Source organism: Tinamus guttatus, unplaced genomic scaffold, assembly GCF_059628265.1.
Source record: "Tinamus guttatus ecotype Peru unplaced genomic scaffold, ASM5962826v1 Tinamus_guttatus_pri_ptg000089l, whole genome shotgun sequence".
NCBI lineage: Eukaryota > Metazoa > Chordata > Aves > Tinamiformes > Tinamidae > Tinamus > Tinamus guttatus.
Window position 1 is genome coordinate 3,456,267 of NW_028288623.1, and position 243,793 is coordinate 3,700,059.

Genomic DNA, 243,793 nt, shown 5'->3' on the forward strand with positions numbered 1-243,793 from the left:
CACTTCCAGGAGAGCGGTTCTTAGGAGAGGGTTTGGGAATGACTTCGATATAAGGAAACAAATCCTCCCTGCCCTTCCGTTGAAGCAGTCCAGGGTGGGGTGGCATAGAGATGGCATGAGACCATTTGCCCCTTGGGTTTGGTCAGCTGGTGAAAGTACACACCGAGCAGTGTGAAAGTGGGGTTAAGGGACTCCACAACTGAACAGCCGTGTGGGGGCACGTCCTTGGAGTGACAAGTCTTTATGAGCTGTTGTACACTGACATCCAACACTTTTTTTAAGCATCCCCATACTATCTAGTGGGCTAGATACACCTCCTTGATGTGTCTTCTGAATTCGTCAGAGATTACCAGCAAAAATTCCATGTGAACATAATTTCTTCTCAATCTCAAAAGTCTCTCTCGCTTCCCCAGAGGATTTATTTTCCTTGCAGCAATGCTGCTCCATCCCTAACTCTTGTTCTTAGAAAGGAAGAGATGCCACTCACATACCAGCACAGGAAGGATACGTAGCTCGAAAAGGGCCCACGGTAGCTTGCAGTTCTCAGCATGCATTGCTTTGGTGAGCAGATGTGTGGAAAAGGAAGGCCAGAAGCTTCCTTTCCCTGCATAGCAAGGTCTTGGTACATCTATTGTTTCGGCTATCACTCTCCTGAGGAGCACTTGGCAACTTGTTTGTGCAGCAGGAGGAAGCATTAACCATTAGCATCACCACTGGCACATCTTGCTGCAGTCCACAAGAAGGCTCTAGATTGCATCACTGGGGCTTTTCTGTCCTGAAAGCTCTCTAAATTCAAAACATGAGACATTGTTAGGTGTCCTTAAGTGCCCTAAGTGAGTTCTGCAGTGCTTCTTGATGTTTTCCCTCGTCACTGTCTATTATTTAGCTCCACTACCCTGGTGTCCCATTCTCTCTCCCATGGCAGTTGGAGGTGGCCAGCCATGCCTTACTGACATACACGCACACGTACAAACACACTGTTAGGCAGGAGAAGTAACGTCTTCTCCAGACCGGGGCCAAGCAGACACAGCTACGGAGCAGGTCTGTGGGTGACAGCCTGGGTGCTGCACACCAGAATGGTCTGCACGGCGCTATACTTTAGGCAGAAATTGTGATGATCCTTGTTTTCTTGCCAGGACAGTTTAATTGAGTTTCCTCAGGGAGAAGCATTTCCATCTAATTCCACTCTTAATTAACCCCGTGCGCCCCAAAGAGGTTCTGCAACCAGTTGTAAATTAAATATGAAAAGCATTATTTATCTAGGTATAGCAGCCTAATGGCTACAGCCCTGACGTTTATAGTTGCTAATGATGATGGATATAGGAGAGAAGTTGGGAAGGGAGTGAGGGATAAAGTGCCTTCTCTTTTAAAAGCATAGAGAGACAGTTATGCAGCAGACAGGTTGCTGGGGCACAAATGGGCTCTTTCTTTTAATTAAAAACAAATATGAAATGTCCTGGGTGACAGCTGGGCCGGCTTGGAAGTTGCCATCACTGCAATCCCCTGCCACGGCCCCCCTGCCCATGACTCATGGCCTTTCTATCGGATATTTAGGAGCCCTCCTGCAGCACACACCTTCACACTGAGCACTCAGAGATATGACTCTCCCTCCAGCTGGCTCTCACTTTGTACACTGTCCTTGTTCCTTGATTAAATGTATATATTAAAAGGAAGAAGGATAATGGAAGGTATTGGTTCTTAGGGCAAGCTTTGCAAATAAGCAAGAATATATTCGCTGAGTCCTATATTATGTTTAACAAGATGAACCATGGGACTGGAGCTGCTGGGTTTGTGGGAAAGAGGAAAGTAGAATCTGCTTGCTGTAATGGGAAATAACTTTGTATCTGATAGGAGCCAAAGAGAAATGACAGGAGCCTTTCAATCTTTTTTTTTTTTTTCCCAAGGAGATGATGAAGGGGGAAGGTGCTGAGTGTTAATGTGCCTGCCTTTCGCCCTGCAAGCCTATCTTCAAACCTGAATTTCATCACCAACAAAATGACTTCAGGGTTCTCTCATTTAACGGCACTCTCCATTTGTCGGCATCAAAAAATCCACTGTGCAGTAGGCCGCAAGCGGAGGCACTTCTGAAGAGAGGCAGAGGAAGAGAGAAAGCAGCAGGGTTGTAGGTTACGACCGAGATAAGTCGAGGGCTGACTCAGGAGAGCCTGTGAGTGGAACAGCCAAAGGGGATGTGGACTGGGACCTGCTCAGGTCTGCGTGTGAGCAAGCTGTGACTGGAATAGTCATGGGCACTTCTAGCTCTTTTGAGTGTTGTGCTTCCTATTTTGTCTGTTTTCTCAAAGCTGGCAGCCTTTTTAGCATGCACGAGGCCTGAAGCCAGCTGCCTTCCTTTTCACATGGCAAAGTTTCCTCCTGACACAGATGGGAGGATATTCTCTGGGAAAAGTTCCCCTAGGGTTCAACCTGCCTGGCACAGTGACAAGTGCACTTGTGATAGGTTCAGGGCTGTCTGTCAGACTGGGAAAGGGTGAGGGAGAGTGAAGACAGGGCAAAGCTGGCTAGTTTGGGGTAGTTCTCCAGCTATGAGGTGCTCTGGTATTAATGCAGAGAGGCCTTAGGACTGTCAAAAGTCTGCAGTCTTACAGAGCCAGGACAGTTTTCCTTTGATTTCATCAAAATCTGTGCCTAGAAATGGAGCTTTTTTTCAGCCTTTTTCATTCAGCTGGGTAGTAGAGTCCTGGCCTGGTGCCAACTGGGAGCTTTTCCTTATGTCTGCCTCTTGTTCTGCAATCCCTGCTCTGGACGGGCAAGATCTCCAAGGTTCATTTGTCCCCATAAAATATGCATCATACCATTTAGCAGAGCAAAATTAACTCTAGGTAGCAACTTCCAGAAAGGTAGGAGCAGTCTCACTGCCCCCAGCTAACGTTGGGTTGATGCAGTCCCCCTAGTCGGACAGTGACCACTGACAAGGGCAGAAAAAGGAGTGGGGGCTGTAGAGGAAACAGGCATGGGGGTGTCCAGGCTCTTGTTGGCCTGGCCTAGCAGGGAAAGCACAAGATAGGTGGTGTCCCTAGCACAGGGCTTCGTATCCTTGTCACAGAATGTCACCAGTAATAGCGATGCTGTGGATTTTGATGATATTCATGCATGTATCTAATCCAGTGTTGAAGCTCATTGAGTTTCTGGTCTCGACAGCTATTTCCTAGGGAAAAAAAAACACAGTAGTTTAATCGCACATTGTGTGAAGTGGCATTTTCCTTTCTCATCTCTGAATTTCATTGACCAGCCTCTTGCTCTCATGTTAAATGATAGAGAAAACCAGGTTTTCCCATCTTCTCTCTGTCACTTGTTATTTTGTAGGCCTCCCTTGTGCCTTCCCTCTGTGACAAGTTATGGTGCCCGTCCCTTGGGCTCCGCTCGGCTCAGTCCCATGCTGTGGCCCTGCTGTGCTCTCCCTGTGCCCACAGGGCAAGCAGAGCTGTGTGCTGGGTCAAGGGGCCACGCTGCTGTTGTCAGTGCCTCCCCAGCCTCTTCTGGAGTTCATTTGAAGACCCTCTCAAGTTTGCAGAGAGGATGTTTTAAAAGTCCATTTCTTTGCATTTATCAGCATTAATACAATTTGTCATCATGCTGCTCATCCGTACAGTTTGTTCAGGACTCCCCAAAGCTCCTTGCTGTCTCCCATAGTCATGAATCACCTGAATAAGTTTGCACTTGCTCCTATCTCCTACCTTCGCTCTGTGTGGACCATTAATAATACACTTGCACAGTAGGAGACCTAGCACGGATTCTGACAGTTCCCTGCTACGAATCCTTCACCATTACAAAACCTAACTATTTATGCTCTGTTTTTTTTTTTTTTTCACTCCTTGCCAGTTTCCCACGCAGGAAAAGATGGTGCCTTTTGCCCCACAGCTAATTAGCTTTTTTAGCAGCCGCCTGCATAATCTTTTGTCAAAGGAGCTCTAAATAAATAGCCACTTCGTTGTTCTTTATCCACTGCTGTGCTAATATGTTCAAAGAAATCTGGGAGATTAGTGAGACATGATTTTCCTCAGAGACATACACACTGGGTTCTATTATGAGATGTTCTGTTTTTAATTATCATTCCAATCAATTTGGGGCACACAGATGTGCAATTTACTGATCTGTAATTCCCCCAAATTACCCCTGGAGGCTTCATTTTTATTGTCAGTGTAACATTTGCTACCAGCTATCTGTTGTTTGTTTTTTGGGGGTAAGGTTTTCTTCTTGTTTTTTGTTTTTACACCTTTAGCCATCTGCTCTTCAGAAATCCATGTTGACTCTTTTTTATTTCTTGTTACCTCCTATAATTTCAGTTTCTAGACGAAGTTTTGATTTCAACAATTCAGAAAGCCTTCATGTGATGCAAATGAGCGGCAGGAACCAAGAATCTGTTCTCAACTCTGTCAGTGATTTACTTGGAGGTCAAATCCTTTCTGCTAATCTGCATCTTCGTTTCCCCCTCTGTACCAGGCAGCTCCCAACACAGCTTGTAACAAAGGTATATGGCTTAATTAATTAGTGTTTGTAAAATGCAGGCAGGGCATTTTATGGGAGGTGTCAGGGACGATGAACATATCATGATAAGTGCTCTCTTTACGGAGATACGTAATTACTCCTTCTGAAGAATAACAACTGCTTCAAGCATCTCTTTTTCCCAATGTTGGTTAGTGTTATCCCAGGACTGGGGAGCCTGTGAACTCAGCAAGGCAGAAACACTCCTGGCGCTGGCACCAGCCAGCGAATTTGCAGCTGGAAATGAGAAAGGGACCGGCGGCACGGAGCTGAACAGCTGTTTGCAAATGGAGCGCAGATTCTCCGACACTTGCTTCGGGGGACTGGCTGCTGGCTCGGGAGCTCAGCCATCGGGCTGCAGAGCTCTCATATCCGCCAGCAGCTCCCGGCTGGCCCAGCCGCTGGCTCCCATCTGCTCCCTGCACTGGCTGAGGAGAGAATTGGCAGGACTTAGCCCATGCTCTGGGTCACAGCAATAACCCGCTTTGGCAGCTGGGGGCAAGGTGCTGACGGAAGGGGCCCTGAAGCACGCAGCTGACCTGGAGGGCGGCAGCTCCCGCAGCAGGGCCGAGGCCTGTTGATGTGTGTGGAACCGGCCGGATCCAGCATGTGCCCGAGCTACTGCCTTCTCTTCAGCTGCACTGCCTCAGCAGTGGCTCGGGCCCTGCAGGAGCAGAGAGCACAGGCAGCGCTCAGCTCCTGGGCGTGCGCGGTGCCAGCCTGCCACCCCCCAGCTCCAGCACATCTGGGAAGAGACAGATTTTGGGGGCTTTGCTGTCGCAGAGCGGAGGGTTTGGCGGAAGGCGGCTGCACCGCGCTGGTGCGGGGGCCGCCGTGACCGCTTCTGTGACAGGCAGGGGGGAGCTGGTGGCTGCTGCTGGTGAAGGAGACACAATTTCCTCTCAGGAAATAGGAGAACAAAGCCAAGACAGCAGCGGAGACAGAGGAGCCAGCGTGCGGCTGAAGAGCCGGGGCTGACACCCGCAGCCTGCCTGTCGTGAGGCAGCACCAGCCTGGTCACCCCCGGCCCACTTGTCCCTGGTGTGCACCACTGTGCGCCTTGTGTCCCCAGCCCTGTGTCCCTGGCACTGGGACCTGATGGGCTGCAGGCTCCGCGCTCTAGCCCATGCCTCGTGCCCTCCTCGCCTTTGCTGAGACAAGTCCCCCAAGGTGACTGTCCTTCATGTTTCTGCCTCTGTGCCCCGGCTCTCCCCCCGCATCTTCCACATGGTATAAATTTAGCTCCCTTGTTCTCTCCTTATTTGCCTTTTACTTCCAGCTGATGGTTTTGTTTTTGCCATGTTTCCTCTGCTCCTTCTTACGCGGTAGCTCGTTTCCTGCTGGCCCCATGAGGGAGCCAGCGCAGGACATGCTGTCCTGAGGAAGAGCCTCTCCCCCCAGGGTCGGATCCTGCCTGTCCCCTCTGTGGCGGCTGCCACCCCAGAGCCCGCTGTGCTCCACAGCGCTTCCATGCTTGCCCCTGCTGGCACCTTCCTCACGCCCCCCGCTTGCCGTGGACCCCTGGCCCCCGCTTGCTGTGCTGGCCTCCTCAAAGACATTAATCAGCCTGTGCCCCTGAGATTTACCCCAGCCTGCAGGGTGCTGCAACCCGCTCCTGCTGATCCTCTGCAGACGTTTAATAATTAATAGTGATTCATTTCCATCTTGCTCTTACATAAGAAGCTGCGGCCGGGACGGGAGCCCCTTGGGCCCCCCATGCAGGGCTGAGGAGGAGCATGGAGCCCCAGCCCGGGTGATGTAAAGGGCAGAGCTGTCTGCACAGTGGGGTAATTCCTGCCCCTGGTTGCTATGGGAGAGTATTCCTTGTGCCAAATGCATGATTTTCCTGCTCTCCATGCAGATGCTGATGCTGTGGCCAAGCCTGGCGCCCTCTGTGCTCTGAAGCAAGAAATGGAGTCAGGAGCCATGAGCTGGACTCCGGTGTGCCTCGCTTGTGCCTTTGCTCAGGGCACAGGGGCACATGGGGGAACTTCCAGGCCGGTCCTTGGGCTGATATGGGCCCCAGGCTGGACCACGTTTCATCGCTCAGCTGTGTAGTGCCTCGTGGCCGCCAGCCCCAGCAGATGGGGCGCTGGGCTACCCGTGCCCTCTGGAGAGGGAGAGTTAACAAGCACAGCAGGCTGGCTCTGGCGGCACACAGAATCATGGACTCATTATGGTTGGAAAAGACTTCAAGATCATCAAGTCCAACTGTAAACCCGTCATGCTGGGCCGGAGATGATCCCCATTTATTTCTGTTCCAAATAATCCAGTCTCAGATGTGGCCTCATGCTCCCTGATCCCTTAATCCTATTTCCACAGAGTCTGTTTAATGGGGAGGCTGGAGACGGCTCCAGGACCCCTGTGAAGGGGCTCCAGGTGCCCCCTGCCCCTCGTGGCTCCCTCTCATGCTCTCACCTCCCCCTTGCTGCCCGTCTCTGAAACCTTCCCTTCTCTCTCTGCAGCCACTTCCCTGCTCTCTTTCCTTGCTGGTGCTTGCATATTTTGGCTCGGATGCCCCATGGGCACAGGGAGGGGAGCCAGGCTGCTTTCCAGGCAGGGTCTTTTGCACGCAGGTGCTGGGGGATCTTTTCCTTGTGTCTGCAGCCAGCTGAGCCCCATGGCTACATTGGAGGAGCTGGGCACACTCAGTAGTGGGTACACAGGAGCCTGTCTGCATGCCTTGGTGACTGCCACAGCCCTGTCCTCTCACTTATGGCTGCCCACAAGCAGGAAGCCCATGGTGGAGCTGGGTCCCAGATGCAATTGCTCCATGAGCAACTGTCAGATGATGAATCCAGAACAGAGACTATACACTGTTTTTGCAAGTACTGATGTGTTTTGGAAAATGGAGACTAAGGATGTGGGAGCCATGGTGCAGCTGGAGCTTTCTGAAAGGGATGATGTGGTCTCACCATCAGAAATGGGGATGATAAACGGGAAGGGGAGGCCAAATGGGCTTCCTTGCACTGCTGCTGAGTGCTCAGCTCACCCGTAATGTTGCTGGCTTTTAGAGGGGAAAGGGGGCAAGCTGAGCAGCAAAGGGCCGAGATGGCTGGTCAAAAACTGGTGTTAGAAACTTATGGCAAGCTGTTATGGAAGAGGAGGTGATTTTATTATACCGAATGTCTAGGCAAGTTGATTGTATGTGCTTGTGCTCTCATACTCACACCAAGACGTGCATCAGCAGGTAGTCTTCATGGTCAGTGAGTGTGGCAGGGAGGACAGGGGATGCAGTCACTGGGTGTCACTATGACTCCTGCACTCCTCTGGATGAGGGATAAAATTGTTTTCAGACAGATCTTTTCTGTCTGTAGGAGTGGTTTTTTGCCTTCATTCTTCTGCTGGGCTCGCAGTGTGTGACAGCACTGTGATATGGTGCAACCTTGCTGCCCTTCCCTGCTGCTAGAGAGGAGGGTCTTCTGCTGATATGGCAACTGCGCTGGGGGCTTGGTCTTGGGCCAAGGCTTGGGCTTACTGCTCCTCAGTCTGATTAACCAGAAGCCTGTTCCAGGTAGTGAACATAGGCCATTCTTTTAGCCTTTGTTCTAGTGTTTCTTCTGGTGCTACCACACATGTTTGCATTCATATTTCATTCACACAAACCATAATATTTCTGTTAAAAGTCTCTACAATCTGGAGAACCTCATTTACAGTCAGAAACTCTGAATCAGTCTAATTAATTCATCAAAGAGAAGGGTAGGAGATGGCTCTTTCATGGGACAGAACTACACAAATATATCTGTAATCTACTTGCTCCAGAGGAACGGAGCTGGAAATGTTCACCCTGAGAGTGAAGATACACATTTACACTGTTACATGGACAATTTCCCCAGTCATTCAGTGGGCTCTTTGCAGCTTGAAATCTCCAGAGAGGATGGGTTATTCCTTTGTGAAAGATCTATGTTAGCTTAGCCAAGAAGTGGCTGTATCTCCTTCTTGTGAATTCCTATGGCTCATCACATGGCTGCCAGCCTGCAGAGACCGCAGCCCTGCTCTACAGCTGTAAAAGTTACTCATTAATGAGCAAGGTGCTCCTGGGAGGCATGCAGTGAAGCGCTATGGTTTTTTGGTGGCATGGGATGAACCTGACAGTCTGCTCTCCCAAGGTGGTGCTTCCTTTTTGGCTTTCCATTGTGGTCACTCAAATGCTCAGTGGGGCTTGGATCCTATCCACCTTTCAGATCAGTGCCTGTAGCAGAAGTTCCTGTCTGTGTACAATACCCATCTCCTCTATCTGCCTTGTAGGCAAGTTACCAGTAGGAGCTTTTACCCCCCACAGAATTTGGGAGTGTGTGCGCAGATGTTCAGCTACTTGGAGCCAGGGAAACAACCTGTTCCTGTTGCTCTTCATGCTTCCCTAATCTGATATTAAGGGCAGATTCAGTCATGTGGGACCTTTGCACAGGAAAGAAAAAGGTCAAGCGTCTGGGAGGTGTGTAGAAAATTGCCTGGGAATGGTCACATCTTGCCCGCATTAACAGTGACAAGCCATGTCCCATCCTTGGCGGGTGCAAGGCTGCAGAGGCAACAGGGGCCACAGAGCAGTGGGTTTTCTGAACGCTCCGAGTGCCTCCCAGGTTGCTCTTTCCCGTATGCTTTTTCTTGCAATGACTTTCCTCAGCACTCCAGCAGTGCCTGCAGAACCAGCAGAGAGCTGGAGCCCTACGGAGGTGGTTGATGGCTCTGTTAAAAGTATCTTTTGAACCTGACGTTTTGCAGGGAGACATTTCATCTCTATCTCTTTCTTTTGGTCTTCCATGCATATTCAACCAGAAAAAGCACTGTTCCCCTAAGGTGAAATACTAGGATATTAATTTTCTGAAGTTCTCGATAAGCTATTGAAGATTAATTTTAGGGAAAGCCGGGGGATATGATGGATTGGAGCCCAAGCCTGCTTAAATATGCAATATTAAAAATTGATCGTTGTCTCTCCTTGTCATACACCCTGCCCCCGTGTCTGGGGCAATCCCACAGCCTGACAAGGAGCCAGGAAAATGCTCAATAAGCCCCACGCCCAGCTGAATGCAGATTTTAATAACTCTTGTTGCCTTTATTATTTTTTAAATCACTTTTATTAGTTTCTGCTTTGTTTAATGCCCAGCTCTGTTGTGTGGATTGACAGCCATGAGTTTGGAAATCTCTCTCTGTAGGATTGCAGCATTGACAGATCACACTACCTCCCTCCCCAACACAAGCACCGGTCTGTCCTCTCCCCCCACCATGCACCACCAGCTTCCCTTTCCTCCGTGCTCTCCCTATCACCCCTGCCATGCAAGTGATGCTCTGTGCAATGGAGGAGTTTGGCTCCAAGCGTAGGGATGCTTGGGGCTTCTCTGGAGGAGGCTTTGCCAGAGATGCCAGCAGATCAGTTTTGCTGGTGTGGCTTGGAGAGCGGATTAGTGCATTAGTGTCTTAGTTCCCCTTTCTTTGTAGCTGTTCTCTAGCTGCAGAGGCAGGTGCAGCCCCAGGAGAGCTACTGGGGTTTCCAGAGGCTGAGCTCAGAAGTCAAAGCAGACATCCTGCACTCAGCACTCCTGCACCAGCAGCCTTCCCTGTGAGGCTCAAGGCCTCCCTTTCCGTAAGTTCTCCCTCCCAGAGCTTGCTATGCATAGCACAGTGCCAGGCTGGCACACGCAACAGCCCGGTAAGGGCTACCCTTTCCAGTACCTGGAAAGTGAAATCACTCGCCATGTCCTCTGTCTCTTTCTCTTCGTTTCTTAGCCTGATTATTTGACAGCAAATGTGTGAGTGGGTTTCACACAACAGCATCTCTCTAACACAGTTCAGCCCTCGCAGGCAGCCTGGACGCGGCTTTGATTTAACCCAAGCCTCTCGTGTGCAGAAAGGCCAGCTCAAGGCTCCGCTCACGTCAGCCTGCACTGCAGCTGGGGGCTTGTCCCACAGTGCTGCCTCCGGTAGAGGTGAACAAGCTTTGCAAAGGCGCTGAGCAGGAGTCCCTTATCTCTAACTGTCGCTTCTCTCTCCAAGGTCACCTGGGAGCAGCGAGCTGCGGTAGGAGTGCAAGCATCTCTGACCAGGGCGCTCTTGTATGGCAGGATCCTGCATCCAAATCACCCGCTTCACTGGGAGCAGGCTTCAGCCCTTGGGAGACCTGTAATCCTGGTGATATTCATACCATGCACTACATAGCATCTGGTGTAGCAAGCAAGCTGCTGTCTTGGAGGCTGGATACACCAACAGGCTAGAGAATCACTATAATGTTCACTGCATAGAAGTCTCTCTCAGCCTGAAAGACAACCCGTCAAAATGTAGTATCGTTTGCACTTAAGAGGCTTTTTTCTAGACCTTGACTGCAGCAGGCAGCATTTCAAACTTGGAAGGGGAAGCGCACATTACAATTTTACCTTGCTCAGTAAGAGTTCTGGGGTAATTAATCCCTTTTTATCAATATGGCCTTGTAAGCAATGACTCTGACATTGCTCACTTTGCAGAAAAACAACAAAATCCTGTAAAAAAAAATAGTAGTTTGTCAAAGCAGTGGTGAACTCTCACAGGTATTTTTGAAGTTGGCTGCAAAGCTGGTGTCCCTCTGCAGTGATCCAAGATCACTGATAACCGAGCTTTAATCAGCAAGGAGAAAGCTCTGTGTGATTCCTCTGTGTCACTGACTGGCAGAGGGAAGTTCAGGGAGCTTGATGCACTGAGCAGATACCTGCTGCCATGTCTTTCCTCCCTGTAGCTAATGACTTGAGGAGCAATGACTTGCTGGTGTTTGCACATCATGGAGAGCGGCTGGGGGGAAAGGTGCTTCCTGCAGCGGGTGCAGGGGGGACGAAAGGCACGCTGTAATCTAGCACCTGGCCTTCCTAGCTGAGACCTGTTTGCTGCAAAGCAATTAGATAAGCACCTTAGCGACACTGAGATACTGCTGAGACTGATGAGACATAATCATCTCCGGGGATAACTTGACCATTGGCCACTCCTTAGTGGTGCGGCTGGGATGGCTGAATTGCATCTGGGCTGCAGAGGCAGTTATGCAGGACCCCCAGAAAGGGGGAAAGTGGCACCTTTCACAGTGCTTCCCCTCCGCTGGGGTTAGCACAAGGAGCCACAGTTGAATTCAGAAGAGCAGCACACTTAAGCGAAGAGCTATTATTTGCCAAAGGTCCGATCTTGCCTGATTTGCACTTGGGCTATAGTAGCACTTGTTCTAATGATTCATCTGTGCTCTTCATCGCAGCAGGTTGACAGTGAGGGATGAGTGTATTTCTGCAATTCCCCTGAGCGTGCAGGCTGTATCCTGAGTGTTGTGCCCCTGGTTAGCAGCCCCAGCAAAGGGATGTGTCTGGAAACCTGCCTGGCCAGCCTGAACTAAGGGCCACCTGGTCCCCATGGCTGCGCGCAGCAGTGGGCTCTGGTGCTGTGCCCAAAGAAGCAGTAAGGGGAAGGCCTGCTGGACAGCCAGGACACAGGAAAGGGAGCAGCAGCTGGTCCTAGTTTGAATGAGTGATTAAAAGATGGTGGCAGCTGTTGGGTTTGCTAGGTCTGAATTGAGTGTGGTCAGGGAAGCAGGAGGTTATTTAAGCCCTTCTCCAAGAGCTCCCTGTCCCCAGACAGCTGAATTTGGACTCAGACTGCACCAGCTGGTTTGAAGGAAGTGTTGAAGAACGGTGTTGAGTAGAGGGGTTATGTCTGCAATGCTTCTAAGTCACTTTGGATGGTAACAGGTCAGGATGCATCATTTTTGTGGTTATGTTTAGCAAGGTAAGCGAGCATGTGACTCTGCAGTGCAATATCCTGAGTATCAACTCAGCAAACGGGGATCATTTACTACCAATGTGCCCTGCTTAATAAGAGAGCCTCTGAGCTCCAGGCAGAGGCATCAACTCAGGCCTTGCATTAGCACCCATGGAGTTGGGTACTGTGCTATTGTCCACTGTTGTTGAGCTCAGGGAAATGAAGAAAGACAATAGGAAGTGTGTGGGGGGGTGTGATTCTTTTTTTTTTTTTTTCCTTCACCAAATGCAGTGGTTTATTTCTGGTTTAAAAATTTATGGAGCCCTTCATTTAATATTTATAAAGTGAGTGTCTTGGTGATAAATTACTAAGGAACACAACAGTGCAATCTTGCCTCTCATGTAGGAGTGCTCAGTGGGGGTGGAAACTCCCTTGGCATCCCCTCTTCCCGCTTCCTTGGTCCAGCAACCAGCAGGTCGTGGGTTTGTGGGGTGAATAGGACTCCAGTGTTTGGACAGAGGCTTCCAGTGTTTTGGATGAGGAGAAAAGTTGCAGGGGGTCAGGGCAAAGTGGAAGAATTATCGGAGCCCAAGAACAGCTCTGTAAATCACAGCTGGAACAAATTGTGGAGCGAGAGGATTTGGAGGATGCGTTTTGAAGGAATGAGTCAAAGAGGCAGAGCTTAGGCAAGGGCACAGGGATGTAAAGGAAGGGCCCTCCAAGGGCCTAGTGCATCACAGTTCAGAGAGGGACCTCTCAAAACAAGAGTGTCAACTGGAAGCCCACAGAGTGACACCCGAAAGGGCTGCATTTCATGTAATTTAAAAACCAAGAAGGAGACTTTATACCTGTAAGAAGGATCAGTTAAGCTACTTCCTGGGCTTTGGCATTGCTGTAGCTGGAAACTGAACTTGGGCTCCACACAAGGGGTCCCACTGCTGAGAACTGTTGCTGAGTGGTGTGACATGGTGACAGCACTGTTGAGCAGTATCCTGCATGGAAACACTGCCGGGGCTGTGATCTGTAGTCTCCAATATATTCCTCTGCTTTCTCTTCTCCACTGCCAGTCCCTGGGTGGTAACTGGCCTCTTGCTGACTCAGTAGGACATGATGAGCTGTGTAAGGCCTCAGACTGGGATTGCAAGGGGTTGCTGTGTGTCCTGCAGTACCCACAGAGACTGGGGAAGCTGGTGTCTAGGTGAAATTTGAGCGTTAACACGAAGAGCTGTGGCTAGAGGGAGAGCAAGGAAGCAGGGTTGCCACAGACTGAAAAAACAAGAGTTTCAAGGTGACCCGAGCATCCTTTGAGAACTCGGCCAGATCAATGCAATCGATCCTCCTAATCATTTCCTCTTTGTCAAAGCGCGGAGCAGGACCTCTGAGCTCACGAGTCAGTGCCTTGGCCTTGAGCCAGAGCATCACAGGGGAAAGCAGGGAGCCATGGGATCACCTCAGGGGAGCAGGAAGCTGTTCCTGGTGGATGGGGACATGTAGGACTTCCTCTATGTCCTTCCTGACATGTTAGGGCTTGTTCCCTGCTTTGGGCAAAGCGTGTCCCTTTTCCCGGCAGGGAGTCAACAGAGCTGAGCTGTCAGCCAGGCGCACCTGGAGGCGGCAGCACAGGGCCCCGTGCGCAGGTGTGACAGGAGAGGCTGGTGCTGCCCTCCTGTTGTCCCCGTAAGGGAAGGGAAGCAGGGCGCAAAGGCACCAGCCCCGGCTGCTTCTGCCCTGCCGGCTGTGGGAGCCAGAGGGCAAGGCTGCTGCGCCACGGCCGAGCGCTGTGCAGGGGACATTCCGTGGGGCCCTTGGGGACGGATGGGAGCCGGGCGTTAGCGAGGGGCACATCCCGTCCGCCCGCAGGCGGGAGCCCCCGCTCTGCCTGCCGAGTCCCTGTCTGTCTCCTGCCGAGTGCAGCCAGCGCTCGGCAGCAGCGCTGGACGTCTGCCTTCCCAGCACTTCACCCCGGCCCTTTCAAGCTCTTCTGGCTCCACTCTAGAAGAACCTCAAGAAAAGCAGCATAGGCCGTGTCAGTGACGGATGTCAGCCAGGCTGCTGCTTTTAATCCTCCCTGCCACTTTCCCACAAACCCTTTTCCTCTCTGGAAGCAGAGGTTTTGTGCTACAGAGATAAAGCAGGTGGGCTAAGCCCTCAGTGGGTTCTGGTTCCTACTTGCTGTGCTCCCTGCGAGTAGCAACCTGTCCTTTCAGCCTGTACCTTGCTGCTTCGCCTGTCCCCAAGGTCAGCATTCCCTGCCTGCAATGGGAAGCTGCTGGAGGAGCAAGGGGTGCCTGTGCCATGTGGCAGGAGTGCTGGCCCAGGCCTTGCACATAGCACCTGCCCAGCCCTAAATTTTCCCGCTGTCACTTGCTGGTGTTACTCGCCAGCAAATGCACTAGTAAAGCTACTAACCTAGGCAAGATGCCAGAAAGTACCTGCATTTTAGCTACATAGTCATCTCAGGCTGCTGTAGACAGGGTTAAACGACACATCCCTAGGGCATTTCAGGATCATTTGCTCCTTCACTCAAGCTCCCTAACTAGGCCCAAGGAGGCAGCAAGGGAACAGACAAGGTGGCCGAAAGCAATTTCAGCCCTTCGAAGGAAATAACTGGCATATAACAGTGACAGAAAATTGTGCAATTAGTACAACAGGGCAATGTCAACAAGCTCTTAATGCCAGTTGTTATGGCAACACCAAGGAAAGCGGTGTCGGTGCTGGAAAAATCGAGAGACTGAGAAATAACAACAGCGTCCAGGACAGCTCCGGGCTCCTTGTGAGGGTCTTGGGCACAGCGGCACCTCCTGGCAGGGCCGTGAGCAGAGACCTGGGGAGAGCCGTGCACCCAAGCGCCAGCCCCACACTGCGACAGGGGCAGTGACAGAGGTGGTCAGTGCTTCCCTGACCCAGTCCAGAGAGTGACAGATGGGACCCATCCGTGGGAAAGGGGGAAGGTTTCCCCTCTGTTGTGGGGCAGTCCTGCAAAGCTCTCTTCCCTGCGGCACTAGCCTGCCGAAGGAGAGGAGGGCAGCTTGGGACACCTCGTGTCTCTTCTGGGCAAGAGCTGAGAGCATCAGATCTCGGGGAGCTGGCAGCTCTAGCTTGCCTTATCACGCTAATAAAGTAGCATTGAGTAAATTGCGTGAGAGAGAATATTGAGTGTTTTTTTTTTCTGCTAGCAAAATTGTGATGCTTGGGGTCTGGCAGCGCTCGCAGCCTGGGCAGACATATGGGCTGGCACGCCGACAAGGTTTGTCTCGTGCGGCACAGACGGCTCCTCGGCATCCATGCCCGCTGTGGCCAGCCCTCCCAAGCTCCTGCGTGGCCCCGCATCTTCCTGTTGTATCGTGTGGTGGAAGGGAGGTCTGTAGCTGGGGCCGGCTAGTTTGGGGACCGAGAAGTACAGTAAATGGTACAAAGGATCCTGGATGTGGATGAGATTACCCCTGAGGAGATACCGCATGGTGTAGCTGGAGATGGCCATTCCTGACGGAGATCTGACCTGCAGCAAGGGCCAGCAGAAAGGAGGGAATCTTTTCTGCTCACATAAAGTGCACCTTTTGTTACCCTATCCCAAATAGGTCAAAACTGAAAGGATTTGATTTCAGCTCATGCAGCGGTTCCCCGCCTTGCTTTGTTTCTGCCAGACAGGGCAAATTTGTGCGAGAGGGTTCCTACAAGAGCCCCCTCTAACCTGTTCCGCCATGGCCTCTGGTTTAGTCCAGCATAAGCCCTTACATTCTCCTCGCAGTGTCAGTCTTGTCCCCTAGCGCTCTGCAGAATGTGTTACATGCAAACCCAAGCAAAGGCTTCAGGTTATCCCCAGCTCCTTTTTGTTTAAAGCTAGAACTTCTCTGAGCAAAAAAAGCTTTTTGTAGTAAGGGCACGAGTGATCCTGTGGCCTTTCCAGAGGGAGAGAGGGCTCCTAGAGTTACAGCGAGCATCATCACTTGCAGCTGGGCTCTGTTGTTACAGGACTCTGCACATCTGTTCTGCAGCTTCTGAAACACGAGCTGCAACCTAGACCTTTAGACAACAGAGGGATGCTGGTCTCGGGGAAAGCACTGCAGCGCTCCTGTGAAAGCCGAAAGCATGTGGCTTCAAAGAGGGAGACATCCTGAGCCGAGTCCTTTGGAAAGAGCAGAGTGATGGGAGGATCAAAGCACTATAAAGAATTGTGTTTTGTTTAAAACCAAGGTCTTATGGCAGCTTTTGAGTAAATCTTAAGAAAATGTAATGGGATCACTTAGAAAACAGCACTGCCTGCTTTGCAGCTGGTATAATGGGTAAGATTGTAGACCTCTGAGTATTATTTGTGAAGTGTTATTGCCCTTGTAGCAATAGTTACATTAGTCGTTGAAGTAATTTAGGATGTTGGTGACAGTTTTTGAATGCAAGGGGGTGCTTTCCTGCCAGCTTTGAGCTCTGCGTTGTGCTTCCATATGGCCAGAGAGTAACACCTTTCCTCGTTCCACAAAGCATCTTGCCATGGGGACGCTCTTATTGATTTTGCTGGAGCTGCTTGCAGAGCAAATGCCGGATGCCTCTGTAAGGAGGCACACCAGAGTCTGCAGTGTGGAGGCTTCCTTAGACCAATGAGCCTCTGATGAACGTGGCTGATCACCTGATGTTCTTGCCCGTAAATGCAATAACAGCACGTGCACGATGGCAGCTGACAATAATGCTGCTTTGGAAAACCTGTGGTGTTAATTCTCTCCAAAAATGACAGAAGCTTCAGGTCTCAGCACTTCTGAGCTTTGAAGGCTAAGGTTTGGGCCATCAGTCTGCCATATAAATTAGTTGGGTGATGGGGCATGACAAAGCAGCTCAGGCAGGTGGGAAAGGAGTTGTTCAGTCTGTGCTGTTCTCTGCAGCTGCCACATGTATTTCAGAAAGGAGAGCTTATTCCAGGGAGGTGATGGGGGGCTCTGATGAGCTGATTTCATGCCCCAGCCCGCCTGCTAGAAACATCTAGAGAGCTGTGGCAAAGACTCCCTCCCAACCCAGCTGGCTGGTTCCTTACTGGAGAGCATGGTCAAGATCCCATGTTGCTTGCAGTTTGGTCTACCTCTGGTGCTTCTCTGGTGGCCTTATTTAAGGTGAGGTGAATGGCCTTAAGATCATGTATGACCAAGATGTGGGCCATTGGAGAGCCTGTGAGCAGCACAGGAGACAGAATGATCTCCAGTGGTGGTCCCGTGTTCATCTACACCCCGGCAAACTTAAGCTCACTGCAAGGAGTAGAAAAATAAATGCACATATCAAGGAGTTTAGGAGTTTAAAAAAAAAATGCCTCTCAAAAAGAGCAACACTGCACTAGCGAGTACTTGGAGTGCTGCTGAGACGCATGCACGCTGCGAGACAAGTGTGACACAAGGCTATGCAAACATCTAATTCCTATTTGTGCTTGACTCTAAGCCCAAGGGAGGGCAGAAGTGCAAGCACCTGGTAGGTAGAAAAGTGTTTGCTTCTCTTGCAGACAGAGTGAAACTTTTTTCAGTTCTTGTACCTCTGAGGCCTGCACCTCTGCTTGCTCCTGATGCCAAGGCCTGGTTTTTGATGTTCAGCTTGCGCTCTTGCTTCCAGATTAGTTATCCAAGTCTTTTGATCTGACAAAGCTGACCTCATCTCCTGCTCCTTGCTCTCTTTTTACTTGGATGTTACTGAGAGGTGACAATCATCTCTCCACCCAGCCCCATTCCCCTCCTTGCTCAAACTGTGCAAGTTTAGCTCCCCCTCAACAATCCTTTTGCTCTTTGGCCACACTAAATAGATACCATTTCTATGCAGCCTTTTCTTTTTTTCTTTTTTTTTTTTAAAAAAAAAAAACAGGGAAAGTCTTTACCCTAGTAGATGTGTCTGACTTTCTCATTTGCAGCAGCAGCTTTGGAGCCATCAGGATCCCTGGAGACTCAGTGAGCCTTCAAACAGTCAGAAGAGATGAGACCCAGTCTCTGGAGACGTTTGAGCCCTGCACAGCATCAGCTTCTCGATACAACACTATCAGATGTTTCTCTGTATGCCTTTTTTTTGCAAATCAGTAGAATGGAGCTGGCTTCCCTCCTGCTGTTGTCAGTGGTTGTTGGAGAAGGAGGTGTTTTCATTTCTGCTCTTCAGTCAAAGAATAAAAGAGGAGGAAAAGGTTGGAGGAAAGAGATGGGAAAGAAATATCGGAGAGGATGATAAGGGAGAGCCTTAGCTCCCAGCTTTTCCATATGGCTGGTTGCTTCTGAGCTGTGGAAAGAGGTGACCAAAGGGCACTTACCTGACAAAGGACCTGGTGCTGGAATAGAAAAGCCAAATAATTGGAGATGAGGCAGGCAGGCAGGTAGTTGGGCTGCAGAGTGTTGAGATGTGGCAGAGCCCACCTGGTGCCTTTTCAGAGAAAGCTGCTGGAGCCCAAGGTGGGCTGAGACAATAGGCTGCTGCCAGCAGGATGCGACTTGAGCAGGACAGGGCTGGAGGAGTCCCCTGGCTTTGCAGAGCCTCTGACCAGATTTTGTGACCCTTCAGCCAAGTAAATCAGTTTAGCAAAACCCATTTCCTGCTTCTGCCTGTCGCAGATAAGGTATCAGCTTTTATCTCCTCGCAACCCTGTGGAGGCACTTTCCTGCCTTGTAAATGTTGCACTGACCCAACTGGAGGGTTTTTCACCAGGCTGCAGCCTCCTGACCCGGGGCCCATGCTCTGCTGTGCCTGCCAAAGCCTGTCCTCTCACTGCCTCCCTCCTCATGCAGGTGCTGTAGTCCTGACATATCTTGTGTCCCTGGGGCTACCTCTGTCAATACATCCTGGATCCGAGTCCCTGCTTCTGCCTCAGAGTGCTTTCCATTGGAAACTGCTGTGTGGATCAGGTTGTTCAAATAAAGGGATGTTTTAAATTATTTGAATGAACATCCGCATTGGCCTCAGATAGTACCTGCCAAGCACCTGGGCCTGGAGCAGAGTCTGGCCCCATGCCACCTTCGGCTGCAAGGCCAATGTATTATTCCTAAGCCCCATTGAGCTCCTTCTTTGGGCTTGGCTGGGGATCATTAGTATGAAAAATATCCTTGGCACAAGGTCCCCTTCACAGAGGTGAGCCTCTCTCCTGCTTGGCTTTGCTCAGAGCTGCAGTCCTGCTGGATATCTTTCTGCAGAAGACTCCTTTTCCCCAGTTCTGGTGTGAGCTGCTTTAGTCCTTGCCTTGGCATCCATTAAAAAACACCCTGAGATCAGACCATGGAAGCCCTCCAGGCCTACCTGTGTCTATACAGGGACTCCCCATGGGATACAGGGTCTTCAGCCAGGCTGTTGCTGTCCTGGTGGGATCAGGTAGAGTGATCCCAGCAGGGAGTTTGCCTTCCCTCAGAGCTGGCTGGAAGTGTGGGGCCAACCTGAATGGTCCCTCAAAAGTCTTGCTGCATGTGTAGAGAGCATGTCATGTGCTATTACCTGTATTTCCCACACTACCCATAGTTCTTCTTCCCTGCTTCTATATGCGTAATCTCCTCTGAATTTCCTTTGTTCAGCCTGTAGTAAATTCATTTTACATTTATTTGTGCCTTGGAGTTAGCCAGACCCTCCTGCTCCATCCCCATGTGAGAGGGAAGTGATGATGTGGCTCCTAGCAGAGCACAGTGGTTCCCCACCTGCCTCTTGGCATTTGATTCCCACGTCTTGGGAGTGGATCTCTCCCTCATCCCCTCCACAGAGGGTCTAAGAGGCTTTTAAGCCTCCTCTCTCTCTCTCTCTCTCATAAATACACTCACTCACACTCCAATCTCTGCTAATCTGTGGTGCCGTTTAATAGCAGATACAGTGAGGGCTGCGAGAAACTTGTGAGTCATTAATTCAGCTGGAACGATGAGCTAATGAGAGGAACCTTGTGCGCTTCCCTCCCTGCTCCTGGTTGCTTGGTGCATATTAATCTTCCCGACCACATGTGCCAGCAGCATCCCTGGCAGCTGAACACACTGCTGCATGTTTGCTTTATGGGCCATTGTTCCTTGTGTCCAAGACCTCTGCTTGACTTGCTATAGTTCTTCCCAGCGAATTTGTTCCAAACCAGATGATTTAGTGGCACGCAGAGCCTGGGAGATGGCATGGGGAGGCTGTGCACATTAATGAAGTCCCTGTTAGTACTTGTATGCTGCTGCATGGGCAGAGGCTGTGGAGCACGGGCTGCATTAGAAAAGGCACTGCTGAATTCCCCATTTTCTCCTTGCATCAAGGGCAGCCTGGCGGGTCTGGGAGCTCTCCTTCATCCTGCATGTGCTGAGAGGTGCTGGGGCACAGGTTTGCCCAACCTTAGTGGCTGCTGTGACAAGCCAGCTGCTACGGGAATACGTTGCCACTGCTGAAGTGTAATTGACTCTACGTGCTGTCCAAGTTGTAGAGGGGAGGCTGAATATGGAGGCTGTAAGACCTTCCTGTATGAATGCATCTGTCTTGTTTTGGACTTTTCCCAGTTGTGTACCTCCTAAAAAATCTTCCCGCGGACCTACACATTCTGGTACAGTGACCATAAGGCTGCTGACAAGAGTCTCACTTTTCTTAGTTACTTTTTGAAATAGTCCACAGTGCCCTTGGGATCCATTGACCTCAGGCTGTAAACCACTGATCTGTAGCTTGTAGCAGACGGGGAAAAAAAAGAAGGCAGCAATACAGTAACTTTCCTGATGAGCTATCCCTAGTGAAGATGCTAGGGCAGGCTATTAGCTTCAGAAATGCTGCCTCCTCTTAAACTTTGTAATGTCAGGCCAGGGGCTATGCTGTCCCTCAGTCCTCGTGGACTGCCAGGAGCATCTGAGGGAGAACAGGCAGCAGTCTCAGCTGAGTAGGGGCCCCCATAGTACGAAGTTTGGCATGTGCACGTTGTCTATACCATTGGTTTTCTTTTATTCTTATAAATGTTTGACAACTTGGACACCTTGGTCTCCAGGTGAGCTGCTGTCGCTGCTGGAACCGCTGGGTCTCCGTGCAGGTTGAGCATACAGCAGTGAGCATGGCTTGACGCCATCCAACAAGAACCCAGTTTTAGGAGTGAGCATGGGAGGATTTGTGCTTTTTAACTCAAGTTCAGATGGCTGCTTGGTGCCTGAGCCATACAAGCAGGAGAGATTTGAAAACTGATGCTAATTGAAAATATTTTAGGTCCCTATTTCTCTTAAAAACTAATTCTTTCGATGTGAATATCTAAGTCAAGGCATATGTTTACTACAGGCTATTGAAACAATTTAAAATGCAGGTACTCCAGAAATTCACCTTTGTTGCCCAAGCCTTAATGCAAAGCCAGCGAACTCTGGTGGCACCTGAAACCTGTGATGAAATATAAAAACGAATTTTGGCAACAGAAATGGGCTGTGTAAGTGCAGAGAAAATACTGTATTCAGTTCGGCGATGAGCTTAGCCAAATTTGAGAAGCTGAAAAGGCAGAAAAGCTCATTTTCTACTATGGTCCTAGAAGTGACATCTGAAAGGCTAAAATGTAGTGGTTTTAAAAATCCTTAAGGAGACCAGAGGCAGAAACTGAGATCAATTCATTAACTACATCTAATCCTCCATTCAATAAATTAAATGGTTTAAAAATACAAGCATATTTTGATAACCTCCCCCCTCCCTTTTTTTTGTCCTGAATCTAGAACAGGTAAGGCAGGTTAATAAAAATAATTGCAGACTTCTGTGCTTGTACATATTTCAGTCAATTACCATCCAAATTAAAGCTTATTCAGCTCCTGAATTAAAGAAAATTAATCAGCTAGTGAATAAGTGCAATATTAATCCTATCAACACAAAGTGGGGAAAAATCAGAATAAATGTTAATTATATAACACTCTAATAAGCAGGTTTAACTATAATGGAAACTGCTGTTGGCACAAAAAGCAACTACCAGACCATACTGACCAGTGACAGTCAGTCAGCTTTCTTTAGGAAAATAATGAAGTAGCTCAAATGTGAAATAAGATTAGAGTGGATTATTTAAAGGTTTCCTGTTTACAGATTTAGACCAGCTTTAATTGAAATCAATTCATCCTTCCTGTCTAGAAGGGGTCTGTTCAGGAAGATGATGGTGGACTAGAAATCCAGCCTGCCTGCAGTTGTGACAAGCATGATCTCAGTTATTCTGTTGCTTGTCTTTTCACAGGATGCCATTTCACATAATTCCTACTAGAAAAAAAAAAAAAAGACTATAAAGTGACTTGATTGTCTATTAGTATGTTTATGGGGAAGAGATTCATTTAGTAGGACACAAAGCTATAGTGGCTGGAACATGCAATGGCTGTAAGCAGAAGCCAGGCAGACCAGCAGTACAACATAAGGCTTAATTGTAAAGTCATTCCCTGCTGCAACAGCTAGCTGATGGGTAGGAAGGAGTCTCCAGCCTGGGGCCTTTGAGTCAAGCCTGGCTCTTTATTTTCTATCTACCTAACCAGATATAGGTCAGTCATGCATTATAGGCTTGGTGCGGGAATTGCCTGGTGAAATGCTCTGCTCTGTGACTTGTGGAAAGTTGAACAAGACTTTTGCAGTGGTCTGTCCTGGCCCTAGGATCCAGGCATGCATCCAAGGCGGTGGCTCATGTCCTCCCGCAGCAGCAGCGTGTGGGCTGTGTCCTTCATACAGCTCTCCCTTGCTGCCAGCCCAGCTGCTCGCTGTGGGAGCACTGCGGCAGCCAGGCGGACAGCCCGTCCATAGCACAGATGCTCTGTGCGGCTCGGAGTTGCTCTCTCCAATGGGCCAGGGAGGCCACAGCTGCCTGTGGTGAGGTCCAGCTTGCTGTACTCTGCTGTTCTCGTCCTGGCAATACAGGTTGCCCTCTCACTGCCTGCCAGTATCCTGCTGGCACCCATGGGTGCGTGCCTGAACCCTGGGGCTGGCTGGGGAGAGGTGGCAGAGAGCAGCAATGCAAAGGACTCCATTCCTCACCTTCCTCAGGGGCTGGAAGCAGGAGCTGCAGCCTTTTGTGGGGGTAAAACAGGAACTGCAGAGGCCCTGAGCCTAAGTAAAATGGCAAAGCCCGGGCCAGATATGACAAGGGACTTCTTCAGGTGATTTTTGTGTTTGCAGCCTCAACAACGCGAAGGCCAAGGGACTTGCTGCTGGTAATCTGCAGGCCTGGGCAAAGAGAGTAAGGAGGCCAGGGAGAGAATGACACACGAAACAGTGGGGCCCTGCCTCGCTGCAGGAGCCAGGCCGGGGCAGACAGCCTTGCTTCTGGGCGGCTGCTGAGGCAGCCCTGCAGAGCAGAGCAAAGGCTTCCCTCCCACAGCAGGGAAGGAGGCAGGACAGGGAGGCAGCGCTGCTCCCCCGGCACTCCTCACCCTTCCCACAGCAGGGAAGGAGGCAGGATAGGGAGGCCAGCACGGCTCCCACCGTGCTCTTCGCAGCCTTTGAGGAGTGGCCCTGCCTGGGCCCTGTCTGTGGCTGGCCAGGAAAGCTGTAAACACCTGCGGTCTGGGTACATGTCAGCCACAGAGGAACTTTCTAGTGTGTTCTTGTTACCATCCTTGTGGCTGGCTTCCTCCCAGGACAGGTCCTGTTTGTGCTGCCAGCCCTCCTGCTGCTGGAGGAGATGCCTCCAATATGAAAGGAGCTCCCCGGGCAGTGCTGACATCCACAGTGGGGAGACACGGGCAGTGCTCTGGGATAGCAGGGCACACATGAGATGGGGGGGATGGTGCCCCCAAGGAAAGATAGGGAGGTCCAAGGCTCCTCTGCCCTCCTTTCTCAGAGCAAGTACCTCTGGCCTTGCTTTTGCCTCATTCAGAGCACCCACAGGCAGCTTCTTCAGGGACAACTCGGCTCCCAGAATGAGTGGTTCCCTTGAGTGACTGCATCCCCAGTAGCAATTGCCCCAGTGTAGCTTCCCTTCCCCTCTGAGGCTCTTTACACAGCAGCCTGTGCAAGCTTGGCCACCTGGCCACCTTGCAAGGACAAGGTGGGAGGAGGACCCTTCCTCTCCCTTCCCTCGCAGAGGTGCTGCAGAGCTGGCTGGTGTGACAGACAAATCCCTGGCGCCTGGGCTGTGCCAGATGCCTGGCACATCAGTGTTGCTAAGCAAGGAGAAGTTTTAACGCGTTGATTAATGCCCTGACTCTGGGTGAGTAATTAGAATTAATGTGGGATATCAAATCAGGAAATCAGGCATTATTAGGAGGAATTAGTGATTTATTTTCATTTTACGCCTGGCTCACCCCAATCCCCCAACACAGACGGGGGATTTGGCAAGAGACAAAGCTCTTTACTTACTGCAAAAGAAAAAGGAGAAAAAAATGGTGATGGGAAGAGGAGGAGAAAAGTGGGGAGTGAAGTGCAGAGCACCACTCCTGTGTGATTAATTGCAAAGTATCATCATGTCCTGCAATTGTTCTGAGCAAAGTGCTGCTCAGCTGGTGCTGTGATGGCTCTGACAGCTTAACACCGCTCCTCCAGTAGTGAGGGGAACAGCACAGGGACAGGGACACGGGGTCCTGGCTTACTGCACCTAAAGGAATTACAGGAGCCATGCAACTGCTTTAACAGTGAGGTGTGCTGGTGGCACAAATCTGAGCAGTCCCCCTTGGCCTGGGTCACCTTAGTTCCCAGAGACCATGGGTGGAAAGGACATGTTCACAGCACCTGAGTAACTTGGTAGCCCTTGTTCTGAAAGGGCAAAAGCGAGTCAAAGCAAGGCTGGATGATGGACAGAGGAGCCACCCTGCCTCAGCCCACACCTAAGTGCTGATAGGAGAGCAGAGGCAGTGCCCCAGCATAAGGGCAGTTGCTGTCGGAGGAGTCCTGAGAAGCATGAACCTGGTGCAAGCCCTCCCAGCTGGGAGTGGTTCTTCAGCTACACAAATAAGATGCTGTTTTTCTGTAGCTCACTGATTGTGCCTGAGAATGAGTTTTAATTATACTGCCCAGGTTCAATAAATCACAGGGGCAATTAAAAGCCCCGTTTGCACTGACTAATTACTTCTGAGCTTGGATTGTGGTACGCAGTTAAGCTGCTTAGCTGCAGCACAAGGCAGAGGTGCAAAGGAGCAGGGTAGCTTTGGGAAGCAGAATAGAGCAGTGGTAAGAATGGGGATGTGGGGGCAAAACCCACCCCTTACACTGCTCTCCCCAGTCTCCATCCTGCCCTCTCTGCTGACTGTGCTATCTGGATGGAAAAAAATCCCAAGGAAATTTCTGCAGGTGGCAGGGTCTTCAATGCGCTTGGCTGCATGTGCAAACGCTGTGCCCTGGCCCATGTTCTGCCCCCTCCTCTCCTGACACCCCTTGCCGCTCTAACAAGCACATTGGCACTGGGCCTCCCTCTCTCTCTTTTCCGCTGGATCTGGCTCAAATCACTGCATTCGCTGGCCTGCTGCACCTAAGTTGTGACTCTGCTAATGCCTTCCTGTCCCAGGCACCAGCCTGCTGCGCTGTCACTGTTTGGGGCCTGGTAGAGCTGTGCCTCTTGGCAAGGGGGTGATTGCTAGAAGCTGGTGCTCTGGCTGGGTGGCAGAGATGGATGATCCAGGGACTCTGGGTGAAGGGAATAAAACCAGTTGGCCATGTGAGTAATGCCTGGCTGACCAATGAAGGGACATTACAGAAATGATGGAAAGACTAGTCTAAAATAATTAGGCAAATAAGGCTCATTAGCTCCACTTTTTTTTTGCAATGTGCCCAAAATGAAGGGGAAGGAGAACTGGGGCCAAATTCCCATCTGTGCTTTGTCCCACCTGCCTCACTGTTCTGCCTCTGCACCATTGTTAACATGGTCTGCGCTTGCCTGCTGGTTACTGGCACACCAGGTACCCATGGCTGTTGGTGTCTGAGCAGGGAGTCTGTCACAGCTGGGAGGTAAAATGGCCTTTACTTTTATGTGATGAGGAGGTGTGTAGGATACAGGGAGCGAGGAAGCACGCACATTCCCAAATTGCACACAGGGTTTGCTTCATGGTTAAGGAATATTGAAATGGCTTCCTGAAAGTGAGACATGGCCAAGAACTGCCCTCCTGTGAAGCAGCATGCTATCTCAAAAGTCTTCAGCGTCTCAAAGTGAGTCTCCTTTTGCAAGCTCAAATTGCCAGAGAAGTCTAACTGTGGAGCCAGATGCATTGCTCTTCTTGCAGAGGGTGAGGTGAAGTTGCCAGTTTGGCATGTGTTTTTTCTGTCCAGATGAGAGCCATGTCCCACAGGTGGGAGGCAAGGTGGGTGCACGGATGCCCTTCTTGCACTACCAGCACAAATTTCTGTGTAAGTCAGGTAGATCAACACCCCCATAGATGCAGCCAGGGAGCAGGAGGGTCGCAGTGTTTTCCAAGGATTGCTCTGCTTCTAGGTTCCTTCTGCCTCAGAACAACAGAAACAGGTTGAGCCCCAGATGGAGAAGCTGGCATACGGCTGATGATTTTAAATCTCCAGCATGCAAACAGCATGGTGCAGACAGATGGAAACTTCCCCAGGTTTCCAGCTGCTGGGCATATGGAGAAAAATACAGGGTGAAAGGCAGAAAGATCTGCCCCACTCAAGGTGGAGGGAACAATCCTGACACCTTGATACCACAATGCAGTTGGTTTGGTTGATCATTGCATGTTATGCTTCTGTGTCACGAGCCTGGGGCTTGGTGTTGGTTTGAGAGAGAGGGAAGGTTCTGAGAGGGTTGTTAACAGATGACTCAAATTCTCTTCTTATGGAGGTGGGCTAAATGCCAACTGCAGTAGGTGGCTAACGTGACTGAGGGGGAGCAGAGGAGCTGAGGGAGGTGGGTGGCTTGTTTCTGATGAGCACGAGACTCGTGGTCACCTGGAGGCTGTGCTGGGGTCATCGGGGAGGCTCCTGCTCGCTGCAGGAACAGTGGGTGGGAGCATGGGCTTGCACAGCAGAAAGGGCTGGGCTACCCTAAGAAGCGGTACTAATGAAATAGATAGCAAAAAAAAAGTCTGAGGAAGGAGTTAAAGGAGAGAGACCCAATCTCAGTCTTGAGGAGAGCAGGAAGCTAGCAAAAGACAGGCACAGAACATGGTAGGGGCACTGTGCAGAAACCTGGAGAGGGGGCAGCACTGCCCGGAGCTGCCTTCCTCCCGAGGAGGAGCAGAGCTCCTTCGCTTCCCTGCCTTGCTCCTCTCTTGTGCTCAGTGGTACCTGTCCCCTTCCTCCTTAACACGACTGCTAATGAAGGGAAACACCCGGCAGCAACAAATACAGTGCTGCTGTTGTGGCAGCTCTGAAGTGACGGAGGATGAAGGGGCACTGGGCATCCTCTGCCTCAGTTCTCCCAGGCTGTGGAGGGGACAGCGGGTGAACCACCTCACATCTTTTTAAACAGGTTTATGTCCTGTTTTAATGAGCCCCTTGAACACAAGTTCAGCACTGGCTCCATTCCCTGCCCATCATCAAAAGATGCCGGGTGGATTTCCAGGCCAGTGCTGGCTGCTCTGGGCCAAAGCCCATGGGATCGAGTGTAGGCGCAGCCCTGCTCAATGGCCCTGTAGCCATGAGGAGCTTTCCCACGGCTGTGCGCTTCCCTCCTGGGCATCTCCTGCTGCGCCTGGAGCACAGCCTACCTTGGCCATCCCTACAGAATAACCGCCCTGACCCCGCCAAGCTGGCACTCACAGGCTCCCCTGGGGAGATCCTGTGGCTGTCTGGCATAGGAAGGGTAAGGGGCTGAGCAAGCATGATAAATCCACAGCTGCTCTGGTCTTGACACAGTTCATCACGTTTGCTTGTCACACAGGAAAGTCACTTGGTTCATCGTTTTGGGCAGAAAGAACACGGGCATTGGATACAAAGCACTGACAGCCCTGGGCTGCCAGGTGGGAAGGCTGCCCTCACATGCCCAGCTCAGGGGGTGAGGTGGGTGGCAGGGTCAGCTTGATCTCCACAGGTCCCTTCCAAGCTCAATCATTCTGTGATTCCCAGTAGGAGCGGGTGCAGCCACCCCTTGGTGGCATTCGGCTCTTTAGAACATCATCAGGTGCTCTGCTGTCCTGCTAGACATTTGGGCTAGTATGACTGCTAGAATCATCCATAAATAAAATAAATAAATGCAATTTTCATAAACATGAAAGATTTCAGGATAGGGGCTTTTTCTTTCAGATCCTCCAAGCTCTTATGGAACATAACTCTGCAAGTCAAGTTTTGGTGGGCACCTTTGCAAATAAACAAATAGCCTTGAAAGCTCTCCTTGCCAGGCAGCTTTTTGCTTCTTCCTTGTCTCTGGATAAATATATGCTGGTGGCCTTGACCCTTCTGAGATGTATCTTGAAGTGATATCTGATTGATGCTTCTTCCAACTTACCTTATTTCCATTACAATGTATTAACATCTGTGTTTAGCTTTAACTCAGCTGCTTTTCTCCTTCAAAAATTCTTGTGTTCTTCCATGCTTCCCCCCGTCAAGATTAAAATATCATTTGTGTAGTTCATAATGCCTCCTGTAGCATCTCAACTATATTACATTTCCTTTGATATATCTCATGCGCTGAACACAACTCAGACAGCAGTGCAGGGAAGCTGTGTTTCAAGAGCAGTGTTCAGTATTCACAAGGGCTGTCTCACAAGAAGTTTATCATCCTTGCAAAAGGTAGAACAAAATTCTATTTCTAATTATTTGGAGTCTATAAGCAGACAAAAAAAAATATTCCTCCTCTTCCTGTCCATCTACCAGAGAAGAGAGGAAAACAAGGAAGCATAAATAGATGCAGAGACTAGATGGTGCAGTCAGGCTGTGTAGTGCAAAAAGGCTGCTGTTGTGTTAGAGTCCTTGGGCATTGCAGATGGAGCTTGAAAATTACCGTGTGGCTTCTGCATCATACTTTGCTTTTTGTTCCAGCTGTTTGACTGAAGAGGCCATTGGTGCCCTGCTCTGGACAAGGCAAAAGCAAGACTTGGCTAATGAGATGTCAAGAGAAACCAGCCCTTGCCCTGGCACGTAATTCTGTGTGCTGATCCATGCAGGGATGCAAGGAGGAAGAGCTATGCTTAGCTGGGGGTGAAGACAGTGAGAGAGGGGCCCTTCCAGGTGGGAAGGTTTGGGAGATTTCACCGCCATTAAGGGTCATTGAGCATGCAGCAAATATTCCCCAAGGATGTATAAGAGATGCAGAGCTGACTGTAAAACACATTCTACTGTGAAGCATCGCATAGACTCACGTGTAGATTTTCATTAGTCTTGAGATGTATTTGTTTAATTAGCACGACGGTACCACAGGCTTGCATGGAAAGGCTCACAGGGGAGGCAAGTGAACATGTGGTTGGACTCCAGGCATCGCAGGAGAAGAGGATGCAGCTGTAGAGATTGGTGTGCTGGGGTGGCTTGATCACTCCTGCACAAGCAACCATGAAAGTCTTTCCAGTTGGGTATCTATCAGGGCAATCAACTCTTGGCTTTCACAGGGGATGCTTTAGCCTGAGGAAGCAGACAAAGACAGGGGCTGGTGCAGCAGTCTTCAATCTTAGCCCAAGTGCAGCAGAAAAGCAGAGGTTTTTCACCAAAAACAGCATGTCACTCATTTGAGTTTAATGAGGCTTAAAAATAAACAAACCCAAAGAGAAAGTGAGAGAAAACAACGTGTCTTAAGAATAGTCTCCTCTTCCAGCTGGTGTCTGGGAAGTTTTATCTCTGCATTATGATACCCCAATCAAACCAAGAGCAGGAGCAGAGGGGTGACTTCACGAGCATGGATATGCCAGCCAGCACTTGTCAGCCAAAACACCAGGGACTATCAGAGCTAAACCAGGAGCTGCTGCAGCTCGCTCTGAAGGTCACAGCTCTCTTGCTTGGGCTGTAACACTCTCACAGCCTTTCTGCAGTGGGCACTGACAGCCCCGTTACACAGCCTCATTAGTCAGCCATATCAACAGTGAGCAGACGTTGAAATCTGTGCCTGTGCCACGAACAAACAAACAGACAGCAGCATGCAGCGATTTACTGTATACGGTGTTTTTACCCCTGCAGAAGAAAATAGGATCTTTGCTTTGAAATGTGGGTAGAATAGTCCCTGTACTCTAGGTTTGGGCACAGGTTGGCAAGAGATGTCAGTGGGAAGGAGCACAGCCAAGTGGTGTAAAGAGGGAGGGAGACAACCCTGTATGTAGCCCCTGTACCACAGGGTTTTTTTGCTGGCAGAGCTTCACCCCGCCTTCACACTGCCTCCCCAGGGCTGCCTCTGCCCCGGTGCACAACCTGAACACCCGCTGGGCATTTTCACAGGCGGAGGCACATGAAGCAGTGAAGGGGATAGTTTGGAGTGGCTTGCCAGGACTCCTGTGGATACAAGGGAGCTGGGAGGCCCTGCCCCCTGCGTGGTGTGCAGGACCAAGGGAAGCGTCACGCACAGAGCCTGTCCTGAGGAAATCAGGTGCTTTGTTTCGGTGCTGACTCCTGGAGATGGTAAGAGCAGGGCACGCCGGTCGTCTTGCCCTGAGGATTTTAAGCAATGAGGCAAGATATGGCCAGTGAGCTCAGTGCTGAATAGAAAATGGCATTAAATAAGACTCTGTGCCTGTCTTTATCTTATCTTTAACCATTACTTAGGGTTGAGCTAAGATGCTGAGCAACTGAGAGCTTGGGAACTGTTTGCTTTTGCTGTTTTTCAGGGGAGGGTGGGGGATTTGCACCAGCACAAGAAGAGCGAAGGGATTGGGGGCATTACAGTCTTGCAGCTTTCTGCCTTGTTGCCCGTGCCCTCGGTAGCAGGGCTTGATTTCTGTTTGGTCCCTAGCAGTCTAGCAGCTACTAATAGGCAGCCTGAGCTGTGCAGGGGGCTTTTCTGCTTGTCTCTGAATTCACTGTTTCTCATTTAAACAGCAAGGAATTATTTCTGCCAGAATGGCTGCTCATTAGGCTCATCAGAGCTACCGCGCAAGGTTTCTCCCAGCTCAGGCACTGCCATGGCCTGGCCCTGGGCTGAGGATACTAAATGTTTTGTGGGAGGAGTACGGGGAGAAGGTGATGCTTGGGAAGAGGGTGCTCCATATTCCCTGATGTGTCTGGACAGTGGACTGCTTTTAGCTGGTTACAGCGTTAACCGCAGAGGAGGCTTTTCCCTTCTCCAGCACTCTCCAGGGGAAACAACCATATCAGTTTCCAAGTGTCAGGAGCTCCCTCCAAACCCTGCACTGCCAGGAAGAGCCCAGCCTGTTGCATGCTGTCACACATGTGGCTGAGGGTGCTATTTTGAGTTGTGTATCGGACAGTCCAGAGGGATGCAGGAGGATCCGGCAGTAACAACCTCAAGTCCTGTTCTGCTCTTTAACTGACCTATGAACAGGGCAACTCTCTCCCAGAGTCCTTAGACATATTTTTCATGGTTAGTGCAGTCCTTCAGACTGATTTCTGTCCATCACAAATGAGAAGGTGAGCAGCAAGTACTCGGGGAAGGCTCTTTCCTCAGTGAAGGCTGGACATGCCATGATCTGACTGCCGGTGAGAGGCCTAAGCTTTCCCTTCTGGCTCCCTTGCCTCCTCTTTCTCGCAGTCAGCATCATGCAGGATGAGACAGCTTCCAACCTCCAGCGAGATACCTACTTTGCTGGACCTTTCACAGGCATGTTTAGCTCAAGCCCTGGCACAGTGCTAGGCTTTCTTGGGGTTGGCAGGTGTCTCTGCACCAGCCTTGGACAGGAGACAAGCCACTGCACCCATCCTACCAAGCTGGTCACAAGTGGGAAGCTTGCAGAAGCAGATAGGCCACACCAATTTAGCTGTGTTCTGTCACCATTCTCATGGTCTCCCATGGTCAGCCCCAGCCCCAGTGGGCCCACACCTGGGCCCGTGACAGCTCCACTCCTGGAAGGTCTCCTGGCCTTGAACTCCTGTGCAAAGCTGGGCAGCCGTGGCTCAGCTTTGGTTGGTGAGGGGAGGTGAAGGGCTTGCGTGACGCTGGGCAGTGCTGCAGGTAGGCTGCGGAGTAGGCTTTGACACCAACCTCAGCAGGCAGACAGTCAAAGCTGGGCTCCACCATGGCAGATTGATAGGTGTCTGGTGGAAAATGTCCTGCTGATAGCCCGAGAACAAAATGCAAACAGGGAGAAATGACAGCTGTTCCTGTAGCTTTTCCATCATCTCTGCCGATAGCAGCCATGGTGCCTGCAGCTCGACGATTGATGCCTCTCCAGGGGCTCTCAGAGCTCGGATGCCACAATCAGGAAGGATAAAAGAATTGCTATTGGAACCCAGAGGAGACTTCGGATCCTTATCAGGAACAAAAAGGACATCAATCTGGTGCCAGCACAAGCCTGTCAGATGCAGCCTGCACACTCAGCAGCCAACCCAGCAAGACTGGCAAGGTATATTTACCACTGCCTGGCTCTCGTTGCTTTCTGAGGTAGCTCTATTTTACCTATGTACCTCTGTGCATACCCTGGGGAATGCTATTGTGCCCGAGTTAGTGTTTGGACAGGAGATGGCCACAAAAATCCTTGGAAAGCAAGATGTGGTAAATGGAGCAGGAGATGTGTCCTCTGAATACCTGCCGACTCTGATGCACTTGGTACTGTGGCTTCATCTGACTTTACGCTTAGCTCAGTGCCCTGTATCTCTGTGACAAGTGAGTCCCAGCTGCGCTCTCCCGCCTGAACTGCAGTGCCTCTTGTTGGTCCCCTGCTTCTTGGCCTACTGCAATCCTGGTGCCACGGGTGTATGTGACTCATTTGTACAGCACTGGCCTAAGCAGAGAGCCCTTAGATGTGGATGAAGTTAGCATTTACCATCTAGGCGCAACCTCGGAGCATGCTGAGGATGGGGCTGTGAGGGACAAGGCAGGTAGTACTGGTGGTTGGAGAGCATCCAGGTTGTTATGTAAGGTGGGCTTTTGCCTTGCTGATGGAAGCCCAGATACCGTATCTCAGACCTGCACAAATGGGTCGTAGTCATAAGCCAGCTCAAAGCACTGCCTGTGGCTCTGTGGCAGGAGGATGCTCACCAAGGTTACTAGGAAGGAAGGTGAAGGAGAGAATGGGAAGCTCATGAGAACAGCCTTCTCCTTTCCTCCCCATTACTTATTCATCTCCTGCTACCAGCTGTGAGCCACAACAGCAGCCAAGCCCAGAACCCCCGGGCCCTGAGAAGCAATGACTACTGAGGACACTTTGGATCCCTCCCACACTGCTGGGCCGCCCTAGGGACTCCGCAGCCACTTGCAGCCTGGCAGAAGGTCAGAGTGCCCTGTCACAGCAAACACTAGCAGCATCCCTTTGGCTGCTGCCACTCAGCAGGCGGCTGGGAGCTCCCCACAGGGGGATACAGCAGGCTACAATCCAAAACGATCCAGATGCTGCCTCTCATGACGTGCCAGATACTGCTGCAACCTGCCTTGTAGGAGTCCCATGGCCTGCTGCTGTGCCGCAGCCTCGTCGGGGGCAGAACACCCCAGCTGCTTCGTAAGTCTGTTGCTTAAAACATGCGGAGGTTAAAGACAACATCACAGCACAACCTACCCAGGGGCACAGCCAGGTCCTGGAGCTGGTGCAAACCTCATTACAAGCATTGATGTTATGGGTAGCCAGACTACTGAGCTGGGACACATTAGTGCTGACAATGAGGATGGAAGCTGCTTGTGCTGCCTCTGAGGCTGCTTCTGCAGCACCCATAATATACCCTGCACAGGTCACTTGTCCCCAAACCCAGGCATGTAGCTTCTCTGCTTCAGACCAGGCCAGAACAGGGCTGGGGGCAGCACAGCTGCTGCAAGGCCTGCCTGAGGCCCAGCAGATCCAGCTGTGTCCCATTACCAACCATGTCCACCTGAAGGAAATGCACATCACCAGGCCTGCCCACTGATAATATCAAAGGAAGCCAGGGTCACAGTTCAAGAGATATTGCCCACTTGGTGCTGTGAGAGCTCTCTGTGAACACACAGCAGTTTCCTAAAGCCTGTGTTCTGCCTGGTGGGGTAAGTAAAGCACCGTATCCATCAGCCAAGTTTTCAGGCTGCTTCTGAGTTTGCAGGCTGGCTCTGAGGCTTGTGAAATGCTACTGTGAGGGGTGTCTTGGCATGGGCAGGTTCTGTAAACCTCTTATTTAAAGTTTCCTAGTTATGGTGATCAGTAGCAAAATTATAAAATTTAAATAGTGAACTCTGATTTTAACGGTAGGAGGCTTTTGTGTATGTGGGTGTGTTCATGTGTGTATGTATACATGTATGTGCACATGTAGTCTGGCTGTATGTAGATCCAAGGGGGAGAAATCTTTTCATTAAGTGTGCTGAGACCTTGCTGTTGTTTGGAGCAGATACTAATGCATGTGAAGAATTCTAATTTGTTTAGAACTGAAGCTTGGTGACAGTTTTTCACTACATCTTGAGGAAATTGCCTTGTGACTGTTTAAAATCCCACTGCTGCTGCCCTCTGGAGAACACTAGTGACACTTACATATCCTTCCTGGAATAATATTTGTCTCTGCGACTTCATTTGGTGTTAGTACTTCAGCTGACACAGTGCTGCTAGAGATTTAGCAGGTGAGGGGGTGTTTCGGAGCAAGCTTTCAGCCCCACATGGCACTTCCGCAGCAAGCGGCACGGGCTCTGGCCGTTGGGCCAGCATGACGCGCGCCCTGGCTCACCAGGCTGTCAGCACGGCACAAGTGACAGTGGGGAGGATGACAGAAAATGATCGGAGGAGATCCGTGACACGTAGGAGTCTGGGCAGGGCCCTCGAGCCTTGCAGCTAACTGGAGAGAGCCGCAAAGGGCCCGCCTGGCAGAGCGGGGCCTGGCGAGCAGCGCCACGAGGCGGGAGGCCGTAGGCACGGCCGGCCGCAAGGCAGCCGCGGGCTCTTGCACCTGCACCAACAGCACCCTGTCTTTTCCAGCACTTGCTCCTGCAAGCCCAGTTCCTGCTCGCAGGACAGGCTTGCCTTGCTTTTCTCTCTCTCCCTCTTACTACTTTTTAAATAAGCTTCTATCCTTCGCTACTTCAAGAGAAGCTGTGAAAATCTGACCCCTCTGTACTCCAGCTCAGAAAGCAGCAAATAAATAAATAAATGTGTGCTCTGCTCTGGCTTAAAAGTCTCATTTAACAGAGGGAGGGGGAAAAAAAAATCAGTCTCCTAACTCTCTTTGACCTGTTTCAGGAACCTTTCTTCTCCTCTGGCCCTGCCAACACTGGGCTGCCTCTGGAGGTTGAGGGGTTGCAGAGCCAGCACAGATTTCCACACACCCACCACCTTCTCTCCCTTCTCACAAGGCTTGTGCCTGGGAAGACACCTGAGGGCCTATGTGGGCTCTGTGCCATGTCCTGGCACTGCTCTGAGTTTGTTTCCAGTGGCTACAAGTCTCTCAGCTGCCAGTCAAGTGCTCGGGGCGATGGGAGACCCCAGCACTGCTGCTACCATCATCTTTTCTTTCTGGAGAGCTGTACTGAGAGCACAGACAGGCATGAAAGCTCTGCCTGCACCAACAGCTGCCAAGGGCTCGCTGCTGGACCGGACCCCTCTCTGGCCAGGAGCTTGGGCAGGATTTGGCTCCTCAGAGGGCAGATAGGGACCCTCACTTGCTTCAGGTGCTCCTACAGCCACCCAGTGCTTGTTCCAGTCCCAGGTGTCGGTCCTGGGAATGTGGGTATCCCCAGCCTCTGGCAGAGGGGGCAGACAGACTATTTTGGATCTGGGAAAGGCTGTATGAAGGTGTCCTCCATATCTGCTTCCCCTCTTCTGTTTGTCAGCTGTAAATCCTGGCAGGAGATGTCTATCTGAAAGTGGGCTGAGAGCCACAGGCAGGTAATTGCTAAAGCAAGCAGGGCTGCATTAATTGAGATGACTGCAGCCAGCAATGTGCTCTCAGTTAGTCTTGGCTCTGCAGCAGCCAGTGTGGAAGCAAAAAAAAAAAATCCAAAGGGAACAAAATCCACTTTTCCACAGTGCTGTCTCTCCTGCCCCGGGGAGGAGGGGGAAGTGACATGGGAGGGAAGGGAAACCTACTTTTCATCCTGGGTGATCCAAGCACACCATGGATGTGAGTTACTAGTGTTAGACACACTTGGCTCCTCACTGTGGCTTGCCACCATCCTGATGCTAGCAATGCTATGTCTAGCACTGGAACTGGCCTTACTGACATGTGCTCGAGGTCTCTGCCCCGTGATATATCCTGCCAAAGGAATGCCAGGCTCAGCTGCAGTGTGGGGGCATGCAGCCATCTGTGATGGGCTCGTGCAAGCACAGGAGAGAGCGCGAAAGGAGCTGCAGCCCCCACTCTTCACCCCCTCTCCTCCCACCCTAGCTTGAATCATGCGTGGAGGCACCACGAGCTGCAGATGGGCTTGCAGCACCCTGTCCCTGCAGCACGGCTCAGGCAGCACCTGCGGGTGGGAGAAGAGGGGGTGTGAGGCAGGCCAGGTGTGAGGGGCATTTGCAGAGCCCAGTGTGGAGCTCAGGATTTCACAGGCAGGAGCTCAACCTGTTGGGATTCAGGACTGCTGGCCGAGCAGTGGGGTGGCTGAAGGGCCAAGGGGTAGAGTGGAGGAGTGCTGACACAGCTCTGAGTCTGGGTCTGGGCTTTCTCTAGCAAAGCTGGTAGAGCAATGATACAGCCACTGGCTTCACTGCCCTATCAAGAGACTGCTGGTTAGTTCAAATTTGCCAGCGTGGAGAGCAGAGGCTGTTAGGGCAGGGTTTGAAGCATAGTCAAAGGCTGTTCAGCTGCTGGTGAGGAATTGGGAGATCTGGCCACATCAGCTTGTGGGCTGCAAGATAAATTAGAAAGAAACAGGTTAGTTGCTGTGGCTTGCCTGGAATGGAAATGAGTTAGCAGGGCTGTTGCAGGGTGGCCGGAGCACAGGCAGCAGCCAGCAATGCAACCTGCACGAGCCTTCCTGCTGGGTGATGTGGAGTGGTGCTCCTGGAGCAAGTGTGATCCTCCCACCGGCACCTCGGCCTTCCTCGTGAGCCTTTCCAGGCTGGGTCACAGCAGAAACAGGGGTCCAGAAAGCTAGAAAGCTAGAGCCACCTATTCCCAGGGCACAGAGGAGATTAAAGCCACAGTAATTGCAGATATTCCTTTGATGCATCCTTTGATTTCCTGCATGTTGCCCAGTGATGTGTAGAGGAATTATTTAATTGAGATCCTTAGGATAAATAGTGTATGGAAAAAAAAAAAGGTCTGGGGCTTGAGGGACAGGTGTAAGGGCAGAGCTTCCTTGGTATATGGGCAAGGGGACTTGTTTCACTCTGCCTTTATGGCAAAAGTAAAGCAAACTGAGTGGCTCTTGTCCTGGTGCCTAGGAAAGCGCTGCAGGCCGGGCTTGGCTGCCTGGCTATGGGGCTCTGCACCGCTGGCTGTGCTCAGCCCTGCAGAGGCCCAGGGGAAGCCCAGCAAGGGCTGGCAAGTCCTGGCAGAGCTGCTGGAGCTCTGCTCTGCCCTTCTCCCAGCACAGGGCCGAGCTCGAGCCCATTGGTGCATGTGTGCAACCCTGGCTGCTGCGTGCTTTAAATCCCGCTCCCTTCCTTGCCTGGAGGAGGGGAACAAAGATCAGCTTTTATGTCAGGGTGCCCGTCGCATTGCTATTTCCAGATTGGTATGGTCCACCCTGGGACTTCTTTGTGGCTAAGTAGCACCTAGTCCACTGCAGCTGAGCACGAGGGCTGCTTGCTGGCAGGCTCTTGTGGCAGTGCTGGTGGAGCTGGTATGTGGCAAACTAGTTGTGTGACCTGTGGGGGAAATGGCAGGTGGATCCCGTGGGGTGCATCTGTGGGGGTGATGGCTTCTGGCCAGCCTTTCTGCGCTTGTGTGAAGCAGACTCGCTCGCTGGTTATGGGCAGGGCTGGAGCTGGCTCTCTGCAATACCGGACATTTCAGGGCTCTTGGCTGATGTGCAAACGGCCTCTTTTGGTGCTTTGGTTTCACTGCAATGTGGAAAAAGGGATTTAATTGTTCTCACGGGATAAGAAAGCCTTTTCCTGCCTGGCTCCAGTCACTGCGCATACCTCCTGGCATCCCCCCGGGGCTGTGCCGCGCTGTGGGACTCCGCAGGCTGACAAAGCTGTGATATAGCCTGGAGATTTTATTTATTTATTTATTTATTGAGGCCTCCTTCCATGAGCAGCATGTCCAGGCGACAGAAGAGGCAATAGATGCCTGTGGGAATCCAGACCCCTTCCGGGGCCCTACCTGCAGGGGAGCTGGGGGAGTCCAGAGAGGGGCTCCTTGGATGATGGTGCCGGGCTCTTTGGAGCACAGAGAGGGCTGTGACTGGGGGTGGGCGCTGCCCCCCGCAGTATCCCAGAGTGGGGCAGGCAGCTGGGAGCCGGGAGGAGTCGGATGTGGCTGTTATGGCAACAGAAGATGAAGGGAAGGGAAAAGGCCTCTTTAAAGCATGTTTCCATAGCAACGGCTACCTTCAAAGGCTGTTTAAAAAAAGAAAAAGAAAAAGTACTAGCAGAATGGGCGGTTTGTGTAGGGGGTCGCTTGGTCCCTTTGGCAGCCTGAGCTGCTGCGGGTGCTCTGTGAGCTGAACTGGGCAGCCGGGCCCGGCCCCGCTGGGGCCAAGGGACCTGCTGCCAGAACGAGGGCAGGAGAGGTGCGGGGCAGGCTATGGGGCCCCCCAAGCTCTGCCCGCGGTCCCCGCGAGGCTCCATGGCTCCGCTGAGCCTGCGGCTGGCGAGCTGCTTCCTGCCCCCGCGCGGGGAGGCAGCCTCTGGCCTCCGTGGGCAGCGCTCCGGTGCTGCTGCCGGGCTGCCGACTGGACCAGAAAGGCACCAAGCCCAGGAAAGAGGACGGGGAACAAGTAATCCAGTGGAAAGAAACTTTCGGGTTCCTGTTTTGACTTCGTCAGCTGCGTCTTTCGTCCCGCAGGGCTGCTGACCCCACAGTCGTAGCCAGCTCCTTCACCTCTCGGCACCAAGAGTCTTTAGGCTGTGGGCCCTGGGTCAAGACCTCTACTCAGAGCCAGCAGCACGGCAGCAAAATGCTCCATGTGAAGTTTCAGCCTCCTCTGCCTTCTTCCCTCTCTCCAGCCAAAGGCAGGTTTGCCCTGGCTTTCTCTGCCCTGTGTCACAAGGTTTTCACTGGAGTAACTGGTAGAGCTCATGGGGAGGATAGGGTTGTAAGCAGAAAAATGTGTGCCTGGAGCTGCCTTCAGAAGCAGGAGGCCCACAGGTAGATGCTGAGCTGCAGCCCCTTTCTCTGCTCTTACGTTGTATATTTTCATAACAATTTCCCTCACAACCTCATTGCTTAGCACCACTCTGTCCCACCCTAGTAATGAATATTTTGCTTGTTCTGCAAACTTAGTTTTTAGGGTGTGGGGGGGGCAGAGCTCTCTCAATGCTGGAGGAGCTGATGAGACTATGGAAAACCCCAGGGGCTCCAAATCTGTGATGGCTGTCCAATAAAACAACTGAAGACACTTCTCCTGTATGCCCTGTCCATCCTGGATACGTTCACTGTGGGATGTGCTGAATTTCAGCTTACATAATTTCATTTATTTCAGACAAAATAACTTGATGGAAAGGAGGGCTGGTACCAGTGGCTGGATTGCTGCTCCTGTGACTGTAACCAGTCCTCTACTGTAGCCCTCTAATGAGGGTGGCTAGAGCCAGATACTGTAGGACAGTCATCTCTCCAGGGCTGTCCCACCTTATGGCCTGTCCCCAGCAGAGTCAGTGCTCTCCCCTCAGCTGAGCGTCAGCACAACCCCTGCTCTGTGGATAAGTGTACTCCCCTTCCTTATCCTAAGGCTGCAGCTCAACTCGAGGACTAACAAATTCTGTGCTCAAATGATTTTGCTGCAGGCTAATGCTCCTAATGTCTCCGTAGCCCCTCGGGATATTGGAGAACAAGCGCTTTTCCTGTGTGTCTGGGCTCTGCAATCATGTAACTGTTCCATGATGTCTGGTGCAGTCACCCTGCATATGCACCAGCATCCTGCTTTATCGATATACTTAATGGTATAACTTTATTTGGAGAATCTTTTGAGTGGATTCTTTGTCCAATTGTCTGCGGTATTTGGCAAGTGTTTCAGGAGAGTCGGCCTCACATAGCTTAGCAGGCTAGAGGTAAATTGGAAAGGACAAGTAATAAAGTAAAAGTGCATTAAAAGGCCTAGTGCAAGTGCATAAGTGAGGAAAATATTCTGCACAACCAAAAAAGTGTAGATTAAAGTATGGTGTGAGCTCTCCAGATGGATCAGAGCAACACGATAGAGCTTTTCTTCAGATGCTTATGGCTGACGCTGTGGGTTGCACAGATTGGAAGCTGCAGTTTTCTCTCAAGCGAAAGGGAAAACCTCGAGGAGCTGAACCTGCCTGTCTGCCTCAGCAGGAGCTGGTCAGAGCTCAGGGTTAGACGGCAGCAAGAGAGTGACCCAGGGACAACACTGGCTCCCAAGGGGTTGCCTGTGCAAAGCCGAGGGCAGGGGGAATTATAGATGCACTTTAGCTGCCATTCACTCCATCAACAGCTCTGTCTAATAACAGGGTAATCCATAGGATTCAATTACATTTATTGGACAATTAGACTCACATGTTAGTGCAAAATGAGCACTGGGGACCCATATGCTGAGTAAAGCAGAGCTCAGCCCTGGGGGAGAAACCCAGGGACCTGGCTGGTGGTGACAGGGTGAATTAGGGTGATGCCGCTTCCCTGTGGAGGCCCTGTCATGGGATGAACTAGGGACAATACTCTTGCCTTTTGGGAACGTGTAAGTAGAAGAGCAGCCGCTTTCTGGCCCTCAGGGAGCAGCATGACCTCCTGCCTCCAAACATATGGAGCGGCGTGGGCAGAGGCACCCAGCCACAAAGGGCTTGCTGCCCTCTGCCCCGTGCCTGCTTTGCTGTACCCAGACGCAGCGAGCCCCGAGACTTGTTCTCTTTGGCTCTCACCTGTGAAGCCAGTGCGGGGCTGTGCCCCATGGATGCACATCCATGGGCCTCTCCTGTGCCCTTCCTGGCACCCATCTCCCTGCAGCTGGAGCAGTTGCTGTGGGTCTGGCTGTGTCTGTGAGAGGACTCTCCACCGGCCTTTGGTACCTGCCTCCCTCCAGCGTTTCTGCCCGAGCAGGCAGCTGCCGAGGGCTCAGAGCAAACAGGGCACTAGTCCTGTGAGTGAGTGTGGGACGTGTATGGCATTGTACTCAGTTAGTTGGTGGGATCTTTATATTGTGTGAAGAATTAGTGGGAGCAAGGGAGGAATGCCTGCTCAGGAGGGGGAGAGTTTCTCCTACCAGAAAGGAGATGTCTTTCTTTTTGTTTAAAAAGAAAAAAAATCAAAAAACAAGCTGTTTTGTTCTGACCTTGTAGAGCTTTGTGCTAACCTGTGTGGACTGAGGAAGCGAGGGTGACACCCCTCCACGATACACCTCTGCCCTCAGAACAGAGGCTGCTCTGAGGAGCAGTGCAGCTCCTGAGTTTTGTTACAGCAGCCAACAGCTCCTCTGTGAGGCATAAGCTGTCTCTTCCCTGCATCAGCGCATAGGATGGTTTTCAGGGTACACCCTGCCCCATGCGCTGGAGCGTAGCCTCTCGCTGCTCACAGTCTGCATTGCTTATACTGTGAAAGGATCAGAGTGATAGCTGCAGGTAGGGCCATTTTAGACTTCCCAGATTGGAAGGGCAAGGGGAGAGGGAGGCTGGAGGGGTTTTGCAGTTTGCCTTTGCTCTGCCTTGCCTACCTCTGACAAGGTATTTTTCTTCTGTAATGGAGCTGATGCATTCTCAGCACCTCGATGTCAGGCCACAGAGAGGCTGAAGGCTCCAACTTGCTGGTTGTGGGACCAGTGCCTCGGGCACAGCTCGTACCCAGGGCCCCTTGCTAGCTCCTGTCCTGACTCCAGCACTTGCAGATCCTTCAGGTAGAACAGGGCTCGATGTTGACTTTAAAACATCTGACCTTGCATTAGCAATGGGGTCTTCCTGCTAATCATATTCATTTAATAATAGTCAAGGCAATAGTATTGCCTTGGAAGCTTGACCTAAATTTGGCAGCACTGTTTCCCTATTCTGCAGCTTGCACTGCAGCGGATGGGAGAGTCTGCAGCAGCTTTGGGAAAAAAAAAAAAACAAACCTTGAAACAGGGAAGCTTGGGCTGAATTAGATCTGAATCACATTGCAGCTCTCCCCTCTCTGCTTCTTTAATTAGAAGTTCAAATTCACTTTATTGTTCCCAGTTCTGTCATTTATGGTTTCCAGCATGCTGCAGGATTCTCTGTCACAAATGATTGCAATTGTTGTGCATAGAAATTTTGACTGCTGTGATTTCTAGACATTGGGAAAGGTCTGTGGTGCAGAGTGAAATATTAAGCTTTGGTTAATTCCCAGCTGAGATGAAGGAAAAGTTTCTACCTCTGTGAGGCATTTCTGGATTCCTCTTTCATCATCTGTGAAAGGTATTTTCTAGTCTGCTTTATACTGTGTCATTTCAGTGATGTTCAGGATAGAGCTTTGGCAAACTCCATTCTTGGTGAACAGGGTAATACCCAGTGCATGAGAATGACAAGCTAAACAGGCTGACAAGCTAAAGGCTGCGTGAATGTGCCTTTAACCACCTTAACTTCAGTACGGCTGGAACCACAGTATGTTTAGTCCTGGATGTTTGGCCAACTCTAACTTTCTTAGTTTCCTAGAGGAGGAACAAGGCTACTCATATATATATGGGCATTAGTGACTGCTGTACTCTAGAAAATGTTTCCTTCTGGAAAAGGATGCTCACCAAAGCTTTTGCTGGTACTGCTGTAGGCAACGACCTGCAGCACTGAGGGGGTTAATGCACAACAGATCTGGCCTGACACAAGCAGAGAAGGGGAAATGCCCCTTTTCCTTGCAGAGAGGCAAAGGGGGTGCTCTGGCTTCGGTGGTGGGTGGCTGCCCATGAGCCAAAGCTCACCAGCCTTGTATCCTTGGGCTCCTGAGCAAGCCCTGGCTCTGGCACATCTCCTGGAAAGGCCTTGGAAACATCTCCCGCAAAGGGGCAGTGCAGGGTGATATGTAATGGAGACAGGACAGGGCAGAGCAGCAGGTACTTCAGTGTCACATTGTGGCACCTGAAATACCCTGGAGAGGGGGATGGCTGTTCTCAGAGGATTGTCTGATCAGAGCTTTGTCCCAGCCCCTGAGCAGGTACATTGGCACCACTCATCAGCCCAATGCAATGCTCCTCAGCAGGCTCTTTGGGAAAAGCCTTTTCCCTGCTGGAGAGTCTGCCCATGCTTCACTACACCCTGCTTCTTCAGATCAGCACTTCCACTGGGAGCTGCAATTGCACATTGTTGGCTTAAGAAACACAAAGCCATCAATCCCCGTTAGGCAGCTCTGAGTTCTGTCACCCAGCGTGTTACTCCAGCCAAATGTTAAAGAGCTGAGCCCCACTGTGTGCTCTTTGGGCTGCTTGGATGCCCATCAAGTGCTTCCTGCACACAGTGCTTGGTGTGAGTGGGGAGGACCTGCATTTCCAGCTGCCCCCAGGATTGCTCTATGCATCCCTGACCCTCTTCCCGAGTATCACTTGGGGTGCTTTGGGAGGAGGGGAAAGCGTAGGCACCCAGGAAGGAGGAGGAAAACGTTTGGAGGCAGCCTAGGAGGGGACCAGAGCTGGAAAGCTGCCCAGGATGCTAGGGAGGTGGCTTGCAGGGGAGCAGTAAAACCTTTTCTGAGCTGGACCGTTGCTCTGGCTACTTGCCCTTGACACTCATGAGATTGGTTTGGTATGGGGTGCTTTCATGCTGCCAAGGAGGAAGAGGAGGCAAATGCAATCACTCTGCCCTTCTCGAGGGCTGGGCATGGTAGCTTCCCCTGCCTCTGCTTGGAGAAGTGAGCACCCTCTGTGCAAGATAGCAGTTTCAACCGGGAACAAAAGCAGGAGCTTCTCGGTAAGGAATGCACATCCATCACGGAAAGGCAGAAAGGGAGAGGCAGATCCGCAGTGCCACTGAGAGGGGTGGTGGGTGCCACTCGGAGGAGTCTCCCCTGCCTCATACTGCTGTGGCAGCTACTCCATCACTAAAAATTTCCTGGAGAAACTGCTCCTGCTGTCTTGTGGGGGAAGGAAGCCTATCCCCAAAGAAGGTCCTCTGCTTCCCACATCACTTTGGGCGCCACAGCAGCCCCTCCACCCCTCCTGGCCCAGGGGAGCTGGTGCTCTTGCAGGCAAAGAGGGGAAGGACTGGAGAGGCACATCCTGGAGAGACACCCCAGCTGGCACTGCCCAAAAGCAAATCAGAGCAAATGGAGCACCTGTGAGACCTGGAGAAAAAAAGGGATAATTTCAGAACCATTTTTGGGGTGGCTGCTCTGCCCACTTGGATGCCAAGGCAGGAGGATATCAGCACAGCTCTGGGATGCATTTCTAGTGTGAAAAGCTGACTTCAGCCTGACTATGGAGAATGAAGCCAAAGCCAAGAGAAAGCAGAGTCACCCTTTGGTTTTCCCATCTGACCTAGACTTAAAAACTCAATTTGAAGGCGGCATTAGGGAAGAAAGATATCGTTTATCAGGAACGACAGATCCAATCTATAAATTAACATGCTCAGCCAGGGAGGCAGGAGGCAGAGATATCTATCAATTTCTCCCTGGCAGGCTGACACAAGCGCACAAATTTGGCCAATTCCCCAGAGAAGCATCCGGTCTCCAGTAGGTCTGAGAACTCAGAAATACTTTGAGGGCAGAGCCAGTTGCACGAAAATTATACGGAAGAGCCCTCAAAACGAACGGAGCTCTGTAACTCTCCTCTTTCCTTCACCCCACTCTGCCCCTGCTGACTTTGAGAGGACTATACTGCTTGGGTGAGAAGTCCCTCAGCAAAATGGGTCTTTCTTCACTGTCCAAAAGCATAGTATGTTTTTTAATGTGCTATCAAGTACCTAATATATGATGCAGTCCATCAGGGAAATTCTATTTCAAGATAGGTCTGCACAGTTCCCCCCCATTCCAGGGAAAGGATAAATCATAAGGACAGTATTCACTGAGTAAGGATGGCCTGCAGAAGCATAGCAGTTTGCATACGTGTGAAGTTATCTCTGTGTTCAGGACTGCTCATCTTCCAGCGCTGGGAGGCGCCTGTTTGAGTTCTGGTGGTATCTGGCATGAAATTGCTGTAAAGAGCAGGCAGCAAGGATCTTTGCAATACTCCCACAAGGGAGTGCTTGTATCACTAAATCCATTTTCTACAAATAAATAAATAAAAAATCACAGAGGCTAGGCCAAACTGTCACAGACACCTACTTTCTGGTGCTCTTTCCCACCCTGTGCTGCTGCCACCTCTAATGCTGGTGTGGCGAGGCACTTCCCTGGCTTCAGCAAGAATTGTGATAGCTCAAAACTTCCCCCAAGCACCCAGAACTAAATCGTGAAGTGATGTTTGCATGTCCCACTGCCCAACCTCAACCACGGTTCTCCTTGTCGGGAGCACGGAGGGCTCTGTGGTGGTAGGTAGCTTTCCATGCTGCTGTGTCCTTCCCCACTGCAGAAAGCACCTAGGGAGATGAGGCAGCCAGGAGCCTCTTCAGTGCTCAGGGCCCCTGATATCGCTTTCCTTCCCTTCTGTACCTGGTCTGCAGTGACAGACAGCAGATGCTTTCTGCATCAACCACTGCCTGTAAGAAGACAGAAGACACTATAAGGAACGGTGGCCAAGGGGATTACTCCCTTCAAGGGAAACAGAAGTGAAATAATCAGGGGGCTCAGATGGTGCAGCCAGGAAGCCTGTTAAAACCCTCGTAAATAAGAGCCCATGTAGACAGCAGGTACTGCAGGGCTTTATAGGCCTATAAAACACCCTGAGCTGCCACCAAGGCTGGAGGGGATAGGTAGGGAATCTAATTTCACAGGATTTAAAGCAGGTGAGAGAGATATAAATGTGTGTTTTTAATAGTAATTAATGCTGCCATTCAGAAGCACTTAAGCACTGGGTTCGGAGAGTTTCCAAGGGCCCGTCTCATAAATCATCAGCCTGCGCCCTGCCCGCTGCGCTCGCGGGGAGCAGGGCTGCAGCTGGCGCGCGCAATCCCGGCGCTACCGCAGGGCAGGGGCCGTGCGGGGCGGCTGACAGGCTTCGCCCAGGTGGGGCAGCGGCACCTTGCTTCCCCTCTCTTCTCCCTGCGGGGAATCCTAGTGAGTTATTCACAGGCAGCTGCTGTTTCGCAGGAGTTTGGACGCTGAGGTAGCAGGGCTATTTCCCGGTCTGAGCAGAGAGCGCAGTGGTGCTGCAACTGGGCTGCCACAAGTGGAGACTTTGCCGGCAGCCTCCCCTCACCGCCCCGGCCTGGCAGACCCCACACGGCCTGGCCTGCCTTGCGCCGGCCTGGCTGAAGGGAGGCTGCGCAGCCTGCCGAGTGCGCTCACCAGTTTATTGTGCCGCGATGGGCAGAGTGGAAAACACACGCTTGAAATGCCCCGTGGCCCCAAGCAGATTTGTCAAGTACCAGAGGGGGAGGTGTAGGGCAGCAGGCAGCTGGACGCGGGCCATGGAGAGCACATCGGCAGCCCTCAGCACGCATCCATCCACACATCCGTCAGTGAGGGGCAGGGACTGGGCCCTGACAAAGTCCGAGCTCTTGGAGACATGGAAGACCAGGATCCTTGGGGCCTGATTTTACACCATTCTTGGAGAGATGAGGCTGAGATGATAGCAGAGACGCCTAGAGCTGGCCTCAGACGTGTGCTAGCATCCCCGCAGCAAGCAGGAGAGCAGCAGCAGCGTTCGTGGCCTTCCCTGTGCCCTGCTCTCACTCTTGCCTCGCTCAGCTGCAGGTGGGGAGGCAAAGCAAGACTTGGGCAGGTCTGGGGCTCCCCTACAGCCCAGCCCAATTCCTGCCCAGGCCAGCATGGTCCAGCTCCTCCAGCCTTGTCCCAGCCTGTCCAGCCTTGCCAGGAAAGGCTCCAAATGTGTGCCTGCCCTGCCCTCTAGTGTCACTTGTACCACAACTGCACTAGATAAACCAAGCCAGTATCAAAACCTCGAGTACAGGCTGTTGTGTGGTCTGAGATGCTCACGTTTCAGGCTGAGCTTAGCTTTGTGTAGTGGGGGAGCTCACTAGGTGAAGGATCTAGACTTGGTCATTTGCTGAATGGTGATGCATTTCTTGAGGGATGGAAGGAGCTTTCCTGTTGTCCCCATCTCTGGTCTCTGTGCTGGGTCAAAGCATATCATTGTTAGTTCATTGAGGAAAGAGTGCTGAGGGAGAACAACTTTTGGAGGAGAAAGGGAGAAACTTCCCTTAGGAATGAACTGGGGCTGTAGTGCTTTGTCACATGCAGCCAGCTCAGCAGGGGCTGCTGTGAAGAGACTGCTCAGCTAACAGCACAGAGATCAGGATCCCGCAAGGAACAAGGAAGCTGGGCAAACCTTCACAAGCTATTTCTCATGCACTCATCTTCCAGTTATTCAGGCTGGGGATTAAGCAAGTCTCAGATGCAGGGACACTCTGAGAGATGGTAGCATTTATTAGCTGAGGGGCACCTGTACTGCTCCAGAATCAGCTCAGGATGGGAAACCATTAGCTGCCCTAGCCTGGCACAGAGTCCCACGTAGCTGTCCTGTTGGGCCTTGCTGCCTCCATAAAGAGCTCGATCAGTGTTGCTGCTCCATGGTCCTGTCAGCAGGAATAGGGAGGCTGTAGTGCACAGACACTGTGGGAGCTCTTTTATGGAGTCAGGCTGGATCCAGTGGGTTGCTAGTCTGCATGAGGTCCCCTTCCTCCCTGGAGGCCCTGGGGTCCAGCAAGGTGTCTGGATCTGACTAGATCCAAGCGTTCTTTGGCTGCTGTGATGGAGCTTCTGGAGCTGGGCAGTGTGGTGCAGGCTCACGTCTTTGCAGCAGCTACTTGGGTCGACGAAGCCAGTACACAGCCCTTACTAAGGAATCCAACTGGACCAAATCTGTTTGCCCTTTGTGTCGACATGAGTACATCTCTACTTTGGGGTCCCCATATGATTGATGTTTTTCTGCTCTATGAATACATATATGTCTATTATCCTACCCAGTGGGGAGGTGACTGTAGCATTATCTGCCGTGACCCATTTCTCATATCAACCAAGAAGATTCTGGAAATATGTTATTCTAGAATAATAAAAATCTTCTTTGGGGAAGTTAAATATATTTAACGTATCAAAAACTAAGCTAAAACGTAGCTTTGTATGTTGGTAAGTGTTTGCATGTGTGATGAAAGTCAACAAAATTGTAACAAGATCCATACTGTTCAAGATGTTGAAACCTTGAGCTAGGCAACTTCAAACATGAAGAAGTTGCCTTCAAATATGAAGAACTATTTAGTGGGAAAGCAGTAAGATGCTGGAATGATTTTGCTTATGTCCCCCTGAATTCTGTGTTCCCTGGAATGTTTTTAATCAAAATTGTTTCTTTTCCCCTAGAAGATGAGCTTTAAATCATGCACGAATTAATTAAGATAAGTCCAAGGTCAGCATCCTTCAGGAGGCCAGGATACATGGTCACAAAGGCCGCTGCCAGCCTATTAATGATCACCTTCACCCTGGAATTTCTCAATTACCTAAAACTTTAAAACATCTTTACCCCTAAGCAGAGCATCCGTATGAGGCAGGAAAGCAGGCACAGCTGAGGCAGTTTTTCCACATAGGCAAGCTTTTATTCAAAGCACTTGTCAAAACCATTGCCATGCAGCAGACAAACTCTATCTAGGGAGGCTGACCAGCGCAACTATCACAGAACTATGTGATTATCTGAGAATAAATCACTTTTATTTTGGAATACAGTGTCAACACCAGGGAGTTATATTGGCAGAGCTGAGATAGCTGTTCTGGTCAATTTTCCTATGTAGACATGTCATACATATATTATAAGTCTGGAGAACAATCTCCCAAGAGAAGCAATGAATACTTTATTGATTGGGATATTTCAAACTTGTGAGGACACAGCAATCTTTTATTTGATGAATGAACAGACAAGGTGGAACTCAGAAACTCAGCTATTTTTTTCTTCTTTTTTTTTTCCCTCCATTTCTGATTTCTGTGCTTAGTTTAGAGAATATTTTAGAACAACACTAGCAAATGGCAGGGAAAAAAATATGATCTGTACCTGACTGTTAACATCACGGGGGCTGATAACCCACCACAAGCCACAGCAGTGAGACCTGGCGTTCAGCACAGCCATGGAAATGCATGAAGGGCTGCTCTGTGTCACTGTGCAAGGCACTCACGTACAGTTCGGTATGTACCCAGACACCAACTTTGATTCTCTAGTGGGAGTTTTATTCCCATCAGTGCTCAAGGGTTTTTGGCAATGGAAGGTATATGTGAGAGATGACATCTTATTTTAGACTGATACAACTAGGAAAAAAAAATGCTATTTTAGAGACTTGAGAAAAGTATCTCGTTCCTGAAACGTTTTCCAGCCTTATCCCCTGGTCTAATGAACCACATTATTTCTCTCTCATGAAACTTCGCCAGGCTTCTGCCCTTTACAACTGCAAGAGCATGGCTGCTACGAGGACTATTAACACCTACCTGTGCGGCTACCTGTGAAATGCCTCTAGTTGTGCTTTCTGCGCCTTGCTAGGCCCGGGCCAGCAGATAGGCTCTGCAGCAGCCTCAGCTGAGGTGGGGAGTGGGGACTGTGGTGATCTCACTGCTGCCTCCCCTGCATGTGGGACTCGGTATGAAATCTAGCACTGAAAAAGCTTCACTGGTATAAAACACTGCTAAGAAAAGGCAGGAGATTTTGACACATGGGTAGGGGCAGATGTTTTTAATACCTGGAACAGTGATTTGGGGTGTGGGATAATCACCTTAGCAGGAGAGATTGTGCAGTTTACACAGACATACAGGGTACCTAACTTTGCTGGTTCCTGTATTGCTTGTACCGTAGCAGAATGGTACAGATTTCAGTGCAAATCAGTAACAGAGAAGTTAATGGTGTTGACAGTGACATTTTTTACAGCTGGATTTTAAAGTAAATGCTCCAGGAATAGAAACAAGGGAGCCGATACTTTTCAGTATTTTCTTTATGGTACATTTGCAGATGTCACCATGCTTACTCCATTTAAGTCATGCTTACCTCCACAAAAATAAGAACTTTATTTCTGTAAATAACGCTTAGACAGCAAAGCACAGATTTGTATCTTGTGGCAGGCTCTGGACAAAACACACATTAGAAATCACTGAGTGTGCAGGACCCAAATCACATATGGTTCAATCAGCACATAAAGGACATTAATGCAAGTTACCAGAGCAGATATTACTGCCAATAGAGATGCTACTATCAGTTAGTTCCCTGATGCTAAGGCCTGTGTAGTGGAAAAGTAGGCTGTTCCATTAAAAGGTGAGGTCTAGCCTGCTCTCTCTCCATCTTTAGTTGTTAATTCAACCCCACACCCTTTCTGTAACTGATTAGAGTAGGCTGATATTAAACACCCAGCTCACCCGAAATATCTTTAGGCCACCTTATGCTCCGATTTTGCAGCATCAAATACTTCATTGACAAAGTGAGCTTCTGGCCTTCACCAGCACAAGAAGCTCGGTGCTGCGGAGATGTGTGATGTCTTCCTGAACTGGCAGCCAGCCTGAAACACTGGCTCTGCTCTTGTGTTCCCTGTGCAGTTATCCATGACTGCTGCTTACGGAAGGGTACCCAAACTTGCTGCATAAGTACTTCAAACTCAGTAGAGTACCATCTAACACTATCCAATTATCTGTATGTTGTGCAACCTTCAGAAGACAGCCCCCTTGTGATCTCTCAGCTAGCACAACTGTGCTAAAGCTAAATTGGATGGTTGTGGTTATGGAATGAGTTAGGAGCAGGGCTAGAAAAGAAACAAAACCTAGAGATCCAGTGCAAGTGGGACTGAGAAGGGGCTCCACAAGGAAGTATGGGCTGAAAAAGACATATCTTGTGACAATGTTATGCTGAATGTTTGCATGGGCAGCCTTGCCTAGAATCAACTCACACTAGGCCTAGGATTTTGATCATGATTAGAGATAGCGTTCAGAGAAAGACAAAGTGTGGAAATGCAAGTGGACTGCAGCTGAAAAGGCCATTACAAGCTAATCGAAGCTCTGTCAAAACATTAGTCCTGTGACAACCATTTAAAGTGCACAACATATTGGTGTCCTTGCCTACGCACAGCCTCAACTAGGATTACAGTTAAAGTTGGGGTTCAGAGACGAGCAGAAAAAAAAAACTGTAGTTGGATTGTCCTGAAAAGAGGCGACTAAGGGAACTAAAGTGGTCCAAAAATGACATTTTCCTGTTGGGGTTGGTTTGAGGTATATAGAATAAGATAGAGCATATGGGTGTGAATGCACTGCCATTGAAAAGGGTCTTCCAAGGGAAGGGAAGCACTGCCAAAACTACTGTCCTGGGACAACCTTTTGCAATCAAACACCTATGGGTGTCCTTGCCTTGGCTCTATGCCAGCTAGGGTCAGGACTGTGATTAGGGTTACAGTGTAGAGATGGAGGGAGTGTAGAGCTGCAGCTGCATTACCAACTAAAAGGGCCTTCAAGGGAATGAAAAAAAAAGCCAAAACAATTGTCCCAGCACAACCATTTTCTAATCAAACACCTATGACTGTCCTTGGCAGGCTCACTGCTAGGTAGGGTTCAAGTTAGGCTTATGAGCAAGACAGAGTTCAGGGCTGTGGTGGCACTAACACTGAAAAGGGGCCTCCAAAAGAAGGAAAACAATGCCAAACAATGCAAAACAATGCTATTGTCCCGGGACAACCTTTTCCAGTCAAATACTGATGGGTGTTCTTGCCTTGGCTCAGCACCAGCTAGGGTTCTCTTTTGGGTTATGGTGTGAAGAAAGAACGTAGAGAAGTGACTGTACCACCACTGTAAAAGGGCCTGCAAGAGAGGGAAAATGCTGTCAAGATTATTGTCCTGGAAAAAACTTTTCTGGTTGAAAGCATACAAGAGACCTTGCCTTGGCTCCGTGCCTAACCCTACCCTAGGTAGCAATGAGTCAGGTAAGGTCACTTACAAGTGTTTAAGCATAAAACATTTTTCCCAGGAGAATTGTTTCGGCAAGCATTTTCCTTCCCTTGGAAGGCCCTTTTCAGTGGCAGTGCAACCGCAGCTCTACACTCTGTCTTTGTCTAAACCCTAACCCTAACTGTAACCCGCACTCTAGGCAGAGTTAGCAATAAGCTACACAAGTTCTCCCATACATGCACAACTGGAAAACACTGTCCCAAGACAATTGCTTTGGTGGCATTTTCCTTCCCTTGGAGGCCCCTTTGCAATGGTAGTGCAGTCGGAACTCTACACTCTGCTCTTGCCTTGGCTCTGACACTGCTAGGGCTAGGGCTGAGGTTAGATTTAGGATTTGGAGACGGATGGAGCACAGGGTTGCAGCTGCACTGCTGCTATAAATGGACTTCCATGGGAAGGGAATCGCTGCCAGAACAATTTTCCTAGGACAAGTGTTTCCAGCTGAACACCTATGGGTGTCCTTGCCTTAGCTGAGCATCAGCTAGGGTTAGGGTTGGGGTTTACAGAAAGACAGTGTAGAGCAGCAGTGGCATTGCCCTCGAAAAGGGGAAGGAAAATGCTGAGAAAACAATTGTCCTGGGTCTGCATTTTCTAATCAACCCCCTATTCATGCTCTTGTCTTGGCTGCCATCTCCCTGGGGTTAGCGTTGGGTTTGAGTTAGGGTTGTGATGATGTCTTCCTCTTAGCTTTCATCGGCATCCTCGGGCTGAAGCTTAAGTTGTGATATAAGGGTTAGGTTTCCAATAGAGACAAAGCTGCTAGTGGGAAGTAACCTTAACGCTGGGGTGAGGAGTGGGCTTAAGACATATGCATATCTGTATGTATGTATATGTGCCGGTGTGGATATACTTCATCCATCATCAAGAAGCTTCTTGTTGTTTTTGTCCAAAAACCCTACAGACCCTACGAGCAAGAACCAGTAATTTATTTCTAAAGAGCCCTGGTACTAAGAGCATTATCCACCCTGCTGTGATTTAAAGACTCTCTGAGCACAACGGAGTTGGATATGAAAAGCTGAAGAAAGTGTCTTTGGAAGGAGACTGGCGGGGGCGCAGGGAAGGCCTGTACTGAAGTAAGCAGGGGATTTACCAGCCTCCCAGAAAGAAATGCAATTAATATAAAAGGCGATAAGAAAAAAAAAAAAAAAAAGACACTCGGAATGCTGTGAACACTCTGTACTTAGGAATAACAAAAATTTAGAATAATAAAAGCAAACGCCACGTACAACTGCTCAGAGCCCTCCCGTCACGGCCACCACAGCGACAGGGGCCGCAATGGCCGCAGCGCTGCCCGCGGCCCCGCCAGCCCCGTCCCAACATGGCGGCCGCGCGGCGGGGGCGGTGGCGGCGGCGGGGCGGAACTAAAGGGCGGCGGGCGGAGCCGCGGCGCCCTGCGGAGCGCGGCGCTGCCGGCGGCGGTGGGGGCAGCGGGGGGAAGAGGAAGGCGCAGGTGAGCGGGGGGCGGCGGGCGGCGCGTCCGCAGGGGCGGAGCGGGGGGCTGGGGCCGGCCGGGCGGGCGGGCGCTGACGGCCTCGCCCGCCATGAACAGGGCGCAGCTGAAGCGGACCGGGATCCTGCGGATGGCGCTGGGCGGCGGCGTCGCCGACCCGCTGCTGCCGGCCGAGGGCGGCGGGGGGCGGCCGGCGCCCTTCGTGCTGCGGGCGCTGCGCATCGCCCTCGTGGTCTGTCTCTACTGGTTCACCTCCATCACCATGGTCTTCCTCAACAAGTACCTGCTGGACAGCCCCTCGCTGCGCCTCGACGCGCCGCTCTTCGTCACCTTCTTCCAGTGCGCCGTCACGGCCGCCCTCTGCCTGGGGCTCAGCCTGGGCACTGCCTGTGGGCCCTCCAGCTGCCCCAGCCTGCCCACCCTGCGCCTTGACCCCAAGGTGTCCCGCAGTGTCCTGCCCCTCTCCATCGTCTTCATCGGCATGATCACCTCCAACAACCTCTGCCTCAAGTACGTAGGCGTGGCCTTCTACAACGTGGGGCGCTCGCTCACCACCGTCTTCAATGTGCTGCTCTCCTATGTGCTCCTCAAGCAGACTACGTCGCTCTACGCCCTGCTGGCCTGCGGCGTCATCATAGGTGAGCAGGGGCAAGGGGTTGCCCAGCCTGGGTGGCCTTGGGGCTCTGCAGACCCGTACAGTCCCTATAGACCCACTGTGCCATGCAGGCGGTCCTGCAACCTCAGAGAGCTGGAGGAGGGATTTCTCCTGAGCTTGGGCAGGTGACAGAAGAGAGGCCCAATTAATACTGGGCTTTGGGGTCCTGGTCTCTTACTCTGTGGCTGTGCTGCTTCATTCTAGGGAGTGAACATCTCTTGGCAGGCCTCTTTGCTCTCTGTGATGCTGTGCTCACTGCAAGCCTCCAACCACTCAGCAGTATGTCCCCCGGCAGGATAGGGGGATACTGAACTCCTGCCAAGAGCTTCATGTTCTTTATCTTCAGATGTTGCTCGGGACCCCTTGGTTGTAAACAAAAAGTAGGCTGTGGGAGTGTTAACCACCTGATATGACCGGTGAACCTTTAGGACACTGGGGCTTGATAGTGCTATTCCAGCCTTAAGCTCAGACGGGGGCACTGAGCTGACTCCCCTGAATGCTGAGCTATGCAAAACTGTCCTTCCTCTCTCATAGCCTCCCTCCTTGTACATAGCTGTTCCCTGAGAAACAGCACAACTTCAAGGTTTCTTTTTTACCCTACTTTGGACAATATGCTTTGCTTATCTAGAGTATGTTGGTAACAATCCTTAACAGATGAAATTACTTTTTTTTTTCCTCTCTCCTGACTGCTCTCCTGTTAGCCCCCTCCTCACCCCACTTTGCTGCTCCCTAAGTAACTATGAACTCTGCTGAGGTTTAATTTGCCTGAACTTGCTGCTACTTCTTTCACAAAGGTTTTAAAACAACTGTTGTCTTTCTCCCTATTTTGTTGCATTATTAGCTTTGATAGCGACAATGGTATTTGATAACTGTAAACGCCACTGGGAGCATGCAGTGGAGCCTGCCAGTTGAGATGAGATGAATGTTTCTTGATGAAGGATTAGCTAGTGGACCAAACTTACTGCACAACCTTTCACTTCATGGCTGTTCAGATGCCAAGAACAATGATTTCTTTTTTAGTCCAGTTCCGGGTGGATATGTGTACATTCCTGTACTTAAGACAAGCAGGTGGATTGAATGCAAATGACTTACAAGACTCTCCTCCCAACAGAAGGGGTGAATAGGAGGGCATGTCTAACAGCTACGACTTTTCCCAGGTGATGCAATCAGTTGGCTTCAGTGTTCCTTCAGAAACTGAAGTCCCCTGTTAGGGTTTTCTTATGAGCTGGAAGAGGGGAAGTCTCCCTTCCCTGGAGCCTCCCTGCTGTGTCGAGAGACAAGTTTGTAACTTCTGTTTCAGAGATGGTTAAAGAATGTACTGACTCTCAAGGAAGTTAAACATGGTGAAAACATTGCGCTCAGTTTCTCTCTTGATCTTTTTTTTCTCCCCTAAAGCTAACACCCATGCATTTTACTGTCTTTCCTTCTTTTATGTTGTTTTGTTTTATTTATTTTTTATTATTCCTATAAAAGTGCAGCTAAGACTAGGTGGGCTGTGGAACTGGTTTATTTCCCCCATAGAGTGGTAAGAGTGGTATATTTCTTGCTACTCTGTCCACTTGCTTCCTGGTCAAATTAAAAAAAAAAAAAAAAAAAAAAAGCAAACACATGATCTTCTGTAAATCATCTGTACATAAAGGATATCTTTAACTTCAGTTAATGGGTTTTTGGAATAATTGTTTCTAAAGTCATGCTACCTACTCTGTAGAAGAGTCAATCCTCTAAAATTGAATGATTGTGTAGTAAAAGAGCTGAACTCCTAAAATAAATCCTTGCAGAATGCTAGTCCTGACCCATTTTGGATTAACATACTAGAAAGGAAAAATCTTTAAGGCAAACTGTGCTTAGAATTGTGCTCTTTTGTTATTTTTCTTTGGGTGTTTTTTGCTTGAGTCACTAATCAGTGGCTGTGTGTTTTGAGTTCTTCACCAAGTTTTCATATTATTCCCGATTTGTTTGCTTGCAGGTGGCTTCTGGCTGGGTGTTGACCAGGAAGGAGCAGAGGGCACTCTCTCATGGACTGGTATATTCTTTGGGGTCTTGGCAAGCCTGTGTGTCTCGCTCAATGCCATCTACACAAAGAAGGTGCTGCCAGTGGTGGATGGAAGCATCTGGCGCCTGACCTTCTACAACAATGTGAATGCTTGTGTCCTGTTCCTCCCCCTCATGATGCTGCTGGGTGAATTCCACACCCTCTACCGCTTTGACAAGCTGGGGAGCCCCAGCTTTTGGGGCATGATGACCCTGGGTGGAGTGTTTGGCTTTGCCATTGGGTATGTGACTGGACTCCAGATTAAGTTCACTAGCCCACTCACCCACAATGTCTCTGGGACAGCCAAGGCCTGTGCCCAAACAGTGCTGGCTGTTGTCTATTTTGAGGAGACAAAGAGCTTCCTGTGGTGGACAAGTAACTTGATGGTTCTGGGGGGTTCCTTTGCCTATACGTGGGTGAAAGGGCTGGAGATGAGGAAGGAACAAGAAGAACCGAATCTCAAAAGCAATGAAAAAAATGAAACAGGTGTATAAGCAGCTCCAGCCTCACATTTGTTTCTGTGTCTGGGGAGCTAACTTTCACATGAAAGGAGCCAGGAGCAGGAAAAATTTGACCTGCAAAGGATATGAAGAGCTGTGTCAGGAACTAGTGCTAAAGGCCTGTCTGGATTGTGCTTTATCTGCTGGATTTCACCCTGTCTCTGGATTGAGAAAGCATGTGTTGGAGAGACTGATAAGTTACCATAATCTCTTTTTAAAATGGATGTTTCTGATCTAATCTGGACAACTTGCTTTGCTGGAGGTTGGCGATACAGTGGACAAAGAACAGGATGAGAGTTGTGTACATCTGGTGATATGGAATGTCAGCAAAATGATTAACATAGTTTGAGCTGAAAAAAATCTTGAACCTCCATGTAAGGAAGAAGCAGATAGCCAGACTATCAGGAATACTCTGCAGTGAAGTGTTCCCCTATAGTAGAATTGGCAATAGTAGTTCTTTCTATAACTCACTTCAAAGCAAGTGATTGGAAACATCCTCCCTTCTAGTTCTGTACAACTCTAAGCAGAGGCAGTGCCTCTAAATCTCGTGCCTGAAGAGCCCACATCTCTTCCTGTTGAGTTCCCTTGGGTCTGTGTTTCTGCTGGCTGTCTTCTTCAGCTTAAGAAACTATCCGAGAGGCACAGACAGACCTTCTCAGTTCCCTCTGTACAATTTTTCAGGGTGAGCACGCTGTCTGAAGTGGCATGCCTTTGCTATAGAGGAGCAAGTTATCTGTGTTTCTGGGATCAGATGGGAGGGGAAAGCTTCTAAAGCACTTGCTTCCGTAGGGTGGAGATCCCAGGGCAAAGCTCATGTCTGTCCTCTTTCCCCTTTGAGGGGGGGTGGGGAGGAGCGTGTCTGACAACTGTGTTGTCACTAATTGGGCCAGTTTCGGGGCACTCGTGCCATGCCTCCTGTTGATCCCCTCTGGGGTTGGTGGCTTCCTTGCCAAAAAAGAAAATAAACGCCCAGTCCTGTGCAGCTATGTCAACCTCTTCAACTTGAACATGCATCTAGGCTTCCTCTAAGCAGTTACCATCTTGCAGAGCCTTGCACCTCATCCACTCATGTGCCAGTGCCACCTGAGGCTGCTGTGAAGCCATGACTGTGAGCCTCGGAGGCAATGACATCGTGTAAGAAGTTGTCCTGCTGCCCTGTGTGCTGTGAAAGCTGCTACAGCTTTCTAAACTCTGGCCCCGTTAGTTAGTTGCCTGAGGGTTTGGGGGCAGGCAGCGCACCCAAGGTGTTGATGTTCCGCCCCTACGCTAGAAAGACTAGGGCACCTATTTCTGTCCTGAGCACGTTTCTTTCTGGTTTCTTGACCACCTTCACTACTTTGGTGGGTGCCATCTCTCGTACTTACTTCGGTGATGGGTGGGCTTTTTGGTCCTCGGATTTTCTATCAGAACAGCCTTTTTTTAAAAAAAAAAATGCATATACTGACTTGTAATTGTTAACCCTCTTGAATAAAAACGGGGATTGGTACCTCGGCGTGTCTTTGCTGCAGCGCAGTGCGCGCGCCCCGCAGCTCCCTGCAGCAGGAACACGGAAGCGGAACGAGGAGAGCGCGGACGTGGGCGGTGCCGCCCGTGGCGGCGAGGAGGGGGCGGCGGGGCTGCTGCGCCGCGCCGCGCCCGCGGGGGGGCAGCAGAGCGCGCGGCGCGGCCAATGAGCGCGGGGCGGGGCGGGCGGCGCGCCGTGCGGGGGCGGTGGCGGCGGCGGTGGCAGCAGCGATGGCGGCTCCGGCCCCGCTCCCGCTGCTGGCGGCGCCGGGCCCGTGCGCGACGGCGGCGCGCGGCCTGTGCCGCTCCGTGCACTGGTTCCGCCGCGGGCTGCGGCTCCACGACAACCCGGCGCTGCAGGCGGCGCTGCGCGACGCCGCGGCCGTGCGCTGCATCTACATCCTGGACCCCTGGTTCGCCGCCTCCTCTGCCGTGGGCATCAACCGCTGGCGGTGAGCGGGGCTCGGGGGCGCGCGGGGGCCCAGGGCAGCGCCAGGGACCGGGGGGACCCGCTTTCCCCGCCGCGGGCTCCCTGCCCGGGGAGCAGCAAAGGGACAGCGCTCTCGTTCGTGCTGCAGGCACGAAATGTATTCGGGGGGGGGGGGGGGGGGGTTGAGGGGAGTCTTTTTGCAAATAGCAGCAGAAGGCAGCACCCCTGGCTGTTGGGCAAAAGCGTGCCAAGTAAATACACGTTGTTTATATTTACCGGAGGCTGCACTGTTCCCCAGGAGAACCCAGGCTTTGTCTGGCTAAATTTTGTTTTCTGTAGCTATTGGTATTCAGAGGTCTGAGCTTCACAGGCAAGTGTTTAACATCCAGGAATTTATCATGTTGGAAAATTACTTATCACTGTATGTATCGCACATAAAAGTGCTGCATGAAGGTGAGCCGAGTAACAGCAACACTCGCCTAATTTCCAGAACGCCCCGGAGAGAAAGGTGGTGTTGCCATTTAGTGGGTGCATACGGAGCAGTGGGCAGGAAAGTGGTTTGTTCTGATGACCTAGACATAGTTCTGGGTCTTCCCTACTGTGCCCCTTGGCCCTTTTGTCCTTGAAATTTTAGTCCCTTTCTCCTTCAAGATGTGCAGATGGAGCCTTTTCTGTCACAACCCTCGCAATTCGCATCATGAGCGATGCAGTGGGACGGGGAGGAGGTGCCCAGGTTGCAAGGGTGTTGCTCCGGGGTGATGCTGCAGATGCTCCTGTCTTAGGGACCGGGCTGCAGAGCAGGTGTGTAGGGGAGAGGGGGACGCTGCAGCCTCCATTAGGAAGGGTTCTGGGTTTGCAAGCACTGCTACGTGCCCCTGAAGGGATTAAAGTTTAGTTAAGGTTGGCATCATTCTGGGAAAAACAAAGGAAGCCAGTGTGGATGGGGTTACGTTGCAGTATGGCTGTGGAAGCAAAGCGGATATGCCTGAAGTTGTACAGTGTGGTAGGAAATCAGTAAAACACTAATAAAGCACTTAAATGCTCTTTTTTTGATGGCTTTGGTGTGAGAGGGAGTAGATAAATAACTTAGCATGCTCTCAGTCTGCATGATGGAAGATAAATAGCAGTTTTGCTTCCAACCGTTCTAAGTATGGTTGTCATGTGGAGGGAGCAGCTGACAGGGAGTATCAGCTCTCAGCAAGAACATAGGAAGGGTAGGGATTGCAAGAAAATCCTGGAGAGTGCTCTCATTTAGCCAGCAGAGCATGTATGTGCATGGCTGGGGACTGGCTAGTGCAGCAAACTGCTAACAGCCAGTAGGCAGCCAGGAATGAATAAGAACCCTTATTTTCTGCATTTCTTGTCCTTTACCTGTTGTTTGGAGAGTTGATTAGTGGTGCATGTTAATTGGATTTCCATGTAAATCCTCCTTATTTGCCTTTTAGCTGGAACAAGTCTGACTGATATGAACTGCTCTTGTTTCTTCTCTGCAGATTTCTACTCCAGTCGCTGGAAGACCTGGACAACAGTTTAAGGAAACTCAGCTCCCGTTTGTTTGTGGTACGAGGGCAGCCCACAGATGTCTTCCCAAGACTCTTTAAAGTAAGAGAATAAACTAATTTTCTGGAACATAGTCAGGGAAAAAAAATTAAAGCCCTACTGTAAATGGTGTCCTTGTTTTCACTCCCTAATATCTGGTAATTGTTAGAGATCTGCCAGCTTCTCTTTAACTTCACTGCTATCTGTAGTGGCCAGCTTAGAAGCCAGATATGCTCTCGCGCTCAGATTTCCACAGAAATTTAGTAGTACAGAGTAACCTACTCTCTGAATGCTTGAGCTTGGCTTTTGGGACAGTGGCCCTTGTTTTTGCAAGCCAGGTTTAACTGGGCTGCAACGTAACCACTGATTCTCCTCTTCTGAGAGTTCCTTCTGTCCTGGAAGTTTTCAGTGTGCTGCTTCTACTCGAGAGGGCTGCCGTGTCTATACATCTTTACGGACATCCAAGGAAGCATATTGATCTACGTGTGAGCTGCAAAGAAGGCTCTGTGCTATAATTTGAAAATTCAGAAGTTTATGTGTTAACTGTTCTTCCTTTCCTGCTTTCATTCATTTTTTGTTTTGTTTTATTTTATTTTATTGTTTTGTGGTCATCTCAGTAGCAGAAAGAATTGGTTCAGGTGTCTTGAAGATGTGCTCTTTAGGACTGTGGAAGATGCAGTGACCTCAGGGCCAAAGATGGATTAGCGGGATACATTTCTGAAGTGATATAGAGCTGCAGTGCTGCAGGCTGGGAGAGGGAGGGAGGGCTGACCAGAGGACAGTTATCCTTGCATACCAAAATTTCTCAAGTAGTGAAAGTCTCTGACTCATTCTTCTCTATCCTTGTTCTCAAATTATGTTCATTTTTGCCTTCGAAGCCTTCTGACAGCCACTTCGCTAGAGTGACAAAACTGAAGGAAGAGAATATGGATCACCATACTCATATGAGCTGAATTTGTTGTGGAGATGGTACCATATCTTATGTTTGATAGAACAGGTTGTCCCCAAAGCTGCTGTAGATCAGCTTCTGAGAGGTGTACTGCATCTGAACTCTCCTGCTGTATATGGTCATAGTACAATTTTCTTTGGAGGGGAACAGTACTGGGAGGGAATCAGTTGCAGGTCAGAAAGTGCAACACTATTTTGGCTCTTGCATGTTAACACAGGACACAAATAGTTTATATGCTGCACTATGCCTTTCTACAATCTGGATTATTTTTATCTTTCGATCTGTAAATAAGTTCTGGCTATTTGTGGTCTGTGCCCTTTCCTTATTTTTTTTTCAAGGACTAGATATTGACAGGATAATTAAAACTCTGCAGGAGAAAAATACGCATTCCGTTCAAAGAACAGAAAGTAATTGTCAGAATTGGTTGTGGGGTGGCTTTTTTGTTATTGCTTTTTTGAGAGATAATTGTGGAGTCATGCAGAACCTCTTTTCTCAGAAGATTGTTTTGATTAGGCAGAGTTGATGGATGTTTTAGATGTGCTGTAACAGAGCTGAAGAGCATGTTCTTTATGCTACTACAAGGAGAATGTGAGAATGTATGGCTGTCATGGGAATTCAAGCCCCTACAGAGCTGCCGTGTTGAATAGTGGATGCCACACAAACGGGAAAGAGAGCGCTCTGATTATACTTAGGATTTATTGGGCCTGTTCTTGGAAAAGCCTCACACATAGCTGTAGAGACTCTGGCCAAGTAGAGCATGGACTTGGGAAGGAGAAGAGTTTGAACGCTGAGTCTTGTCTGGCCTGGCACGTCTCGTGGCCGTCCCGGGCTGCAGGGCAGCCCTTGGAGCAGCCCTGCTGCTGTCCTCCCTGGTGGGGAGGAGACCTGCACAGTATGTGGTCCTGAAAGTGTCCTGTGTCCCCTGCTTTCTGCCCGGGCTGCTGTTAGCAGAGGTATGTTGTTGAAACAGTTCCAGAAAGGCACTACAGGCACAGATCCAGGGAAGAGGATGGATGGAGTGTGTGTGCTCTGTTACTGCTGCAGAGTCGGGCAGCTGTGCTGTGCTCCCTGTGCACTGGTGTAGTATATACATAAGCACAGCATATACAGTGCTGTGCTTTACAAAACTATAGGCAATATGCAGCAAACTACCTGAATTTGATGTTCTTATCCTGAAAATGTCACCACTAGCCTTAAATGTATGTTTTCATTCCTTTCTCTATGGACAGTACTGTATGTTCTTCAAGATGAAACTCATCTCTTCCATGCACTCTAGCTGGTACTATCATTTTTTTAAAAGAAAAGATTAACATGAATCTGTTAAATCACATTTTAGTAGGAGAGCAAAGCAGGCCCCAGATCATGTTTGTGTAACTCCTGACTTACGGGTTCTGTCATTTTCTCCTTTTGGAAAAGGAGTAGAGGACATCTCAGAAATGTACGTTCAGTGGTACGTAACTGTTTTCATTCTCTCTCCTTCCGTATAGTAATTGTAATATTGAATCTGGAAGAGTTTAGAAAGGAAAGGAGGCTTGAAAGAGTTGTTTTCTACCTCTGAATTATCTTCCTTATCTTTGGCATTCTTTAAAAATGTGTTGCAATGAACTAATTGGATCTGTTCTTTGCATGCTTTTTGTGTTTCTGATGCCTCTCAGGTCTGGTTCTAAGCTGGAAGAGACTGTCCTATGCATACAGAGGTGACTGTATCTTAGTTGTATGATGGTGTTTGTTTTTGTTTCCTTAGGTGTATACAGAATTTTGGGCTGTGTTTGATGCTAAACATAACTGTAGGCTGCAGCTCTGTTGGACAGATGTGACAGGAGGGTCGCTGTGGAAACCATTTAGCCTCCTCTTACAGGATTCATTTTCTGAGGAAAACTAGGCCATAGACTTTGAGAGCAAACTGTGCTCTGGAAAAGCCTGCAAGAGGCTGAAAGCTATTTCATAAGGCTTATTTCATGTAATCTGTAAAGGATCTATTAAGGGTGTCAAGACACAGAATAGGTTCATAGCCTGACAAGGATGAAAGAAATTCCCACCTTTAGGAAGTTAATAATTTAAATCAGAACTGTAGTATCATCTTCTACTGTTCTGAGAAAAAAGGTCTACTCATTCTTTGAGCCATCCAAGCCATCCTTTATCCTGAATTTTGCATTGCCGTGTTCTTTGCTGATGGGGTTGGGTATTCATCCTCTATTATGTGACAGCTTTAGAGACATCAGGCAGAAAAATCAGAGCTTACTCTTTTTACTCAATGATAGTATCCACATAATAATTAGTTTCCTGAGCAGAACTTTTATTGAAAAGAATTCCCTGAAATGCTTTTTCTGCAAATGCTGCAACCGATGATAGGTTCACTTTCAGACAATGTGGGTAGCAAAACAAGATGCTTTTAAGGCTTAGTGACTGAGCTGTAGCCTAGGAAGAGGGTTTATGAAGAAGAACTCAAACCTCCCTCTGTGTTTTAAACCTGACTTAAGGAGTTTGCATAGCAGATGCAATGTTTGCAAGAGCTGCTAAAGTTGTTGATTCATCAATTATCTTGAGTCCAACCTGCTCTTCCTCACAGGAACTATATCTGTACTCCCATTACTTAATATTGACTGGAAGGACTTTCTGCCTTCTTCTTTAGCAAATGTACCCTTCTGAGACCATCTTCTGCTTGACAGCTGTGTATTGTGTTTCTTGCAGGAATGGGGAGTTACCCGCCTCACCTTTGAATATGACTCGGAGCCTTTTGGAAAGGAGAGAGACGCCGCTATTGTCAAACTGGCCAAGGAGGCCGGAGTGGAGGTGGTGATAGAAAACTCGCACACGCTGTACGACCTGGACAGGTACGGGGGGGAGCAAGGGCAGGGGTGCTGCCCAGGCCAGGCCGGGATTGTGGCGTCTGGGAAGCTTTCAGCCTCCTCAGCGCGTCGGTAGCCGTGCGTTGCTCGCTGTTATCCCCTGTGAGCCTGGATAGTGTCGACAAGATTACTCTGCACGCTCGCACTTTGGATTAGAGCACGTCAGAGTGCTGACAGTGACGTGAGCGTAAGGAAAGGTGTTGCCTCAAGCTAAGTAAACTCTGTACTTCAGTCATTTAAGTTGGCTGTCTGTGTCCTACTGATTGTTATCCCTGAACTTTTTCTCTCTACATAGACTGCTTTTTTCCACTTCAGTAAGATAAAAATAGTCAAGTTGTTGTCTCAAACAGGTTATGAAGGCACTTTTTTTTTTTTTTTTCAATTGATGGATGTGCCAGTACAGCTTTGAGAAATAGAATAAGCTTATCTGGAGGAAATTTACCGTACTTTAAAACTTGAATGTCTTGTTCTTGTTATGTGTTTGCTGTGCAGTAAGTAGTCTTGCATTGATTCTTAAACTTTTTTTCAGCTATGACTTTGCAGTATACTTCAGCCATATTTCGGTCCTACTCTTACAAGTTGCTTGTTTTTTTTCTTGTTTTGTTTATTTGTTTTCCTTCGGCTGATTTGTGCCAAGAATGTTAAAAGCAGCTTTCCTCCTGTAAGTCTGTTGCACCCATAAAGTCCTGTGGGAAGTAGCTTTTGCAGTTTAGCGCATGATGTGTGGGAATGTTTGAGGTTCTTTTTGAACCAGTCTCTTGAGTGGACATTGCTCTCCCATTTTTGCATTAGAAGAGACCATGAACCATTGCTTCTTCCTCAGTTTTTCTATATCCCTCATACTTCCTTGTGTCATCTTTGTCTCTTCCAGGCTGGAAAATCGTAGGTTACTTGCATTCTGCAGGTGAAATCTGTTATGTATCTCTTCCAATCTTTGTCACTTTTCTTAATAATTCCCGGTTTCTTGAGATGAAGAATAGAGGTGAAAACTGTAGTTGCTGTTCAAGATGTAGGAGCACAATGGATTTATATAGTGCTGTGGTGTTTTCTGTCTTTTTCTACCAGTTGCTACCATTCTGTTGCTTTTGAGCTCTGCTAAATATTCAGCTGATGTTTCAGGGCTTCCTTAATGGCCACAGCTAGTTGAGAGCCGTTTACTATGTAAGTAACGTTAAGATTGCAAAGCAATGCACATGGAGAAACAACATTACCAACACATGAATTTGTGTTGTTTTTCTCAGTTGATCACATGGTATGTAAGTAAGTTCTTCAGTTGCCTTTCATTTTGTTTTATTGCAGAGTAGCTTATATAAGTAAACTTCATCAACTTGCCCCTCGTTGACCCTTTCCTGGTAAAATAGAAGTAATTTCAAGATGTTCAGGTCCTAACTCAGCTCTGTGTGGGATTTCTCCTTCTGTTAGAAAAAAGGCATTCCTGCTCTTTCCTGTCGCTCACCAAGAATCTTCTGTCTGCAAGGATTTTTCCCTTCATCACAAGTCACTTTGGTTTCTTCAAGAATTTTCAGTGGGCCCCCTTGTCAGATGGCTTTTGAAAATCTAGTTAGAGTTCATCAACTGACTCTCCCTTGCCTCATGTCCAAAGATGGATTATATATATGTGTGTGTGTGTATATATATATATATATATATATTTAAGACACCAACTTGCCCTGACCCTAAAATGTATTGCATTTATCTGTACGTTCTCTGATTCTAGTGTTGTTATCTACCAGTTTGCCTAACACAAATATCAGGCATTCTATTCTGTGATCTCACTGATGCTCCTGAAAGGTTTTTTAAACCTAGAGTCATACTTGCTGTTTTTTGGTAGTATTTTGATGGCTTTGAAGAAAGTGTTAAACGCAACTGTAGTAGTTTGGTCATTTCTTGATGTTCTTTAAAAGGCCTGGGTGAATACTCCCTGGTCCTGGCAAGCTCTTACTGTTAAAGCAAAGCTTCATTCTGTAGCATCACCTATCAGCATCCCAGTCTGGCATTTTCAGAGATATCAGCATAGGGGCTACAGGTGTGTGTGTGTGTGTATATATGTGTGTGTACCTATACACACACACACATGTATGTGTATGTGTGTGTGTGTATGTAGTGTGTGTGTGTATATATACACATATATATAAAAGGGGTGCTGCTTTTCTGCGATGCCTGCTTCTTTTGTGCCTTTATCACCTCTTGGCCTTCTAAATATCCCGCAGTGTTTGAAAAGAGAATGTTCACCACCTTTGCTTTTTCGATGTTGTTTCTCAAACCTTCATCTAGGCGGAGGTGCACGCTAGGCGGAGAGGTGCACAAGGGAAGATTTTTGTGGTTTTCACATTCAACATACCAATTACTTCCTCTTCTCCCTCACCCTGTTTTTGTTTGGATTTCAGCTTTCTGAATGATTCTGCCTTCTATGTCCTAACTGATATTGTTCTTCATTTTTTGTGATTTTTTTTTTCTGAAGTCGTTTTGGATAGTTTACGTTCATTTATTGATTTCTACCACCCTCTGCTCCCCACACCCATATGACATATTCAGATAATCTCTGTGTTGCTTGTCAGTGTTTTACCCTTTTGACTCTTTTTTCCTCCTTAGTGAGCTTTGTTAGCTATCTGCAGATCCTTTCCTGAAATAAAAGCCATTATATTTTTGTTACCGCTGCAAGGATGTTAAATCGACGTAAGCCACAGGTGTGGTTAGAGCAGGCCAGTAATTAAATAACACTTTCAGCTAGATCCTGCCCAGTGCCTAGGATGAAATTATGAATTGCTTCTCCTTCTTGTGGTTCTTGATTAATTGCTCCATGTAAGTCATTCATGGCATCTAGAAAATTGTTGTTGCCAGGCCTTGAAGTGTGACATTTACCCACTCTATGTGGAAGTCTCCAGTTACTGTGGTAGTATATTTCTAATACTGCATTTCTCCTAAAAGCTTGTCAGATCAAGCATGTTGCCCTACAGGCTTACTATCCAACCTTCACATCAAAATATATGTTATCTCTATCCCTATGGAAAATACTCCTATGCTCAGATTGTGGAAGTGAGACAGCAAAGATAATCTTGTAGGTAGCAGCTTAGCCTGCTCAAAGCCTTTATTTGACAATTACTCTGCCTGACAACATCCAGCTGACAACTTGTTCTGCCCCTTTTCTGGATCTCCACAGTTTGCCTTCCTGAGGATTTCAATCTGCTGTAGTTTGATTGCTGGTGGTCAGCGTTGGGTCCTGGGCAGCTTGGGTCCTGCTGGGCAGAGCAGTTCAAGCCAGAAAGGAGCCCTGTGGGCTTGCTTTTGTAATATGCATCAGGAGCTGTTTTACACCCAGCATTTTAGCATATGGTTGAAAATATAAGTAGATGCTTTTTAATAGGAGTGTGTACTGATTTAAATGAACTAAGGTTGGGGGAAGTTTGCATACTCTGGTAGTTTTGTAATAGATAGATACCCCATACCAAAAACTGTTTCATTTCCCATCTAAAAAGTTTCTAACTTCAATCTGTTGAATCCCATTACCCTTGTCTGTCTAGCATGGTGATTTAGCATGAGATGTTTTCTCCCTGCATTGATGCTTAGCCTGTGATCAAGGCACTCAGTTTTTCACTCACCTGTGTGTGTGTGATTCGCTGGAAGTGGAATAGTCGACCTGTGCCCAGTATCTGTTTTGTGGCATATCTGCCAGTTATCCTCCACCTCCTCTGTGAATCTGAAGAAAAGCTGCTTGTTTCATGTGTGCACAGCCCTACACAAGCCCTCTGGAGAAAGGATTTAGCCTTTGTTAGCTTATGCAATTGTTCTGATCTAACTGAACAGTGTGTGTGAATCAGGAGTGTGGTGCAGTGTGGAGCAGCCTAATGCTGAGTGTTGGCAGCCAGCTCTTCTGCGCAGGAAGAAGCGGGTGGGAGCACATTCGGTCTCCTGACAGAATGGAGCCCTGGCATTTGCAAGCTGAGGTGTCATGTTTGTGAGGAAAGCAGCTTTCTCCAGACTGCTAATCATCCCACTGGGGCACTGCCACAGAGGCTTGAATCAGAAACTGGTGCCCGTGGGGGTGTGATTAGAAATCTGCAGATGCTGTGTCTGTCCTGGATGACTGCAGGATGCTGAATAGCCCTAGTGGTGCCAGAACTGTGTTTGGTCAGGTTTTGGTTGCCCTCTGTCTTGAGGGCTGTGGAATAATCAAAAACATATGGGTGCTGTCAGATAATGCTGGGCAGTAAATCACTAATCTGGTAGCACCACCATTTTACATGTGCTCACTGATAACAGAAAGGTTAGGTGTTGTGTGATGAATAAAACAGCTCTACTCTTCTGTGTTAGTCTTCCAGTTTGGAAGATTCGATCCAATTACTGTCTGTTTGCAAAAGCTTTAGCTGTGAATCTCAGACATGACATAATACTGTGTATCTTGGAGTGAGGTGCAGCATAACAGATCTGCGGAAGAGGGCTGAAAAAGGAGGTAGTGTTAAAGCAGCAGCTTCTCCTGTCCTTCTGTGTCTCAGGACAAACACTGCAGTTCTGTCACGTTTTCCTCTCGGGATACTGAGCTCCGCTGAAAACCCACAAGCCTATCTCAGGTGCTTGCTGTAACTGAAAAGGCCTCGTTTTCCGTCCTGCAGCAATGCTGATCTTTCAGCAATCCCTATGAACTGATGGTCTTGTATGAGGTCCCAGTCTTTCAAGCAAGCAGCAGGAAAGTTTTGGTGGATAGTATTCGTGAGAGCTCATGGTCTCTTAGTATAGGTCTCTTGGTATAGTACACAGAGATAACCAGCCAAAACACACGTCTCTGAAAGCGTAGGAGATGCCTTCTGGTGTGAAGGTTGCCTCAGAAGGGGCTCCCCTGGGTATCTTAACTTGAAAGAGTGGAAGAAGAGGGTGCTGAGAAACACCATAATCGTATTTAGTCTTACACTAAATTTACTGATCTCCGTGTTCTCTGCGCACCGGTATAACTGGCACTGTCCTTCCCCTGCTCATTAGTGTCTTTTTCTCCCAATGGGTGCAGCTTATTGTGTAGAAAAATTAGAAGAAACTGCAGGAGGCTTCATTTGAAATCACTTTAATCTTTGCAACCGTGCTGCCTCCTTTAAAGTCTCCCTTCTTCTCCACCCACAGCGTTGGGTGCCGGGGTCGTGTGGAGGCAGCGACGTGCGGAGCAGGGCAGAGCCGCCCTCCCCGCTGGCCGTGGTGCGCGGGGAAGCTGGGTCACTACGGAGCACACGTGAGCAGGGCTCGGCAAGGCCGCCATGGCGTGTCGCTCCTCCTCGCTACACGTGCCTCCCTGGGGGAAGGGGAAGGCACATGGCGCCTGCTGGAACGCTCGCCCGCCTTCAGGCCCTTGCGTAAGCTGTTGACTAGTGGGTGGGGAAGGCTGCTCTGGTGCAGCTCGTGTGTGAGCTGTGAGCTTGGCTGCCTCAGCTTTATGTAATGCTGGCGATCCCCGTGCTGTCTGCTCTGCTGTTAACTCCTTCCCCTCCTCGCAGAAGCGCAAGTTAAAAATATCATGGGGAAACCTGCCTCAGCCAGGAGATCCCCCTGGGGCCTTTCTGCTCAGTGTCCCAAGGAAAATAAGGCTGCATGGCCCAGCAAGTTGTGGATACTTAGTGATGTGGAGGAGAGGGGAATTGTGACCATCCTGCTGCCGTGACCTGACGGGTCTGCTCTGCTCATGACCTTACAGAGCTGGGGAGGAAGGGGGATTTCTCTAAGTACAAGGAGGGAGAGGAATGACGCAGACTAGGATTTGTCTCATCTGAGATGGGTGGAGGAGGGGACACTAACAGTGGGACTTGCTGTGTTGAGAGGGGAGGAAGTCAGGACAGAGACAGGCTGGGATATCTTCAGGGTGGAGAGGAGCAGGTGCAGGTCTGGGATTTGTCATTCTGGGGACACAGAGCAACCAGATTGAGGTTCCCTACGGGGGAAAGAAGTGGAGAACTCTGGGAGAGACCTGATGTGAAGCCTGATTCAGCTGCTTCTGTGTTGTATTTTTCATGGAGATGGATTAATGTGTTTGTTTGTTTATTAGTAAGTTTTGTTTTTTCTTTTTTCCTTTTTTTTTTTTTTTTTTTAAATTCCTTTCAAGGGACTTGTCAGGAGGAGCCCAGATCTGTACAGGATTTCTGTACTGGAAGTGAAAGGCTATTGGGAGCTGTATGCAGTTTAACTGTTATTCCCTTGTCTCTTCTGTGGGAGCAAGGCTGTGTGGTAAATGTCATCTCATTTATTTTGTCTCCAGAATAATTGAGCTGAATGGCCACAAACCACCCCTCACCTACAAGCGCTTCCAGGCTATCATTAGCCGTATGGAGCTCCCCAAGAAGCCGGTGAGCAGCATAGTAAGTCAGCAGATGGAAACGTGTAAAGTGGACATACAGGAGAACCATGACGACGTGTATGGAGTCCCATCCCTGGAGGAGCTGGGTATGTGTTAGAGTGAAGGCAAGGGTTAAATACGAGCAGAAACGGGCTCCACTGAAACGTGTTTCTGATGGCTGGCATGCACCCAGGACAGCTCCAGTGTTCTCCTCTGACCCGAGTTGCCCCTAGCTGTGGAAGCAGCATTTGATTGTTAGAGGCTGTTGGAGTCTGTGAAAACAGACTGCTCCCCCTAGCACTGCAGTCACTGAGGGCAACATCCCTGTTAGCATTGCTCTCAAACGCTCTGCGTCTGTCCTAGTGCCCTCCCTGCTGCTAAGAATGTGTAACCACTGTTATCAGTGTCTCGTGTCCACACCAGCTGCTTGCTCCTTGTTACAGTCCCTGGCAGGTTTCGTAATAGACCTGAAGAGATGAGCTAACCATGTGCCAGACTCGGATCACTTCACTCACTTGTTTCCAAGCAGCACCAATTTGGGAGCTTAATGAGACCAAAGATACTACTGAAATTACTTCGATCCATCCTGCTAGCCCTTTCAGTTCTTGGAAAGTCAGGGTTTGCTTCCTCCTTCCTAGATGCTTTTGGTTTATTTGTTTCCTGTGGAGAAGGAGGCTGAAGGGAGTGGTGCAGTGAGGCCTATATCAGGGATATGATTTTAAAGGCAAGGAAATTAAGGGTTAATGCAGAATACTGCCTGCATGCCCGTGATGCTGGAGGCTTGATACCAGTTTCTTGAGGGTATCACCTTGGTACCTTGAGGCACAATTTAAGCAGTCGCGGAGAAAGAGATCTTCACAACAGGAGGGTTGCAGTCCTTGGCAGATCATTTTTCCCTAATGTCTGACCTAATACGTGCAGACTTACAGTGCTCTGCTTGCCTCCAGCAGAGGCCCTGCTACTATGAGCCTAGAGCAGTGCATTGGTTCTGAAAACTAATGAAATGTAGCTCTTTGGCGCTATTCCAGCACCTCCTGTCAGAAGAACTGGAGCCCTTAGCAGACTCTTTAGTGAGCTGCTGGTATTTTGTAGCTGGATATTTTGTAAGTCAAAACTGTGGGGCAGATGTTCCCTCTGCCAAGCCTTCTGGCCCTTGGAGCAGAGCCCTGTGGGTAACACTAATTCACAAGGGTGCCAGTGTGGGAGCAACGGGGTAAGAAGTCCCCAAAAGGCAGAAGTCCCCTGAAGCCTTGCAGGGACAGGCTCTTGTTCTGCAGTGGTGTAAAAAGGTTTTCCCCATACTCCAAATGCCTGCTGTTGAAGGACTAGAGCAGCAAGTCTGCCAAGGCAGCTCAACTAAATGCTATAATATTCAGCATGTTTTAATGTTTGTCATGCTTGAATATCATTTGTTTCTTTTGTCTAGAATTGTCTTCAAATCATACCAAATTCTTTCCCTCAGGTTTCCCCACAGATGGCCTTGCCCCTGCAGTTTGGCAAGGAGGGGAGACAGAAGCCTTGGCACGGCTGGATAAACATTTGGAAAGAAAGGTATCCATGATATTTAAGTGGTCATTTCTTCAGGCAGTAGCCTAAATTAAAAATGTTTAGAATTGGCCGTCATCCTCTTTTCTTGCTTTTTTCTAGCAGCAAAGCATTCCCCTGCAGGAGGGGGCTCTGATACTGTTGCAGTACACTTGATCTTGGTTGTATGTAGAGCCAGGAGCTCCCCTTCTGGGCTACACGAAACCCAGAGAAGTAGAGCTGTGTATTAATTATGTTGCTGTGAGAAGCACCTGGGACTCTCTCTTTTCTATCACTCCTTTCATTTCCTTTAGAGGAATGCAGACTTGGAGAATCTCCTATAAATTTGCTTGGTCTGTGCCTCGCATTGCATACCATCTTCTCTTGTCTGTGGGAGGTATTAGCAGGGGTATGTGCTCATAAAAGAATTCCTTCCTATTGCACGTCTGTCTTGGCGTATTTCACTAATTGATATTCCGTTAGCCCCTAGCTGAAATAGCAGATCCCTTCTGTGGTCTTTGCCATCATACTGTATGCGTAAGGCAAAAAGTATTAGAGTAATGAAATGTGTTCTTTGTGGAGAGGTATGGCTTTAACCGCTTGTGTCTTTTTAATACCAGAGAGCTAGGTGATTGGTGTAGAACTCAAAGTATGAAATCTGGTATTGGAGAAGGAACAAACCTTCAACATCAAATGCACAACAAGGAGCTCTGAACTTCCTTAGATTATCTCATTCCACCCACAAGATAGGCAGGATTGGACATAAACAATTGCATTACCATGTGTCCCTAAAAGATCTCAGGGTTATTAGCCAGGCATGCAATGCAAATTTAGCCCTTTTCTGGGCCAAAATGACTAACCGGCTCAAATCCTGGTGGAGCAACTGTTTTGTGTTCCTTGAATTAGCATGTGGGGGCTGGAATTGCCCACTGCATATCTCTCAAAGCAGTGACTGGAAATGAATAGAAGAGGCCTGAGTGACCTCACCACCTTCAAAGAGGCCTGTTCATTGCAGTGTGTGACAGGTTTTCTTTGCCTTGTTTCTCCTGAATATGTCTAGGCATGGGTTGCAAACTACGAACGACCAAGGATGAATGCCAATTCTTTGCTGGCCAGCCCCACAGGCCTGAGTCCCTACCTGCGTTTCGGCTGCTTGTCCTGCCGCTTATTTTATTATCGTCTCTGGGAGCTGTATAAGAAGGTAAGACAAAAGGAAATCCGGAAGTGTTCGTCTGGAGAGCAGGCTGGGTTTGCGCACGGCAGGATTTTGTCTCCCAAAGAGTGTGCCAGAACAGCTGCAGGAGCTGCTGTTGCCTACTTTGTGTCCGACCCTTGAGCAAAGCTTATTTCTGCTACAGAAGAGGTTCTTGGGTGACAAAATTGCTGCTATGTGTAGTTGAGCAGACTGTCTTAGATCCTGTTCTTCAGCTGGGCCTCCTAGATCATCAGCTGTGTGGAGCTTTTCGCTGTTAGTTGCTGTTGGTGGTTCAGATCTCTTTTGTTGTACTGAATGAGCTAAAACTCATGAGTTAATGTTACAAGCTGGGGTTTCTGGTAAGGTATGAACTGAAAGTGAACTCCACTCTGGCAGCTGCCTGTAACTAACTTGGTGGGAATCGCGTGTATGAATGTGTGGATGGCTTACAGCTCTGCCTTGTGAAACCGCTGTCCCCTCTGTGTGACTCCTCTTGTTGTCCCCTCTGCAGGTGAAGCGCAACAGCACACCCCCCCTCTCCCTGTATGGACAGCTCCTCTGGCGGGAATTCTTTTACACCGCAGCCACCAACAACCCTAAGTTTGATCGCATGGAAGGGAACCCCATCTGCATCCAGATCCCCTGGGACAGGAATCCTGAAGCCTTGGCAAAGTGGGCAGAGGGCAAGACAGGCTTCCCTTGGATTGATGCAATCATGACGCAGCTGAGGCAGGAAGGATGGATCCACCATCTGGCCAGGCATGCCGTGGCCTGCTTCCTAACCAGGGGCGACCTCTGGATCAGCTGGGAGTCGGGTGTCAGGGTGAGTCTTTCATTTCTAGAGGTTTGCAGGCGACCGTAAGGAAAACAAAGTCTCCCTGGCACTCCCTGCAAGGATGGGAATACAGGTATGGCTTTCACTTGACAAGCAGAAGTCGCGTGGAGGAAGATTTGCTAGTGGGCTCTTGGCCAGCCAGCAGCTTGACTTCGTGCTGCCCTCTGCCATGAGGGTTCTGGAAGTAAAGAGTCTCCAGTAACCTCTAAGTAAAAATCAGTGGGATCCACTAGTAAATATGGCCTGAGGGTGGGGGATTTATGTGTGTGTGTGTTTGTGCGTGTGTGTGTGTGTGTTGCGTGCACACGTTTGTATAAAAGTGCTCTCAGCCCATCCATTTTCTTTGCAAGTTCCATGGCTCTTTATAACTGGATCTTTCTCCTCACTGTATAATCCATCACCATGCCGGTCAGGAAAGGCTCCATGACTGAAATCTGAGTCTAGAGTCTCTCGTGGAAAGAGGTAAAAGATCCACCTTTTGGGATGTTTCAAGGGTCAGACAGCTCAAAACTACTGAGTATACCTAAGACCTATACCAAAAGGAGAAAAAAAAAAAAAAAAAAAAGACATCGTCTTACAATCTGGAAGTATATTTTAGGATTGGATGTTGAAAGCACAATTTCCATGCATGGATGTGAGTATACTGCTGAACCCTGGTGCTTACCAAGACACGGGTGCTGAGCTCTGGGATCCTCAGAGATGCTTTTCCTTCTTTTTTCATCCTTGTTCTTCTATGCGGCATCTCTCAGCTTTCCAGGGTCAATGCTTTGCACTTCATAGGTCTCCCAGGTTAGGATCAATACTCGAGGATTGCTGTAACACTAAGCAGTAGTTTAGTCTTTAGCTGCATGAGACATTAACCAGCATTTTATCGGTGTGAGCAGACAGGGCCTCCCTATGCGAAAATGTCAGGAAGCGGGATCTATTGACCAGCTTCAGCCAGCAGGTCACCTCTTTGTTGCTCTTTGCTTCCTCACTGTCCTCAGACAGCTTGGCACCTGCCATCTGAAATAGCTTCTTGGTACCTCCTCCAGCACAGAGGAACTCGTGGCTGCTCTCACTGCCTTTTCTTCCAATTGCTGCAGGTATTTGATGAGTTGTTGCTGGACGCGGATTTCAGCGTGAATGCAGGCAGCTGGATGTGGCTTTCGTGCAGTGCGTTCTTCCAGCAGTTCTTCCACTGTTACTGCCCCGTGGGCTTTGGGCGACGCACAGACCCCAGTGGTGACTACGTTAAGTAAGTAATGTGACCCGAGCTTCCTTCTGGCTTGACCTCCAAGCTGAAGTTGTTACTAGCTGGTAGATGCATGGCACTTCGTGCGTTGTGAACCCTGCTCTTTAAGTGATGTTGTGCATCGTTTTACCTGTGCCGTAGGCGGTATCTGCCCAAGTTAAAGGGCTTCCCTTCACGGTATATCTACGAACCCTGGAATGCTCCAGAGTCTGTGCAGAAGGCAGCCAAGTGCATCATTGGGGTGGACTACCCCAAACCCATGGTGAACCATGCAGAGACCAGCCGGCTGAACATTGAACGCATGAAGCAGATCTACCAGCAGCTGTCACGCTACAGGGGACTGTGTAAGTGCTAAGATCTGTGTGAGACTGCCTTCACCAGCAAACAGGATGCTGGGAGGATCGTGATGTGAAATACATAGCACCCGTGTCCCTGGCCAATCCTTGCAAGAGGAAGGAGTCTGCCTTTCCAAGGAAAGACTCAACTGGGTCTTTAAACAGCTCAAAGCAGGATTTGATTAGTCTTTTGTGAGCTGGTGGTAAAGGTCCTGTTTAGTCCCTGTGCCACCACTGGTCCATTCTTCCCCTTGGGAAAACTAGGCAGGGCATCCTAAATGAATGTGCTGCTAAATCATGGTGCCTGTGGCCAGCACTGGCTGAGCAGAGCTCTGAACTCATCAATATCCCCAATGAGTCAGATATATGTATGGCTTGTGTACTGATAGTGCTGACCATCACTAGATATTTCAATGGAAGGGCTCTTGTTCTGTCTCCCTAATACCACCAAATTTCTTGTTTCTCAACCGTGATCCTCCTGATTTCCTTCCTTAGGCTTACTGGCATCAGTCCCTTGTGTGGAAGATCTCAGTGGCCAAGTTGCAGACCCAGCTTTAGGGCAGAGCAGCAGTACGAGTACAGGTGAGTTGGAGCTACTTGTCTGAGATATAGTTTCACGGGGACTTAGAGGCTGTGGGCAGGAGAGTAAAATTCTCTTCTAATGAGAAAAGGATGTGTAGCTATGAAAACAGATCACATTCACCTTACTTCAGGCTTTCTTCAGAACTTTTCAGTGAGCCTTCATTCCTAAGAGAGCTGCAGAGGAAGAATTCACTAAAATGAGTATTTAATTGCCAGTTTGGGATCCTATGCAACCACTTAATGGAAAAGTACTGGTCGCTGTAGGCCTACTTGGGTATAATTAAGCTGTTCCCCAGAAAAGGAGAATAGCTTTGGGTGTGTTCTGAAAGTCTTGGTTATCCTGTTTTGAATGAAATTTGTAAAAAGTGAACCTTCAAGGAGGCTGTGACAGTGTTTCCTTGTGTTAATAAAGTGCAATTCTCCTGCCTCAGCTCTGTGGCACATTAGAAACTCAGGGGAGTTGTGAGGAGATCAAGGGCAGAGGAAATGTTGCAATGACTTTTCTTCCTATACAGTGATGAGAGCACCACAGTCTGACCAGGCTTCTCCAAAGCGCAAGCATGAGGGAGCAGAAGAGCTGTGCACTGAAGAGCTGTACAAACGAGCCAAAGTGGGAAGTCTCCCTGCTCCAGAGATCCCTGGCAAGAGCTTGTGACTGTGAGTAGTCCCTGCCGTGGTCTGGCTCAAACCATCTTGTTTTGACGGTTATCAAGAACCAGTTAGCAATCTTAATTTGTTCCCTGAATTTTAAGGTATAATATTGATGTGCTTGAGGGCATGGATACTGACTGTAGTTTCATACTCTGTAATTTGTCAGTGACTGCCTTCTGGTTGTTCTGCATTTGCTTGATAAGTTATTTAACCCATAGTACAGCAGAATACTTTATTACTAGAGCAATTATGGAGCAGAGTTAGTTATTCTTGGATTTGTTCCTAAAAGGCTTCTTCCCATTCTACAGAATGGGGTTGGAGCCAGGTTTGCTCAGGTGGTGAGGGTAGAGGGTGGAGGAGGGGGCTGGCAGGTGAGTCCTATTTCTAGTCATCTGCCTGAAATGCTCCAGATAGCAGCAGGGAAGGAGCTGGCCATGTGTTTTGCCAGTTCCCTTTTCACTGTAATGGGGGAATCAAAGCAAACTCTTTTCTCCTTTTTCCTGCAGCCAGCGTCAGGCAGCTCACAGATGAGGAGCAAGTGCTGAAGAGATGACAAGAATTGAAGTTGGGACTGTTGCCTTGCAGGGAATGGAACTTGAGAGCCGCAACAGAAAACCTGGGGTGTCTCATGTAAATGTGTAATACCAGTAGCTGCCACAAAAGGGCACCAAATCGCTTGTGCTTAGGGATATTTGGCTTTCTGGCCTGCCAAATATATTTCTTCTCAGCCAAGCTCAGCCAGGCCCATGTAAAGGGGGCAAGAGCTTTCTACCAACTTGTTCACCTCCGGGTGTAACTTTCTGACAATGAATCAGTGCATGTGATTTTGTGCATTGATATGGAGCTGCATCTCAGAAGTAATGAATGCCCATTCTCACTGCTGGTACCAGGCAATGAGGTGGGCCAAGGTTATAGTAGAAGTTGAGGAGGAAGCTACTAGAATATCAAGAGTAGTGTCCATCTAAAAGGACAGGAAAATCTCAATGTTTGTTAAGTTAGACTGGCAGGGGTATAAATGCTTTCTGAATACATCAAGATCATACATGTGTGGGATGGAAAATAAATGAAGGGCAATTGCAGCAAATGAACAAATTGATATGAATGCTTTTTGCAATAGAAAGGCACTTAAAACTGCAGTAGTGAGATTCTTTTGCAGAGAGGTTGAGCCATAGTGCTCTTTCCTGGAATAGACAGCTGGAGAGCAGCTTGATACCCAGGGGGAGACGCTCAGAAGGAGGATTATTTGTAGAATAAGACCATGATTTGGTATGGTTAAAGCAGTGTCCAAGAAACTTGCTGCTCCAAATAGCAAAAGGAGCTCCTCTTGGTGGAGGAAACAGTCTGGGGATCTGGTGTCTAGTGCGTTTCCGTCTCTGAGCAATAGCCCTTTCGAAGGAAGCTCTCAGTGTCTGGTGTGTAGCCTGTAGAGTGCCTAGTGCTGGTGGAGTGTGGGTTGCACAGCAGCTTCTCGAAGTGAGTCTTCCTTGGGCTCTGTCCATTGTCTGTTCTGTGTGCATGTTTGCTCCCTCCTGTATTAGCATCTGTGTGTTGAGTTTGTATAGAGTATAACCCCAAAACCTCATATCCTGTGCAGTACACTTTCCTGTTCACACTCACATCCACGCTTTATAATCTAACAGAACCGCTGTGTAGCTTTCCAGGCTCTTAGTCATATATTCCTTGGCCTTGCCCTGCTACAGCATGTCATTTCAGCACAGTGCAGTGATTCCCCTCGCCCTCCCACCTGCGAGGGCAAGGGAGAGCAGTCCTGTAGAAGAACCTTTGTTTCAGCATTGTTACCAGTAGACAATCCCATGCAATAGGCTGTTGTTGGCACTGTTTTCATTTCTTGTCCAAAACTCTTCATCTCCACCTGGAGCAGGTAGTGTAGGGGTATGTGTAAACTTTATCAGCTAATGATTTTGGGAGCATGGGATTTGGCTCCCACTCTGGGATAGTTCCCAGTTTGAAGCCTGTTTTTGAACCCAGAACACTAGGGTTGCAAAGAGAAACTGACTCAAATATACAAGAAGCTTTTAAAGGAGTGGAGGAAATAGAGTAGTTAAATTTTGTCCAAGAGTTAATTTATTAAATAGACAAATAACCTTTTCTTCCCACTAGTCTCCCTAGAGCATTCACCACAGATAACTTTTCCTAAGGAAATCCTGTGGCCAGAGTGTCTGAGTAAACAGGAGTCACTTTTCCTGACTTCTTTTTTCTATTATTCATAGAGTCTCCCTGGTGAATAACTCAGTAATCAGCATTGCTTGGGTTTTGTCTATTCCTGTCTGAATCCAGACCTTACTCCCGCTGTCTGAGGGCAAGAAGGGTATAAGGGAAAGGAGAGACCCCCTGTCTTCTGCTGCAGAAAGAAGACATGGAACTTTAGATTACAGAAACTCAACTTCTGTCATTTGGAAAGTTTCATGTTTAGACAATGGTCTGTAAATATGACAGTAGTATTTTTTATAAATGTCTTAAACCCTTTCTGCTGTGGTTCAAATTATTTTATCTGGCAAGCGGTGTATTAGGACTGGTTCTGCGAAGGTAAAGGGTCAAGGAGAAAGGAGGCAAAATCTCCCTGAGTGATCTTCTGGGAGGCCTGGTGGATAAGGAGGAGTCCCATTTGTGCAAGTTTCCTCCCATCGTCTGTGGTGTGTATGATGGCAGCTGGAACAACAACAGTTCAGGTAATAAAACTAAAAAGGGCACAGAGAAACACGAAGAAAATCAAGATGTGGAATAATTTCCACACAGAAACTTACTTAAATATGTTGGAATTTATCCATTCTGTTATCTCTTCCCATTTGAAATGATAAGAATGTGGGACAGAGTGACAAAGAGGAGGAGTCAGGAATGATTATTCATTGTTTTCCATAGTGTGTAGGTTTGGGATGTTTAATCAAACTACCAGATGGCAGGCTCAGATGAGGATAGCATATCTGCAGCTTCTCCTACGTGGACATTTTTTTTTGTCAGCCTCTTAATATATTGCGGGTACGGACAGTTTTCCTGGATTCAAAAGGCTTGACAAATTCATGGGGAAAGAAAAAAACATTAATAACTATTAGCAAATGTACCATCTTTGTTTCAGGAAAGAGCAGAGGATTGCTGGAATCTGAGATACACCAAGGATGCATCATCAGATGCATGTACCTCAGAGGGTTGTGATGTTTTCTGAAATAACAGGTATTTGCTGTGTCTGAGGGATACAGGACTGGAAGGTTATCTGGTCCAGTCGGACCAGGCATCCCCAAAGAGCGCAGAGGATGAACTTCCTGCATGGGAAGTAGCTTTCTTTTGGTCCTGAGAGCAGTGGCTTTTAGGACTCCCTTGCAGAAGATGTTCCATGGACTGGTACGGAGACCCATTTTCACTGAGAGGGGTCAACACTGGAGCAGAGAAATGTGACAGAGCTGTGAACATTGAAATAAAAATGGCACTTCTGTTTTCTCTTGCAACTCTTCGCCTAAGCCGTGAACTGAAACTAAATACACCACGTCAAGCAGCCTAGAAGCTAGCTAGGACACAGTTGAAGCCATCTTTTGTTTTTGCATTTCCTCAGTGCTCCTTTGTGGACCTAGTTACCGAAACTTTTTGTTTTGGAGTGTGATATGAGGTACAGTATTTTCTGTGTAACCAGCAAGCCTTTAGCAAACAAACTGAAATGCAAGTGGCTGCACAATTTGTCTTTCAGGAAGTTCCAGATCCTAAGCCCTTAGTCATGTTCGGCTCGTATCTGTCCAAACACCAGCTATCCAAATATTAAACAATCCAGACAACAACAAGATGCAATTCTAAAACATTTTTGCATCTATAAGCATTTAAAACACAGAGACTCATTGGTTGAGAATGTTGGAGAGTGAGAAGACTTTTTAAAGATGCAGACTAGGTTGTTTCAAAGACACACTGGTGATAAAAGGACAAGACTTGTCTGCAAGGTGTTCGATGCATACAGAGCACTCAATAACTGAGTGAGACCGCAGTCAGGCTGGATGCTCCTGCTGAATTTTCTCCACCGTCTCCTGCAAGGGCCTTGTGTACTTGAGGAAATACTATTTCAGTGCCTGAAGGGACTGTAAATGACAAAACTCTGCAGCCTGTCCCTTGGAAGACCAAGAGCCAATACTACAAACTCGTTAGTTTTATAGTGACTCTGTGAAGAGTAGTGTAACTTGGACCCAGAGAGGTCAGATCAGAGGCTGCGGCTTGGACCTTTGGTAGAGGGTCAGTGCTTGTGTGCTCCAAGTGCCAGTGGGTACAGGAGCTCTCTTCCCTCCTCTGTCCTCCGCAAAGACAAGCCTGGGAGCCTCCGCACACACCACACGTTCCTCGCTGGGGCGCAGGAGGCATCCGGAGCACTGGCAAGGACGGCTAATGTGGTACAGTAACTGCTCTGAGGGAAGGAGGGAATGCCCTGTGTTAGGCCGGATGGTTTAACTGGGAGAGAGAAACAGACAAGCCTTTTTCAGCACGCAAATGTTTCTCGGGCTAAGAACAAGTGTTCTGAAGAGAGCCTGATGGTTAAACAGACAATTCAGAATAAAAGACGATAGCTTCTTTGTGGGCAAATAGAGTTTCTGCTTTGCAAGACGTGCGCACACGTGTTTCTGGGAGCCTGGAGTGGCTATGCAGCATCTATGAATAACATGGATAACTATAACACCTATTTCTACCAAGTCTCCAGTTTTCAGTAGACATCCTAGACAAAGCATGTGGCCTCAGGTGAGCTCACTGCACAGTGTAGGTGCATCAGATGGTTTTACTTGGTGTCCAAGTGTTAGGTTGATCTAACAAACTTCCCCGGGCGACAGTTCTTTTTGGGTTTGGTTTGGTTTTTATTTTACTCTGCTTACAGTGAACCTGCCCGGGAGGAACAGCTCATTCTCATACGCCCACACCTTGAACAGCCAGCACATTCCCACTGCAGACAGGACAGCTCAGTAGCTGGGTCCTTTAAGGGGGAGAGGTGTCAAAGCTCCCCCTGTCCCGAAATGGAAGACAAGGAGTCTCTTAAGTCCTGGCAAGGACAAGCCAGCTTGATCCTGCATCCAAGTTGTGAAGGGTATCAGCAGCAGCCCTCGGAGGCCGCCCCAAGGGTGCCTGTGGGCTGCGGAGCTGCTGGTTACGTGCTGCCCAACTCCGTGCTGGCCTGGGAATAACAGATCCAGAGCCTGGCAGAGGATCAAGACTCCCAGGCAAGAGCAGGGCTCTATGCCTTGGAGGGCTCTGCTTGCTCTTCTCTGCAAGAGCAGCTGAGATCCTGGGTCTTTGCCAAGAAATTAATACTGTTGTCTCAAAGACAGTTATCTCTGTAGCTTAAGAAACGGTGATGGGACCTGCCGTGTCTTTAAAATTTGAATTGCTGAGGCAGCACGGCCCACTCCTCCAGGACTGTCATGGGCACGTGTGTATGGTAACTAGGAGAGCGGTGGATATGAAGGGAATATTAAAAGTTCACTTATCTATAATAGCAGCCTTGGGGTCTAAAAGTACTGTTGTCCACTTCTGTATGCAGAACAGCTTGCACCATTTTATGATCTAGCCTGCAAAGCATGGGAAGGAGAGACATGAGAAAGAAACCTGCTGCTGAGATGGTGAGGAAACGCAGCAGGGGATAACAGCCTGCCAAGGTAGGACAGGTCTGGCTCCCTTAGGGAGAGCCAGAGCTGGGCAGAGAGTCCTGCTGGGTACAAGAGCAGGTCTTGGGGACCTGCCCTGGGGGAGAAAAGTGTGAGAGCTGCCTTTTTGCTCCCCTCACTGGGCTTGTGACCCACCCAGGCTTTGGGAGGACAGGGGAACAGGAGACAGGCTTTGCAATGGGGCGAACTGGGGCTGCCAGATCTGCCGTCAGCCACATAGGAGGTGCAAACCGCAGGTAAAGGTGGGAAACGCAGCCTGACTTTGGTGCTCTGCTGCCCACCTTGTCTGCAGGCGCGCGCCTGCCCTGAAGGAGAGGAGAGGGCCCTAGTCTGAGAGAAGGGGCGACCCTGGCACTGCTGCCCTGGCTTGCGCCTGCCTGAGGTGCCTCCCCAGGAAGGTCTTGGGGATGGATGTTGGTGACGGGAGCGCCCGAGCCCTTGGAAGGGGCCCCGTGTGCCAGGCCAGCCGTGGCTGAGGGTGACCGCGGGACCGTGGGCTGCGGGTGCCGCTCCAGCTGTGCACACATGTGTGCAGGGCCAGGCCTCTGGCTGCGGGCACACCTGTCCGGGGGGCAGGGCGTCCAGCTGCGCCACATCTGCCCCGCGGGCAGCGCCGGGGGAGGGGGCGGCGGGGCAGCCCCTGCACATCTGTCCTGCAGCTGCCGCCGGGGCCGGAGCCCCCCGACCCCCCCGCGGGCAGGTGCCTCCCTCCCCGCCAGCAGCCCCCTCCCCTCCGTCTCTCCCTCCCTCCTTCCCTCCCTCCTTCCCCGCTCCCTCCCTGCCTCCGCCTGCATGGAGACAGCCACGGAATGGCGGAGCGAGAGAAAGGAGCCGCATCCCCGCCCGCCTCCTCCCCCTTCCTGGGGCTGCACCTCGCCTCGCCCCCCAATTTCAGGTACTGGCCGCCTCCCCCGGGACCCCCCCCGGGGCATGGGCTGCCCCCGCTGCCCCGGGCGCCTCTCCCCAAGTCCATGCTGCACCCCCTGCATGAGCGGCTGCAGCCCCCACCGCAGGGTCCCTTCGTGCGCCCCTGCCCGTGCACCCCCTCGGGGCCCCCACAGCCTCCCGTTGGCCCCCCAAAGCCCCCATCCTCCTACCTGTCCGGCCTCCTCTTCAGATACCTCTTCCTCATTAAAATGCTTCATCCTCCTCCATCCTCAGGGAAGCCTCTTTCTAGCCCTTTCCAGGAAATCCTGGTTGCTCCCCCTTCCCTTCCTTTCCCTTCCCATCCCTGTGAAGCAGCAGCCCAAAGCGTGGAGGTGTACGAGTGCCGGAATTGATCCATTCGGAAATACTGAGCGCTCCCATTGATCCGGGATGCAGGGGCGGGTGGGGGATCTCTCCGCTGAAACCCAGCAGGGCGTCTTGTCAGGGCCCCCAGTGTGTGCAGAGAGGGATGGACATGGGGGGCCAGGGCCTTCGGACCTGCCGGTGGCTCCCGAGAGCAGCTCCAGGACAGGGCTGTTCTCGGCGGATAAGGGGAGTCTCGGCTGCCACCCGCGTGGGCAGCGCCTGGCGGTTCTCTGCTTGCTCTCGAAGGGAGGCTCCGGGCTTCTAGGGCCTTTAACATCTCCAGCCAAGGCTTTCTGCTTGTCTCTGGCACCCAGGGGTGCTGCTGGGGAGCTGCTTGGGAGCCGCCGGAGAGGGGTGGCTACTGGGTGGTTCGTGAGGTGAGATCTTTCCTGAGGCCACAGCGGAACTCATCTCAGCCACTGAGGATTAGGGACTCACAGGACCCAGGAAGGAAGCAGCTAGATACAGTCAAGCTTGGCATTTTAGGGTTAGGCATTTTATCTCTGAGGGTCTCAACTGACTTTTGCTGCTGGAAACCATTCGCTGGGTAGCTCTGGGCTTCAGTAGCCTCCTTCTCTTGCAGTGCTGCCTGTTGGAGCTGCTGAGTGCTCTCGCAACATGGCTGGATAAACCCTGCAAATCAAGCAATTGAACGCTGCCTCTGGAAATGTCCACCGTGGAGACGGGGGGCTAGGCCACAGAGCCGGGTGATGGGATTGAGCAACCGAGCTTCGTCTCATCCCTGCGAGAGTCCTGGGCTTGCCCCGCGCTGCTGTGCTGGGTGCCACATGTCTCCCGGGCACCTGCCCTTTCCCATGGAAACGGCAGCGCCGCAGGAAGGGAGAGCGAGGTGCTGCTCCTCGCTGCGATTCGCACCTTGAGAGAAGGAGCCCAGCACGTTGGCATCTGTCTCCTGGGAAGGATCGATGCTCTGTCAGGGGAAATGGGAGAGCCATGAGGAGAGCTGGGAAATCATGGCAGGATGGCAAGGTCTTTCCCAAGGCCCCAAGCACAGCGTCAGAGTTTTGAAAGTGGCTGTTGTGTCTCTGAACCTGCAGCAGGGTTTTGGACACCAGAGGTTATGTTGCAGTTGTGAGAGGTGTGCAAGGAGGATGTCTCTGCTTTGGAAATGTTGTTTGTGAGATTTGTTACCTTGTGCAACCCAGGTTTTGTGCAGCTGGCTACCTGGCTTCTGAGAAGGGATGGAACATGAAGCATGTTGTGGTGAACCCTGAACCTCTGGAGATGGCTGCTCTCGGCAACGAGGCAGCATTTCAGGAAAGAGAAATTAAGAAGTTCTCATCCATCTTTCACATTATCCTTAGGCCTCCAAAAGCTTCTTTGTTGGACCCCTTAGCATCTCTCTGTGGGAGACGGTTTCTCAGCTCCATTCCCGAAACTGGCAGCCATTTGGTCATTGCAGGGGAAAAGCTTTGGCTGATCTTTCGTCAAGTATGCCATGGATATTTGGCGCCAGTTGTACCTTCTCAGCAGGAGAGAAGGGTATAAGCATTAACCAGATAAAAGGTACAGATATAACTAGATATAAGATACAGATATAATAGATGTATTATAGATATAAAACCATACATAACATAGACATAATAAGACAGCCAGGCTCTCAGCACTGGCAGCTCTGCAGTGAGTGCAGCTCTGTTGTAGAAAAGCTGCCCCTTGCAGGGGTGCAGGACCTTAGGGGTCAAAGCTGCCCCTTGCAGGGGTGCAGGACCTTAGGGGTCAATAACTGATCCTCATCTACCTGAGAAAAGCAGAGAGCATCCACCTGGAATACTTCCAGAGAAGCAAATCCCAGGGGAGATATTTGCATGGGTCACAAAAGGGGAGGAAAGCTACCCTCCTCCGCTGGGAGCCTGGTTGTCTGGAAGAAATCACAGCCATTTCCACGGCCATGGCCAGGGCCTTCGAGCGAAGGAAGTCTCTGGGGAAGGGAGGCCTCTCTTCAGGAAGTTAAAGGAAGCTCTTCAGGCTGAGGCAAAATCAATCCCAGCGTTATAGGCTGTTTTATCTGTCTGCCATATGTATTTGGTCTGTCTGAATAGCCTGTTCAGAGGCGAGGAGCTGGGCATTGGAGCTGGGATATCCTGCTTTTTGTAACAGGATGAGAGTGCTGCCTTGCTCTGAGGGAGAGTGAGGTGATTTCTCTTTGGTTTAAACAAAAGTATCTGGCTCCTATGATGGAGGGGAAAACCCAGGGCAGAAAAGTGCTTCGTTTCGAGCTAACCCTTGGTGTGGGATGTGAGCAGAGCTCTGCCTCCCAGCAGTGTCAGCGTAGGACCCAGGTATCTGGGGCTGTTGGAGCCTCGGATCCCTCATGCTGTGTGGCCGTGGCCAAACCCCAGTTTGGGGAGGGCACAAGGCAGAAGCAGCTCTTGGGAAGGTGCAGTATGAACCTCGCCGTGCTCCCTGTGGGCTCAGCGGTGCTCACGACACAGGGGCTGAGGGGCAACGTGGCTGGCAGGATGCGGCCTGGGAGCAGAGTGAGACTGGCGCTTGTGGGGCCACCTGTGGGGCAGTGGTCTGTCCTAGGCCCTTGTGGCCCTGTGCCGGGCAGGGAGACATCCTAGGGTCCGTGCCAACTGCCAGCTGGCACAGGCAGATATGAGTGCAGCAGGGAGCTCCGCGCTGCTCCCTGCCCTGGGCTGCGTGCCCCTGCCTCCCTGGTGCAGGCACGGAGGGAGCACGGCGCGGCCCCGCACGGGGGCACATGCCAGGAGGCGGCGAGGCGACGGTGCGGGGCGCCTGGGGCGCTCGCTGCCTGCCCCCGGGTCCGAGCACCGCCCGCTCCGAGGGGGATGCAGTTGCCATGGCAGTTGAGCGGCGCAGCCGGAGCAGCTGCCGGATGTGGGTAGATGCGCTGCTGTGCACGGCCTCCGACCAGCTCCCGTGCGGCCTCTAAGCCCCTTCCTGAGCCGGGGGCTCCCCACACCCCAGGGGCTGCCCCAACCCTGGCTCTCTCGGCCCTGTGACACCCCAGCTCCATCTCACTTGCAGCCCGAGGCCTGGTCCCCACCAGCCCTTCCTGCTGCAAGGGCCTGCGCTCTGGCTGCGACTGCTCCGGCGCCCGCCGGCTGCCTCCCGCAACAGGCTGCTCCCCAGGCGTAGCTCCCGCTCCTCCTCCTCCTCCTCCTCCTTCTCCTTGCAGGGCTGCACGGCGCCAGCGAGCTGGAGGGAGTGGGGAGATGCACAGGGAGACCTGGGGCCTCCCGTTCCGAGCAGCACGCGGGGGAGCCTCTGGTGTCTATCCCCTTTCCCCTGGCAGGGCATCGAGCTGGCACAGACGCTGGCAGAGACACGTCAGCGCTTGTTTATTAGAAGGGTTTTGTTAATTAATCATTACGGAGATGAGAATGTCCACACGCTCGCTCCCTCTGTTTGCTTGTGGAGCAGGCGCTGGGAGCTGCAGCGAGGTGCCAGCCCCAGCTTGGCCTCACACTGCGCTCTCCCAAAGTTTGCACCCAGGGCTGGCTCTGGGAGCTTGGGCACCTCACTGCTCAGGCTTTCACGGGCACCGATAGAGCCGATGGGAATAGCAGCTGTGTCATTTTTACCCTCTTGTTTCCAGCATGGCGCTGGAGGCAGTGGGGTAATGGAGAGCCCTCCCTGTATCGCTGAGGTACTTCTGGAGCAGCCATGTGGGAGAAAGTAGCAGGAGTAACATGGAGAAAGGGGCTTCTTTGTTTTGATTTTCCATTAAGTGAGTAGACTTTGAATAGATCGGATGCCCCCAAGCCATCTGACGGGGAGGATGGAGCCCTGGATATTGTAATTAAGATCTGAAGGACAACAAGTAGAGTATTTCAAGAGGTATTTGCCAATGGCACAAAAATTGGTGGGCAATAACCAGAGGCAGACTACAAAGTGGTTCAGACCCCTGCTTTAACCCAGCCAGGGATGAGGAGATGGAGAGGCAAAAAATGACCCTTCATAGAGCTAGTGGTTAGGAGAAGACCAGAGATAGCCCTGGCTGAGATAGGAGGAATGTGGGTTAGGAGGGAGTACCCAGGGAAGGGGCAGTGCTCCCAGCTGGATTTGCCCCTTGATGAAGTGGGAGTTGTTGGTGCTCCTTGTGCTTCCCTCCACTTGGGATACAAACCTGGCTGAGATGCTTGGTCCCACACACACGATGGAAACAGTCTGTACCTTCTGAAGGTGAGATGACGCTTCTTTAACTGGAAGAATGCCACCATCCCCCGCGGGGAAGGGGCTTGCAAGGGCTTGGCCAGCAGCGCTGCAAGGGCAGGAGAAGGGTGATGTGGGCGGAAGTGTGGGGTAACCAGGTTCCCCAGGCCCTGCTGCAAGCGGTGGGGAAGCAGGCGCTGGAGCAGCACCAGGAGCCCGGCTGGCTGGCAGGCAGAGGGAGTCAGTGTCCCAGCAGAGTGCAGGGCTTGGCAGCGGCTCAGCTCTGGAGGTTATTTTTTTTATTTTTTTTCTCTCCTCGAGGACAGCTGATTCCATCTATTTTTAATGAGCTCCCCTAGGTTGCGCAGTGAGCAGGCAGAGAGCAGCACCAGCAGCCACAGACTGCGCTGGGGCAGCCAGAGGGGCAGCCAGCACCAGGGCTTGGCCTTCATCTCCCTGGCTCCTCCTCGCCCCAGGGGCTGGGGGGGACTTCCTTGGGGAGAGAGTGTGTCCCCCAGGGAAGGGGGTCCTCCTCCATGCAGCTGGTTTTGAAAATGGAGTCAAGCACCGAAGAGGAGAGCTGGCTGGAAGACCAGTGGGAGAAATGGTAGGGGACCGGCTGGGCCTCGGGCAGGGGGGCAGTTGTCCTTGTGGATGTGCGTGTGGGGAAGAGAGGATAGCCCTTCTCCCTGGGCTGCATCACGTCCTCCGCGAGCGATGCCCATAGGACAGGAGCAAACTTGGTACAGAACCAAGCTCAAAGTTTTTGGCCGGGCAAGACGAGAAAAACCCCAGAGGGTGGGTGCTAATGTGGAGCCTTAATGGGAGCGTTGACACAGTGAGGGGAGCAAGGGGGCAACTTGCAAGAAGTCTCCCAAGGCCCGGTGCCAGGGGCATCTTTCTACTGCCCCCATCCTTTGTGTGCAGGCAGGGCTCATGGTGCCAGTGCAGCATCTCCCGTGCGGAAAGCACAGGGCAAGGCAGGGCGGCCGTTCCCCGTTCCGAAGCGGGAGCGCTGCCTCCCGCCCAGCCTCCCCTCAGCCCCCGGGGGCTCCTGCCGGACCTCAGCAAAGCCAAGTCCCGCACCGGGCCCCGGCAGCGCCTTGCCTGTGCCCCGCGCCCCTGCACATGGAGGAAAGGCGCATTAGCGGCCGCTGGTGTCCCAGCCCAGCAGCCCCTGTAACCGGAGAAGAAATCGATTTGCACTCTGCAGGCTCCTTGTGAGCTTCTGGCCCACGGGAGGGGAGGAAATGGGCAGGCACCGCAGAGGCAGTGGGGTGCAGACACCTACCCTGGGGCATCGCGCGGCGGGCACGGCCATTCCCAACTGCCTGCTCCCATGGAGCCTCTGCTGTGGGCAGGGAGGGAGAGACCCCAGTGTCACCAGCTCTCCCTGCATGAGGACCTTATGAATGGGGAGGGAACATGCTGCTTTCCCCAACAACATGCCCTGCTCCTTTCCCAGTGCTGGGTCTAGCACTGCTCTTCCTCGCTGAGCCACTCCAGCCCAAGGGGAAACACAGCAAACGAAACCCACAAAGCAGCGCCCGCTGCACTCAGGCCGTTTGAGACAAAACTCTGGGGGCCATGTCGGTTGGCAGACACCTTTGGAGCTGGACTCTTTTGTTTACTACCGCGGTAATGAATAAGGACGAGGAGCATTGCGGTACGACTAAATAGAAATGTTTTAATGCACAGAAGCCAGGAGCGCCTCCCTGTCCCCCTGGGGAGCAGGAGCTGTGAGCGAATGCGAGGGCAGCCCGGTAGTCAGCATATATCGAGCTGCTAAAAGGAAAGCTCTGTAAACTTCTCCAAGAGGTGCAGGAAGTGTGTGCCCTAAGGGAGCCCTTGGGGCTAAGCACTGGGGCACATCTAGAAGGGTTTGACAGCACTGGGGGCTGCAGGGACATCTGCAGTGACCTCGGGTGGTAAATTTGGCAGAAAGGGAAATAGATACCCTGTAACTGCTGGCATGGGCTAGCACTTGGGTTAGGGGAACATCCCTTCTGAAGAGGCCTGCTCAGGGTGTCTGGCCCCCGTCAGGCCAGGGCATGCAGGCTTGTGGCAAGCGTGATATATGGTGGCTGCCGATGTGCTCATCCATCGCAGCACATTCCTTCTTTGGACAGTGACCGCTCCCTTCCCCTCCCTGTCACCCTCGTCTTTGCCCCACCAGGTGCATTTGGGCTTGGCAGCCCTGTGGACAGGGCAGTCTGCCCAGTCAGAACAACACCAGGGACTGCCCAGGACGGCGGGAGCTAAGCCCCTGGGATGGGGCCGGCTCTGCCATCTGTCCCTGTCCTCTCCCAGCTCCGCACACACACATCCCAGCTGGCTGCGGCCAGGCGGGGCCGGCCTGATGCCCTGCAGCCCTGATGGGGTGAGGATGGCCTTCTCTCCAGAAAGAGCCCCCTTCCCAACCTTTATTCCCGTGAGGATCAGAAGAGGCTCTCCCAGCACTGTCAGAGCTGCTCCCCGGCTGGTATGCTGCTCGCCGTTGCGTGCCCTCCTGCCCACCCGGTGCGCGTGCTGGGGCTCAGCGCAGCCTGCGCATGAACTGTGCTCCATGGGTGACCGTGCCATCTCCACTCCTGCCAGGCTCACCCACGACATCAGCCTCGAGGAGTTTGAGGATGAGGATCTCTCTGAAATCACCGATGAGTGTGGCATCAGTCTGCACTGCAAGGAGAGCCTGGCCTCCCGGGTAAGCACGGCAGACCCGCGGTGCAGAGCGGGTGGCACGGGTGGCACTACAGCGGTTGCGTTGTCACACACAGCACTGCATGTCTTCCACCCATGCACATGCCTGGGGGCCTTCAAATGCAGTTGGGCTGGCATGGTGAACAGGGATGGGCTGCCAAACTGTGTGTGCTTAGGGAAACAGCTCCAACCCTTGCAAGGGGCAGATCCAATAAAATAGTGCTGTAAAGCCTGAGTGGATGCTACAAGTGAGCCTCCCATCAGTGCTACATATGCTGGGGCATGCTGTGTAGAGCTAGAAGGCATCCGGACTGCCATTGGAACTGCCCAAGAAGATCATGGAGACAGAAAAATTGCGATAAGCTGAGAAATGCGCTGGACATGGCAAAATGCAGAATGCCTAGGCATTTCCAGGGTATTTCATGTTAATGGGAAGAAAATTGGAGAGGCTACTAAAAGGTTTGAGAATCATTTTATCCTTAGGGGAAAAAATGTATTTCCTGTGCAAAACTGCTATTTGTATAGAGACCCAGAGAGGAGGGAAAAGGCAGAGGAATCTGTCACTGATTTAAAATTAGAAAAGGAGTTTGTGGTGCTGGAAATTGCTCATTACAGGCAGAGAGGTGCAAAGAGACCTGCCGCCTGGGAAGCTGAGGCGTCCTGGCACACTCAGTGACCACCCTCTCCAGAAAATCACACCCAGTGTTTCATGGCCCAGGTGATCAGGTGCAGCAGGGTTAGGATAATGGGGCCCAGACTGATGGGCTGTATATTCGCTGAAGGCAGGAGGGATAACACTTGTGGAAAACCTAAAGGCAAAAGCGATGCTGGGTGTCAGCAAGAGACGAGCTGCAGCGAGCGGAGAGCATCAGAAAAATCCAGCCTGTAATAGGTGAGGCAGACGGTGACTGTGGGTGAGCTTGCCTGACACTTCCCATTAGCCGTCCTAGTTCTCAGCTGCAAGTATTGTAACTAGGCTCCAGGTCTTAGACAGATATTTTTTTCTTACAAAGTGTCAGCCCTTAGCTGAGATTTTGGCAGAGAGAATAGCAGAGTGGTGGTGGGGGGATCTGCAGCTCAAATAGCACAGCAGCTCCCTGGAAGGATGGTAAAGAAAAATACAGAATTTTGCCCACGTAAAACAGCTCCTGCATCTCTGCACTGTGATGCAGAGACCTGCGGTTACTCGGGCACCAGCAATGTGCCTCGTGCCTTCCCTGATGACTCTTGTAAGCTGCTTCGCAAAAATGTTTGGGTACATTCAGTGTCTGCTCGGGTTAAAGGCAGATGTGTGGTTGCCTCCAGGGAAGCGGTGAGCTATTCAAAAACACAGCAAAGAAAGAAGTCTCATGCTCAGAAAAAAATGGCTACTAAAAATATATACAAATGGCTTATATGGGACATTAAATATTGCCTGAGGAGCAGAAGTAAATGCAGTGGCAGCAATGGCACTGAGAGCAGCTTTTCAATCTGAAATGTCAAAGGCAAGAGCCAAAGCACTTTCAGACCCCGTTCCCATGCAGAGCGAGCTCAGCAGGGCAAGGCCGTGAGATGAGAGGTTGTGCAAGAGGGAAGCAGGCAGCCCCAGGAGGGGCTCTTTGGCCTGGGCTCGCCCCGGACACCGCACAGAGGCTCAGAAATGAGTGAGAACCTGGCTCCTGGGTGAAGGAGCTCATTATATCACGCGGTGACGTGGTCTCTGCGAAGCGGGCGCTTGCCTGCACGTGGGACAGGGCGAGCAGGCCAGCTCTGCTGTGCGGGCAGCAGAAACGCTCCGAGGAGGAGCTGCCGCACAGCACAGCGGCACAGTGCCACATGGCGCCATGGACAGAGCAGGGCACCAACAGATGGGGCGCGCGCCGGGGGGGGCCAGGGAGCACGGGGCCTGCTCGGATGGCACCGGGCCCTGCGCGTGCTGCATCGCCACGTGCCCTCCCTGCTGCCTGGCGGGCTTGCAGGACAGCCTCCACGGAGGGAGAGGTTTCCCAGAGAGGTTGTGGAGTCTCCCTCTCTGGAGATCTTCAAAACCCACTTGGACGCAGTCCTGTGCCATGTGCTCTAGGTGTCCCTGCGTATGCAGGGGGGTTGGACTAGATGATCTCTAGAGGTCCCTTCCAACCTTAAGCATTCTATGTTTCTATGTTTCTATGAGGGGAAATGCCCCTTATCCAGGTGTCAGCCTGGAGGACCCAGCTCTGTGCTGGCGAAATCCCACATGGCAGAAAGGCTTTGCAAGTAGCACTGACTCCAGCGCAAGGACTATGTGGGTGCCACACGGGGCCAGGGAGGGCAGGGGGCCCAGGACTAGCAGCACCGGGCTGGCATGCCAAGAACATACAGGCAGCAGGGAGACGGAATGGGGGCTGAGGATGCAGGCCCGTAGAGATGCTGCAGAGCATGCACGGAGCGGCTCTGGAGGCCGAGACAGACCTGCTAGTCAATAGGTTACACGAGGGCAGAGTGTGATGAGAAATCTGAGTAGAGGGGCTATCATTAGCCCCCTCAGGCTTGGAGCAAGCAAGCTAATGTGGGCTGTTCACTCACCACACAGCGGGGAGCCTCCTGTGACATGGGCACGTACAGTATTTCTTCCAGCAGCAGGAAGGCAAGTGTTGGGCAGGGTCACCTCAGAGCGATCGAGTGAACCCTAAGAGAGGGTTGGAGAAGGCAGCTGCTGTGTGGGAATGACCCGTAACCTTGAGGAGATGGTAGGTCTGGGCAGAACTGGACAGTAGGCAGAAATGCACAGCAGCAAAAGCCTGTGGCAGGAACCACTTGCTGCCTGAGGACAGCACCTGAATAGTGGGGAGTTTTGTGGTGGGGGCTTTTTTAAGCCACAAAAAAACAATGATGACTTCATCATGGACTGTTTTAGCAGCTTTCCAGAAATAGTGCCTAAGGCGCACACAGACTGCAAGGAGGCTTAAATTGATGTTAGTGCACCAGGGAACTCTATAAATGCCAAAGACTGCATCTAATGGACAGGAGACCGCACGTGAAGAACGAGGACTATTCCCAAATGCGGCTGAAAGAACCTTAATCTCAACAGAAGGCCCCAGATGAATTAAAATATGGACCGGAGCACAGGGTCAGCTCAGGAGAGCAATCAATGGGAGAGCAACGTGGTATTTAATGCTGTTCTTCCACAACGCCGCGTCCCTGCGACACGAGACCCCGCCGCGGAGCACGGGCTCAGCGCAGGGGGAGCAGCGGGTCGCTGCGAGCGTGTGACGTGGCCAGCAGATAGCAAATGGCAGCTTGCTTGGCAAGGAGCTCACGTGCATTAAGACGGATCATGATAACAGAAGTAAGAGACCTTTGGATTTGGCCTCCGTTTGTCTTGTAAGTACAGGGTGACTATCTGACTATCCCAGACTTCAGCGAGATGGTTCCTGGCAGAAACAGGCTGCAGTTAATAGAGGTTTGTTGCCTCATTCATATCCTAGGACATGCAAAAGGGATTTAATGAAGGAATGGAAAAGAAAATGCCTTTCTTGGAAATACTTGAGAGTGAGCTTAAGTTCCCAAAAGGAAAGAGCACATATATGGCTGTTTTAAAACATCATGATCTGATTCTGTTCGGGATTGTGTGACCAGGACTGAAACAATCTTGAAGATACAGATGTAAAAAAAAAAAAAAAAAAAAAAAAAGTTGTTTCACCATAACCTAAAGACGCTTGGGAATAGTGGAATGGTGTGGGGAAAACCTGATTCACTGTGCAGCTGGCAGAATGGACCCCAAGAAGGCAACCTGGACCAAATGCCGAAGGGGGAGGCCTTGCCCAAAGGAATAAATGACAGCAAAATGCAGCTGCAATGTGCCAACAAACCTGTTGATGCAGGGACAGACGGGGAACCAGTTGCACAGGCGGACAGGGAGCAAAGCCAGGATAGATTACAGCAGCAAGAAGGCTGTTTACTGTACGCAGCTTTTCAAACAAATCCTTCTGAACCTGCCTCTGTTACCCACAGAGAGCCTTTAGGCTGCGCCAGGCTGCACAGAGGAAGCATTTCTCCAAGCTCTATACAGCATTTTGAGATTGGGAGAGGAATGATCCCAGCTGTGGTGAGGCGAGGGGCTGCAGATGATGTGGGTCAGCTAAGGAACCCCCGGGGGATGGTGCCAGGTCGCTGGGTAAAGCCGGGTACGTGGCATCAGAGGGAATGGGCAAGATCGGGGCACCGGTGCTGCTCTCTCTCACTCTTGTCCCATGATCCTGCCCATTCCCTCCCACAGGCTGGGGGGACTTTGGGAAGTCCTCTCATTAGCCCATCTGTGCTGAGGCAGAACTGAGCATACTCAGGCTCTCCTTGGGTTAGATATTCACAGAGTTTGTTCTTAAAAGCCTCCCTAGGTGGCCTGTTCTGGTGGTATTCTCCTAGTTAGTAAGGTTTCCCAAGGTCTAATGCCTAGTCCTTCTTTGCAATTCACTGCAAGTCCCACTGAGCAACCATTCACCATAACCATCTGTTTGATTTCAATATCACTTTGTTGTCCTATCAGTAACTGTAAGTTCCTACAGTGGTTGCAGTTCCCTCCTATCTATAGATTTCTGAATGGTGCCTCACTCGCAGAGAGTACACTTTAAAAATAGGTACTGTTTTGCTCTTCTGCATCTTTCTTGACTTTCCCTTCTCTACGAGCCTTCAGAGATACTTGCTATGGCTATGAGATCACTCCAGCAGCATCATTAGCAGACTATTTTGAATGTTATCAAATCAGCTGACTTGAATACACCCACCTTGGCTAGATAGGATTTATTCAGCTGGCTTTTTTCCCCCAATTCTTTTTCTGTGCTTCAGTTTTCCTTGCTAAAAACAATGTGATTTGAGGCAAGTAACAGAAATGACCTGCCCTTTTAACAGTTTTTGTTGTTGTTATTTGTTTTTTTTTAATAACGGATGAGGTTAAAAACTAAAAAGATGTTAAACATTTGAAACATTTTAGAGGATATTTAAAAGCATTTAAGGAGGACAGACAGTGGTGATATCCTGGCTGTAAGAGAGCAGAGGAGACGAGTGGCCCATCAAAGGGGTGCAGGTGCATCCAAACTAAGACTTGTACTTCTGCATTTGGGCTGATTTTCAGGGTTGACCTGGACAGTGTTCCTTCAGGCACTTGCCTGGTACCTGCCAGGTGCTCGGGAGGGACACTAGGGCAAGGTGGTCCCTGGGAGGACATCCATGCTGCATTCCTGTTACACTGAGCCCTGCCTGTGCTGGCGTTGCAGGAGCTGGTAGCAGTGAGAGCCAAAGGTCCAGGCTATTTCTTCTCCCCCCTGGCTCAAGGGCCCTCCTCCGTGCAGCTGGAGGCACAGATAGCATCAGCTGCAGAAGCAGCTCTTCCCCACCTCCGCCTGCTCACAGGACTTTGCAGTCACCATGAGCAGCTGATAAGGCAGAGTTCAGCCAGCTATTGCCAAGTCACAGCCCTTATTGCTGGCCACAGCGACTTATGAAACACTGAGAATTGCAGCGGATGCTACTTGGGAAGGAAATCATTGACCTTTTGATGCCTGCAGCCACATGGGGACAGCAGTGCCTCTTCACCCAGTGGGGCAGGCCCTGCGGCACAGGGGGCAGCAGGCCCAAGGCTTGAAAGGGAATCTTCAACCCCGTATAGAGAGAGCAGTGTAGCACTGGCACAGGTGCCCAAAGAGCCAGTGGGTTCTGCTCCTGGAGGTTATTCAGATCTGATGTGCAAGGCCTGAGCAACCTGCTCTAACTTGGAAGTCGGTCCTGCTCTGAGCAAGGCTTGGACTAAACCTCCAACCAGAATTATTCAGTGGTTTTATGAGTCTACACAGCCAAGACAGGAATGAAGAAAGCATTCACTCTGTGCTGGAAGAAAGAAATGGTGCGTGCATTTGTTTATTGTAAACACAGCGCTTGCCTGTCTCTGGTGCAAGCCCTACCTTGGATGAGGCAGCTTTCTGTTTCGTTCCTGGCACAACACTGCAGGCTGCCGCTGCCCCAGCACCCTGTGGGCAGCCTCCGCTGTGCCGGAGGAGACATCAGGGAAAGCGAAGGGCAGCCGGCATTGGCCGAGACGGTTTTAGGTTGGGATGGGATGCTGGCGAACTGGGAGAGTCGCGGTCTTCCCTGCCTCTTGGAGACTGGGCTGTGTGGGTGCAGAGTGGCTCCCTGCTCCTGCACCCAGTGCGCTCACTCCCTTGGCAGCTCATCCCTGCCGAGCTCAGGCACGTGCCCTCCTGCCCTCTTGGCCTGTGCCCACCTTAAACAGCCCCATGGCTGCAATTGCAGCTGCAGCCACGGAACAAGGAGACAAAATACTGAGGGTGTCTCTGCATGTGATCCGGGGATGGCAGTGCCGGGGGAGGGAACATGGCTTGGAGATGCTTTCGGAGAGCTGAAAATTATATTCCTGCCCCTTTAAGAGGAAGAGGCAGCCGGGTGCAGATTTGCGCCTGTACCAGCTCCAGCTCCCTCCTCCCTGCCCGACGTGCGGCGCCGCGCCGTGGCTCCCGACCTTCCCACCCAGTCTCATGACTGTGTCTATTAATCCCGGCAGAGCCATGTGAGCCTGCAGGCCAATGCTGTCCGGGGAGTGGGCAGCGGGGAGGCCAGCCGGCTGCAGGCGGAGATGCTCCAGCTCGACCTGATCGATGCCACGGGGGACACCCCGGCTGAGGAGGAGACAGCACCTGAGCCACTCAAAAAGGACCCCCCGCCTGGGACCATGGACACCTACAGGCCCAAGCGACCCACAACGCTCAACCTCTTCCCGCAGGTGCCTAGGAGCCAGGTGAGGCCGGCTCGGCGGCGATGGAGCAGTGGGAAGCCCGCGCGGTGGCGGTGGGTGCGATGGGCCGGTGTTGGCACAGTAGCAGGAGGGGGTTGACCCGTCCGCGAGGGCTTTTGTCTGGGACGGATGACAGGTTCAGCCGGTGAGCGAGAGGGGCTACGTGCTGCGGGAGAAGCACCACATGGGCAGGGGGCACAAGGGAACGCGAGGGTGGGAGCCCCCGCACCGCTCTGCCCTCTCCAGGGGGGCCGTGCGGCTCCTGGCAATGCTGGGCCCCTCTCGAGTCCAGCCCGCCTCCCCTGGGTCAGGTCTGTGGGGCCTGGCGGAGAGCGTGGCCAGAGCACGCCAGGCGGGGAGGGCACACAGAGGTGGCCAGTGTCAGCAAATGCTGCTGGTGCTGCTGGTGAGCCGTGGGCCGGGCTGGGGCACTGCGGGCCTGGGCTGCAGCCGCTGGCTCCATGAGCCCCGGCAATGCTGTGACACAGGCACAGCCAGCTCTGCTCCCGAGCAGCGGTGCCTGGCACGGGCAGCGCGGACATCAGCCCCACCGTGCAAAATTCAAAAGACAGGGCGGCAACGCCCAAAATGGTGGTGGTGGGGAAGATGAGCGGCTTCTGCTGTTTCTCTCGCTCTCAGGTTTCACCCAGGGTTTCTCTGGGGCTGCCGGCCGTACGCTGTTGCAGTGTTGCCATTGTGCCCGGGGCCGGTGGCATTTTGGTGCCCCGCGTGCCGACCATCAAGCAGGAAGGCCTCTGCCCCATCCCTCCTGCAAACTTTGCACACCCGTGAAAGGTGTGCTACATCCAGGGCTATTTTCGTCGTCTTCCTGCATTCAGCAGTGGCTTCTCTTGCCAAGTAGGAGGATTTTCATCGCGGTGACACTCAGCCAGGGAGAATGAAGGAAGAGGCAGGTGTCCCTGTGGGTGACAGATGGGGAAGAGTCGGAGCTGGGTGTCGCTAGCCCAGAGCTGGCAGCTGGTGCCCGCTCTCCACCCGAGGCTGCGGGTGGGAGAAGGAGAAGGGTGAGGGGCCAAGGCCGGTGCCCCCCAGGGCAGTTGGCTCCGGGGACAAAGGCGGCGGTGCTGGGCAGGCGGCGGGAGCTGCCACGCAGGCACGGAGCATAATGGACAAGGGCAAAGCCGGCAGCCTTGTGCCACCCTGCGCGGTGGCCCCAGGGAGCGAGCGGCACGTGGGAGCTGCGTCCAGCTGGGGGGACAGGACACAGCCGGACAGCCCTCGGTCTGGACTGTCTGCCGGGGTGGCAGCAGGCCCGCGGGCAGGTCCCTTCCGGGGGCTTTGTGGCATGGCAGAGGGAGGGGAGCTCAGAGGGAAGGCGGGTGTAGAGGGAGGCCATGCAGGGCCCAGGCTCTCAGCACCGTGGCAGGGGATGGAGAGGCCAAGGGGATGCAGGAGGCTGGCTGCTGGCAGCAGTGGTGAAACGGGGCAGGAGGCATCCGGGAGGAAGGAAATCGCTGCTGGGACTGACTAGCTTCTTCCCTGGAGACCATGCGAACACCTCCCCTTCCCTGCTGGGCGTTATAGACCCTAAAATGCCCTGGTCCTGCAGGTCATGTGGGCTCTCCCTGCTGCGTTTGCTACCTGCCACCCTGCTCCGGGTGGCCTGGCTGGAGTCTGAGTGGCCAGGCCAGACTTCAGGCAACCTGGCGGGGGTCCGGGCAGCCTGGCTGGCTCGTGGCACTGCAGGAGTTGCTTTGCACACAGAGGCCGTCCTTGCAGCAGCTCGGCTGGCCTGCGTCCCGGCCAAGTGCATCCCTGGGAAAGGCAAGCGGGGACGTGCCATTATTTGCGCTGGTGCAGGAGGGCTCTGGATGTGTGCTGAGCGCTTGCCGAGGCCGCTTGCAGGGGTCTCTCCTCCTCGCTGGGTAGAGTCACGGACCTGACAGCCATGCTGTTCATCGTGAGACTTAGTGGACTCACAGGGCAAAGCCTTGCTTCATGCTCATGGGGAAGCCAGGCAAGAACAGGGCAGCTCCTGAATAGCTGCAGTCTGTGACGAGGCCGGGAGAAAATCCAGAGTCCCAGCAGGGCTTAGTATGCGAGGAAAAGATAACAGAATGGAAAATGCCACTACTGCAGCTCAGGAAAAGATACCCAGTGCTCCAGCAGGAAGAAGCTTGGGGTATGGGAAACTGGAGAGGAACTTGGCGTTGGGTTGTGCAGGAGAGCATGAGAAACGGGGCAGGGGTCAGCAGCAGGGGACTGGGGGCTCCAGAGCAAGCTGTGGAGAGGTCCTCACTGGAGGGAGTCCGATCCTGTGGTCTTGGGGATCAAGGAGGTGCCCTGACACAGCCCCATAGATGCAAGGCCGCTGAGGTTTCCCGTCCCCAGGTGTGGTAGCGAGAATGAGCATGCATCCCAGTGTAGCACACGGGCACGCAGATGGCCGGACACACAGCAGCCACACGGACAGGAGCACTGCACCTTTACCAGCACCCACACAAGCACATGCAGCACTCGTGTGAATGTGGAACACAGGCCTAACCCCATTCCTCCTCTTCTGCTGTGCAGGATTGAAGTCTGTTTTTGTTTATATACCTGTATATATAAAAGTATATATTCCCACAGTATGCATCACTCCAGTACCTGCAGTTAGACTCTCAGTCTATCCAGTAACTGGCTCCTGTAGTTTTAACATAGCCAAGGCCAGGAGAATGGGAACAAAGTGTGCCCCTGTAGCACACTGTCTATAGGGACTGTCATGGATGCAAAAGAGGAGCAGTGTGTGCACATGGATGGTCAAGGTGCTCCCAGCAGTCCCAGGCTGTGCCCAGTCACTTTGCCAGCTCCAGGGGCTGCATGTGCCATGTCAAGAACATCTCAGAAAGATCGTTGCTGCCAAACGTGTGACCCATCCTCCAGTGCCAAGCAGTCAAGGAGGTCCTGCAACGCCGCACAACTCCCTGTCCAAGTGCTGGTTGCCTTGTGGGATAATGAGAAGAGTAAGAGATTACAAGCAAGTGGGAAAGTGAGAGTATGCCAGGGATAGGCTTCAGGCAGCCTTGGGTCTTGAATTTGGTTGAGATCATCCAGCAGTGAGAAGGCATGTGTGGGCTCCCGTGGGGTTGGTAAGTGCAGAAATTGAGGCCAGACTGTCTGTTTTTTCTGGCTGGCCCATTGCCAATGCTGCTTCTGCCACCACTCAAAGCCTCCCAGCAGCAGTGGTAGCATGGCAAGGTGTGGGGCTGGCAGGTGGTCCCAATGCACCCCTGTGCCCCAGCGTGCATGGGCAGCAGCGAGATGCCATGGGGAGAGCTGGGCCAGGTGCTGTGGACTTGGGGAGGGATGGGCGCTGTTGTGCCACGTGCTGTTTACTGCTCTGGCTACAAGGCGTCTTTGTTCCTCTCCTCAGGACACGCTGAATAACAACTCTCTGGGGAAAAAGCACAGTTGGCAGGAGCGGGTGTCCCGGTCGTCATCCCCTCTGAAAACGGGTGAGTTTCTGGGCGCCTGCCCAGGGGCAGCTCCCTGCACCCTTTCATGGCTCTGGGGAGTAAATCTACTCCTGGAGCCTGTGGTAAGCGGTGACACAGCAGTGGGTGGGGGAGAAGAGCCCACATGGACATGGGATGTGTGACCAGCTTGAGCCTGAGGCCTGGCCAGTGCATCCCGCACCCTCTCCCGCAGCCGTAGTGTCCTCCTTCCTGGGTGCAGTATGAGTGCCAACACCGCTCTCCTCCCCCTCCAGGTGAGCAGACCCCTCCCCACGACCACGTTTGCCTGAGTGATGAGGTCAATCACCAAAATAGCACAACCTCCACCAAAGACCGGGGCACATCCACGGAGAGCCCATGCCGGCGCACGGCAGCCACGCAGATGGCACCAGCCTGTGTCGCCTCATCCCGGGCGCCCGAGAAGCACCAGGTGACCAGCCGGCCCCCGCCTCACGGCGCCAGCGTGGTGGTGGTGACAACACGGGACCCCGAGGCCCACCGGGACCGCATTCGCTACCAGACAGATGTGAGGCTCGAGGCCACAGAGGAGATCTACCTGACACCCGTGCAGAAGAACTCAGACCCCTTGGAGGCTGAAAAGCCATTTCTGTCCCAGTCCAGCGAGAACCGCATGTCCATCAGCTCTGACGTTGACACCTCCAGCTACTCAGCCCTCGCAGGGAAAACCAACCCCTCCATCAGCGAGGAGGACGAGGTGCTGGACTATATGTCCTCCCCTGACAAGACAAACCTGCCCAGGACCTCCTGCGCTGGGGCGAATGGTGCCTACCGGCCAGGGCACAACCTTCAGAGGGCATCAGTGAGTTCGGACACCAGTGCCCTCTCCTACGACTCAGTCAAGTACACACTGGTGGTGGATGAGAACGTGCAGCTGGAGTTGGTCAGCCTCAAACAGTGCTACTCTGGCTACAGCGATGAGAGTGACTCGGCCACTGTCTACGACAACTGCGTTTCCTCGCCCTACGAGTCGGCCATCGGTGAGGAGTACGAGGAGGACGCGCTGAAGCGCGACTCGGTCTGCCTCTCGGAGGACTCCACCCCAGAGGCAGACATCCACTTCTCCAAGAAGTTCCTCAACGTCTTCATGAGTGGCCGGACACGTTCCTCCAGTGAGTGCTGGGTGGAGGGAGGAGTGGGAGGGTGACTGTGTCCCTAGGCAGCTCTGCCTGTCCCTGGTACTAATGTGTCATGCAGTGTGGCTGGCAGGATTCCCCAGCAAGATGGACAGGTTCCCAGTGAGCACTGGCTCCAACTTTGCTTGCTCCAGACTGACTTCTCCCTTTGCAGCCATAGGGCCTGGAAAGGCCTCATGAGCTTCAGGCAGGGATAGCTGGAGGCATTTCAACCTGCTTTTTGCCTAGACTAAGCCAGCATGGTGCCAGCTGTAGAGGAGGAGGTTGGGTTGTATCACAGGGATGCGGCAGCCCATCTGGAGTGCCCCTTTTGCCCTGAGGAGCAAAGGACTAGCTGCTTGTGATTGTCCCAGTAGGGCTGAGGGTTGGGGGAAGCAGGGCCGTGCTCTGACCCTCAGGGCTGCCCTCAGAGTAAGCTGGAGGCCCGGTCCTGTTGTGCTGCTACTGCTGGCACAGCCGTGCAGGGCCAGGGGATGGCACAAAAAGGTCATATTTTCAACAAGGACCACTAGGCGCTTCTGTCGTGCATTGAGTGTGTTGGCGCCTCTTGTCATGCCTTCCTTCCTCACTTTTACCATTGCTTGACTTTATCTCAGCTGAGAACGCTCCTCTGGGTCTGGGACATGTTTGCCACCACACACTGGGGCTCCTCAGCCTCACAGCTCCTGGGACTCTCCTCCAGCAGAGCCTGCGTAGCTCACCCTGCTCTCCCCATCCACCTTCAGACCTTGCCTGAATTTCCCTGGGGCCTCTGTAGATGCCTTATAAATGTGTCCCCAGCTAGTGACTGGTATGTGACTGAAGGCTGGTTTGAAAGCTCCCTTTCCTGGAGGGATCACTGCCACCCAAGATGCTCTGGCTCCCCGCTGCCTCTGCCCAGGTGCCTGCTGTGGCAGTTTGTCTGCCATCAGCCCTGCTCTGCTGTCACCAGCTCCAGCCAGGTCAGGGACCAGCTGGAACTTTGGAGGAAACATCGCTGCTGGAGCAGGGATGGGGCAGCTTCCCGGGCGCCTTGCTCCTATCCACAGCCCCGTAGGGCTAAGCTCTGCTTGGGGAGCCCAAGCTCTAATGTCTGGGACGTGGTTTCCTTGTGTGGCCTGGGGATAATCTTCCTGTAGCCACACAGGTGGGCCCTCAGGTTTTTCTTTTCTTTGGACACCTCATACTAAAGCAATAGGAGACTCCTGGTCCTCCGGCATAAAGATATCGCCTCTATTGGCTGTGCTTTCCCAGTGCCTTAGCAGGGCCGGTGGAATGAGCCCTTGAGACAGAGTTTGTCCAGGAATCCAGGGCATAGCAGCTGTGCTGGCCACAGGGAAGCTGGCACTGTGTTCTCAGCCATGCCTGGCTCCCTGGAGTCCTTCCAGCTCCACTGCTGTCAGTGCAGTCTCTTATCAGTGTCACGGGAAAGAGTTTTCTGGCAGAGTGTGTGCCATGGGGCTCTCTGCCTCTTGGCTGAGATGACAGACTGAAAAGCACAGAGCAAGGCTAGTGTGACGTCTGAAAATGCAGTACAGCCTGCTGGGGAGGCTCCAGTGAGCACCTCAAGACACCTGGCCATAGAAATGAGATGACAGCAGTGTCATTCCCTCTGTGAGGGTACTGTAATGTTCCCCTTTGCATTCATTCCCAGGTGCTGAGTCCTTTGGGTTGTTCTCCTGCATGATCAATGGGGAGGAGCAGGAACAGACTCATCGTGCCGTCTTTAGGTGAGTGCAGACACAAGCGCTATTCCAAGCCAAGTGCTTAGAAAGGCCAGCACTTCCCTCCCCACCATGGTGGTGGCTAGCCACACTGCTCAAGTGAGACCGGTCCCAATCCAAGCCTCTGTTTCCACTGCAGTGCCTCCTAATGTGAGAAGACTGGGGGCCAAACCACTGTCCCTAGCTGGTGTCCTTCCCAGCTGGAGCCAGACACTAGCTAAGGAACATCCACCCAGGCTGCAGCAGGGGTGAGAGAGCTCTTGGCAAGTGCCAGGGTGCTCCCTTTTGACTCTAGATCTGCTCAGATTCTTTACTCAGAAGTCTGATATCTTTGACTTGTTGTATCTGCAAGGACACTCCCTGCCTCCTTTGGCTGTGAGTTTTTCATTGCTCTCCACCATAGCAGTGTCACAGTGATGAGGCTACCAGAGCTGCTGGCTGGCCAATCACTAGTCCCTCCCTGCCCAGGTTTGTGCCTCGCCATGCGGATGAGCTGGAGCTGGAGGTGGATGATCCTTTGCTGGTGGAGGTGCAGGCAGAAGATTACTGGTATGAGGCCTACAACATGCGGACGGGAGACCGGGGCATCTTTCCTGCTTACTATGCTATTGAAGTCACCAAGGACTCAGACCATGCAACAGGTACCAGTCCTCTCCACATACAGCCTGTAGACATCCCTTTGCTGAATGGAGGCTGGTGCTGTGCTGGGGTACTGCGGAAAGGCACCAAGGAGGAGAAGGGAAGGAGGAATGTGTTGAGCATCAGGAGGGAATGATGGTAGCCCAGGCAGCTCCTGCCTATGGTGCTGGGCACTTTCACCTGGACAGGGAAACGTGTGCAGGTGTGGGAAAAAATAGGGAAGGGATGTGTGTCTTGCTCCGCACATTTGACCATCAGCCATGGGCATGTGCCCAGGGCATGTGTCGTGTGTGTCTCTTCTTGCATGCTGCATGACACATGTTCTGTCTTCCAGCTCTGGCCAAGAGTAGTGACTGGATGGACCAGTTTCGGGTGAAGTTCCTCGGCTCCGTGCAAGTTCCCTATCACAAAGGCAACGATGTGCTATGCGCAGCCATGCAGAAGGTAGAGCCCCCTGGCAGGGAGTGGGAGCAGTCGCTCCTCCTGGTAGCATGAAGGGGAAAGTGGGGGAGAAAGGCAGAGCCTCCGCGGGGAAGGGCGAGCTATCACCACGTGCTGCCTGCAAGTGTCAGAGTGTTGTCTCTCTCTCTTCCCAAGATTGCCACCACGCGCCGCCTCACTGTGCACTTTAACCCACCCTCCAGCTGTGTCCTAGAGATTAGCGTGCGCGGGGTCAAGATTGCCGTGAAATCCGACGACTCCAAGGAGAACAGCAAGGTGGGGCCACACTCCCTGCACTCATCACACCCCTTCCCCAGTGGTTCTTCTGAGCTGGCTTTTGTATCTTGTGCCGCAGATCATGGTCACATATGAAAATCATGGGTTTTGAGCCCATATGGTGCTTGCTCTGATGAGAAATGCTGTCTGAGGGGTTGTAGGCCCAGCCTCAGGGTCCCCCATATCTCACGGCATCCCAAGTTTAGCTCCTACTGCAACTTGATGCCCACCCCAGACCCATGCAGCTGCCAAGTGCATTGCTGTACTGTGATGCTGTGAGTTGAGCTGCACTGATAATCTGTGAGCTGCTCCTAAACCTTCCTGCTGCTATTTTCAGCGGTGTCCTCCAGATCTGCCCTGTAATCTCTTTAGCTGGATACTGTAGGCTGCTGATTAGCGTTCTCCGTAAGTAGCCTACCAAGGCCCAGAAAGATGCTCTGCAGACGCAAATGAGACCTTTACAGCAACCTGTTTGGAACCCTCTTCTCCAGACAAGGATGTAGATGTGGTTTGTGGTGATAGGTACTGTGAGAGAGAGCTGGGCTGGGTATTTTTTTACAAATCTTGCCTGTATTTAAAGGAATGTCATCAACTTGATGTGAGACCCTTCAAACACCAAGGATTGGATGATTTACTTACCCAACTAAACTACTCATTCATCTTTTACCTACTGGTATTTATGAGTATCTTTAGCAAGAGACTAGGATTGTGTGTGTGCTGGGCAAACAGTAGCACTGCCTCTAAGATGAGCACAGCCCAACACAGGGCCCCCAGGGAAATGCCAGAGGAGCTGCTGGAGGTAGAGGCAGTGGGGGTAGGAGGCATCAGGGCTGACTAATAGAGTGTGTGCAGGTACTTGGGGCTGTCCCTGAAATGACTCTTCATCCTGGTGTTCTCACCTCCCTCTTCCTCCGTCCCTCTGCAGAGCCTGTGCTCTCATGCTAGCCCTGTTGGGTGACACAGAGATGGGAGCAGCTCAGCACAGCCTCGATTCCTTCTGCTGCCAGAGCTGAGCGTGTGCCTTTCAGGGGTCAGACTGGCCACCACGCGTGTCGTGGGGCTGCTGTGGGCAGGGCAGCATTGACACGCCTTTTTTTTTTTTTCTCCCCCCCAGGTAAACAAATGTAGCCATTTTTTCCAGCTGAAGAACATTTCCTTTTGTGGATACCATCCAAAGAACAACAAGTGAGTAGTAAAGAGGTGCAGGCTTCCCTCAGTACCAGTTTCTCAGCGCAGCAGCTTGGCACAGTCCTGCATGCGGAAGGGAAGGGAAGGGAAAGCAAGGCTTACCAGTGCCTTTCATGAGAGCTCCCCTTCCCCTGTACACCCTGCGCATCAGCTTCCTGCAAGGAGCCACCTTTGGAGGGGGCTCCTTTCCAGTGCTGGGATGTAGGAGAGGAGGCGGGTTCTAAATCCCCCAGCTGCTGATTCACACGAGTGCCCAGGGTGACTCTTGGAGTACGTATGCCAGTCCCACCTCACCCATTCTCTCTTCTTTCAGGTATTTTGGGTTCATCACCAAGCACCCTGCTGACCACAGATTTGCCTGCCATGTGTTTGTCTCGGAGGAGTCCACAAAACCCCTCGCTGAGTCCGTAGGGTGAGTCCTGGCCAGGCTGGGAGGAAGGTGTTTACTTCTGAAGGGCGGGAGGATTCTTCCCAAAGGCCACTGAATTAGGGCCCCAGGTTGGATTCTGCCATCTCCCTATATGTGTGGGGCTTTGACCCAGCTCCAAGATAGCATTGCTTCCCTAAAGCGAGGCTGACAGGGTGACAGGCAGCACATTCCTGACAGCACTGGAACGTGTCCCAGTGCAAAGATTTGCTGGCAGATGGCTGCAAATCACACGCTGTGCAGAGGATCAGAGCAGGGATAGAGATTCTTTTGCTACAGTGATGCCTCTGAGTGCTAACATGTGTGGGTTTGGGGACTTGGGCAGTGGGTGCCTGCTCCAACCTCACAGCTGGGTGGTGGGCAAGGGCAGGAAGGCAAATGTAGCAGTGGAAATAGGTTTTGCTGGTGCCCCGAGGGGAGGGAACTGCTCAGCTTTCCTCGTGCTGTGTTGCAGGAGGGCTTTCCAGCAATTCTACAAGGAGTATGTGGAGTACACGTGCCCCACAGAGGACATCTACCTGGAGTAGGGGCTGGCACAGGCACCTCCTGTACAGCCAGGGCTGCAAACTCGCCCCTTCCCCGTCGTGCATGGACAAGAGCTGCTTTGAGACTGGAAGAGGAGTGGGCTCTGAGCACAGCTCCCCAGGGGCACAGAGCACTGCCCCTTTTCATGACTCCCCTTCCTCGGGCTGGGGTGGACGGGAGGGAGGGAGGGCTGGACAAATTGTGTTTATTGTACAAAATACTCTTAGTTTATTCTATTGGCGAAGCATTCGCAGGGTGCCCTGCCTACGAGTGCTGGAGGGGTGAGCAGCAGCATGCTCAGCCCTTTCCTAGCGCAGGCGGGGGTGACAGCATCCCCCCCCTTGTGACCCTGGCCCAGCTTCCCGTCACATCCATCTGGGGTGACTTTTAATGCAGTGACAGAGTCGGACTCTCGCGGTATGAAGACACAGCAAATGAGAACCATGTGATGGCTCCTCCCTGGGAGATGGGCTCACCCCCCAGGGGACATCGCCTCCCTTCCAAGTCCTGGGGATAAGGCTGCTGGGCAGAGATGACAGAGGGAGTCCTGCAGTACTTCCTGTCACGGAAGGTGCATGAGAAGGGACGAGCTGGGCCAGTTCACGCCTGCCTCTGCTCCAATCCCCACATCTCCCATCTTTTAACTGCGGCCTGGGGAGAGAAAGATTCCCGCTTGTGTCTCGCCATTGTAGCCGCCAACACTGGAAGGGGACTCATTTCTCTGCCCTCTCTCCCTCTCCCTGCTCCAGCTGCAGAGGCAAGGGCTGGGCTGAGCCACCCCCCCACGCTGGGCCCATGGACACCATGGTGCGGAAGGGGGTGTCTCTCCACGGGTGGAGCAGGGAAGGGCTAAAGTCTGCAGGGAGCCATGCAAATCCCCAGAGAGACCGAAAGGCTCTCCTGGTCCCTGTAGCCAGCGGTCTCTGTGCTTCAGCTGGATCTGCTGTGATGGCAACAACTATTAAATATGATGGTTCATGGAGCAGTGCTGCTGTGCTGTTTACGCCCTACAGCACTGGGTTTGGCTCATTCCCTCCATTGGGAGCTCAGAAGGCTCTGGCACTTCTTGGGTTTACTCTGAAAGGCCTTTTTTCAGGCCCTGAAGCCAGGAGATTGTCATAAAATTGTGGTGTAACTTTAGCTGGAAGGGACCTCTGGAGGTCCTCAAAGTGAAGGGGGAGGCAACCACAAACTTATAGCAGGATGCTCAAGGCCTTATTCAGCCATATTTTAAATCTGCAAGGCCAACATCTTTTCTGGACGAATATTCCAGTGCCTAGCTGTGATCACAGCAAATACTTTTTCCTTATATCTAACCAGAACAGCCACTGTTGCAACATGTGTCATTTGCCTCTTGCCCTTTCCCTGTGCCTTGCCAAGAAGAGTCTCACTCTGTACTCTGGTGCAGTTAGATAGGTGAGGACAGCAATGTATCCCCTCTTAGCCTGCCCTTCTTAAGGCTGAGCAAACCCAACTCCTTCAGCCTCTTCTCATACCTCAGGCATTCTGTCCCCTGATCAGCCCCATGGACCCCTCCACTGCTCTCGTTCCAGTTTTTTCCTGTCCCAGGTGCCCCAAACTGGGCACTGAGCTCAGACTCCCAATGGGTGTACAAACAGGAGTGGACACGTCCCTTGATTCACGGGGTGGATTTTTATTGTCACAGCCTGGTACACTGAGAGCATTTTGTTGTCAAAAGCGCTCTGCTGGCTTCAGTGCAAGGCAATGGCTGCTTTTTCCCCTGTGTCGCTCCCTCTCCAGCCCCGGAGACGGGGCTCAGCGGCGCAGGCCCCCGGCAGCCCACTCTTGCCCGTGTGCCCTGCTGTCCCTGTGGAGCGCAGGGCGGCAGGAGCGGGGAGCGCAGGGCGGCGGGGGGCACACGTGCCTGCCGGCTCACAGGCGGTTGTCGTAGTAGTACTCCGACAGGTCGAGTTGGTCGCGCTTGCTTTTGCCAGCGCGGCGCAGCCATGCAGGTTGTGCCTGCGTTGCCTGGCTCCTGAAGTGGGGCTGCTTTGGTCTAATGCCATAATCTGGTGGGGAGAGAGCAGAGTGAGCGGTGCCGCTAAAGCCCCGGCGGCTGCCCATTTCCCTGCCTTCCCCTGGCTGCAGCTCACAGTCAAGGGAGCAGGCTGTGTCCCGCCCCCCCCGAGGGAACTGGCCAAGCTGCTTCTCCTCCCTCGCCTTCCCCTCAGCAGTGGCTGCTAGCAGGCCAGGCTGCTGCAGGGGACGTGCAGATCTCGGCCCCTGCTGTTGCTGAGAGTGGGCTCAGGTAGCGCTCCTGGCTGTGGCGGGGACCAGTGGCAGACCCCGTCCCCAACCACAGCAAGAGGCTGCCCTCACGACCCATGGCTCAGCCTGCGCATGCTAAGGAGCCGAGACCTGGTCAGTAGGTCTGTGGGGAGCCAGCTCTGCCCTCCCTCCACGAGGTGTCATGGGGACCAGGGCAAGGAGCAAGCCATACCATCCACCAGGCCAAAGTGCGGCCGTGGGAGCCGCAGCGGGGCTTGTAAATCGTCATGGACCGAGTAGTCAACCCTGCAGAGGAAATCCCAAGGTAGGCGTGAGCTGAGGCCCTCCAGGGCTCACCTGGGGTACCCCACACACAGGCACTAGGGCTGCCGCCTTGAGCTCCCACACCCCACTCACTGCCAGTCCCTCACCTCTCCTCAGGCCTGGCCTGCTTCCCGCGCTGCAGAGGTTGCTCTAAGGAGCTGGGAAGGAGAGGATGCACATGAGCTAGAGCTGGGAGAAGGGACAGCCCTGCGAGTGCCCCTGCAGGCACTGCCATGGCCAGGCAAGGAGGAGGAGGGAGGTGCAGAGATGAGGAAAGTGGGATCACCTCTTGTGCAGGGGCAGTGGGAGCACGGCTCCCACCAGCGCAGCGAGCAGCAGCAGCCAGTGCCTCATGGGGCTCAGCGGCATTCCCAGGGCAGTTGCCAGACGGGAATGCTCAGCCCTGGAAGCCGTTGCCTGTAGCATACCTGGCTGTCACAAAGGGAGCCACCACCTCGGTGGCCCCGGGGGGGGGACACATGGTGGCACAACCAAGCACTGGCAGCTGGAACCAGACAGGGCAGGGAGGAAGCGGGTTCCCGCCTGCCTCTGCTGCCTGACATCTCCTTGCCTTGCTTCATGGTGCCCCTTCTGCTCCCAGGCAACTTTTGGAAGAAACCTGGGGCTGGCAGGAGACACCCGCCCCCTCTCCCCGCCATGGGAAGGGTCTAGAGTGCCCGGTGCTGGCGATGCTGGCGTCACGGTATCGGGGACGTTCGCCAGCCGGCTCTGCTGTGTCAGGCATCAGGTGACCTGCAGCTGAGGCGGCTGTGGGCCCCGCTGGTACAAAGTTTCTGGTCCTTGGCTGCTTTCCACACGCCGCCTGCCTCGAGCAACGGCTCGGCCACATCCTTCTGTGACAGCTTTGATGTCTGCTCTCGCTGCGCCAGGCGTTGGGAGCCAGTGCAGCTCATGGCCTCTGCTGCCTCCTCACCGAACCCGTGTGCCAATAGCCTCCCCTGGGGCAGCGCCCGGCCCCAAGCAGCATGGACCGTGGTGGCAGTGCCCAGCCCTTCCCACCCGTGCCCATCCATTCAGCAGGTGTCACCTGCAGCACCACTGCCACCTCCCTACCCCCACAACACCCCCCACCTCCTCCCAGCAAACCCCCTCAGAGCTGCAGGTCCCTCGCCCCGGTTTCACCCACTTTCCCAGCTTTACAATCTCCATCATCTCCCTCTTTTAATAAAGCCCACGGCCTCCATGGAGCACAATCCCAAGCTTGCCCCTCAGGTGCCACATTACTGCTGCCGGCTGAGGTACTATCACAAGCTCCCTGCACTGCCTGCCCCCTGGGCTTCCTCCACATAGCCAAGGTCAGCTGGCCCAGGAGCTGTGGGGGGTTGCACGGTCCTTCCTCCAGACACTGAGGCAGAAAGGCTGCGCTCCCTGCAGCCTCAGAGGCTCTTATTGCCGCCTCAGGCTCAGGCATTTGTGTCACCCCTTGAGGGTACCTGCTGTTGGGACACAGGAGGCACTGCAGGCTGGCCCTCGCTGCTGTGAATAGCAGTGGCAGGGGGCAGACTGCTGCAGCACTGGCCCGTGCTACTGGAGCCTCCACAGCAGCTGACTGGACAAACAGCTGTCTCCACTGCCCCTGAAAGAGCAGGGTGGAGGAGAGAGATGACCCCTTAGGCAAAATATCCTACAAACCACAGCTATCTGTACCATAGGGGCGCCCCAGGAAACAGCAGACTGATCCAGGTATCAGCAGCTGCAGATACGGTGCTCACGAGCCAAGTGGTGCAGCCCTGCCCCTCAGAGCCAGAGGTTGAGGGAAAGGACTTTAAGGGACATTAGAATTATAGATAGCTGCTCCTAGAGTAGACTATAACAAATGCTGTTGTTGCTGATCAAGAGACTTGCTGGCATCCAGTAGCAGAAGACACAAGAGTATCCCTTTCAGGCAAGGACGAGGCCTTAGGAAGGTGAGGTCTTTCAGCTCAGTTCTTTCAGTTCAGTCAGTTTATTTTACAGAAAAGTCTTCTCCAAGCAGAATGGCGAGGCATGGTCAATGCAAAGAGGCTGCAGTTCTAGCCTAGGCACAATGAGGCAGGAGACAGAGACCTCCAAAAAACACTGTGCTGCCTAGCTTTATTATAGTGCAGCCTTACCAAAAAAAAAAAAAAAAGGTTGTCCCACCACCATCACTGCAGTCACAGCACTGTCCAGGAGAAAAAATGGCCAAGATCTCTTCATACAGTGTCCATCATTCACAGCTAGATCTGTTAAAAAATTACATACACCTCCCTCCCACCCTGCAGAATAGGAGCTTCTCATTGATGGTTTAACTGAAAATTAGATGAGATCAACACCCTTTCCCCAGCTTGATTGTGCTCCTTAGAGATGTCCAACCATGATCTTAGCAAAGAAGGGTATCTTCTCATCAGCCCCAATTATAGAAGTAAATTTTCTGCCAAGCAGGCAAGTAATCCATCAGTGGCCCTGAAACAAGAGAACAGAGGGAACAGGCAAATGAAAAGGCAAGAACCTGAGGGTCTATCTCTGGGATAGATTTCCTGTTGCCCTTATGATACATGTCAACCCATCTCTCCATTATATCAAGAAAAAACAAAAATCAAATGGCTTTTTTTCCTCCACCACAATGAGAGGCATCTTTGGAATGTGCCACCAGAGATTAGATCAGAGGAGAATTAAAAAAAAAGTAGGGCACAACACAATCATGGGACACCATCTCCTCAGTACTGACCTGCCTAAAGTCCAGTGTTGAGGGGTGGGGGGTCTAATGTGCAAGGAAAAAAACTGTGTGCAGTGAGTCAGGCCACAGCTGTGGCACAGGAAAGAGGAAGACAAGTCAGCAATAAGGAGCAGGTGCAGCCACAGAAGCAACACTGCAGCACAGCAGAAATGCTTATGATAGCACACAGCCTAATGCCAGCTGCAAAGGCTCCCTCAGTAGCTGGGGGAAGGGGTTCCTGAGCTAGCCAGCTTTCCTGTAAAACAGGCCAGTCCCTCAGTGCCATATCATTGCCATGAACCATTCCAGGAAAGGCTTCATATCAATAGGGAAGAGGGGGAGGTGAAATTCTAGCCCATGGCAAGGGGATCCATTCAGGTGAGTTACTCAGGAAGAAAAGACCTGGTTCAGCCCTTTGATTTACAAGCAGCTTCTTCCTGGGCTAATACCTCTTGGCCGCTGCCTCCCCCTCAGGTCTGCACTGCAGACTCGAGATCAAGGAAAGGAGTTCAAAAACGGGTGCTACAAACAGCAAGGCTCTAGTGCATTAGTCAAGCTGGAGAAAGGGAGCCCAGGCAGTCAGGCCTAGGTGGAAGATACAGCTCTGAGGGTATTTGGACATCTACTATTTTGCTTGAGTGTAGTTGCCTAATGGGTAGGAAGTAGGTAATCCCTTTCTGTTGCAGTTTAAGCCATCATAAGCATTAATACAAGGCGCACTGCTGCTAACCATACAGGGATCCCCTCATTCCTTTCCCAGGTTACAGACTGACAAACAGCTCTGCTCAAATCCCATGATATTTTCCTACCCATAAGAAATAGATAATACGGCAACTAGGTGCACTTACGTGTGACAAAGCCAAGTCCAGGCACATAATCAGCCAACAAGCGCAGAAGGAAGAGAATCCTGCCCCTGTAAAGGGAGAAAGAATGAACAAGTCCAGTGGGACATTCCTAGTCCCAACTATTTAATGCACCACAGCAGCTGCACTTTATTTTTGTGAAGCTGATTTGTCTTCCTTGCATCTTTAGTTATCCCTCCCACCTCAAAACTGCAAGATCATGAGTCTTTAATCTTCGGTTTAACCTGAGCATACTCTATCATCTTTGCTCATACTGCTCTGATCACAGGCAGTCAGACATCTTCAAATTTACCCACCCAGTGCACCGATGCTACCTCTCTTCAGCAAGGTTTTCAGCAAAAGCTCCTCAGGAGCCCCTTACTCTGAGTATCGGTCATAGAAGGGAGATCTCAGCAGGTAGTACAGCAGGAGGATGGTTCGCCGCCTCAGCTCCGCACGCTCTCGTCTGTTCAAATCTTTCAGATCACTCAGCAAGCTCAGACTGGAGGAAGGGCAGAAAGCTAACTATTGACAACAGCAGCCAACAGGGAAGGGAAAGTGAGTCTCTAAATGCCCTCCTCTCTAAGTTCCATGTACAGCAGACTGTTCCAGCTCTTTCAGATACAAAGAACCACAAGAAGCACTGCAGAGGACATCTAGAAGTTTCAATCACCCAGCTAAAAAACAGATCCAGCCCCTGTGCATAATTCTGTCAGAAGGGCCTGCCCTGGGATGGGAAGCAGAGGAAAACTGGATGGTCAGACATCCCCAACCCCAAAACATTCACAGAGGAACCTCAGAGTGACCTTGAGATGTCCAGGATTGCTGACAGGAGCCATGGCTTCCACGATTTCTGGCCCCACACTCCTAAACTCAGTACTGTGAAGAAACAGTCAAGGAATGGAAAGAACCAAGCACACCTAACAAAAGCAACATGGATGAACGATCCTCTGAGAACCAGCAAAGCTTCACAGAGCCAAGAATAGACTCCAAGGCAGTACCAGAGGGCCCCAGGGAAGGGGCGCAAAGCTTAAGTGGCTCATGCTGGCCACAAAGGTGAAGGACAAGGGAGGGGTCCCAAGGCCCCCGCATAAGCAGGGGAGCACCAGTGCTCCAAGAGCAGCGAAGAGCACAGTGCTGCACTCCTGTGGACTCGGTGTGGTGGCTGATCCTGCAGCACCCTCTGCCGGCACGTGGGCTGCAGTGTGTGCCCGCGCACAGCCAGGGCAGGATACAGTGGAGTAGGGGCCGGGCAATGTAGATAGATTCTGCGATGGTTTCTTGGAGGCCCAGCGGGGTGGGAGGTTGGTTCATCTCATCTGCTCTTCGGCTCTGGGACTCTTCTCTCTGCTGGGGGGACCCCCAGTGCCTGGACTGGAGGGATGGGGCTGAAAACAGGCAGATTAGGTCACTAGTGCAGACAGTACCTTTCTACAATGTTCCCTGTACTACCACCCTGCTGCTTCCTGCGCTGTGAAGGGCTGAAATGGGAGAGTTGGAATTGCTGCAGACACAGCCAGGTTGCAGCCTCCCCATGTTTCCCAAGCTATTGCAGCTGCCCAACACACACAGAATTTGTCCCCAGAAGGGACAGAGCAGGGAGAGATGCTAAGATCCATGCTCCTCAAAGCTTAGTCACACTGAAGACTTATCTTCATTGCACAGGTCAATTCTGAGTGCTGCAAAATGTGTCTGGATTCATTGCTCTGATGCTCCCCAAGCGGAGTTCAGTGACAGGCTGGATACGTCCCCATACAAGTCGATCAGGTTCTGCTCTTTACTGATTGCATGCCCAGACCATGGTATAAAGGACACAGAGAAGAAACAGCTCACACAGAAATCAAAAAACAGCCTCAACAGGCACAACCACTTACTGCTCTGTAGAGACCGCACAACACGGCTGGAACGCTTGCCCACATAGGTCTGATCCTTCCCTGAGGAACTGCCTTCCGTGTCTGCAGGAGAAAATGGCCACAGGGATCTGACTTCAGAGGATGGCATCTTACTGCAGAAGGCAACACCCTTCCCTGTATCACCAGATAGAAACTTCCTCCATTAGGACAACACTCTCATTCCAGGTTTCTCAGGAGCGGACACGCTGCCTGGACTGAATGCTTCAAGGAGAGCAGACTGGCATGTCCTGAAGGGGCTAACACCCTAAGCAGTGCAATCAGAGGTCAATCATCATGAGTAAATCCTCACAACATTGCTCAGGCCTAGGAGCGCCTTTTTCATCCTCAGGCTGCTAGACACAGCTTGACTTGGAGCCCAGCCTGTTGTTTTGGGCTTAGACCCATTATCCTCTGCCCGCTCTCTCCAGACTGTAAGGCAACACTGTCACTAGCTAACCCTGAGAAGCAGAAGGGCACACTCTGTGGAGCACGTAAAGCACAACTGAGCTCGGCATGCTGCGCTTCACAGCTCCCGGGTCTGCCCCAGTCACTGCTCCCACGAGGAAATCCTAGCAGGACAAAGAGGGTGCCAGGCCAGTGCCAGCAGTCGGGGCTCACCTTCTGGGTGGAGAGGCTGCTGCTGCTCTCTGTTCAGCGGCACGATGGGAGGAGATGTCTGGATGCCAGCTTTGTACCACAGCAACAGCAGGAGACGCAGGATGGCTCTGCGGGCAGACACATGGGGAAGGCTTCAGTAGCAGGCTGCGGAGCCCTCTTCCTGCTGCGCTCACGAGGTGACTGCCCCAGAGGGAGAGAACACTCAGGTCTGCTCCCAATAACCACTGGCAAGGGCCCCTTCCATGGCGCAGTGTTCAGCACATTGTGGGACTCCAAATTCCCCCAGCCTCAGGGACGGGCAGCTCAGCCCTGCTTGGGCTCTTGCCCAGGTCCTGCCAAGCCCTCTCCAGATCCCCTTTCCAAGCTCATGCAGCCCCTTCCCCTCCGTGTGCAGCACTTACTTAGCCAGCTGGATGAGGACAATGATGGTCCATCGGCCCATCTCCCCCCACGCCCTGGCTGTCCCCATCTCTGCAAAGACCTCCACACATTCTAGCACGCTCAGCCAGGTCAGCAGCTTCTGCTGGGGCAGTGACTGCAAAACACAGAGGGGAAGGAAGGGGGAGAGGAGGCAAGTCCTGATTGAGAGTTAAGTGGGATGGAAGCCAGTCCAGTTTGGTGGGACTCTCAGAACTAAACGCCCAGTGGCTTTGGAAACCGCAGACTGGGAGTCAGAAGGGGGGCGTCCCCTGGGGTCATGGTCTATGAGCAACCCCACTACTCTGCCTCCAAGCAGCATGAGACCCAGAAATCCCAACGTCACCCAGAGCTGCTATCCCAGAAATGGAGCACGTCACAGCTGCCTGGTGCATTGCTTTTTACTCCAGCTTAAACAGCATTGTAACCTCCTGGGCTGTGGCACAGTGCCTGAACAACCATGCAAAACTCCTTTCTGCTGCTCTAGAATTGGGATGTGTGCTGAGCCTCCTCCCTGCTTACAGCTGATGAGGGAGTACCAAAGCCTGCAGCGACAGCCGGCTAAGTACAGGTTCACAGCCTCAGCCTGTGTCCCGAGCATCAGCCCCAAGAAAGTGGGATTCTTCCAGCCTGGGCCCAGGCTCCCCAAAGGAAAGCTTGCTGCTGCTGTCAGCCACAGGATTTAACTTGTATTACTTGAAAAGCAGCAGCTAAGATGACTCTCACTGAAATTCACTTCCTCTCATGTTCAGCCTCTGGGAGCCAGGGAAGCAAACCTCCTGGGGATTTTTTGGCTTGCCACATACCTGCCCTTCCAGTTGGGTCCCCAGGCTGGCCTGTGCCTGCCGCACCCAAACCCACAGGACAGGCAGGCTTGCTACGAGAGGCCTCCCCCAAAACCTCCTCCTCCTCCTTCCCCAAAAGGCATACCAAGCGCTGCAAGCAGGCGTGGGGCTCTTGGAAAACAGAACCAGCACACGTAAATGTTTGCTTTACTCAATACCCCAGGCAGAACTATGTAAAGGGACTATTGGACTCTGCGAGACTGTATCAGAGCTCCAGTGCTGCACCACCACTGCTCACGAGAAGCAATGTTCATCTGCTGACATTTGAACTCCTCAAAAACAAAACAAAAAAACAAAAACACCTACACAGCTACCAGCCAACAACAATAAAACAGCAGAACTTTGGCATGGGTCAGGGCCTGATCTCTACAGATTTCAATGGTCCAGGGAGCACTCTGCCAGAGTCCAGTCATGCCAAGAGCTGCGGGACCTGGTTGCTGTGCAATGTACACTCAGACAGAGCCCGCAGCTTTCGCGAGCTCCACACCAAAGTGCAGCCACAGCAAAACCCCAGTAGTTCCTGCAGACACCCCCTAAGAGCAGCTTCCGCAGGGAAACAGCCCGCGTCTCCCGAGACCTTCCCCGCGCACACACCAGCCGTACCACGGGCAGGCTCCGCTGCAGCTCCTTTCGGAGGATCCAGTCGTTCAGCAGCACCAGGAGGTTGGAAGCAGAGTACACTGGAAGGGAAGCGGAGGGGGAACAGCGTGACGGGGGCTGCGTGGCCATCCCGCTCTCCCGGGATAGGAGGGAGGTGCGGGGGCCCCGCGCGGGCAGGAGGCGCAGGCGGGCCCCGAGACCCCCTCGGCGCAACCCGGGACAAGCCGTGCGCGTCCCCCGGCCGCAGCGCGCACGTACCGAGCTCCGACAGCGCGTGCGAGTCCGAGAAGCGACCTGCGGAGGAAGCAGAGCGGGCAGCGGGGCGGGCGGCGGGGCAGGCCGGGGGCAGCGCTCGCCGCCGCCGCTGCCGCCGCCGCAGGGAGGCCCCGCCGCGGCGCCGCCGGTACCTGGCAGCAGGTAGGAGAGGCCGCGCACGGTGCCCTCGAGCTGCGCCGTGGCGGCCGGGTGCCGCCGCACGTACTCCTCGTAGCGCCGGCACAGCGCGCGCAGCCGCCGCAGCGCCCCGCCGCCCGCCGCCATGGCCCGGCCGCGCGCGCGCCGCCGCCGCGCGCCTGCGCCGCCACCGGCACCGGGCAGGCGCCGCAGCCGAGCGCCGAGCGCTCGCTGGGCGGCCCGGGGAGGCTTTAAAGCGCCGAGAGAGCGGCCGGGACAGGTACCGGCACCGGGGCAGGCCGGGGCTGCGGCGGGGCGGTGGGTGCCGGCCGGGAGCGCACGGAGGGGCCGCAGCGTGAGCGCCGGGGGCAGTGAGGAGAGGGTCGGTGTGCGCCGTGGGGCAGTGAGGAGCGGGTCGGTGTGCGCCGTGGGGCGGCTTGCGGGGCTGGGCGGGGGGTTGAGGTGCGTGCGGGGCCGGCCGGCGGGCAGCGGGGGTCGGGGCGCCGGCACGGGGCCGTCTGCGTTGGGTGACAGCTCCGTCCACGGCCCCGCAGGAGGGCCCGGCCGCCGCCGCCCGCGCTGGAGCCTGTTGCAGGGCAGGGCGGGCGCGGGGTGCCCAGGCCGGGGTAGCCCCTGCCCGGGGCTGCGGGAAGGGGCTGGCTGCGGTGCCAGTAGGTGCGCTGGGATCAGCAGTTTGTCTTCCCCTGTAATTAAGCAAAGTTGCTCCCTCTGCTCTCATTAGAGCGGGGTCTGCTCTTCCCGAGGTGGGCGGCGAGCACTTGAAGCCTGTTCTTGCGCGGCTGATGCGTCGGTTTGGCTGACAGCTGTGTGCAGGGACGTGAGGCTGGGCCTGGGCCTCCGGGAGAGGCGTTTGAGAGTCTCAGACCCAGCGTCCCAAAGGAGCTGCTTGTTCAAGGGGTTGTTAAATCTGAGAGCAGCTTTCTGCCAGCAATATTAAAGATAGGCTCTTGAAGGGGCATGTTCCAAACTGTGCCGTGGTGGAGACTGGCAGCTGCATTGGTGTCGCTGGCTGGGAAAGCCTGTCCCTCCTCCTAGGGGGCTAGTCCTGGTCTGCACCCAGGGACTATGTTTGGTCTCTGCTGGGCAGACATCTGGGAACCATCCGCTGCTCCAGGCAAGGTCTGCGCTCGCGGAAGGTGTGGTGGACCAGGAACGCTTGGCAGCAGCTCTGCCCCCTCTAAAGCACTGCGATGCATGCCCCCATGGGGGGACGTGGGGCAGGAGGAGGGGACGTGGGGGGACGCAGGCTGTGAGAGGCAGCAGGGGAGGTGCCAGGTCTGTATGGCGGGAGGCACTGGCACTCCTGGCCCTTGTGTTAGCGGTGCTGGGTGCTTGTGTGGGCACCGCTGCTGCAGCCCGAGCATGAGTCCCTGCTGCGCGCAGGCACGGTGCCCCGGCGGGGCCGCGGTGCTGCGTGTGCGCAGGGCACATGCAGGTGCCGCTGCACCTCTTGGCGCTGCAACGCAGCCCCCCCGGCCCCTGGAGGCTGCCCAGGCGCGTGGGGAAGGCGCCTCAAGGCCCCTTGCAGGTCTCCCCTGTGCACAGGGAGCTCTGGCACGCGGCTCCTCCTTCCTGCCCGGTGCCTCCACACAATGGATGCACTGTGTGCCCACCGCGTCCACTGCAAGAATCACAGTTGCATGGGCGGGCGCTTTGTCCTTCCCCATCTCCCCTCTTCTCCTGCCTTCCCTGAGGGCTTGTGTTCCAGCAGGCTGAGTTCGCAAAGGGCACGCGATCCCGCTGGCAAGCAGTGTGGCGCTAAACAAACCTTTCTGAGTCAGAGTCACGTGGATTAGACCCAACTTTCCTTTGCAGCGCGGAGCTACCTGTGAGCGCCTCGGAGCGCCGGTGCCAGGGCCGCTAGCGCGAGGCGCCTCCCCGTCCGCGCGGGGAGAGGCTGCGGCTCCGGCCCGAGGGGCATATCCATATCCAGTGCAGGCTGCGGGAGCTGCTCTGACGCCCTCTCTCAAGGAGAAGCCCTGTCCGTGCCAGGCCGCAATATGAGAGCCGAGAGCCTGGGGCACTGCCAGAGGCACCTTGTCTTCAGCCAGAGGTGAAGCTCCGTGCACAAAGTCCTTGGGCCTCTCTAGATAGCGCTGTTCTGTCCCTGGGTGAGAGACTTCTTGGCAGATGCTTGCTCTTCATCCCTTGCCTCCCTCAGTCGCTGTCTGTCGCTTCTCCTTTTTTTATTTTTTTGTTAATCTCCCTTCTGTGGGAGTTTTTGTTAATCTCCCTCCCTGTGAGCGAGTTTGGAGGACATTTTCAGTAACAACCCTGTACTTTTTATGGTAAATATGCTCTAAGGGAGCACTCAAAGCAGCTGACAGCCCATGTGGCTGGGCAGGGCTGAAATTGCCTCTTCCTGGAGTGGTAGGAGGTAAATCTGGGTTAAGGGGCTAATTTCCCTCTCCTCTCTACCTGGAAAGATCCCTGAGCGCTGCCTTTCTCAGCCCTTACTGTCAGTCTGGCTGCTGAGGGCTGCTGCTTACTGGAAATCCCCTGGCAGTAGCTGAGGCCAAATGATTCCCGTGCTCTGATGAGCGCTGCAGTCTCCGTGGTGGTTGCACAGAAAGAAGCAAACTGAGAAAGTGAGTGGATTTGCAGGAGCGTTTCTGGGCAGCCTGGCCCCGTGCAGAGCACTGCCATGGGCTGAGCCGTGCTCAGCACAGGCCTGCTGCAGACCCTGCCACGGGCTGGGGTGGGGGAGATGCCTCTGGTACATACATTTCTCTGTTGTAGACCTGGGGAGCTGCAGCAGAGGAATGGAAGTGCAGGGACATGTAGCTGCATCTTGAGAGGTTGGCAATGGTGGGGAAAGGGGATGTTCTCCCCAGACGTGTTATCCTGCTGCACTTAGGCTTCCATGAGGGAAGGAGTCTGTCACCATGAGATCTTGGAGAAAGAGGAATGCAGTTTTCCTACTGGATTTGAAGACCCCTGGTGTGGGATGAGGTGGCCGTTTTGGCCCTGTCTCCATAGAGCATCCCTTCCTGCCCTGCAGTAGGACAGTCTATTTTCTTGGCTTCTGGGTGAAGCCATCCCTTGGAATAGCTGGGGATAAATTGTGACTAACTCCAAATAACCTGTAGGCACATGCACGCCCGGAGAGTATTTTAGTCCCTGACACATGAGCCCTGTCTAGAATGGAAGGCCTGATTCACTCGTGGTATCTCAGGAGGCTGGCACCTTTCAGGAGAGCTTCAATTCCGCGCCCAAATGAGAACACGGGGCGATGCAGCACGCCCTGCTCTGAGTGTGGTGGTGGTGACAAGGTGCACCTCCAGCCCCAAACCACCCCCCGGGGCCTGCAGAGACAGCCGCTGGTGCGATGGTGGTGTAGCTCCTGCTCCTGAGGTGGTGTTGGCAGCCTTTTTGCTTGACGTGATGTTCCGAGGGCAAGGAAGCCCAAGTCGGGCAGGCTGAAGTGGGGCTTTATGGTCCTTGTCACTTGGAGGCCTTTTGTTGCTGTCCTCTGTTGTGGTGCTGCTGCCCTTCCCAGCCTGGGAGAGAGGGGATCTTTTTTTTTTTTTTTTTTTTTTTTTTGGCTTCCTGGGAGCAAATGCCTGCAATATGAGCACAGCCTTTCACATCCAGACGCCTTTTCCAGAAAACCATTTAGAGCTCCAGACTGTTGCTTGGATAACTGCGTTCTCTGATTCATTATCAGCGTGCAGCCCATCCTGCAGGATCCCAAATCTGCCTCTTAAAGGCTAAGAGAGAGGCAATATCTTTTAATAACTGTGTGATGCAGTTGGAAAAAACTTCTGGACATGCAGTTCTCTGGCCTGGATTAAGGGAGGAATCGCTTCAAGGGAGACACTCAGCTGGTTCCCGGGTACTGAGGGAGATGGTGCTGCTGCCACCACGGGTGAAGGGGGCAAGTGCCCTTGGATTCTGGTTCTGACTTTTTTCCCCTCACTGCCCACACAAGGCCTCTCTGTCGCCCATGCTCCGTGTGTCCTGCCTGCCCTTTTCCTTGCCCCAGGAAGGAGGGTGACACAGGGATGGGTCCCAGCACGCCGTGGGTGTCGCAGGCCCCGCACTTGGTGCTGTGCAAATACTGCCAGGCGGCCAAAGGGCGGCGGATGGCTGCGAGCTGCACCCCGGGGAGCAGGCTCTGACGTGTGTGTGTGTGCGTGCGGGGAGTTTGCTGCTGCTGCATGTGTGTGTGTGCATGGGGAGCTTGCTCCCAGGGCCTGGAGCCATGTGCCTGCCTGGCCCTGGCCCTCCTCGCCCTCGGGGGCTGTGCTGAGGGAGCCCTCAGCTGCCCAGCTCTTGGTGTCGAAGCCGCTCGTCTCCCCGCTGGCACCTCCTACTTCCCATTCCAGGTGGGTGCCTGGGGCTGGGCTCCCTGTAAATGCAGGGCTCTGCTGATGCTAGAGGGAGGGTTGTGACCCTTTCCTCTGCAAAGGGGATGAGGGCCAGACAGATTCCGCATCCCAGTTTACGCGCTTCCCCCTGCTCTCCACATGTTTGAGGATTCCCACCTACAAACCCTTCCAGTCCGAGGTGGGAGCTGACAGATGAGGGCAGGCAGAGGGGGCTGACAGAAGAGGCGCCTGTTTCCTGATATACACTGTAGCATTCCCTCCTGCCCATATGTGTTCTGCAGCTAGCTGCATTCCGCTAGCCAGATACTGTGGGAGACTCGCGAGGCACAAGTAGCATCCGTCTCTGTTGCTGGAGGAGGATTTTGCTGAGCAATTGTGGTGCTTCTTCATTGGAGTTGCTGGATTTTGCTGTTCAGGTAGCAGCTATTATGAAGTATTTGTTGTTATGAGCCCTTGTTGAGATGGACGTTGCAGTCCTTGTTTCACACTGTGCCACGCCAGGCTGGTCTGGGTTTTACTGTGGCTGGAGGAGTGTAACTCGTGCTGTGGCAGGGCTGCCTGTGGGGCAGTGTGGTGCATGCTGCTCTGTTCAGGGCTTTCATCCAGCTGGGACAGACCAGAGAGACATTTTCAGTCGTGTGTGTTTGTTGTTTTGGGGGGGTTGGTTTGGTTGGAGGGTCTTGCTCCCCATGTGTTTCTGTCTTATGTGAACAGAGTGGCATTTAGTCACTGCTGCTCCTCTGCCTGTTTTGCTGCAGCCTACTCGTGTGATGTGGAGTAAACTGCTTTCTGGCTCCGTGCCTTTCCACACAAGGGCACGATGATCCGTGTGTCGTGCTGGGTGGAGAGCTCGCCCGCGCCAGCCGTGGCCGTGGGGTGCGCGTGCCCAGCCGGGCAGGACCCCCGGCGCTGCCCGGGGGCTGCTGTCTGCCTCTGCTCTTTGGTGCCTCTGCTCTCCCTGCTGTGCATCTGTCTGGATAGACTCCCTTGACTCCCCTCCTGGGGCTGCGTAGGGTGTTTCAGAGGCTCAGGTTACTGCACTGGGTAGTTTATCCCTTCCTTGGCTTACGAGCTGGACACTTGCTGCTGCTATCGCTTGGGAGGGGACCAGAGCACTCACCTTCCCCAGCTCCTCAAGAGCTGGTGTGAGGGCTTGTGCGTGTTGCTCTGGAGCACAGTGGCTGTGGCTGTGCCGCACTTTGCGGACACGTGCACGGTTCTCCTCGCCTGGGTGGGGAACCTGTTACAGGACCGAGCTCCAGTGTGGAACTGGGGACTTTTCATACACTGATGCTGCCCCATGGGCTGCTTGGGTAGCCCTGGGTGAGGCTGAGGTGGGCTTTGCTGAAGGCTGGGGGCATGTACGGGGTCCAAGCATGGGGCTGTGCTGCCTGGCTGTGCAGGGACCGTCCTCCAGAGCTGCTTTGAGCAGTAGCTTTTTCAAATGACTGCTTGTCTTTCGGGTTTCAGGTGACGACAAGCTGCAAAACACCAAGTACGCCTGGGATGTGCTCTCTGACCCTGAAGATGAGAAGCCCTAGCTAGAGTGGTCCTCACAGCCAGCACCGGGCCTTGCCAGCTTCTTCGGCTGTTCCCAGGTACCCTGGCAGCATTGGCAGCCTCCAAAGGTTGGTCGTCTGGCTTGTATACCTGGCAGGTTCTGTGTGCTCATTCCCATGCTGACTTAGTGCTTGTACACCTACATTGCTAAATCGTGGATAACTGCATGGCAGGAGGTCTTGAAGCAGGATCCTTCCCCTCCAACTCTGTTGTCTGTTGCCTCTTTCTAGTGTAGTAGATGGGAGAGGACTTAAACCTGGGGCTGAGGAGCTGGAGGAAGCTCTCTGGGCTGGGGGAAATGGGTCCTGAAGGCTGAGTCTGTCCTAAGGGTGTTCTGCCCTGGCACCTTTCTTTTCCTTGTGTCCCATGCACCAAGTGCTGCTGAGGGGCCACTCTTCCCAGGGGCTGCCTCTGCGGCCCCTCATTAGTGCGGGGTCTGGCACACCAGCAGGAGGGGGCTCAGCCTGTCTGCGCCTTGATCGGATTTGTCAAGGCTCCTTCCCTTTTCTTCCTGTTCATTGAGGGCTGAAACAAAGCAAACAGAGGAGAGGAATTCCAAAGAATAGGAACAAGGGAAGAGAGGGATGCTGGAGTGACAGGCTGCCCCTGCACTACCCCCCGTTCCTGCTCTCTGGAAGCTGAGCATCTGGGGAGGTGAGCCCTTTCCCCAGCACTCCTGTCCCACTTTGCTGCCAGCTGCTTTGTTCCTGGTGCTGTGGAGCTGTTGGGCACTGCAGCCTCAAGAGCTGCTGGCCCCGCTGCCTCTGTGGTCCCCGGGGTGAGGCTGTCCCTGTTGTGCTGAGGCACCAGCAGTGAGCAGGAGGGAGCCCTGAGCCCTCTGCCTCCTCTCAGCGCAGGCACGAGGCCCTCAGAGGGAAACGGGCTGTTGTTTGAACTGCTTTGTTTGCCTGGGCTGCGGTAAAAGGCTTCCCTCTTTACCTGTGCCAGGAAAGTTTCTCCTGTCAGCCAGCCCCTAATGAGCCCAGCACGGAGCTGAACATCCTGTTTAGATGCCAGGGCAGAAAGGCACCGGCCCCTCCCCAGCCTGGGGCCAGATAAGCGCTCAAACAAGGCCCTTCTGTGCAGCCAGGTCTGGGAAGCGGAGACAACTGTGGCTTGGCACTTGCACCATTTCCCAGGAGGCAGGGGACTCGAGAGGGGGAGTCATGGCCAAAGAGGCCAGGCTATCACAGGTGGAGCCTCAGCCTGTGTGAGGGAGCCCCTCACCTTTCCCTTCACCCCCAGACTATCTTGCAGGTTCCTCTATCATTCAGCCCTCAGCCCCACTATGGATTGGCAGGGGAGGCCATGGGGTGCTAAGGAGCCCCAGCACTGAGTACCTGAGGAGGAAATACATCCCCTGCAGTGACCACCTTGCATTTCAGCCACAGGGAAACAGCCCTTATGTCACTGTCTGTTTTGTCTCCTTCCTCTTCCCCCTTCTGGCAATCCCTGTGCTTTATGGTTTAATTGGAGAGTGCAATAAAGTTCTTAGTCTCTGAAAGTGCAGATTAGGGGTTACTAATCCTTTCCTCAATGGGTGCTCGCTTCCTGCCTGGTCTGTTATCAAGCTTCTTTCTCCAGAGTGGAAACTCACCTGAACTCCAGACCCTGTCCTCTCCTTGCTGTGCAGAGCAGGAAGGGAGAGGGGGAGCAGGACAGCTGTGGGAGAGGAGGGGAATGAGCTTCTGAAACGTTCCGGGTGGCTTTGTAGCCAGCACTTCTCCTGACCCAATTATTTTTGCTACTAGTGTATCAAGGGGTTTTGGTTTTTCTGCTTGCTGTTCATCCACCAGTGGTTTATATGCTGGGCTATTCAGTTTGGCTTTCCCTGTGTATATACACCTCTCCCTCAGTTCCTGATTTGGTCCTGCATCCTGATCCCCAGCGTATGCCCAAATGAACTCCAGTTTTGCACTCCTCGTGTTGCTGAAAGCTCATGGCTTCCTCCTGAAAGCAGGAGGAGTTGGTATCAGGCAGTGATGCTTGAGGATGGAGCTTCACACAAGTTGCCCTCCTGTGGATGGAGCTTCACACAAGTTGCCCTCCTGTGTAGAGGTGGAAATCCCTGCATGAGACACATGCTATCAGTATGAAGGAGAAGACAAAATGCTTCCTGTTCCAGAGAGGCACCAGCAGCATAAGAGTAATGCGGATAGAGGTGTGGTGAAAAGGGCAAGACCCTTCCTGGGGCAGGAGGGGACCTCAGTGCTGACAGTCACAGGGTGGGCTGAGCTCCTATGCCTCCCGCTTGCTCTTGGTTGGGTGCTGCACAGAGGCTGCTGAAGACGGGAGTTTTTGTCCTGGCCCGTTCCTCTGCTGCTCGAGTGAGCCCGATATGTCGTTTCTTCCTTGCCTTTGTCCTTTGGTGTCAGAGTTCAGGATTTAGCTCAGTGGTGTGTGAAGCTTCAAGGATGGGAATGTGCCAAATAGCAGGATGAGACTGGAAGGAGTGCTGAGAACTGGCCCCGTGCAGTTTTTATGTTGGGAGCATTCTCCTTTCTCACCCTGGCTTAGGGAACTGCCTCCTTCCTGCGATCCACCACCCTCCTTTTGCCCCATTCGTTGTTACCTCGCTGCTTTGTATCCCTTCTGTGGCCAAGTCTGCAGCCTCTCGGCCCAGGCCCTGGCTGTTCCTCCACAGGGTGGTCAGAGCCTGCCTGCAAAGCACAGGCCTGGCTGCAGTTCAGGTGTCTGTCACCACAGGTCCATACAGTGCGTGGTGTGTCCCGAGTGGGTGGCAGTGTCCTTCCGAGCTGCTCGGCTGGTTTAGCAGCATCCCCAGGGAAGGGCTGAGCCGGCCCTGTGCCGCGCGGGTCTGCTATTTATAGTGCCCTTGTTCCCTTCCCGGCCGTGCTCCGCCTGCAGCCTCGCTTGGGCACCGGGGGCAGCAGTGCCAGGAATAGCTCTGGGCATGGAGCGGCTGCCTGGACGTGTCCCCCAGGCCGAGGCAGCCCGTGGTGAAGGGGGCTGCACTCTCACCTAGCGCACAGGGAATTGCCCTCCGTTGCTCTGCCCCCTGTGAGCGCCAGGGTCCCCGTGCTGCAGAGCATTGCCGGGGACGGTGTTGGGAACAGCTGCTGCAGGCCTGGCCGTGCCGCCCTTGCAGGGAGCTGGGCCTTGTTTGCGTGGAAAGGCCTGACCCTTGCATGCCCCTTAGCCAGCGGCTGTGACCTCTTGACTGTGACTCTAAATTACTGCCTGTTTGGATGGGCAGGTTTCCCCCGTGTCGCACCCGCTGTCCCTTGCACAGGGCCTCACTGCTCTCTTGTCTTGGGAGCGCTCGCTGGCCGCTGGAGAGCTCGAGCAGAGGTCTGGAACGAGCCTGTGGTACCAGAAACATCAACAGTTTCCCTCGAGCTGCTGCTCGTGTAGAGCTACTGCATCCCTCTGCTTTGTGATACTCGCAGGCTCTCTGGAGAGCAAGGAGAGCAGAGCTGAACAAACAGTTGTTTTATAGAGTGCCCCAAATTTGGGGTGGGGTGGAGTTTAAGGTATCTTTTATTTCAAACAAAACAATGCAAAATGAGACTTTTTAACTCAGAAAACAAAGCAACAAAGTTTTGTTGTTGTTGTTGTTTTGTTTTGTTTTGTCCCAAACCTGTCGTGAAGTAGCAAATAGCTCTGGACTATCTGGAAACTGCAGTTTTTCAGCCAATAACTATTGGGCCAAAAACCCCGACTAGCTTTTCTAGTGACAAAGCAGCATGGGCACCTGGGGGCCTGACTCGGGGACGAGCCCCCTGGCATCCTCCCAGAGTTGGCAGGGAGGGTGGTGTTGTGGCCTCTCATGGGCTTTTCCGAGCAGAGCAGTGGATCCCAGGTGCCTGGAGTCGCTTTGCTTCCTCCTTGCTGTGATCAGCTCAGTGTTATGCAGGAGCTGAGCCAGCCGTAGGGGCTGGCGCTGGTCAGGCGTGCGGGGATGCAGGGCCCTGTGTACCGGTCAGAGCTGAGAGGCAGCAGCATGGTCAGCAGTTGGGAGCTCCTGCTGCCATCCACGTCACTCCAAGATCCCTCTCCAGCTCCGAACCCAGGAACTGCTGTCCGCCCCAAGCCTGCAGCGCTGGAAGGATATCTCAGGAAATGGGCAGGGGTGAGCGGCTATTGATTCCTGGAGCGCATCCGGAGACCAGGACACTGTGAACTTAATGGATCCAGAGCTGGCCATTAGCTGCAGCACAGATGTCAGCAGAAATGCACATACTGGAAACCTAATCCCAGCATGGGGAGGGGAGCTGGAAATCAGCCCAAAAGCTGCTCCTCTTCTCTTTCAAGAGGCAGCCTGGATCCTCCTGTCCCCTGTAGTGTCACCACACAATGTCCCAGCTTGATTTGCCACCACCACCTTGCACCTTGCTATGCTGACCAGGAAAGTGATGGAGGAGACATGATCCGGGAAAGACAGTGTGCCCTCCATGTTAGCATCAGATCTGTGTGTCAAAACCAAGCTCCATCTGCCCCAGGGTCCTGGTGCCTGCAGTGGCCAAAAGCTGGTTCTGAAGCTGAATTGTGAGACACAGCCTGGCTGACTGTGGTGCTTTCCCAGCCAAAGTGAAGCTGGTAGAAGTAAAGGTGAAACTGGCATGTTGGACGACATGCTTTTCCCTTGGGTGCTGGCTAGTCTCTCACCAGAATGTGGCAAGGTCACTCAGGGAGAGGGGACACAGAGTGGCTGTGGGGGCTGAGGGTCTGACCTTGTCCCCATGTGCCAGGGCAGAGAAGTGGGAGCAGGGCTGGCAGACCCCCCTGGGCTGCATGGGGAGCTTGGTGCAAACATGCCTGGCCTGGACATGAGGGGCGCTGAGCCCTGTCCTGGGCCTGGCTCAGTGCTGGGGGAAGGCTGGTCCCCTCCAGAGTCGCGCTGGGCAGCTGCACAGCATTCGGGTGATGTGCTGGCAGGGAATGATGCTGTAACTCCCCGAGAGGGGATTCTTACCCTGCCACAGCATGAGGCCCCGGGCTGTGGTGTCCCTGCCAATGCGGCTGGATGCTGCGACCACCTGGACTCCTCCAGGCCCTGACAGGCAGGAGGGTGCTCAGGGGTTATGTCTGTAGCAGAGCTGAGAGTCCGGGTGGCCCCATCCTGTTTTACTGAAGAGCTATGACAAAAAAAAAAAAGGGCTCTGCTCCTAACGTAAGCATTGCAGGGTGCAAGGTGCTGCGGGCTCTGCCCGTGACCCTGCCGAGCAGCTGGGCCCAGCGGGCAGCCGTGCCCGGGAGTGCTGCTCCGCAGGAGCCGGCCGGGCTGCGACAGGGCCCTGCCGATGGGAGCCGCTTCCCATGCGCTCCTGGGGCTGCGCCGGCACAGAGGGAGTCTGTGGGGCTCATTCTCATGTCAGACCTCGTCTCAGCTTGGTGCTATCCTCATGTTCGGGCTGAGGAAAGGAAAGGGCCTGGTGATGAAAATCTCTGCGTCTGCCAAGGTGGGAGCTTCAGTTCAGAGACAGTAAATCTTGTTCCCCATGACCTGTGCTTCCCTAGCAGAATGTGGATTTTTGTGCCACTTTTGTGAAGCAAACTGCTGAAGTTTCAGGGTTGCAGGACTGTTAGTAATAACAATTTTATGGGCCTGAGAAGAATCTGATGCACTCGAGTGAACCGTAACGGAGGCACAGGCCGACTGTTGACCCAGGAAGATCTCTACTTTTCTGACACTTATTTTGTAGCTCGGTTGTGCTGAGGGTGGGGGAATCTTTGTTTCATCCTCCAGCTCATGTTCATCCAATTCTGTGGCTGCTGTTTGATCACATCCTCTGAATAGGGTGGCTATTTTGTCATGGGTTACTCTTTCCAGTGAAATAGGAAAGTGAAATTCCTTCTTAAATTTCACTTATCATACGACTTGGAGAAGGAGGGGTGGAGTGATAATCCAGAGCATGGGGTTTTAATCCTGTTTTCCTGGCTGAATTTCATTCCGCCTCTGTAAATTCCTGCAGCTGCTCCACTCTGAACTGCCTGTGTGGTATCCACCAGCTGGCATCACCCTGCTCAAGTGGAAGCATCTCGGTGATGGGGAGGGGGCAAGGGGATGACCCCCAGCTGTAAGCTGCTTGTCGGATGGATGCTGCAGTAGGTGATTTAAAGGCCACCTGTTGAACAAGGATCTGTCCTGTCCCCTCCCACCTTTCTGGAAGAGAAAGTTGCAGCCAGTCACCTCCCTTTCGTGCCTCCTTTGAGCCCACAAGGTTGCTGTGAGGAGCTTGTGCCCGGGCCACCTTTTCAAGTAGACCAGCTAGACTCTTGCTGTCTCCCCAGCTCCAGAAAATGCGCGGAGCAGGGTTTGCAGTTGCCGTGGCTAGGTGGGCAGCATGGCTCTCCAATGTCGCTGCTCTCCTGAGGGTCCTGGAGCGCTTCCCCGATGGCTGCCTCCTTGCTTACAGGGCTGGGGGGCAGCAAGCCCTGGGTTTTGCTGCCTGTGCCCACACGGCAGCTGTCCTGTCACTCGTAGGCAGCCTTGCTGTGTCCCCACATCCCCTGGTGTGTGGGGACATGCAGAGCCCCAGGGGTGGGCCAGGCCCGGGCTGGGCACCTCGCAGGGACGGGCGCTCACACTGCCCCATTCTGGAAAGCGGGGCTGTTTCCTCCTGTGCGGCGGGAGGGCAGCTCGTGCCGTGGGAATGCTCCCTGTGCCAGCTCTCCCTAAACATTAACTGCTCACCTGACAGCCACCGGGTCAGTGAGGAAAGAGGGCAGCTGGGCAAAGGGCCCTCCTGCCAGAAGGGGGATCCCAGGAAGGGGGTGCCTGCGTGGGGGCAGCCCTGGGACGTGGGGTGCTGGGGGCGCTTGTGCCCAGCGGGGCAGGCAGCGGGATCACCTGCCTCTCGGTGGGAGTGTCCGGGCTTGCCTTCTGCCTTGGTCCTGCCATGGCTGCTGTGAGCTTCTCGCAGCAAGAGACTGCGTTTGGGTGCTCGGGAGCTCTTTCTTTTCCACTTCCTCGCTGTTGTGTTCCAGGTCCTGCTGAATCAGGAGCCGCGCGGCTCTCCTGCACCCAGGTCTTGGGGAGAGCGCTGCAGGAACGGTAACGTGCTGTGAGCAGCACTTGTGCCCCACGTCCTTGTGCTGGGTCAGTGCTGAAGAGGGGCAGCGTTGGGAAACCTCTCATCTCACCACGGGCAGCACTCGCCTGGCGGGAGCAAGGAGACCGAGGAGGGAGGGCAGAAAGGGCGAGTGCAGGGGCTGGAGCCTGAGGAAGGTGCGAGGGCTGCGTGGATGCCAGCGCCAGCCCCTGCAGCCTTTCCCTGCCCTTTTCCAAGGGCTGGCTCGGCGGAGTACAGCTACTGGTACTTCATGTTTCCCTTGCTGGGAGCCATTTCCAGCCTGGTCTTTCACTTGCTGTCACGTTACGTGGCGGAGGGGAGGCTCTGCAGCTCCCTTTCCGCTTGCCCTCTCCTTCCTTCCCGCTATAAACCTACATCCTACAACTCCTTTGCTGTGCCCCTGCCCCCCCAGCAGCCTGTCAGTTCTTGGCCTGGGCAGGACCGGTACAGGCCTTGTTGCACTGGGCCTGGCCTTGCTTCCTGGGCATGGAGCCTTGGGGTCGCCCCTTGCCAGGGCAGGCAGGAGCCGGAGGCAGCTGGGGCCGGCTGTAGCAGAAGGTGCTTCCCTCCCCCGGAGCAGAGCTTGCTGAGCTGGTGGCGGGGCCTGTGGGAGGTCTCGTGCTGCTCCTGCTGCAGCCTGCTTCCTGCTGGCCTTCTCCCAGGAGCCCGGCTGAGCCCTCCGTGCGTAGCTGCTGCCTTCGGCGCCTCGGCTCGAGGCTGGAGCGCTCGCTGCACGACCGATCATGCGGGGACGGACAGTGCAGGTCCGGGCTGGATGCCACCGCGCTCCATGGGTGCTGGGGAAGCTCCTGCTTTGGGGTGCTCCTGGCTCAGCCCACTGGGATAGCTCGACGGTTTCCAGGCCTGGGCAGGAAGCTGCTAGGAAGGAGCGACCTGTTCTCTGTGGGGCTCTGCGAGGACAAGCAAGAGCTGCCCAGGCAGGAGTCCTGTACAGTCGTCTCCTGGGGCAGTGATTTCTGCAGTGCGGGGGGAGACCCAGCCTTGCAGCGTGGGGCCTGTGTTGGAAGGTGCTGCTCTGTCTCTGTGAGGCAGGTCCGTGCTCGCTGCCGCAGCTCGCATTCTCCTTACGGAGCTGGGGGCAATTCACGTTTCTTCTAAATTGCTGTGCAGGCAGTTGCATCCTAATTCCTCCACTACTGCCGGCTGCCTCCTCCTCCCACCACACCCGGGTTTCTCCAGGCATCCTTCCTTCGGCCGCCGCAGGCCAAGGAGCCCAGGGAGGAAAGGCCGAGGAAGGCAGGGAGGGCCGGGAGCTCCTCCTCCTGCCGTATCCCGAGGCAGGAGCCTGCCTTTCCTGGCCCTGGGGCCAGGCGGGGGGAGAGCCGCTGCAGGTAGAGGCAGTCTCTGCATAGTTAGCATTCCCAGCCCGCGCTTCCCACTCCTCCTGCAGCCTTCGCTTCCCTAGGACAACTCGGCCGGCTCCCCGGTCAGGTCTGCGCCACAGGTTTTCCCTGCGCTCTTTGGGGAGCCCCGCTCTCCTAGACGGATGGCCCTGGAGCTGCCCTGCCCTGGTCCCAGGCTGGAGGTAGGCAGCGCTTCTCTTTCGGCGCCCACGGAGGTGCTGGGCGCCTTGCAGCTCGGGGGATGCGGCAGAGGCTGTTCCTGGGAGCAGGGTGCCATTGCCCCTCTCCATGTGGCAGGGAAACCTGCTCAAGCTGGACCCCCCTTCCCAACCTTTCCTTGCATCTCCTGCCCAACTTGGCCTTGTACCTCCTCTCTGCCAGCCACGGGGAGACCCTCAGCTCAGCTCACTTCCCCCCACAACTGAACATCCCCCATGTGGACGAATCCTCTGACACCTGCCTTGGGAAAGGAGGAAGCAGGTGCTGTGTACAGGGGTAAATAATCCCAGTGCCTTTCCCCATCCCAGCAAAAGTAGACAAGGAGCAGGAAGGGAGCTGGAGGGAGGGCAGAGTTGCCTGACTGCGGGCAACTCCATGCCCCTGGCGCTGGGGGCCCTTGAGTAGAAAGTGAATTTAATCTCTTGTTTTGTTTGTTCTTTCTCCCTCCGTGAGGGGGGCCAGCACAGGGCGTGCCGGGGAGCTCGGGTTTGAGAGCGGGGAGGAGGGGGGGAAGTGTCAGATCTGAAAGGGAGGAGTGAAGGGGAGGATTGGGAAAGGCAGACCCAGGAGGGAGCAGCGGCAGAGGGCTGGGAGCTGGCTCAGGAGGAACACGGGGAGGAGGAAAAGGGGAAAGGCAGGTAAGGAAATCACCTGGCTGGGAGGCAGGTGAGAGGCCGGGGGAGGAGGGATGGTGGGAGGAGTGGAGGTGCTGGGGAGGGGATGGGGCCCTCGGGTGCCTCTGGAAGTGTTGCTGCTGCCCGGTGTGCTGTTGCTTCTGCTCCCATGCTCTCCATGAAAGCCGCCGTCCCTGCAGCGTGCCCTTGTGTTCACACGCGGTGGGGGTCCACAGACGGAGACCTCCCTCCCCACTGAGGGCTCCTCTTTACCCCTCTCCCGCAGTTGCTTCTCACACTGCTCGGTGCCTGCTGGCCCTTCTCGCCTTGCCTCATCCTGCCGTGGGTGCAGTGAGCCTGGCACAACGTCTGGGTGCCCTGGCCGCCGGGCATGGTGGAGGTCTCGGTGGGCCAGGGCAGGAGAGGAGCCGGCAGCAGAGAGCATGAAGAGCGGCTGCGTGCTGCACCACTTGGGCCTTTGGGCACCAGCATGGCTCCTGGCTGGGGCAGCCTCGGGCCAGCTCCCTCTGTGCTGCCGTGCCGGCCCTCTGCCGGCCCCACAGGCTGCGGAAGGGGGCCATGGGCCTTGCCTGTGGCAAGCGGTGTGTGTGCAAGACCCCTTCTTGGCCAGGGAAGGGGGCACAGGGGCTCCCGCCTGCCGTGGGCTGCCCGCTCGCTGCCTGGGCCTGTGGTTGCTGCGAGCTGCACATGGCTTGTGCTCGCCCAGCATGGTGCTCGCGCTGGGTCTGCAGCAGCCCCGAGCGAGTGCGGGCCGTGGCGGGTGAGCTCCTCGAGGCTGCCCCAGTCGCACGGGGTCTGTGCCCGGCTGCAGGCAGCTTGGGGCTCAGCCAGCCGCTGCGTGGCCTTGTTCCTGCTGAGCTGGTGCCTGGCCCTACAGCCGGCATTTCCCAGGAGTTTCCAGCCCCAGGCTGCCTGTTGCCTAAGGCGGCTCCAGGCTGCTGGGGTCTGCCCGGGCGGCCTCCTCGGGCATCTGCACATCAATGGGTTGAGGCTCCGCGCGAGGGGGAGCAGCCCCTAATCCGGCCCCTTCATTCGAAGGGCAGCGCAGGCTTTTGTTGAACCTCCAGATGTTGCGGGGAGGGCAGGGGCTCAGTCTCCTGCTGTGGCAAGCGGGGACAAGGAGCGAGGCCAGCCTGTGAGGAGGTCGGTGCTTTCTTGCTCTGTGGGACCGGGGTCTTCCCTGTGCACCTGGCTCCTCCGGATCCCGGGGCAGGGCTTTTCGGAGATGATCTCTCTATCTCCTGGGCTGGCCCAGACTCCTCCTGGGTGGGGGCAGGTGGTGTATGGCTCCACCGCTCTTTCCTCACGTAAAAGCACCAAGTTGGGCATGGGGCACTGGAGCCCTGTGCGGCCTGGGCGCAGGTGCCACGTGGGGATTGTGGCACTTCCTCAAAGGTGGCTCTGGCAGGAGCGTGGGGGCCGGGGAACAGAGCGGGATGCGCAGCGCCAGCTCCCCAGCGGGGTCAGTGGGGAAGCATCCTGCGGTGGCCGAGGAATGCCGTGCGTGTGGCTGGAGCCGCCGGCTTTGTGTGCGTGGCGGGGAGCCGCCGGCAAGGCGAGGGGCCCACGGGAGCCTCTGCCTGTTGGGGGAGCGGGTCTGGCGTGGGGTCCTCCCTGCGGGGGAGAGGGCACGGGGATCCCTCCCTGTTTGCTGCTGCTGGTGCCTGAGTTTTGAGCTCCCTCTCCAAAGCAGATGTTTTGTGGGCTCCTCCCTTAACTTGTTGCTAGCGTGTCTCCCATGGCTGCCTCCCCTGCTTCCTGCGTGTGCCCGTGCCGCCGCAGGGGTAGCTGCAGGAGGTGCCGCCTTGCTCCTCGCTGTGGCTGGAGGCCCTACAGCTTCCCCCAGTGGGACGTGGCCGGGCTGCGTGAGCGGGGACCAGTGTTTTGGCATGGTCCGCGCCGTGCCATGCTATGCTGTGGCTCGCAGCGCTTTGGAGCGCCGTGACCACCGCTGCCGGGAACCGCCGTGCTGCCAGCCAAGGCAATGGCACTGCAATGCTTGCACTGCTGTCCCAGCAGCGTGGCCTGGAGGTGAACATCAGGCTGTGGAGGTGTTTTCTTCAATGCCCCACAAAGCCCGACCATGTTCTAGTGTGGTCCTTAGGCCAGAGCTCTTGGCTCGTGAAGTGCACTGTCCTCTGGAGAGGCTGCTTTGCTTCAGCATGGCTGCCCACCCCGCTGCAAGTCTTGGGCTTCCAGTCATCCCTTCTACAGGACCAAGCAGCCTTCTCGGCTGCACGGGTGCCCACAGCTCTACTGCCTGCTCTCCATCTCCCGGAGCTGTGTGTCCTTTAAGCCAGCAGTGCTGAGGAAGGGACTTTCACCAAACCACTCACAATCTCTCCAGCTCGACACCAAAGTTTGGAGGGGGATATTTGGCCAGCAGAGCTTTACCCCTAGCCCCCAGCCAGCCAGCTGGAGGGTGGGAAGGGAGCCAGGGTGCCGACCTCTGGCTACTTGCTTATCTCCGCGTGGGCTGCGCTCCCTGGGCGGCACAGTGTGCTGAGCCCAGCCATGTCCTTGAGGGCTCCATTTCAAGAGCGGTCCCAGCCCCTTCAGCCTCTGGAGGTGGGGGAGGGATCTGCTCTCCCTCTCAAGGACAGGCTGTCTTAACCATCAGGTGACTGGCCACCGAGCTCAGCAGATGCCTGCAGCTCAGTGGAGTGGGACAGGACGGCATCGTTCCTTCCCCAGGAACTCTTTTCTCTTTTCCTTTGGCCCATGAGAGAGCAAGGAACAGAGCTGGAGTGAAATGGCTTCTGGGGGAGACTCGCTCCCTCCTTCTGTATGTGAAGTCCCCTGCAGCGAGGGAAGAGAAGGGTCTGTGTGTGGGGCGGTTGGTGACTCGTGCTCCCTGCTTGTCTCCTGGTTCGCAGGCTTTAGGATGCTGGGCCCGGCGGGGTTAGGCCTGCCCACGTGATCCTTGGCGCCCGCTCCTGCTGCCGGCCCACCATGCTGCGCTCCTGGCGCGTGAAGCTGAAGCTGCTGCTCGCCACGGTGACCCTGGCCGTCCTCCTCTCCTGGCTCTACTTCTTTGTGGGCAGTCTTGAATGTGAGTGGGGCAAGACGGGGCTCCTGGGTTGTCCTTCTGGCCGTGTCCCTTTTGGAGCAAGGGAAGCCCCACCCAGAATGGGGTGAGCAAGGCAGGCCAAGGCCTTGGGGTGTCTGCTGTGTGACTATGTAATTCCCTGTGGACATATGTGACCTCCAGCCTTCCACGGGCATCCCTGAGGCCTGGAGAAGCAGAGCTCCGAGTGTCTAATATACATAGGGTGCCCCAGGGCCCCTTAACTTGGGGCACTCTGCACACTTGGCGCCGCGTTGCTGAGCTCCGCGCTGGGGGTTCTCTTTGCCCTGCTTCACATGCTCTGTGTACGTCGCTGCAGACGGCCGCTTCCTCCTGCTGCCACCGTGCCTGGGCGAGCAGCCGAGCCGGGACGTGGAGCGCGAGGCGCTGGCGTCGCAGGTGCGCAGGGTGGAGGAGGAGAACCAGCAGCTCCGCCTGCAGCTCGGCCAGGCGCAGGCGGACGGCAGCGACGGCAGCCCTCCGTGGGGAGCCTCCGCCGAGGACGGGGAGAGCAGCAACCGCACGGCCTGCCCCAAGCAGCGGACGGTGCACAAGTGTGAGGTGTGCGGGCAGCGTGGCTGCGGGGGCACGAGGGTGGGAAGTCGTGTCTGAGAGCGTCTTGCTTCTCAGAAGAGGGACACCTGGCAGGAAAGGGGCAGCAGGGCCAGTTTCTTGGGCCCTGCTCTGATCTGTTCCTCCGCCAGGACCTCCGTTGCCCTGGGGGAAGAGCTGGGTTATGGAGTCCCTTCCTGTAGAGTGGCCTGAGGGATGATCTGACAGGCTCTTGTGTAAGACTCCTGTCTCAAAGAGGTGTCATTTGTCTCTGGACAGCTCCTGCACGTAGCGATTGTGTGCGCTGGGCACAATGCCAGCAGGGATGTGGTCACCCTGGTGAAATCCATCCTCTTCCACAGGTAAGAGGATGTGCTGTGGCAGTGGCCCACCTATCTGGGGTTCCTGGTGAGCTGTTGCAGGCTGCAGGGGAGGCTGGGCCACAGAGAGGGCTGCTGCATCATTGCTGCTGAGGCTTAGAGGGAAGGAGGGAGATTTTTCCTTCCTCAGGGTGATTTTTCTCAAAGGAGCCCCTCAGCTGCTGTCTGTCCCCCTGGCAGGGCTGGGGTGGGGGAGCAGGGACCATGTCCCTCTGAGGGGGTTGTTTCCTGCTGCTAAGGTGCTAAGCACTGCTGCACTTGCCCTTGCCAGGAAAAATCCTCTTCATTTTCACCTCATCACCGACTCAGTGGCTCAGCAGATCCTCCAGACGCTCTTCCAGTCCTGGATGGTGCCCTCCGTCCACGTCAGCTTCTACAACGCCGAGGACTTGAAGGCAGGCATTCAACCCCATGCCACCCTTTCCCCACTGTCTTTCCCAACTCAGTGCTTGAAAGGCTGAGAAGAGACCAAAGAGAAGCAGAGGGTTATACATTCTTCTTCTGCTGGTCCCTTGCTTGCCTACTCCCCTTTCTGAGAGATGGACAAAGCAGAGGGACAGGCTGGGAGGGCAAGAGCTTCTTCTGAACCACCATGAGGCTGGAAGGCCTTCAAGTAGGGCACTGAGGGCTGCTGCGGGAAGGTGACAGGATGCCCCAAATACAGTGGTTATGAGGTGCTCTCACAGGGAGGCTGGGAGAGGGTCTTGCAGGAGGTGCAGGGAAAAGGGCTATTCCAGCACACAGGCAGTGCAGATGGCACAGGCAGAGGAAGGAGGCTGTGTGTGCCCCCATGGCAGCACCTGGGCTGTGCAGGATCTGGGACACTGGCTGTGAGATGGCAGCAAATGCAACTTGCTGAGGGCACCTTGCTTCCCCCTGGATGTGAAACAGGGACCTGGGGCCTTGCTTAGCCTAGGAATTTAGATGTGGCTCCGTGCTAGGCCCTGAGGGCCTGCAGGAAGGTGCTGGCCCTGCAGCTCGGTGAGGAGCCTGCCACTGGGCTTGGGTAGCAGCCATGCCCTTGCTGGCCTCCTGTGCATGGAGGTGCTGGGCATGCACAGCCGCGCCACCCAGGCACGGTGACAGCATCTCCATGGCTCAGCAGTGAGGCTGTGTCACCTTGCAGCCAGAGGTGTCCTGGATCCCCAACAAGCACTACTCAGGCATCTATGGGCTGATGAAGCTGACGCTTGCCAAGGCGCTGCCCTCCAGCCTCTCCAAGGTCATCGTCTTGGACACTGACATCACCTTTGCCACCGACATCGCTGAGCTGTGGGCCATCTTCGGGAAGTTCTCTGGTGAGGACAGAGCACCCCTGGGATCCACTGTGGCAGGGCGCCTGCCCCTGTGAGCCCGCTGCTCTCTGAGGGGGTGGGTCCCAGTGTCACCACAGCTACGCAGCAGGTTTGCGGGGGGCTCCTGAACCTGTGCCAAGATAGGCCGTATGCATGTCCCTCTCTTCCCTCAGACAAGCAGGTGATTGGGCTGGTAGAGAATCAAAGCGACTGGTATTTGGGCAACCTCTGGAAGAACCACAAACCGTGGCCCGCTCTGGGACGTGGCTTCAACACGGGTGAGTGTGGGCCTGCTGGGGTGCAGGGACAAGCACCCCGTGTGACCAGATGAAGTGGGTTTGGTGAGGGAGGAGGCTGGGCTGAACTGGGCTGGGGTGAGGCAGGAGTGTCTGCGTGAGAAGGGCTGCTGCTGCTACTGCTGCAGCTTAGGGGATGGCATGGGTGGACCTGCAGAACGTGGCTCAGGAGCTGAGGGCAAGCCTGTGCTTCAGCTCTGAACTAGCTGGGTGCCCCCTCAGTAACTCAGCGGCCTCTCTTCTGGCACCCAGGAGTGATCCTGCTGCTGCTGGAGCGCCTGCGGCGCCTGGGCTGGGAGCAGACGTGGCGGCTGACGGCGGAGCGGGAGCTCATGAGCATGCTCTCCACCTCACTGGCTGATCAGGTGACAGTCCCTTCCCCGGGCTAGTCAGCCCTGGGGCATTTCTGTAGTGTTGCCAGCATGTGGGGGGCTGTGATGCCTCCTTGGCTAGCTGTGCACCATCTGCCTCTCTCCTAGGACATCTTTAATGCGGTTATCAAGCAGGACCCAGCCCTGGTGTACCGGCTCCCGTGCTTCTGGAACGTGCAGCTCTCCGATCACACCCGCTCCGAGCAGTGCTACACTGAGGTCTCGGATCTCAAGGTGAGTGGGGTTCACCTGCCTCTGACTGGCGCAGAAATTGGCCCCATTTGGGGCCCTGTGCTCTGCCTGGTAGGCGCTCCTGCCCTGCAGGGGAGGGGTGGAAGGCCTCAAGGATGGAGCATGTGTTGGAGGTCTGGAGGAGGCAGCGGTGGGCCTGGGGGCTTGGGAAGTGTTGGATGACATCTGTTTACCCTGCACGGAGTGACTTGCGTGGCCCCCAGGTGATCCACTGGAACTCCCCCAAGAAGCTGCGGGTGAAGAACAAGCACGTGGAGTTCTTCCGCAACCTCTACCTGACTTTCCTGGAGTACGATGGGAACCTGCTGCGCAGGGAGCTCTTCGGCTGTGCCAGCCTCCCCAGCCCTCCAAGCGACCAGGTGAGGTCACCTGCTGCTCTGCCCCCAGCCCCAGCGTAAGGCCTGGGCAGGGCCAGAAGGCACCTCCAGGCAGCTCTCTGGCTCACTTGGCATCTCCCTTCCGTGTCTCGCCTTCGTGGCACTGCAGCTGCAGCAGGCGCTGGAGGACTTGGACGAGGATGATCCCTGCTATGATTTCCGCCGGCAGCACCTCACACAGCACCGTGTCCATCTCTTCTTCCTGCAGTATGAGTTTCCAGCTCTTATTGATCCCACCGATGTCACCCTCGTGGCCCAGCTCTCCATGGACAGGTACTTGCCAGTGGCGCTTGTGGGATGGCAGCTTCTTCCTTCCGTTTTCACTGGGCTGACTGCACACCTCAGGAGCTACCTGGAATCTCTGATGGCGGTTCGTCACTGTGAGAACAGAGCTTTACTGCCAAGAGCGAGGCCCACACTCCTCCTTCCCACACTGCTCTTGGCCAGACATGGCTCCCAGTTTTGTGTTCAGGTTCTGCTCCTTACCCATCAGCCAGGAAGGGCAGTATTGTTGCTGTGAATCATCTGTTTCTTTCTGCTGTGGGTTGGAAGCCTCACCTCTATGGCAAACTACTTTTTTTTTCTTTTTTTCCTGCGTTGGACAAAGGTTTAGCAAGTTGCTGGCACTTCACCACTTCACCACACACCACTTCAGCACTGCTGGTGGTATATACCAAGTACCTGGTCACCTTCCTGAAGTGCTTCCTCCCAGTCCGCTGTAATTCCATCAGGTTGCAGGTCTTGAAACTGAGCTATCCTGAAGGGTAAATGTTTGGAAGCAGGTCAAAACCACCAAATCCAGCTTTTAAGCAAGCTTCTCCAGAGACTTGGTGAGGAACTACTGAGACCTGTTTTCACTCAGTCCCAAGAGAAGCCAAGACATGTAGGGAACTTGTGGTGAGATTCAGGCCCACTGAGCTGCGATTAACCTAGTGCCCTGCAGTGGAATTAGTCTGGGCTTGTGAGGAGAGGATGGTGGGGACTACTCCAGGCGTTTTTGCACCCTTGGTTTGGCCAAGTTCGCACCGGGCAGGGCTCCTGCTCACACAGTGCCCTCTGCTTCGCAGGTTACAGATGTTGGAGGCCATCTGCAAGCACTGGGCAGGCCCCATCAGCCTAGCGCTGTACATGTCCGACGCAGAGGCTCAGCAGTTCCTGCGCTATGCCCAGGCCTCGGAGGTGCTCAGCGCCCGCCGCAATGTCGCCTACCACATCGTCTACAAGGAGGGCCAGTTCTACCCCATCAACCTCCTGCGCAACGTGGCCTTGGCCAACACACAGACGCCCTATGTCTTTCTGACAGACATTGACTTCCTCCCTATGTACGGCCTGTACGATTACCTCAGGTAGGGCCTCTCCCAGGCAGCCGCTGGGCTCCCCACATACCAGGGCTTGCCTGTACATTGGGTAGCGTTCTCAGCCTGCAGAAACTTTCCTTTCTGTTCAGCCTTGGGCTATGCTCTCAGACATGCCAGACACGAGTGGACTGGGAAGAAGCTGTGGCTGTGAGAGGGTTCCCTATTCCTCCTGTGCCTGTGTGGCACCCTAAAAGGGCCTAACCCCTTTTTACAGCTATGGGTGGGGTGCAGGGACTGAGAGGGGGGCTGTACCCACACTTTTTGGCTTTCCCAGTGAGGCCTCACGCTCTTCCTCCTGCCATAGGAACTCTATCCAGCAGCTGGAGCTGCCCAACAGGAAGGCAGCTCTTGTTGTGCCAGCCTTTGAGACCCTGCACTACCGCCTGACCTTCCCCAAATCCAAAGCAGAGCTGCTCTCCATGCTGGACATGGGCTCTCTCTACACCTTCAGGTGGGTCCTGGGACTGCCCCACTCCAGCAGTGCTGCCACACGCGGCGCTCTGTCTTGTGACTCTGGTACTGCCAGGTCTGACACTTTTTCCTGGTGTCTCATTCCCATCCTTGTCCACAGGTATCACGTGTGGCCAAAAGGCCATGCCCCAACTGACTATGCCAAGTGGCGGACGGCCACCGTGCCATACCGTGTTGAGTGGCAGCCAGACTTCGAGCCTTACGTTGTAGTGAGGCGAGACTGCCCCAAGTACGACCAGAGGTTCGTGGGCTTTGGCTGGAACAAAGTGTCCCACATTATGGAGCTGGATGCACAGGTGTGTGAGGGGCTGCTCTGGGCACAGTGACACTGGGGCTGCTGGGAGAGGTCCCGGGTGGGCAGTGGAGCACTGGTAACACCATGCCGGTACCAGGGGTGATGGATGCCACTCTGCCCTCAGGAGTACGAGCTGCTGGTCCTGCCCAACGCCTTCATGATCCACATGCCCCATGCCCCCAGCTTCGACATCTCCAAGTTCCGCCTGAGCGCGGGCTACCGGGGCTGCCTGCAGACGCTGCGCGAGGAGTTCCACCAGGACCTGTCGCGCAAGTACGGCGCCGCCGCGCTCAAGTACCTCACCGCTGAGCGGGGCCTGTGACGCCGGGCGCAGCAGTGTGGGGCGCTGGCAGCGGGCTGCAGCGGGGAGGCTGCAGGGCCTCCCGCCCGCCCTGGCCAACCTCCATAGCCTTGCCTGAGGAAACCGAGCGGGTGGCGCAGCCTCTCCAGCCCGGGGACGGGATGCTGGTGGCCAAGACGGAAGATGCCAGCTGTGAGAGGACGGGAGGAGACTTGTGTATCAGACTGACACAGCATGGGGCAGAGCAGCTGCCTTCATCTTACGGTGTGGGGGAACCTTCTCCCATGTCAGGGACCAGGGGGACTGGGCTCCCTCATCCCATTGCCAGGGCCCTGAACAAGGTTAATGTGCTGGGACTCTTCTACAGGTTCCCTGCAATGTTAGTCCCAGCCTCAGACATCTCCCCAGTAGGAAGTTTTGACTGATGTGGATTCACAGCTTTCGCTGGTTCACCTCTGCCTGGGGCCAGCTCCTTCAGGCCCCTGGGAGCTGCGCATGGGAGCTGCCCTGCTCTGCCTCCTTGTTCTGTGGTCCCTGTTCCCAGTTCTCGGCACTGAGCCTCTGGAGCTTTGGTGAGCGGGACAGGGGATGTACAACATCCTCTGTGGAGCAGGATCAGACAAGAGAGAGGTAGGGCCAGAGATTACCATGAGTTGTGGACTTCTGGCTCAAGCCAGGACCAAGGTTGGCTGGTAGAAAGGATGTTGTTTCTCCATGCCCCTGTGGAGACAAAATCTCCCATGTGTCTGTTCCCGTACTGGTGTCATGAGCACAAAGCTGGGCTGTCTGTGCTCCCAGGTCCCGCTCCTCCTGTCTCTGCAGGAAGCAGCCCTGACTGTGACGGGCACTACCTGGGGCCAACAGTGCCCAGCATGGTACGGCTGTGACCCAAGCGTGGCCACAGCAGTGCTCATAGAGGCAGCCTATTGGTCCTTGTCCTCATGGCATAGCACCGACAGCAGGTTACACAGCAGGTTTTTGTGCAAGACACCAGTCAGCTGCTCATCACTGTGCTCAGTTTGGGCACTGTAAAGTCCCACCTTTATGTAAAGGAAAGCAAGGTGATGCATTGTCGGGAGGACTGACACCACCAAGCGCCGTCCATCCTTGCAGGCATGAGTGGGCTCTGTGCAGGCAGAGTCCAGCTTCGCCCTGCTGGTGGCTGCACAGGTGCTGCTGGGGCTGTGGTCAGGGGCTGGGCTTCCTAACACACTCAGCCCCTGTCCCTGCCCCTGCTGCAGAGCTGACCTGAGGTGATTTTTCAGCGCTGGTGACCACTGTGGGACAAACCACTGAGCCCCTGCAGCCACAGGGATGGGTGAAATTGCATCTTGGTGGGCCAGATAAACTCGCAGAGGAGCACCCTGAGCCTCCCTGACTCTTGGGAATGCAGATGCCACTGACAATCAGGGCTGTGGTCAGCACTGGAAGAGCCTGCAGCTGAGCGCTGTGGCTGGATCCCTGCGCTGGGAGCAGCTTGGCTAGGCACTGTTTCACAGCTATCACAACACTGGAGCACAGAGGACGCATTGCTTTCCTCACGCTATTTAAATTATTTAAAACATTTCTCATAAGATGTAAATGATTAGAGTGTGTTTTTTTTTTTTAATCCTTTCTTCCTCCCGGATGATTCTGCTGGTGGCTATGGAGGATCTCCAGGCCTGTCACTGCTGCAGTCGCTGCTCTTCTCTTCTTAGCATTATTCTGATCTGCAAGAGCCACATCTGTGCAGGTGTGAAGACTTCCGTCCATGGTGGGAATGGCTAGGAGGAGCCATACACATTGCAGTGTATGGAAAGGGCACAAGCGCCTCTTGCTTTTTTTTCTCTTTTTAATTTAATTTTTAAATTAAAGCTTTTTTTATTCTTTTTCAAAACTTTGCTAGAATTGTGTGGTTATTACTCTTTTTTTTTTTTTTCCTTTTCTATTGCGAGCTGCAGGGGTCCCCTGGAGAGGCAGTTTGCTAGAGGGGAGACATGCTTTCTGCAGCCAAGGCTCAGGCTACCACTGTCCGGTAGCTGTTGTGTTTGAAGCCTCTCTCCTCTCTGGCCTGTGCAGAAGGAAGGTTGTGGAGCAGGGACCAACAGCTGGTAGAAGAAATGCCAGCGTCCCCAAGCAGCAGGTGAGCCGTTCCTTTCCTAGCTCAAAAGGAGGTTCACAGACCCCCCCCCCCACTAACATCAGCTTGAGCCCGTGGTTACTGGTGCAGCTGCAGGCGGGCAGCCTGGCTGGCAGTGCAGTCCTGCATCTGCTGACTACTGCCCTTCCCCTGGCATTTGTTGACTGAACTGTTTGCTCATGCAGTCAGTTTAACCAAGCACAAATAAAAAAGAGGTGTATTTTCTTGCTCTGGCAGTTGCTGCAGCTTTTGTCTCAGAGGCCACAGTCCCATTGTAGCCGTGAGGTGGTCTCAGGGCCTCCTGTACACCCACATTCATGTCTGCACCCTTGCAGACCAGGTTGGGACGGGTGGCTGGTCCCCCGCTCAGGTCACGATGCTGGAAGCAGATCTTAGTTCCTCTAAGGAGCCATCCCCGCTTCTGTGGAGTGAGGTAGGGGTTTGCCAGAAGCGTGTTGTGCTTTGGGGCTTTATTTGGGAATGTGCTGTAAAGATGGTGCTAATCATAGTGAAGCGAGCCATAGCTGCTCCATGAGAGAAGCTGGACCCAACTAGCCCCAGCAGGCAGTTCTTGTTTAATATAGCAGCTCTCACTGTTACCACTCTGCTTCTGCGCTGAGGACAGCAGAGTTTTAGTTCAGGTTTGGCCCATACTTTGTCCCTCTAAGGCCTGCTTGCTGCTGAAGACACAGTAGTGCAGTAATGCTGGGAAGACGAGGGCTCTTTTGGCCATGTCTTTGAGGGATGGATGTCCAGAGAAACACTGGACATCTGTAGTTGCTTCTGCTTTGGGGCCTGCAAGAGGGTGTGCAGCTAGGCCTGTGCCATGCTGGCAGAATTTTCAGATAAGCCTTGCTGATTTAGGCATGCCTTAGCCCAACCCGTGCAGAAAAGGGGAATGCCTTTCCAAGACCCAAGAACAAACGAGGTTTTAGTCTCCATGTGCCCTCTGCTGGACGGGAGGAGCTGGAGGGAACGGCTGATGAGCGCCTGAGGTGATTTTCCTCACACAGCCCCTTTTATAGCGCTAAAATCCGCTCCACTAAGCGCAGCACCTTCCGCCTGCCAAGAAACGAGCCTCGCAGCGGGGCCCGCGCGGCCATTTTGCAGCGCTGCACTCTGAGCTCCCTGCGGGGCCGGACACGTCACCCCCGCAGGCCGCGCGCGCCGCTGAGTGCCCCGCGGCCCCGGGGACAGAGGCCCCCGCCTGCGAAACACTGCTAAGGAGACGAGAGGTTTTACTGTGTTTTATTTAGTAAAATGTTAAAATAAATAAATACAAATTGATCAGATGCTCTGTGCCCCCCCTCCCTCCCCAGTTTAATCTGCTAAAATCTAAACACATTTGTACCAAAACTGAAACCACAAGGGACTTGAAGGCAGCAAAGAGACTGCAGATCACTATGAGCATCAGGCTAAAAAAAATAGAGATATTTAAAAAAAAAACCCAAACAGCTCACGAGTCAGTATTCTCATTATGTGATTCTGTGAAAACAAAGTGGTATCATTTAAAAAAAAAAAAAAAAGGGTATTTTACACCAAGGCCTGCGATGATATGAGAGTCTCGGGGACATGGAGGGCAGCACATGAGTCTGTCTGGCAGAAACATCATGGGGCAAGGAGGCTGCAGGTGTGGGCGGCTCTGGGACGCGACCAGCTACGACACAACCAGCTACAGACCCAACCGCCCCACGCAGCACGGGGCAGGCAGCTGCGCGGGGCCGCGCTCGCCTGTGTGTCATCCTTCCCGCAGACAAGCGCGGGAGTTGCGCTCTTGGTACAAGAGTCACTGATCCACCAGGCCCAGCTGTTTTCCTGTTTTCCACCCGCCCCCCCCACCCCCCCCCCAAAAAAAACCTGGAAGCAGTTTTTCCCTCCTGCCACCTGGAAGCAGAGGTAACATGGGTCCTGTGCGAGCACAGGGTGGCAGCAGCTGGAGACCCAAGGGTTGTTAATAAAAAGCCTTTGGAGAAACTGAGGGTGGTTGGGAGCGCCTGGGACACACAGCGCCTCTTGGTGCTCACGCACGGTCTCACCTTCCAGAGCCAGGATTGCGTTTTGCAGCCTGGTGACATATTTGGTGGGAGGGAGTGGTGGGGTAGCCTTATCAACAAAGTCTGCTGAGAGGGTGATTCACAGAAACACAGTGACACAGTGGTCAAGGCCACATTATTTTCTCTGCAGCAGCAGAGCTCCCTTCACTGCCCTGTCTGCCCTAGGCTGCGGAAGACAAAGTGGTGCTTGCAGAGTGGGGCCCCGGCAAAGGATCAAATACCGCTCCGAAAGCCGCTCACTGGTGAGCCCTCCCCGACAAGCTGCTACTCACTGACACGCATTTCCCAGCACCAAACAGGCTTTTTTACTGCTGTTGCCACAGCAAAGAAGTTTCTTTCCAATGCGGGTGAGTGACCTAGCTGGGAAAGACCATGCAGGAAGCTAAACAGATCAGCACTAGCCCCCTGCCCCTTAATCTCTAGTGAACATAGCCTGCGATATGGCCTTGCCTCTCTGGGACTATTACATCAGGCCACGGCTCCCTGACAGCTGTTCTGTGGCAACCACACACGTTTTGGGATGAGGAGGTCCCTGAAGCTCCACGTGGTGCAGGACAGCCGTGCAGCGCGACCGCCCCTCGGGCCGGGCTCACGGGGCTGCCAGGTGCAGCCAGGGAGAGCGGCTGCGTCCAAGGAGGCCGCGTGGCAGCAGAGCCCCTGCTTGCGGCTCCGGGCTGCCCGTCACACACAGTACCAGCAGCGACTCAGACACAGCGCGCTCAGGAAGGGAGCACTGACGGTAAGACAGTGCTCTGGCTACAGCATCAGCCACTCTTTTGATGCCAAAGATAATTAAAGTGAAGAAACATACGAAACTGTGATCAGAAATTGCCCACGAGCCTAGGACAGGCAGAAGCATGCAGGCTCCTGCTGCTTCCAGCGCTGAGTGCTGCTGTACCTTCAGCCCTGCCTGTTCCTAGAGCCTGTGGCCCAAGAAAAGCCTAGAGCTTTCCGAGCTGCCAAAACCGGTTTTGTGGAGGGGAAAGTGAGGCACAGAGGGGATCACGGTCCCTGGGCATTTGCCAGGGCCAACCTGCAAAGCTGCCCAAGTCATTGCTTCACTCCCTGCCCAAGCTGAGGCCATGAGGCCATTCTGGTTGCGTACCAAGAGCAGGGCTTTCTCACACCTCGGATGCTTCGAGACATTTCTTCTACAACAAAACAGATAAAAGAAAGCAGGGGACAAAAGGGCAGAGTTCTACATTCCTCTCTCACAAATTTAGGAATAAAAAGATGTTGCCAGTACCCTACATGGTGAGGATGTTGTTGAACCCAGCCAGCTGGTAATCCAGCCAGCTTCCCCACCACCCTCACATGCTGCCTCGCCCCCTGAGACACAGCCCGGCTTGTCAAGCTTTCTAATGACCCAGGCACTGCTGACATTAATAGCTAATAGGCCCTAAAGTACCTCCTCCTTTTTAGTCCTGGCCTGGGCTGGTCCTTCTATTTGGAACATGTGACACCAGCTTGAGCGTTACAAAGTGAAGGACAGACAGGCCCAGTTTGCTCTGCGGCCTACAAGCAAGATCCGGAGTGCAGGTTTCACAGCAGGGCCCCCGCGTGCGCTGCAGTCATGGCCCTGACACAACCCCTCAGCATTCTCCACGCTCCGCTCCTGAAGGTCACAGGAAGCTCAAATGCCCCTGTCCAGAGGAATGGGTGAACTGCCTCCCTGCCTGCGTCCCTAATGAAACCAGAGCCTATGGACAAACACGGCTGCATAAACAGGTTTTGGCACTGAACTGCCACACACGACGGCACAAGAGCAGGACCCTCACACAACTGAGGAGAGAGTTAAGTGACCCCTGACACACACAGGTCCTGCCCGGCACCGTCTCTGCTCCCTCGGGATCCAGGGCACCCGCAGGCTGACACAGGTTCAGCTCAGTGGGTCACGCTGTGACTAGGAAGCAGTTTCACATTGGCAGAGCTGACTCTTTGGCTGCTCCCTGGTGTAATCCTAGCCAGGGAGAAAACTGTCACTCAGTTTGGTCCAGATTAGAGCAGAGAGGCTCCAGGTGCCCCAAGTTTTGCTTGACCTGCCTCATCCCACACTGTAGCGAAGAAGTCCACCAAGCCTCTGCTCAGGATGGGACGTGTGAGGCAGTAGAAGCAGAGCTAGGGGAGATCTGGTGGCTGCTTGCCCATCGGCAGCTCTTTTCTCCTACCACACTCTGTTCCTTTGGCTAACAGATCGAGTCAGAAAGTCAAGGCAAAATAAAGATCCTAATCTTTCCACTGAATCTTCAATCCTTATGACTGCAGAAACATCTCCTCATATATTGATCCCTCCTTTGCCTCTTCTGGATTTTTCCTACCCTGACTTTCCCTCCTCATCTGTTTCCATTTCTTCTCTCTGCTCTCCTTTGCCCCAATATAATCTTCCTTTCTTTTGGTCCTCCTTTCCTTTCTTTCGCCTCCAACTCTATGCCCTTCTCACTGCCCTTACTTGTATAACGAGGCTTCCCATCTTCCCTGTCCCTGTGGGCCCGCCTCTAGCACAAGGAGAGGAGAAGCCTCGTGCTGGTGGCTCTCAGGCGATAAACTCAGGCGCCTTACACAGTACAGCAGTTTTCACAGCTCTTTGTAGCTTGCTTCCAGTTCACTACTCATACGGTTTGGTAATACCGACAAGAGACACAGACAAGCCCTCACACAGGTAAGGTCTTGGTTTTCTAAAACAAGCCCACATCTTAAATTAACTTTCCTCTCCAGGAGAGGAATTTGTCTTATTATGGGTCTATAGTTACCAAGCTTACCAGTGCATGGTATAAATAATTTTCTTTATTGGCAAGTTTCAACTATGTGCTCAGCCTATACAAGACAATGATGCAGAAAGTTCTTGTCCCACATAAAAGATAAACATGGGAAAATGAGAGCTAAGGTGAGGGGAGATAGTAAGAGTCAATATTTTCAACTATTACATTCCATTTTGCAGGTGGTACAAACAGATCTGAGGCTTAGGGAAGAATCTGAGTGAGACAGCGATAACCTGGAGACAAGATGTCTGCAGCTCGTGTGTTTTCCTGATCCCATCTGACTCTTAGGATCCCGTCTGATCCAGGTGTGATCACAGAACACAAGGATCTGGAAGAGCGTGTTGCTGTAAGGCTCACTCTCATGCATTTGGAGACCAGCACCTCACTTGGCCGGTTGTTGCAAGCGTTCCTCGGAGACATTTTGCCTTCGGAATGACAAAAACGACCGAATCCAGACAGTGCTCAGGAATGGCCTTTGCTGAGGTAGTTTGTGGACCAGACAAGCCTAAACGCCAAAGCATGAACATGGCAAAACATCTTCCTCTTCCTCCAGGTTCCTGACTTTTCTGAAGAATTCCTACATATTTGTCAGGAAATTCTCTGCAGCAACCCAGCAAGGCTGAACTTGCCCTAGGTCTTCAGAATGCCAAGGAAGGACACAGGGAGGTGAAAAAGGGTCAAAACAGTGTGACAAGACACAGCCAGTGCCGCTCAAAGGGGCATGGTCCAGCAGGAAGTGTAATATCATTACTTCAGTGGTTACCTGAACAGCTGATGGTACCAGGGAAGGGCCCAGGAAAACAGTCAATTTTGGTTTGACGTCTGAAGGTGATTTTTTTAAAAACAGGTTTCATTAAATGTTTGTGTATATATATATTCATCATTAGTGCTTCAAAAGCACAGAGAGCATGGTACGACCTAGTTGAGAAAAGGAAGGAAAGTGAAACATGTGCAGTACAAACTTACAAGTATTTTTCACTGCATCCACATGAGAAGGAAATGGAGTTTGCTCCCTGCATTGTGGGCTGCCAGGGCTTGGTGGGACTAAGAGGGAGATTTCACTCTGGGTCTTCCTAAATGCTGATTATGCTGCGCCCAAGGGCTGTCTCTGCCACAGTTCATGGGAAAGGATGATTTGAAGCCAAGGATGTCAGAATTAGTGTTCATATTTCTAGACAGTTGGAATACCTACATGCTTTCTGAAGGCTGATCAATTATCAAGGATAAAATACAACCTTGTTTTTCCTACCCACAACAAAGCTAACAGATCTGCCTAGAATTATCATCGCTTTAATTTCTAGGTCAGCAGGTTTTAGTTCATATCCCCATGAACAGAAACTTGTCTGCAACTAAGGACAAAAGTCTTGTTTTGGGCATGCTTTGTACATGCAAGTTTTAGAGTTTACCCTACCACCACGGCAGCCAGTGGCTACTGGTGTCCTGAAAGAACCATCCATCCTGCTCGCCCTGCCTACCAGTAACCCCTAGTATTGCCTTTACCACGTTGTGTACAGCTTGCACTGAAGGAAGATGATAACAATACTAGTGATAATACTAATTGTTCTAGCCAGGTCGCCTGTTCACCCTTGGAGCACACCGCACCTCTCCAGCTGCTTCTAGAACAGATTGCAAGAAGAAGGGAAAATTGACTTCTGCAACTCTTACTCTATTCCTGAAGTCAAAGCACCAGGGTGACTTGAAGTCTTCAGCCCAGGCCCTTGGCACTGGGCTGAGGGTCAGGAACATCTCTGATATGTTTCTCCTCAGCAGCAGCTTCTTTAACTTCATAACAGATTTTGAAGTCATTTACTTCCTACCACCAACAAGCAATGATGTATGAATTTGTTAATATCTTTGTGGTGGCTTGGAAATACAGAATGTTAGCCATTATGATAGCTTCCCAAAGAAAATAAGTTTTAATAAAAACTCAGTCAATCTAAAATACAACATGAGTTAAAAAAAGAAGCCCAGCAGACCTTTGTACAAGCTTACACTTAAAAGCTGTTAAATAGTTTAAAATGATTCCTTGTTTGGAACCGCTTAGAGCAGCTAGGCGAAAAGATTCCCTCTCTTTAGCAAATGCCAATTCCCCTTCCACTCCATTGTTTCCTATTGGGCAGAAATGGCCCCGATTTACTTGTGTCTACGTAGCAGCAGCATTGCCTGTGCAGAGAGTCAGGAGGGGAAGTGCCCAAAAAGGATCAAGGAACAAGAACTACCTAGCAGCATCAAAAGCCAAAGTTAAGATCATTTCTCTGCCAGGTGATGACTAACAGAAAGTGTGCTTTTATAGTCTGTAATACAAAAGGGAGAAGAAAGTCCACACTTACCCACTGGGAAACTAGAGACAAGTAGATGTTTTGGAAAAGCAGTAACGGCTCTTTTAACAATTCCTGGCTGGTTAATTGCCCTCGGATTTAAACATGGCTACCACGAAATTTCACTTGCATCCCTGCTTAAATCAGCAAAGAAAACAGGAGGACTGTCAGCCTTCAGACAGGTTGCTACCCCAGAACAGTACAGTGCTTCCAGGAGAGCTGAGAAAATTACGATAGAGATAACGTGTGAATGACTAAGATTGAGTGCAACTAATCTAGGATCCCATCTCTTACAAGGAACATACTAGATGCTTCAGAAGAAGATGCAGGAATTACCCGAGTGACCAAGTAGAGAATAACCTGGCCAGAAAGGAAATTTCTCCTGAGTATCTGGCAGTTGGCTTATATTCTAAAACAAGAAGGCTCATATCCAGTTTATTATTTCACTTCATTGCTTCAAATACATAGTTCTACATTTAAATGCTATAGGTCCTTGGCCCAATGATGCTCTGTGGTAATGAATTCCAGTGCTAAGCGAGTTGATGTGAAGATTTTTTGTTCTTGATCAGTTTTGATGTCTCTTGCACAGCTTCCACTTTTGCTAACTTATCCTTGCAGCTCTACTAGTTCCAGAACAGGAAAACAACTAAGAACGGAGTGGAGGTTATTGCAGGCTTAGGCGAGAGCCTTCCCAAGCTCCAGACAAGCCCAAGTACTCAGGATATCAGTTCTGAGCTCCATGCTGCAAATAGGGCGGACTCACTGCTATGCAAGCAAGAAAGGTCTTTAAAGGCCAGAAGGGCCGCCTGAAGGAGAGGAAAGGAAACAGCTCCCCAGATCCTGCAGGAGCTCCCTAGCTGGGGCAGCAAGAGCCCCTCTCAGCCTGCGTGTCGCCTGGACCGCCGGCCTGCTCTTCAGAGGCACCTCGTGGCAGTGCAAGCCTCTCCACCGTTCGGCCAGGAGCATCAGTTTGCCTCGCAGCCCGACACGAGCCCGGGCGCTCCGACAGCGCCTCCCAGCCCTGCGCCCACTGCAAGCGAAGGGAACGTTGCCATAGTGCAGCGGAAACAGGGGCTGCCCAGATATCGATATGCAGTAGGAAAACAAGGCAGCTCTGGGACACAACCATAAGGAACGGGATCAACACTGTAAGTTGAGGCCATGTCCACTATAAAGGGAAGCACAGGGCCAGCTTTGCTACCTAGAGTAAAAGGGTAATAATATGAGAGAGAAGAACTTCTGAAATAAGAGGATATAGCAGAAGGTGATTTCAGTCCAACAAACTCGCTGTCTTTCATTCCCAAGCTCTAATTGGTCCATATTACAAAGGTAAAAAAGCCTTAAACAAGCATACTGCCAATGGATATACTGGCAGTGTTTAACAGCGGAGATAAGCCTGGCAGATCCTCCAGGTGGGGATGAGATCCAGCCCTGTAGGATTTGAGTCAGTTTAGAGTAGCCAGTAGCACGTATAGTATAATCTCTGGAAACTGTCCCATCTGCTTTTAAAACACAAACACAGCAGAATGTCATCATAAATAAGCAAAGTCTGTGTTAAAAAATTCTAAGTACACAGCATTTTCTCCAGTTCTGACACCTTTTTAATAGAAATCACTTGTTTAGGAAACAAATAGCACTTTTGTAATTTTTTACAATGTTTCTTACCTTGATCTTATTTTAAGTAACACTAGGAAGACCTCAATATCTTTTATTTTCCTTTTTAATTTAAAAAAGTTGTTTTTTCCCCCAGATACAAAGATTTTGCCCTTGCATAAAAAAACAGTGCCCAAAACGATGACACAAGGACTCACAAAGACTCACTGTATCTCACTGACACTATTACTTCTAATCTATACCATGCAAGGTCCCATCTACCTCTTTAATTAGACTGTCAGCCTGAAAACAGCTTTTCTATTCCTTATTTAGTTCTTGTTACCAAAAGAAAGAGAAAGGAAGTGAAAGAAAAGGACATTTCTCTGTTCAGTTCACACATCTGGGTCATGTGCTACTTTGTTCAGGATATGTTTTGTTTGTTTGTTTATAAATATAGAAAAGGATTGGAACCTCAGTTTCAAGTAATCGATGCACATTTTCTCTTGGGACACCTCCATCCAACACTCCAAGCTGACCACTCTGGCCCTCTATTTTCCCACTCCCAACACAGGCTTTCTGCATGAGTGTGAGGACCCAAACCAATTCTGCAATGCTTTTTTTTTTTTTTTTTTTTTTTTTTTGTCTAATGTGAAGAAATAGGATTAAACTGTTGGGACAATAGATCCTCAGCCTGCACATGTGCTGGTTACTCAGTGAAAAGTCCATCTCTATTCCTTTTATACGTCTCCTGTCTAAACAATAGTAAATACTGCTTATTTGATAGACTTGTCCCTTTTGGGCACTGGGATTTGATAATTTATATTTCTGTGGTTTTTTTTTTTTTTTGGTTTAATAGTACTGAGAGTTTAGAAACAGGAAAAGCCCACAGGCTCTTTGGACTTGTTTATTTTTCTCCCCTAGCTAAACAAACTGTTCTGCAAATAAGGATTTGAAACCTGCTCTCCTCCCTCATCCCTGCTCCTCACCCCAAACAAAAATAAAACAAACCTATAGTGGCTGTGGAGGCTGCTGCAGGCACACACTGGTGTAAAATATAGAGAGAGTAAATATATTATTTCACTTGGCATGGTGCTGGCAAAGAACCCCCAGCTGGCACTATTCATGTAACATGATCCAAACTTTGCATGTACACACAGAATAAGAAGGATCAATTGGCAAACTCCGGTGCCGCCTGGCACAAGCATCTTCACGCTCTCTCTGGAACCAAAGAACTAAAGAATTCTGCATTTTCCAGAAGAAATCCGGTTTTGCTTTTCTAGAGTTTCGTTATTTTGCTCCTCCTCATCGCCGCCACCTCCCCTGGCTCCTTCTTACTTCACTGTGTTATTTAGTCTCATCGCCCTTGTTACAGTTCACCATGCAGCTCTGGGAAGGGGACGGGGCTAAGGTGGAGGTGGCAGCATTAGTATTGTTAGTGGAGTCCATGCCATTGGAGATGGCTACTGAATTGACCTCAGAGTTTATGGGTTTGGAAAGATCGATGCCTTGGATGAGGCGGATCAGTTGTTTTACCTTCTCCAAGGAGCTGTGCATCTCCTTCTGTTTTGCAAGGATGGTGTTCTTCATTTCCATGCATTTCTGCAGCAAATCAGAAAAGCAAGAGCAAGTTCAAGCTTTACTCTCATGGGAACAAAAGAAGGTAAGAGAAGAATATGATTATCACATATCTAAATGAAAACACCAGAAAAGTCTGCAGCTATAATTTCGCTTTCTCAGCCTAGAAGAAAGCAAGTCCAAGCGATGTGTTTTAGGAGAATTCACGCTTGCTGAAGAATTAAATCGCCTGTACAAAGTTGCTGCGACCCCTTTTATCCAGAGGTGCTCTGCAAACCAACAGACAGCTCCATCCTTTTGTGTCTCTTTCGAAGGAAAACTTCCAAGTGTATGTTCTTATTATTTTTATATTAGCATTGCATTGCTAAAATTTCTTTAGCTCAGATCTGCAAACGCAGGCATCGTACTGCAGCTGACTGCTGACTGTGTGCCTATGTGCCATTAACGGGATCCAGCCTTTGCTTTCACATACAGTTTAGCAGGAACATCACTTCCTCCTCTCAATAAATAAAGGGGGACTTCAAAAGAAAAACAAATACTTTTTCACTTGAAAATCTTATTTTGTGGCCACTTTTTTTCTCTTTAGAAGCTGCAGCGTCCTAGCTAGCTCATCAGATTAGAGTGAGGGTAACATAACTTTAAAAAAAAATCTACAAACGATGTTTCAAAGGTGAAAAACTGCTGATATCTATATTTGAAACTCTCACAATGGAGGAGGTGGCAGCTATTTGATGTCTGTGACATTCAGGTTCACACATGCAGATGTCAACCTTCTTTCATTTTTAAAACATTTTATCTACACTGATCTCCAGATTAGTGGTTACACACAAGCTGCTCATGGCATCATAGAAACAGCACAAGATGTGGTTCCAATGTGTCCTTTTTTGGACAGATGTGGTGAAAGCATAATCAATGAGTAGACCAGAGAAGATAAACAGTTTTTCTTACCTACTGCCAATCTCTCTTGGTAAAGGCTCTTGTCTGCCTGTGTACGTTACTGAGATGCAGCCTAGTGCTCTAGCACTGCTCACATTATGCCCAGCTACTACTAAACAGATGACAACACTCTCCAGAACTGGTGACAAACATCTTTCACCACTTGTTTACTAGCACCCTTTGCATTTGTAATGTCAGCATTTAGAGGTCTTTAAGCACAGGGCACTTACTTTTCTTCAAAGATATAAAGACATCTGGACCAAAAAAGGGCTTTTGTATTTGCAAATATGTATAAAAAAATACATATTGAAAATTACAGAAGCTACCACATAAGAGATTTCAGCTTATTTAATTCTGTGGGTATGCTAAGTGAGGGGCTTAAAACTACACTGACAACTCATGAGCCTGATTTGCACACCAAGTTGAGGAAAAAAACCCAACAAATTAACATGTAGGTTCCCATTACTGATATAAATGAAGGTGAAAACCACAGCTTCTGGTTAGAATTCTGGTATGGTCCAAATAATAATGTAATGGAGAGGCATGCATGGTGTGCCCCGTGCTGACTGCCAGTGCAAGACGTCAGGGCAGAGAGACAACCAGCCGTGAGGGAATCGTCCCCGTGGGATGAGGCATAGCCTGGGAACACACAGAGGCTGTAACTCCTCTGCGCACAGGCACAGCCGTTCACTGAGGTGTCTGCTGGACACCTGCTCCTCCTCTGTGCCCACAGGCAGTAATCCTGGGGGTTGCTGACCCTACACGTGATCGTGTGCCCACAATATACATATATATGATGCACTCATACATATACAATATATGATGCATCTATGCATCATGCATAAATCACCCAGTGCAAGTATATGTTGCCTATTTTTCATTCCCACTCCCAAGGTCCGAAAAAAACCTCACATGAAACAGCTTATTCAATTCTCAGTAAACCCAGTGGAGGGTAGGTCTGGCCATGGAATTGCTCCGCAGCCTCTTTTTTTTTTTTTTTTTTCCTGTATTCTGGCACCATAACAATTGCCAAGTTATTTGGAAGAGCAATACTCACCGTTATAGAATTGCTGAGCTGTTTGACCTTCTGCTCTAGTTGTTCTCTTTCCTGTTTTAAATCTGAACTCCATTTAAGTAGTTTCTGTTTTTCCTCTTCTTTTGCTGCAAAACAGAGCACTAATCATGTCGAGGAATAATACTTAAAATGTGTACAGAATGTGTACAATGTTACACACTGTAGATGGAGGGTCTAGTCTGCTTTTTGTAAGGGGTGTAATTGTGTTTAAAGTTAATTCAGCAATTTGCATGCTGAATCACGCCCAAAATTTCACCTGCACAAAGAAGCCTCATAAAAAGCTGAACAAATATGTAGATTACCCTTTTCAAATTACTAGTGACCATGGTTCTTCCCCTTTAATCTCCTTTTGTAAAGGAAATACTCTTCTACCCTACTCCCTCATAACATGTTCCACTATTACAAGTGTTCACCATTTTCCTACCTGCTTTATATGCGATATATGAATGAACAATTGCTAAAGTTCCTGGCCATGGGATTGCTTCTTCCTTCTTTAGCATCTGAAAGAAAAGTGTGCAGACATTTAGGCTGGTACACAACCTATGTCTAGGAACAGAAAAATGAGCGAGAGAAATGCAGAGAATTTTCTTTTCTGGCTATCATTAGTCCTGGCCCTGCTAACATGAAGCTTTGCAGAGCTATTCGGAGATTAAAGAGAATTATTCAAAACTGCACTGTAGCTCCCACAAAGGAGGCCTCTTTCTCACAAAAACCATCATTTTCTGAAATTGCCTCACTAGCTACAAAAAAAAAAAAAAAACTAAACTAAACAAAAAAACACTACTAATGAAACTTAAAAATGTAAAAGTTAATATATCTGAAGCCAAACCTGCCAGGAGAAAGAAACATGATTTCACAGTTCAGACAAATTACTGGTTTTATTTGTTCTGGGAGAAAATGTCTCATGGCACAGAGCATTCCCACACTATACATTCAAATGTAACACTTCCTGGCTAATAAAGCACAACACTGTCCCATCTCCCCCCTTTTTTAGAATCATCCTTAAATACATTTGTCAAACTCTCCTTATAAGGGTAAGCATCATTTATGTGCTTACAATCAGAAACATACACCTTCCTAAGGACCTTTATATAGAAAGGAAAAACATATACTCTGTCTTTGTGAGATGCAAATCAGAAAGGTGACTCAGAAGACTCACGACTCAGCCACTATACAGGGAAATAACTCAAAGGTTTTTTTTCCCGTATTTTGTGGTAACTAATCAGAGGAATATAAAGAGGAGGGATCAGGTGAGAGTAAGTAAGAGCAGTAATGGGGAAGTTATAACATTCCCTTCTCATTTGTAGCTACTGACCAAGTTGCTTTCATTTTGCATTTTCATTCTTCTGAGCAGTATATCATATATCAGGCTGTTTGCTTACATTACCATCTGGTTAACAGAAGGTTGCATGGGCTACCAAGCAATATGCTAAATCAGACAGAATGCTAACAGCTTCAGACTGCTATTAACAGCAATTCTGTGCAACTTCTGGAGTTCCATGTAAGGGCTACAAAAACAGAAGCTTACTTCTTTGTTTTGTAATCTCATTAAAATACAATCTATTGCTTTCAATTGTGAACTTTCAGAGAGAAATTTGAAAGGAAAAGGACTCAAGCTATTTGCCTATCCTCATTATTTTGATGATAGATTATACTATTAAAAGAGATAATTAAAGAAAATTTCTATAATGTTTGATTTATACCAGTGAATAGGGACTGGTATTTTCTCAATATATTAAGATGGGCTTGTGCAAATATCCTATTTATTTATTTTCCATTAAAAACGTTGAAGAAACAGTATGCTTAAAACATACAAGAAAATTTCTATGAACCTTTCCCCAAAGTGTGTATTTGCAGAAAAGCAAAGTAAAAATACAAGGTTAACAAATAAGATACCTGAGGTCTGGGAGCAAAAAAGCAAAACTTGGAAGTTTTTGTATATACACGCACTCCAACAAGTAAATTGATCAAAATCACACAAGCCCTATTATAATGAAACAGATTTGTTCAGCGTCAGCCTGTCTTGACCTAACTAAGCCAAGTGATCTGGTTGCTTTCTTTCACTCAGAATAATCTTTGTAGCGTGCTGTATCTCTCTCCATCTGTCAAATGATACCTGGTCTTGACACTTGGGACAGATCCACATGCCCTTGGGAATGGTTTTCAGAGGCGGGTCCAGGCAGTCCAGGTGATAAACACGTGAACACGTGTCACACATCAGCAACTGCCCACTTTTTCTGCAAACACTGCAAAAATCCTCATGGATATCGCCCTGTAAAGTTGAGGGAAGGGATGAGGGTGAGAGAGAGAAAAGGCAAAAAATGAACTTTGAACTTTGACATCCACATCACAGCTAAATGCAAACTCTATGGCACACACTCCTTGTTAGGGGGATCCCAAATGTTTACAGCCTTTTGAGGAGGTGAAAGCACTCAGGAGGTCGGAAACACTACTCCCTCTGTCTTCCCTAGGTAAAATGTCATAGCAAACACTTATTACTAGAGCTTCTATTAACAACTGCTACCCCGTGTCCTGTTGTACTTAGGATTCCCTCTTTCCTCTGCTTTTCTACCTAAACCAATAATCTACTCACTACCTTGACCCTACTCAGTTTTGGATGCAAGTTTGGGAGTGCAGATGAGACTGCCTCTTGCCACTAATAGTATGCATGCAAGGAATGCCAGGAGTGGGATACTGAACTTAAAGGAACACAGTCAAAGATTTATGTCACCTTTAACAATGAAACTGGAAGAAAAGGTGTTCTGATTGTAAATGAAATAGAACTAGTTATTTCCTGAGACAATTCCTTTAACTTCACTTAGGTTACCTCGAGCAGCACCAAAAGAGCAGTGACAAAGTTTTGTCACTCTCTAGAGATGCAGGTTCATCATTAACATAAGCTGAGAGCCGAAATGAAGGGATACCATCACTTATTTCTAGCTAAGGTTTTTTTTTAGAAAGAATTTAAAGCATAACTGATAATTAAACTTAAAAAACTACATGTTTAATTACTATTGATTATCATCAGAGGTAATTATTTTCTATAGTCATTAACTCCCCAGAATCGGAGGCCTCTTTTTTGTCACTTTTTTCACTCTCTCTTCCTCCTGTTACTCCCATCTCATCCTTTGGAGTTTTATTTTCCCTTTCAATTCCCTTCTTTAATTTCCCTTTCTTTCCTTTTGTGTGTGTGTGTGTGTGGACATTTTAATAAAAAGGCACTACAGAAAAAAAATGGTTTAAAACCCACAGAGCTGGAAAAGGGGCATTCAGATGCCCTCCTCTCTCCACCTGCGAGCTGTTCTGGCAGCCTCACGTCTCCTTGGCCCCCCCGGAAGCCTCTCAAACACGGAGCTCCAGGTGGCTTTAGCCAAGGATTCACGCACACAAGGTCTGCACAAGGACAATCTGCAGATGCGTACGAGGAGACAAACTGCACATCTGCTCCCTTTGCATGAAATACCCGTGCATGCCATGTTTCACTTCGACCTGTGCAGTCTTTTCACACTCTGTGAATAAGTTCCATCACCTTAAAATGATGTTGGAGTTGGCCATGCACTTACACATTAAATTGCCATACAAGAAAAACGGCACCAATCCCTACTGTGGATAAAATATTAAACATCTTACAAGAATGACACACAAGCAATCTGCTAAGGTTTCTACTTTCTGGGTCTACTGCTGATGAGGTTTTTCTTTGAAGGGAATGCTATTCTTCTCTTAATTCCAAGGTTAGTGCTGCTGTCCTGTTTCGTGAAGGATCAATCTTTAGTGAACTTCCAGTGCCACGGTTTGGTTCCATAATTAACCACGGATCATTGAGAGCTGGGCTTTAGTATTATTTCACCCTTTAATGCCAAAGAGTTTTTCAGTGTTAATTGAAGAATTAAATGAGTGACATTTCATGTCTCTTGTGAAGTGATCTGTATAACCAGGCTGATAAAATCTTTGTTGCTCTATCGTGTGTTTTTCAAGTAAAAGGAAGGAAAAGAAGGCAGGCAAAAATGTCATATAAGCTAAAAAAATCCTCTGGAACCTAAGAAAAAAGTGTGAGGAAAATTCTCACATTTTAAAAGAAAATGTTCATTCTGGAGAATTACATGTGGTGTTGAGATGCTTTTGATTGACTGCCACACATACGAAGGCATTTGTTACCAAGCTGGGTGTTTTTAGTGTGCTGAAACCCCAAAACTGCAAAAGCTAATATCGTGCAGAAATAGATCTAAATGAGACACAGGCAGCTGCTTCTTGAGGAGGTGCCACTTAGAAGTTTAGCCGTAGACACTTCTAAATTCAACAAAATGTCAAAAAAACAAGTCACGTGGCTGTTGGTGTGCAGCACTGGGGAACTGGTTGGAATGAGAACACACAAACTCCACAATTCATGTTTGATTTTAAAAACAATGGAAAATGCAGGGCATTTCCTGAGAATTGGCAACTGGGATTACCAAAAATCCTAGCCATTGCATGATTTACAATAAATACCTGGGGATTTACTTGCAGTTAACAAATATTTGTATAATGGGGGCTTGATTCAATGTTGTGACCTACACCCACTAAGCGGTTTCTGCACGTGTTTCGTGAAGCCCAGAGGCAGCCAACTCGCATTAGAGCTGTGCTCACCGAGGCTGCTCTGACATATGCTACAGGGTGAGAAGGCTGAAGAGTAATTTCAGAACAGAGAAGCATAAAAGGTGATTTAAGGTCACCTTTTGTTCTGCACCAAGAGCAGAGAAAAGCAAGGAAAAGGCTTTCGGGTAGACCACAGTTTTCTTTAGCTCAGCACACTGTCTAGAGCAACAGGGCTCCCTTTAGACAACAGAATTGGACAACATGGTGTGAGATCAGAAATGTAAGTAGCTTGTGTGTTTGAATATTGGTATCTATATTTATAATTGCATTACAAGGGAAAAATGCAAAAACTAAATATTCTCTGCTAAAAACTGTGCGTGACCATGTAAATAAAAGATGATCATAAAATATAAGCATGATGTAAAGCACGAACTAAGGTACCACAGAAAATAGTGTTTCCTAACTTGAACAAAATCAACGTGCTTGGTTTTGCAATCTGAATGTTTTCTAAAGCTCTTCTCAACGGGAACCTTGTTTTGATATAAAAGGTTTAGTTTTAAAGGGCATTTTGTGACCATCATTAGGATGAAGATTTTCAAACAGAGAGGACTCTTGCCTATCCTTGCTGCTGTGTGATTGACTGCCGAAGGTGCCCGCTGGCCTCCAGGTGAACGTGCTGCCAGCTGTGAGGGAGGTTCCTCTATCACCAAGTAATTCACAGCCAATTGCCAGACACACACACAAAATTTTACTCAACCCCTGCCTACTACATCACTCCCCTCCTTCTCCCTGCCTCTGGTCCTAACTTTTACTCCTGCATCCCTGTCTCTTTTCCCATCTCATGTTTCTGCTTCATCCCTCCTTCAGAATTCACCTCTGTCAGTCAGAGAATGGCTATTTGGGAGAAAATCAAGCAAGCTGTTCTGAGCAGCACTGCCTGGTGCTGAGAGTTGGCACAACTTGTAATTTTCACCAGGTTGTATAAAAACAAATATTATTTAAGTGCTAAATTTCCATTCTAAACCTATAAAAATTAAACCTTTTCAGCAAATTGAACATAAAAATATTCTGAAGATGGGCAAAACTACCGCTTCCTTCTGTATCAGCCCAAGGAAGAGCTAAACTGCTTTTACTGAGACTTTCAAAACAACCTTTTACTTACACGTGTCGTGTTTTCAGCTTGTACTTCCCAAAAGCTGGAGCCTGCAACCACAAGCAACATTTTCCATCCTATCTAGAATAAACAGATCTTTCTCTATTAGCACCATCAGCTAATTGCGTAGACCCAGTTTAAAATGACACAAACCGGCCTCCTTGCCAAAAGACACGATCCTGCCTCTCTCTACACCCAGGCAGTCATTTCTGCACAAGGCTGGCCCAAGGCCACGTGTGGCTGTAAAACAAAGCAGCCCGGACCACGGCCTGGGCTAGGACTAGCGATATTCCGGCTGTGTCAGTTCCTTACGCAGAACAGAGTGGGACCACAGAAGCACTGGTGCTGGCACAGCACAAGAGGCATTAAAGGGATGAGAAACAACTGCTGGGGGAAGCAGGAACAGCTCCCTTCCGTGGCATTACTGCCTTTTGCTACTTCGACAAATCCATAAACTGTGGCATGAGTACTCCACTGTTTAATGTATTGTGCATCTAATTAAGCTGCGAGCTCCTGAGATGAAAAGGGCCTAAATTTCCTCCGTCCTCACCTCTGGCACCACTCCCATTGCTGGTTTTTAAATAAAGGACATTATGCAGCACTTTTCTAACCAAGGATCCTGAAGTCCGCATCACTCAGATGGGCAAAGGAGGCACCTTGCCAAATGTATAAAACCGAATCACAAGGAAGGGATGTGACTGCACAAGCTTATCCAGCAATTTTATTGGAACATATAAGCAGAAGATGAGCACCCAGCTCGCTGCTGGCAATGGGAGACCATTCCTCTCCCATTGACTTGCTTGCTAAGGATTACATCAGGTAATGACAGAAGAACTGATCTCATCTTTACTTCCCTTCTGCTGTTTTGCTGTCTCTGAAGACTCAAATTTTATTAACAAAAAAATCTGAAATATTGTTTTGATGAGCACTTTGAAATAGCTTTTCTGCTTTTGTATGCATTTTATTCTATATGGAATTCAAAATCAAATATTGCTGAAAAGTCTAGCTCCAGACTTAGCTCAACTGACGGAGAATATGGAACTTTGGGATTAAATTTTTTAAAAAATAAAACCATGAAAATGTTAATGCTTAACATTAATGTTGCTTATGTATAAACTAAATAACTTGTTTGGGAACATTTTAAAGGAGATGTACATACTATTCTGAAGAGGAAAAAATGCTTGTACTACTTTGTAATATGCTCAGGTAAGCGAATATTAACTGTTTACTGTGTAATCTTCCACTGTCTTCTCAAAATTCTTCTATTTTAATTAATGAATTAATATTAAATAATCCCAAACCTGTTTCAATACTAAGCAAATTCATCAAGATGAGGACATTCAGAACTAAATTTGAACCCTATAAAAGCTCTTCACTCTTGATTCAGCCTCCTGTAGACAGGCACTGCAGAAAATAGGGTAATATCATATTAACCTGTTTTGAGAGCTCTTAGAGAGTGGAGAAAGACCCAACAGGACACACACGAAGTCAGGTGATGGAAAAAAAACCTACCACATTACCCAATCTTTTTTTGGGGTCAATGCAAAAAGCATTTTCTTCAGTGTGTTTCCTAGTCATTTGTACTGTTTACTTTTAAATGTCCCCTGGGATCACGCTAGCCCATCTTCCATCAGAGAGGTTGCTTCACAGTCTCATTTGTTTGACTGTCAGGAAGGACTTTTTATAGTCAAATGCTATTCTGCTCTCAAAAGTGAGTATATAAAAGAACACCTTTTAATTTCACATTCCTATTCCCTGTGTAACAAAATTGCATCTATTTATTTCCATGACTCAGATGCAATTGTACTATTTCTATTCCCGTTACTTACGCAGAGCAAATACAGTTCAGAGGCAACAAACTGTCTTCTGCTCCCTCTGCTGAGTGGTCAGGAGAGCTGGTCACTCAGTCTGAGCACTTACAGTGGGGCAATTGCACAGTTGAAAGCTGCACAACTTGAAAGCCCATTAAATATGGCTGTGTCTTGGTTAGATGTGGTAACACGTGGAAAAGAAAGAGACCACCCTGGCACTGATTGCAGGAGTCTGCAACACTGGTATGCAGAAATAAGCAAGTACCTTTTTACTTTTAAACTGAGCCCACTAAGTAGTAGTCACTAAAGGGCAATCATATTACTGGAAGTGTATAATATATTGCTGACAGTTCCTGAGAACTTTTGTGCAATAAATTGTTCTTCCCTGAATAGTCACAGCACACTTTCACTCAAACCATAGCGTACAGTCCCTTTGCTGCAGTGTTACTTCAGGCCTACACAGCAACTCAGCTTCTTTTTTCTCATTACTGGTTTCCTGACGTTTACATCTGACCTTAAATGTTTTTCATCATGTTTTTGCAAGAAATGAAAACAAATGAAATAACAGTGATTTAAGGAAGGCTGTGCTTTGAGTGGCAAATCTTATCTTTAAGTTAATTTAAAATAAGGACGCTTGCTTCTTTATAAATCACAACAAAACGGCTAGATTTCATTCAAGGCATGTTGTGTGGCCTGAGCACGGGAAGGATGTGTTTAGTTGCCCTGAGACATGTGAATTTCTGTAACGGTGCTCTGAACGCTGCTCCAGGCTGCCCTAGGTGCTCAAAGAGGTTTCCCTCCTTTCCCTCATTACAGGAACATCAAAAATTTTGTTCCTGCCGCCTGCAAGTAGCACTTCTCATTCTCCCCTCCCTGTTTTCATGGATGACCAATCCAACTTGGTCAGAGAAGATCTCAGGCACTGCACAGAGGAAATGAGCTCAGCTGGCATGCCTGGTGCTTCCCAGTGCTTCAGCCCACTGACGGACTTCTACATAAACCCATTCCCCGAGAATTACTTACGTCTGTGGAGCTGGGACTGGGCAGGGACACAGGCTGAACAGCTGCGGGAAAAGTAAATGTGGTCTCTGTCTTTTCATTTTCAGGGGAGTCAGGATAACTGGACAGAGGGGATGTGGGGGTCAAAGCCCCAAATCCCAGCACCGTGTTGTATTTAGGTGGACGACCTACACATTAACAAAAGGGAACAAAAGAAAAAAAAAAAAAAAGGAAAAATGATCTTACATACCTTTGGCCAGTGGTCCTCATTGGCTAGCATGAAAAAGGAAATGACGTAGCACAGAGAGGAAGTTAATATAAAGTTACAAGTGGAAGGACAGAAGCAAAGATTTAAACATTTTTTAGAAACTTTAAGTAGATTTTTGCAAGGAAAGATTATTTAAAAGAGGTGTTTCAGAAGGAAAAGAAAATAAGCTCTACAGAAGCTCAGAGAATCACTCCCAAGAAAGCAGTTTCCATTCCTAAAAATGAAACTATTCAGTTTTTGGAAAACATGTTGGCATCAAAACTAGAAAGAAGTCACAATCACTACTATTAATTCCTTCTTTCTACTGTTACCCCCTACCTCCCTATCTATCAAATGCCAGCTGAAGTCTACACGAAGGTTAAGCCCTTCGTTAGAAGTCAGCACTCACCATTCCAACCTCCTCCTCCTTTCCCCTTTTTCTAAACCTGCTCACCTACAGCTCAGCACTTTCTGCTGTGCTGGTTACATCTTTTAAGCAAGGATCATAGTGACCAGCTCAAGAACAGGTCCTTTTGTGTGACTCATAACCCCAGCACTACCGACTGTAACTCTAAAAGTTTCCAGTGTAACCCTTCTCCCAGCCTAATACTCTTTCTTAGATTCTTTCAGCTAAGTGTGTAGAATTTTGCACAATTCCTACAGGCTCTTGCAGACTGGCAGAGGTTCAAAATGTGTTTGTAATAATCTTCATAAAATTATGTATGCAAAGTGAGACAGCAAAAAAAACCCAACACGTAACCACCATTCTTGCCTCCCTTCTCCAGAGAAGTCCATGGGTCTGTGAACACTATAGGCACTGGCGTCTAGGAATAATTTCTCAGACTTCCATTTTGCAGATTGACAGTCTATACCTATTAACATGCTAAACCTTGCATTTAAGGTCTGGATATGCTCCAGAACTAAGCATGTCCTTGGAAATAGATTTCTGATCGTGATGCCCATGGCTGAAATTTCTGATATGCTCAGCAGCATCCAGAATTAAACTAAGACTCTCAAGGGCACCTGCTTGCATAAAGTCTTTGCCTAATATATTGCTGTACTAACTCAAATCACTGAACTAATGCACCCAAATCTTTTGTCAGTTGAAAATGTGTGCTACTAATTTGGTGCTGAGGTAAGGTGCAGGCTCACAACAGAGTGAGAAAAAAAAAGACAGTACAGTAGCAGTCAGTGTGCAAAAATAGTCCAAGAGAGTATCAAATATAAACACATGCCATCCTTTGCATTGATACAGTAACTGTTCACCCTGAGTTATAAAACAGAATTAAGAAATCATTACCAGAAGAAGGAACATTTGCTTATCTGCAGAACAGATATGAATTTCTCTGTATATAGTACCTATACCATATCATTAAAAAAAAATACATTTAAGGTTATTAGAGGATGTCACTAGAGACTGATGTCCTTTATTCAGAAACAGCAGAGCTGCAGAAGTGACAGTGTTGCCATATTGCCTGCTGGACTAAACAGGTACCTCAAGGAGAGCACAGGTCAAATGTATATATGACCTTGCAGGCAAAAAAAGTGATAACGATTGTTGGTCAGAGCTAGCTGGGACTGCAGTTTTCCTCATAAAGGCCTCTGTTTTATATGAACTGTGCTAATATCAGCAATTCAAATAGACTATACCAACAAAGCCAAAAAATAAATATTTCAGTCATATTTTCAGTCACTGACAATCTTGGTTTGATCTAAATGAACATCTTAAATGGGAAAAGCTACATATTGCACTGTCAGTCCCCCGAATCTATTGAGTTACAAAGACACACATGTGTGCTGACATGTAAATTCAAGACAGCACATGACTTGGTTTCCTGATTTTAATCTTACCATATACAGTTTAAATATGCTCTATTACCTTTTTTGTTTTTTTTTTGACAAAATCCTCAGGATTAGAGAGGATATTAGGAGCCTTTAAGAACTGTGGAAAATCTCAAAAGTTAGCGAAAGGTTGTCACATACATGTTCTTGAGCTTAGCTTTGATTTTCAATACCACACACAGAGAACGGTATCAAGGTCTCTGCTATGCTGCTCTGACGTGTTTTACCATTACAATTTAAGTCCCGAAATTCCATGTGTTCTGCAGAAGGATTTCCACTGAATAACATGCATATCTACAAAAAAGATCATCTCTCATTTTAGAACAAGTGGCACTCTGGTTGCAGAAAAGTGCTCAGTATGAGTAAGAAAGATTTTCTTGTTCAAAACGAATTCTTCTGAAGGACCTATTGCTATTCCCCATGAGGAACAGCGTTTTCCCACACTAAGTTTCCTCTCCTATTCATGGCACAGACATTTTTTCCAGAGCTGCCGCCTCCTTCTCAACAGCAACAAAACAATTTAGTTATTAACAGCAGCATCCTGACAGCAGCTTTATTCTATCAAACAATGCTCAAACATCTCAGCTTTCTCTTTGCTCAATCATCTATAGTCTGTTTTTTCTTTTTGGAAAATGAAACTGAAATGAAACCTGCTGTGTTAATCCCTAGAAATTGCAACCTTTGTCTACCATGGAAATTTACTGCAGAAATGTACTACTGTAAAGTCCTTCACTGTTTCGCTCTTTGAATCATCAAGGGGACTGCAAATGCAAGCTGCAGGGAGAGGCATACAGCAGACATGTCTAAGATACCTCACCTCTTTTACGTGTCCCGGGATGCATTGTGCTGTTCAGGTACGTGACTGCACTCTTCTTGCGCTGGAGGGGAAAAAAAACACTCTCAGTTGGCTAGCATTTTTGGCAACAGCTATATGGAATTGCTGAGAAACAGCATGACAGTACTAAGTAAGATTCCTGGCTGTTCCGTTTTCTGGAACAGAGCTTCAGAAAGGTTAGCTTTTTATACTATTTCTGACATCTGGACTGCTTCAGGCCAGTATGCAAGCTGACCTCCTAATAGCATGAGTAATGCAAGCTGCCTTTCAGTGTCAGCTTTAGAGAGGGAAAAGGCAGAAAAATGAGTCAAGTTTTGAAAGGGAACAACCCCATGCATTTACTATTAAAAACTCTTGAGGGTCACATGGCTGCAATGGTTGCAAATGACAGCTTGCCTGTCTAGCTAGACCTGGGATAGCTTAGTTGGTGACAGCATGGCAGAAGCACACACGAGCACAGAATGAAGGGACAGACGTCCCCCAGCAAGAGGTCAGTACCTCAGGCTCAAAAACAGCTCCACTGTACACTGGATTTGCTGTTGTTCTTCTTTTCCTTTCTTGTCGCTTACTTTGGATTTCTTGTAAAACAAAACATTTGAGTTAGAAAACAAAGGGTTCAGACATCATATAAAACACATACAGAGTTTGCATGGGAAGATGGTTATGATGATTTCTGCAGAAGACCAATACTACTGAGTACAGGCAACTTTGCTGTATTTCCAAGTGTTGAAGATTTGAAAACTAAGACCTGACAATAAACATAAGCACAGTGCTCAACTAATTATCTCCAAGAGTATCTGAAGCCTAAAGTATTTTAAACTGATGGTCAGTATCACTGGGAGCCTAAATCCATCAGTCTCTGGTAACCTTGTTGATCTTAAAAATAAAACACAGTACAGAAATACAGTAAGTCCTTGAACTGTCAGGGTATATTTCACTGTATAAGATTGCAGAGTTCAAGTTATGAAACGAATTATAATCTAGTAAGTCCCTTTAAGGACTACACTCTGAATTCATGAAATTAATAAGAAATCCAGATGAAGGTTAAAGTAAAATTATCTGTGATTCAACTTTTCAGATAGAGGGGCTAACAGACAGCAGTGGGATTGTCACAAATTTCCTTTCCAATCACCAGAACTTATACTGCCTTCCCAACCACCAATCGCAGGTGCATACTGCTTTCTTTCAATATTAAAAGCAGGGAAAAAAGAGGATGCGCAATACAGACTACCTTAGATTGAAAGTATGCACATCCCAAATGCACTTCTGTACAAGACAAATACTGTACTTAATACAGAAACATTTTGCATGTGCACTTCCTGTTCAGAATGGCCATGAAACAGTGAGTTTGAGAATCAGCTTTAGATATTTTCCTTACCTTCCAGGTGGTCATGAGTAACTAGTCCTAGAGAAACCATGAAGGCAAGTTTCTGTTAAAAGTAAGAAAGAGAGAAACATAGATATCATGCCAATTCTAAATATGAGGGAGAGCTGCTTCATTTAGACCATTTAAAGTCATTTGGTAGGTAACAGAGCAGTGAAAATATTATTATTAATACTTTGCTTGTATAAATCACTTTTCATTCATTGCTTTACAGAGGACAGACATCAGTCACACTTTATAGCTGGAAAGACTTAAGGCTCACAAATAGGGAAAAACCTATTGCTCATGATCACAGAGCTGGCAGAGTTGGGAACAGCGAAGCAGTTTCTTTACATCTGATCCAGCACTGAACTGACTGTGTGACTGGCTCTTAGTTAATAACAGCTCAGTTCAGGTGCCAGCAAAATACTGCTGGTTTCAGAACAAAATCTCCATAAATGGCAAACTACTAAGACAACTCTGGTTTATATCTGCAGCTTTGTAAGGTTTATGACTTCCTTAGAGGACTCCAATCTTAACGAAGGAAGTGCACAGATCAAAATAAAGACAGAAAAATAACTACAGAATTCTGAAAGCACAAAGAAATCAGTATTGTAATCAAGCCTTCTGTCTGAAAGATCTATCAAAGGGAAGTTCTGGTCTTCCAACTTGCAAAAGACTCAAAAGTCCAGTGTATTCCGGGACTGAAGAATGTAATGCATTTTATCTATTTAAATTTCCTATTCTATAGCCTTATGAGCTACTGTTGTCCAGCAAAAATGCATGGAATGTTACAAGTCAAGGAGTTCTGAGTGAACAACTGCTTTCTGAAGAGCAGAGTATTTTCTTTTTTTCTTAAAAGAGGGCTCTGGATGTGTTTTGATACCTGTGGATTTTCTTCTCGTTTTGGCTTCGGTGCAGCAGGTGGAGTAACGGTACGACTTTCTGTTTGCTTCTCTTCTGCTTCCACGTGTGGTTTAATAGTCTGAAAAGAAACAGTGTTTCTCTCTTTCAGGGATAAGAATCATTTTTTAGTTAAACAATAAAAGGGAAAAAAAATCCTTTAGCAGATGGAGTTAAAAAAACAGTTCAAAGCTGGCAGTGTGCTAACAAAGACTTAATCTAGGAGTCTGAAGCAAAATGAAAGCTAGGAAAAATATTTTGCTTGAAGAATGAATGAAATGTGCCCCAAACCAAGAAAGCAGCTTCATCACTGTTCCGTTAACCCAAGCAGCCACAAAAGCAATAAGTCACCTTAGAGTTAACTCTGTTACAGATGGGAAAACCAACAAATGCTTTTGTATCCCTCAGTCTTTCATGAAAAGTTGTTTAACTCAAAAACTGCCTGACTCCTATGATCTCTGAAGTTCATTTCTTCTCTGAAGGTGGAAATTCCTGCAATAACATATCAAATCCTGCATGAAAATCCTAAGCCTGTGCTTTATCTGTCCATGCCAAAAACTGACTGAGAATGTCTGCAGTGACATCAAGTTTTTTTCCATTTAATATCCTTTATCATATAGCGAAAATACACAGGGGAAAAAAAAAAAAGTTAAATCACCATCATTTTCCCATGTCCTTTCCAAACATTTGCTTGAATTGCCAGTAATTATTCAAAGAGCAAACAGATATTGCTGCTATCAAATGAAATAGGCACCAAAAGTATAGCACTGCAGAAGTACATCAAGTCACAGGAAAAAAGGCATGCGTTGCTGCATAGCTCATAAAGCAGCCTTAAGGAACACACAAACCTACTTGGGCAAATTTGTAAGCAGAACTGAGCATAAGCAGATCTTTCATGCACAAGATTTTCACCTACTTCTTAGGTGAAGACGACTTCAAGGCACATTAATGCATATGGAATGGTTAAAAGTGGAACAAAAGATTGTTCTCTTAAACTTGGAAAGGAGTTTGCACTTGCAACCCAACTGGATCACACAGACTAAACTTACGTATTATTTTACAATTCCTTTCTGCAGACAGAATTTATAACTAAACTTCTAGAAACTGTTTCAGAGAATCTATCTTCCGCTCATTCAATCCAAGTCAGATATAGAAAATTATCAGTCTCTGGAAGGTGAATGAGACTATTTTGTCTCCAGTCAAAAGACTACAGGAGCAAAGCAAAGATGCCTACATTTGCTGTGTTATAGATTCTTGTGATTTTGCAGTTTTAAGCTTTCTTGCCATCCAAGATACTAGCACAGCTCAAGAATGCAGCTTGCCTATGAACTACTGATATTGAGACAGCAGGGGGAGCATAAAAACACTGAAGTTGGAGAAAAAGATTCCAACAGGCTATCAAAAAGCACACCGTATTTTCTGCCCCAAGAGTTGCAAGTCATTCCATAACAGTAGTGCACACTGTTGGAATATGAACATTCAAGTACCCACTGAAAACTTCTCCACAGTTGTTATCCTCTCCAAATTGACACCATAAAGCGATACACCTAAACCATTGCATTACTAAGCACTTTCTCGTCTGTACCTGTTTTTCAACGTTTGGTTTGCTGATCTGTACAGTCTGAGGTCCAGCAAGCCTGGTACCTGGGGCTGCTATCACAATGCTGGTGAGCTGTGCCATCGGGAAGGTTTTGGCTATGGTTGCTGTCTGCCCGTTAACGACCCGGACGGGATGTATGGAGTTCTGCGAGTTGGGTAAAGACGTGGGTGTGAACTTTGTCGTCAGCATCACAGGCCTCTGAATAAGCTGTGGAGCTGCAAGCATTGGAGGAGGTGCTGGGGCAATAGGAATGTTATTTTGGGCGACTGGTTTAGGTCGAACCTACAGAAAACAAAAAAGATGCATGTAACAATATTTTAGTTGAACTCCACTACTGGTTTTAAATGCTTCAGTTTAGCCTGTCTAATCTGGGCAATGTTGTCTCATTTCCTGTGGAGTGTAACTTTCTAGCATAGTGTCATAAGTATGCTATGACAAGGAAAAGCCACACTTCCAAGCCTAATTGCATAAAACCCATCCATAACATTTGCACATACATTCACTCTCTGTGAAATTAGCATTTGGATGCAGACACTTATTTTGCATGTTCATTGCCAAATGCCTTATGCATGTCTCAATCAACACTGGTTCTGAAAGCCCAGTATTCGTGTAGTATTTACAGGCACTGCTTAGACTCTGATGTTAGAAGTGTGCTTCAAGGCTTAATGGTGAACCTCCAAGAAACCAAATGCATAAACAGTTGACCACACTCTAAATTAAAGCCTTAAAATTTTCAGCAAGTTCCCACTATTTTTGCCAACTCTACATATTACCTGTGCAACGAATCTTGCTAAACAAAAAAAAATTCAATATTATACATTAATCTCTAATAGAAAGTGCTAAAGACTATGGGTAAATGCAGTTATTTTCTTTCTTGGCCAAGTAGGATCTCCCAATCCTCTATCATCAATACTTGCTTACTTCCAGCCCTTTGTTAATTTTGCATATGTTACTTACAGAACATAGAATACATTATTGTGAGAATAAAGCTTTTTTTAATTATTTAACTTCTATTGTCCTGCCCGCCTTTAATACTCAATATTGCATTTTATCTTTGAAAATTGGGTCATATTCTAACTGCTCTCACCACCCCCAAATCTTATTCAGACATCAGCCTATATTTTTTCTTTCTTTTTCTTTTACTTGTGGAACATTTTAGACTCTTATTCATAGTGCCACATATTTCCTGCAAATTAAATAGTTCCTCTAAGTATTCTTTTTAAGTAAAGAAGCAACCAGTTTGTTTCTCATACCATGAAAAAATGGAAAAATACACTTTTACTGCTCTGCTTCAAGCACAGATCACTGCCACAATAAAGAAATACTTGGAACAATTTGGAGACTTCTTGTTTTTCCTTTTTGTATTTTGTATACTCACCTGTGGAAGAAAATTTGGACGAGGAGTGAGTCTGGGAGGAGGGATGAACTGCGGCACTTTTATGGGCTGAGGCGTAGCCTGAACCTGCTATAAGAACATGAAAGAGAGTTCAGCAAGAGGAAAGTAGCTTTGAAGCTGTTTACCAAAATCAACATGCTAAGTGTATTTCCAGACCTGATGTTCCTCAGCTCAGGTTGGTTTCTATTCTGTAAATAATTTTTCACAGTAACAGGTTCTTCATTAGAAATGCATTAAGGTCAGAGTTAGCCTTAGTTCCTGCACACTTCGGATCATAAATCGAAGGTATCTTTCCCTCTGGTTGAACTGTTTTAATTATTTGGCTCTGAAATCTCCATTTCAGGGGAAAACCATTTCCCCTGAAGATAATGAAAACTCCCATTTGTTTTAAAAGTCAAAAAATGCTTATGTAAATACACAACTTAGGGCTTCATTTTCAAAAGTAGGCCATTCATTTTAAATAATTAATGTGTACTATTCAGAACCCTGGAGTACTTCCCTCACTACCTGAAATCCATGGGAATTGCCATGGCACTAACCTCCGAATAGCAGGATAACCTCCTCAAACCTGTGCAAGTTATTTTGCAAAGGGCTAAGCAGAAATATGAAAGCCAAATAAGAGTGGGGCAAGGAATGACAAGGAAAAGAGAATACTAGAAAAAAAAATCACCCAAATAGTCTTCTCCACACTTATTACAAAAGCAAGCCTCGTTAAGGAAGTAAAATTACTTCCATTAGTATTAGAAAGTAGTTTTTAAATAAAGATAAACCAAATTTTCTTTTAGTGAATGTCTAGACCTTCACTCCAAAAGTAAAACTTCCCTGTTATAATTTCATACAATGCCTAATTTCCAGTCCAAGAAGCACATAACCCAATTCCAAAATATTACTTAGATTTCCAAGTGGCTGATTAACTTAGTCATCATGCTAACTTCTGGAAAAGACTGTGACGCACTCAAAGCACTTTGCCAAATGCTTAGGCAAATAGGATCTGTGTATGAAAAAGTGATGAGAGAAGATATGGCAAAGAGCAAAGCAAAGCGGTGTGGTCTAACACTACACAGACTTCATCATGCAAAGGCAACAAGAGAGATCGAATGTCAAAAAAATTAAAACGAAATCCCACAAATTACGAAATTCTTTGACACCTCCTTTACCAAATTCGAAAGCTGAAAATTTCTAGAACAGAAACATGTATAATAGGTAGGAGCAAGACAATTACCATTTCCCCATGACTAACAGTTACATACAGAAGAAAATTTTACACAGAGGTGATGACAGCACTGATTTAATTCAGGAAAGAAAGCAGTAATAGCAACTTACATAGAGAGCAAATGCATTTCTCTTAAGCTCTCATTTTAACTATGTCAATTAATCAAGCCTCACAACACGTTCCCAGTTTTCTCCCTTCCAGCGCAAAAACATGATCGTTCATTTGAATCTTTTTTTCTGATAGTCCTCTCGTTAGCTAGAAACGCCCATTCCCCCGGGGCAAACACACAAAGCGCTTACCAAAGTTACTGTGTTTTTTGCCACTATTTGGACCGCCTCAGCCCCCGGGCCAGAGACCTTGTTTGTTGTCTGCAGGTTGACGGGCGCGCTCTGCGCATCCGTGCTGAGGACCGCTTTCTGGCTGTTGTTGATGGCCGTCACCATGGCGATGGTGGGTCTCTGGCCCACCACGGAGGCGGGCATGGTCGCCGTCGCCGCTTTCAGGACGAGAGGTAGTGTCTTCGTGGTGATCATAGAAGCTGTAGTTACAGTCTTCTAAGGGAAACAGAAAATACGCTTTGAGAGACAGACGCGTCGCATCAGACAGGATGTGGGTTGGTTATTCAGAAACAAGACAGAACGAGCCTGAAAAGACAACAGTGGGTCTATCTACCTACTCCTTGGAGACATGGAAGGCATCTCATGCCTCTGAAAACTGGATAGCTAGAAAAAACTCTCATTTGGGGCAACCATTAGGTGTATTTTAACCCAATCTGCAGTATTAAAGAATGATTCACAAACAATTGTCAAGAAAATGATGATCAAGTGTTAGTATTGGCATTTACATTTTTTCGTCTTTCAGTTTCATATTACTTCCAAATCTGTGTTGTCAACACCAAACCTTTAGGCTGCAAATCTATCAAACAATCCAGCAAACTAGCTTCTTATCAATTAAAACTCAGATTTTCAAATGGAAATTTTATTTACGAAGATCTTCATGATCAGAGGAAGCAAGAAAAGCATTCATAAACTGGTTTCTTTAAGAACAAACATGGAATTTGTGTATCCCAAATTTCAGTTTTAGCCATACATACACATACTCAGTCTTGAAGTTTCTTTCCTAAGAATAGCAGTAGGGCTCCCTCAGCACAGCTACTTAGAATCCATCAAAAGATTCAGTTTTCATGGAAAAATCATTTACCATTGCTCCTGCATAAAAAAAGCCTGATGTAGGAGAAAGCCAAATATTAACACTAGCCTTAGTCTGGATTTATCCTGGAGTTTTAAGTGCTGGCTGTTAGTCTGTCCAGCAGGCTGGAGGCAATTTAGTTTAACTTCCCTGGGACAGGATTTTTTTTGGTGCACGTACTCTTAGCATGAAGTAACAACTACGTCCTCCTAAGGCCAGCAACCAGAAAAAATATTGCACTAGGGTTAATTTGTCATGTTCCTAACATGCCTTATTTACACTGCTTGATTTTAAATGAACAAGAATTTTCTTTCTAATAAAATAATATAAATGTGTTTCCAGTTGGAATCTTCAATATTTTCTCTAAAAATGTTATCTTAAACAAAAACTAATTTTACCGTCATACCTCTAATTTCATAATGCTTAAACTACATCCTGTGCTAATTCTGCAAATTTTTTTTTAAAATTAAACATTCTAGAAAGCCAAATCAAAGCAGAATCCATGCTTCAATTTCATACATTTATATAAAATCCAGTCATAATTAAATTTTCCTTCTCTCTACATGAATAATTCCCTAACTTTTAGATTGAAGAGCTTCTTATTGACCTCTGCTGCACTTTCTCCAAAGCAGAAGGCAACAGAGCCCCGAAGGCAGTGACGTGATTCAAGCTGTTCCAATCAAATGTAACTGACTGCATTACTTTCATCCATAAACATTTTAAAAAAGAGTGTAATCAATCATGTAATACAAGACTAGGGCTCTAGTAAATCTGTAAGTACTAAGAAGATAGCTTCAGTCAGCAGATCACAGAGACAGAATTTCCTTGTCAGTTTGCCGAGCCCTAATCACCTTGGTTAGCATAGAATATTTTAAAACTTTTCAATGCATAAGTTAATACTGAAGTGCCATTGATAGTAAGTGCCTATTATTTCACATTTGTAACAATATGACTACTTAGCATGGGTTGCTCTTTTATGAAAATTAAGAAAAAATCCCTGCTATTGGACTACATTAAATATATTAAAATGTCACTGTTAAGACAGTACTTTATTCCTAAAGTGAGTTGTTCTAAAAAATAACTTCTGAAAGCATTCTCTTTACTATCACAGTCTTAGAAGATATATTATTTATAAAATTAACAGTCAAAAAGTTTTCTAGAGAGACAAAATGTTTGACTTTCCTTTATATGTGAGTGGAATTCTCTTTGCTGAAAGAGAGGGCACACTTTGATAGAGGGGCAATAGAGGCACAACTGTAGATGTAGCATGTACACACAAGCAAGTGAGGTGACTTCAGAGTTATACCAGCATGAGTAGAAACAAAACAGTCTTAAGGATAAGACCTGGTGTATGACCTGCCTTTTGGTTTACAATTACCTTCCAAGTACAACTGTATCAATGACTATCAGAAGGGCACAGCAGTTTTGTGGCAGTTTCACTAGAGGGCTCTTTAACTTTGAACAAAACCTCAATTTTTACAACCCAGGAGATGACCTGGAAGTTAATATATGAATGCAAAGCATGGAATATGGAGAAAAGCATGAGACTGATTCTACAATCATGTTTCTTGACTGAAAAGTAGAGACAAATTAAACAATCACCACCGTTTGCCTGCAGATTTTTTAAGACATTAACATATATTTTTCTTTTTTTTTCTGTTTTAGCCTTGATATAGATATTACTGCTCAAAAATGTCTTTATTTTTTTCACGTTCTTTTAAAAATAAAATTACAATTAATGAGTGAAACAAATACATTTTTAGAGGGCATCCAAAACAACTTGTTGAGTCAATGAGAAAAACAAAACTCCAAGCATTTTAACCCCCAACTACTTCCAGAAAAATGGGGGTTGGAAATCCCAACTGGGTAAAGCTGTGGTTGTGATTCATTGCATTATGTATACAGTTAGCTTTAAAGGTAATTCTACCATACGCCTATTTACAGATGACCTATACAGATTACAGTAACAGGAAAAAAGCCCTCACATACAAAAGACCTCTCTGCAGTCTGTTTTCTTAGCAGACTTTCAGAATGTTAAGTATTCAAACAGTTGAGGTTTTCAATGAGTTTGAAATTCCCCTCTAAGCAAAAGCCTAACATTTCCTATAGCAAATTCTGGGATGCTGCCTATAGTCCTATACTGCACTGTCAGCGTGCTGTCCTGATAAATACATTGCTTTCTTACATTCAGACTCTATAATCACTGTTGCAGTTCTTGTAGCTACAGTAAGTATCATTTGACAGGAGTTACATCTGTTTAAAACAACCAAGCAGAAAGAAGACAGAACCATTTTCTTACATTTTTGTTCACAGATACAGTGGGCACTCTGTTAGTCTTTTATAAATAAATGATGTTAATCATACACCTCATACAGTACATGTAAAACCTTCACTGATTCTTGAGACCTACTGGGTATGGACAAAACATTTTTGGACCTGCAGAAAAGGAAGGTGATATCACCAAGGAAGGGTGATATCCCTTCCCTCCTCCTCCTTCCACCCTCCTTTTCTGCAAGGTTCCGATCCAACTTTTACACATTAAGTACTTATTTTGCTCATATTGGAAGTTACTGTGCACATATTGGAAGTTACTACCAAAAGGAAAAAAAAAGGCCAGATGACCCATAAATGCAGAGAAATTCACTTTGGTACACACTAATGGGCTTAAGTGAGAGTCTTTCATCTTTGCAGCAAACTTTACCTTCAGCAAGAAAAAAAAATTGCTGCAGAGAATGGAAACATTCTCAGAATATTTACCTGTGATCCAATCACGTTTGGAGAGGGTGCAGTAGACTGCTGCTGCTGTTGATGGTGATGTTGCTGTAGCTGCTGTAGTGGTTGTGGTTGTGGTGTCTGTAATTTGTTTTCTGACTGTGCCAATGGCTGTATTTGAAACTTACTGTCCGGCTGTTCCTGCTTCACGATCAAATTCTTCCGAAGCTGTTCCACCACTCTTTTCTACCAGATAAACAGAAACATCAACAGAAATGATAACAGTTAGTTAGGTGCATATACCAGAGAAGGGCACAGTGCCTAAAGACTTTTATGTAGAAAAAGAACTACTCAGAAGTTTAGTAGGATTTCTCATATTCATAAAGTGAAAATCAGTGAAGATCTGACAGAGTGTCAAGAAGACTGGTGCTGCTGTTGCTGGTGCAAGGTGACCCCGCTGTCCTTGCAGAAACTCACCCAGATTTAGTCTATACACAAACCACAATCTCATTAACATATATACCTGAAACCTGTTTGAATTTAGCAATTAATCCGAACTTTCTGTCTCCTTCAAACATGAACCATTCTTACATAGCAATGAAAAAGGACTTTAATTTTTTAGCCACAAGCTGAATTCAAGGCAATGAGGTGACCACGGTGTTACCAGGCACAGAAACCAAGAGAGAGAGAGGATTTGAATGCAAAGGGATGGACAGGAAGGGGAACCCTGGTGAAAAACACAGGATTGGAACCACATGTGCCCTTCCCGCGCAGTTATGCTGCATGGTTAGCTTTGGAGGAGAACAACGATGCCAACAAGAACTTTTGGAAAGAATTGACAAAGCTCAATTGGAAATAGAAACTGTTGGAAAACTCTGGCAGAATCATGTTTTGACAGAACAGGCTCTTTAAGGTAGTTGCACTTACACAGAAAGGAAAAGGAAAAGAAAAAATGATTCTGACAGAACATTTTGATATTTGTTGTGAAATTTTTGTACTGTGTGAGATACAATACAAAACAAAGGTCAATGGACAATCCTTGCTGGGGATGTACACTAGGCTCTGGAGACAAGAGAAGCGTTGGTCAAGTCACTGAAAAGCCAGAAAGTTAGTACCAGAAAGAAGAGCGATTAAAGTATTTTACACTGCAAGTGCAAGAGTGCAAAAAAACCTGTCCGAAACTAAGAGCTGTAACTCGTTTGTTTACTCTTAGAATAAGGAGCAAATATCAGGAGTCGAGAAAGCTTTTTTTTTCCAATTCAGGAACTTTATGCAGAGTTTTACATGGTCTGTATCTCTCTGTTCACTTGTGCACGTAGTAACTGCACAACCACTGAAAACAGCTTTCTGAGAGGATCACCGCAGTCACGAGCAAACCAAAGTGCCGTCTCAGCAAGCAGAGCCAGCAGCCAAAAACACTTCCAGAGAGAAACCTGGTAGGGACGAGAGGAAATAATGCAACGTGACCGAGTATTACCTGCCAAAGACTGCATGTAAACTGCATGGAAGACTAAGAAATGTCAGTACCCAGCATGAACAGGAGGGGAGTTTTGGCTCAAAACACAGCGATCAGGGTGCTCCTCGGCTAACTCCCTCCCTGGAGCAAAGCAGCTACAGCCCCAGCACTCATTTCCATCTTGCTCTTCACAACCGGAGGGCGCAGGAGCGAAAGGATTAACATAACGCGGGCAGAGGGGAGGGAGAGGCAGCGCCCGGCTCGAGGAGCGCGTCGCCACATGCGGGCAGGCCACGCAGGCCACGCGGCCTGCCGAGCCAGGGCCGGCCTGCCGAGCCAGGGCCGGCCTCGCGCGCTGCCCGGCGGCGCCAGCACCCGCACGGCACCCGAGCCTCCGCGCGCCTGGCACGGGACGGATAACCCGAGTGGGATAAATCACTGCTGCGCGGGGAGGCCGGGCTGCAGGCCGCTGCGAGCGGCCTGGCGGCGGCAGCCCCGCCAGCCTGCTGCACGACGCAGGGAGTAAAGTGGAAGAGGCAGCGCCAGCTTTTGAGATTCAGAGCAGCAAGTGCCAAGTTTGTAGAGCACGCCAATTGCTTAGGCACTTTATTAAGCTTATTCTAGCAAGTGTCAATGAAAAAAAAAAACATGCTGCTGAAACTACAGAAATTACTCTCCAAAAGACCACTGGAATCATCTCTTTGTTATTCAGTACACCAAGAAACACTGTGAGCAGCATCCTCGAACACCGCTTCACCTTGCTAGCAAAATCAGATGAGGCTTTAGGGTCCTGTGCGCACGCAGGAGCCGTGATGAGATCTACACTCATTTTCAGCAGTGTGGATTCATGCTCCCCATAATCTCAAACCAAGCTGCAAAACTCAACCCATAGGATGCCCCCAGGCTGGAGCGCTGCTGACTCACCATCCAGCCCCCACAGGAGACTGCTCTCAGAAATGCTCTTTTTATAGGGGTTTTGTCAGAACAGCAACATGGCAGAAGCGTTTGCTGCTCTAAGACTTCCTACTCCACTAAAACTGTGTTTAAAAACTATTCTTGTGCGCTCTTTGGCTGTTCAGCTTTGAATGCAGCTTGCACCGCACTGCGTACAATCTCTGGTGTAAAGTTCTAACTACCCGCCTCCTAAATAACCCGCAAGATTAAGGTATATGGAAGTACTACATATGTCCTAAGAAACAGTCTTAATTCTCTAAATCTTAATCATTGCCATTTTTTCTCCCCATTCCTATTTAATTACAGAATTCTTACTGACAAGGTTTTAAATTAAGATAAACTGCATCACAGAAACAGTATCTTAAACATGATATGACAGGTTTTTGCATCAGAAAATCAAGGTTTAAAAACTTCTATGTTCATAATACAGTTCCTTTTCCCTTAACGCTACAAGTGTATGAAAAATATTTGCCTTTCACCTCAAGTTTACTGAATTTTCTTCCAAGCCTAATGTCAAGCACCTCTTACATCAGTCCACAATGTGAAAGGAATTAATAACGACATCCTCCTTTCTCTTTTCCCTTTCCCTTTCTTCTGCCCAATGAATAATTGCCTGTATTCTGCCATGGTTAGTATCGGGCTACTTCAAAGTCCATCTGTGAAACCCTGCCCGTAAGTGTACTACCTAATTTCAGTGCTCTTTCTCTCTTGACACCTTCATCACTAGGTCTCATCAACAGCTGTTCCCACCAAAGAGTTTAAGGAGTCCTAGACATCTTACATGGCTATTTCTTAGAGCTTGTAATTGTAATCAATACTGTGACATTCAGTGATACCACTTTCTCATTTATGCCACAGGCCACATCCAATTGCAGCTTTGAAAGATTTTTTGGTTTGATCGAGCAGAAAAATCTGCCTCTAGGTCTCACTAGCCCCAGTGAGACAGAAGGAGGTGTCTTCCCTGCGCTCACTCTTAACAAATTTCACGGAAATGTTCTATAAGACAGGGAAAGCCCGTGGAAGAAACCTAAATCTTAATAAGATTTAATTATAACATTATTATTTAAAGATTATTTTCATTATAATTAATCAATCAATAAAAAAAATAGTTCTCTGAGTACAGCGTTTTTTTTTAATACGCATGCCTAACTGTGTCTGGTGACACATTTTCTTTTTAATTCAAGAAACATTTAAAAATACACACTTATGCAAAACAGGCTTTATTTTTATCTCTCTAAGAAAAAAAAAAAAAAGCTTTAAATATCTCCTAAAAGGGAGGAAGAAAAGTAAAATACTAGATGTACCTGCAATGCATTCCTTTTATATCCTAAAAACAAAGCTGATGCAGTCTGAATTTATCAGCTGCCTGTTAGCGACCTGCTTTAATGTTCGATCAATTCCAGAAAGTAAACTATTACATCTGGGCTAGTATTCACACTTTATAATGAACTAGCAATGTTAAAAAATTGCCAATCATTGTTCATGATAAATTCTACATGTGTGATTCTGGAATAAGTATACAGTTCTTGCATTAACATGCCGACTTTGGGACAAAATGTGAGATTTTTGCCTTAGAAAAGAGAAACATTTCTTAAATATGTTAGAAATTATTTAGAAAATCAATATATTAGTTAAATTCTGAAAATGATGTCCATTTCCTCATTTCTAATGGGGGACAATGCTTATCAATTTTTAAAACTTTTACTTTGGAATATGAGTTATAAATGAAAATGACTGAAAATAGCTGCTGCAGTGTTCTGCTTTATGTGTCTCCTTGATTGCTTTATTTTCAGCATTGTTTCTTTTACCATTTGCAGCACCACAAGACCAATTAATTTTTGGAAAGGATACGCTGTAATATGAAATGCCTCATACATCACCATGTTCTCATTTTAGAAACTTGACTGTTGCACAAAGTAAGGAGCAGAGGCTGAACCTGTAGGCGCAGCGCACATACAACATTTTCCTTCAGCTTATATGCAAAAAAAATATAATACCTCCACCTTCTTCTGCAATACTCATACTGACTGGAAGACACATACAGGAATAATTATAATAATTAAGAAACGGAGCAATTAATGAATGGAGAATTAGGTACATGACAAGATGAAAAACAGAATGTGAAAACAGTTAAGTGAAGTATTTGGAATGTAATTAAGGAGGAATGGAATGAATGGAATGAAATTAAACTTTTTTAACTTGACAAAGATTTTTGTTTTGTTTTAGGCTTTTCTGCTGAGAAGAAATACTTCTGAGTACTAATACAGGCTGGTAGAAGGATGTGGGCATCACCTCCACACAAAATGGCTAGAGAGATGAAAAAATTAACTGCTGACTAGAACGGAAAAGGTACTTAATTTTATCTTGCCCATCTCTGTATTGTTCCCCTATCATTTGTCTACTTGAGGGAAAAAAATCTGCCCAGAAAAAAAAAAAAAGCCACCTAGACTGTGCAGAAACGGAACAAGGTTTGTTCCTGTACTTCTGTGTAAAGGTGGTTTTCTATGATCTCTGACTAAACTTGGTTTTCTAGAAATATATAATGAGGTCTTGTAAAATGCGTCATGGACTGAAGCTTGGCGTATAAAAATCTCAGCACACGAATTACTGTGGATTATTATTCTTATGTAGGAGAACACAGGAACAACTCCCACGGGAAAGTCACTCATATATATGCACAGTAGCTACTTGTCTAAGCTAAACTCTGCCAGGGAAGTGGGGCTTCTTCTCATCTCTCATCTCCGCTTTGCCTCATAATGTGAGTGTCAAGTAAAACCCTTTAAACTGCATTTGTCTGAATTAAGCAAGCACAGTGGAGCAATTTAAATTAGCAAACTTCATTTCTTGTTTTACAAATGACCAACCTTAATGAAACAATCTCCTTTCCAATCTGGTAAAGCCTAATATTTTTGAGTAAACCAAGTGGAAAGAATAGTCATCAAATTATTTTACAATGTTCTATTGCAGAGTGACGCGGCCCCTGGCATAAAAAATGAATCAGTTTCATTTTCAGTGGTATTCTTGTGCATCCTACAGCTATGCCCACGACTGAATCACACCTCCTCTCCGCCCCATGAAAGGAAACACACAGTTCATGTTTTTGCACGTCACGCATGAGCAAAAGTATCATGCAGGATGACTATTTTTATTTTACCAGAGAATGCAAAATTTTTCTTTTTTTAAAGAGAAAGACCTGAATGTTCGTAATATATTGTACAACAACCTGTTGAATTACCCTGGTGTTGACAATAGCATCTAATATTTCTTGTCCACAGTTTCCTTATAGACAGCAAAAACTAACAGCAGAGACTAGCAGTATTAAGGGATAATTAAAGGGACGCAGTGTGGAGATACAGAATAATAAACTACATGAAGTATATGCAGAGGGACGTATCCTCTAACAGAAAATCCAGTGAGCTGGATACTCAGTGAAATCAAATGAGGACAATTGAAAACATAAAATTTCTTCTTTATTTATTTCATTTTACATACAGCATAATCAACCTGTTACTAAGATCACCTTAGCACTGTCCTCCAGAACCTTTCTCCGGAGATAAGATGGAAATCGAGAATCTCCCTGGGAATTGATCAGAGCCACTCGAACAGCAGTGGACAGATTTTATCCCTGTCTATACTGACAAGCAAATACTGTTTAGTGATGGTTTGATTAAAACACACCATTAACAATATCACACAGCAACTCATTGCTGAATCACACAGCTCTACCACATAGGAAGACTGAGATATCACAGCAAAAAGTCATAGTTTCACCTCAAAGTTTTTTTTTTTCCAGACATTTAAACCGATTATTGATTACTCATATTCTGTCCAGCTAAACATAAATACTGCTCCATTCTCTTTAGTTAACCAAGCATGATCAAAACAAACATGCCTGCTTCATAGGATACACATGAAATTAAATCCATAGTGAAGACCCAACCTGCAGTCCTTCCATTATATTCAGGCTTGTGAACGAGTCAGTAGAGATTCTGTGCAAATAAAGCAGTGGTTCTTGCTTAGCCTTCCACTTTAAAAGGAAAGGGGAGGAGGGACTTTGTTCCTGTGTTTGTTTATATCAATACAGATTACTAAGTCAGGCAACATTTTATACAGAAAAAATGAAAGTACTCAAACACTAAAGGTTTGGTGAACTTATCCTACCTTTCTTAAAAATGCTCGAGCATATGTGCCCTGCCAAGAGAATGGAAAGCTACCCTTATCAGGAAGGATGCAGAGCTACTGGCAGCAAGTCAAAGGAGAACCACAAACATAACCAAGGAGCCAATAAGCAATGTGGTGTAACAGGAGGCCTACTGGGCCTAGGCATATCCAGTTTATCGAAAAAGGTTAAGAATTGACTTGTCACTGAGTATAGATATTTATTCACAGAAAAGACGATGGGACATTTTATATTTTCTCTGAAAAAAGGCAAAATGATGATTCCTCAGCTGTAAGTTGAAGATAAACAAACTCAACCCTGGAATAAGATGCAATAACGACCAAACGCTGGAACAGCCTAACACAACTAACATATAGGCTAACATAGTCAACATATAATAGGCTAACATAGCTAACATGCTTGGAAGTCCTTAGGACAAGGTTGCAGAGCTTTCCGACAGAAAACTAAATCTATCTTTTGGAGGAGATTCAACAGTACACGTGGTGGGGAGAGGGCCTTGGAAGCCTCTGTTCATTCCTTCCCTTCACGGGCTATAGGAGGTGCAGATGCCGGAGTTGTTCTCGGCCTGCCTCTCTAGCATTCTGAATCCCTGCATAAAGACAAGCCCAACCAGATATACTCTGGGTTGTTGTGTTCACACCTTCCCTTAAAGCCTAGAAATTGGCCACAGCTACAGAGAGGACTCTAAGCAAAACAGACCAGTTTGGGTGTTATGGAATTTATCTCCTTCCCTTTTCTTGAATTTTGCTGTATGCCTTGTTTGTATATTCTTACTGATTCCAGACTGGGAAAAGAATTTTTCCCAGATCAGACTGACTGGGAGGCTGCTTCTTTCCCCCTTTCTCTGCAATGCTGGACATAAATTGCCTGCTAGGATTAGCTGAGCAAATTTCCCTTAATCAGCCTGCTGATGTTGCAAGGGTCTTCAGCAGAACTTGCAGCACAATCTATCACCTGCTTTCCAGACGTGGAACACACAAGTTTAGCCTCCTGATGGCCAAACTGCCTTAGTCTCACGGATGTCACAGGACTCCACACGGAGTATCCAGGTAGATTATAGTGGCCTCTGATACACAGGAGGTCACACTGGATGATGTCATTGTCCCTTTTGGTTTGACATGCGCGCTTCTTCCCTCTACTTCCCAGATGCAGCTTCACTGCATTATTAGTGGTTTTTTTTTTTCTTTTTTAAGAAAAAAAAATCCGTGTGTTAGATATAAGACAAAAATCATCTTATGAACACGGCAGATTTAAACAGATCTGCACATACTTATTCAACTGGATCAGGTATTAATACCTAACCTCAAATTTCAGCTAGTTCCTGTGATGTAGACCCCAGTAGCAGTTCTTGCACCTGCAAAAGCTCTTTTCTGTGGAGCAGCTTAATTCCCTCGGGACCAAACGGCACTAGGAGAAAGCCATCACTTCATCCGGCAAGGCGAGAGTGATGTGAAGTGCAGGAAGGAAGGAGCCAGGCACACAGCACAAAGATCTCTCCGGCTTTGATGGAGGGCTCACAGGAAAAGGTGTTTGAAAACACTGTATCAATACGGACAATATCCATCCAGAAAAAAAGGTACTAACAGAGACCACCTAAGGGAATGTAAACATTCCCATCCATAAGATCGTACTACTTCTTCACAGTGTGCTTGCTTGTTTGACAGTTATACTGTCATAATTTCAGACTGTTAAACCTCTGCTCTAGGGTTTATAAAAGATCAGAGCACTTGTCACTCTCAGTGCAGGTAGAGTGAGATAGAGTGGCTGAGCAGTTCATTTTTCTTTATAATTACACTCCATTAACCTTCCACATGAGAGCTCCCCTGTGCTTTCCTACCAGCAGCACCAACTGGCTGTGTTTGATAAGGCTCAGCAGAGCCTGCAAGACCAGCGCATGCGGCGCGAGGAACGCTTCCACACGCTGCACAAGGCATCCTCAGCTGAGTTATACACAGGCAGCCGCCAGCCTCACCCTGCCCACTTTCCCCACCACTCTCCTCCTTGAGCTACATAGGTACGTGAGCTAGAATTTGCATGCCCAACACAAAACCAGGGAATTATTCACTATGGGGAACTGAATATTTACCACGCTTCTCCCCTCGCTGCCGAGAGCTGCCAAGAGAAATGCATTTAGAGCATTAAAGCACGCAGGGCAACGTAAAAGAAGTTGTCATTACATTATAATTAGATCATGTTAGTGTATGCAACCAGAGCGTAGGGAAAGAAAATTACTTTTGAAATTTAAATCTTTTTTAAAATGCACTTTCAGTATCTGGGGTTGTTTGTTGTATTTTGAAGACAATGCTGGTTAACAAACAGCATTTTATTTATCTATAACCTTCTCAATGATGACCACAAAAATGATAGGCTTTTCTAAAAAGAGAGATTTCTGCAATTAATAATGTATTTTATGGGAGTTTTAAACTCAGTGCCAGGAAAGCTATTTTCCATGTGCACAAAGGTAGATTAGCATTTGTGTATATTAAGCTACAGTGTCAGCACATGCTTACACAGATAAAAGGGAAACAAATTTGTAAGGGAGATTGTAAACAATCTGGAATAGAATCCAAATTATTTGAAAAATAAATGAAACACGACAAAGTCTGCACTTTGAAATGACACTTTATATTATCCATTGGATTTTGTTAACTGTTTCAAATGACTTGGAACATAAAGTTGTATACATAACGGGTCTATATAGTTGAGTGATGGTGTTGCTCTTTTTGCTATTACCTCCATTATCCTTTCCCATCCCTCTCTTACTGTTTAATATATTGTGATACTGGCAGCTGCATGCATCTCCATACATAAATATCACTTACTTCTTTTCTACGGTAAGTTCCCTGACCTTCAGCTTATATTTGGAAATGATCTGTTGTGTTCTAAGTCTTGGTAACTTTGCATGGCCTGAAACAAGACCTGTTTGTGTTATAGGACAAGCTGCAAATTCAGCAGTGTCCTTGCTCGTCACCTGATTGCAGCACAGGATTTCTATTTCGGACAGGCAAAAAAAGGCAAAGGCAGGAAGGCAAAAAGAAGTTTTGAATGTATGCACATATGAATTAAACTTAATGTCTGAACTTAATGTCAGAGCAAACTAAGTTGTTCTTATCTTTTTTGTTCAGAGTATGGATTAGAATCCTGACTCAAAGCTCCGAAATTCTTGGCTATGAGAACAGATCGTTTAAACTATTTTTAAAATAAGGACAGGCACTTCAAGTTTCCAGCCCTCTAAGCCATCATTGTTAAATAGCATTTGGAAAACTATCTCCTGACAAGCAGACCAGGCCTTCAACTCTAAAGAATGCAACGCTGCTGTTGGTGGGACCATTTTTTCCTAATCACCTGAGAAATGGGACTTCTTCAGAAGTTTTCAGTTACATTTGTTCTTTCCCCAACCTTTTAGAAAATATTTCAGAAGAAGTGTTTTGCTCTATACTGGCTTATTATTCTCTTTTTTATAGAAGACCTGTCAAAAATGATGCATGTACTTTACTTTTGTTGTTATGCCACTAAAGGAGGGCTCTCAAAGTCTTGCTTTGAACGGGGCATGAAGGGGGTAGCAGATCTTTTATGTTAACACAGACAAAAAATATACTAAAGAAGGACTTACACTCAGAACCATTATTTTCACACTAATCCTTAGAAGACTGAGGGACTGTTGAGACCACAAATGACAAGGACAGAAACCCATGTGTAACGGTGGGCAAAAGACCCTTGGTCCAACTACCTAAAACTCTGTGTATTTGTTGGTGACTTAAAGGGAACCCTCGAGAAGCCTTTTCTGAATTTGTACACTTCTCTAAAGAGTTTTCTGACAAGGAGAGTTAAAGCAATATGAATAGAAAATAAGTTATCCTATAATTCTTCTTTATAATTCCTCTTTTGCTATACTAAATGTATATAATGAGTGTGTATTTATGGAGATCAACCTTTTTTTCTTTGTCTCTACAGGCCCACATTAGATTTAAGTGGCAAATGATTAGGATAAGGATAAAAAAAAAAAAAAAAAAAAAAAAAAAAAAAAAAAAAGCACTGTAACATTTTCAAGTGATGAAGTGCCGCTCTTTTTGGAACCATGCGCTTGACTTGCTGCTTATTGCCGTGAATACAGGATATCGCTGGATGAACATGCTCCACCCATCAAACCACTTCGTCCAGGACACCTAACACATTGGTCTCTGAGAACTGTAAATTGCAAAACAGTAGTTCATTTCCCCATGGTTTCACATCAATGGATCAATGGATTTTTTCTTTTTCTTTTCTTGGAGGAGCCACATGTGCAGCTGCTGAGAAAGGCTGAACGATCAAAGAATCCTCGGAATTAACAGAGAGGCTGTTAAAGCAAGTCACCTTGCTTTTTGTCCTGAGGTCTGGTGGTTTACTCACAACGGGACCTCCAGCTCTATTACTAACTTGGAGAACTACCATACAGCTGCACTATCTTTGGAATCAGACTATAGTTAGTACTTTGCACACATAATCTGAGCTCCTTTTAAACTCTAGTCCATAACAATACGCCCTCACTCTTAGAAACCCTTTACAAAATGAGAAACCAAAGTGGCACCTGAATAGCATGGAACAGGCTATAGGGGTTCTCATGTAGGTGGGCCATTACGGGAAAAGAAAGCTGGAAATCAGTTTTCCCCTCCTATTTTTTTTACAAATATATCAAACTTACGCTGAAATGTAGGGACGCTCTGTGTTTCTTTTTCTTTATAACAAATAAATCAGGACATAGTCAAGAAAAGAGGGCAGATTTACTTGTTCGTCTTGAATTGGAATAGAACATAAGGAAAGGAAAGAGTCTTTAAAAAGATCCATATTACACACCCAACACATATTGACAAATACATGCAAGTGCATGTAAGCGGCTGAGAACTATTTCTTTAAGGAGAGAAATACTTGTCAAAGTCTCAGAAAAAGTTTAACCAATGGTAATAAAAACATCGATGTGTGATAGGTGTTAAAGAAATACAAACAAAGAGTAAAGATTGAAAACTGCCTAAAGAGATGTTTGGATTTAGCAATGCATAAGCAGTACTCATGAGCACAGCAGGATTTTCATAGCCATTTTTTGAGGGGCCATATAAAAGTACTCACATCAAAAGACATTTAATCCAAAGCATGTCTGTTGGTCTGCATAAGAATAGCTGTCATTGATTGCCATGAACCTGAGCAGGAAGGAAAACAAGCTCCTAAAAAAAAATCGGGAAACTCAGAGAGGAGTAACAAGAAACAGGTTCCCATAAGCAAGGAACACTCACAGATAACGTAAAGCTGAATTGAAAAGTTCTGAAGTTTGACAAGCAAAGAATCATTTTTTTACTGGCAGGAAAGATTTGCAGAAAAAAAAAAAAAACTAAATTTTATCAGACTAACCTGGTAGGGGGGAAAGAAAACAAACAAACAAAAAAAACCCAACCAAACCAAAAAAAAGAGCACACTCTTGGTCACACAAGTTCCTTTCAAAGTTCTTTCTCACTGATTCAGTGCCCTTGTCCAGAGGGATGCCTCAGTTGAGATAAGTAGCATAGAGCAAACTTTCTCTGAGATTTTTTCAAGGTATTAGAAAGAAATAATTACCTTCTCAAGAAAAGAAAATTCATACTTCATGCATACATAGGCAAAAAATGGACCGATAAAACATGCCTGACTTCGCCTTGCAGACATACTATCCTAATTGTTTCTCCTCCTCTCTTTCCCTGCTGGTAGTTTGCACAATTAGACTGCAAACTCTGCAGGGCTAAAACCTAGTCTGCAAAAAATGTGTTGAAACATTTAGCACATGCTAGGTCTACGTAAATAGAAATAATAATTTGGTAGACTTTTTCCTGCTCTGCATTTTGAATGTATTTATGAGCTAGACAAATAATGTAGGGCTGTACCGTCCCGTCTCACATCCCTTGCGTGCCTGCTCCGGCGAACAACAGCAATGACAGCACAGGAATCCCTGCTCCACATCTTAACACTTTCGGCGCGGGTTTTCACACTGAGCAAGCAGCTCTCCGAGCCAGGGGTGCCATCCTTCACAAAGGGGCAGAAACTCATTTCCTTAATCAGTTTAAAGAAGACCAGGAGTCTGCCCCGTGACCCACATTGCTTGAGAAACTGCACAAGCAGCAGAGGCTACAGAGGCAGATGCTTCCAGGCCAGCAACAGTCTGCTCAGCATGAACAGACTGTACCAAGATTTTTCTCCCACACACAAAACCAAAATGTTCCCGTGCCCCCTTTGTGCTGACTGAGCCTGTCTCTCAGTCGATGAGCGAGCTGCTATTTAGAAAACAATTTCTTAACGCATTTTGGAAACTCACCACCGTTTACAAGGAGCACTGCTGGTTTGTACTCCGCCGTGGTTTCAAAGGCCCTTTGTCCCGGGGACCAGATACCAACATCCACTAACGCTCCTTGAAAACTGCTGAGTGCACAGCTGGAATACGCGCGGGGGAAGGGAAAGGGTGTGTGATTTTGCAGTTACATCTGCTAAATTCTTTTTAACGATCACTCAGCGTTTCTACGAGTCTTGCAAATGAAAACTTCAAAGACATTTGGCAGAACTGACTGTTCTGTCCTTTTAGCAGGATAGAAGAGAAACATGCAGCCACATATATGTGCTGCATAATTGCTTCTTTCAGCTACTTGCAGAGCAACTGATTTGCAATAACATGCTCAGCACCTCCCTACTCGTCAGCAGCCCAATCCAAGACAAATACATCAAGAAACGATGGAAATGAGAAAGCTGTGGACAAGATTAACCACACAAGCTTGGCTTTTTCATGATGCTTGCATTTTTCTATTACACAGTTGCCAGATATTCAAGAGAAAACAGGGTGTATTGTAACAACTGTTACAACAGGCCGCGAGGGAATAAAACCAATAAGAAACCTTTCTGTTTGGCTCTTCACAGGGTTCTCACTTGTACTAGAAAAATGTCACTTTGATGCCCTGTTTGCATTTCGTTTCTAACAACAAGGAGAAGGATGGAGGTCTCTGGTTTCTATGACAACCCAGATGGGCCACAATACAAGATACTTAGAAATGTGCGACTGCGGGGATGCCAAATCAAATTAAGCTGGAGTTTACATTACTTCACAGAAACTCAAAGGAAAAAAAAAACCCAAACAAAACACAAATGTCAAAGGAGGAGGACATTTCTGCAGCAGGTTCCAAACGATTTTTGAAAGGAGATGATAAAAAGGGAGGGATATTTTTTGACAGAAATAAACATCATCATCAATATATGAAAACCTGAAACCCTAATTTACATGAGTAAATGCTTCTGCTAAAATTAGGCTACTGGAAAATTAGCATCAGATATCAAGAGTGAAAAACAGGTCCCCAAAATAAAAATGATTTTTATTAATGTACTTAGCTCATTATAAACAGGCCCATATGGCATCCCACTGTTTTGCATGACTAGTTTAACTCCAGGAGTTACATTCTGTGATGCAGTTTGTTGGTTTTTTTCCTGTTGTTTACCTCTGCTCTGGTCGGTCTTCCACGGCTTTTTGCAAAAGTCACTTATTTGTAGGAAATACTTTGTATTCTAACAGGAGAAGTGAAATTAGTAATAGCTAAATATGTTAGTAACACTAACAGTAAAACTGGAAAAACATTTAATGTATGTTCTTAATAACTGACCAGTTGGTCAGCTGTTAGAAAAGAGGAGTTAGTTTATTCCTCAGCAGCAGCAACTTCACAAATATGCCATGGCTCAATGTTCTGGGAAGACAGGTAACTATAACAGACCAACTAGTTTAGGCAACATTAGTAAAATGTCTTCTTAAGAAATATCTGCAACCATTCTTACGTAAGCCTTTCCAATCTGACAGTGAGTGAAGAACCACATATTTCCAGGCGTGCTATCTTGAAGATGGATATGTTTTAATCTTCTGATGCAACCCTGGTGTTGTTGCTCTCCTTTCTTTCTGGCCTTTCAGCAGGTAGTAGCTAAAAGCCCTCATTAAACACGTGCTCCGCAGCGAGGCTCGCAGCGGGGCCGAGGGGCGTTTGCAGAGCAGGAGCAGCCGGCTCTGCCCTGCGCTGTGCTGAGCCGAGCCGAGCCGAGCCAAGCCAAGCCAGTGGGGCTGCAGCAGCGCCCTGGCCGAGCGTACCACAGACCCACACACACAGGAGCTCCTGCAGAGTCAGGGAGAGAGCAGGACTGCAGCGTTCCCTTTGTGAGGACTAAAACAGTATGGGCAAGTTACACATCTCTAATAAAAATTCCCACATCTCACACCTGTGCTCAGCTACCAGGAATGAACCAGAAGTAACAGTTTTTCACAGGAAAGGGTCACCAAGGATGCAGCCAGGTATTGCTAGGATTAAACTTGGACTACACCGCTTAAACTTCAGCTATGCAGCTGAGGCTGTGCGCTCATATAGCCTTCAGAAACACAGCAGAAGAAGAGAGAGGCAGAAAACATGCAATGTGCTTATGCCTGCTAGAATTGCAGCAGTTCAGGGGGAAGAAGAGAATGAACAGCCCAAAAAGCGAGCTGGAGGGAGGTACCATTTGCAAGGGACAGTAGAATGGCAGCGAAGGCAGTGCTTCAGGTCACATGGGTACAGTTACTACAAAATACTACTGAATTTACTACGACTTAATACAAGTATCAACATACGGGACACATAACCAGGCCAGTGGAGTTCTCACACAGATCCTACTGCCAGCCACCAAGCCCTGATGTTTTGAAGCATGGACATCTCGCTGCAGTGACACAGGACAGAAGAGAAGAGAGCTGGACTTGCACAGCATCCAGTATCGCACAGGATCTTTCTACTATCAGCTACATCTGACTACAGCAGCAGAATTGATTACTGACCCCATCAGGAATTCTTTCCTTTTGTAACAACAACAAATACAAAGAACTTAAACAAACGCAAAAACCTTTCGGAAATTGAGCAACAAAAATCTCTATTTACATGCAGTTACGACTGTCGAGTGAAAGTTTGTCCTCTTCCCAACTTTCAAGTTCAGTAAAATATAAATATCTGAAACTAGGTGTTCAGGTATGCATCCATACGCATTAATTTTGTCCTCAGAATGATGCTCCAGATACCATAAACACTAGCTGTATTGGTCTGATTTTTAGTTCAAAAGTAGCAGGAAATCTGTTTGCAGTGTTCAGTTCCTCAGCTGACCAAGCACAGGCAGCCTCCCAAGAGCCATCGACGCTTTGCACGTAGCCTGAAATTTGAACACTCGTATTTAGAAATAAATCATCATTTGCCTCCCTGTATAGTCAAGAGAGGCAGACAGACCAGTAGATAACTAATGTTCTGCACATGCTTTGTATGTTCCCCTATAAGACAGAGTTCAGGCTACTTTTTACATTTTTGAATTAGAAACTCCTAGATGGCTCCCTGGGCACAGCATCACATTTGCTGAATTCTGTAGACCCTTCATTCACTGCTTCATTACTCGCATGCATATACTGCTATTCCATATAACTTATCCGTCTTTAAGAACAGCAAGCACATTCACCTCCCACTTCACTACTGCTAGTAACCACCACTTACAGATGCAGATCGTGGTGCTAACGGGGGTGACACAGCGCAGCCCCTCTAACCTCACTGATGCTCTCTCTGCTTCGCAGACGCCATCCGCTCCTTTCTCTCTAGCTGATTGCTAGTATTGACAGTGACTGTTTCCTGCCTGTACTTCACCTGAAATTTGTCGTTTCCATTTGGCACCTATAAAAAGCTGGGGTTCCCAATTCGATGTCATTTCTTTGAATCAAAAATATCACCACTTCTTACAAACTTTGCCAGAACTAAATGACACGTAACAGAACTCCCTGCATATATCAGCTTCTCTCTTGCTTAGTTATAAGCACAGTGCACAGACAAAAGGGTTATCCCATTAAAAAAAACAAACCCCACAAACTAGGAAATCTCCTCAGAACATCTTTGTGAAATGATCCAGATAATTATTTTTAATTTCAAAAACTGCTGTAGCTGATTTCAGGTTAACACTAAAGTATTTGCAAGTAATTCCTACTGGCTAGTGCCAGCATTGCGGGAGACCTAATCTTTGCTAAAGTTAACTTCCTGAAAGGGCCTAAGATATTATTGGGCAATCTGTGCTAAAATTCCCAACATATATAAGGTATATACCATAGCATACTGAGTTTCAATCACAATTGACATTTTTATGAGGAAAAATATTCCATAATTTGATCTTTCTTCTCCTGGAATGTTAAAGACTATGAGAATAGAGAGATATTTGGATCATTATGCTTATTATACTGCTCACTATACTTTCTATCTCTTTGACTTTATTAAATAGAAATAGAAAATATATGTAGTTTTCTATTCACAGGAAATTAAATCAAAATTCCTCAGAAAACCACCTGCACAAGAAACTAAGGAAGCATGCTTTTTTTCTTCAGAAAATGATAATTTTAGAACTGAATCAGTATTATCAGTCTCAAAGGTACACAAGCAACAAAGTACCTAAAAGGACTTCTGTTAAATTGACATGCGATAAAAACCAAAGTTTGCTGCATAGATGATGATGAACAGGATGAAGCTGATGAAAACCAAACACTTCCTTCTTTCTAATCCTCTTTTCTTGCAAACAGAGAGAAAATAAAGATATTAAAAACCAGTATTATAAAACCAGTAATAGTTAAAAGCAAGCTGCTACATGTCCAAGCATTTGAAGTGGCTGCATCTGTAAAACACATCCTTCTCCTGGACTTGATATTTTGCAGCGTTACCCTTCTCTGAATACTTATCAAATTGACATTCATGTTTTTAGTTGCATGAAGTCTTGATAGCACTGAGTGAATAAGCATCTTTCCAGGACAGCTAGATACCGTTGTTGCTATATTTTGTTCAAACTCTGCTACCGCACCAAACGTTTCTGTGATTGTTTCCTGGTTTTGTTTTTTTTATCCCTGAAGTCTGCCCTGATGTACTATGCACGTGCACACAGGAAAAATACGTATTCTCAAAACATTTCTTTACAGATGTTTCTTTATTAATTTTCAATTAAAGGCAGGAACAGTCTTAAAAAGTAAGAAAGCTGAATTCTAACAATCTGTCAACATAAAACGAGCCCTAAAGATTGGGGCAGGCAGTTCAAAGCACTGGCTGTTCCCACATCTGGAAGCAGTTGTGCTCACCAAGGATGTTTGCATGATCAGACTAAAAATCACTCCAACAGAACATGGAAGTTGTTTTAGCAGCGGGAGCCCTGGCATTGTCAACAACTGGTCTTCCAAGAAACATCTTAACATACATCAACAGGAGGCTTACATTAAAAAATCCTAGCGGCTTACACTAAGTTTTGCATGCTTTGAAAGAAAAAAAGGAGGAAAAAAAAAAAAAAAAAAAAAAAAAACTTCTCCTGTACAAGATTGAAAATACTAGGTAGTAGGAAGAAAGCTAAGGAATAAGTTTATTTTCCTGTTCACGTTTCTAATGGCCAAACCACTAAGACGATTAACAAAAAAGTTCACTTATCGTAATTGCGCTGTGTTTTTCCCCCTGGCAGAGACTGATAAAATGCGGGTCTCGGCAGAGAACGGCTACTTTGAATCTCCACTCTCTAGAATTACAACAAATCAGAAGGAGCCAAAACTTAGCAAGCAGAAACATAACCGAAAGCGGCAGGCCCGATGGCTTCAACGCACCGCGCGTAACACACGCAGGACGAGGACACGGGCCCGGGCTGGCGGGACGGGGGCTGCCTGCTGGGCCCGGCGCCCCGGCAGACGCGGCCGTGTCCTGCGGCCTTCCCGGAGCCGCGGGCAGGGATGCTGTTCCCGGGAATGCTGCTGTGGGAGCCGAGCGGGCGCCGCTCGAGGAGGTGTCGCCATCTAGTGGGGCCGGCGGCACCTCAGCTGGAGCTGCTTGTTCCCCGCGAGCAAGCGCCGGCCCCGCTCAAAAACCTGCTGCGGAAACCTGCTGCCCTGCTAGGAGCGGGGTCTGTTCTCCTGGGACACCGCGGGGGAAGAACAACCTCAGCAATGGAAAAAATGACCTCTTAAATTCCTAAGGGATTTTTCAAACCTCATAAAATGGCCAAATCTGCTTACAGTGAAAGTGAAGTATTACAGTTACACTATGAAGTTTTCACTCAGATTAATCCCCTATCTCCTAATCTCCCAAATAGGCTACACCTCTAGGCCTCGCTCCGCAGCCAGCACGCGAACCCCTCTGGCACAGCATTATTTACTCCTAAAACACGTTACCTTATTTGCAAATGTGCGAGCCAGAAACCAAACGACTTCGGAGCCTTCCACCGCCAAGCCGAGCCCAGCTGCCTCGTGCTGCTCCCGCAGTTGTGAGCAGCTGGGAAGGCAGCGGGAGCTCCACGGAGGCAGGCGCTGCCGCCCCAGATGTTGCACAGCTGGCGCACGAGCCCCGGCACTGCTCGCTGTCACGCGGATCCCAACCGGGGTTTTACATCCACGTTCGCAAACTTAACTGCAAGTTATGGACTCGAAAACTTTCTGACTACTCTAATTTATAGCAGAGACCAGTCGGATCTGATGAATCCTAAAATAAGAAGGAAATCTAAAAAAAAAGACACTTAAAGGTATGGGGATGGGCAGTGCTGCTGCTTTGTGAGCCCGTGGCTACTGCTGCTTCTCTGAACCAGAGAATCTCACTCACCAAAAGTAGAAATAAGGAAATTGAGGATGTTGATTATTTTCTTCCTCCTTTTTCCTCTTCCCTGTCTCTGTCCCTTTATCCACACTTTTATGGGCAGCCCAAAACAGGGTATGATTTAATTATTACATTACAACTCTGCTATTTGAAAAGATATCGCTGAGTTATCTGGGGGCATCACCCCCTTATATTCAAACTTAAAGCAATGTGGCCTAAAATCACCACAGTAATATAAACAATATGGCTATAAACTAATCATTCTCACACATACACACACACACCCATATGTGTGAATGAAAGCATGTATGTTAATATTACCAGAAAACTGGTTTTGCATTTCTGTGAGATTTTGAGGGGCATGATTTAAATGTGCTCTGCATTGCATACAAACTGCCAGACGCCTGAAGACATGTATCAATTTGCACATGCTCATGAAAGAATCTGTCTAGCTACATACACAAAAAACGTTTATGTTCCAGAGCTCTGATACTGTTGCTGGTGGCCCCAAAGCCAGGCCTTTAACATACTCTACTCTGAGATATGCACAAGTAAGAGTCATCCAACAGGTCCTGCAGACACCCCAAGCATCATCACAGATTTCAGCATTTCATCAGTTGAATCAGTCTCTCTCCTTGCCATGCATCTCTGCTAAGCACAAGTTGAGAAAAAGGATGCCCTCCAAATGTACACGGCTGCAGGAAAGATGCAGCGACTAAAGACAAGCAAACCTTACTGCTATTCACGCTTTTGTTCACTTCCAATGTTTTATTAGTGAACGCGGGCACAACTATTCCATCTGTAAGGGTGACAAGTTACTTCTTTTGCTTTATGAATGAACGAGAACAGACCACACCATGGCATTCTGCAAAATTGGACAATCCTAGCAAATCGGAGCGTGGACTCCTCCATTCAGCCTTTCAGACCAGGTGGTTTGACTACCCTGCATAAACACACAGCCCCAGTCAGGTGCCTCTCCTTAAAATAAGAGTAGATTCCAGGAAATCCAATGCATACCATATAACTTAACTGTGCTTTTGGCAAAAGTATTGCAAAATGGATTTTGTTAGTTCTCTCACTAGCCTATGAACTCAGTCAAGAGAGAGCTAGGAGCTAAGGTACTTGTTTCACACCTTCTTGCAATCCACACGTATTAGGACTGAAAGCAGCATAGTTATAATGGTAGCAACTGCATAATCTGTTTTGCCAGTTTTCTTTCATAAATGTCGGATTTGATTCATATGCATGTGTTCTTAAAAGAACATTAAGAAAAAAAACCCCACAGTTGAAATTATAGCAACGTACAACAGAAGCCAGGTGCTCTAAATTTCAGCCATTTTCCCCGTATTTTGATTCATGTCCCACACTCCGTATGTCTCTGTGTGTGGAGGCTGAGACACAGGCTGTCCCGCGCCGGCCCAGCAGCCATCCGGGAGCAGACGCCCGAGGGGCCAGCAGAAACCCCAGCACCGCAGAGGATAAAAATTGTCATTTCACAGCATCCTCGTCCTGCAATGGATCCACTGGACCCAATGGTTACAAAACACCAGCTCAATGAGTCTGCACACTTTGATGAATCCCCCTTTCCTCTTTCCTGACATTTCTGTATTGGCTTCAGGAAAAAACAAACCTCTCTGTATAACTGTTTAATACAATATGACTTTAATCTTAACTAGGTCTTCTCGCTGTTTACATTAATAAGCAAAAACAAGCCCTTAACAGCTGGAAGAGCTGAGGTAAACTGAAACTGGCGAACGTAAAACGATGAATAAATTTATTATCAAACTTCCCCTCTCCCCCAGTAAAATAATATTGAGTAATTCAGAATGTGCCAGACACATGGAACCACTTGTAAACGTGTTAACACTGACTATTCTATTTTTTAAACTCGTTTCCAGTCAAGGACATTTCCCTGCATAAAACAAAAGAATTCTTTGAGAAAGTTGCTGAAGACAACACTTTGCTGAAGTGTTTTCTTGCATTTTGTTGGAAATCACTCATTGAAGAGCATTACTCCAGCAATTGTGTTTCAGGAATCTACTGTTTTTGTTCCAGTACATTACTGACTTTCTGAGGTGTTATGAATAATTAAGCTTTTCTTTTAAAATTGTTCATGAATATTAATTTAATCTGCAATCTTCCTGGAAGCCAGTAACTTTAAAGGAAGTAAAACAGTGAAATACATTAGTTTCAAGAGTTGAATAAAAGAAGGCATTTAATTTTAAAAAAGGAAGTTACTTCTTGCAAATTCACTTTTGACAATTGGTACTCACTAACACCATAGTAATACAGTGCAAAAGAGATTTTCTGCCTTCTCTTTTACACCTATGAGAAATTGAAAATCAATGGCAATTTACCATCCCAATCTTCCTCTTCAGTTCTCTCTTGATTCCTCTAAACTAATAAAAGATAAAGTAAGATAAATAAATAAAATAACCCAGGTGAAGACATCATCTATAAGCTTCAGAAACCCAGCAGACAAGCAAACTCTGCCTGACACCACTTGCATGTGAAATGTGAGGAACAGCATTAGTACTGAATTGGATCCAGACAAATTGTCTTGCAACAAAAGCCATTTCCTCCCTAGCTGCTGGAGCTGCTGAGTTCCAAATCATTTTAGCTGTACTTTTCTAACCCTTTTGCCTACACATTATTGCAGCACACCCTGGGAACGGGACTAACCATTCTGGCTCCATACATGGCCGATTCAGGTGACCCAGCTGGGGCATCTTGATACCTCATCTCGATACCTCACGCAGAGGTATAACCCTTGGGCTACTGTGAAAGAGATTTACAACACCCTGAGTAAGCGCAATTGCCCAGCTCTGCCTGAAGAGAACCCAGAAGAGACAGAGTGTCTGGAATCTCTTTTCCAGATTTAGGCATCTGTCTGCATTAATGCAGCAATGCATAAGTCCAAATTATTTTCCACATGTCCCTGATTGAAGTACTGGTCCCAAAAGTGGCAGATCACGTTCAGTCCTCTTTCCAACCTGAGTTAATACAGTAGTACATCTTTTGATTGCAGGAATTTCCTAACCATCAGGTTACACATGAGGGTGGGTCAGTGACACTTCGTATCTCTCCTTTTAGCCACAAGACAGAAAAGATCCAAGACTCACAAGGACGGAAAAAGAGTACAAGAGGGAGCATGTGCATGAGGAGGGAACTCCTTCAAGACAGAATTCCCAGTTCTGGTCCCTGCACCAACATCTGCTCTACTTTTGCATCTCAGACCACCAAATATCACATAAAGGAAACTCTTCCCACATGCCTTACCTTGGAGGGGTCCCCTTCCATCCTCCCACTCCACCACACGAGGTAAAAAATTCCATCTCTAAGACTAGGCAGTCACGCTATGCCCTCTCCCTCAGGTAAAACCACCTTCTGCAAAACATTGCAGGAGCAAATCGCTACCCAGATCCCACAGCAAATCCCATGCAAGTGCTTCCCTCGGGACACAGTCCAAGGGGAAAACCTGCACCTCTACAGGTATCTGTGTGATTCATTAGAAGAACAGATCATGTAAGTCAACATTAATGCTATTAGGTTTTATTTAGATTCATTCATGAACTTTTGCATCCAATATTTTTGTCATGCCTCATTTTCTTTCCTCTTGAAACACTCTATACTAAGAAACAAATAAATTAAAAAAAAAAACATACAAAGCAGAACTGGGTTCTCCTCTAACACCACAGTTCACAAATTCTGGTCTCTGTGAACTACAAGCAGGATGTCACTGCAGTGTGGTAGCAAGCACTACATCACCAAGTCTGTCTCATGGCTTTTTTCCTTATTAAACATTTTCTGCTCTTGGTTGCCTCAGAAGAAGAAAAACAAGGTGTTACCGGAGTTATTAGGGTGTTACATGTACACCCTTGTGCTACAAACCCTTTTTTCCCTACTTCTTAGAAGAGAAAAAAAGTGCTACAGAAGATGATAGTTTCCAGCAAACAAGAACAGCTCTCAGATGAGTCCAACAGGCTTTCTCATTTGTATTTTACCTGTAAGAGCATCACAGAAGAGCCTCACGTGGCACACACAGCTAACAGCGGTCTTCTCTCTCCCAAAAACCTTCTTTCCAAACTCCAAATACAAGAAAAAGCTATAAGGAGAAGCTTCTGGTAAAATGAAGAGCTCTGTACAGGGTAGCTCATTAAACGTCCATAAGGATCGCCTGATGAACAGCAGCTGCTGTCCTTTGTCAGCCTGTACAACAGTCTCTTGAAAAGTGTACCATACTCATTAATACTTTTTAATTTCTTCCAAAATTAGTTTATCAAGCTCATTTTCATATGGAAGTGAACTCTAATATCAGGGTCCATACAGGATAGGATATAGAGCCCATATAAACAATTACAAGGCTCCTGAACACTTAAGTGGACTTAAAAAAAAAAAAAAAATCTAAGCTTCATTAATTTACAATAAACGTATTACAAATTTTGAATCCTGAAATACACTGCAATGCTGCACAATAAAGGATTCAACTGTGGTCAGCTTGGACAAGGCTGTCATCAACTCAGATGAAGCGCTTACCTAGTTTAACTGCTGCCAGCTGAGATTCAAAAGGATAAAAACTTTATCATTAGTTCCAGCTGCAGCAGAAATATCTGCTGTTCCACAAATAACGATAACAAATGCTTGTGTATGTATGTAGATGCTCCATGTAAATTCAGGCAGACAATGCAAAAGTAATATGAATAGCATTAGAACGCACGATGGCAGGGTAATGTAACACCTTCCTTTTCTTCATCTCTAATAACCTGCAAGCCTCCGTGCCTGCTTCTTACACAGAAGACAAATTGCAGTAATGTAGCTCAGTGCAAGGCATTGGCAAAAGTTACAAGACTTTCCATGACAACTGCAAAATTAACGTGTACCGCTTGCATGTGCGGCAAACAACAGGATCTCCGTTAAAGCTATGAAAGAACAGAGAAAACAATAATTCAAGACGAGGTTTTCAGAAGTATAAAGAAGCCAGTACTTCCCACTTAAACGTCAGGCGGCTCATAGAGAGAAGTTGTTTAGAAAATCTAGGCTTAAGAACGAGTATTGTGACCTTTTTTGACATTTGAGCTGTAATACATAAATATAATAGTTTTTTATATTACACTTTTCAAAGGTCTTCACATGGCATCAGCATGTCCCTAATGAATTAAAATTAATATAGTTCCTTGGTGTGAAGACTATGAGGTACATTCATATTGTCCAAATGCCTACAATTTCAATTTTAAGTAGTTGACTTTTGTCTTAACTTCTCAAATATGCAGAGAAAAGCTATTTTCCCTGTTTTCCACTTGATGAAAAGATGTGTCAGCATTCTAATTTGGCACTAGGAGCTCTTTCTGATGAGCTCAAATCACATCAAAATTAAATCAACTGAATATTAATCAAGGTGTCAAACAAACAGGTGGGACAAAATCATGTTGTGACTAAAAATGCAAAATTCTAATTCACATCAAGCGCTCCCATAAACTTTCATTTAAGCCCATTTGTTAAAAGAAGGACCCCCAAAACACCAAACCTACTGAAATGATGAGATCACTCTAAGCTCTGAAGAGGCACAGCATAGAATCACCCTCCTGAAAATCAAGCAAACATCAGCTGTGGGGTCAGTTTAATCCAAACGCGGAGAGTTGCACGCGCACACCGGGATCCCGATGGCAAGGCGGTGGTTGCACGTGGTATTAGACACTCTTACATCAGTGATAAATTCCACCTTTCTGGAGGCTATGTGCTTCCTCAGCCCTGCTGATGCAGCTATGTGATATTGCTGGAATAAAAGGCAAGCGTGGCACAGGGAAGCAAAGGAAGGAAACGGAATAGGAACAAGCACCCGTGGGCCGCGAGGCTGCGGCAGAACCGCCGCTCTGTCAACCTCTCCGTGCAGGAATTCAGAGGAAGGAGAGAGCACCTGCTGGCGACACAGTCAGCAAAGGAGAAACGTACGGACACAAGGAGAAAGACTTGATGCCCATGCGCTCCGTGACTCCAAACACAAAGATGTGTAGCTATCCCTATACCTTCCGGTGAGGTTAAAAATTAAAATTAAATTTATTAATTAAAATTAAGTATAAAATATATGGGTATATTATACCCTTATATTTTAAGGCCCTTATATATTTTATGTAATGGGAAGTGAACAAGTTTTGAATTAAACCCCTGACATGCATCATTACTTACATCAGCAAATAGGAAGTCTTCTTTTAAACACTATTTTTTTTAATATGTTTTGCATTTTTATTTCTTTTCAGTTTTTAAGAGAAAAGGTAGTTCTCACTGATGGTGAAGCTATAAAATAGCCTAATAGAAACATTTTTTGACTAAAATTTCCATTTATTTCTGATAAGCAGAAAGTATCTCCGATTAATATATCTGGAAATAAAAATACAGCTCTCGTTCAAATTCTTCACATATAGTTTATGTTAGAAAATTATTTTCTTTTTCTAGATTTTTACTATTTTAAACCTCTTAACAGTAATTTGTTACAAGATGAATATAAACATTGTACCAACACACAGTTTCATGCATATTTTAAAGAAAACACATATTTTAAATAAAATATGCTGTATATTTGAGAAGCAAGTGAAAGTTTATCTAAGCATGATTTGCATTTAAAACAGATGTATTAGACAAAGGAAGGGCCATTTGATAAGACCTAATTGAACGGAGTGTTTTTGGAGAACACGTCCTTCACAATTTTAGAACTAGCAGATCTTGTCCTTTTGCAATTGCTTAAAAAAAAAGAAGAAAAAAAAAGAGACAGAAAATAGTTTTTCCATAATTGTTTTTTCATCTCTTTATAAAGTAATTATAAAACTAAATTAACTGAATAAGCATAAATGAGGAGATTTTCTCTTTACCTGCAAAGGGGATAACTACTGTCATAACGCAATTTAACATATGCTCTAATTCCAGCTGCGTATGAAGTGATTTGCATTAGAAGGTTCATCTGAGTTTCTTTAAAATATCAGAAAAAGCTTGTGTTATTTATTATTATTTTTATTAAAATTAGAATTATTCAAATTGAAACAGGAAGGGCATTACATTGATTTGTGATAATTTTATTAGGTACAATTTAAAGTAAAAAAGGAATTAAAAATCTGTTTTGTTTTTTAAATTATCAATTGCTGACTACTCATAACTGAATATTATGCATTTATCTATAGGAGAAACCATGGAAATACCTACCTAGTAAACACAGGCAATATTCGACTCTTTTATTAATGTTCACAACCATAATTTATCTTCACAATAAAACTGTAACATGCGTAGGAAGTAAAGTATTAATTATCTGTGGACTTTATATAGAGGAAAACTGAAGGAGAGAGATTATTTTCTTTTTTTAATTGCAAGTTTAGGCCCCCCAAACTTATGACAGGTCCTAAGCAAAAACGACTACCCATAGAAGCACTAAAATCAGTAAAATCTGGTGGAGTTCATTGCCTGTGAAAACCTGTTTTATCCAGGAATTTGACCACAGACGTTGGACAATTTGGGCTAATATTTTTATTATAAGTATGCCTGAGAGTTTGTCAGATACAAAAAACCCTGAGGCCCTAATTTAGCATGGGGAAGAATTACAAACTGTACCTGTGCTCTTTGATCGCTTTGTCTAGCTATGCGGACAACCAAGTGCTAGGCTGGTTTCTACATCAAACACAACAGAAGTGCTTCCAAACCCGCCCTGCATGGACACCTTCACACCTGGATTTCTGCCGTGCAGAATCAGGAAGATTTTCCTTGTGGTTTCTGGCTGTCCTGACGATTCACCATGGCAAAGCAGCCCATATACACATGGGATCGCATCCCAGGTCGAGTTAAATAACTTCCTGCCAGTGCGGGCACAGAGAGAAGCGCGTTTCGGCGTGCGGCTGCCGTACGGGAGCGCGTGCAAAGGCAACACGCGCGTGTGCTCCCAGCGCAAGTCTGCGCTCTGCCCATACGCCAGAGCGGATTTGTTCCGGCCACACAAAATCCCACAAAAAGCGAGTACCGCGCAGTGACGTCGAGACAACACACGTGGTGATCCCCCGGAGCAAGGGAAGGAGCAGGAAGGCAGCCCGGAGCAGGCCGCGAAATGGGGTCGCTGGCACGAGCAGCGCTGCCTGCCGCTCTAGCAGGGCTGCTCTAACGGAAAGCGCTCCTGCTGAACCCCAGCCAAAACTTAAAAGCGTTCCCACAGCTGCCTGCGCTCTGGTACCGTTGGCTTCACAAAGGAAGGAAAAATCCCGAAGCTCCACCCCAGCATTCCTCTCCAGCTGCACCAGTGCCCGCCTCCAGGCTCCGAGCAGGGTGCAAGGTGCCTAAGCGCACACGCACGCCAAAGAGCAAGGACCCTTCTGTCCCAACCAGGAAAAGCCTTGCATCAGAGACAGGCAGGAAGAATACAAGACTCCAGGGCAGGAGAAAAAAAAAATCCACACACACAAAAAAAAAAAAAAAAAAGGCGCAAGAAACAAGCTGATTTCTCTAATGGTGGGGCCTACAGGGTTATTAGAGGTAAACATGTACCTGTCAAAAGATGGAAATTCAACCCGAGTAAACCAATAGCAGAAACCATCAATTATGACAGGTGAAGTGAGAGCTGGAAATAAGGAAATGTGAAGAGCGGGAACGGCACCCGAGGCTCCCTTCAAACGTGTCAGGGCAGGAAGCCACCGGCGCCTGCGAGGTCACTGCAGGGCAGAAGGGCAGCTAGAGAAGGTCAGAAACACCGCCAGGAAAAGCAAATGATGGCTTCGTATCAGGCCTTCTCCACAACAGCACAAATAGAGGCCACGACTTAAGCTTTCGTACAGCATAATGTGATAACTGAAACGCTAAAAAGATGATGTCTGAATCAGGTGATAAAATTACAGGATAAGTGGTCCCTTAGTATATATATTGAATACCTAGAAAGCACGAAGGAATTTAAAATGAAGGACTTTAGTATCTGAAAAAAGAGGCATTTTGTATACATCAGTATGTGAAAACACAGACGCTATGACTATCTGGAAAAAGATGCAAAGAGACCCTAGAAGTTACAGCTGACGCAGCTTTACTTTTACAAGATCAGGTACGTGAATGCTTACCACAGGAAATCGAATGACAGAGCAAAATCAATAAAAAAAGATAATTGAAAATAAAAAGATCTGAATATTTCTTTAAGCAACTCAGTTTTAGATAAGGGGAAAGTTTTTTTTTTTTAAAAAATAAAAAATAAAAAACACTCACACACCACAAAGAAGAGGATGTAATACACAAACGCAAGGGTATTTTCTTCTAATTCTGCCCTCACAAACAGCCAAATTAGAATTAATCCAGTAACTGATAACACAAATAAATCCAAGGCTTGGAAAGACTTTCATATGAGGAAAAAAAGGAAAATTGTAGGATTATATAATTGAGCTACGTCATGTGAGTGAACAAATTCCAGAGAAACAAACTCTTCCCACTCCTTTTAAAAATCAAGAGGAAAATATTGATGCAAAAAAAAAAAAACCCTGAAAATAAAATATTTCTAATTGAAAGAAATGAATTTTGTTTAAAAGAACTTGTAGAAGTCACAGCCAGTAGATGCACATTTATGTAATAAGAACATCTATATATGTTAAAAAAACAAAACAAAAACCAAAACAACAACAACAACACGAATCCTCCTAACTCCTTATTCCCTATCTGCTCCCTCCAAAAAGAAGGAAACTAATTTTGCTCAAGGTCTAAGGTACCAAATTAATTATAATCTCAATGCACATTTTGATAAAGAAAGTTAATGATATTATATCAAGATGTGTAAAAATATTTTATCTCCCTTTAGCCCTCACCTGATCAGGGAAGTTTCAAAAATCAGATCCGGTCAGTAAGTAAAGGAATACTCTCCCCTACTTAGTTGCACTTCAGCACTTAGAATATTCTTACTATAGCACAGTTACTAATGTAAAAATGTAAAAAACAAGGGAAAGGAGCAGTGTGGGTAGAGGGAAAAGGAGAGGCAGAAGTACCCTCAGGTGAAATCAGTCCAATCCCAGAATCTGGAAAATGAAACAAGCCACTGTGTCTCTACATCTGTATGAAGTTACAAAGACACTTAGGTTGCAAATTAACCCCAAGTGAAACGAATGCCGGCCTTCACGATTCCACTTGTGACTTGTGCATGGAACTGCCATAATATTTAAAAAGTTGAATTCAAGTTCCAGGTAACAGCACTGCAAGCATTTAAAGGCCAGTTTAAAAAAAAAAAAAAAAAGTTTTTAAAGAAGCCTGCATGGAACAGGCTGGCAACTATTACAGACTTATTTTCACACACAGCCAAAATGTGTGTGACAGTCAATCGGACGTGACATAATCATTTCAGACAGCATTCAGGACACTCTAAGCAGGACCATTTAAGACTAATGAAAATATCAAGAATTTGGTTTGCTCCATTTATTTAACTTCTTTAGCATGTGAGAAACATAGATCAAAAAAAATAAAATAAACTGCTTGGCATATATATACACCAACAGTCATTACTACTTTCTGAGGTGTTAGAGCCCAGCACAGTAATGTAGCTGCCAGACTGCCCGATTATAAATAGGCTGCCAATCCAGACAGCAGCAGCAGCAGCAGCTGTCTCTCATCATTCTGCTTTCTCCCTCCATTTCTGTTAGATTTCTAACATGATATAGTGATTTCTGCATAATTTTTCCATGCTCCGTAGTAAGTGTGACAGGCCCATGCACAAATACATTTGTTTTTAAGAGTATTCACAATGAATAAGATTCTACTGTACTGATATGTTACTCTTGCCTGATTTATGTACATGCACAGATTAACTGGTCTCTACATTTGTTTTGTTATAAAGTAAATGTTTAGCACTGCAGTTCAGCTGTCTTGAAAGGAACTAAACTGCCTGTCCTAGCAGACATTGGGAATTAATATATACACCTGAACACTGAAACCTGAAGCAATAACCATCACAAGTCCAATCTCTGCCTCTCTCTGTCTCTTTATCATACCAGCAATATAACCTATCCAACTAATTACTCAAATGAAAAGTGTAATGAAAAGTGTGCTCAGAAGTCTTCTAGATCATGTTTAAATTACATAAGAACTAAAATTCAAAGCTGTAATTAAAACCAACCAATTTCTGATGCTACACATAGAAATGCCATAAAACTACTTTATCATAATTAATAATTCTGGAATAAGTGTTATAAAAGGTGATTCTTATCTTGTTCTACCTAGGTCTCAGAATATATCTTATTTCCAACTTTTAGTAAGTAATCTCTATTTTTGTATTTGCAACACATTAAGTCTTGACACTTGTCCCACTTGAACAGTTTTACTTTCCTTCCTTAAAGCACTGTTCTTGACCACAGAAAAATTATTGTCGGATGAGCATTAGTTTTATCTGATCCTGTCCACATAAATGTATGTTCACATACCACTACATCAGAAAAAATCGTTACAAACAGTAATGGCATTTTTAAAATAAAGTATACAAGTGAAAGTGTTCTTGAAAGACTATTAATGGTTATAACCCTCCAAATAATTTGGAATGCACTCAGAATTCCTCCATACGCTCCAAGGGCCTACAAGTTTAGAGTCTACTTGGCTTAGTGACTATTTTCAGCAAAGGCACCTCATTTCATTTCAATATACAAATATTACACAGCCTATATTTGACATTTTCAGTGGGATCAAATAAAGACTACCTTTCCTACTGCATACTCTCCCTAAAATAGTAAAAATCAACACGTATAAGGCAGTCACTAGTTCCCAGCTAGTTCAAGGAAGCGGGAAGCAGATACTCTCAGGAAAAGACACTAAGTTACAGAACACTGTCACTAATCAGGGTGTATGTCTTATGCCCTTCCTCTTTCAAAGCAAGGCAAGACTGATGTATTTGCTTCAGATTCCTCCAGGAAAACCATACCACTTTTGAAACCTAAAGTTTTACATTCCTTCCCAGAAGTATTGGTCTTGCAGTGTTAAAATGGAATTAAAAACCAAGGCCTTACTACCTGATAATGGATTCTTACTAAAACAGTATTACCAAGATCAACCTGAGCCATTTTTTGAGAGGTGATGCCTAAAATTTGCTGTGATTGGGGTATTAATGAAGGTGACAGAGACGTGAAAAAAAAAAAAAATCCAAAAAACTTACCCTCCACTTACCACTTATCTTTCAAGCATTCTCATTAACCCCTTGTAAAGCATAAATTGCCCACCTGTTTGCTGGCACTATACTTCAGAAATTCATTAGAATCTTTTCAAGCTAATGTAACGTTGTAGTTAGATCTGTTCAAAGCAGTTGCATAGCACTGACCCAGAAACAACATATTCAATGCTTTCGAGGCAGCATGGGCTTTGGCAGTCTTCTTTCAAGGCCAGCTACAACCATTTTAGAAGTTACTGCTCCCCGCTCCTGCCTTTTGCTTCTATTCCTATTGAGGAAAATTTGAGGGCACTTTCCTCCAAGTTTTGCCACTACGAGTTTGCAAAAATTCTGAAGCAGGTTCTGCAGCACCACCATCTCGTGGTCCTTTCGGTTAGGTTTGACCAGCTCAGGGCAAAAGATTAAACGGCTGCTCGTAGTATCTCAATTAAGCAAAACCATGGATAGACCATTCTGGACCAAGGGTATTTTGTCTAGGCTCTTGGAGAGGGATGGTGTATGAGAGTGCACAGTTTATAGAAACAGCAACAGAAGTTACAAAAAGAGGAAGAATAAACAGGAGTGATTGTCTTAAAAATAAAATTCAACTGTGCTGAAAAGCAGCAGAGATTTGCCTTCATAAGCAGGACCTGCACATGGCCAAGCGACGCACCTCTGCGGCTGAACCCTGGCAGGTCATACGATGCATAAATGGTAACATGGGAGATGACATGGAAGCAACTGCTCAAGAAGTGACAAACAGATGGATGTGTGGGAACATCGGAAAAGTGGAGCGGGTGGGGGAGAGACAGGAAACTCAGCAGGGAACAGAAGTAAGGAAGGGCAGAATTATAAAGAACTTTCCAAGCACAAAAAGAAGCTTGTATCTGATGCAAATGTGGATGGTGAGCAGGATAGGGAACACTAAAATAAAGCGTGACAATTAAATCAGCAAGAAAGATTATTTTAACAGCTACATGTTATAAAGTGAAAGAAGTGTCTATTCCTTCTGTCATAATAGACATGTCTAGGACAGAGCTGAAGATATTTGTGCTGATTAAGACATGGCATGGATAAGGTTTTCCCATGAGGATACTAAAAAAAGGCAAGGCACGTCCAAAGATGCTAGGTAAGTAAGCAATAGATTTAAAAATCAACCTAGACAACACAGACCAATAGAATGAATATACTAATATATACACACACACACACCCCCATGCAAATAATACAGAATTGAAGACTGCATTGTTGGCAGCAGAAATAAGACAGAAAACTGAAAGAATCTGAGATAGAAAGAGGACTTGGCCCCACTGAAATAAACAGCAAAACCTATGCCAGCCTCAATTGTAACAAAGTTTTAAAAAAGCGGATAATTTTTGGACAATTTAAAATTGATGATGTGATATCTGACAAAAATCTTCTGACTGACTGCCTAATATTGGCAAATGGATCTATAGATATCATATAAAAACAGCATAAAAATGTAGTTTCTAAAAACATTTATTTTAGTAAGATCACATGAAAACGCCCAGAAAATAATGAGAGCTTACAAAAGGAGAATTTTTTTCCCCCACTTTCTATTAGTTAAGTATCTAACCTCCAAAAATCTTTACTACTTACGTCCAAATTTAAAGAACGATCATTCAGCTCTAAAAAATGAGTTTTCCCAATGTTTAGGAACAAACACGACTGCATTTATATCAGTCCAGTAAAAGACAGGACTATGAATACCGAGAAGTTTTACAAAAGATTGGCAATACTGGAGTCAACAAAGCTGATCAGAACCAGAAGTTATCTTCACACAGCTAGAACAAATTACTGAAGTTGGTAAAAGATATAGCAAGTTATGTTACTTTAAAAATTACCTGGTTTTACTCCTCTTAAGGCTATTGTGTGTTTCAAGGATTTTTCTTATACTTTCTTTTTTCACATATGGACTTAACTCCTAGTATACTTATTTTTCAGTCCCACTAATCACTAAGACATTTTCTCACCAGCTTCAGTGGGTATTTGCTCCACAGAAGTGGGTCTATTTTTTAACTGACATCTTTTGAATGTCACTGAGAGTTTCTATTTTTGAACAGGTGAAAATTGAGATCATGAGCAATAAAACAGTTCAATACTGCACCCTCTTCCACTAAGAGCCTACATCTTACATTAACGTAAGTAATACACTACATAGTTAATCATGCATTAGCTCCATATTTTAAATCAGGTCATCAACAGCAATAATCGAGTAATATTCATAAAGTTCTTTGGCGGTGTAGTGATTACAGGAGTCATCAACTCTGTCACCTTTTTACTATTCTGCGTGTTTAGCAGCACGCTATCAATACAGCTCGAGCTGACTGCGGGGAATGCGCCTCTAAAGGCTGCTTTGCACCATCTGTCCAGGGCCACAGCATATTTCTGGGCTCTGCTCTGGCCTCTTCCATGGCAAGAGCTATTGATCCCTGACAATGGAGGAAAACTTGCTGTTTAAAACATGGAGAGAGACTTAGAATGCAATTATTCTAGCTATTTCTCAATCATATCACATGTTAACATTCAGAAAAATACAAGGATTTTCCTTGAGAAGCTTGGTTCTGTACCAGTTCAATGGAAAAGAAAAACTACTGATTTTAACTGAATCAAGTTTGAGGAGGGGCTCGAATATTGTAATAAATAATTACAAGAATTTTTTTTTTGAGATTTATTCTTTAGTCAGAAATTACTACAACATGTAAATATTCTGGATTATCTTGTATAGTTGACTTTCAATTTAAATTGTGCAAACTCTTATTATTAAACACAACTACATATGACCATGTGGACTTTACCTTATCAAAAATTATGTATTTCTGCTTAGTATACAATCACATGCTCTGAAATACAATCACATAACTCTGAAAGTTAGATTGAAATTATTCAAAAGTATTTTATCTTCTGTCATTTTACATAACCACTTTAAAAAGCAGGAAAATACCTGCCTAGAAAATATTTTTATAGAAAAATTATTATTAAAAATTATTAAATCATCTTTTATAAAATTAGTTCAAATATAAAATTAGTTAAAAATAGGTTCTGCAGTAGCAACACAGAAGGATGTCCTTGCAGTCGACTGAAAGTGAAGGTCTGAGTTGCCAAGACCACAAGGTCAGTAGAGCGAGCATAGTAGAACAGTGCTTGTGGGAACCAGCTTTTTTTTTTTCCCCCCTCTATACACTGTGACATAAATATAGGCAATATTTAACACTCCTGCCATATACACTAATGTGTAGGCAAGTCAGAAAAACCTTCATTATCATTTTTTTCAGTATCGAGTTTTTCTCATATCAAAGGAAAACCCATCATTAAAGAGAAACAAACAAACAAAAAAAAACTAATGAAGGATCCATTGGAGGATATTAAAAACTGGAGTTTGCTAGATTTTTGGCAAATTCAGTGACAAAGTTCCAAAAATTAAGAAGATTAAGTAAATTTGTCAGACTGAGGATTACCAAAAGTAGCTCTGTCTCTATTTTCTCCCCTTCCACACTTCATTTCATAGCAACATGAAGCATGAACACTTGTTCCACATTCACATGCTCACATTCTCACTGAGGCCTTTTCTTGAAGTAGGTGTTTATGTTTCAGGGCTTGTTTACCTGGCCAACTCTCCCAGCTACACAAACCTAGATGCTGTCCAGACACTGAATGGTCACTATGGCATTATCTTAAATCAACTGTGTTATAAGAGAATTTGTTCTTAGTCATATATGATCAAAGCTTATCCTAATTGCTTATGAGGTAATTTAAAATTCCAAAATACCACACAATCATTAATAAATTAATCAGGATAATCTTTTAGATCTTACTCTACACTAGGAAGTTCTAAAAGGTAAAAATTCTACATTCTACAAATCTACTCGTTGGAACAATTTCTGTATTTTCATTTCATGCCCTGGGGAATCAAATCTTCATTTACTTGACTTCCAGCATGATTACACGTGAGTCAATTAGCCAAGTGGATTAAGAAAGCAGTAGCACAATGCACAACAAGGTCCCTGTCACAAAACACTGTTTTGAGGGTTTTGTTTGTTTGTTTGTTTTCCTCCATTTGCAGTATACAGCACTTGATCTGTAACGTCAAAACTTCTTTAGAGTTTCTTAAGTCATCCTAATCTTTGTAGCTATTCATTCTAATTCCTAGATACCTATCTCACGCCACTTCAGCACCACTGGGAAATACAATGAGAATTATAAATTCTAAAATGTATACTTCAGAAAGTACAAAGTCCAATGCATATGATTTTTCATGGTGAGGAGATTGCAAGGCTATAACTCCTGTTAGAGCCACTGACCTTCAAGATGCAAGAAAAGTGACCCTTTAGATAAGAGAGTCCCAAATTACTCAGAGTTTACATATTAATATTTGGAATTCCCTGTCTCTTCTTCGCCTAGATGTCCACTGGGGGAAGAGAAGAGCGCTCAATCCCTAGCAGTCCTCCATCAAGGACGGAAAAGAGAGGTAACAAGAATGAAACAGAAGGTTTTGAGCACTCCTACTCTGGATGGTAGGCTCTGAGCAGTTAACCAGAAGGAGCCCTAACTCCCAGGCTACCCTGTATTTTTAAGCTTTTTTGAACGGCTGTTGCACAGGTGAATTTCCGAAAATAAATTCTCTCTTCTGTGTGTGAGAAACTGTCAATGAACCTGAGTGTCAACTAAATACACCTACAGATAAACATTGTCACATAATTCTCCAGTTTTGATACAGCATTACACACAAAGAAAACCGCCAAAAGACTTATTTTGAAAGAAAATGACCCACTTTCAAAAATCAGCATTTTTTTTTGTTCCAGGTAAAATATGAATATTTATATCTAAAAATGATGATGCTAGAAGCAAGTATTCCATCCTGACTGTATTTTTTTCTACCCTCTTTAACACTGCTGATCTGAAAGGATCCTGAAGTCAAACAGGAGTATTGACATTAGCATTTTACTTGGGCAACCCGAAGGAGAATTGTCCACTCATTTCAACAATCCCTCAGACTCTAAGTTGTAGAAAGGATGTGAACAAAAGCTTGAATATACATGAAGAACATGATGAAAATTTTAACTCTTCTAGAATCTTAAAATTTGCATTTACTGATTTATATCAGAAATGCAATAATCTAATTTGTAGTAGATCAAAGAATGGGAAAGCCTGGGTTTGTGCTTAACAGCTGCAAATTTGTTTCTACCTTTGCAGTGCAGTAACCAAGCTTGCTGGCTGGGCACTCTGCTTCAGGCTGGCACAAACCCGTTGTGGTAACACCCACTGAAACCCAGCTCTAACCTGAGATCAGTTGCTCAAAGGCAGACTGACCTTGACAACTCTGAACAGCAGCACACTTCAAGAAAATAACCCAAGAAACAACACATCCCCCCAAACTGGCACAAAAGTCTTATACAAAAGTCATTCTTTCTCTCTAGATTATGCCTTCTTTAAACTCAACAGAAAATAAAATTCCATTTCCTTGTCTTTGATCAATTTTCTTGGAACTGATGGTCCTGGATCAAGAAGCTTCACTGAGTTTAAAAACAGCAGTTTTACTACTTTACTACTAAGGCATATCTGTTTGAGAAGTTGTGTTGTTAAAATGCTACATCTTAAAACATTTAAATTTTCAATTAGCTTCAAAGTGTCTTTTAGCTGCTTTTATGGGAGGAGGAGTAGGGGTCCTGCAGAATCACTCCTTTTTCCTTCCTTATAGATGCTATTTAAGCGATGTCTCTCCACTGCACTATATTCCACAACATATACTGCCTAATGAAAAGGCTTTTATTACTCTATGCATGTTTTCTTTTATCCTGGAAAGGGCCAACATTTTATCCTGGAAGAATCTTTCTATAGACAGGAGGATTTACAAAAACAAAACAAAACAAACAAACAAAACCCCCCAAAAAACACTTTTTGAAAAACTAGAAAACATTTTAGAGTGATGATTATATATATGCATATTCTAAACATATATTGTTTCTGACAACTTTGTATCTGTGTCAGTACGTGTAGCATCAGACCACTTATATTTAACAGCAACATGGACTATTGGCATAATCTAAGTAGTTTGCAAACGTAAATGAACACTTGATGAAATATTCTAAGTCATATTGAATGGATCAGGAATCAGACACAGAAAAGCAAAAGGCTCTCTGATCCAGTGAATAATAGGAAAGCAGGAATTAAAATTCAGAGCAATTTCTAACTTCCAGATTGTGATTTTTTTTTTTACCTACTCACTGAACAAAATATGCTGCAGAAGTATTCAGTAAAAACAGAATAAGGGGTAATAGTAAGGAGAAAATACAGACTATAAACAACTTTTTCTCTGTTTTGATAAACTTGATAAAATGACCAAAATTGTTGTTCCCTGCTCCCACTCTAGGGAACTTCTCCTAGGCAGTTGAGACTCATCCTGTGAGCAGCTGGGATACTTTAGGCTGATTTAGTAGAGATCACTTTATTGTAAGTGCAATTACATTTTAAACTAGTGTTTGGGGGACTCTAACTAAAGTCCAGTACTTCCCTTTGAACTTTTATCCTTGCAGCAGCACTAGAAATCAAGCTTTAAGATGTGAGGTGCCCCCGCTCTGCAGGTTATCCATATTACATCCGCGCACCCTCTCTGCACAGCTGTAAATACACCAATGTGCCCTGTTTCACAGGGAGTGGGGAAATACCTCTAGGCTCTTTGGACTGAAACTCCGACTGCTTCTCAGTCAACTGTGCAAAAGCTGAAAAGAATTTGCAGATGGGATAAAGAAGCATAAAAGCTACAAGAAAGCACAGAGGTCTTGACATGACTTAGCAGCAGTGCCAACTATGGGCAGGCATCTGCCAGTTTACACTGAAGCAAAACCCAGATTCTAATCTGAATCTCTAGCTACCAATTTAGTCAGGAATTAAATCATGTTGCTTCAGATTTATATGCATGGACTACGACTAGGACTCTGACTCAAGTTTGGGGCCCACCTGCATCTGTGTGAGCTGTCACAGCAGGACAGTCCCTGTAGCCACAGGCACGCAGAACCACCAACACGGCAGCGCGTGTGGCTGCCCAGCCTCAATGAGCAAAGAGTGACGTAAAGCAGAGGCAACACGAAGGCTTTTCGTGTGAGTTTGAAGCAAGGCTACAGAAAAAAAGCATGGGAAACTATCACATTACTATGGAAAAAGCACGGGAAACTATCTACAATAGTCATGGGATTGGGCTGATTAATATATTTAAATATATCCTCCTAGCTACGCTCATGACAGCATATACACATTGAGCAGAAGGTTGTCCTAGATGACCTCCAGAAGTCCCTTTGTAGCTACAGTTTTCTACTGACTACACTTGGTCAAAAGGCCAGTTATAGAATCAGCCCTGAATGCACACTGCAAAATTAAAACTTGCATCACAGGCTCCAAGGGCAGCCCATGTCTGAAAATTTCAATGTTTTTCACTTTCTTAGATATTTCTCATGACCATGGATGCATAGATCACTTCTGAGAAGCATCCTGCAGTGAGTTCAACTCAAGAGACCATACATGAAGGAAAATAATTATAGCAAACACAAGCCAGGGTCAAAGCATGCTTCCTATTTTCTCCCTGGTAAGGAGTCTACCTCTCTGCCTACCATCCCAAGCATGCTTGGGAGTTTCTCAGTCTTTGGACTCTGCAGGATTTGGACTGAAGATAGAGAAGGTAATACTTTTCTTCTTACCTGCCGATTTTGGTACTGGGTCAGTGAAAGAGGTACCTATGCCCCCCTCCCCTTAAAATCAAAAAAGCACTTTAGACTTCTTCATGTACAGTTATGTTCTGGCTGACTTCGCTGCTAGTTTGCCTTCCCCCCTTCCCCCCCAAAAAATAAAACCCTTCAACCTACAACCCCCTCCCCTTAAATGACTTTTTAGTCTACATCTGCAACCAATTCAATCTGAATTGCTTTGCTCTTCTTTACTTTAGTGAAGCACAAAGCATGTTATTTTTAGCATTCTTGATTGTATTAAAACATTTATCTCTTGATAACTGCTATATAGTGATCCAAAATACAAAGGTTCTGCTCCAGAAACAGACGACCCACTGGAGTTCCTCCTTCCGCAAGTAATTTTGTACAAAAAGTCACACTGCTAGTTTTCTGTTGCAGATTCAATTACGCTTTGAAACATGAAAGCAAAAGTTGTCTTCTTTAATCAATAGCTATAGCCCTATAGCCCCCCACGTACATTTAGAGTCTAAAAATCTACCTATTTGTAAATGAAAATATAATTTACCACACTTTATTTGTCAAATCAACCCTGCTGCAATCTGCAGTAATCAATTCTATTGCAACCCATGCATTTAAAAATACAGTCACACACTCAAAAACAACAACAAAACATTGAAAACAAAAGTGGCTGCCAGGATTTCTCATTCTTTCCTTCAGAATTTAGAATTTTCTTCCTTCGGGAGCAGAGGTGATGACACCTAGAGTGGACATCAATTGGGTACAGTTTCGGCTGCCCCGATCATGGCCAAAGAATAAATTTATCTAAGGGAGAGATTAATATATTACAATATTAAAAAAAAAAAACCTTTGACCTTACAAGATTTCTAAAATAGCTAGTTGCTTTCCATTTGACCTCAGTTTAAGTGATAAATACTCAGCTTCTTCCACAGTTCTCAAACAGAATTTTTAATGTCTCAGATCAACTCGGTCTAAAATTTGCTAAACAAAATACACAGCAGCTTAAAACTTACTTTGCTCTCTGCTGCCAAACAGCTTGCAAAAACCTTTCAGCCACACTTATGTGCAACTAAAGTTTTACCAACCTAGTTCTTCCAAAAAAAAAAACAAAACTCAGCACAGGAACCATTGATTACTTAGTGTTTCATCTTCATACTTACGTTGAGTTATACTGAAAAAAGTGTCAATAGTGACAAACAAAATACAGATTTTAATGGGAATCTTCCATGTGCAGATATAACAATCCCTACCCTCTAGTTGTAAATCCAAGTGATCCAGAAGTGCCATCACATGAACTGTCTGCTGTGAATTAGCAGTTACTACCCGAGGGAGGGAAGCAGGACAATCCCAGGCTGCTATCCTTGCTTCCATCAGAGGCTGGAGCTACACTTACAATAAATGTGCCCTTGCAAGAAGAGACTGAGCAGCCATAGTTGGGTTCAGAGCTGTGGTTGCACAGTCTGTTTAATTCAGAATAGACTGAGGCAGCTGTGAACCAGCAGCTGTTTCACCCTTCCTCAGCTTCAGCCTTTCCTTTCTTTCGCTTCCTTTATGCAAGAGTTCATTCAATTGCACACGAACCAAGTCAGCAAACTGGATCTTGTCCAAAAACGCTCACATCTGCGAGTCCCTCTCCGGCCGGCACAGCCCGAGCGCTGGCGCGCTCGGTGACGCTGCACCAAGACAGGGGCAGGAGGCAGCAGCGGTGCCTGCAGCAGCAGCTTCACCCCATCAGAACAACCAGCCAGTCACAACCTTGCAAAAATGCAGGGGAAGAGATCCTAGCCCAGTTTTGCCTCTGGAACATGCTAAATTTGGTGCCTTGAAAGAGTAGCACTGCAGCCACAGGAAAGGTTGAAAGAGGTAAAGAAATTCAACCTGGCTTTCCTCACTCCTGCACAGTAACTGCTTCAGTGACTCCAGATAATGACACTACAAAGTGTTATCATCAGCCCAAACCTAAGAGGCCCCTAAACTAGTATTTTTTCAGCAGCCTGCTTATGGCTTTTCAAGCAACCGAAGGAAAAAGGAGGAAGAAAATAGCAGTTAAAAACATCAACAACATGTTTTAGGGGTATTTTTAGCAGGATGAGCATTTATGAAAAGAAAAACATCAACACACACACACACACAGGTAATTCTCAAGGCTGAGTTTATCAAAGGGTTGATGCAAAAATGAAAGCATAAGATCGTCTTAAAGAAATGTTTATCTTTGCATCGGGCAAAATATACAACCTAAAATGCCACGCATTAATTCATTGATTAAATGATTTATTGAAAGGAGCTCAGCCCTACAAAATAAAGATTTCAAGTTGCCTATATTTTTTAAAAAGGCAAGGTAATAGAATGCATTGGAAAAGACTTTCAAAGACATCACCATGATACTTTTTGTTTTTCCCCACTTCTTTGTTTCCTACAGAACTTATTTTGATATGCTTAACACCGAGGCAGTTTCAAAACAAACATTAAAATTGCCTAAGGCCCAATAATAGGCCATTTTTAATCTAACAATATATTAGTGGTCTACCTTCTCTACTGCTTTTTCAAAGCATGAGTGACAAGCTACGTGCTTACACTGGGGACGTTGCAGGCAGGAACCCGGTGCCGTGCACAGCAGCACAAACAGGATACTCGAGATGAACCATCGCATCGGGTGAGGCTTCCTACTCCTTTCGCTCTCTCTGCAGCTTGTCCATCCTTCCCGCTCCAGCAGCTCCTAGGGAAGGCCAGGGGCACTGGCTGCACCTCCGCAGTTTTGCTGACCCTCCAGCAATGATGCCTGGGCTGCAAGGAGACTTTCTCTCTAGGGAGCAGTAGTCAGAGCTGGGGTGAGGTATGGGGGAACATACAGCACTTAGCCTTCTTTAAAGGGGGTTGTGTAAAGAGTAATGGCCTCTGGAAAGCTTTCACATAAACATATATTGGAGGAGCAACCAGTATTACAACTCTTCTAAATAGTTTAAAGTGCTTACAGGTGTAGCTGCTCTTCTAGCCTGGATCCATACACCACAGGCAAAGTCTTGTCTTGGCATCAGTATATAGCAACTGTCACAACTTTTTCAATATGGGAGACTAAGTTATAGGTAGAAATACAAATACTGCCCCTTCTGTCCCAACAAGGTAGTCAAAAGATACCACTTGAGAGTGGCCCAAGTTTCTACAAAGTCTTCAAAGAAAGTGTGCAGATCATATATCCAACTCTCTTCTCCTGGGGTCTGGACTTATTGGTAACAAGAAAACACCCCAGCAACACAACATCAATCCTGGTTTAAATTTGCTCCTCAGAACTGGCTGCTAATAGGGCTTCCCTCCAGGGCCTCCTCAGCCCCGGCTTCCTGGGTTTTTTTTGGTTCAAAGATACATTTCCATTCCTTTTCTGGTCAACCTTAATTGGATCCATCTTTCAGTCTGATGTGGCAGTAATTACCCTGAGTCTTAGCACAGAGTTATCAAGTGAAGCCAATATTATTAAAGAAAGCCCCGCATTACTTTAGGGCCTTAAAAGATGCTACTAAGATACCGTTAGAGGAAAATTTAATTCTAATTAAGTACATTTATATAACTAATTTTCAAAATATATTAATGAATGGAAGCCTAAGAGTCATGGGTTACTACATAAATGATTGACTCAAACATCTTACATCAAAACACATGAATAGAGTGTAACGAACATCAAGTAAAAGAATTATCCTGCAAAAAAGCAATATACTTCCAAAACATGCAAGAATAATTAGACCATTTTCTTTAATAGGATTATCTGACTCATTGAAATTTATAGCTTCTCTCTTGTTCAAATTCAGAACAGATTTTATTGTGTATTAAGAAATTAAACCAAAAACACTCAGAAAACTTAAGGCCCTGTATAATGTCTTAGGATCTCTGCTTAAAATGGTCACATATTATTCCTGCAGTTCCTGTATGCATTTCAGCAGAAAGAAAAAGAAGGGAGTGGGGGAAGAATAGTGCTTTATTTTCACAGATTTACTGGCTACCCCACCGATTTCAAAGGAAGAGTCAACTCATCCTACAGGTTGAAAGGATAACTATGAGGAAAAACAAACAGCAACGACAACAAAAATATCATCCACACCCTTTGTATGCCCTAGGTTGGGGCCATATTAAGTCTATAACGTACGTCTCCCAAACAAAAATCCATGACTATGACTGAATTGTTATCAGTTAGTCAAATCTTGATTTTAAAAAAAAATATATATATATATATATATATAAAAAAATAAAGTTTAAGGAGCAGACCAAGTTAGGAGGTCTCAGAATATTTAATATGCTTTGAGACGTGTAACTAAACAAAGAGAAACTCTGTGTACTGTAACTGGTAAAACAAACTTTTTGTCTCAGCATTTTCATGTCTTAATCAGCATATTGCATGAGCAGTACATTAATATTTTAAAGGCAAATAACGGATGTAATGAAATTTTGGAGACATCTGACCTACTAAAACATTTTTGAAAGCTGAGGCATGAAATGACTTTATCTGTGTCAATTAAGTAGGTCTCCTGCTAACTTGGAAGAGGTCAGAAGGGAAGAGCGAACAGTCTGCAAAGTGCCATAATTCATTTATTGTTTAAAAAAAATATGTTACTGAAGAGAGAATATATATACACACTTTAGAGGCTAACAAAACAACCACACTTTATAGTTGTAAATAAACAAACTGCAATGGCAAAGATGACTCCATCACCTGAAAGGATTCATATTCACATTTAAGCAAATACTGTATAACTTTGAACCCAAAGCAGCTTTAAGAGAAACATGCCAAGTTTAATTCTAAGTATCTGAATGTGACTGATGGAAAACCTACTACAAAATTCTGGTGTAGAAAGCACTTACACCGCTCTTAATAGAGCTGAAAGAGATAAGATAAAGAACGGGGGGAAGGGCAAATACTGGTTATTTACCCTTCAGCTTCTGGAAGTGCTACATGGTTATTTAATTTGCACTGTACACAAGCACGAGATGTTTCAAGATCACGTCTCTATCTTAGAGAATGTACAAGGCTAATAAATACCAGTGCTTTTTTACAAGCAATTATATTTTTAAAAATAAAAATAAAGTACAATGCAATAACGCAAGTTATGCACTCTCTTCCTATTCAAATATAAAAAGTGTATTATTATTTGGAGTTAAATCTAGCATTGCCACATTATAGTTACGTTTGCAAATAAGCAGGTACAATCTTAATGTGTCAATAGCATCCTACTTCCACCCCTACTGCCTCTAGTCTCTATTGCCCATGTTCTCCTTAGAGAAACTTAAGTTCAGGGACACAGACCCTGATCTGTTCCCATCACAACACATTCTCTTAGTGTAAAATATAAAAGCAATGCATTTCCTATCAAAACAAACAATCAAAAAAGCTCTTGATCAGCTGTGCTTTTACTTGGTTTGTCCAGGTAAAAACATACCACAGAGTATCTGCAGAGCATAGTTAAGTCTAGGTGTTTCTAAAAATGTTTCGCTATTTATTTCCTTTCTTGTAAGTGCTTTATGTTTATGACTGACATTAGATGCAGCAATTCTAGGTGACCTCAGAAGCCTTGGGGAACTGTCCAGCTCCCAGGCAAGGCCGCCGCACAGACCGTTCTGCTTCTCTGAGGCTGCCACTTCGTGACTTCTTGCCATGTTCAAAGGTGCTCGCATTCCAACTGCCAGTTCCTCTGGGCTAACCAAGGGCTTTCTTTTCACAGTTCTTAAAGAAAGGGATTTTAAAGGCCTCCGGATTATTACACTAACAAGAACAACGGGCTGGCTAACAAATTAAAATAGTTTCACATCGGAAGTTAACTGCACTCTTCTCATGTTCTTTGCTGGATTCTAAAATTCGAATTGACGCTCTGAGGACCTGACCCAAAGCTCCTATAACAAGAGATGCAGACAGGTCTGAAGACCACAGAATACGCATGTAGAAAATGAGTGAGTACCTAGAGTAAAAGTGACAGTTCTTATGGGACAGGCAGAGCTGAACCTTGGGCTGCCAGAAACTGCCAGAACACTGCTCAAACATATTTCTAGAATAAATTCAAATGACTTAGTATTTCTGGTATAATTTTCCACGCTTATCTTTTTGGAGGTGTGGGCAGGAGGGAAGTAAACAAGTTCTGCTTTTTATAAGCTGCATCACACAGCTTCCTTCTCACTGATGACCATCACCAAGGTTTTACTTATTAGAAAAAGAAAAAGCTGGCTCATTTCTCCTTACTACATGGTTACCTTGGTCCAAGTATCCACTTACGACATAGTACCATTTTTTTTTTTAAAATCACATTTCCCTTGTAAAGTCAAAACTACATAATTGTTTCTAATTCATCTGAGCTAACCTTGAAGGAATTTAAAAGACAAAGAAACAGTGCTACTCCCAACTCAAGGGCTTTCTCCTCGCGTGCTTTCAAATGCTGACGGTGAAAATACATTTAGAGTTTCTCCTGATTAATAAGAAACAGAGCAAGACATCTTTTCCATAGAAAATATCATGTGTTACAGGAAATGAGCTCACAGAATTTAACATGAGCATAATCTTGCTACAGGGAGCAAGGGATGGGCTCTCACAAAGGCAGCACAGAAGAGTTAGGTTCCCTTCCCTGAATTTCCTCTTGGAATGCCCTCTCTATTGATGCTACAGGCAACAGCAGCCCTGGGCACACACTCATCCTTTGTAAGCAGTTTTCTCTACCCGCTGACACAAGTAAACTACAATAATTCAAACTTCCAGCAAAATTCCCATCAGGTCTCTCCATCCCCTACTTCCCAGACCTTACCTCTTGTACGATGGTAAGGGAGAAGAGCCCAGAAATACCATGTACCTTGCACACCAATCCTGTTATCAGCTCAGCAGGGAGAAGGAAACAACGTCTCAGTGGATAATGCAGGATAACCTGCTTGCCAACAACTATCTACTGTAACAGGCACTCAGATGTGGCTAGTTACTGCAGCACAGCTGGCTGGTTATCCCAACACAACACTAGCATAAACAATTACTCTCCCAGAGAGATCATATGCTTTACAGACTTCCTAAAGTTGAAAACAAACATCTAAGAAGTCAGAAGTTAGTATGATATTGAAAGAATCTCAATGTCCATAACGCCCACAAACAGTAAAATTCACACCAGCTTACTTAATCCACATTTGAAGACGACACTATTCACTATTTCTGTGGACACATACTATATATCAAGCAAGAATTTCAGAGAACACTGAGCCTTCCTGAGTATGAAGACTGCATTCTGTGCTCAGGGTGTCACAGTAGGAAGGAAAGCACAGAGATTTAGTGAAACTCTACAAAGGGCACAAGGGCATTCTCTGAGGGCTTTTTTTTTTTTTTTTTTTTTTTTTTTTTTTTTTTAAATCCTTAAGGTTCTTTCTCTCCTCATGCCCCTCAGGACTCAAGTTCATCACAATCTCCCTAGTAAGTTGGGGAAAACAAATCACATATAACAAGCAGGCCATTAGGGCAGACTACATTTATCTAAGCAGAAAATAAAATCCTTAAACAAACTTGATATAAATTTTACATGCATTTACACATCTCTTTTCCTTAGTATACCTTTTTCTTTATTAATCACTTCAAAAAAGGAATATCTCCTTTTTATTTGTCCAGAAGCCATCACAAAGGACCTCAGGTCCACTCGTAAATGCCAATACAATTAACATAAACCAGTTCCAAACTGGCACTATGAAAGCAACATAATATATTGCATTCATCTTAGTCCAGTGCAAAAATGAGCAAGGGGAGCTGAACTAATCGATTAACTTATGTTAGAAAATACTAGCACTATCTATTCTCATCAGTTTTGCTCTTGGTACAATTCCATTACACAAGATATTCTTTGCCACTAGTTTAGCTTATAATTTCAATTAGTTCCATAGTTTACTGGGCAAAAAAACCCACATAGTTCTCAGAAGTAACTTGTTTCCAAATCACACAACCTAAGTAGCAGAGATACAGCCAAGAGAAGCTTCTGCCTCCATTCGACACGTTCCAAGGATTAGATGTGCTCTCTTTCTCTCTTTTCGTTCCAAAATTAGACCCAGTTTTCAGAAGAGGTATGGACCAAACAATTCCATTTGGCTTAAACAGGAATATATACAAGACTTTGGAAAAATAGATCCCTGAATTTCGTTCTGCTTCTAGCACTAACACACTTTGATTTATTCCACGTACTGTTTCTTTCCCTGTGTAGTTGTTCTGCTGAGGCACATGCTAGGGAGCAAGTGAATTCGGGTGAAATGGTGGGTTTAGAACCAAAGTTACTGCCCACTCAAAAGACAAATCAAATGACTTTCACAGACCAACCTACGCCACTTTTCAGTGATGGAAGGCATTAGCACAGGAATTAAGAGAATGCATGTTTGCTGCTGACCCACATACTAAAGCTTATCTTGCCTCACATTTGGCTCACACAACATAAAATATGACTGCAGGACACTAAGTATTGTACAAACGTGAACGGTACAAAATACAGACCTGCACATGCAGGCACACCTGAGCTACCTCAATCTGTGCTAGCCTGGGCACACACAGCAGCAGTGACTGCGGTGCAGAACTGCTCTATAGTCAGGCATGCACAATACATCCAAGGCACATCTTAAACTACTATCAGACATCCCCACAATAAATTTTATCCTGGATCAGGGGTTCCCATAAAAGGGATGTAAATAGTATGATGAGATTTAAGTCCTGGCTTAAACAAAGCACAAAAAGCTGATCAAGGAAATCATTGCTAAAGGAAGGGATAACAAAAGGATAATAGACGGAAGTTTGGGGCTTTTTTTCCCCCATATTATAATGAAATGGTCACTTGTGATCCCCAAATTATATTAAGAAGAGAATGGGAAAATGAAGTTTAGATGCAAGTGTGGGTTTAATCAAGATTTAGTATTATATAAGAAAGCCTGAGAAGGCTTAGCAATAGTTCAGTTATCAAATGGAAGTGATAATATCAGTTTTGCAGAACATTCAGGACAAAAGAGGCAGCAGGGAGAGATGCATGCACTTTGCCTATCTGCAGTCATCTGTATAACACTGGAAAATAGTTTTATTTGGTATATCTTGAGAATGTGGAAAATGATGACGTAATGAGAAGCCATTATATTCACATTTGCACACAATAATTGCATGCAAATTAAATAAATACCAAAGATGAAAATAAATAAGCTCATATTGGTATCAAAATCTCCGCTTCTAAACAGGTGCTGCTCACACTGAGTAGAGGGTTAGAAAAGTTCTCACGATTCACAGGAGCAGTTAGATTATTAGTCTACCTGTATGTAAAGATTTTAGCCCACCTATATATAATTTTTTTTTTTTTTTTTTTTTTACAGGAGAGCTGAGCGGCTTTTTCAACTTATTTAAGAAGGGATTCTGCAGAAAGTCAGTTCTGGGAGAAGGCTGAGCTAAATGTGTCTCTATAGAGTTACATCATTAAAACCAAACTCTGGGAAAGTGCAAAATTGTTTTTCACGAGTTTCAAGACTGCTTTATAAACTCTTTGCACAAATGATCGCTTATGATTACATGAAAATTAGCATATCATTCAGACCATTTTTTAGAGTAAAAAAAAAAAAGATAGGTATTTATCAAGAGGCACAATTTTTGATAAACAAACAACCGGAACTGAAATTAAGCAACTTCTGCCTCAAGTTATTAGTTTCTACACACTCTTACAGCACATTTGTACACCACTAGTTACCAAATAACTGGTGTTTTAATATGCCCTTGACTGAGCTTAGGGAAAGGAGCGATCGGCAACTCAGGGTAAGACTGACAAGATTGAGAAGCGAGTGACTACTGTTTTTTTTTTTTTTTTTTTTTTTTTTTTTAAGCAGATTCTGAATATTTACAATTCTCATGGTTTTCAACAGGCATACTTCACCATATTCACCATATTTCATATTCACCATATGAGCAAATAAAGCAAACTGAAGTTTCTATAAAACAAAAATGTGGAGTTGTTCTCATTACTACTTGCTTATTTTAGCTTGCAGCACCAGTGTTATTCTGAAATGCCTGAAGTGTTAAGGATACCAAGGTCTTATGAATTTTTGAAACTGCATTATTTTCTTATAAACAATTCAGAAGTATTTTTACGTGTTTTTCTCCCTAGTAAATGTATCGATTTCCCTCCCATTCTCTAACTTCCTTGAGCTTACTTTCTTTTTGCCCCAGGAAAGGCTTTTGGCCTCAAAGAAAAGAGGAGCACATTTTGGGCATAGTTTGCAGATAATGTGTTTAAGAAGGCTCCATGAAAATCACCTTTTCTAGATGACGAGCAGTCAAGAAGAACAAATTCAGAGGACGTATTAACGCACACTACTCAGTTAAAACATTCGAATATAACAACATTAATGCTTAATTCTATTTCTAACATATTTTGAAGACTAAAATGAGGTTCCTTTTGCAGTCTAAACCACAGGTTTTTATGTATTCAACTACATTAAAAAAGAGGTTAAATTACACCTTCATTCTTTTTAATGCCTCCAAAAGCCCTCCTCCTTTCCCCATTCCTTGCTATTTAGTGCTGTTAAAAAGAATCTTACCCTGTAAATACAAAATTTAAAATAAATTGAACAACCCCAATTTGCTGTAAACTTTAAAAACAGACTCATCTGTTCACAATGCTCATTTTTTGTGAAATTTTTGTGAAGAAATAAAAACAGATGCATTCCTAAGTTCACAACCATTTTTGAGTACTCTTTCCCTCCAAGTGTATTTAGCACTTGGAAATCAAAATATTACGTACCTCAAAATATCAGACAGATTATTCCAAGAAACTCCCAAAGGAACAACATGGACTTTGAGGCTTAAAAGGCTTCACTTCATTCTTTCCGTGTCAGAGCAACTGCATCAGAATTCACATTGTGAAAACTGCAATTATATTTTCTTGAAGGCTAAATGAATTTCTTTGCAACTTAACTACAACAGGAGGCACTTCCATTTTATTTACAAATAGAGTTATGCAATTTCTTTGGCATAGGCATATCACCATCACCTCTTCACTATAAGGTCAAAAGATTCTGCTCATGTAAGCTTTCTCCTACATTTACAGTCAGAACATTGCTCCAATTTTTCCAAGAAATTATGATAAACACAGATGTAGGAAATACTCTGTATTTGACAAGACATTACATTTGTTTGCTGCCCACTTCTTCCTTTTTTTTTTTTCAGTCAAATATACATGATCTCTTCCTTGTCATCAGATGAAAAAAATGTACTGTTGTGATACATACTGAGTGAAGATATATCTACAAGAGCATTTTATCACTCTTAATTGACTGTGGAGGGAAAGAAGTGCAGCAGAATTGTTACTTGAAAATCTGATATCATTCTCTTTTATGCTAGCTCTGCTCTACTTCATCCTCTCACAAGGGTCATTGGTGCAAGAAGTTACTGGTGACTTTTCTTTATTAAAGAGGAGAGAATCAGGAAATTAGTTTCATAAGCAAAGCATTCAGTACTTCCAGACTGGAGTACTGACATTTAAAACAGTCTTGTTCCTCAGTTGATGTTTACTGCTCTTCAAATGATAATTATGCTCAAGTAAATTCTTTTTGACATTTTTCTCCCATATTCTTCCATACAATAACATGAATAAAATCTGGACCATAGATTGCTTCACATCCCAGGTGAAGCAAATCACCTAGTTTATTTTCACCACTTCCACATTTTCAAACCTGTATGAATATCTTGTGCTGCAACAGTTTAGCTCTGCATCAGCTAACAAATTTCTTCAGGTTTAAGCCTACACACAGCACGGCCTACTTGCTTTCTCCTTGTAGTGTGCCAGATCTCTTCAATTTCACAAACTTCTGAACAGAGCTGTCATTATTAATTCTCAGCAAGAAGCCTGAGCCGCTATGAATCACTGCAGCAACTGGCAGCAAGGGCCGGCGCGGCTCTCGCAATGCTTCAGAAGGGAGAGGAATCCTGAAGGAAGGCAAAGCTTTTAGCAAAGCTACCACCGACTTGGTCCTCGCGCTACAAGTTGTCATGCCACTTCATTAAATAAAAGAGCAAAGAGAAAGGGTACATCAGGCTGACGAAGCATTGCAAAAAGCAGAAATATTGCGACATGCTGTTTCTGTAAGGCCGGGCTCTCGGCTCCACGCCACAGGCCCAGAACAGAGACTTCCCACAGGCTGCAGCTTTTATAGTCCTCACTTTGCTAAAAGCTGGGGAAACAATGACAACTAGGACAGGAAGTTAAGGCTGGAATAGTGGCATCTACTAACGATATTCCAGGCAAACTGCCTCCCAGAGCTGCCCACGGCACAAACTGGGCTTTCATTCACAGGAGGGCAGGCACCAAGAGCACTGACTTAGGTCTGAACACAACTACAGGTAACACATGCTGCACTCTCCTCCTCCTTCAAGGAATGCACTAGACAATTTAAGACATGATTTATTAAGTACAATTGTGCATTTTCCTTCATCTGATCAAATCGTATTGTTGGATGATATTCTCATAAAACAAAGGATAATAACTATTTTCTCCTGCTAAAGAAGTTGAAATGAGAAATAAAAAGCTTCCTTAAGAAGTACAGGGATTAGTCTCTAACATGTTGCTCAACTTTGTACTGCCAGGCCACAACTCTCTATACAAGAGACTCCTACAAACACAAGGTAGACAGCATTTCTCTACACATGCAATTTTTTTTTTTCTGGAACACACATTCACCATGATTATTGCATTCAGCAATCACACCGCTTCAACAACCTTATCAGCTCTGGGGCCCACTGGCAAAGTTAATACAGTAATTTAGAGTATTTAAACCAAGATTGACAGTGGTAGAAAATTCACTATTCTATAGAGAATCAAACCCATAAAATTATGAAGAAGGAAACTATACTGTGATTTTGTATTTTCTGTATTCTCTCTATGGCAAGTGGAAGGAAAAACAATTTTAAAAATGTTTTTCAAAATCTTTTGGGACCACAGCTCATGTTCAACCCATGAACAAGTGTCCTCTTACCATTTTGAGCTGCAAATTTCAACACAAGAGATGTGGCGGTGTTTCTGGAGATCGCTATTTTGAAGTGATATCTATGTTAATTGCGTATTTTATAACATAACTTTAAAAAGTTACAAATCGAGTTCCAAGTCACATTAAGATGCTTTTCTTTCCTGAGCTTTAAGTTCTTTCTTACCTTCTACTCACTATCTCACTGCCCACTCCTGCTGATGACCTGCTAGACAACAGAATTGCTTTGTGGCATGAAGGCAAGCTAATTTTGAAATTATCATGGGCTTCCAGAGCTAACCAAAGAATTCTGAGGCTGCTTGCTGTGAGACACAGCCACATGCAGAGGTTCATGCTGGTTCTAGAGGAAAAAATCATCTTAAAGAGAGGCATACCATCACAAGAGCAAAACCTCAGTTTTTGATGAATTAGTATTCCTCATTAAAAAAACACACCACACATTTTCTTTATTATTCTTATATATTCTCTCCTGGACTTGTTGTTCCATTACTTTTTTTAGTAAACTGAATTTCTAGATAAATGTTAAAAAGTGTCTACTTCTTTTCTTGGAAAAGATGCAATTTTACTCAGGAAAAGGGTAATTCTCAAAATATCATATGCAAATAATGACAAATTCAGGTATCTAAATAAGACACTGATACACTGCTGTATTCTTATTTACGCACATGCTTTAAAATCTACCTCCTTTTCAGAGGTGTTAGGCTGCTGACCCCAGTGACCAACTTAAATCGTTTCAGTTATTAGCACAATGGCAACAGTGATAATTTAGTTCAGTTCGGGAGGATTTCTCTATGCTTTTTTTTTTCCTCCTTTTTTTTTAAAAAAAAAAAAACAAAAAAAACAAGTGAGAATAAGCTTTAAGTTTGCTCAGTGTTATTTATTCTTCCTCCAGTTAGTCACAAGACCCATCTTTCAGTTACAGTGACTTTCCATAAAGCATCCTACTGTAGTCACTTTGTTATGATACTTTGGACCCATCAAAGAATTCCTACCAAACATGAGACTATAGTGATGTTATGCATCACAGTAAAGACACAACCTCAAAACACAGCTGTACAACTAATCTCCAAATTGTTGACAGGTACCCACTACTGATATGTACTTAATTAGCCTAGACGCAAAGGAAAAAAAAAAAATCAGAATTACTCATCCCATGTGCACAGCATGGATCAACTAAAATAGAATCATAAGATTTGCTTAAAGCAGGATGTTTTGGTTTAGAAATAGTTTCAAAATAATAATAAAGCGCAAAATTCAACATTTTTTCCCAGCTCTCTTATTTAACTTGAAACAGATTCAAAATGAGAAAAATTCTTGTTGCATTTCTGCAGATTACACTAGTTGCTTATTTGATGGACTTGTAATAGTTCATCCTCTTTTTTGTTAGGAAAAATCAAACAAAAACCCCAAATGTCTGGTTGCCCACACTTGCCCATATTTTCACACTTAGAAAAATGTAACAGCTCTCTTAGAAGCTGGGAAAAGACATATCTTTAGAACAGGGTGTTAAAAATACATCTCTGTTTCCCTACCTGTTTCTCACTCAGAGCTGTAATTTTGGCTTGAAGTTCATGAAGCTGTTTCTTCAAATCAGCGTTCTGATTAGAAAGAAAAAATATCTGTGAGAAAGATATTCCATTTGTTAACACAGAGTAGTAGCAGGAAGGTTTTTTGCATAGTGTACTACAAATACAGCACCTCTGGATGAACAGCCAATCTAACTCGAGTGGCTCAACAGAGCCTCATTCAAGTCACTGAGTGCAACAAGTGCAGAGCATCTTTCTAGCACTCAAGGAGACAGCTCAGTTTGAAATTAGGATTTTATTAAAACATCCATTAGTGCTTATCACAGTATAAAGTGCATTCATACTTTTCATTAAGTTTATAAATCAAATAAGGGAAAGGTTAGTTAATACATAATACAGTAATATAATACAGCATACGACAGAGTGCTACCTAAGGCACTCTCACCTCTGCTACTTAAGCAAAGGTATTAGCATACTTTTAACTGTGTACAATATCAACACTGTGGCTATTAATCTTTATTGACATACACACCAAACGAAACAAAATGCATCTAAGCCTTCATTCCCATGTATTTTTAGGCCTCAGCCTATATTTAAGAGAATTACATCTGCCTTAGCACATCATTTATGGCAGCACTTTGCTTACAAATGCACTTAAGTTTAAGATTTTGAAAGCCATAAACATTCCTATAAAGATGTAGATAGAATACGGTTTTTAGCAAGGCTGTTTATTTTTTACTCAAAAAGTTCTGCATTCAATTTAAAGTCTGTGAAGCTCTGCAGAAATATGACACGGAAGCAAAGTTCCCTGCATTTTTCATTTCCTCTTATCCATGTTGTAAACTCTTTACACTAGTAATCATGCATCATTACTAGGAAGAATCACACAGGTTTATTGTCCTACATGAAATATTAAAACTAATGCTGAAGAAAGCTTCCCTATGTTTATATTCCTCCATACAATTTTGGAATGCATTATAAACCTAACCCTTATTTGCAGCGAGGCTTTACCAATACACACACAATTTTAACAGAACTAAGTATTGGTCATTTTTCCTTCTTCCAGATACCACTTAAAAATCCATGAATGAAATGGAATGAATTTAGAGCACTGGAAGCAGGGAGTAGAACGTGGGATCCTCCATTAAGGAATCTCTTCACACTCTTCTGTCTGGTTCCCTTTTGATTTACTCCTTCTGGCTCCATGATCTCTGCATTCCTGCTTGCAGCATGATCTGTTTTTCAACAGATACGAACAGGAAGCAAACTGACCTACAGGCTAATTGCTACAGACCTTTCCTCAAATCCCCTCAGGCTAAGGAAGGTCTATAACCCAGATCTTCCAGTACTCCCATTAGAGAGCTAACTACTTGACTGTCATACAAAAAGCTCTCTTCCTACTCCATTGAGTGTTCATGGTTAAAAAAAATAATGGAGCATTTAGTATTTTACAGGGATGGAGGCGTTTAATAGCAAGCCCCAAGTGAGGTGCCTTTATCCCTATACTTAACATTTCAGAGTCATCAGAAAACTCCAGGTAGCTCCCACTGAGCAAACCGGAGTGCTTAATTGCCGTACAGGATAACACAGTCTCCTCACAGAGTCACTGGGAAGAGGGGAACTTCTCCTCTCTACAAAACGGCCCTGTTATCTGGATTTAGCAGCTCTGAAACAGACTGTGGTTGAGAGATCCCTGCTTTTAGGCACTGCAATACCAAAGCTGTATACCTGGAAGAGGCAGCCTGAACAGCGCCTTAATTTACATTCTTTATTTGGACATCACCTATCAGAAAGGGGTCCAGTGTCTATTATAACTTCCAGTGAACCTCTTAACACTCAAAAAAAAAAAAAAAAGCAAATTCTAATAATGTCATTTTTTACAGAGAGACACTTCTAATAGAATAAAAAGGTTTTGCTCATACTTCATACTTGAATTACACAATAACCATAGGGATTGCTTGATTTAAACAGCCAAGAATATGAAGTGAAAGACTCCAAAAGCTAACAGTTTCTTAACCATCCTTTGCTTAAAGGATTGTTTGTAACAATTTTCTTCTAAACACTATGTCAGCACAAGAGAACATGGTAAAGAAAGTTCTCAGGCTCCATACAAGGCTATTTTCTATATTTTAAGAGTAAATAATGCAATATAAAAAGAAAAATAGTTACCTGTGGATCTTGCTTCATTTGGGCAACCAGTTTCTAGAAAGAGAGAGACAGAATAGATACAGATTTTCATTAAGGATCTTATTGAACAGTCTGAAATTCAACAATTCTGGAAAGTTTTTATAAAAAGATATGGAGTTTAGAGCAATTTTAATAGTAAAATCTAACCCACAAGCAATCCAATATTATATAGTTTCCCAACACATCGTTTATTAATGTGGTAAAACCAACACACTAACACGTCACTGTTGTTCCTTCTCCTAAACAGTTGTGAAACAAGTGATTTCTTTCACGCACAACTTGAAGCAGCTGGGTAAGCCAATCTGATAGCTGTGTGCCCTCCAGAACTGCTGCCGTCTTTGCTTGCAGTCACAAGAAACAGAACACAGAACCACTGTGGACACAAAAGCTGTTTGTATCTTCAAGCGCAGAACGTCTCAAGTCCTGAGGGCCGCCTGTGCGTTGGCTTGGCCGACACCGCATGGAGGACCCATGTTCAGAGGCATCGTTGCCACTTTTCCCCCTCAGTGAGAGGAATCGAGCTCGTTGCAGACGAGCTGCCCTCTGCATCTGCGGGAGGGCGCTCACAGGGCTGCTGTTCACTGTTCTGCCTCCACCCCTTCCTTCAGGCAGCTGCACGAGGATGCTGCCTCTGCCGCTACGCAAGGAAAAAGTTATCTGGCTGTCACTAAAGAAGCCAGAGCCCAGGAAGAGGTGGCCAGGTAAGCAAAAAATCCCCATTTTGGGTTTGATTACTGACAGGCTATTATCCAGTATATTACATGGATCTCTGCACGTGAGCAAGGGACATGGCAAAGCTCTTACTTTCTTCCCCCTTTTCTCATCAGAGCATGGCAAAGGAATGAGGAATAAGGGGGATGAAAGAAACAAAACACATGTTTAATTCCACCTGCATTATTAACAAATCAAAGAACTCCATCTTTGCCAATTTACTACTGCTGGTTAAATTTATTGCATATTCTAAAAGTGTTGTTAATCAGAAAACAAAGCCTTAAAAACACAGTTCTGTGGCACAAAAGTTTTATTTGTTCTAGTACCCTCTTTCCAGTACTAGTCAAGAGCAAACACATTGGCATCCATAAGAGTAACAGGCAACGTATAGGCGTTACTTATCTTCCAGAAATCTACTTCTCAGATGTCTTTGAAGATTATATTCTAAGTTTAATAGTTAGTAACAAACTTCTCTTCCATTTCTGAACTGAGGAATACGCTCCAAATTCCACGATAGCATGCTCCCAGGTTAGCTATAGCAGTCTACATAAGAGGACTTCCATTTTCCTTTGAACTTGCCCTCGAATAATATCATTAGGGGCAAATAAAGTTCCAGAAAAATCATTCTCAACAACCACTCTATTCTCCTTGTTCATACCCGCTTTCCCCCCCATATCTGCCATATTCCCTGTCAGACACCTCTTCCCAATTCAGAGTCTTCTCGTGCACAAATCATTCCCACGCTCTGTTCATTCTCAGCATTTCTGCCAGCAGATCTCTGATTCTGCTCTACTATTTGGGACAAATGGAATCAGAGTGCATGTAACATCCGAGTGCTCCACATCTCTGAATCACAATAACGTCTTTCCCCATCCTCATAGCAAATTCACTGCCCATTATTATATATATAAGACTGGGATTGTTTTCAAGGTGTGTCACTTGCACCATTTATAAACACTGAATTTCATCACTTCACCACACAGTCATTCAGTGTCATGGGAGCAGAGATGCCACATTAGCCACGTGCTTACTTTATTTTTCCTCAGTGCTTTCTGCCACATCAGAGTTTGACGAACAACAAATCTGTTAGCTTTTATACATACAAAGTGCTTGTATGGATTTAGTCACAAGACAATGCAGCCAGTGACCGCAAACTGTTCACAATATATTTAAAAAACAAAAAACTTTCACACTAACCCCAAACAAAAGCTAAGTTTAAGATATTTTAAAACATTCTGTTTTTCTTGAGAGAAAAGGAAAAGGATGGTTTAGGTTCTTTTCTCCTCTTCATCTCCAAGAGCCATCCATGAAGCCCAACTCTTCTGTGAGAAAAGCTAAATATAACTCTTCTAACACCTCTTGCAATTGAAACTATGAGCAGCAGACTGTTTCAAAATAGCCTTAATTAAGTCAACAGAGTAGCAGAATGCACTACTTAGTTGCATCCGATGTAGCTCTCCTCTCACCATAAGCCTCACCACTTGGCCAAGGAAGGTATTTTCGTATTCCAGTTCCACTCCAGCTTAGCAAGTGACCCGGTCAGAATTTATTTATGGAAGAACCTTCCATCATCTCAGCAAAACAAGAAGCCTTGTCTAAATCCTAAATGGCCAAACAACTGCTTTGGATCCTTGCTGGTAGTTTAAGTGGACTGCTGCCAACGAGGCAGTATTACAACTCTAGGCAGAATTCCGAAGGTGAATGGGAAAAGACAGGGAACAAGGAGCTATGCTGCAACCAAAAACACACAGTCAAACCAAAGATCGTTTTCTGTGACCGTGTAAACTGTTGTGACAGGTGAGATGCTGCATCAGGAGGCTAAGATGCTGGGCTTGCACGGCGAAGAGCCGACCTCAGTACGTTCGTCACACAGACACATCCACCTGCCCGGCAGTGACAGAGGAGGGGACGACGCACAAGCGCCAGCCCGGCTTGGCAAGCAGCTGGAAGAGCCCTTGGGGGCGGCGGCGAGGAAAAGCGGCTAAGTAGGACAGTTCTCCAGAACTCCTACAGCACTGCTCTAAGGAAAACTACACCAAAGCACTCTAAAATTACAGAATTTAATACAAACAAAAAAAATTGGCCACTTGAGGAGCATGACAGTAACAACATATGGTTCAAGAAAAGTTCACCAAAACATCCAATAATGTTGCTGTGTTAATTTCCATTGTAAAAAGTTTAGACTTGTTTTTGACTGCAGTAATGGGAAAAATGGGAAAAACAACAACAACAAAACTTCTAATATAATGGCTTGTCTAGTTTTACCAGCTAATCCCAAATTAAATTTAACTTAAATGCAGCAGAGTGCATTTGTGATGAGAGCTGGGGAAAGTACAGGCAAAGGGCACTCTAAAACCTTGAGCCTTGGGTGGGGAGAGTCTTCCTGGAAGTTTTCCAGCATCCATCCCTTTTCCTCATCATCTTTATGAACAGATGCTAAAGCTTATTCAAAGTTTGTGCTCTTAAATTTTTTGTTAGTTTAGGAAGGGAGTAGAGATGTGCATAGGAAAGAAATGCTACTCCGCAAGCACAAGACTAGCCTTCTGATCACCATACAACAGATAATACTTCAATGGATGCTTAAAAGGCCTTAAACGTTTTAAAGTCTTCAACATTTTAAAGTCTTCAGCAATGCCATGGGTAACTTGGTAATTTCATTACCCCCATAACACAGCTTTATAAAGTTCTGAAGACAACAAGTGCCTTGGGGTTTCTGAGGAGAGCACAGTACTTAACAGTAGTTCTAGGAACTCATCTTGGGCCTTGGCAAGTCTCTCTCCCTTGCAGAATTGCATCTTCGTTAATGCAGACCTAGATCTGCTTTGCTAACCCACCCATACAACTTTTTGCACTGCGCTCATTCATTGTACCAGTTAACGGACAAATCACCTTGAAAGTTTGTTCCCATGTTAACCAGTGACTTGTCTAAACATTTTCCCAATTTATAAAACTAATCAGTGTATCTCAACATGCATCTCTCATTCACGTGTGTCAATTGTGAATTTCAAGTGCCTCATAGAAATACTTGAAGAACTGCTGCATTATTCACAGCTGTAACAATTTTATTGCAAGATTCTTTAATAAACATATTTCTTCTTATATTTGCTCTATTTCAACTGATTAACAGTTTGAAATTTCTCATTTTTATCACAATGGAATGGCAAACTACATGTCTACTGCCATGTAACATTGGACAGGAAACCAGTAAAATATCCTACATGTTAAAAAAAAAAAAAAAAATCTGAGCTCAAGCACTATGACATTTTGGGCAGCAAAAGTATATGGTAAGTATCAAAAAGAGAGATACTAAGGCAAAAGATACTCCAGAAGAGAAGCAACACTTATGCATATTTCACTTGCAAAGTTCCTCTTCTGTACTCTTCTATTCCCAAGTAAGTACCGAGGAGGAGTTTAGAACTCGGAAAAAAAATTAAGCCAGAAGGTGCTGAATGCAGAATTTGGAATGTTTTATCACTGCTAAAGAATAAAAAAAATAAAATAAAAACACACCCCCTGACATATTGATGTTTCACATTTGCTAAAAACAACAGATGGTGGGGTCAAAATGCAGACTGTATACAATTCTAAAGCAATTTCAAATTTATTAAGCGCCTTTTTTTTTTTTTTAAACTATACATGATCCCTATTGCCATTACTTAGGAGTAAAACATGAAAAATTACCTGGTGAACCTGAATTTCCACTTTTAGAGCCTCCTGTAGAGTCTGCAGCTCCATTCTCTACCTTCTCCACTTTCTCTAGATGTCTCTTTGCTAATTCCAGTGCTTTTAGTTTCTGGTTTCCTCTTCACTCCAGTGCTATAGAAAAATAAAGACAGAAGTCAGTTAAGAACAAATTAGTATAACAGAGCAGGAATACAGTAGTGAGTTAAGTCTTCTGCAGCTTTCTAGCTTAAATACAATTGATCCTAGGACACAAGAAATTTAACTAAACTCTAAACAGAAGGCTTTCTTCGGAGCAATTTAGCCAAATTTATTTCTTCCCCAATATCCCAAAGCTGACATTTTTGTTATTTATCTTATTATCTGGGAGCTATTTCCTATCAATATCCTATTACATTAGATTAAAAAAATAAGATTAGAAAATTTAGATTAGATTAGAACTAGAGAATTCTGATTAGTTAAGATTAGAAAATTTAACTGTTAAGAATGTTTCAAAAAATCTCTGTAGATGAGAAAATACTCTGCAGATAAAATTCTGCAACCCAAAGGGGAGTGTAAACTGCTAAACAAGATGTATCACATTAATTTTCTTTCAAAGGTATTTTAGGGCTGTCCTTAAAAGGGCTGACCTGCACATAATTTAACAGAACTATCATGTACTAACAAACAGTGCCTGAAGTTTGTACTAAGTTAGCCATTTTGGTTGGAACCTGTTTTGAAGAAATGTAAGGCTGATAAAGCATAAGATTTATTCAAAATCATTAAAATCCCTTACTGTTACTAGGTAGAACTCCAGTAAGTACGAGTTCACCATCTTCACATATACTTCAAACAAATTAATCCCTCTAACCTGTGACATAGAAAAGTATTACAATCCATATTTTTAAAAGCCTTGAAATTTGGACAAGATAATTTTTGTTATAAATAGGTTAAAAGTATCTGCTTCTGAGACAGGATTAATCTTTATCCCATATACTCAAAACACAAAGGAACCTGTGTAAAATTTGGATTAAAAAAAAATCTATAAATACATACACATAAAATCCTTCAGAAAACATTCTATAGTGATCTCTCTGGTCATTTTTACCACATCAGACATCATAAGGAATCACAAGCATTAAAGCAGTGTTTTGTTTTGGTTTTCTCTCACAAATTATTTAACAGGTATAATAGCCAGCTCAGAGGCACTCGTAACAGGACTTCACTGTTTCCAAAAGGATACTGACAATTTAGTATAGATTGTGCACATGGGCTGCAAAGAGAGACCACTCTCTTAAAATACAAAATTTTATTTGATCGGTGTCTTACAGCATCCTGTTATGGTAAATCTGAAGCACTGTCAAGCCTAAGGACTTGTGAAAATAACAAAGTTACGCAGTTATTAGTCTTTGTCTATCCAAATAGAACCAAGTTACCAAAAGAGTATAAGGGATATTTTAAAACCATGATATTTACATTTGTTCCTTTTTGGCATTGTCTACTGTTAGTGTAAATTTTTGTATTTAAGTAACAGAGGCCCAATCGGACTTTCTGGTCAACACGTGGACAACCTTCTCCAAGGGTCTCTCCTGCATGTAACACAGCAGAGCTAGAACAGCTGCCTTTACAGCACTGCTCTCTGTTAAACTGTAATTTGTATCAAGGGATACATGGAAATTACATATAGTTCCCCATTCTATTACCACAAACTTTAATGAGAAAACAGAATCCTGGATTATTACCTCCACTCACAGACAGAACCAACCTCAGTCTGCATTAAGTCCCTGTCACTGCAGTTTCAAAAGAAACCTTCTTTAAAGAACCTGGTGAGAGACTGACTGCTGAAGACTAGAATCATTACAAAGGCAGTGTTTTTTTTATGCCCTAGAAAATTTGGGTTGGGGGTAAAAATACAGGCAAATATGGCTATATTTTCCCCCCAATGCATCTTCGACAAATGAGATGGCAAATTAATAGCTAGCACCATTCTGTGAGTATATAATAACTTTAAAGCTCAAAACGGAAGAGAAAAATGTTTAGCTCAAACGTGACCGTCAATAACAAACATGTTTTTAGTACATGGGCTGTAAAGCCTAATACCAGCTAATGTGGAAAAAAAAGACATGGTACATCTTGCGGGAGCAGGAGGGGAAAATAGCAACTATTATTAACACAGAACTTCATTTGAATGACAGAAATTGCAGTATTGATGGTTCATAAAAACTAATCCAACTTTATTTGATAGATGCCTTTTAAAAGCTAAAAGGGCTTCCAAAACTAATTTTAAGAAGGTTTAAGGAAAATGTGATAGTGCTTTGCAGAAGTGATAGTTCAGTCTAAAACTTTTAGTTGTGTTAATGCAGTTATGGACGGGAACAAGAATAATTCACTGCTTTACTGGCGAATACACATTGTGACAAGCAAGTCAAGAAACAAAGCTATTTCTGAGGCATAATGATCATTTGCTAGTTCCACCCCAAAAATGTGTTACAATTCGAGATGTTGCTTCCATTATAATTTTAAAAACTTAATAGCGTAAGATTCCTTAACTGCAAAAACTTTTAAATACATCTCCTATAAATTGGAAATAGGTCACGTCCTATGACAACCTGAAGAATTAACTTCAAACCGTAATACTGAAGCCTCCTAGAAAAGGCAAGAGAGAATAGCAGAAACTTCTAACCATTCTTCTTCTTGCAGGTTTGCTAGCTCTTCAATCTTTTCTTTTTGCTTGTCCTTCCCCATTATGGTCTCAGAGGAGCTTACTTTGCAATATCATTTACTTCCCATTACCTTCTTCTGGCAAAGTTACACTGCAGCTCATTTTAAACGCAAGAAAACAGCCTCTTCTCCTCTAAAACTAAGCAGCAAGCAATCCAGACAGTGTGCGTGCACATTGGGAACAAGGGAATTAAAGGGACAAATACTCTGTATAATAACTTTACCTCACAAGCTAACAATGACTATTCCAAAAGAGAATACTGGGAAGCAAACAGCAGAACAATTTTTTAAAGTAGGGTTCACATGATCACTGGGCAGATCTGAAAAGAGCATATCCTTAACTAAGGTTTCCCAAGGCCAGCATGATTTTGTGTATGGCAAAAGTGTTACAAAGAAGAGCGAGGCCAAAACTTTTCTGATTTAGTGATAAAAAAACCTTAATGCAAGACAAAGTTACTAACCAGAAATGGAGTATATGCACTTGTAGTTTACCTCCCAAAGCAGGAATAACCATCAAAAGTTATCCCTGTCCAAAATTCCCATTAAGTACCTTCACTATGTTTTCAATATTAATTCTCGAGGGGGAAAGAAGAAAGTGAACATTCTTTACAGCCAACAAATCATAACCTCGGTTCTTTTGTCCTATGCAGAATAATGTCCAGAAATATATATGGGGGCATCTGGTTAAATACTAATAGTATCTCTTTTGAAAAATGATACAGATACTACCTAAAGTTAATACAGAACCACCTAAAAGATTTTCAGATTGCCTGGTGAGTGGCCGCACATATTTAAGAGTAAAAATCTTAAATATTCTTGAACTTCTGTGTTTCTTAGACTGAATGTTGTGAGGAGGTGTAAAGTCCCACAGCACTACAAACTATCTACAGTATCACTTCTGAAAATGTATGAATCTATCTATAGTGGTTTTTACTTTACACTTCAATAAGCAGTATTTTAATTAAAAAGCTTGTAGCTTATTTGAAATTCCAGGGTTTGGCTGGTCTCTCTAAAGATTCTTCATCTCATTAGATTTGAAAAGAAAAAGCTTAAATGCCTTCTTCAGTGCTCAGATTGGTGACTTTCAAAAGAAAAGCAGGGGATTGTGGAGTACCTGAATCTTCTGTGCAATGGCACATACTCTCAGACTTCAAACAGGAGGAATAGTGACAGCAAAAAGTAAATTTGCTGTTTACTGGATAAACTTTAACTCTTGGAAGCAGCAGTCCTCCATCCAATGTCTTGCAAGCACTCATTTTCACAAATAAAATTTTACTTCTTAGGTAGTTGCTTCAAGATTGTTAAAGTTTCACATTCAGTTAAATACTCTAAGGCATCTCAGTTAAGTTAGTGCATATGTTTACATACAATATAAATAACCCAGAGACTAAATGAACCATTAAAACCCATAATAATAATAATTGCATAAGTAAATTAGCACCTATTACTACATCAATTAAAAACAAACAAACAACAACAAAAAAGCCACACAAATGTAGTTCATGTCAGATGTTCTAAAACATAAAACCACTTAACTGCTGATTCAAGGTATATACATAACAAGTGTAGGACCTGTACAAAAGCTATGGATGCCCTCCATGTGTACACGAGGATTATGAGTAACTTGGAATTTGGCACCTAGACTCAAATAAATCTGTTTTCATACTACATAGGAAAAAGAGTGCTATTACTAATTAGATGAAATTTGAAATTACAGACTCAGGCCTCAATCTCATAGATCTCTCATTTTATTTACAGGATTTGTGATTCCATTAGCAATGTTTACTTTTTAAGATTTAACTTCTGAATACAAAACTTGATAGGATTTCTGTTTCACTAAACATCAAACATTTCCAGAAATGGATGCTAACTCTTCTTAAGAACATCGATTCTTAATAAGACATCTTTGCCCAGCAAGAAGTACTTACCAGTTCTGAGAGAGTTATCTCCTTCAGCTCTCTACCCCCTCCTATAAAAGGAACAAAAACAAAAACTAATGAAAAATAGTTTATACTGTTTGAAACAATTAAAAAAAAAAGACAGAATTGGAAAATTTTTTTAAAAACAAATGCAGAAACTAAAAAAATAATAATATCTAACACGGTAAAGAAAGCCAGGGACCCCGACGATTCTAATCTGGATTAAATGGCTAACTATTAGTGCTACTAGGGAAAGAAAGGATCACAGGAATGAGGTTTTCTGGTTCAGCGCAAGGCCTCTGTCCCCCAGCCCGTGCTAAAATCTCTCATCCCCATCACGGTCACGCAGAGTTAAATCACAAGCCGACAGCTGCCGCGCCAGGCCCGAGCGCTGCCACCCCCGGCACGGGCCCTGCACCTCTGCTAGCGGCCACCCCAGCCCCGCAAGGCGCCCGGAGCCCTCGTCCCGCCGCGCTCCGCACACCGGCACCAGGGGCGGCTGAAGGCCCCGGCCGCACGGCCGAGGAGAGGGGCTGCCCCCTGCGTGGCCCTGCCGTGGGGAGCACAGGTGGCACCTCTCACACCAGCCTCCTATGAATCACAGGAAATCGTGAGTCACAGCCCTAAAAAGAGAGCTGCAATATAAATGGCAATTCATTTGCTCAATTACTTTGCCTGAAGCTATTAAAAAACACACACACTCTAAAACACTCCACTGTTTTCTAGTAAAATACTAGAATATTAGTCTATTT

The 243,793-nt window shown here is 47.7% G+C and overlaps 7 protein-coding genes across 12 annotated transcripts; 4 read left to right on the top strand and 3 right to left on the bottom strand.

The window, feature by feature from the left end:
- Window positions 1-53,588: 53,588 nt before the first annotated feature.
- Window positions 53,589-56,950, top strand: SLC35C1 (solute carrier family 35 member C1). Its single transcript, XM_088520503.1, has 2 exons — window positions 53,589-54,135; window positions 56,119-56,950. The coding sequence occupies exons 1-2, from the start codon at window positions 53,589-53,591 to the stop codon at window positions 56,676-56,678; spliced, it is 1,107 nt and encodes a 368-aa protein (XP_088376629.1). The 3' UTR covers window positions 56,679-56,950.
- Window positions 56,951-63,825: 6,875 nt separating this feature from the next.
- CRY2 (cryptochrome circadian regulator 2) lies at window positions 63,826-78,202 on the top strand. The gene is made up of 10 exons (XM_088520504.1): window positions 63,826-63,939; window positions 70,187-70,371; window positions 71,727-71,815; window positions 72,849-72,989; window positions 73,495-73,806; window positions 74,904-75,055; window positions 75,194-75,396; window positions 75,883-75,969; window positions 76,485-76,626; window positions 77,127-78,202. Exons 2-9 carry the CDS (start codon window positions 70,254-70,256, stop codon window positions 76,622-76,624), a joined length of 1,242 nt encoding a protein of 413 aa, XP_088376630.1. The 5' UTR covers window positions 63,826-63,939; window positions 70,187-70,253; the 3' UTR covers window positions 76,625-76,626; window positions 77,127-78,202.
- Window positions 78,203-83,008: 4,806 nt separating this feature from the next.
- MAPK8IP1 (mitogen-activated protein kinase 8 interacting protein 1) lies at window positions 83,009-107,051 on the top strand. Of its 2 annotated transcripts, none has more exons than XM_088520505.1 (12): window positions 83,009-83,157; window positions 90,294-90,399; window positions 96,928-97,161; window positions 100,532-100,613; window positions 100,868-101,743; window positions 103,401-103,476; window positions 103,939-104,111; window positions 104,444-104,553; window positions 104,707-104,826; window positions 105,941-106,011; window positions 106,328-106,426; window positions 106,896-107,051. In XM_088520505.1, the coding sequence occupies exons 1-12, from the start codon at window positions 83,072-83,074 to the stop codon at window positions 106,966-106,968; spliced, it is 2,106 nt and encodes a 701-aa protein (XP_088376631.1). In that variant the 5' UTR covers window positions 83,009-83,071; the 3' UTR covers window positions 106,969-107,051. The 2 variants fall into 2 exon arrangements, with proteins under 2 accessions (XP_088376631.1, XP_010219537.1); XM_010221235.2 differs by lacking the exon at window positions 83,009-83,157 and adding an exon at window positions 87,967-88,302.
- Window positions 107,052-108,859: 1,808 nt separating this feature from the next.
- On the bottom strand, window positions 108,860-109,889 carry FREY1 (Frey regulator of sperm-oocyte fusion 1). The gene is made up of 3 exons (XM_010221234.2): window positions 109,806-109,889; window positions 109,428-109,501; window positions 108,860-108,996 (listed from the first exon to the last, which is right to left on the bottom strand). The coding sequence occupies exons 1-3, from the start codon at window positions 109,886-109,888 to the stop codon at window positions 108,860-108,862; spliced, it is 294 nt and encodes a 97-aa protein (XP_010219536.2). The 5' UTR covers window position 109,889.
- Window positions 109,890-111,587: 1,698 nt separating this feature from the next.
- PEX16 (peroxisomal biogenesis factor 16) lies at window positions 111,588-117,971 on the bottom strand. Its single transcript, XM_088520506.1, has 11 exons — window positions 117,839-117,971; window positions 117,690-117,725; window positions 117,435-117,511; window positions 115,971-116,104; window positions 115,570-115,676; window positions 114,934-115,014; window positions 114,295-114,447; window positions 113,866-113,938; window positions 113,442-113,561; window positions 113,066-113,130; window positions 111,588-111,964 (listed from the first exon to the last, which is right to left on the bottom strand). The coding sequence occupies exons 1-11, from the start codon at window positions 117,969-117,971 to the stop codon at window positions 111,906-111,908; spliced, it is 1,038 nt and encodes a 345-aa protein (XP_088376632.1). The 3' UTR covers window positions 111,588-111,905.
- Window positions 117,972-123,739: 5,768 nt separating this feature from the next.
- On the top strand, window positions 123,740-142,027 carry LARGE2 (LARGE xylosyl- and glucuronyltransferase 2). Its single transcript, XM_088520507.1, has 15 exons — window positions 123,740-123,804; window positions 135,868-136,043; window positions 136,378-136,619; window positions 136,890-136,972; window positions 137,262-137,378; window positions 138,110-138,288; window positions 138,459-138,563; window positions 138,834-138,946; window positions 139,061-139,186; window positions 139,408-139,563; window positions 139,691-139,854; window positions 140,649-140,927; window positions 141,244-141,390; window positions 141,511-141,706; window positions 141,830-142,027. The coding sequence occupies exons 2-15, from the start codon at window positions 135,944-135,946 to the stop codon at window positions 142,025-142,027; spliced, it is 2,205 nt and encodes a 734-aa protein (XP_088376633.1). The 5' UTR covers window positions 123,740-123,804; window positions 135,868-135,943.
- Window positions 142,028-153,547: 11,520 nt separating this feature from the next.
- On the bottom strand, window positions 153,548-243,091 carry PHF21A (PHD finger protein 21A). 5 transcript variants are annotated; one of them, XM_088520514.1, is made up of 17 exons: window positions 243,051-243,091; window positions 238,423-238,557; window positions 234,013-234,045; window positions 231,850-231,936; window positions 178,315-178,515; window positions 174,669-174,923; window positions 173,139-173,225; window positions 171,746-172,042; window positions 170,144-170,242; window positions 169,273-169,324; window positions 168,393-168,472; window positions 167,877-167,937; window positions 164,995-165,158; window positions 158,552-158,707; window positions 156,860-156,935; window positions 156,418-156,521; window positions 153,548-154,448 (listed from the first exon to the last, which is right to left on the bottom strand). In XM_088520514.1, the coding sequence occupies exons 2-17, from the start codon at window positions 238,474-238,476 to the stop codon at window positions 154,194-154,196; spliced, it is 2,061 nt and encodes a 686-aa protein (XP_088376640.1). In that variant the 5' UTR covers window positions 238,477-238,557; window positions 243,051-243,091; the 3' UTR covers window positions 153,548-154,193. The 5 variants fall into 5 exon arrangements, with proteins under 5 accessions (XP_088376640.1, XP_088376639.1, XP_088376641.1 ...); XM_088520513.1 differs by lacking the exon at window positions 243,051-243,091 and having other exon boundaries at window positions 238,423-238,700; XM_088520515.1 differs by lacking the exons at window positions 164,995-165,158; window positions 243,051-243,091 and adding an exon at window positions 165,221-165,243 and having other exon boundaries at window positions 238,423-238,700.
- Between the last annotated feature and the right edge of the window lie 702 nt (window positions 243,092-243,793).

Bases quoted from the DNA above. Each gene is read 5' to 3' on its own strand.
- SLC35C1 (XM_088520503.1), top strand. From the start codon at position 53,589: ATGAACAGGGCGCAGCTGAAGCGGACCGGGATCCTGCGGATGGCGCTG. The intron at 54,136-56,118 runs GTGAGCAGGGGC...GTTTGCTTGCAG, and splicing joins GGCCTGCGGCGTCATCATAG to GTGGCTTCTGGCTGGGTGTT.
- CRY2 (XM_088520504.1), top strand. From the start codon at position 70,254: ATGGAGCTCCCCAAGAAGCCGGTGAGCAGCATAGTAAGTCAGCAGATG. The intron at 71,816-72,848 runs GTATCCATGATA...GAATATGTCTAG, and splicing joins ATAAACATTTGGAAAGAAAG to GCATGGGTTGCAAACTACGA. The intron at 72,990-73,494 runs GTAAGACAAAAG...TCCCCTCTGCAG, and splicing joins TCTGGGAGCTGTATAAGAAG to GTGAAGCGCAACAGCACACC.
- MAPK8IP1 (XM_088520505.1), top strand. From the start codon at position 83,072: ATGGCGGAGCGAGAGAAAGGAGCCGCATCCCCGCCCGCCTCCTCCCCC. The intron at 90,400-96,927 runs GTAAGCACGGCA...TAATCCCGGCAG, and splicing joins AGGAGAGCCTGGCCTCCCGG to AGCCATGTGAGCCTGCAGGC. The intron at 104,554-104,706 runs GTAGAGCCCCCT...TCTCTTCCCAAG, and splicing joins TATGCGCAGCCATGCAGAAG to ATTGCCACCACGCGCCGCCT.
- FREY1 (XM_010221234.2), bottom strand. From the start codon at position 109,888: ATGCCGCTGAGCCCCATGAGGCACTGGCTGCTGCTGCTCGCTGCGCTG. The intron at 109,502-109,805 runs GTGATCCCACTT...TTTCCTCTGCAG, and splicing joins CCACTGCCCCTGCACAAGAG to GGTTGACTACTCGGTCCATG. The intron at 108,997-109,427 runs GTATGGCTTGCT...TCTCCCCACCAG, and splicing joins GCACTTTGGCCTGGTGGATG to ATTATGGCATTAGACCAAAG.
- PEX16 (XM_088520506.1), bottom strand. From the start codon at position 117,971: ATGGCGGCGGGCGGCGGGGCGCTGCGGCGGCTGCGCGCGCTGTGCCGG. The intron at 115,015-115,569 runs GTGAGCCCCGAC...TTTCTCCTGCAG, and splicing joins GCAGCCTCTCCACCCAGAAG to ACACGGAAGGCAGTTCCTCA. The intron at 111,965-113,065 runs GTAAGTGCACCT...CTCTTGTTTCAG, and splicing joins TGGACTTGGCTTTGTCACAC to GGCCACTGATGGATTACTTG.
- LARGE2 (XM_088520507.1), top strand. From the start codon at position 135,944: ATGCTGCGCTCCTGGCGCGTGAAGCTGAAGCTGCTGCTCGCCACGGTG. The intron at 136,044-136,377 runs GTGAGTGGGGCA...ACGTCGCTGCAG, and splicing joins CTTTGTGGGCAGTCTTGAAT to ACGGCCGCTTCCTCCTGCTG. The intron at 137,379-138,109 runs CTTGAAGGCAGG...AGGCTGTGTCAC, and splicing joins AGCTTCTACAACGCCGAGGA to CTTGCAGCCAGAGGTGTCCT.
- PHF21A (XM_088520514.1), bottom strand. From the start codon at position 238,476: ATGGAGCTGCAGACTCTACAGGAGGCTCTAAAAGTGGAAATTCAGGTT. The intron at 173,226-174,668 runs GTAAGCGCTTTG...ATGTTCTTATAG, and splicing joins CAAAAAACACAGTAACTTTG to CAGGTTCAGGCTACGCCTCA. The intron at 172,043-173,138 runs GTGAGTATACAA...TGTTTTCTGTAG, and splicing joins GTCCAAATTTTCTTCCACAG to GTTCGACCTAAACCAGTCGC.